This window comes from Ischnura elegans, chromosome 9 (assembly GCF_921293095.1).
Source record: "Ischnura elegans chromosome 9, ioIscEleg1.1, whole genome shotgun sequence".
Lineage (NCBI taxonomy): Eukaryota > Metazoa > Arthropoda > Insecta > Odonata > Coenagrionidae > Ischnura > Ischnura elegans.
Window position 1 is genome coordinate 76950313 of NC_060254.1, and position 288358 is coordinate 77238670.

The 288358-nt window shown below is 37.2% G+C and overlaps 4 protein-coding genes, 1 long non-coding RNA gene and 1 other non-coding gene across 8 annotated transcripts; 2 read left to right on the top strand and 4 right to left on the bottom strand.

Moving 5' to 3' along the window:
- Nucleotides 1–7338: 7338 nt before the first annotated feature.
- On the bottom strand, nt 7339–117277 carry LOC124165083 (vacuolar protein sorting-associated protein 13C-like). Of its 3 annotated transcripts, none has more exons than XM_046542349.1 (67): nt 116966–117277; nt 116500–116661; nt 111366–111473; nt 110751–110877; nt 105673–105844; nt 104510–104718; nt 104202–104376; nt 103696–103824; nt 103422–103566; nt 99547–99853; nt 98845–99090; nt 93697–93809; nt 91983–92209; nt 91046–91215; nt 90553–90670; nt 89910–90395; nt 89646–89781; nt 89265–89507; nt 88636–88778; nt 87184–87385; nt 86358–86471; nt 86005–86184; nt 85213–85405; nt 84915–85087; nt 81240–81519; nt 76133–76311; nt 73995–74164; nt 73191–73284; nt 71010–71252; nt 67247–67400; nt 66620–66852; nt 66385–66513; nt 66170–66305; nt 64619–64810; nt 63825–63940; nt 63376–63673; nt 62548–62647; nt 59268–59452; nt 57166–57446; nt 55256–55380; nt 54272–54402; nt 53933–54084; nt 51445–51653; nt 49581–49701; nt 48653–48880; nt 47797–48015; nt 47033–47204; nt 46320–46540; nt 43862–43987; nt 42981–43127; nt 42112–42234; nt 40385–40612; nt 39927–40109; nt 38738–38917; nt 35015–35149; nt 30055–30206; nt 29802–29967; nt 28430–28638; nt 25532–25730; nt 23381–23542; nt 20229–20349; nt 18216–18230; nt 12047–12170; nt 11198–11264; nt 10916–11061; nt 10128–10254; nt 7339–8778 (listed from the first exon to the last, which is right to left on the bottom strand). In XM_046542349.1, the coding sequence occupies exons 2-67, from the start codon at nt 116638–116640 to the stop codon at nt 8638–8640; spliced, it is 11376 nt and encodes a 3791-aa protein (XP_046398305.1). In that variant the 5' UTR covers nt 116641–116661; nt 116966–117277; the 3' UTR covers nt 7339–8637. The 3 variants fall into 3 exon arrangements, with proteins under 3 accessions (XP_046398305.1, XP_046398302.1, XP_046398303.1); XM_046542346.1 differs by having other exon boundaries at nt 76133–76350; XM_046542347.1 differs by lacking the exon at nt 18216–18230 and having other exon boundaries at nt 76133–76350.
- A 7764-nt stretch (nt 117278–125041) lies between these two features.
- Nucleotides 125042–198389, top strand: LOC124165102 (activating signal cointegrator 1 complex subunit 3). Its single transcript, XM_046542391.1, has 36 exons — nt 125042–125309; nt 125396–125505; nt 125629–125777; nt 127469–127804; nt 129802–129942; nt 130240–130369; nt 137768–137942; nt 139803–139930; nt 148974–149119; nt 149476–149676; nt 151549–151741; nt 153056–153168; nt 154145–154393; nt 157234–157481; nt 158800–158905; nt 159116–159340; nt 159556–159675; nt 159778–159892; nt 161361–161497; nt 161665–161841; nt 171602–171827; nt 174263–174404; nt 174561–174672; nt 175062–175230; nt 176208–176428; nt 179367–179659; nt 181982–182288; nt 183802–184083; nt 185430–185600; nt 185889–186038; nt 186655–186825; nt 191460–191650; nt 193570–193735; nt 193826–194125; nt 195335–195833; nt 198044–198389. Exons 1-36 carry the CDS (start codon nt 125176–125178, stop codon nt 198268–198270), a joined length of 6960 nt encoding a protein of 2319 aa, XP_046398347.1. The 5' UTR covers nt 125042–125175; the 3' UTR covers nt 198271–198389.
- LOC124165103 lies at nt 134518–135451 on the bottom strand. The gene is made up of 3 exons (XR_006866121.1): nt 135076–135451; nt 134802–134962; nt 134518–134718 (listed from the first exon to the last, which is right to left on the bottom strand). It is a non-coding gene; the product is annotated as an uncharacterized LOC124165103 (long non-coding RNA).
- Nucleotides 198390–201687: 3298 nt separating the features above from the next.
- Nucleotides 201688–203378, bottom strand: LOC124165679 (alpha-1,3/1,6-mannosyltransferase ALG2). The gene is made up of 3 exons (XM_046543159.1): nt 202483–203378; nt 202260–202417; nt 201688–202177 (listed from the first exon to the last, which is right to left on the bottom strand). Exons 1-3 carry the CDS (start codon nt 203219–203221, stop codon nt 201824–201826), a joined length of 1251 nt encoding a protein of 416 aa, XP_046399115.1. The 5' UTR covers nt 203222–203378; the 3' UTR covers nt 201688–201823.
- A 14437-nt stretch (nt 203379–217815) lies between these two features.
- LOC124165373 (DNA translocase FtsK) lies at nt 217816–222363 on the bottom strand. Its single transcript, XM_046542748.1, has 2 exons — nt 222237–222363; nt 217816–218677 (listed from the first exon to the last, which is right to left on the bottom strand). The coding sequence occupies exons 1-2, from the start codon at nt 222246–222248 to the stop codon at nt 218006–218008; spliced, it is 684 nt and encodes a 227-aa protein (XP_046398704.1). The 5' UTR covers nt 222249–222363; the 3' UTR covers nt 217816–218005.
- A 65057-nt stretch (nt 222364–287420) lies between these two features.
- Nucleotides 287421–287491, top strand: Trnag-ccc. The gene has a single exon. It is a non-coding gene; the product is annotated as a tRNA-Gly (tRNA).
- The last annotated feature ends 867 nt before the right edge of the window (nt 287492–288358 follow it).

Here is a 288358-nt window from a genome sequence, read left to right on the forward strand (position 1 = left end):
TAACATTCTATCACCTTTGACCGATGTTCCCTCTCGAGTAGTCCCCGCCCGGAGATCCGAATGGGGGACTAGTTTACCTCCCGAATATTTTACCCGAGAGAATTCCATCATGTCTTTATATTAATTGAGTGGAGTAGCTGCGACTCCTCGGGATGATAATGTGGTGGTTTCCCCTTGCCTTCCACATCGCAGTATTACAGCTGTTAAAGTAAATGTTACCACACCCATAGTGAAATGTGTGTTGCTGTACCGACCAGTATGGTCTCCACCTTCGCACATGTGAAGAAGAGCTGCTGCCCTCTCCCCCGGGTAATGAGAGGCATAACTGTTGGCGGCACCCAGTCACCAAGTCACGGTATCTTCACTGGTTTCGGTATCATTTAAATGGTCTGCCTTACCCAAGGGTAGCCCAATACCCCCTCAGAACACCGCCGCTTTTTGTCCATGACTGCTTATTCGACGAGAGAACTCGCTTATCTCGCAGCTAACCTCTATATCAAAAGGTCGACCCACCATCCGCAACCCGGTGGATGCACTCGGTGGCTTTGAGCTCAGCCGTGAATCCAGCAAATTCCACTTGGCCAGTTGTCCAACGCAGACCCCTTTTCTCTCTCTCTCTATCCTTTCCTCCTTCATTTTCAATCTTTCCCTGCAGCTAATTTTTTATTGGCAAGGGGGCAAAGGTATTCAGCAATCATTGCATAATACAGGATACCTTAATAGAAATTTCTTAGATAATGATCATGAATCGATTATCCTTCTTTGCTTTCCCCTCTGTTAGGACATATAAAGCTCTACTTTATCTTGGAAAGTAGACTATAGTGATTTGAGGTGGATTCCACCATCCATTTCTCACTGGGATCGTGTATATTCATGGTCTACATAGCACTTTCATCGGTTTAAGTTACCTATGTAGACTAAAAATAGACAAATTTCATGTGTCAACGATTTTTTGTGTGCTCTCATGGCTGCCTTTCCACAAATTACGTATAAATAAAATGTGTGATGCATTTTCACACCACTATCGTGGTTTCAGGATGATAAATGATGCTATGTCACCATAGAGTTAAGTTCCACGAATTAGAAATTTCGTTAAATATTTTATACTAATCACCATAGATCCCCTTGAAATCAACGTGGATTCCATGTGGGTCCAACCACTCTATATCCACCACCACCATACATCCACAAGTCAACGCGGATTCCACTACCCATTTCTCACTGGGTTCAGTCAAAATAGAATACAAAGATGCAATGAAGAGCCTAGTTTGTGACATAGATGACAATCGGTGTATGATGAACAGGTGTGACCAGATCTGTTAAAAAGCAGCTGCATGAATTGCTATGCAAACATTTAGCTAAGGAGTTATCAGATGATTTAACTCTTCCTTATTCGAATCTCAGAGGACACGGACAAGGACAGAGGTAATTGAGAACATGCAAATAAATGTATGTACATGATTAAATAGACCAGCTTGCCAATATGGTGGATGACCTTAATATTAACCATTTTACAGCTGTATCTCAGGCCAAATTTTTAAGAAGAATTGCATATATATTGATGAGGTCATTATTTTACTTGACTCTAGTGAGTATTTCTCTTTCATTGTGCAAGATGCAGTTCGGGGATTCTTCTGGGACAACCGTTAGGCAACAGTTCATCCAATTCGATACCTCCACTGCACAGACGCTCAACAACCCACCAAGTCAAATCCGCTCATCTAGTATACTAGATGAGCGGATTTGATTTGGTGCTATATTGATATACTACTAGGGCTATTACATGAGCAGATTTGATTTGGTGGGCAATTGTTGAGCGTTTTTGCAGTGGAGGCATCGAATTTTTATCAATCATATAGTTGATGATAATGTGTCCTCCGTGAGCTTTTGCGTCATCATAGTGACTGTTTGGATCATGATACAGTAGCAGTATATGCATTTATCAGATAAGTAATTAAGTTCACTATAGAGATTTTTCTTGGCATTACAAAATGGAAATATTTTAGTGATGGAGCTGCAAGCCAACATAAAAATTCAAAAATATAAAAAATATATGCTTACATTTATAAGACTTTGATTTGTCAGCAGAATGGCATTTTTCTGCCACTAGTCATGGAAAAAGTGTAAGTATGTGGTGGAATTGGAGGAACTGTAAAACATTTACCTACAAGAGCCTGTTTACAATGACCCAGCTGTAGACAAAACATTTTGTCAGTGTGTGATTTATTTTAGTGGGTTGATAAAAATGTTGAAGGCATAAAAACATCATATATGTTATTCCAGTGATGATGCAGAGATTTGGAAACCAAAATTGAACATGCGGTTTAAAAACTCTAAAACAATTAAGGGACAAGATCACATCACTGAAACATTTCAATCAGTGAAAATGAGTTACAAATCAGTGGACTAATTTATATGCCCAAGTTCAGAGTGTCGAAAAAAAGTTGATTTACAAAAGAGAAAGGCAAAATCATGCCTAATTGCAAATACATACATAGTATATCCATATATTTACTATAATATTGCCATTGCATACTCTTTGGAAATTAAAAATGGATTGGCTGCCAAATTTAAAGAATGATAGGGGTTTACAGGAACCTCAATACATATTCAAATTCAACTCACCTTTTGGGGGAAGCCCTGAAACATAAGTGACGTAACCCGCCATTTTACAACCATCACTAAAATAAACCATAGAAGCACTATCAACCATGGGAGCAACTTCAGATTTAATTTTCCTGAAATAGGGAGGATAGTGAAAGTTAATTTTCCTGAAAGAGGGAGGATAGTGAAACTTATATTAAAAAACTCAGTCACCACTAATTGGTGTCCCTTTTTTGTAATTAGAAGTTGAAATAGTGGTATTTTTCAACAAAAAACATCAGTGGAATGATAATTTTCATAAGATTTATCAGCAAATAAATTATAAATTTGCCCAAAACCTCACTCTATTTTAAAGTTGGTGGTCTTCATGATGTTTACAGATATTTTTATGACTTTCATGTTATATATGTGATTTTTACATGTGTTTGAAAATGTCACTTTTTTGTCGAAATTTGTCAAAGTGCAATTTTTGAACATTTATAGAAAAAAAAATTTCAAGTGAAAACCATTTTGATAACATTTTTGAAAACTTTAGCAGCATGTTTATAGCCTCTAAATGTTTTACTAGTTTCTCTCATTTGGTTTAGGTTTAACAAGGGCACAAAATATGGTAGCTTTGAATAATTTGACCACTGCGCAGAATTTTTGTGCATTTCATTGACTTCAAACACTTATATCTTGAAAAATACTTGCAATGGGTCTTTAATATTTTGAATTTTTCTCAACTAAGGTTGAAACTAACAACAGGGAAAAAATTATCAAAATCCAAGATGGTGGGTGTGGGACCCCCCCTAAAATTGGTTGAGTTGACATAGAATGACCCACGTCCTTCATCACACAAATGAAAATCATGCTGTTAACATTATAGTGTGTGCCAACCATTCATAAAATGGTGCTTGGCAGTGGGGTAGCCAGGAATTTAGTTCCAGGGGGGTAGTCCGAAAGTAGGTTGAAATTAAAGAAAAACAGGATGCTAATTATAGGGTTTAAAACTTAATAATGATAACACTTTTTGTAATCGAAAAACCATCATTTGTCAAAGAAATCCTTTGAAAATTCATGATTTTTCGATATTTTGTTTTCTTTCATGAAGGAAAGTACATAATTCTGTTTTTGTATTTCGGGGGTTCCAGATTCCCCCCTCACTGTACACCACTGGTGCCAAGAATTGCTGAATTGAAGACAATTGCATTAATGCTGACATCAGACTGGTGTGCCCATCTGTCCGCCATAAATGGGGTGATGATGGCCACTGCTAACAATATAAGTGGTATGTATCAGTATCAAACCCAACAGTATCAGTTGTAATATATATCTGACCATAATTGGAAAATTCGCAACTTTATTGGCGCAACCAATGAGCCAAAACCCTTAAAAGCATTTGGAATGGCAGCCATGGCAGAAAAACGTTGTTGGGTAAAGGAAGACCTAGATTCCCATAGAGTGAGCTGACACCAAATTCTTTATGTCTACATAGCAAACGGAATATGATTCTGGAATCTTATTTTATTCACTACAGTAGACTCCCGATTATCCGGGGTAATGATGAGGAGAGACGGCATGAATCATCGGAAAACACGGATAACCCAAACTGTCAATTAAATGTCCTACAACATTCATAATTTACGTGAAACAAACAATATTATTACTTATGCAGTTATCCTGTTATTTTAGAGTGTTTCCCAGACTCAATGAGAGCTTTCTTCACCAGTACGCGATCTTTTTCGCGGCGATATGGTTGTACTCGTATTATTAATGCTCCATGTAAGGCCTGGTTTCGAAAACCACACATCTGTGGCTGTGTGATCGTGGATACAGAAAAGTGGTTTGCACAAATGCTTCAAAACCACTGCTCGACGTCGGAAACTACTATGTCAGGCACCACGCCACGCAGTCCCGTCTCGCACTAGTTACCCGGGTTGCAACTGCTGCCGGACGTGTATCCGTAACCACGGAGCGCTGTCGCGCACTGCGAGGCTTGGAAAACACGAACACGGTGCTCCAGTGAATGAAGCTAGCGCGCGATCGCCTCCGTTTTATTTAAGGGGTTCTGAATGAAATAATGCGGTGTATCATAGCATTAATTCCGATGATTTTGCGTCCGATTTTTTTTTTTTAATGATTGCGGAAAAAATTGTGCTAGAGTGAAAATCATGCACGGATGATTAAAAACTAAAACCCGGATAAACCTCAGCCGGATAATCAGGAGTCTGCTGTAGTTTACAATTCATCTAATTTCCTAGGGAAATAATTAAAATTCATTGTTATTTTCACAAATTTCTCATGAGTGTTACAATTAACATAACCTTATGCATTCCTAGCTGATGACATCTATACAGCAAGGTGTACTGGTTGGGCTTGAGTTCAACCCTATTGATGATGCCATTATGACTCCAATGGACCAATCATAAATGTCCACGGCTAGGGTGGAAGTGAGTATAAGTCGATACTTCCACTGCAAAAGCAATCGCCCACTGGATCATACACACTCATCTAGGAGCACAACAATAGTTGGCAGTAGCCGCAACAGAAACGCTCACCTTCAAGTCCTCAAGCTTAAACTTGGAAATGAGCATTTGTGCTCAGACTATTGCCAGCTGGGCGCATGCATATTAATCGGGCTACTAGATGAGCAGGTTTGATCTGGTGGGCGATTGTTGAGCTCAATTACAGTGGAGGTATTGATGTATGTATAACATGAGCAAAATCCAACCTTCAGCTCATCGACCCTTAAGATGGTACCATAATAGGAAATGGAAATGCCAATGAAAATGTTGCCTCTAACCCATCGAGAAATCTCAGAAAAGCTCCAATACATATAGATAGTTGATTATTTATAGCCACAAAATGGTGTCAGTACATTACTGCCGCTACCCAAGACTCATCATTATCATTAGAAAAAGCTGTCACGGTGAATAGATGTACTCCTAATGTTAGAGGGTACTTGCATTACCTTCCCCTAATGCAACCCTGTAGAGGGCTTTTGGGAGGCTGGACTAACCTCCTGTACATCTTTCTTGTTCATTCCTCAGATGGAGCAAGTAGAACAGTTGAACTATTTGCACATCACATTAAAAAGAAACTAATACATTACTAAGGCTACCATGACGAGAACTGTGATAGCAAGGAGGCTGTTACGAAAATGAAAGAGCTGTGTAGTGAGAGGGTCATTGCTTAAGAATTAAAAGGATAGACAAGGAAAGCCTTATATGAAGTAAATATATATAACATACAAATGGGGATACTGAGGGAAAAGAAGAAAAGACCGGAGGCATCATGTTGCAATAAACTGGAAGTGGAAGAAGATGTGGTTATGGTGCAGAATGGAAAAGGTAAAATGGACCGAGAGTAAAATGAATGAGGAAGTGATAGATTTCAAAGGTAGATAAGGAGAATGCAGAGGCACTTGATGGAGCGAGTACTATGGGAAACATGAAGAGGAGAGTAGAATTTATAATTGGAAGGAAAAAGAATAGGCCTCCTGGTTTATTTAAGAGAAATTTAAATTGGCAGGGCGATAAGCCATGGTTATTCATGGAATGCTCCTTGTACACTTACCTTCACCAACAAAATACCTTTCCAAACAGTACATTCCCTCGGGGGTAAAAGGGAAGTAGTTATAATCTCTCTAAGTCTATGCCCTACCAGCCCTCACCCAACATCCCCAGTATTGTAATAAGGGTGCATTGTTACGCTTTGGGCCACATGGCATGCATCCAACTTACCTTTTGCTACATTCCCAGAAGAGTAAAGCACTACTTTTCAAGAATCACACCTCCATGGATGAGTGAAGCACAGCAGCATGATAGCAGATCCAGGAAAGAGGTTTGCATGGTACATGCACACTTTGTAACATTAAGGTAAAGTACAGGTAAGCCTCGGAAAGCTGCAGGTCTGCGGCTAGATTCTTGGTCCATGGAAATTTTTCCAATGGCAATTAATGTCGAAAGGATACATGGTTCAGAAAAGAATAGGCCTTCATGATTGACCTGGGGCTGGAAGAGGACATAGAGGGTAAAGCTGATGAAGATCTCGAGAGTCAAATATGATATGATGTTCGGTGAAGAATAAAGGCATTCTGGAGCACGGTGGTTTGACCATGACAATCTATTAACACGTTGCGTACGGATGGCGAGAATTCTTGCCATTTTTTTCCCGAACGTTCCCGACGGATGACGAAGACACTCGTCATTTAGGTGCGTCAACCTAAACAATTTTAAAGCATGCAATACATATTCGTTAGTACGTTTTCAGTTTTTGTTCGTTATTCATAAGGAATTGATGCATCATAATGTTTGATTGGGTAAAGTTATATTCTAAACATTAGCTTTTTAATGATGTTTAAACCAAAGGCATTACACCCAATTTCGGCGTTCCCAGGAATTTAAATACCCCGGTACGCAATATGTTAACAGATATAATCTGTACATAGACGTACATATGTATTTTAAAATCCTGAAAATATAAAGATATGTATAATCTTTCTGGTGCTACTCGGTTCATGATGCACATTATATACATAAGTGGGAAGCATAGTGAAAGGAAAAATTGAAGTGAAAGATCCCTAGAGGAATATCAAGAGACCTTAACTAAGGGCAAGCCAAAAAATGCAGAATCAAAGGGAAGTAAAGGAGCTGGAAAAGGGTAGGGAGAAATGGATGGCTGCAGTACAGAAATCCTGGTTCTGATACTATTAATATTAATAAATTAGTAGCATTCAATAAAAGACCGAACAAGCAGAATAACATAGCACTTTATCTGTATGTTTTCTTCAATCATTTGCAGTTGAAAATCAAAATTTACACAGCTTAATTACATCCAACAATATCCCTATGAGGGTACATTCATAAAACTCTCATCAAACAACAGATAACATTTTCTTTACATTCTTATTTACAAACGTACATTAATCATATACATACATAAACTCCTGAAGAGAGTACTCAGAATACATATATTTGGTAGGTAAAATTCCATGATTCAACATATACTGGAAAAATAGCTGTTATAAATTTTATGAGTAAAAACTTATACGTGTCACTCTCTTCAATCCATCTATAGCATATACCTCATCCACTACTTAAGTTCATATAATTTGTAGCCACTTATGACCAGCAGATTTTACCCTTATCACCAACAGCCTTAATATCAGAATAAGGAAGTATATAAATGTAAACAAAATAAAATTTGAAATAAATACACTCATATGACTAACTAAAACTTGTATTGATAATACTGATAATGATCAGATGGATGTGGCAGTACCAGAGGTTTAAATGTGTTTTAGAGTTGGCAAGTTACTTGTAAATAAAATCAGCACACCGTAAACCTTCATGAATTAGGTAAACTCTTTAGGTTGACTGCCCCTGGAGTATGAGAATTAATGAATGCGTTTGAAAACCAGATTCCCATACAACTATAACTTTGACATTTCCTCTTACTTAAAACAACCATCTTTATGAACATCATGCAAAGAAGCTTTAGGTATCATATCCAAGGCTCCTAGGAGTCAAAGCACCACCTCTAATCACTAACATTACCAGTCACTGTTTAGAGAATAAAATAGATACTGGAAACTTTTCCTGATTCTGTCACCAGATTTAAAAATGACCATGTGGCAACCTAACTCAAAAAAGAACAATGGGCTATTTATTTAAGTGTTCAAACAATTTTATTGTCCTTCACAATATCAACTTCTAACACACCCATTTCTTCCTCTAGTGAATTGCCATCAGAAGATTTTTATGTAATTGTGTACGCTTGGCAGTCAACCTACAGAAAATTGACATTTAGGATATTTTTATGCAATATTAAAGTGACCAAATTCTAATTATATGATAATAAATATAATATATAAATACGTAGGTTGTTAATAAAGATGAAAAAAGAAATTAATTTGTGTGGTGACAAATGTTGAGACTAGCTGTTGATGTCAGATAACATCAAAAATAGAACAATTACCAACACAACACACTAATACTGCTCTGCTACATTTTAATTCATCATGCCTAATGATTCTTGTAAACAATGGTTTCAAAGCTGGATAGGACAGGGCTTGTCCTCCATATTGATAATCATAGCCATTTCAATTTTGCTTTGAAGCCACAGTAGAACCGCTTTGTCTTCTGACTCAACAAATCGCTCATCACCAGAAAAGAAGTTTAGGCTTTCATCCTGTAAGAAAGCAAAGACAAAAAACTTCATAGGTAGAACCAAATAATACCGAATGAAATACTGATTAACCCTTCCCCAATCAGTAGTCAGAAAATGGTACATACTTCCCTCATGAATGCAGCTAAAATTTCTTTACTTTCCCAAAACAACACTTTCATCAACCTTTGACCTTTTAAGTCCATGTTTCCTCAACTTGGCCCAAGGCTAAGTGGGATGGCAGACCTTTCTTTCAGTCTTGGGGAGAGATAATCATGGTCCCTTTCCCCTAAAGTCGACCTTTAAGGCATGTGTTTGCAGCCATCAAATTTTTATGCAATAATTTTGCTAAAACATTCATTGCTACATCCTGGACATTATTCAATCAGAAATTAAATATTTTTGTTTGCAAGTTTACACCTCTTAAACATAATTCTATCATAAGCATTAAGCTCTCAAGCAAAATCTATCATAGCAATGGTTGAGCAACAAACTATGTCATAAATAATGGTAAAGTTAAATTAAAAATTTAGTAATTATAGAGCACATTATCTGTAAAACATAAAAACCTAAATTAACAAATAAAGTAAATATGTAAGTATGTATGTACCGAGATATTTTTTGCTCCATATCAACAAGTAACTGACTGTAGACGCATGCTATGAGTGGGTTCCCATTGCAAGGAAAAGTTGAGATTACCTTATTCCGAGGACTGAGAAAAGGTACAGCAACTCAACAATAAAAATTTTATGACACAAAGACCATTTAAGGGGTAGCTTAGCAGCAGTAACATGCATACATTAGGGTGGGCCAAAAAAAATGACTTTTTTTCAGGATTAAATTTACCCTGGGCGGGAAAGTTTCCAACTTATACCAGGGTCTCAAATCATAAATGTTTTTCAAAATCGGGTATTAGTAACTACTGCTGCCTGAGCCCAGGAAATTTTTTTGCAAAATTCAGGCTGAATTTGGAGAAAAAACCTATGGAGAATAAATCACTGCAACTAAGCCCATTCCGGCAGTAACCAATGGTTTATAAAGCTTATTACTACTACTACTATGTACTATTTCACATCTTATCCCTTATCAAATGCCTCAATGAATCCACGGAGGATCCTTAACATTACAGGAGTCACCCGCAATGCACAAATTGTGCGAAAATAGTTTTAATAACATAAATATTTTGAAATACATGGTTATACATTAGAACTCAATAAGAACGTCAATTTTTCAAGAACAACTTTATCTCCAGAGGATGGAGGTTTTATCCCCCAAAACCTCTTCCTTACTGTACCCCTTCTCAAATATGCATCATTCTCATTCAACATGTTAGCATGAAATCCACGAAAAAAACTATTCCAAAATTCACCTACCTGTCTCACTTTGAAGATCAGTTTTTTACCAGTTAAATGAGGCACTGCAACTATGTCATCAATCCTTACCACCCAATCAACTTCCCAGCTACCCCAAAGTCTGCATTTTTCAAGAAGGAACACATGCCTATGAAAAAAATATTAAAAAATAAGGACCAACATTTTATCACGATATTTCATCAGAAGTACCATAAGTTTTCTGGCCAATTAGCAGCGGCACTAAATTTTCATAAACCCCATACTTCATTTTGTTCAACAGTGTTTTTATAGCTAACTTCAAAACAAAATATAAACTATGCCCATGTCTAAACAGTCTGTAACCATGCATGGTTTCATGGTAATGGATTCCATACCATCTACACCTCAACAATGGAAATAAATCTTGTATATTCCTTTCGGGAAATGCTGCGTGGTAAAACATTTTCATTCAACCTTTCACTCCTCTTAATGGGAGCATTCTTTTGATGATACTCCCAGTAAGAGGAGTGATATTTGCCCGCAGCATTTCCCAAAAGGAAAATACAAGATAGATAAAAGAAGCTGCAAAAATCTTCATATGAAAATTAAAAGAAATGTTGTTGAAACGAACAGTGCATCATTGCTATTCATGAAAATTTGGAGCCTCTAATGACGAAGATATTTCTCTTCACAAAGCAGAGGCCAACAGAAATTGGCTACATATGTAATATTAAAGGGCAATAAACCCATAACAATGTAGAGGTATACAGAACACACCATATATATCAGAGACAACATTAAGCAGCAAATTTAACATGGTATTCACTCACTGAAGAGTCACAAGGACTGTTGATCTTCCTTCAGAGCTGAGAGGAGCATGAGCCCAGTACGTATCAGTATCTGCATAATGTCCTTTGCTCAGTGTATTCAACAAGTGAAAACCAGTTGCTTCATGGAGAGAAAATGGCTTGACTCCCTGAAAAATAATGCATTTGTGAGGTGAGAGAGGGGTAATGCCAACCTTGAGTTACAAAATGCTGTCTCATTTGAATTTTTTTAAATAAAAACATAACATTTTGCAGAATTTTGAAAAGAAAAAATTAAACACTCACAAAATGAGGATTGATGAAGCGCGGCAACCTTGAGCGAAGGATGACATTTTCTCCCATTTCAACAGCCCTGAAATCATTTCAGAATGAAAGAAGTTGACATTGAAATAAGTAACGGAATGCAAGAATATTAATGCATAAAAATACCTGAATGCGTGTTACAGCACATATTCATAAAAGAGAAAAAAATCTCATCCGAGGTCAAATATCATTTATCCATTAAAAAACTGGTCCATGCAAATATGTTTACTCAATTCATGAAGGGTTAAATTTCTGAATAAACTTTACGAAGTTATTTATTTCATTTTCCATAATGGAAGGTTTCACAAAGTTAAGCCTAAAATCATCAGATATGTTTTAACTTTTTCCTCCTTTCCTTCCTTTCTTTCACCAAAGTGATTCTTATTGTTAGTGATGAGATTTGGTCGTAATATTAACCATGCAAGTAAGATACGACACCTTGGATTTTGATTGGATCTATTATAGTCAATATTTTCATATTTGTTCTTTTGAATAGGATAAGAAACCCAAATCCTCTAATTTTAGCAACTAATGCATAATTTATACAACACAGTTTTGCAATGCTTGTGATGTTATGGAATGCATAACAAAAGAAAATGCATTATGCATTATTTTTGGAATTTTCCATATTAAACTAGCGAATATTATTAATAACTTGTGAAAATTATGCAATGAAAAAGGAAACACACAATTAACAACTGGAACTGAAAACCAGATTAAAGAACCAACACCAGGAACTGACAAATAAGAAGAACCAACTCATCCTCATTTCTAACGATATGGAAACAAGCGAAGGAACCATAGAATGTATTTATCCACTATAAATCCTACCTCTTTATTCCATCACATGCAATTGAAATGCAATCAAACACTCCTCCAGTTGGTTTCGTAATTAGGCCCATCAGACCTTTACCAACTCCTTTAAAAAATCCTTCCAGACCATCTTGATGAGCACCTAGAAGCAAATAGCATTAATGAAAAATTAGCTATAGTCTTCCGCTTCCCTCAGTTGTATGCAAACCATTGAATGCGAATAAACTCTGAATTGATAAAATCATGTACTGATAATATGCATTCGATATTTTTGAACATACATGGTGAAAGATATTTTCATGATAATAAACAGTGGCTATTTGTAGCATAAAATCTCTATTGACATGTATGTAATACCAATATGAAAAGTACAGAAAATAAGACAATATATGTAAAAGAGAGATAAAGTAATAATTATGCCAGTTTACATAATAATTCAGCTGGAAAAAAATCGACACTCGAAAAAGCTTTGTTCAATTCAAAGCAATCAAGGCATTAAAATTTGAATTGAAATTATCCAACGTAAATTATTTTATTTTTATATTACAAATTTATGTTCTGATAAATAGAGATTAATAACGAGGGATGTAACACGAAACAAAAACATTAAGAGACAAACAGGAGACTTAAGATTAATGTACAGAGTCAGACACCCATTTATACATTATTAATTGGAATGAAACAACAAAATTTATCATTAAATTTAGAAATTGCAGTGATTACCACCTCATAAACAGGGACAAGACCTCACAACTAATCATACTAGAATTACATAAAAAGAAATTTAAGTTAAACTTCATAGCATTTAAGAATTACTGTGAGCCAAGTGCGTGAAAGCATGACAAAAAGACGGTGCATATTAATTATTACACAAGAATGCATAACTCCACATCTAACAGTAACACATTATTAGTGGACAATAGATAACTTTATCTTTCAAAACCAATTCTCCTAGGAATACATGTGCCACTGAGCAGATGAAATCATGTGATTTGGCTTAATGCCAATGGTTGGTGTTACGAACAGTGTGACCAACCATCAATGTATTGCTAGAAACTTAGAAGGAAGACTCTTTTTGCATGGCACTACCCTATGTTAAAAAAATATCCAACTTGATCATTTGCTAACAATACTTAGGCTAATCCCTGATAATCAACACAAGGTCAGTGACATGGCTACACAGCACATGGCACATTATACATACATGCATTGTATAGTGTAATAAGATTAGATGCATCAAATGTGTGTTAAAAGGTCACTGGATGGTTATATAGAACAGGAATGGTGCTGTGTGTTATGTAGCCTTGTTTTTGAAATTTTCAGTAGAAATTTCTTCACCACTAGATGTTTTTCTATGAATACTTATATGAATAAGTCAGTCAAAAAAGAGAAGACAAGCATATTACAAAATGTGATGGAGGCAAAAGACTAGGGCGTGGCATTTGGAGAGACTGACAGCTTAAGCATTTGTGCTACAATGAGGGACAGAGAAGGAAGGGCAGAGAGAAACCTGGACTCGGAATTAAAATGCTCTTAATGATAAGAACCTAAGGGAACACAATAGGGTAGTTTCCTTCATCACAGAAAACGAAAGGCATTGATTGCAATTCGTTACCCAACATTAGTGTATTCATATTATACAAATTAATTGATTTTAGAAATCCCAGTTTAGACAAATGTTAATGCTCAATTTTAACCTCATTTGAAAAAGGCCAGATTGGCGGCCAAGCGATGCCACTCCACGTGACGTCACAGGGACCTAGATGCTATACGAGTAGTCAGGAGTTTTACATCATCTGAGATTACCAATGCATGCATGTGGCACAGACTTCAGGGAAAAATCTCTTAATAATCACCAATTAAAATTGCCTAAGGTCGGAAAGTTTCCTTCGTTTGGTAGGGTATTAATAATTCTTATTTAAGCCAAGCACTACCTTCTAGCAGGGTACTCTGCTACCTGCTAGCAGCCAGCATGGCAGTGGTGAACAATATCCTCGCCGAAAGGTCACCTCACACGGCGGAAGTGGAAACCAGAATGACGTCACACGGGCTTTTCCCAGCATTCATACTTAGCCGTCGCATTTTCGCGCACTTGAAAATTTTCACTTTTCATTTAATCGCAAAAAAAGTTATCGTCATTTAAGAATCTAAAAGCAAGAAATACATACTCCAGGAGTAATAATCTTTCGATTTAGGCAACTAAAAAATAGGAAACCACCCCATTTAGCGTCCCCTCTAACAGACAGGGTGCTGTAATTGATGCGTCTTCCACAAAGCACAATAGCTGGGATCTCTCAAATCCACAGTCTCAAACAAGTACCACAGATGGGATCTGGAACCATATGGTGAGAAGTCAATACTCCAGCCACCACACCAACCCACTCCCCAAAAGAATGGGGAGGGTGGTGAGAGAGAAAGTGCTGGGAGTGAAAATGATCAAATGTACGGAGGGAGGGGTGTAATAGTAAGATGGTAAGTTCTCGGAAAAAAAGATGTAGGGGATAATCACAGAGCAGGATCACTTGAAAAGGAGTGAATGATGAATTTTGGAGTACCAAATAAGGAATACGAAGGAGTTGAAAGGAGTGCCATTGAATGCTGGGACGTGAAGATGTCTAACAAGTCAGAAGTGGAATTGAACTGACTTCCGGCCGGAGTGAATTGTAGGCCACTGGCAGCAAAGGGCACCAGTGAAGTGGAACACCTACTATGGTTTGCCATAGGGACTATGAGCTAGTTTTATCATATAGGGGGCATTAAAATAAGGCTAGTGTGGAGTGCTAAACAATATGGAGAGTAGAACTATCAAGGGCCACAAACAGATGAAATACTGTCTAATCTGGGATGTAGAGTTTTTCCTGGCAACTAAGGTGTTGTGTTGCTCAGCATTTATGAAATAAGTTTTGGTTCGAGAGTACGTATAAGGCTATGGAGGGGTTTGGCCACTAAAAGGGTGGGTAAAAAGAAGTGGAAGATGAAAGTGGAGTTCATTCTAGAATTAGATAAGAACTGGGGTTGTTTCCAGTGCAGCTAGAAGCAGAGTTGTTGAAGAGGGATCAGGAACTAATTCAAACTGAAAATGGCTGAAGAATCTTGAAAGAAATATGATAGAGAAGGGCAAATGTCACTGACTGTGTAAGGTGGAGAAATTAGTATCTCCCTTCTATCCGTTAGAAGGTAAAATACACGCTAAATTTCAAATCTAATTTCTTAAATATGACAAATCAGGTAGACTTATGAAGTCAAACAAAATTACTTTCAAAATGATTCACACTGAAGTAATACTGCAGTAGGTGAATGAGAGATGTTGAAATGGACCAATAATCAGCAAGCTATTGTCATGCAAATTCCTGAACATGCAGTACGTGCAATATTTAACGCTGTCCTCAGAATCTTTAATAAATATTTCAAATTTCATAGGATAAGTTATGTCTGTACAATGCGCCACTAAAATCAATAAATGTTAAATGTTATTTAAGCTGGTATATACATCAGTCTGTAAGTTTATCACAGAAATATGAGTGACTGTGATTGGTTAAGAAGAGGGTGATTATAAAAGAATGTGCCAGGCTCAAAGATCTGTATTTCATTAACAGTAAATTTTTTAACTCAAAATCCTTTTAAAATGAACAATATATATTCTACCTTAATTGGAAAAAAATAAAAAAAGCCAATATTTCCCATGAAAAACCCCAAAAATGTCAAGTCGATAATCAAATCCCGACCAAAAATTGTGAAGCATGTCATTTTCACAGCCTATGTAATGTGTGTTTTTGATTCCTCCCAGATAGTTGAAAATGGCTGCTCAAAGACTCGATTTTTTCTAATAAAGAAATCACATTCTGTGAGATCAGAGGCAGCAGATGAAGAGTGAAATCTTGCCTTGCAAATCAGCTACTCCATCTTTGAGTTTCAGTCTCATTAACTAGTACAGTAAATGAGATGTCTGAGAGGAAGTTTACTCTAAGAATAAGTAGTCACATAGCCAAAAATCGATGGCTGTCTGAGGGTTAGTAGTCTATCCTTGGCTAAGGTAGGCCATTTAAATGATACCAAAACCCATTAAATCAAAACTTGAAGCCTTTACGTGGTGGAAGGGTTCCATATTAACAATGAAAACACTTTGTTACTTCCACAAAATACACAGTTTCTATTTATTACCGGTTTCGGCTGTTACACCATTTTCAAATACTGTATTTGAAAATGGTGTAACAGCCGAAACCGGTAATAAATAGAAACTGTGTATTTTGTGGAAGTAACAAAGTGTTTTCATTGTTAATACCAAAACCCATGAAGACACTGAGTAAGCTGTAACGCTAGATCAAAACTGTTTTGAGCACATGAGGGGTTGACTGACAAAATGGCAGAACTGACATTGAACTTCAATTGAAAGAAAAATAATCAGTTGTTTTTGCAAGTCCAGGTAATGTTAAGCTAGCAAAACAAAAACCTCCTTATTTCAGAACCTTCATGCTGGTGATATATACAGTGCCAGTGAAACAGGCTTATATGACTATGCTCTTTTACTTAAGATATGAGGAAATGGGGAGTAAAAAAAATGAATGCATAGGTTGTTCGGTTCAAAAAAAGAAACAACTGGTAAAAAAAATTCCCCAGCAGTAGATTGAAAGTGCTTCCCCTTGATAGGGAAGGAGGGTCAATTACTTTCCAGTGGAATATCATGTCAGTAAGATTGTAAGGATACTTGATCCTTTTCAGCAAACAATGATGGAGTAATGTTATGGATTAAGGTCAAATCAACGAACTTTTTCCACTCTTGATGTCATAGAATGACACATTACATATGACTAAAACTAAAAAATAAATTTTAATAATAACTTCTGCAAGCTAATGCGTTATCTGTGGTGCACAAGGATCATTGAAAATATGATACGAATTTTACCAATGAAAATATGCTAACCACATTTCAGTCAATCTGTTCTATGTAAGAAAGAATAATTAAGTAATGAAATTTTGGTACCACATGCATTATCACAAGTTAAAACATTGGGTAAATTACAAAACATTCACGTGCCATGCAAAATGCAGGGAATTTAGAGACACCAATAGTTTCCTAACCATATCTGTGATGTGAATACAAATATTCAATATTACACAGATAAATTTTTTGATACAGTATAGAGTAAATATAAAGGAGTGAGCCAATGACAACAGTCGAAGAGAACAAGTCAATATGTTTCAGGCAAAATTTAAACTCCACTTAAAGGAGGATAATTTCATAATACATCATTTCAGGAATTCAAACCACACTTGTCAAAGACTTAAAAAAATGAGCACTCAATAGATAGCGATAAGAAAAAATAAAAAAGTCAAAATTTCTACTAATAATTTAAAAAATAGATTTTTTTAAGCACCCAATCCATGAAAAAATTAAAACACATGGGGAAACAACTGCAATTATTCTTTTGTGGCTTACCCGAGAGAATTAACACCTTGCATTCCTGCTTGAAACTGTTTTTTTTAAGATTCCTCTGATAATTGTGTAAATAGCATCAAATTGAAATTTTAGCTGGCAAACAAAGAAATTTAATTTTCACCGATTAAAATGCCACATATATTTCACAAAATAGATTAAAAATTTTCCCCAAAAGTTCAACTAGATTATCAAATGATTAATACTATCAACAATTTCACTCTCTTTAAGTATTGAAGCATAATTTTTTCCTATCAGTATCAAAAGAATTTCTCATCTCTAGTTAACTCTGGTGTAACTAAATTATCGAAATACTTTCAGGTGTAAAAGAGTAAAAATTTTCACTACCAATATTTCAGGCTTTACTCAGAATATCTGATGCATGAATGTTTTTTTCTATACAAAACTTTGGGTTAGGATGCGTAACATATTCCACTTTCTATTCAAGAGTAAAGGTCTACAATGCATATAATTTATGTATTTAGTGAACTAATGCAACTACAAAATGTTGTTCTGGTGAGATGTAAGATGAAAAACTTTTAAATGAAGAATCACACAACATTATGAAGATACAATCACTTAGAACATAATATGCATCTGAAATTTTCAGGAAATATAATCAATAGCCAACTACATACTAAAAATCAATTTTTAACTATAGGGAATACAAATAGCAACCGATTAGAAGGAAAAACTTCGGAAGCAATTTCATGCAAGCGATAAATTACAAGTATTAGTTCAGTTGTACCATACCTGTAACTTCTCTATCTATTGTCCACATTACACGATGCAAATTGAAAAATAGAACATTAATCAACACCGATTAAAAGGGAACATCAAAATTACATGGCCCAAGACTCCACACAAAATAAAGAACAGACACATATTTCTTAGCGAAGACATATTCGTTAAATAAAACATGAATCTTGAAAAAATAAAGAAAAGCAATCACAAAAATGTCATGCTCTTTGCAAAAGACCAACACTTTTAAGACATTATAGAACAAAGCAGACATTATAGCAGGAAATAATGATTATGAGAAATGAACTGCAAAAGCCCATTTAAATTTCACATCTTAAGAGTTGAATCCATTATAATTATTATTATTTTATACTCCTCTTATGTATACAACATTACAAGATAAACCAATCGACACAACATAAAATGAGTATTCACTCTGGAATTGAATAATTAGATAAAGATTCTTAAAATAATATCCTAAAAAAAATATAAGGATCCATTACATAACTCTCATATTAAGTCAAAAGCAAACTATACAAAAATTTTTTTGAGGGGATATTGTATTCATCCACAGAAAATAAAAAAAGTACTTAAAAACAAATTAGAGAGAGAAAAACACATATGACAGTTGTGAAAATCCTTAAGTAGAACATTGCTTTCCTTGGAAATTTCCGCAAGGAATAAACCATGTATAGGTAAATATGGAGATATCTTCTTATTAGAAATAAAAGGATATACAATAACATGTACTTGTTATCTCTGCGATCTGCAAAATCTGTTTACAACAAGATAATAAAAACGTAAGGGTCAAATGAAAGAGAGATGGCATAAGTACCGATATAGAGGTACAAAATAAAGCGCAACTTTAAAATACAGAGCATGAAATAAGATTATCATCAAGATATATAGCATTGAGGCCAAATGAATAAATGCTCTTTTTCTCCGAGGATAAATATTTGGGAGATATTTACTCAAAAAAGATACACAAAAAATACCCAAACACCTGAAAGTATGATACTTTGCTCTTTTGTAATGCATTTCATGTCATGTTTTCAGATCTAATATATTAAAACAAAAATTTATATGCAAGAACATAAAAAACAGGAATCCAATTTTATGCCCCATATGCATTTAGAATGTATAACAAGTTCCCATGAATAAGTATGAATTTTACTGTTTGAGGAGGTCTTTCTCATGACATTGTGGCAGGATAACTCTTAAATAATACAAATTTACAAAATCTACACATCCTGAGCTATTTTCTTCTAATCTTCTATATTATTTCTACTGTATAGATACCTTTTTCTCAACTTATACGCAACCAAACTGTATACCAAAACCTATACGGTACCAAATGCATGGAATTTATCAGAGAACATGTTACGGCATATCTTACTTCCTAAATATTGCTATTGTTTCCTAAAATTGGTTTTTTAATAATAAAAAAAAACAAAAATAACAAAACAAAAAAAAAAAAACCAGTAAATATTCCTGACGTTAATGGCGCACAAACTGATACATTTGTTCATTTGCAACAATATCTCGCATTCTTTAAATAACTTTTATCAAAATGCGGCTGATTCCACATTCAAGTCTCCTGTTGATACGTAAGTATGAGTCATCATGTGCGTTTAACAGAGGATAGTGTAATTACTTCCAATGTTGTGTTTAAAGAGGTCCTCTGACCTCAATTTGTACATGAACATTCGAATTAAACTTGTACATAAGACCCTGCCTTTTTTTCTACATTTTAAAATTAGAAACCCGCATATCCCGCTGTGGACCTGCATTGAAAAGAGCGGGGGAAGCCCGCTCGTATATCACTTAAAATAGGAAGAGGATGTTTTGGATTGAACACAGGAAATTCACAACTGTGTGAAACACAAGTAAAAATTATAATTTTCTTTAAATAAGGTTCATTACAACACCATCAATGTGCCTAATCATAATTTTTTTAAAGCTAGGATTTATATTATGACCATGTCGAAACTTAGGAAATGATTTTCACCATTAAGGTAACCTTACCTAAAATTGGCTTTGTGAAAACTCCTGATAAGCCTAAAGCAACTCCCATAACAAAAGTTTTACTGGCAAGCAAAATTGTTTCGGGAAGATCACTGTTGAGTTGCATGCCAAACTTCCTTTTCTGCAGGAGTAAAATAGGAGTTTAAAAAAATCAATTATTGTTCGATAGCACTCCTTGAAAATTAAGTTAAAATTTAGATTGCTGTCAGACAATGGTGTAAGCAGCCAAACAATTACCAAATAGAAGGGTAATAAATGATGAAACAACCCTCGAAACTGAATACATAAAACAGTAAAACCTCTATGTAGTGAACCTCTTTACATCATAAACCTCCATACTTCATACCACACCTACGGTACCATCAGATTTACATGTAAATTTACAGGCAAACCTCTATGTAATGAACCTCTTTACCTCGTAAAACCTCCATACTTTATACCAAGGATACACCCCGAGACGGCCCAACTACCTCTGCAAATCGTACCGAGACAACTAGAGACCATTAATGCAGCCATGATTATGTATAAGGATCGACATTTTCAGCAATAAATTTTTCACTCTTTTTTTTCTTATACACCTTTATTGTGTTGTAATTTTCACGTTAACCATTAGTTATGGCCATTTTGTTCCATATGAGAGCATACCTAACAGTAAATAAGAAAAAAGATACCCAACTATCCTAATCATTTTAAGTGACTGTTGAATTGAGAGAGATCACATCGTTTTCTCTCTAATCATGGTAAAAATCACGCGATGGCGCTCACTTTGTGCTATCATTTAATAATAAATATATGTTCACTAATGCATGCATGTTTATTTAAACACATAAATTTAATGGTTTAAAAGGCATTAGTGCCTTTCATTTCCAAAGGATATGAAAAAATGGTGCATATCACTAAAACCTCTCTTTAGTGAACCTCCATATATCAAACTGCCTAAATTTTGGTCCCCTCCACTACGATGTAAAGAGGTTTTACTGTAATTACACAACATTTTTTTTGTAACAGATAAAAAACCATTTGTCCCTGTTGTGGAAAACAATTGTTTACGTAAGTTTTGAACATTTACAGTTCTAGTGAAACAATTTTTTCATGAATGGTGTTTGGAGGGGATATTATGATTTCTCAAACTTCTACGATAGTCCATTCCCATCAAAATGCAAGGAAGAAATAGACAGTTTTTCTTCTCCCTTGGGCATTTTATGAAGCAAATTAACACATAACTTTCAATTTTACACTGCGAATGAGAAAAAATACTAAATTTATTAACTACATAATTGTAAAAAATGTTCAATTTGAAAGAGCTAGAAAACTGTGACTACGTAGGTTTCCGGGGTGTTCAGGTTCCAATTTCTCCATATTTCCGGTGCAACCGCGTGGGTTTGTTGGTGATGACAACAGTTTCGCTGGCACTGGTGCCAGCGTCTTCAGGTCGAAGATGATGCCGGTCCACAATTTTTGCCCTCCTTATATAGGGTGTCAGTCCCGCCAGTTGTGGCTGCCGCTCTCTTATTGGTCCGCCTAATGAGCCTCCTCCTAATGAGACTCATTAGGCGGACCAATAAGAGAGCGGCAGCCACAACTGGCGGGACTGACCCCCTATATAAGGAGGGTAAAAATCGTGGACTGGCATCATCTTCGACCTGAAGACGCTGGCACCAGTGCCAGCGAAACTGTTGTCATCACCAACAAACCCACGCGGTTGCACCGGAAACATGGAGAAATTGGAGCTAGAAAACTGTTCACAAAAGTAAAAATTCTGTTATAAGTATATTATTTGTGGTAAACAGTAATCACTAGAGATATTTTGGAAAGAAAAGTAGTAGGAGAGTTGCCATCAATTTAAAATACAGCACACTACCGATTATCCAGGCTAATTATGGGGAGAGGTGGCATGAATAATCGGATAACACGAATGATCCAAACTGTCACTGTAATTTCTTGTAATGTTCACAATTTAGGCAAATCAAACTATGTTCAAATTACCAACTACACACATTGTCTGTTACTTTAGATTGCTTTCAAGAATCATTTAGAGCTTTCTTTTCCCAATTGCAATCTTTTTAGCAGCGATAATATGATTTTACTCATATTCCTATTGCTACATGTAATATGCGGTTTCCAAAAACCGCACTCCTATGTCTGCATGGTCACGGATTCGGGAAATTTGGTTGCAGGTTTGCTTCAAAACCACTGCGTGACATTGGAAACTAAAAGGTCAGGTACCACGCTACGTAGTCACGTCTCGCGAAAGTTGCCCAGTGTGCAACTGCTGCAGGACAAGGTTCCATGATCACTGAACGCAATCACTCGCCGTGATGTTAATATAACATGAACACGGAGCTTTCGTGAAGGTAATGGGCGCGCCATCATCCCATCATGCAGTAGCAATTATAGGAAACCTGGACTGTTGACAATTTGTCTACGCAGGCGAGTGCCTGGCTATAACTTATGCTATCTCTACTTCCACTACCCTCCCTTCCTTCACTTATATTATTCCCTTCCTCTCCAGTTTGACCTTGACTAGTCATGGCATAAATATATCCGAGTGCAACGAAATCTCAGGTACCTTTGGGCCGTATTCAACTGGATGCGAGACCACGGAAATAATGGTGCATTTGTGACATGAAATATACAATGATAGGCAACATCTCTCTTAATTTTTGATTAGTTAATGATGAAGAATCTTCTTAAATTTATCATGAGTTTTTCCTGCCGCTGATCATCGTCGGCATGCTAGAGTAGACGTCCAAATAAACTTGAAACATTCCGAGTCTAATAGTAAATAAAATAACTCTCTTTTACAAAGGGGACTCTAATGGTAACAATAATCTCATTGTAACCTTGCTTAAAATGCAAATATATAGGTGCTTTAGCGTCCGATTAATTTTTTATAAAGACCATGGAAAACATTGATGAAGCGTAAAACTCATGCATGGATAAGCCACAACACGAATAAACCGCAGCCGGATAATCAGGAGTCTGCTGCATTAAAGTTTTAGTTAAAAATCTTTTCCTGCAAAAATGAGGATATCAAAGGATTTCGTTCATCATTTTCACACACCAATATCATTGAAAAATAATTATCTTATTTCCATATGCAACTTAGCAAAGATCATTCATGTAAAGACACTACTCTTTGAGGTACATACCTTTTTGTAGTCCTCATCAAAACTGAAGCCAGACAACATATTCCCAAATGAAGCAGCAAAAAGAGATGTTGAGCCTGCTGTTCCTCCAATAATATGACCCAGGAGGCTCTGTGCACCAGAACATATACCTTCAGCAAATTCTTCTGGTCCCTCCATCATACCCTATTAATAAATATATCATTATTATTTTATTTGCCCACCGATCTAGTACATTAAATAATGGCCCAGATACAAGGCACGCCAAATCATACAATATATATACATATAAATACCAACATAACAAACAGTATATTTCCCAATACAAATGCTTACATTAAAGTGTTAATCTAGATATTCATCAACTGAATAATATATTTTTCTCAGTAAAAGTTTTTTCAACTTATTTTTAATAGAGATGGGTCGAATAGCAGATTTCTCGAATTCGAATATCGAATTCGAATATTAAATCATTGCTCGAATACTCGGATACCTCGAATTTCGAATACCTCGAATACTAAACGATGAATGCTGGAATGTTTGACTCGGTTGCCTATGCAGCAGGCAACACAAGATTTTGGGGAGTAATTTTGATTTCCTTTAATGAATATTTTAATTTTATGGAAACAATTGGGCATATAATTAATTCAACTAACATCGCTTTACCCCCACTACTGCTGCCAAGTGCTAGCTGACAATCTGAGGCATTTTGCAAAATACAAGCTCTTTTCCACTGGATTTTCTTGAATTATTTTCAGTCCATCTTTGGGAGTTCTCACGAGATAAGAAGATGAATTGGAATTGCTATCAGGGAGAAACCAAATATTCTGAGAAAATATCCCTTTGTCTGGGACTGTAACAATAAAGATTTATAGCACCACTCATAAATTGTAACTTGATATATGTTTTCGGAAAAAAATACCGCGTCAACTTCCGAGAAGCTCTGCTGCTCATATCGCGTTTCGCCAGAATGCTAAGTCTCCGTCGTGTTTTGACATTTATTTCTTTGCGTAAAATGCTTAAATAAACTCAGAAATACGTCGTGTTTGGTCTTATTCTTTTTGTAATTACGCGCACATTACTAATATTTCAATCCAACAAAGGTGTAACATCAATTGACGAAAGTCATTCTTCGACACCTTTTGTGCTAATAGATGACTCATGCAGCGGTTGACCTCCACAGAAATGGGGAACTTCGATGCTGGTAGGAAAAAAAAGGTCAGTGGGGGAGAAAAGGGAGGGCCCGAAACACGATTCTATTGTTCTCGAGTAACTTGGTATTTTTTCGAAGCTAAGGTCTTCGAAATATGATCCCTGCACGAGTTGTGACCTTTTTTTTATTTCGAAGAAGAGGAAAGCCTTAGAGGGGGGGCTAGTGCTGAATGGAGAGGGATACCGGATCTTGGGAAATGCGCTAATGTAAGTATCCCACGGTACTCACACAGCAGTTGACTTCCAGAAATGGGGAACTTCGAAGCAGGTAGCCAGAAAAAGGTCAGTGGGTGAGGAAAGGGGGGAGGGCGTGAAACACGTTTTTATTGTTCTTGTAAGTCGATCTTTTTTTCGAAGCAGGGGTCTTCGTAATGCGATCCCTGTGCGAGCTGGGACCTTTTGATTTCGGAGAAGAGGAAAGCGTCAGAGTGGGTGAGGCGAGTGCTGAATGGAGGGGGATAGCGGATCGTGGGAAATGCCCTAAGGTTGCTATCCCACGGCACTGAGGTTCTCCTGGTGGGGGAATCGGGGATTTTCGGATTTTTTCACCCGACCATTTTCGGTTCCCCTCGTCGAACTCTTTTCACCGCTAAAATCCACGAATTTGATGTAATTCGTCAACTTGCGTAAAACGGCGCTGCGAGCAGTAAATGACTACAGTTCTCTACATTTTTCCGAGTCAACTACCAACGACAAGCGTGCGACAGTGTATGACGCGAAATTCAAAGTATTCGAGGTATTCGAGGCGGTACTTTTTGCATAACTATTCGAAACCTCGAATATCGAATACTTTCTAGTATTCCAGGTATTCGAGTATTTGCGGATACTATTCGCACATCTCTAATTTTTAAACAAAATATCATCATTCACAATTTTAAGATCATTCATACATCAAAATCTCAATCCCTGAATTGTTGTTGCTAACTTAAAGTTTACTCAAACATAAAACAAATTAAAACTTACCAAATAAGGCTCATAAAACAGATCTCCCAAACCTTGAGTAAAATCTGATACCAGCAGACCATATGGGTTACCTAAGACATCTAAACCAAGCACAATGACATGGAACTGCTGCAAAACTTGGGATGTATAATGTGTCATTGCCTCTTCTTTCAGCCTCCCATAGCTACAAACAAGGCCTCGCCTTTCAAAGAAAGCCATCCTGTAGAATAAAAAAAATTGTTTTTATTCAAACAACCATGTCTTTGGCTTGGCAAGGCTTTTTCAATAGAACACTAACTTAACCTTAATTTAGGCACAAAAATCTGTGATTACAAGTATTTTTTTGCATATTTGATGGAAGCGCACTTAATAGCTGAATAACTTCCATTTCTTTACGGATCTGTAGTTATTAAATTCACAAAATCAAAGAAGATAAAAAATTCACACTTTACAGCCATCAATCCAAGAAAGTCATAACGATAGAATCAAATATCAAGTACTACCCTTCCAAGGAAAAATCAGCAGTGTTAAATTCCTTGAATAAATACTACCCTTCCTACGAAAATTCATTCTTGATTTACAGTTTGAGTAACCAAAAAATCTACAAAAGGCACACTAAAAATGACTTTGACACTGGGTTCCAAAACTCTTACAGCAGACTCTCGTTATTATGAAATTCAAGGAACCGAAAAACCGGAGGTTTGTAACAACAAAGTTCGTACGAGCATTTCTTTGAGGAATCATAAAAAAAAACATACTTTGTCAAAATATCTTGTCTGTTCTATCTCTCATACTTATAGTATCACTGCAAAACAGCTTCAAAGTCAAAAATATTATATACAGGATTAAATTATGCCCAACTATAGAAAAACAAGCACATTCGTTCGAATTTTCTCAATAGAAGAATGAGGTATGACGCAATCGAGGGTAGATATCTTCCCAAATACAGTAATTCCTCGATGTACGAACAAGATGCATTCTGAGACCTTGTTCGAAAGTTGATAAACCTATGCAAGGCATTGAGGAGTGCGGTTATCCTGCAGAATGCAACACTGTATCACGATTTTGCAATAACTTGTGAGTGTGGCGAACTGATCTAGCTTCCGTGCGATCTAGCTGTCAGCAGGAAGGAAGAATGGGCAAAATGCTGAACAAGTCCTGGCTTCACATCTGATTAAATGATACTTTGTTCAGATTATGCCCAAAGTGAGAGTTCCTCAACGCCCAATTTGAAATTTCAGGCATGCTTGAATTTTTCGAATGTTTGTATCTCTGAAAGTTTGTAAATCAAATGTGCATTGGAAGACAACTAACTGTACGTCCAATTTACGAGCGGTATTGAGTGGGTCATGCTGATTCCACAGGAATGAAGCCTATTATATGATGGTAAGTGCATACTGAAGTATTTCCTATAGAAGAAAGAGCCATAATTGATGCTCTTGGGCACAGTACACGAGGAGAACTTAAACGTAGTGCAATGACTATAACGTAGCGTGGTGTATATCCACCTAAATGCAGTTGTTTATCCATGGAACTTTGTAATAAAGTTCATTTTGTAACCACCGAGACTGAGACTGAAGTTTGTAATTTCATAATAACGAAAAGTATGTAATAATGTTTCTTATGCTACAGAATGGATAGGCCTTTTCATCTCATTCGTAATTTTTTTGAAGTCCGTAATTTCGTAATAAGGTAAATTTAATAATAATGTTTCTTTTACTATTGATTGGATAGGCCTTTTCGCCGGGACCAACAATTTGCTTTGTAATAACGAGAACTTTGTAATAAGGTTGTTCCTATTAAGGAGAGTCTACTGTAACTCTAATTCAAAATCAACCAAACCTCATTACAATTTCTGCATTAATTTAAAAAGATTCCATACTAACTTTTCCATGAATGCCACCCCTGACCCATGGCAGCTGGAATCTCATATTACGTGCTCTCCAGGCCTCAAGGAACCAGTAAGTACTAGTGCCAATTTATGAAAGAGGTGATCCATACACCAAATGAGCGTTTTCATACCAATTCATTAACTGTACAAATACTGGCAAAATTGAAGTGGTTGCCAAAAAATGGAACTATTAACCCATCTCTTTTAAAATATATTCCCTAATTCTTATTTACCTTTCCCAACCCACTAATTTCCTTTCCCCAGAATTGGGTCATCTATAACTAACATTGTACTTTTTGAATTGACCATACTATAAAAATGTGAATTGATTTTTCTACCATTTCAACAAAAAACTATTTCCCATCTATTTTTCATTAAAATAACACACATAAAATTATTAGTATATAAAAAATATGATAAATTATCATTTTACATTATTCTCCCATTAAGAGGCATTTAAAAATCAACATGTTTGCTGAAAATAATTGGGATATGAATACATAACTGGAAAACCCATTGGTTTGGTCTTAAGTGGATATGATACATGATAATGTAGGTCATAACATAAATCATAAGAATAAAAAAAGGAGTAAGAGATAGTCAGAGTAGGGCTTATTACAGTATAAAATAAAATGAAAACGATAGTGAGGCTGTTGAGTGACGCCACTTCATATGGAAGTGAAAGATAAATTGATACTGTTTTCCAAAACTTTTAAGACTAATTCAAAATTGGGCAAACCTCATTACAATTTTTGCATAATTATTAACAGATTCCATACTTATTTTCCTTAAACAAGATTCTGGATTCCTGATGTACGTGATAATTTTAATAAGTATCCCTAACTATCAAGGAGAAGGAGGGATACTGTGTTTCACAATACCCTATAAGTAGTAACCCTATTTAACTTCCATGATCTTCTTTTAATTTTTTTAGATAGAAATAGCCAATAGCTGATTCACAAGCTAATTAGATGCAGTACAAACTATGACGACATGGAGAGAAAATAAATCAAAGTTAATCAACATACTTGAGCTTAATTCCTTTAACTTCAGTCAGTGCCACTCCCAAAGTATTCAGGAAGAGGTTCAACAAGTCAGAAGAAAGACTGGAATGCTTTGACACATCAGCGGATGAGTCAGAAAGGTAAACAGTTCCACGAGGGGAAAAGCTGAACTGAATCCTCAGTGGAGAAAGGTGGATGTACTCTATCACTACTTGAGGATCACTTCTTGTGGGCTGAAAGAGAAGAAAGAAAATATCAATGAGCATTACTAAAGGGGTTACAAAAGAAAAAAAAATCAAGCTGTCATTGAGAAGAACAAAACCAAAAAGTTGAATTCATTGCGAGCTTGTGGTGTTGAAATTTAGATACACAGAATAAAATTTCATTTTCCAATTTTACTAGTTACTTTTTATGCATGTTGAAAACACCCAGGATACATCATTCAATTCTTGAATGCATAGTGAACAGTGCATTATATGTAACATTTAACTATCATTAATTCAAAGTAGAGATTAAGACATTGATGACATCAATCTCATGTAATATCAATTTTCAGCCATCTAATTTCATGTTGCACCACATTTCTTTAACATTGAATTCTATCAATAAATATATAATGGTATTAAATTTTCACTAAATCACACTAGCTGTATTTTAGAATCCTTTAATCTCCGCAACTGAGAAAAATATGCTCAACACATTTTGTTAACAAGATTTAATAGGAATTATGAGGAGGAAACTCACTCAAAAAATACAGTTACACAGTTCTTTAGTGTAATGCGAGTTGAAAACAGCCAGGATACATTAGTCACCAATATGTATACAAAATGCATACACACATTACGTGGGTGATGTGCGGGGTGCATCAACTTAGGATGTAGAAATAAATGGAAATGTAAAATTCATAAGTGATGTGGTACTGCTCATAAAATTAACTCAGTTATGATATTTGCCATCTATAAACATTTGTTTTTCATGATTCATCTGCATGATTAAACTGTGCAGAAACCAGAAAATAAAAAGAAATCATACTAAACATCTTGAGATAGCTCAACTTTGCAATGCTATTTATTTTTTTAACCACCCTTTTTTAACATATGTACATGTTTTGTGTTGCTAATTAACATAGCACATATAGCTTTATTTTCATGTATGTTTATCAGCCAAACTGATTAGTTTTACATGGAAAACATTTCTCTGTTTACAACCTCAACTGAATGTATTCTCTAAGGCTATTTTGCAGTAGTATGGATGACATTACCTTCATGAAATGAACCTTCATTGGCAAATACGTTGCTCTCACTTATCAAGCACTAATTGCGATATGATAGAATATTCTTCCTGGTCTATTATTCCTTTTTCAAACAAGTAAAAATTCAATGGAATAAGCACTCACCTTGGCAGCAATTGAAGATAAAGAAGAATGTACTAAAGCAATATCGGCTCTAATTCTAACAGAAGCTTTTTCTTCTGGCTGCCATACAGAAAATATGTCACTAACAGTAAGAAGAAATCCACGATCAAGTTGAACAGAAAAACTCTGGACTAGTATCTTGATATACCTATAAGAGACAACATAATTTTATTATTACTTTTTTCAGGCATAGAATAATACTAAGTGAGCATCAGAAAGTTATAAATTTCCTTACTTATATACATCTTGATTCTCAGTGGGTCGATGCCTCTTCATTAGCAACACTTCAATGCAGGGCTTTGAACCAAATCTTTGAACAATTCTTTGTGCAATAGGGGTAGGGTGTATCACGGTGGGGAAAACAGCATCATGAAGTTGATTATCAACCTAAAAAAAAATGGAAACCCCATAATTCTGTGTTTAACACATGAAAATAATCATAGTTACTAAAGTGACCTTTAAGGCCTGGTTACGTGATACATTAACACGTACAGGTTAATGTCTAAATGTATGACCACGAGAATGAACTCCAAAATGCACTGTGTAACCACCCAACTTGTGCGAATGCATGCACAGAAAATAGAACCTGTTCTAATTTGGTTCATGCATTTGTACATGCTCTGTACTGGTCCACCAAAATCATTCACGCAAACGTACATTAAGTGTTCATGTACCGAGTAACCAGGCTTTTACAAAGTAATGTCCTAGAATTCCCTCTTCGTCACACTAAATGACCCTCCAGCTACGAATGAGTAAATTTTTCTTTGCATTGAAAAAACCAAATGAACCAAATATTGACCTTCCTAAATGCATGTGCAATGGAGCAGAAAACACTAAAAACTTTAACTGACAGACATCATAAGCAGACCAATGACAACCAATTTAGAGGTTGCAAAGCAAAACTAATCATCAATACCATGTTCAACTATGCCAATTCAGATTAAACTAATGCCAAAAAGTTTCTTTGAAAAGCAATAATATTAAAACAGTCAGCCACCGATTACACATGAGATGAATGTAAGGCAGGGTTAGCACAATCGAAAAATATGGATAGTCAAAAATATAATAAAATATGGTTGAGATACCCTAAATTTACTTCGTAATGTAGAAAATATTTTCCATGAAAGCAAATCAAATGTTTACCAAGAGCCAAAACAAATATTCCCTTTCATTAATAGATTTTATTTAAACAAACAACAATTTTATTTTTTTCAAAATTGGAGTAAATTCTTGCCTTTGGAATATCATTCAAAATGTTTATGTAGAGAGAAGAAAGAAGCCTGAATAACCAGCAAATTGCATGATTGGGAGGAGGATAATAGAGGGTTGACTGTATTTACACAGGCATTTGATAATAATAGGGCATTTTAGAGAACTGAGTACATATAAATCCAAACTATAACTGATAAGTTCTAATTTTGAGCATTAATACTATTTATTATCATATTGGACAACTGAATGTGCCATGCAGCTTTGCTATTGTCTCTTTGTTGGATCGACAAAAAATTTCTTATTCTTTGATGAACGCCATATTTGGAGTGCGAAAGATCCACAGAGAAAAAATCATTCGCCTTGACCGGGATTCGAACCCGGATCCCCCGATTTCCGGTCGAGTGCTTTAGCCAGTTAAGCTACCGAGGCGTCATTCTTCCCTGTGGATGTTTTCGGACACTACAGGACAAGATGTTGCTGGACTGCTGAGCATATGATGCCACAAGCAGTCCAAATCGTGCGCACAGCGCCACAGCCGGAGAGCAGGCCCGGACATAGAACACAAAGAGGTGTCCCGGTCAAGGCGAATGATTTTTTCTCTGTGGATCTTTCGCACGATTGTGCATTGCGGGTGACTCCCGTAAAAGTTATCACCGCGGCTAGTCCCGGTATACTTTGAACTAGCCATATTTGGATTCCATGATTACTATACAGGCGGTCCCCGACTTTCGTACACAATGCGTTCCCGAAAACTTGTACGAAAGTCGAACCATTGACTTCCATACTACCCAGTCAACACAGTATTCGTAATGAGGTCTTATATGAACTCATACGTTGGACTCCTTTAAGATTCCACATTAAGAGACATGAAAGGGCCTTTAAGACCTCACACTTCATGAGGTCACATGAATGATGTCTTTAAGACCGCATACTTCATGAAGTCTTGAAGACCTCACACTTCATGGGGTCTTCAAGATCACACACACACATGAGGCCTGAAAATCAAGTCATGTATATGTTAATGAATTATAATTTCAATCGTAATTATATATTTCTGCGTGTATAATATTTTTTCTTCCTTCAATTAACTCTTTATATTAAGAGATGGGTTCGTAAACTTCTCCCTCCGATTCTATTAAAAAAGCTGACACTTCCACTTTCCGCTACGTCCGCCATTGTGTTGTCGTGTTATTCTACTGCCTTGAGCTCAGACGTCTAGTTTATGATTAATATCGTGTGTACTCCATGGCCTAGTTCTTGCTCGTGTTTTTCCTTGTGTCTACGAACGTGAATCAGGATTTCATCGGATCTGAGATCGGCACGAACCTTGTGGACATCACGATGTGTTATGTGCACGGAGACTTGGAAGGTAAGTTTCAATGATTTTATGTGTCCGATTCTTTATCCACTTGTTAATGAGAAAATCCATTAATTAAACTATTTTCAAAGCTGGTTAAGTTCATGCTTATCATTGATTATCGGTAAATATATCCATGTAAAATATTTAGGTGGAACACGTTTTGTAATGTGCCTTTGTTGTTGTTCATGTTTCATTTCATTCATTCATCGTATCCTTATAAATTTGCTGTTATCGCATTTTAAATTATCTCCGCTAATATACACTATCTCGATCATATGTAGTACGTGTTCAAGCAATGTTTTTATTATTTCGGGTTCACAAAACAGTTTTCCCTAAGATCATTGAAGTTTATAAACTTCTCAGTTCTCAAAATCATGACGTAAACAAGCAAAAGTGCTAACCGATTTATAATTTGCTTGATTTCACTTCGTAATGTAACTTATGGAACGATAAAGCATGGAAATAACGTTCACCATATATTTAAATTAACTTCTAAGAGCATTCTAATGCAATAGGAATGATATTAAGTGTAAGAGTTAATCAAAAGTAGTTCACTAATTCGGTTACTCCTAAAATTAACCAAGTTAAAACGGTCATCTTCGGTGCTAAAACCGGCCCTGGGAGTATTTAGGGACTGCTAATGAGATAAATAGTCTTTATCTGGTTTATTTGATGTTATCATGTTATCAATTATAACTCTCAACAAACTTAAGTTCAATGTTTTTTGCAGCCTCTCTTATGAAATGGAACCCGACATCAGCAAGTATAGTGTCGCCTTGGAGAGAGTGGAGAGGCAGTGGCTGTATCAAGCGGAGACCGCGTAAAGTATGCAGAGAGGAAGAATACAAAAACTCGTGATGTTTGTTTATTGACTTAATATTATGAAGAATAAATTTATAAATATCATGAAGTTGTCTATTCCATTGTGTTTTTCTGCCGTACTTCCACCTATGGTTCTCATTAAATGTATTATTTTGCTTTATTGTAATTGGATACGTCGGGTACTTATGTCATCGGAGAATTTTCTTAAATAAAGATGCGTAAAGTATTTTGAAATCTTAATTAATGGGCTGGTAGGGGCCCCGGCGTTTTTGTAGGCTATTTCAAAGCCATCTATCGGAATTATTACGAAGTGGGTAATTTTTCTGGTTCTCCAGGTAGTTCCATTATCACACACGTGGAGGCGCCACATTTGCGCCAATATCATATTGGAACTGTTATAGGAGTCCTATAAGACCTCTTGACTGAGCTCCTTCAGAGTCGTGTGAGACCGCGAAAAGAATTCCCATACGAGTGCATATGACCTCACGGAGACGACATTATGAGGCCATTTGGGACTCTTTTGTAGGAGTCCTACAAATTCGTCAGACTTCTTTATGACCTCATGCATGAGTCATACGTGTTTACTGGGTAATTAGGGGTTACGTTCCAAAAGAGCGGAATTTACGTACTAAAACCTTTTTTTTCACGGAATTCATTTCAATTGACTTAATTTAAATAATATATTAATAAAACTCCTCAAATCATCTAATTTATTTCGAAAATACGCAGAAAATGCAAATATAAGTTTAAAAAACAAGAACTCCGTTGGCTATCGAGTGTAACTTCCTCTTGGCGTTTAAGTTGACATTCCACTTATTACGTCCACTATAAATAAAAGGACATATCAAGTAGCATAAAAAAAATGTATTCGTTGAACCCGCACTCTGGATACCGTCTAATTTTTACACTAAAATTCGACATTTGGCAGGTGACATTCGTGATCGCGTATATTCCGCATGTTATTCAAAAAAGACAAAATACAAACGGAATTCGGGTGATATTTCGTGCAATATCGTTGCTGAAGGTTTACATGAATTAAACAGCACTCAAACGAAAAAACAATTAAAAAGAAGGTCTTACTAGTTTTATTGAAAGCTATTCGATGATGTCTAGTCAACTTCTTTTGAAAAATATCTTCAATGAAGGCTTTCCTCTTCTCTTGATAAAGGAGCCTATAGCAGGCAGTCTCTCTCCCAAATAAATCACCTAAATCAGAGTCAATTACCAACAATTTCCTTCATTATATACGTTCATATTGTTCGCATATATACTGCCGATACTGCAATTTGAAACAATTGAATGTTGGGATGCGCAATAAATATGGCGGGAATTTTAAAAAAATTACGGACCAGCGTCCGAAAGTCCGAATTTAGCGTACGAAAGTCGAGTAAAAGGTGTCAATTTTGAATGTACGAAAGTGCGAATTTTACGAAAGTCGAGTGTACGAAAGTCGAGGACCGCCTGTACATTGTGTATCCTTGAAATTATTTAGCCATGCCATATTAATTAAAAGATGTGCACACATAGGACAAATCCTGTAGTTTTTCAATTATAAATTGGAATTCACGCTTAGGAATGAAAAGGAAGTCTGCTCTCTCTGAAAAAGGGAGAATATGAAAAAGGATTGAGTTAAATGCCCAAATACCTTACTATTAATAAATTTCACGAGACCTCATACACAGCTATCATAACTAAAAATCTATGAATGAGAAGAAAATTTAAATTGACAATACAAGAAAATAAAAAAAGGGAGCAATAATGATGTTTTTGCCATTATTACATCGTAGCACTCTCAGTTTACCTGAAACCTATGAACTTTAAAATGGAGGTAGCTTTGGTTTTCAGACTTCCTGTACTGAACCCATAAACCAGGATAATGCCTTCTACGGAGCTCTCCATAAAATGGTTTTGTCATTTGCATTTTCTCAAAATCCACCTGTAAGAATGAGAAGAAATTTCAGAATACAAGAAACTGATAATAATAATGCAAAAAAGTGATAATAAACTTTTTAAAATTTAAAACATCAAGAAAATCTTTAAAATTACACTTACATGTTTAAAAAAATATCTCATCACTTAGAGACAGATAAATTTGTAATATCAATGCTAAAAAGCATAACAATCATACAGAATTTCATCACATGGTGGTTATAGGTCTAGGTAATCAATTTTGGATCTACATCAGTGGTTGGCAATATGCAATATTTGGGCCATGAAAAATATATTCACAAGAAAGATGTAATTTCATTGACCTGCACTGTCTCATAATTAAGAAATTAACATTAATATTTTTTATTTTGTAAGAAACTGAAAAATTTATGACTGGAAAGATGAATATGGGCAGTTGGAAGCAAAATGCACCACTGCTACATGGCAAGCAACTTTACTCACCAAAAAGATCTTTAGTGATTCATATAAGCAACAAAGACAGCACTTTAAAAGTAAAGCATTAGGGGGTATCCATTAATTACCAGAGGTGATTTACGCTATTTTTGGACCCCACCAATCCTTTCAGTGAGATATCGTCAGATTCGGCTCAACCCCCTTCTCCCTCCTTCTAATCTCACATGAGATTATAAAAATAAATATAACTCAATTGATTGCTTGGAGTATAGAACATTTAAAAAAATGTACCGTCAAAAGTTACAATTGGCTAAGAAAACATTTAACAACTGTAGAATTCTTAATGCCGATAATAAATCTAAAGAAATTTGGAAGATCATAAAGGAAGCTAAGAGTTCTATTAATGATCATCATGATTTCAAATTACTGGACTCCACTGGTAATATTATTTCTGACTATTTTCAAATGGCATCTAACTTAAATGAGTTTTATTTGTCCCACCAGACTACTACAAATACTTCACTTCCTGTCAATCATTCTTTAAACCCAAGCCTGCCTAATTCTTTGTACCTGTTCCCTTGCTCTGAATTGGAACTGATGAACATCATTAAAAAAATTCCTAACAAAAGTAGTCCTGGTATAGATGGCATCCCAGGCATTGTGATAAAAAAATCAGCTAATTCTATCAAGGAACATATACTTTTTTTAATTAACAAATCCTTACAACTTGGAGTTTTTCCTGATGCCATTAAATCTGCCAAAGTTGTACCACTATATAAAGGCAAAGGTAGCGAACAGGATATGAATTCTTATCGTCCAATATCCTTACTAAATCAGATAGGGAAACTATTTGAAAAGGTCTTCCATAATCGACTTGTATCATTTCTTGAATTTTCCAACCTTTTGTCTGGCTCACAGAATGGTTTTAGGAAAAGCAGATCTACATCTACAGCCACCTATCATTTGGTAAATTTAATACTTTCAAATCTTGATAACAGAATCGAAACCTTGGGGCTATTTTTTGATTTTTCCAAGGCTTTTGACCTAGTCAATCATCAGTTACTCTTGTCCAAATTAGGACACTATGGTATTCGAGGTATCCCTTATAACTGGATAAAATCTTACCTCAGTGCAAGGCATCAACAGGTTATTTTATCAAAGAATGGCACTAATTTTATTTCTCCCAGTAAAGAAGTTACATTAGGCGTACCCCAAGGCTCAGTCCTGGGCCCTATCCTATTTTTACTTTACATTAATGATCTGCCAAAAATTTTGCAGACGGTTCAAGGAGTTGAGCCAATTTTATATGCTGATGATACTAATGTAATTGTATCAGCACCATCGTTAAACAATTTGTCCTTGAGGGCATCTAGAGTTTCTGAACTCCTGTGTGAATGGTGTACACAAAATCTTTTGAAACTCAATCCTGACAAGTCTGGACTTATATACTTTTCCAATAAAAATAAACCCCCTGCTTTATTGACCATTGATCTAGGGGGATCACGCATACCCCAGATTTCTAGTTCCAAGTTTCTCGGAGTTGTTTTAAATAAAAATGTGTCATGGGACGAACATATATGCAATCTTCGTAACAGGTTGAACTCTATTTGCTTCCTTATCAGAAGTATCAGGAAAACTGTAAGCCTTGATATTTTACTCTCAATTTATTACGGAGAATTTTATTCTTTAATTATCTATAGTATTCTGTTCTGGGGTTCTTCCACCCATTCTGATTCAATTTTCAAAGCTCAAAAATGTATAATACGATTAATATGTAATGCTCCTTTTAATGCACCTTGTCTTTCCTTTTTCAAAAGGTTAAATATTTTGACAGTTCCATGCATTTACATTTATGTTGTAAGCATGTTTGCTAAAAGAAATTTATTTAATTATATGTCTAATGACAATGTTCATTCACACCAAACTAGAGCCTGTAGAGATCTGCATCAAACATATTGCAGGACTTTAAATGCATCCTTGGGGCCTAAATCCATGGGCCTTCTTGTGCTGAACAGGCTCCCTACTGATTTTAAGTACGAAATGGACCCAGTCCTGTTCAAAAGGAAATTAATAACGTTTTTAAGGAAAGAACAGTTTTATTCCGTAAAGGAATTTTTGGGGAAAAAATAATTATATTTAATATGGAATAAATTTTATGTACTTTATTAACTTCTTTTGGTCAAATTATGGTGCCATACACTTGTGTATTTTATCTTATTATTGTCTGCAACATTTATATGTATATGACGTGTCCTATACACTCAACTCATGTATTTTTTACTGTGTTCAGTGTCCGCTGGGCAAATAAAGGTTATTATTATTATTATTATTAATGCTCCATGTAAGACCTGGTTTCGAAAACCACACATCCGTGGCTGTGTGATCATGGATACAGAAAAGTGGTTTGCACGAATGCTTCAAAACCACTGCTCGACATCGGAAACTACACTGTCAGGCACCACCCCACATAGTCGCATCTCACACAAGTTGCCCGCATTGCAACTGCTGTGGGATGTGTATCTGTGATCATGGAGTGCGGTAGCGCACTGTGAGGCTTAGAAAACAGGAACACGGAGCTCCCGTGAATGCAGCCAGCATGCGATCGCTTCCGTTTTACGAAGAGGATTCTAACGGAGGATTCAATAAGCCCAGCATATCCTTGCATTAATGCAGTAATTCCGATGATTTTGCGTCCGATTTTATTTTTTTATAAAGGTCACGGAAAAAATTGAGCGAGAGTGAAAATCATGCACAGATAATCAGCAACCTGGATAAACCGCAGCCAGATAATCGGGAGTCTGCTTTCTTTTAACAGAGAAACACATTTTTCGCTCAATTCTTCCCGGTTTTCTTGCAATTTTACACAGTTTCTTGCGGTAAAATTTTTTTTTCATACGTGGCAGGACTCCCCTTCTTCCCCATCTGAGATTGGGTGAGAATCCCCGCCTAAATGCATTATGCAATTAATGGATGCCTCCTTATAGGTTTGAATAATCAATCATTCATAATATCTATTAATCGATAGTAATTTTAATGAAAATGAAAAAAAATATGTCCCAAACACTAACTAGCATTGGTACACTTCACAAAAATTTGAAAGCATTTCATATTAGACAAATAGGTTACCAAATGAAAAACATACTTTTTTATACGAACACTATTAAATATCATGATAACTCACATTGACATAATCCCTCATTTGTGCACGTTTTGAATCGGTAGACCAACGTTCTTCAATCCAAGTTGCAAGCTCTAAAGGAAGAAGTTTCCAACGATGAGACACAAACACCTCCCACAAAGGAGCTGAATCAACAATGCTAGCATATGCCACCTCTTTTACATGACCAGCACTTTCAGTTGCCTGGAAGAAAGTTTTCAGCATTATTATGTAACATTCAATTGAATTTGTTCATATGCTCAAATCATAAAAGAGATCATTACATTTGGGGCATAAAAATAAAATAGTAAAAAATGCATATATGTATATTTTAATGAAAACCTTTGTTTACCATATGATAGAAATTATTAAGAGAAAATATTATTTATCACTTCTTGTATACCTTTCTCAGTTCAATTTATGTTTTTTTTAATCTTAGGCAGAAGGCAGTAAGTCATTGATGAGAAAAAATTCCTCGATGACGGACAAGACCGAAAGACAACTGTCACGAAATTGCCACAAAATACCCACCATAAATGAAATTCACACTCTCGAAACTGATAATACTGAAATAAATAGGCTACAGCTTTTTATATAACTTTACTTAACTCTTAGCTGCTAGTCTTTACCCAAGAATTAATTGCATTTGGAATAAGACATAGATGATAGAAAATTTTAATGGAAATGTTAATACACTCATGCTCATAAATTCCTTAATGGTAAAAAGTAGTGCTGAGTATCAGGTGCAGTCTATCAAAGTTAATGATTCCCAAGCTTTTAAATGAAATTGAAATTGAGGTGGAATGAAGAAGACTTTATGAAAATGCAAATCTTGAAACTAAGCCCACCCCGCTCGACAAGGTTAATTGTTATGTGGGTCCATTTATGCATAGACCAAAAACGTCCAGTGAAAGTGTTTACACCAGCAAAAAGGTGTACATTGTGAGGGTTAATAGTTAAGTGTGGTATCCTTTGAGTAATATTTTCCCTTTGAACGTTTCAATTGGTGTGCCTAACCGGCAGGATGTCACAAAATTTGTATGATGTGGCATAACAATGAGTCAGATGCAACTGAAAGTAGCACTATGGGCTTAGGGAGTATGAGATGCACGTATGTACCAACTTTGGTCCAAATCCGTGCATCAGTATGGAAACGTATAGCGAACAGACAAACAAACAGACATCCTCTTTTACAGAAAAAAAATGAACTTACCAGAGATACACCTATGCTGTTTAAGGAAAGGAAGACTTCAAGGTGACTTTTCTCAGCATCTATCCTGCTCCTCGCTTGTGCAGCTATCCTTTCATCTTGAGTAAAAAGGTACACTCTTTGGTGATCATCCAAATAGCTCACCCAGTAAACTGTCACTTTATCCTTTCGAGTTTTCTTCAATATCTGAAAAATATGCATTATGAAATACTTTTAGTGCCAGACATGACCACTAAGCTACGATGCAATCATAAGGCACAAATTAATTATGAGAATGAGGACACTAATGATAAAATTATCCACCTTCATGATAGTGACCAAGAAGCAGCTGAGATTTAGTGATAAAATAATTTCTTAATACTTGCAACAGCTGGAATTTAGTGCATCACAAAATAATGGCTGAAAAAAGCTGGCTTTTTGAGTTGGTTTTACGTGTCATACAAGATCATGGAAAAAATTACCTGAGGCTTAGTGGAATCTTCACCAGATTCGGTATCATCACCACTACTACTGCTTCCAAGTACAACCAAATTTTCATCCTTGGTTCCTCCTTGGACAGGTGATTTTGGAGATAATCGTTTAAAACTAGCTGAAAGTTTGGAAGTAACGGTGGCATTTGGTACCATACCTCCAACAGGTTGCTGCTGGCGAATTGTATGAAAACTGACTCTTTCTTGCCCAAATCCATCCTGTTGGCATAAAATTTATTAAGGAAAAATGGGAAAGCCATAAAGTTCATGATAAAATTCTATTGTGACTACTATGATGTACAGAATATATGTGGATCATACCACCTAAATTCAACCAGGTGTTTGCTCATGAATTCACCAATTTGAACTGGCAAATCGTTTTCAGTTTTTTGGAAAACAAAAAAGTCTTTTTGAAATGCATACAATGGTATACATGATATGCCAAAGCATATTATAAAAGGCCAAATTTATTAAAGCATTTTTGCATCAGACATCATGTTTATGCAAATAAAGAAGACATAAAAGCATGCAATGTCTCATTTTAAAGATCTTGAATTATAAAAGATTATTAATAGTTTGTCTTATGAAATTAAAACAATACAGTATTGTTTACAAAATTAAAAAATCCAATTTTTAACGACGTAGCTCTCCCTTTGAATTCTTTAATTTTTCTAGATGTCATAGATAAAAACCTCCTTCCACAAGTTGAAAAAAATTGTTAGAGATAATAATTCATTTAAGAAGGAAAAAAAATTTTTGTGCTAAGGTGTAACGCTGGCCTACGCCACAGGGCATCTAGCTCCTTGCATTAGGCACCATATCTCCATCAATAAGGAAAATAAAAGTTCATAAAATGGCTCATTATGAAGGCCTTGAATTGAGAAACATAATTAATTTACTATTTTGCAAAAAAGAAAATTAATAGTTTATAATTCAAATTTTCTATTTGATTTCGAAGATGTAGCCACCCCTTTGCTTTTCCTCACTTTATCCTGTTCTCCCATATTATTGTATGTGATTGTTTCTCTTCAAAGTCTATGACAAGACAAATCCAATCACTATATAATAAAAAGCGAATGAATAGTACCTTTGAGAAAATTAAGTAAAAATCAATAATGATGAGTAAAGATTTAGGCTAAAAATTTCTAACGATAGTCACTGCAGCTGATGCCTATGTATATGCATTACCAATTCAAATTTAATACAAAAAATCATCACCACAATTTGGTACAACAGCTATGCATGAATGTTGATCATTTACAAATCATTTGGATATATTTCCCCATAGGATTGGGCAGCCAAGGTTGGATATCCTCGGTTAACTATCGGGAATGTATTTTAGGATAGATAAAATTGAGATACAAGTATATGCATTGAGCATCAATTTGTAGTCATGGAAAGACAGTTGTTTGTACAATGTATCCAATATTACAAAGTAATGATAGTTTTAAGCTATTTCTCACATATTACGAATGCATTGAAAACCAGCAGAGGGTCTGTCTCACTCATTCGGGAGATAGAACTGTTATAATTCTCAATCTACAACATCTAACATCTAGTACATCTAACTTCTACTTTCTGTGATACCACTTCGCACATTATTATCAATATTAGTCTTTTTTTAACCTTTCCCATTTCTAATTTTTTACACAAAGACACTAAGAATGCATGTTTTACATCAATATTTTGAAAGGAAATGAATGCTATTTTTTCCTCACCTTCCATATTTCAGCATTGAATCCACGGGCCTTTCTATTATAAACATTCCATATTAGAGAGCGTCCTTTCGTTGGATCATCCCAAGTGTACAGCATTGATTGGTAAGGGCTTAAAAGGGCAACCTGCAAATTGTTAAATAAAAAAGAGAAAACTATTAAGTCTAGCCACCATAAATTTTTTGACATTACTGTAAATTTTTTAGCATTCAGTTTTCGATTATTTAATGCTATCCACTTGAATGGAGTCTCAATTTCATCACTTATTTGGTAAAATATTGTAGGATACTCTTTTCCAGCTACATGTAACAAAGCCTCATTTGCAAACATGTTTATAAAGGCATTTGCATAGCATATGTGAGTAGAAATCAGGGCCGGAACTAGGGTGGGACAGAGGGGACATGTGCGTTGGGAGGCAGATGTCAGGGCGTGGCAAAATTTGATAAGTTTATTTAAAGAATAACTTAATTTTTCTAATAAGATAAATAACAATAATTATTTATTTGTAAATTATTCAAATATAATATTAGTAACACTTCTTGATGGCAAAACATGAGGTGAATAACAACTGCATCTCAAAAAAGAGGTTATGAATTTATAAAATTGTAGCCATGGTGGGGGGATAAGGAGGGGGAAGCAGCAAGGGGGGATCAAGGGAGGGGGCAGCAAAGTGATCTTTGCCCCCCCTGACAAAACTCCTAGTTCTGGTCCTGGTAGACATGCATACATATTTATTCTTGCAGTAATAATACAATGATCCAGTGAAGAAAACACAGAAATTCACTCTCTACCTAAACTAAATAAAGAACATGATAGTCTTACTATGACAAATTTAGATTTTTTAGATGGCTAATGATAGTGTATGTACCCACCTGGCCTAAGTCTTCCTGGTGTACTTTCAGGAATAAGTCTTCACACAAGTTATCCACTCTAACAGGAGCATCTCCAACGCAATAGTTTTGGAGAGAGATTGTAAAAGGTTGATCACCACCGCCTTTCACATCAACAACTAGGGCACCCTATGAATAAAATGAAAACATCATCGCACCAAAAACTGTCAGAGTTTCACTTATCATGTCAATAACCTACCATTCAAGGAAAAGTTACATCCACACAATATACTATTTCATTTCATTCTTTTTATTACTCTTCACCACCCCAAAAAGTGTATTTAAGGCCTTTACAAAGGGAAAACCTAGAGAACAATAGCATAAGACAATCATAAACATCCATATCCTGGCTAAAGGCAACCTATCCAGGCAGAACTTGATCCCATGACCCACCACCACCAAGACCGGTCAAACTATGTATACAATATGTAAGTATTTTAACACTCGGAGACCAAAAAAGAAAGATAAATATAGAATCTTAATAAATCCCACCAGATAAGATAAATAAAACCAATTGAATAGGAGATAGGCAGAGCCAAAATAGGAAGGCATTAAGCCAAAAAAATGAGTATTAAAATTTTTTTCTCCGATTTGACTTAATAATAAATAGGTATCCAGGTTTTACTTCAATAATAGACCCTCAGGTACCAAACGGATAGACAGCTAACCAATTATGCAGAGATAATTCATGACTACTACTGCTAAAAATAGAAATAAATATATAAGTAAGATCTTACACTATTCAATTGAAGTAGTTTATGATAGTGAAGCTAAGGAGATATCTATAAATTTGGAGGTGTTTTGAGTACGGGGAGTGTAAAACTGTGTGGGTACAAATTCCAGCAAAACAGAAATCAACTTACCCCCTTGTCCATTCGAAGAACAGTGCGATGAGTTTGTGAGATTGGGAAGTGCTGAGACACCAGTTTACTATCTCTAAACTTTACATGCATCCTCATGGAATCAGTGTCTGGCCAAAACGGTATACTCTGCAAAGACAAAGAAATACTTTAGATCCTTCACAATATCAAAATTTGACAAGAGTGAAAAAGAGCCAAAGCTCAATGCTTTTAAAGGGACCATCTAAAAAAAAGTTAATTTGAGGGATATGAAAAACAGAGGCAGACATCAATGGCTCTAATGAAGTGATATGGAAATCTTGGGAAACATTAAATAGAAGAAAACAAACTAGAGGTTTCATTGTAATACTACAAACATAAAATATACCACCATAAAAAGTGATATACACTGCAACCTCGATATAACGACACCCCACGGTGCACTAATAAACACTCGCTATAGCGAATTGTCGCTTTACCGGAGGTGGAGCAAATAATAGCCAATATACCTGTTGCGGACAGATATACAGAAACAGGAGTGGTGCGGCGACAGATAAACATCTATCCGATAAACGTAAGCATAAATCCAGACGAAAGGCGATGTTTTTTTGCATCACTAAATTTCCTTACTCGAACAACGACTAACTATTCAAACCATTTATAAGCGCCGCACTGAATAAAAATCATGGAAAGCATTGTTTCGTCAATCATTATGCTAATGCACAACCGACGAAGTCATTTTTCTATGCACTTAATTAGTTCATTTACGTGATCATTCTATTATTTTGGTATTTTCCACTGAAAATTCAAAAATTAACTGACAAAACAGTATCGCGGTTATTTAATGCCTCAAAGGTTTCCATTGGTGTATGTTTATTGTTTCTGTACGTTAACCGGCAGTGAAGTGAAATAACGCATTACATTTGTTTCTACCGGTGGAAGGTTGTATAACGTTCCCGCCTTGGAAGACTTTTTCTATCAGATAATGTAATATCTTCATCATCTACGGTAAAAAGTTTGCTAAGCTTGAAAAATGACGTGATTAAAATTACCGTTGTTGAAAAAAAGTTTCTTTCTGAGTGTTACGCTCGCGACGTATTTGAAATGATACACCGAGTTTACCACGGCACTGCAAACGAGAGTTAGTTTTTCTGTGAGTTCTTCCAGCGGCCACCAGGGGATGCTCGGCTACCCACGTAACAAAAGAGAGCGCCAGTACGACTCCGACCAATGACCCGAATAGTTCACCCTTGTAAATCCGCAACGGAGAATAAATACGTCCATCCGGACAATTCACGCTGAGTATCATTGCTTCGTACATCCTACATCATCGCTAAGGCGCACTACCTACCTTTAGAGGCATCATTGCAAGAAATACCTCATACTGCAAGGGTTTTGTCGGGGAGTTGTATGTAAAAAAAAGTTCCGTTTCGTCTATGTTATATGACGCGGGGAATACTTCTAAAGATACTTATGATCGGAGTCCTCTCTTCCACGACTTCAGGTTTACACCGCAGGCATCACCAGGGGAGTTGTGAGGGGAGATAACGCTTTGGTGCTTCGCATTAGTATAATCAACCTTCCGCACTCTTAAAATTCTCGATTCGCAATCTATCCCTAAAATACTCCGCTCCGCTTGGGCGTAGCCCCTTTCTCAGAAGTTCCCGCAGATTTGAATGGGCAAAACCACCCGAACAAAGCTCCTTATAACTCTTCATCGTCTGCATTCCTTGGGCGCTTTTGTTTTTTTTTAATTTTGCAGAGCGAATAGGAAGATAAATTAATTTCGACACTCATATTACTCCTTTATTTTTATTTTCTCGCTTAGACGTGTTTGGTGTTTTTTGGCCATGGTGACTGCCATCAAATGCTTTCTATTCACGCAACTCACGGACGTGCGGGTATGCTGCCGACTGCTTTCTGCCGCCCGAGGAACAAAAGAAGATTAAGCATTCGCGAATACTAATGCCACAATATTTTCACCAAAATTAACTACTTATTTATCGAACGACAGTTTACCACATAACTTTGAGACTGAGCACTCCATTAACTTCATTTCTAACAGATCGCTAGCAATTACAGAGGTTAAGGAGTCTTGATGAAAGTCTTCCGGCGGTGAAACCCTCGCTATGGCGAGAGCCAACACCAAAAGGGTCTCGTAAAAACGAATTTTTTAACACGCTTATTGTAGGGTCAATTGACGGTGCATCGGCTATCTCTCGTTATAGCGGGAGTGTCGCTATAGCCCGTACTCACTTTAACGAGGTTCCACTGTATTAACTTGTGGAGATGGATAAGTCAGAAAATCTCCACGTTTATGCAATTAATTTATTAGTGCTTATTGAGCAAGGCCCTTTTCAATCACAGTGTCTTACTTGGATACATGAGCAAAACATTCAGGCCACCTTGGCAACAAAAATGAGGGCAACATTTACGATCACAACAAACTTAATGAACAGATAAGGGCATATGGTTTCCATACCTGTCCAGGTGATAGATCTATCCACAAATCAGCCCGCTCATTCTCTTCCATAAAGCGTAGGTGCTTACGTGTTTCATTCACAATAAGAAAATTAGGCAAAAAAGAAATTATACGAGTCAACTGAGGACTTGATCTTGAGAGGGTGGACTTCATCAGGATACGATAACGCCTTTTTCCTCTTTCTCTATCTTTGCACACCACTAATCCACCAGCTCCCCCACCTGAAACATGCACGCTTCGTTAATTGACAAAAAGACTACCTTGCTACAAATGAATTGTCTATGGCATTAAATATTTACGATGATTTAGATTGAATCAATTATATAAGATTTTTCTGACTAATTATACTATGTTGAAAATCTTTCACTACCCAAAAATTTCATTTGCAAGCATAACATTTGGTACAATGCTTATTTTACATGGAAAAGGTAAACTAAAACAAAGCAATGGTTAATGTAAATATACTGAGTGAATTATAATCAAAATATTATTGATGAAGGTGAAGAAAAGTTTAATTGGATGGATAAGGCAGATACTTTGTGGAGATCCATTATGAGATATGAAGTAAAACACTTTGCACTTTCCACATAAAAATTTTTTATGTGGAAAGTGCAAAGTGTTTTACTTCATATCTCGTGAAGAAAAGTACTGATGAGGGAGAAAAGGAAGTAGATGCAAGCACACACTTCACAGAAAAAAAATGAAATACTAACCTGCTCCTCCAGCTAAGCCACCAGACGCATCTAAAGAGAAAGCAGATGACCAGGAAGATTGGTATGCACGAAGTCTTACTCTTCGCCTCCTTCGCTTACGAAACCGGAATAATAATGGTTCCTCCTCAGGACCCCCAATACCACAGTCATAAACAACGTCACACATAGATCCCTGCTTAGTAAAAACAAAAAGAATTAATTGAATGGACATATACTTTAAGACATAAAATCTTTTTTATTATTGAAAAATTGATTGTAACATATATATTATTTAATTATGAGATAGTTTTGTCATCATGACATGATATTAGTACTGCTGTATGTTAACACAAATTTCATTGAATAAAAAGTATGGAATAAAAACAAGGAACATCAAAATATGACTGCTGTATCTGTGCATTCTTGCATAAAAATTTGTAAACCAATAATACAGAAGCAGAAATATAAATACAATAGTCAATAGGTAGCCCTTTTTAAAATCTAGCAAAATGAGAACATGTTCATTTTCACATTTATTCAACAACATATCTTGCTACTTTTATAAGGCTCCAAATATGAGGCAGATAATGAATTTTCCATAGAAATCAATCATAAAAGGAAATATACATCATATATTGGTGAGAATATAAGGCAAAGATGGCACATTGAAACTACAACAATGAAGACAGGCAGGGGAACTCAATTGTGACCAGTAGTTTAGTCATAAAAACAAAACAAAATTCGCTTTAGTCTAATGTTATTTGGAAATGATGCTTTTGTCTTACCCTCATTTGGAGAGGAAGTCCAGTCTTGTTAATAACCCAGTAAGGAGAATAAATTAAAATCACACAGCTGCCACTACTCCTTTCAACTTTAAGATTCAATCCCAATTGTTTATTTCCACCTTCTGTCTCGTATTCAGTCACCATTGAAACAGTTTTTTCCTCAAGTTCAGGACTCAAATTAAATGATCCGGTCCATGGGATTCCCAAATATGATGGCATCTGAAAATTTTTGGAACAAAAAAGGTTTTATCAACATATGGGGCAGTAAAATTTATCAGATAATGTTCTTCATTTTCCCCAATGATTCATGCAACCACTTAACAATGATCCTTAAAAGATGTACCATGTAGTGGTATAAAATTCATGCTAATATTGTAATTTATCAAAGGTTGCAATACTTATTCAATTGAGCAATGCTACTAAATGTTTTCACAGCATGCAACAATATCCTCATTAGTGCAATTTAAAACGGAACTCAGAAACTACCCAATGCATAAAGTATTATATAGTATTGATGAACATATCATCAACTGTAAGGAGAGTATTGAGCAAGTGAATATTTTTCTGATTGTATGTGAATAGATTTACAGCATAACAGTTGACTTAAAGGCTGCTTTTGTAATACATATTAGTCTATTTAACTATGCATACATTGCTTGAACTGACAAAGACGATACCACTTACTGCTTGTAAAGCTTTTTTTGCAAGTAAAAATATTATTATTATTACTATTATAAGTAATAATTTTTAATTAAATTTTAAAAAATACCTAATTATTACGGGTAGTTTAGTAGAAGTTTCAACATGCTCAATGAAGGCAGATAGATTATCATATAATAAGGAAGCATAATCATACCTCAATCAATATAGTGTGGGTTTTGAGAAGACTCAGGGAGTACACATTCACCTCTTCACCCGATTCAACTCTAGATTTCAGGTCCACAGAGGGTACATTTATCTCCAGAGCATAAGGAAGGCGGTTGTGTATTTGCAAAGGTGGCACAAGGCGAATTGTGTAATTAGGAACAAGACGTGCTGAGCCTGGGAGAGGTCGGCTCACAGGAACTCCTTCTTCACACACAGCCTAGAACAATATAACAAATCCATTCAGCATGGCAAAATAAAATAGCATAACAGGAGAGAAAAATATTTCATCTTAAAATAAGGATAAATAAGACAGAAAATCCTATGCAGATAATGAAATTAGACATGAAAGAGTAACAAATACCAATAAATGACCCATGCTTTTCATCATTGAATTCAAATAAGAATGCATTAGCTTCAAGAACACATAGTGTTATCATAAGTCTTCCAACAGAAATGAATACTGCGTTAGAACACTTGTACATTGAAACTGCATTCTGCACCAACGAACTTAGGGCTTCAAAGTTGAATTCAAACTAAGTCATTATAGCGATGTTTGTTAAAACAGTAACACCTTAAGATCTCGGAACACCAAATCCCATTAACTATGAAAGATTAATATTTTTAAATTTACTTTTCAATTTTTAATCTCCATTTTCTCCAGCAATGTTATGGGATTTTCATTGAAATATGAACATAAAGTATAAAGAAAGTATTTTACAGTTATTAATTTAGGAATACACAGTATGACTTGGAATATATTATTAATAATGAAGATGAAGCATATACACTAATAAGCATAAGTTCATAATGATAGTCAAACTAGATCTAATTATAAATGACAACAGTACTTTCTACAAGAAACTAGATTTTTTTATTTCTGCAGCTACCTGGTAAAATGTACAAAAACTCACACGTACCCTGACTGAAAAGATGGATGAATCATTTTCCTTCTTAGATTGACAGCAAATATCTTTTGGTGTATTAAGATCAGCTGCCAAGTCTTGCCACCACAGGGATGTTTCACTCGGACGATAAATACTGAGATAGAGGAGAAAAGTAAATGATAAAATAAATATCATGGATATGATTTAAAAATTATCCAAGAAACACATAGACACCATTGCTCAATTTTTACAGTTGCTTTAAAAATATGGGAAAGGAAAAAAATCCAAAACAAACACATAAGAATTTTAATCTCCCACATCTCTTTTTTACAGCTCTATAGCACAGATGAAGCTATAAAATAACTTTTTGTCTTCCAACCAAAATTTTTTCCAAGCAAATTATTATTATTGAGGAGAAAAATCTAAAATCTTAAAGTTATCGGTAATAATCAACAAAGACATTGGGGAAAAATCATGAATGAAAACAAAGTTAAACTGAATTACATAACGTCATAATATTCAGAGCATTAATATTGAATATAATTTAAAATTGCAGAAAAGTTTCTCGGGTTTTCCACCGGTTGATGTCGTCCTTGTCTCCCGACGTTTCGATCCGCGACTTGCTGATCATCCTCAGGGGATCTTCCGAATGCCGTTCTTCAAAAATTTTTCAGTATATATACACTCCATCCGAGTTCAGGTGTAACCTGATTGGTTCACGCTTGTTGAGGTTTTCCCGCCATTTTTGTCGTATATAATAGACTTCATTATTGGTCTTCAAGCATTGCTGATTTGGAAACCAGTGTCCCTGTTGAAGTTGTTGCGGTTGATGCGGATCTGAATGGCTTCCTTGACAAGGCGGTCCCAGTAGCCATGTGCTCGGCATAGCAGTTTGGTCTCCTTCCATTGTATGGCATGGTCTTCATTGATGCTATGCTCCGCCACTGCAGACTTTTCCGGTTGGGCCAGCCGTAAGTACCTCTGATGTTCCTTCGTTCTGGTTTCAATAGTCCGACTGGTCTCTCCAATGTACATATTTCTTTCCGCACTCGCATGGAATTTCGTAGACTCCTGGTGTCTTCAGTCCGAGGGGATCCTTTACTCTCACCAGTTGATCCCTGAGCTTTGGAGGTGGTAAATGAATTGTCTTAATATTATATCTGCCAGTCGGCTCTTCTTGCGGCTCTCTTATGCCGCCAATGGGCTTGTTAAAGGTCCTTTTTAGGGCCTCAAGGGTCAAGGGACCTTTACGGCTGGCCCAACCGGAAAAGTCTGCAGTGGCGGAGCATAGCATCAATGAAGACCATGCCATACAATGGAAGGAGACCAAACTGCTATGCCGAGCACATGGCTACTGGGACCGCCTTGTCAAGGAAGCCATTCAGATCCGCATCAACCGCAACAACTTCAACAGGGACACTGGTTTCCAAATCAGCAATGCTTGAAGACCAATAATGAAGTCTATTATATACGACAAAAATGGCGGGAAAACCTCAACAAGCGTGACCCAATCAGGTTACACCTGAACTCGGATGGAGTGTATATATGTATACTGAAAAATTTTTGAAGAACGGCATTCGGAAGATCCCCTGAGGATGATCAGCAAGTCGCGGATCGAAACGTCGGGAGACAAGGACGACATCAACCGGTGGAAAACCCAAGAAACTTTTCTGCAACTGATACGCCGGGAAAACCTAAGATCATACATAATTTAAAATGATTAAATAATTTGAAAATAGGTAATTCAAATGAATATTAATAGATACATGAATGATTTATTTTTAATCATGATTAAGGAGATTAAAATGGAAAATAATAATATCTCTTTGACATTATAATTAAAAATTTGGAAGTGTTTTTCAATCAAAGACTCCATGAAAAAGTTTTTGGAACATACTCTGTATAAGCTGCCGGTTGAATTAAAAGAGAACAGTGATGAGCAATGAAGAGTGGAACACTCAATGTCTGTTGAGGTCCCAGCACAGCAAATCGCAAGCTGTCTTCAAATGGGTTGATACTCTCTCCAATCTGCTCAGCACCTTCTACAGCATCAAGGGCAGATTTACAGTAGAAAAGGCCAAGAGCATGAGAAGTTTCATTTCTAATCTGTAACAAAGAAGAGGAGAATTGAAATATTTATGTCAAGGAGGTTGCAAATATACTGGAGGGCGCACCACTGGTTCCAAGCATTGAGCGCAGTGTGGCAGGAATGGGGGTGCTTGGGTAGGATAGCCACGCCTATTTTGACCATCATCATCATCACTGGTCAACTATCCTAGGATTGGTTTGACGCAGCTCTCCACTCAGTTCTCCTATCAGCTAATCTTTTCACACCTACGTATTTCTTCTCTTTCACATCTCTCTTTACTTGTTCCATATATTTTGTTCGGGGTCTTCCTTTTCCATTCTTGCCTTCCACTTGTCCTTCGACGATTGTCTTCATCAGGCCATCATGTCTCAAGATGTGGCCTATAAGGTTGTTCCGTCTTCTTATTAAGGTTTTCATGAGGCTTCTCTTCTCTCCTACCCTTCTTAGGACTTCCTCGTTACTAACTCGGTCGATCCATTTGATTTTCATCATTCTTCTGAAGCACCACATTTCCAAGGCCTCCATCCTTGCTTTCTCCGCTGCGGTCATTGTCCATGCCTCACTTCCGTATAGGAGCATACTCCAGATGAAGGTGTTTTGACCAAAACACTGATAATCCCATAAGAGTCAATGCTGACTATTTGGTGAAATATTCGGTAATGATCGTTGTTACATTAAAATAAACTATCACTAACGAACACAGTAAACCTTTTTTCTTTAACTATGGGAAGGTTTCATGAAAATATGCCTTGAATATCTTTTCCCAAGGGAAAATTATCGTCAATCACCACGGTTCCTCTATGCAACTAGCTTAGCCAAAAATAACATTTTAGAAGTGTAAAATATCCATTCCCCTGCACTTCTACCGGTAATTAACCCATTCGCTGCTGTGAACGTACCTGGTACGTTCGCACGGCAGGCTGCTGTAAACGTACCTTTTCATCCTCCCTGCCATGCGTTTAGCACTTTTGCTGCATTTGACAGGTAGCTTTCCGTTAACCGTGCCGCAGCGAAAGGGTATATAAGATTACAGCCAATGGAAATCTTACAACAGCGGACCAGTTGTAATAATAATACAAAAGTATGTTCACGACAATATATTATCACCATGATATGACTATATGGACACTTTAATATACACATAAGTATGACGAACAATCGGAAAACTCCAATGACAATCAAGAAGTAATTGTTGCATTTTCATTTTATAAATCAGAGGCGATATAAGGAATAGAATACTTGATTATGTACGTACACTGTTTGAGACTAAGTCCGAAAATTGTCAAACAAAGATGGCGGAATTCTGACCGAGCTTAAAACTCGAATACAGCACCTCTAGATATTACAACCTCCTTGATTTATGTCAACGAATTCTAAAAGGCAAACTCATGCAACTGTAACACATGCAACAAGTGATATATGTGCATTCATAGATGCTGTAATGAAGAGTCATGAATTTATTTTGATAATAAGGTAGTTCACATCTGTTGATGTAGGTTTTTGAATCAGTATGCAGTGCAACACCCAATTTACAAAGTTGAAGGGGACCAATATTCCTTACTTATTTTTATTATTCCTGAGATTACCTTTATGTATATGCAGCCAATTGCACGCAATAGTAACCAGGCAGGATATGGTTATGCTCCATAATATAACCTCATTTTTAATGGCTAATATCGCAAGTAAGAAGTGAAAATGGGGCGAAATTCAAAGACACACATTAATTACACGATCTATCACTCTATAAAGAAGAAACACATTTTTAAAGTGATATTTCTACTTTAACTTATTCCCCTTTAAGTTACAACAAATTTCACCACTCTGTTCCCCTTTCCATCCAATTTGACGACTCCATGCAAATGTATTTTGCCCACGGATAATAAACCTTATTATTATTATATTATTATTATTATTTCATTTTCTATTAAAGTGATTACCCACTTACGAACAACCAAAAGGCCACAGAAATTATGCAATCCACAGAGAATGGTCAAGTACCTACCCACGCTTATTATGGGATATCCTAAGCTATTAGTCTTCTTCACTGCTTGCCTCGTTTTGTGATCATGAGCACGTAGTATTAAAAGTTCATAACATACAGCCACAGCTATTTATTGATGTATCACAATAACTCAAAAATATAGTGATAACTAATTATGGCAAGCGATTAGTATCACAATATTATTTGCACATTTGAAAGGAGCAGTTAGCAGAAATTTCTACCTCCACCATCCGCTTATTAGTTTATAAACCAACCCCAATTTTAAAGCCAAATGAACAGGGGAAAAGTATTTACCTGTAGAGCAGACCGAACCATGATTCTTCGACGACTATGAAGAAGCTCCACACTTGCCACCACATAATATCTAGTGCCATTTAAAGCTGGTTGAAGAACGTGTAATTTGCTTGCAGCTCTTTGAGGCAAAAGGATCTGCAACTTTTCAAATCCTAGAAAAATAAATGAGCTAAATGATATTACATACATGAATATTACCAATTTAAATGCTAACATTTAAGTAACTTCAACTGATTGGTATAGTTCATTCCTAAAATCCAACCAATACAACCAAGAGAGAAAAATCTACATCAATGTAGTCACTCAAATCTAATAGTGCCAACTTTAATTTATTCTTACCTTCCATTTCAACAACCAGCCTCTCTTCAGTGACCTTCTTGTACAACTTAGTTACAGTTTCCTCAGTAGGATTCATTACAGGAGATGGTAGATTGTTAACTCCACCTGAGGAACTGAATCCACCTTCAAAGCTATAAAATTTTCAGAATTAAACATAATAAATAATGATAAAATTCTGTAAAACATGTGTAAACATCATTCATTGAAATAAAAAAAGGCACCAAAAACAATATCTATAAGCTATACACAGATTTTTTCACTAAAAATATTTGTTTATAGAATTAATTTTTAATTCATGACATAATAAGAAATAAGGTTTTGATGGTAAGCCATCCCTGACCCTTAAGAAAAATACTTTACAGCATATAACGTAAGCTCAGAGTGCAAAGCTCATACAGATTAATAATATTGGAATGGGAAATACCATTAGATAAAGGTATAAAAATAATGAAGAAAAATGTTAATCATCCCATACAATATAATCTATTATTTAATATTTTAAAGAAATGTATTGCAAAAGGTTTATCGAATATATTTAATATGTAAATTGCTATGAAAAATAATTGTTTAAGTAAGTCTTAAATTTCTTTGAGGGCTGCTCGCCCCAAACAATTACTATACCTCAAACCTATACCTCTGCTAGGAGAGAAAGGGAAGCTCAGAGCAATAAAAAATAATTTAATTATCATACGATAATATTTCATGATATGGGATACATCACTTCATTACCAACATCAAAGATATTCATCAGACTAAATCCTAAAATAAAAATAAAATCTTTGGGTTACCAGTTTAAAAATTTTATATGAACATTTAACCACATCAGACCTCACTTCATAGAAGTAAATCGTGTTAAATATATTAATTCATACTTTTCCAACAAAATTTTAATAAGTACAACATGTTTGACCCTAAGCACGATCAGGTACATTTTTGGCACAAGGGAAAGAAAAACAAAAATATGAAGACACAATTTCAGCATACCTCTCAAAGTCAACATCAGATTCAGTCGGGCTACCATCAATGAGCATTCCACTGGATGCTGGGCTGCTTGGAATAGAATCTATTTTCTCATAAGCAACCGACATAGCTATTTTATCCTGTCCATCCTGGAAAAATAGATAAAATATTGTTAACCATCAAATAAAATTTTGGACCTGACATGGGACAGTCAGAAACATGTTATTTCCATGGAAATGATGAAAAGATAATTTGGAAACGACATGGAACATACGGAAATGATGCTGAATGTGGAAACATTCAGAGCTATAACTGAACCATTTCCAATGGAATTTTTGTAGAAGTATTTTCCGTTGTAATAAATATGAAAATCATACTCAAGTCATTGCATACACAACTTGTTCCACTATCCACAAATTCTAAATCTGAAACTTCAATTACAGGTCTATTCCAGATCTGACCAGAACTATTTCAGATCTAATTTTAGTATTTCTATTTAAACAAAATGCATTATGAGGGCTATTCTGTAACTCATCATACCTCCGTTAATAAGGCAAAGGTCTTAATTTGTGTGTAATATGTATTATGCCCCCTGATTGCGTAATCCAAAAAGGCAACATCAGGCGACTCATATACAGCCCCACAATAGCGACTGCTTGGAGAGAGGCTCTATGCTAAAGTCAACCCCTAAGTAAGTAAATTGTGATGGGGAATAGTCATCATCAAGAGTTTTCCAAGGAAACTAAAAAACTAACTGAGAAGTACTTGAAAAATGGCGTGCCCTGAAATGAAAATAGGCATAGCTCTATATACATGAGGGAGCTTATTTTGAAAAAAGATGAGTTGTTAGACTGGAGAGGAGAATAAAAAATTCTCAAAATTTTTATTCCCTTAAAGATGAGGGTTTTTGTGATTTTTTTTGCATTCATGAGGAAATCGCAAGGTACCACTGTGATTCTTTGACACCAATTTTGATTCAGGAACAGTCTTCCGGGCTGCCCATTCACCTTCAAGTAAGGATTAATGCTTAATTCCCAGCTTTCAATGTGTTCTTTTATAGCACGGTGGACCTAAAGGTGCATGGTGAGGAGGTACTTCTGTTAGGGTTGACCTGACACTGGGCCTCACATGACCTCAGGTGAGCAGCTGAGGGGGAAGACCTGACCACCTTGAAAATGCTATTCCCAACACCGTCCATGAAGCAGAGCATCAGTGAGAGCCAGCACTGCAACATGTTGATGAACCCTGAACGAGGTAGCCCCGATTTAACCAAAAATAGCAGATCTAGGCTGGGTGTCCATCATACACCTCTGCTGATGTGCAGCAAAATCACCAGTACTAGCACAGGGCCAAAGGCAATTGTCAACATGGGCCTTTGATAAAGATCAACTGGCGGGGGTCGAGGCTTTTGGATGGCAGATGAACTGCGAGGGTATGCAGACCTCATAAGCCACAGAGAAGGCAATCAGCCAAGGGAGAGAACACCTCAAAATCATACCTGATCCTTTAGGTTGGGGGTTGGGTGTGATGCCAACCCCCTCACTCAGTAAAATCTATTGCTATGAAACCAAACTACACCCTAGGAACAGGATTGGACCAACAGATAAGTCCCAAGCATAGAAAAAGGCAAACTATACAGATAGTGACATGGTGTGTAAGAAACCTGTATGGACCAGAAGCATTAACAAATTTAACATCTGAGCTGATAAAGTATTCCTCTGAGGAATTTTGCTGTTTATGTGTAATTGCAGGTATGTTGCAGGCTGGGCTGCTATTACTTCCCTGAATATGAAGTGTGCAGAGTAACACAGAGGATTTTACCAAAATGTGTACTTTCTAATGAAAGTTATAATCCTGCCATTAGTAATTCAATTTTAATAATAACATTAAATGTCATTTAATGCAATCTGAATGTAGTGAGAATCTTTACTTACTTGATTTCTTGTCACGAGATTGACAACACAACCTGGACCCACTTCATTTTCCAACGTGAGTGGGGCTGGGATGAGAGTCAACGGGCGAATGGGGAAATGGAATGGTCCATCGGTTTTACTGAAGGCACTGGCGAGGTCAGTCAAAACTCTTACAGCAGCTGGGGTGAGACTCAGTTCAAATCGGTCGCGAGAGTCCACCAATACATAGGTGGCCACCATATCACCCGCACCGCAACCACCACGACCACTCTCAGCTTCTAATCCAGAATCCAAGGAATCATCTGTTGGGATGAGGCATTATTTTCAAACATATATTGATATATTGGCCATAATATGACAATGCAGGAGATCATTAGAACTACATATAGGAGGCCACAGTCCATCATGTAGAAGCTCGCTTCACGTTGCCACTTCAAGCACTTTTTAATCAATTTTTAAAATATGTCTACAGTGGAACAAGGAGAGTAGAGCAGCCCATTTATTCTCAATATTAGCAATAGAGAATTTGCACTTGCAAGGAATAGCATTAAAAAGTTGAGGATTTAACAGATGGAATCATTTTGAGTATAATTTTTGGTAAACAGTAGGGATGGGACGTTAGAATAATTAAATCACCGAATACCTCAAATATTGAGCTTTTTACACTATTCAATATTCAATGATGCAAAGTTATCAATTATTCAAATTCCAAATACATGGCACAGATCCTCCGTAGTTCAATTTAAATCTGTTGACAATGGTTGGGTCTTACATGTAGGTTTGCACATTTGGTTGGTTCAATTCTTTAATATTATTTTATGAAAACTTATCATTGAAAATAAGCATTACAATACATATAATCCTGATGACTCCACGAGAATAAAACTAAGAAGAAGGTATGTATACCTTCAAATGCACATGCAAAGGCTGTTCCTTTTCTGACTCCCTTTTGCATGATCAAATTTGCATTGTACATATTCTAATTTTAAAGTTACTGTCAATTTTATACTTAATTTTAGATTTTCAGAGATTGCAGTGAAGCAATACTAATAATGTAACCCTCAATATGCATATTAGAAAGAACAAAAGCACTGCGGTGCTTCATGCCCACAAGTTCGATGTAACTGTGGGTGACAGTTGCATCAGGATTTGGGAGCCGTATTGAAGTAATATGACTTGCAAAGGGTACAACATTTTTTATTTTCATTTTTATTTGAAGTTGGTGGAAAAATGCTTAATCAGTAATGCAGTTTTCGATATTCGAGTGAGGTTTTTGGAAAAAAATAAAGTATTCGTATTCCAATTCGAGATTTCGTGAAATTCAGATCACTCCACCATTAAAAATGAGAGCGGCAATAAATGTATCTCCATTTAAAAGTGTGGTGAGTTAAAACATATCCAGTGACTAAATAGAGAATCCTCTACTGTAAAATTCATGCAGTAGAGCATTAATAATTAGGACACCAAAACTGAATCTTGGTACTCATTTAACCTTAAAACTTTTAGTAGTACGGGGTGGCCACGATCTAACTAGCCTTGAGCACCAAGTAGCTAAAATACTCCACTGATCATCAATAAACTGGATACATGTATTGAATTTTTATTTGACTCTGCTAGTTGTTACTCGTATTTAAGTGCTGGATTTGATCAATTGCCAAGTAGTTATTTTTTCCTGGTCTCTCCAGACCTGTGTGAGCTGTTTTTATTTATCCATGTCCCAAATAATAATATTTCAAGAGAAAATAAAACAATATCATATCTTAATATGGATTCATGTTCCACAAAAATAAGCTAAAGTGAATACAATGCACATATTTGTCAAAGTGCAGATGAGTGACAGGGACAGGCTATTATTCACCTGCTCTAATTATTTAACTACAGTATCTATTCTCAACAACCAGGAAAATTATGTAAATAAATATGAAACTAACTGATCTCAGTTTAATGTGGCCTTCTCTGTCAAAATAAAAAAAAATTCTAGTCATAGCGCAATATACCAGACTGGGACCACCATTTCTTTCCTGAATTTCACCAATGCTTTATTATTCATGTTTTTTTTTTAACTAGCCTTTTAAAATTACCCATCCCTATTATTAAGTTGATTTGGTAGTAACACAACTTACGGTGCTTGTCAATGAATACTGCTCTATCAATTCTAGTGGCATCTCCTGGTGATATTCCCAATTCTTGCAAGTTGTGGGAAGTTTCTTCTCTGTCAGATGTTTCATCAGAACCATTAGGTGATGGGCCAGGCTCCTCTCCACTAGATTCTTCCTCTGATTCACTTACATCACCTTCACTGCTATCACTAATGAATTAATCAAAAAATCGAGAATTAATTTCAAGTGAGTATCCTGAAAAGATGATTTTTAATTAAGGTATTTAATTGGCATTCTAATGTTTGTAAAATTTCTTTTTCATTTAATTTTCAATCTATTTTTCACAGGAATTTATTTTGAGCCTTTAATCTTTGCTATTTCAGCGAGTGGGAGGTTTTAATATTAAATTCTTCCCATAATAAATTACCATGAGCATTGGAAACAATATAATCGATTATGTAAACAGCAAACAACAGAGAAATATAGTATATAGGAAGTTCTGTCACAACTGAGTAAGTCCAAACAAGTATCTACTTTCTGCATTATTTGCAAAAAAATACTTTTGCTTTCTACAACATCCATGATGTTAATAAGCAAAATAAGACTAAAGAGAAAGTTGACAGCTCAATGCTTGTATTTTTTCTGATGTGATTTGGTATCAATTCCATATCAGTAAAAAATAATTACATGTTACATGCTGCTTTATCAATGCTCACAATCACTAGATGGTACGATTTTTAGCACTATGCATACATATAGAATTTATTTGATTTCTTTAACACTTCCCAAATTTTTTTGAGGATAGATAGGGATATTAAAGGTTCTTGTTGATATCCTTTCTCATCATCATCATCATCACTGGTCAACAATCCTAGGATTGGTTTGACGCAGCTCTCCACTCAGTTCTCCTATCAGCTAATCTTTTCACACCTACGTATTTCTTCTCTTTCACATCTCTCTTTACTTGTTCCATATATTTTGTTCGGGGTCTTCCTTTTCCATTCTTGCCTTCCACTTGTCCTTCGACGATTGTCTTCATCAGGCCATCATGTCTCAAGATGTGGCCTATAAGGTTGTTCCGTCTTCTTGTTAAGGTTTTCATGAGGCTTCTCTTCTCTCCTACTCTTCTTAGGACTTCCTCGTTACGGACTCGGTCGATCGATTTGATTTTCATCATTCTTCTCTAGCATCACATTTCAAAGGCCTCTATCCTTGCTTTCTCCGCTGCGGTCATTGTCCATGCCTCACTTCCGTATAGGAGCATACTCCAGATGTAGGTTCTTATAAATTGTTTCTTTACTTCCATATTTAGGTTTCCCACTGTAAGCAGGTCTCTCTTTTGGTGGAATGCTCTCTTCGCCTGGGCTATTCTGCTGATAATTTCTTTCTTGCTTCTCCCGTCACTAGTTATCTTGCTTCCCAAATAACAGAATTCATCCACCTCTATCAGTTTTTGCCTCCCTATTTTAATGTTGGTCTTGACTTATTCTCTTCTGCTGCATACTAAGATCTTGGTTTTCTTCGAGCTTATTTTCAGTTGATATCTACTCATTACCCTACACATATTAACCAGAATATTTTTCAAATCCTTCTCTGTTTCTGCTATAACGGCTATGCCATCGGCAAATCTTAGCATGCTAATTTTTTCTCCATGGATGGACTCCCAATTCCTTTTCTTTGATTTCATTAATGGCTTTTTCAGTGTAAACGTTGAAAATTACGGGTGACAATGTACAGCCTTGTCGCACTCCTTTCTTAATTCTTGCTTCTTCACAGCTGGGCCCTGATTTTATCACGGCTACTTGGTTTTTGTATAAACTGTGGATGATTCTTCTGTCATTATAAAGAACCCCAATTTCCTTTAGGATTCCAAGCATTGTGCTCCAATCCACATTGTCAAATGCTTTCTCTAAGTCCACAAACGCAACGAAAGCATTTGACAACGTGGATTGGAGCACAATGCTTGGAATCCTAAAGGAAATTGGGGTTCTTTATAATGACAGAAGAATCCTTTCTCCTAGATAAAAATTAAAATTGTAAGTGTGCTGATAGCATCAGTCACTTTGCATCATGACCTACTACCAAATGATGTCAATATGTAGATCTGAATAAATGTAGAAACATTACCGTGAATGTTAAAAATTTCTTTCACATTATACTTGACTATTCATTAGAACAAAATAATTCACAATGATGGGATATCTTAATTTTGTTGAATAAGTGAGTCTTGGTCAGATTGCACCACAGCCTATCTACATACAGGCAATGGCAACTAATTTGTATGCATCACCTTGAATGGATGAAACTATGCAGAAATATTGCCATCTATTCAAAGTAGCTTGTTCCCCTGCATGCTACTACAAGTTTCACCTCACAGTCCCCTTTCCTTCCAGGCACACTGTCATTGTTTATAAATTTGGTTCTCACATTAAAGCTGCTATATCCTTACACAGCTTAGTCAGACAGTAACACGGGAAATTTTATTAAGTCTGTATTTTGGTGATTTTTACTCACACGTTTCATACAGCATCATCTTTTGGGGATCTACCCCCTTATCTTTAAAAATATTCAGAATTCAGAAAAAAAGCTGTAAGAATCATCGCTCAAAAGTCTAATAGATCCCCCAGTAAGCCAATCTTCAAGGACCTGAATCTACTGTCGATTCCATGTATTTTTAACCATAATGTATGCAAAGAGCAATATTGTCAATTATGAAGCGAATAGTGCAATACACCAACATCAAACAAGGAAAAAAAAAATATTCATCAGAATTACATATGAACAAGGGCAGCCAAAATGGGGCCCAGAGAAATGGGCACTAAACTATATAATAATTTGCCATTATGTTTAAAAGAAATAAAAAGCATCAACGCTTTTAAATCTGGTCTAAAAAGGTACCTACAAAAAAAGCTATTCTATTCCATTGATGAATAACTCATTGAATCTTAATGTTAAAATATTCTATTGTATATAATATATGTATTTGATGTGTTTATGACTTGCCTTATATCTATGCGTGTAGATTAATGTAGATGTATCAGATCTCCGGGCAAATAAAGATTTATTATTATTATCATTATGAAAAATCATAAGCCCAACTGTGGGAGCCAATGAGAATATTCAAATGCCAAGCATGAATATTGTAGAATACATGGAAAAAGAGTCATTAGGGGAAAGGATGATGAAATGGGGACAAAAGATACAGCATTTTACATCAAAGTGATGTACTACTGAGCACGATATCATTTGTCAAATTATTTAAAATCTTCTAATAACTGTTATGCATTAAAATTCAACTACTAACCCTGAAAATAGGTGACCCATTGCACTGGTGAGCTTTTCTAGTCCTCCTTCTTCCGTTTCCGAGTCAGAATCATCAGCATATCCAGCCAGACTTACCAGATCTAGGCATGGTGAGATAATAATAAAGGAATAGTAATGTGAGTTAGGTAAAATGTTTGTTTTTTATAATGTAGAATTATATGGTAAAAAATAATAGGTTAAAAAAGGCATTAAATGTTAGAAAAATTTATATGGGAACATCAAATAAATAATCGTAAGAGAATTATATATGGAGTGTATATTAAGAGAAAAAAGTATTCCTCCAAAAAATTGTCACTCAGGGCAATTTGTGCAAATTTAGATGTGGTAATTTTTAATTATTTACATTTTCTCAGACTCAACTTTGTGGATGCTAACTTTATTTATATAATAAAAAACTTTGTTTTGTGCCAACATTTTTTTTTAATGGTATGGTATATAGTTCGATACCGCGGCATCATCATCAGGTATCACGACGGTATCTGATGATGATGCTGCTGTGTCAAAACTAGTTATACCACACAATTTAAAAAAATGGTGGAATAAAACAAAGTTTTTTTTCATTCTATAATCATAAAGTTTAATTTTAACACTACTTCACGTAAAGTATTTAATAACAGCAATGATTTGATACTGGTAATATATTTCATAACCACATGAATCTTAAAAACATGTGCCAGTTAATAATCTATAATAATGCATGCACAGCTTACTATAAAATAACAATTTTTAATTTCATTTAGGTTTCACAAACATTGACAACTTCTCATAGACATACATACATAGTGAAACAAAATTAACATGAACTAACCATGCTCATTTCGAAGAACATGCTGTGATGATGCCTCAGTATCCTGCCTCATTTTGATGAAATGCATCATCCCATTACCACTGCTTTGAGTGCCTTCACCACTCTCTGCTTCATCAGCAGAGGTTTCCGAATCTTCGAGAGTTTGGTCCAGAGATGCACGATGCAGCATTTCCTGAGTTGCTCTCCTTTTGTTCTTGTTATAGCCTTGAGAATTCACGAACATACTAACACCATCCGCATCTGAATATCCTTGGTGATCAAAACGACTAGATAGTCTAAAAGCCTTTGCTTGGAATGCCTAGAAGAAAAATATAGTAACTGGATGTTAAAAGTCATTACTGCTATTTAAATATTGGTTTCACTGACTAATTATTTGACAACTACCATTTGCGCTTTGTATCATCGAGCATTAATATTCATTAGAACAGGTTCACAAACAATAAATATACCTTAATTATCACTTCCCAAGGTCGGTACACATTTTCTTCCTCAGTGATGGGTTCAATCAAAGGCTCCCATACTTTTATTTTGTCATTATAATATGAAGCTTGCAGCTGGAGTTCCACTGAAATATATTATTTTAAAAAAACAAAATAACTATGAGATACAGACATGAAGCCCATGAAGAGGCTTTGGGGGTTCAGCTCCCCCTAAAAAATTTTCCCTTGATTTGGCCATCCCTAATATATATGCTGAGGATACCACGAGCCCTGGGGTACCGCCCTCTGACCTGACCTGTTTTTGATTTGTCACATTTTACAATTTCTGGCAAAAACCAGCAATACATTAAACTTCCAGTATTAAGGGAATGAAATATATAGCTGAATTTATGAAATTATGATTTTCTGATGAGAGTGAATGGACATCAAAATATCCCTGAGGTCCCTAGATACAATCTAATACAACTCATTTTTTACCCAAATCAACCACTCAATAATTCATCTCAAGACAATTGCCATTATATCTGAAAATAGCTTGACACTTAAACTTTGGATTTTTACATATTATTCAACTCAAAACTAGGATATTTTTCCTTTTAATTCCTTAGTTAATTTTTTTTTCACTTCATTAGAAGTTTTTTTTGCCTCCAATCAGCTCCATGTAGATAAATCAAATGTTTTAATATGCTAAAAACATGAAATATGAGGCAACTTTAATAAAAAAAAAGTCCTGGATTGCACATCATAAAAAAACTGCTCACTACTAAGAACATGATCAGATACTCGAAGCTTTTGAGGCTTACCATTAGCATGACAGAGTTTCGACCAATCATGAACACTCCCTTCAATGGATGATTTTATTCTCAGGAGAGGCATTCGTTCTCCAGTCTCCCAATCCTCCAGCTCAAATGATAACCTCACTTTAGGAATGGCAATCGTAAAAGTCTCACTTGGTCTTACTGATGGATATGGTGGTTGAGTATACATGGGAGATTCTGAAAAAAGAATTCATTGGAAATGATTGAAAAGCACTATATTCACAATTTATTAAATTATGCTTTTTTAATAATGACATTAAAGGCTACGAGCAAGTCTCAATTAAACTACATATATATCACTTAAATACATACATTTTTCTTAAAAGAATAATAGATATTCAATGATTGTAACCTTTTATTAAAAAATCTAGAACCAATAACACCTAATTATGTCTAAAGCTAACGCTATGTCTAAATTGAAATGAAACGCCTTTGTTCACAAATTCCTTTAACAATCACAATATTTAACAGGAAGACCAGCTACTGTAAGTAGGGGATAGTTCACACCGCGTGCATTCGGACAATGCAATGGCTCATGCTTACTTTGTATTTCCCTCCATCTTCTGCTTTTCTATACCAAGTAACCATGACTTCAAGACAAAGATTAAATAAACTGTATCAAATCATATAAAATAGCAGTAGGTCTGTCGCTTCTGATCACAGTCATCCTTATTAGTTGGCCGCATAATATTGGAATGAAATTTTTAACATGAGAAAAGAAACATCCCTTTTCTTAGGTGAGTACTTCTTAGTTTAATAAAACCAAATTCCTCCAAAAGCTGCATTATTTTGCAATGCGGCACAAACCCTTAGTGCCCATACGACTATATTTTGTATTTTGAAAAGTATTTAAAATATGTACTACTTTGTATTTCGAATACCAAGTCAAAGGTATTTTATATCATGCATGTCAATTACATTGGGAACAGCATTTTGTACTCCAAATACTTCTCGGTCTGTATTTTGCCCAGCCCTGAGTATCAACTACATGGTGAGGGAGATATATTATAAGACAGAGGTGTGGTAGCTTCCACGGTTATTTAATGATTATTCACTTCTGGGCTTCCTAAGTTTTTGCTGCACTAATTCATTTTGGGGAATAACAGCTTTGATTGCCTTCCTTCATATCCTGAATGGGATGCAGATCATTTCCTATTGCAGTATTAGTCAGACACGTGTTCATTGGCCATATGGGAATTTGAACTCATTTGTTGGAAGAGTGATTTTAACATTGAACCTAGAGAATAACCATCTTCTCTACCAGGATTTTCTGTGTTTTTTTGCTACAGCTGCTATAGCTTCCATTGTTATTTGAGGGGAATACTTATTTTCTCTGGTGTTGATCTTACAATTTTTAAAATTAATAATTTCATTCAGACCTGAAGATACCAGCTGGAGGCAGGTGAAATTGTTGTCCCCCTTAAATGAATCAATTCAGCAAAAAACCTGAAGTGAGTATGGCCATAAATAAGACAGAATCCTAATGAAGGTTTCTGAAAAATAAATTAGAGGAGGAATTCAGAAGAACATACTAACCCAGAGTATCCGGTAATAAACACGACGTGATTTTTTTCGGAGACCATAAATCTTCAGCTTCAGAACCTTGGAATACAAACTTAAGGTGATTATCCATTTCATCTGGTTGAAAACTGGCCTTGATTTCTTCTACCACCTGAAATCAATTATAAAGCATCAGTCCCACTCCAAAAATAATAATATTTTCAACTGCTGAAATTAGAAATTTCACTTACCTCACACAACGTGTGAACACTACTTGTTGAAAGGTGAATGTCAATTGTGCTAACAGATGCAGTTACTTTCATACCATCATCTGCCGATTTGTAGCTTTTCGCAAATTCAATGTCACAAGGATGTAAGACCTGAAAATGATCACCATTGTAAATTGTAGCATTGATTACCAAAGTACTTCGTTAAATTAGCAAGATAAGAGACAACCAAATTCTTGGGTCACAATAACATCAATACCTGACACGGAGGCTGCTTATTTGGGCCCTGAGGTCTTGAAAGAATTTGTAAACCAGCACATGAACAAACTAAGGAGTCACGCCCAGGATGTCTGCTGTAATCCACCAGGAATTCAGTCCTGACTAGTAAAGCATGCTTTGGCTGTTGAGCATTGCCTTGAGTATTTACAGATGGAGGCGGGCACGAAAATATCATGATCTCTGGCTTCCTGAGTTGAATTGAAACAGACAACCCTGAGGAAAAATTAAAATGTATTTCAGTATTTTTCAGTAGTAAAACATTGATTACTGTTTTAAGTGAGAGCATTGATTGAATTTAATGTGATGAGTTGGTCAGTTAGATAAAAACACGGACAGTGTGACACTCAACAAACAGTCTTGGAGGTAAAATCACCAAGTTATGCTCAGGCATCACCACTCAATAGGGATACTTTTTTTTAAGATTACAAACCCTTGGCTTGGACAATAGCAAAAGAAATAGATTCCCAATGAAGTGCTCATTTGCAAATAAAAATGAGCAAAAGACGCAGCATTAGTCATAATGGCACAAAAATTGTTTTCACTCAAACTGTACCGCACACAACATAATGACTAGACTGCTGTTGGTGCACCCATGATTGTTACATACCTGCTTGATCGTCTGCGCAGGAGGCACCAGATGAAAAATATCCACTGGTGCTATCCGTGGAGCTGGGTGGTCTTTGGAGTGGAGGAGCATGGTGTGGCTGGTGCTGTTTCAATCCATCAACCACAGAGGGTGCTGTGACGGGAGGGATCTTGGACTAATTGAAAAATTAGTAGATTCAGTAATACATTCCTTAGAAATTAAATTTTAAAATGTGTATGATATATGCTTAAATAAGGGAAAAAGATATTTTATCGTGGTTCATTAAAATAGGAATTTTTGATCATTCATTTCATCTTTAAGATTAAAAAAAAATGGGAATAATCATTCTCAAGTAAAAATACGGAGGTTGAAACATGATCTCGTAAGTTCCTCTCTTCTAAAATTCAAGTACATGCAAGATTGAATTCATAGATAGTATTGCTGTCTTTTTTGTGAGCGTCTATATTAATGATAAATTTTATTAATTGCATGAGATCGCAAATGAAATGGACACAGGAAACCATCAAATATTACAAAATTACAGTTTATAAATGTAAAAACTTTAAAATACTGCAGGTAAAAGTAATACAGCAGTAAGAACAATAATATCATGTACAAACAATTAAGTAAGAAAATAGTTTAGGTGCAAGGCCAGATCCAGGATATTTCTGCGGGGTGTCACCAAGGCCTAATAGGCCTAGGGTCTTATCATATTTTAGATTAAAAACAACATATGACAATTACTATTCAAAATATTCTCTTTATTTTCATGTGTAAAAGTTATTATGTACTATGGAATTAAATTAATGAGGCTCTGTAATACACAAAACAAAACAAATGTAAAGGTAACCATATTAAAAATCTTGTCTATTTTTTTAAGGGTCTCGGGAATTTAATAAAATATGTAATTAAAATAAAAAATAAAAGACAATAATTATAATTTGTTGAAATTTCTCTTCCATCCCTAAATCCACCTACCTATGTTTAGGTGGTAAAAGTTTTGGCAGAGTAAACATTCTTTCACTGCAAATTTGAAATTATAAGCGGGTTAGGCACTTGATAAGAGCTGGTAGTTACATAGGGCGTAGTCCAGTACACGCTCCCAATGCTCCCGCTACAGACGCTACAGATTCGTGGTCCACTTTCGCTCCTATCGCTCCCAGTGCTACCCTACTGGATCACGGCTGGAGCAATTGTAGCATTTGTTAGTCGTTTGTTTTACTAGTATCGTCGGTATCGTCTGCTCGGATATTAGATCGTCTGAATTAGGGATTGTTATAGCCCCTTGTACTTTACTTAGCTTGTTAGAGAGGTCAGTAATATAAATGACAAAAAGAATATGACCATGGGGTACACCACAAGAAATCTATTTAATATTAGATCTTCATTGGATACCATGATCGGGCACCACAGCAGACCGATGCTTGTCCTGAAGATTTTACCCACTGGTTTGCAAATCCTCTAACAACAAGGTGATAAACTTAAACTATAAAGAGCAGATCATATGATACATATGAAAGAAGATAAGACTGATTAAATACCTTATTAGAGAAATTTCAATTAAACGAAAAATAAGCCTAATTAACTTAACTCACCTAAAAGCCTGCGTTTAAACGATACAGGTACAAGTTAATGCCTATTTGCGTGAATTATTTTTGTGGACCGAAACGGAACATGTACGAATGTTTGAACCTAGCTAAAATAGGTTAAATTTGTCGATCATGCATTTGCACAAGTTGAGTGGTTAAACGTGAAACCACTTAACGTGCAACAACGCAACCGTACGGTACATTGCGTGTTCTTTCTCGCGTTCATACATTTAGACTTGTACGGATTTATGCAGGTGTAAAAAGGCCTTAAGTGGAGTGTCCTTTATACGATTTATCAATTGCACTCATGACATTGTATGACAGTCTCAAAAGCAGTCCTACACTTGAACCAATCTCGTCAACAACGAGCCTTAAGCATAAATGCAATGCGTGTCAACCTGACCTTAAGAAAATTACATAAGTAAAATACAACCGAACATCAATAATTGATTAAACTTCAGTTGAAGATTAGAGGAAGATATCATCATTTAACAGAGAATACAATCTTCATGGGGAAAGCTTGAAGAAAACCTAGGTTGGCAGCCAAAAAGCAACAAACGGAATGCTTTAACTAGAAGTTCACGTACCCTAACCTAAGAAGTCATATTCTATCTCAATTTCACGCAATATCAAGTTCAAATAACTAATAATTGATCTTAATAACAAATAAATCAATATAACTTACAAAATTAACATAATTCTTATATGTAACGGACGGAATGCTTCGACCGGAAAGTTCACTCACTACATGTCTTATTAATTTCGAATAGCCATTTTCTATCTCCCCTTCTCGCTAGCTCAAGCTTAAACCACTAATAATTAAATAATATTATATATAATTAATTCTCACAACAACAAATTTTATAAGATATCTTGGTATTGCCGCTCAATTTCTTCCCCGATCTGGCCCGTGGCGACTCTGAATTGTGAAACCATTGAGTTACAGCCATTTGCCTCACCGTAATATCCCCCGAATAGTTCTTTAACCATTTGTTTTTAGCATTTACTATCCAGGCTCTCTTATCGACTTCTTCCATCAACTCCAAATGGTCATATTATTGCCGGCCAGGTCCACAATTGTTATGAACACCATTTTCTTTTGCCTTCCTTCCCGTTCAAATTGGTGCTGAAAACCGGTTCGCTCCAGCCGCCCTACCTATTTCTTGGGAGCGTTTGTAGCGAGAGAGAAGCGAATATAGTGACGTCATGCGTGACGTACAAGAGCGCCACGGTAGCTTTTGTAGCTTCTACTGGACCACGCAAAGACTCGCTCCCAGTGCTTCGGAGCACTGGTAGCTTGTACTGGACTACGCCCATAGTTGTATATCTTAGTTGCTGAATACAAAAGACTCCTCTGACAAAGTGTACTGCGTATCTCTTACATGGTTCATAGTTCTCGATTGGTATGGTGACTATGTACACTGATTTTTAAAGAAGTATTTAGGATTATTTTTTATTAAAATTGCACAGTTAAATATGTACAGAGAAGGAAAGGTCAGTATTTTAAGTTCCTTAAAGGCTGATTTACCAGGTGACCTTTCATGTACACCAGCAATGGTTTCTACAGCTCTTATCTGTGCTGCGAAGGCTTTGGAGCAGTTGGTGGCACTACTCCAGAAGATTATGCCATAGGTAAGCAGTGGATGCATTTTGGCAAGGCAAAGCAAATTAGTGTCTCAATGGAGATTATTTCAGACAATTCTCTACCAAAAAATGCAGATAAAATTCTCTTAGTCACAACGCCAACGGTTGATGGCCAGTCAACATCTGAATAGCTGAATGGCCAGAAGTTTTATTGATTCAATGAAGGAAAAGAATTACAACCATGAAAAATCAAAATAGCCAGGTTAACCAAAGTGAACCAAGCGATGGCAAATTTCAAACACAGAAACACTTAAAATCCATTCACAGAATGTTAAACAAAAGTTAATTTACACGAGATGTCATACAGTTCTTTTCTGAAGCCAAGTTATCCCTTTTCCCTTTTTCGGAAAAGACAAAAATAAAACATTTGTTGGGATAAAAATTTTTACTTATTATATCTCTTAGACAAAAATAAATAATAAACATAGACTAAAAAGCTGAGGAGTACTCTCCTAAGAAGTCTATTCTCCTTAAACTTACTTCTAACATCTTCTACATGGTCAACAATTATTCAAAAGTCAGGCTGTACCCTATATCAGAATACTACTCACCTGAGTAGTGAAATCTCCAACATATCCGTGGTTCACCATACCACCATGCTCACATTGACAGCATCCTCCACTAACACCACAATAGTAACAGCAATGAGTGCAGTATGGCTGATGCCCATTGACAACTCTTTCCCCAGGGAGAGCATCCACCAAGAATCTACCGAGGGCTGCCAAGAAGGGCACTGATAAATTGATCCTAGTGCATTCCACCAATATATCAACACACCGATCACCGGTTTGAGTCTGCAAGTTCAGATAAAAAAAATAGGATTAGAGAATCAAACAGCTGACCAGGAATTTATTATTTAACATAAATCATATTATAATTTCTTGTTTTGGGCGTGACTCCATGGAATCGACTTGACATAATGAAATGCAAAATAATAAAGTTTTATCGCAGCATTATAAAGTTTTTTTCATTTCATTATGTCAATCATAGTACATTTTTTAAAAGTAAAAAAAAATTATTTTCAAATCAAAAATGATGATTCACCTAATTTAAAATGATGATTGTTTCAAACTCAGAGTAAATAGGTATATACAACATCACTCGAAGTGGCAGTGCAGTATGTAAAATCTGAGGCCAACATTGAAACTTCAACCTCAGTATTACCATTCTGACTCAGGGTTAGAAGGGCAAAACGTCCATCTCTGGAAAGGCTTGGCATGGGCAGGGGGTGGAGAGCAGGGGTGCTGTTAGGAATTAAGGCAGGGGGAGTGCAACTAATACTGGGGTGTGTGGGGGTATGGAATACCCACCAGGATAAGCAGTATGTGCGAGATTAATAAATTGCGGAATTTTAAGATAAATGGTTCAAAATGGTAAGTTTTACGGCTTTCTGAGGGATATTTTATTAATCCTTACACTATTGTAATAGTAATATCAATCCAATTAAGAATAATGGATTAAACTTAAAAATTTCTCTGAGCTCTGGGGGGTGGGTTTTATCCCCCTCACTGCGTATCACAGGTGGAGTGGTCTTTCATAGGGCCAACAAGATGTCACTCCTCTCACACCCTCAACTTCCTCCACCGGAAGTTTCCTCAGTGCCTGCTCAATACCTCCAATTAAGTTTTTGTGAGGAATGCATCTTGGTGTCAGTGCAAAGTATAGTCCCTTTATGAGGACCTATTAGGTAGCTTCGTCTATGGGTAAGTCAGTTTGATTTATCGCTACCCTACTCCCGTCTGTCTTTGAGCCTCCCTTGGCATGGCCTCGCAATCAGGCAAATTTCTTTCACTGCTTTTTTATGTCTTTCTCCCATTGCAGTTCCACAGTGGCCATAGTAATAAGGCCAATAAACTCTCAACTATCATCAGACTCAGCAATTGACTCAGTCATTAGGGGCATTCACCAATCACACCCAGCTAAATTACATTTTTTTGCAGAACAGCAGATATTTTGGATACAATTGAGTGAGTCTGTATCAAACTTTGAATTGAAGGTTTCTTTGGCACTGTTAGGACTACAGCTTAGGTGTGAAATGTTTAAACATCTCAAAGTTTGTCATTTCATTCATTTACCATCTGTTACCATATCCTTTAGGTGGGGACTATGACTTTAATGCATAACATCAAAAGTTTCATAATGACAATGTTTCTATTAAGGAGAGACTACAGTGATTACTAAGGGAAAAATTTTCCCAGAACTGGGTATGGAACCTCAGACCATTGCTTTTGCGATTTCTTCACCACGGAAATTAATGTGAACTTCCCCAAAAATGTGAATACACAAGAATGCAAATGCATGTAGGTTTGAATCATTAAAACTGATTAAGTATTCTTTTAAAATTAGCATGAGAAATTTTTAATGCAAGTTTAAGAAAAGTTAACTAGATATGCACACTCATAACTTGTAATCAGGAGTGGAAAGAAAGCTAGCAGAGCATAGATTTCTTAGTACCGTATATGTCTGAATATAGTCCCCCCTTTATTTCCAAAAATGCCCGAGGTAAAAGTAAAGGGGAGGACAATATTCAAACGCATATTTTTTAACTTTTACCGAAACTGAAGCCTCAAAATTAGGGGGGGGGACTATATTCAGAGAAATACGGTATGTCTACAGACACCTGTGAAATAAACAGTAACATGGAGTTTATTTGAGAGTACAAATAAATGGCACTTTTGTTCGATGACTCAAAGTAGGTAACTGAGCTATAAAACAGGTAAAGAGAAACAAACCTGTCTAAATGTCAGGTCCACAATAGGAGGGGTTGACACAGATATTGGTCCATTAGGGTCCATAGGCATTTCATTGCCATGAGATTGAAATATCCTGTAAAAAATTTTAACAGATAAGTAATCAACACATCAAAAAATTGGAGGTGAATCATTCATACAATCCATTGCCATTCAAGATGAAAATTTAATGTGGTGAGCATTCAGGGATAGTATAAATCTGTGCAATTCTCCGAAAATGATAAATTAACTGGAAAAAGTTGGTAATCTTAAGATTGTGATACTTAAAATGTTAGGATTGGGAATTGCAGAAGTATTCATATGAAACATACTTAGCTCAACTTCCACATCACTTTAAAAATATCTTGAGATATTCATTAACTTCATGTATTCTGAAAATTTTTATATGAATAAAAGTAAAAAATCTTCAATTACTAACTTCATAATTTAATTTTCTTCAAGTTATTGACTACTGATACGAGAGACTGCAGCAAAAAGTATTTATAAAAACTAACTTAATTGACATAAGGATAATCTACAGTCAAATTTTCCATAAAACTTTAATTAATTAGAAACTATATTAAACACTGCTATGAATTTTTGTATCCTTACGTGAGTACTCAACATGATGGAGTTACTGCTGTGCTGACATTTAGATCATCACAGAGATTAACATTGCTTAAGTTTGGCTTGAAGTGCAAAAAGAATAGTCATAACTTGAGTTTTATTTTTAAAAGCAAGGTAAAATATTTTTTTTACAACACTTCAAGCCTTACATCACTTAACAGAAAATGCATTTCCTCTTACTTGCGTATGGCGATACTTGTTGACGGTCTAATGTCCTCAAGAAAACAACTCTGAAGAGCCAGTTTAATCTCTAAACTATGATCAGAGAAGGTATCCATTGAAACAGTGGCTTCTCCTAATTCTAAGCGGGACAAGCCATGCTGCATATCACGCACTGGAGAGCTTAGGACCTAATAAGATTGAAGACAAATAATGAACAAGGAGAAATAACAATGTAAACCACAACCTAACCTTATTAACATCAAAGCCAATAAATAAGGAATTTAAAAAAATGATACATCTCACATTCATAAGAAATTGCTCACAAAACCATTGGTAAACCAAAAATAGAAACTGTGAGGCTGAAAAAAAAGGATTCATTAATAAGTAAATTTTTAAGAAACCGTTTGAATCGCAATAAGAAAAACCACAGCAACATAAAAAAATAAGTGAACACTACAACAGCTTAAGGCTTGAGGTTTTAACAATAAAGGCAGATAGGAGATACTTGAGATTATTAAGATCAGAGAACTTAAACCAAATAATGAATTAGGAGCAATCAATGCCTAATTTTCTTCTGAGGAAATGACAGCTGCCGGGAAAAGGTCAACTGAATAAGTGAGATGATTTCTAAAGTAATGATCACTGACTCTCGACCTTTTCGGGAATTTCATCCTCATGCAATCTCTTGTTATGATGTTACACACAACTGTCACACAACTACTAGAAATGATAACAACTCCTCTAGTGATTCCAATAAAATTTTGAGTAAAAGGTCTGAAGACAACTAAACTCTAAGATTCAAGGACTACTCCTGTTAACACCTTGAATAATAAAAAATTGCTTTGCTACTGGCAAGTAACATGGGAGAAAAATCATGGGCATTGCATCATTGTGCCAAGGTACAGCAAATAGTACTCAGAACAAAAGGCATCCTGGTTTGAGTAGAAACCTAGGGAAATGATTTGTAATGAACTAGCAATTTTTTAAAAACAATTTTATTTACATGACTGGTTTCAATACATTTTGTTTTTCACGCCAGACAATAAAACAAATGTATTGAAACTGGTTATGTGAATAAAAGTGTTAATGGATAATTATCGATGGGTTTTAAATTATAAAACAAAGCGATACTAGGAAGAGCTTAAAAGAAATACCTTCCAAATAATTACCAAATTTCTAGGTAAGAAGGAGAGAGACCCTCCATAAATATATTTTAACAGAAACATTTCTCGAACAGAGTACAGGCATATTTCGATGTCTCCTTACATACTTTCCGCCTATACAAAACAAACTGAAGAAATAAAAATTTACGGAAACAAAATTTTTCGACCAACTTGAATCAATAAAATATTGATATCATAGATCCAGTATTTGTAAATACATAGTATGAATTCCTTTTTTAATACATAATTTTTTTTACTGAAAAGTGTGTACGTGAAAAATATGGAAAAACGCAAAATACATGATAGGGCCTGAAACGTTGCAGGAAAAAGTAGGAAAACATTAAAAATGGGAATTGAAAAATAGGTTAATACTGCTGCAGACAATAATGACATGAGTTCTAGGTAATTTGAAGGAAACTTATCATCCACTATTCTTATTGAAAATACACATTACATATATTAAACATTAAAGGGAGAAATTAACTGTAAATCTAAATAAATAATTTGACTTGATTGGGGTTCACACCCAGATCTGTCAATTTCCAGCTGAGTATACTTGGGACATACGGTGATCCAGGTTCAATTACTAGGTAGCTCAAATGATTTTTTCCCTACAATTGTGCACGTGACTGGATAGAAAATTACTGGTTTAACCCTTTTACTGCCAGCCCATTTCCGGTGGGATGTGCGAAGGCTATTTATCGGAATTTGCAATATTTCAGATTTAAAAATTTTTCAGCTACTTAATTTTATTTAATACATCTAGATTTTTCCCAATACTTAAGATATATTTAAATCTTATAACATTACATAGATTATGGGGGTGTACTGAAATTACAGCCGTTGAAAAGGCTACAATCACGGAAAAAAATCAAATAAGTCAGGCCGATAAATCGGCCCCTGGCAGTTTTGCTCAACCAGCTAGGGCCGATATATCAGCCCAGTGGCAGAGTAAGTGTTAAAAAAATCTATGAAAAACATGCTACTTATTACCTCATCCATGTCGTTGAAAAGGTTCAAGCGAAGACCATCAAAGGATAAACGGATAGCAGCTTCACGGTGAACTTGCTCAGCTCCGCTCTGACAGAGGAATGCCTGGAGTCTTCGAACCGCAGGATCTTCACATGATGTTGACCCTGGTGGCCCCATACCAATGCCAGTTGGTGTGGCACCTTCCAATGGGGAAGTTGGATGTGAACTGGGCAACATTTCTGAAGGATATGTTTATGAAACAAATGAAAGATTGAAGAATATTCTTGGATGAAAATGTACCGATCACCAGCCATTTGATGTTTGGAACGAATCTTCCTTTTGAAATAAAAATGTCTTCATTTGAGCACTTTATCTAAATAACATGACTTGCTGTGAGTAATCAACCTGCTATTCCTGATGGAAAGCCTTTTTTTACAGGAATTAATATATGTAGTCGCCTGACAATTAATAATGAGCATTGTCACTGATCCACAAAAAAGCTCATTTGGTAGCATATCTAAAAGAATTCTTTGAAAGAATTACATAGATCATTATGATGACACTTAAATATTTCCATTAACTATACTGTATTTTACTGCAAAAATTTTAGATATATCACAGTTTAGTCTCAAAACTACTGAATTTAGAAACTGAACTAAACAAATCGATAAATACTACGGCAAATGCTAATGGGTCACTCGAATGTACGTACATGCAAATTCTAGCTAAAGGAAGGAGTTTCTTTTTTTGCTAAAATAATGGATCTTGCTGAGTAATGAAGCACATTAGCTAGGGGATTTGAACTGCAGCATTATGGCTTAGCACTGAGAAGTACTAAAAGGTACTAAAAGGGGAAGATATGAAGTACCTCAAAAAATAATACTGGGTCCTAACATGATTTCAGCTTACAAGCTAGTTTCTCAACATGATAATGAGATCTTGCACCAATGTTATCGGTGGGAAGAAGGTGTGGGTAGGTAGCATGGGCTCCGAATATCGCAACTGCAACTAAACAACATGTGTGTTCACTGCCAGCTCCTTCACGATATCTTTCAAAACTTAATCCACCAAGGCAAGGAATAGGAGCACATCTATCGCTCACATAATGAGTTGGAAACAACCTACTTCCCTCTGTGAAGAACTCAAATACAGCAAAAACCCCACACGCTGTGTTAATCACATACCAATATGTAATGACTATCAAAGTTAGATTTTCAGATAACAAAGCCAAAATTCAAGCAAAAGAAGATGCTTTATGCCTCCAGTCTCTGAAGGAAAATAAAACTATCCTCATCTAATATTTCTGATTAAACGCAAGAACTAAAGAGAAGTACTTTAAATTTTTGGGCTGGTTTGAATGACACATTGGCCAATAGTGATACTGCCTTTAAGTTATGGAGGTCACAAGGTGCATGAACAATATAATTATGACTTCTTGAGAAAACTCTTGAAAAATGCCAATTGGTAAATTTATTATATCTTTGGCAAAATTTTAGCTCAATTTGATAATGTTAACCTGAGCCTTGCCGTTCCAAAAAAAAAATAAATAACGTACCATATTTCCCAAACCCATAAAAATTTATTTTTAGTCATTTTTACTAAAAACACACTTATTTTTACTAAAAAATGTGCCCTAAAATCAGCCAGCAAGGGATTAACTTAATCCTCAGCCAACACAATCTGCTTTGCTGAGAATATGGTTGTCTTAATAACAAGTATCGGTAATAACTGTTTTGAGCCGGTATAAAGCAAAAAGCTTCTGTATTTCTGTGACAGTAATTTCTTCAAAAAAATCATATCAAGGCTTGTTTATATGGTTAATCTAAACTGACCAGCATGGCAATTAGCGGAACTCCATCTGCTCCATGGTGGCATCTGGTGAATCACAATGCATCTTATAGGCCGGGAATACAGTATTAGTGAAAATATGTATCAGCATCTCCTCATAGATTAAAAGCCATTGACTGAGGCAAGAAACCTATTTATTAATAAGAAACCCAGAATTTTGGTTGAAACTAAAGGATTCAGTGATGTCTAATAAATTTTTAATTTGACAAATTTTCCAAAATTTTTAATTGATAGAAGTTTAGAGGAGTCATAGTTTCATTATACTGAGAAAACTTTTATTGCAAACTGTATATTTTCACTGACTATGCATGGATTAATGTTATCAAATTGAGCTGTACTTAGAAAACCACCTTAGCTCAACAATTTTATACTTTCACGGGGAAAAATTTCATATCAATATCTCATGACCTCCTTACTTCCCAGTCATACCTTGTTAATCAAAATAAGAGTTTTCTGTTGTATCAGCATGCAAAAGAAAGCATTTAAAAAGCAATAAATACAGATGCATTCATGTGCAGAAAAATTAGCAGCCAATTATAAGGTTGTCCACCACTGTTGAAAACTGCCAAAAAAAATTATTGTATGTACATTTAAGTTGAGTCTCTCATTTCACCAAAAAGAACCAAAAAGTGTTGAAATAAGCAAAGACTTTGTCGGAAGTCAGCCCACATCACCTATATTCTTTTAAGATGTAAAAATTATTTGTAGGACTAACCATTTGTCAGACAGAAAATCTGTCAAGCTCATCCACTAATTATACGTAAAGTGTCATGATATCAGTACCAGAATCAAAACAAACTGCTGCATTACTAACCAACCCACTCTAAGTGGTTCACAGTTCTTGCCATCTAGTTGACAGTAGACAATAATGCTACTACATAGCAGATTACATAGAGGCTGAAGGCAGCAAGACAAGGCTCTCCGCTGCATACAAACTCCTCAGATGAATTTCTAGCAGAAGCAATCAATCGCAAAAATCATGATGAACATTTTGGGTTAAAATTCTTGCATAATGGGGATGATTAAGAAATTTTACTGACTGATCCAATCTTGAGACATGATGGCCTGATGAAGACAATTGTCGAAGGACAAGTGGAAGGCAAGAACGGAAAAGGAAGACCTCAAACAAAATATATGGAACAAGTGAAGAAGGAAGTGAAAGAGAAGAAATACGTAGGTGTGAAAAGATTGGCTGATAGGAGAATAGAGTGGAGAGCTGCGTCAAACCAATCCTAGGATTGTTGACCAGTGATGATGACGATGATCCAATTTATTACTTACATTTCCCTGACTTCATCCAGACTTCAAAAATTTACTAACATATCCAGGTTTGTAAGACACATACGAAATTTGAATACAGTGAGTCCTCGTTCTACGTCCGTTTAACGTCCCCGTTTAACGTCATTTCGCGATAACGTCACGAAAATTTTGAGACCGTCATTCGTTTATCGCACCTTTGCTTCGCGATAACGTCAGGTCTGGTCAGGTCTTTTAAATTTCGCACGAGAAAAAATGCGAAGCGGCGGGCGTTGCAGGTTGTTCGTTTTGTGGGCGGTAATACAGTCAGTCTAAACGAAGTGTAAAACGGTGTGTTTATTGTCAATTTCGATTACGTTTATAGCAAATTTTCTGCAAAATGAATTCTTAGGTAGGTGCGCAAATGTTAAGTGCATGAATGTCAAGTAAAGTTTTAGCAAATTTTACTTGACATAACGGTTTTCTGGAACCTGAAAAGTGATTTCTAGGAATTTTTCCGTGTAGAACTCGGAGTATTTGTCGTCACTTTTTCGCCGTGTTCTCAATAATCTTGGTTCCTGTAACTGTGACAATGTTTCAGCAATGATGATACCCAGGCGACGCTCGACCGGGTGACCACCGAAAGCGAAGCCGAAAAAACAAATGCGGGAAGATACAAAAATGGAGAAGGATGTACGTCGCTGCTGGTATTGCCGTCGATGAAGACAGGGGCTCGTATTTATGCCATAGTTTGGCATTCCCATCATAAAAAATGGCCCAAATATGATACGCTTAAATTTTTTCGCGCAGGAATTGTGAGGTCTAGGAGCCGATATTCACTTTTTACATTGTTTCTTATGGGATATTATGCTTCGATTAACGTCATTTCGTTTATCGTCACATTTTTCAGGAACGGTAAGTGACGTTAAACGAGGACTCACTGTACTGCAAAACAGTGAAATTGAATATAAACTACTATTGCTACAAAAATACTTCACAGAATTTGCGAAATGATGGACTAGAATTTCCTTCTCATATGTATGATGAGTGAAAGTGTATTAGTCATGGTCAAGGCAGTGGCGATCCTGGCTCGATTCCATGATATGATGACACGGCTAATATTTTATATTTTTCTCTGAAGACCAGAATTTGTTTTATTTTAAATATAGAAGATTAGAAATTCACTCTCCGTATCTTTCTATGCCTCTTTAAAAATATCATGCTACGGAGCACTCTTGTTCTTAAGACAAGTACACCATTTCTTTGTCTGTGCCTATTCATCATGATGTCCTCAAGTAAGTTTATAATTTGATCAAGGTGATATCAAGAGTGAAACCCACTTCATCACCAGAGCCTTAAAGTAGTATTGCTTGTCATCCCACTTAAAGGAATTCTCAGGGCATGGCAATATAAATTTGTTCCACCTTGCTTCCTAAACCAAATAACATGTATGAACTAGAGTTTTCAATATATCCGTGTCCTAATCAGTGGAATGAAATGTAATACATACAATAAAGAAAGAATTTGAGACCTTCTAGTTGATTACATAACCAGTGGTAGAGCAAGACCCTTTTATTGACATTCACAAAATGAACATGCACTGAACAAGGCATGACTGTTTTCTAATATCCAGCATAAATTTAGCCGCGGTTAGCAGCATAACTATGCCAAAATGTTTGATCTTAAATGAGGATGATGATTTGTAATGTAAATGAGACAATGAAAACACTTTTCGCATGACAAATTGTATATTTACATAATATTTGTTGCTATGCAAAATGCTCAAAAGGGCAATCATAATTTTAAGAGATTATTTGCTTGTAGGAAAACATAAGTTTTTTTCATTTTAATTTCATTGCAATAATACACTAATGAAGCAGAAAAATATTGAAATTTTTCTTGACATGCAAACCACACTTGGTGTGAGGAGTAAGGTGAGTAATTTACAGGTGATAGGTAAGTATTTGAAGCAATTCCTACTCTTAGCTATGAAAAAAGGGAAATGACAAAAAGTAGCAATACATAAGCCTTGTTTAAAACTCACCTGAGAACATTGCTTCAGCGGGGTTATCAGATATCACTGCAAGTATTGTGGCAAGATCCCGCTGGCCCATATTTATATTAATTCCTTCTACGCACCCATGAACATCATACAGAAGTGACGATGACTCTCGGTTATAGTGTCCACTCCAAGGTCCAGATGTGGCACTTGTCATCAGCACTGGGGCCACAGCTCTCTTCACGTCTAATCTCATACTTGCAGGCTCTAAAATAGGCTCTTGTGTTTGCAATGAACCAGCTAAAGTCATTACAGCTCTTGCTACCTAGATATGAAATAATGAATGGAAGGCTAGGTTTACTATACTTATTATCTTACATTTATGCATCTTATTCAGATCATGAGTAATTTTGAGCACTTGTTAAATTGATGTAAGCTTTCAGATAAGAAATTGAAAGATCAATTATTTTATTTTTTTGTCTCCATCAACTCGAGTGACATTCTCCAGTTTTATAAGCTTAATTCATACTTGCATCCCACATTTAGTTCATCAAATTTGGGTACATTTGATCAAAGATTTCAGGCTTTCCTAGCAGATGGTTTGGTGAATTTTTCGGAAACTTTGCACCACTTCCGATGGCCCATGTTGGCTCACGTTTCGCAAAAGTTCTTTTCATGCAGCGACAGAGCTGAGGTAAGGTACTACAGTTCTATCAAAACAAATATTTATATTATTCCATATCAACTAGGTACTTGTTGATTGGTGCTTCTTCAGCCAATCAAAGATTTTCAGATCAAAAGCTTACATAATATAGCTCAACAATCTTCAAAGTGAAGTATAGAGTTTAAGTGATTTAAACAATTATTAAAATGGAGAGATTTTTTAGTTCCAGAAGGGATTGCTCGTCAAAAAGTTATTAATATCCAGCTAAAGAAAAAGAATATCATAATGGAAAGCTGCACATCATCTTGACCAAACAGTAGAGAAGGGGTTATTTTGTAATCCAATTCTCTCTCATATACTCCAAATAATTATCTTTTTCGAGCCAACTAGAATTCCACTTAAAAAGAATAGTGGTTCCCAGTGGTGTCACAGCAAAATTAGCAGTCCCGGAACACTTTCCTTTACTGTTTTTACAAGTAATATAATAATAATAATAATAATTTTTATTCACTTTAGGCAAGAACATTTGCATAGTTTCGTCAAATTGAATCAAATTAAATTTACAGAATTACAGCATATCAAAAAGAAGAAAAGAAAAAAAAATTTTTGTTTACAATAAAGGGCCTCTGCCCTTATCATACAATACATTCATATCACATTATATATACATAAAATAGTACAGTTGTATTATACAGACCTTGCCTTACAGAGGACCCTCCTTGCAAAGTAAAAAAAACTCTTCCGATGCATAAATTGGTTTTTGGAGCATAAAATTCCTCAGTTTAGCTTTGAATTTATTCAGAGAGTCTATACCCTTAATACTGTGAGGGAGTATGTTATGCAGCTTAACCCCTTTGTGATATGGTCCATCTGAATTTAATGTAGAGGATCTTTGCTCAACATGTATATCCATCTTAGATCTCGTGTTATATTGGTGAATGTCACAATTTAACTCATACATGCTCATATTCCTTTTAACAAACAATATAGCTTCAAATATGTACAGAGCAGGAAGAGGCATGATTTGAGATTTGCAGAAATAAGGTCTACAGGACTCTCTGTAAGGCAGGTTAAAAATAATCCTTATGGCTTGTTTTTGCAAACGAAAAATTTTTGTACAATGATTTGATCCTCCCCAAAATAAAAGACCATAAGTTAATATTGAGTGAAAATTAGAGAAATAAAGCATTTTAAGAATATTAAAACTAGTACTAAGACGAAGATGCCTTAGTTGGTAAAGGGTTTTACTCAATTTAGGGATTAAAGAGTTAATATGAGAGGACCATTTTAAGGATGGCTCAATTATAACTCCAAGGAATTTCACATTATCCACGAGTGACAGGTTAGCATCATTAAATTGTACAGGACCCATAGGCTCTTTGCTAAAATTTATGCATACTGTTTTTTGGACATTAATGGCCAGTAAATTTTCCTGTAACCAATTATTGAGTGATTTCATAGTATTTTGCAATCTGCTTTCTAATGACTGTAATGTTGTCCCATGAATAAGAATGCTTGTATCATCAGCAAATAAAACAGGTTCTGCTTCATGAATACAACTAGGTAAGTCATTAATGAACAATAAAAATAGTAGGGGTCCAAGTATTGAGCCCTGGGGGACACCTGCTTTGACTTCCAATTTGGCAGACTGATAATTTATCTTCAGATTTGATGATGAATCAAAATGAGTTATTTCAACCAATTGCAACCTTCCCTGCAGATATGAATGAAACCATTTGTTTGCAACACCTGAGATTCCATATTTATTCAACTTTTCAAGAAGAATTTCATGGTTTACAATATCAAACGCCTTTGTTAGATCTAAATACACTCCTATAGGCAGATGTTTACGATCAATTGCATTTAATGTTTTGGTAATAAATTCATGAAGAGCTTTACATGTTGAACTGCCTTTCCTAAAACCATATTGATGCCCAGAGAGTACAGAGTTCATTTCTAAATACCTCATTACACGTTTATACATTGCCCTTTCAAATATTTTTGAGATTCCTGATAATAAACTAATTGGCCGATAGTTTTCTACATTCTTTTCATTTCCCTTTTTATGAAGAGGTAAGACTTTACTTAATTTGAGGCGATTTGGGAAAATACCATTACTTAATGACAAGTTACAAAGATATACTAAAGGCTTGCTGATAAAAGGGATGGCAAATTTAATTACCTTGTCCGGTATTTCATCAACTCCTGAGGATAACTTATTTTTAAAGGAATGACCTATATCAATAATTTCATCATTGGTGACGGGATATAAAAAAATGGAATGAAGAACCCTTTCTGGGACATTGGGTCGGCTAGAATGATTCTTTCTGGTAAATGCTGAAATTATATTACCAGGAGCATTAACAAAATAATCATTGAAGTTCTCAGCAATTTCATTAGGATTAATTAGGACATTGGCACCTGAAACTAGTTCAAAGTTTTTAACAGTTCTTGCATTACATGTTTCCCTCTTGATGACTTGCCAAGCTGCTTTTGATGCATTTTTAGAGTTTGAAATAAATTTATCATTGCATGCTGATTTAGCATTCCTGCTAATATAATAGCAAGTGAAATATTACTCTGTGTTTTTTCATTACTTTTAATGCCTGCACATTTTAAAATTGGTTTATTTTTTGGTCACAAATATATACATACATATATTAGAAATTTTGTGGAGCCAAAATTGTTTAAAGTGTTACTATTTGACTATTATGACTTTCCCTAACCAGTGCCACCACAATGGCATTCCTGCACCATGAAACCACTGATGCTGCCTCCAATCGAATTCTACTTGTACATGATACCATTATTTCAATGAAGCCCACTAATTCCTAAAATCCTGAGGCACCCTAAAAAAAATTCCCTGAATTTTTCGGCTAAGAAAAACGATTAGAAAGCTACATGAATTTCACCTGACAAGACCAATCTCACAATGATTGAATGTAAGCTCAATTTCATGGTAAAACACATTATTGTGCAAAATAACAGTATCAATGAACTCGACCATAAACCATTCATGTGGACACTACTCATGCCAATAAAAGTGGGTCACAAACCTGCAAGGCTTCCAAGCGAATCAAGATATTGTCGACAACAGGGGGTGGAATAGGAGGTGATTTTGCTGATAGTGGCGATGCTTGATTGCCATGATCCTTCCCACTAGCACCAATTACTGCTTCAGGATAAACACTTGAAACTTCTTTGAAAAAGTTTTCCACACTAAGATCACCTGTAATGCCATATGATAATCAATTGGGAACATAATACTATTATTGCTAGAGTACAAAAGAGCCAATTTTTGGACATATATTTTCACTTCCCAATCAAAGGATTATAATTTTTTACTTGACTTACCTAAGTTTAATACTAGAAGATTGGGAGAATCTGATTTTTGGGGGATAAGGAGTGTGGGAGCATGGAGATTGAGAGACAGACGGAGGCGTGTTGGCCACCCCTTCAGGGCTGCAACACGGGACTCAACGGTTCGCTCAGCAGCAAGAGCTGCTTTCGCTGTAGTGCCAGGTCGTACAAATGGCTCCATGAAGTGCTTAAATATAAAAAGGCTTTTATAATAGGAATATCTTCATTTTATTTCTACTATCATATTCACATTAAAAAGAAAGTTTTATGCTTTGCTCAACCCTCAAAGAGAAAAATGAATGACTTACTCCTAAAATTGATTGGAATGATGATAAGATAGATGAGATTATAAGAAAAATTTACAAATCAAGAGGAATTGCTAGGTATAATACCAAAATTCATACGCCGGGTGCATACGTTTACTCATTAACCATTTCAGTAAGACATTTGCTCTCCCAATTGGTATAAAATATATTTGCTATTTTAATTAATATGTGGTCTTATGAACACCTATGCCAAGGAGTTTCACTATCTTTCATACCGTAACATTTGTAGTCTATGTCCACATTTTGTGGACTATTATGGACAGATATACTTAGTTAGAATCCCCTAAAGGTCATGTCCATTTTTATGGACACTACGACCGAAACAGTTAATTTATAAACTTTGTGGGACATAAGTAACTGAAGAAAGAATAGATACATCTCGATGATGACCAACAGCCAGCAAAGCCAACAAGCATTTAAATTAGTACATGCTACATTAAGACTGCACGGGAATTTTTACCTGTAGATCAGTGAAGAATTTGGAGAGAAGTACAACGTGAAGCCTTCCAACATGTAATCTCAAGCTTCCATCAGATTTGACATCATCTTTGTTGGATTCGATGTCACTTTGCGTGTATAATTTAGGGCTGTGTCTTACGTATTTGAAATCAAACATTTTGTCCTCTTCAACAGCTAATATCTAAAGAAAAAATATTAATGATATAAGTATCTACTAGATGGTTACGCTATTAACTTTCAAGGTTACGAAAATACCCAACATATCACACACCAAGAATAGACCAGAACACAGAAAACCAAACTTAGAAAAATAAACCACACTCAGTTCTGACATACACTAGCTATAATAAATACCTTAGGATACAGTGTAATATCCGACAAATCATCTACTGATATACTGGATAAGTAAGCTCTCAAAACCATCCTCTCATTGGCTTTGAAAAGACAATCACTCTCCAATATTGATATCTGGAAAGAAATCAAACAAACATTTTAATTCTCACATGTAATAAAAAAAAACTTAACTATCACGAAAAAAAGAAAAACACACATTTAATACTTTTTTGTTAAAGTTGTGCATTTAAAGCTATTTCAACGACGTCGTTGAATTACTTTATAATGACACATATGATTGAATTGAGGTCTAAGTATGCTAAATAATAACGTATGAGTCCAAATCTTAATGAAAATAGGTAAATCTATTCCTAGTATGAAAAATCAAAATAACTTGATAACAATGCAGGCCCTTTCAACAAATTGAATGGTTTCAGGTGCAACAATTACCAGAGAAACCTTGATAGTTCCACTCAGATGAGTTATTATTTTTTATAAATGTTCAATGCAATGTTAAATAAATCAACCTGAAACTACATCTTATACAAAGGAAAATAACTAACTCAAGAACTATCCTTGATATTTTAATTAGGGTCTGTAGAACTCTCGTCAGAACACCTATTTGATGGCCGAGAATATATTTTTTTTTTGATAATGAAAGGAGTACCCAATGATATGCTTAATACTAGTGACATTAACAGTTCTGCAAAATATCATCTGCGGCATAATCAAAAATCATTTAAGAGAACGATTCACTACATCAAACGATATTTATTTCACAATTCTGTTCACAATCTGTTCTGTAACAAATCTGTTTACATTCCCGTACTCTGATTACATAGCTTACCTTGATTTCCAAGAAATCTACATCAGTATCACATAGCCGTATTTTTATCTCTCCAAGACGAGTGGAATAACTGAATTTAGTAGCACCAGGTGGGATTGGAGGATCATTAACCCCCCCACTCAAAAGCCAGGAGAGAGCAGTCTGAGGGGCTGAAATTGCTGCTGCACCAATGTTGGCCAATTTTGTTTCCCTGCACTGAAATCTATGAGAAAAGAAAAGAACAATAACTAAATATAAGTCTGAAATCATTGCGAAGAAAATCAAGATACATTTCGGTAAGCAGCAGAAGACTATGAGGGAATTGATTCAGGCTTGCACTGGTGGAATTCCAACATATTGTCAATTAAAACTTACTAGCATTTTTTAACAAACCATATTATCCACACGCTTGGTTTTGATACATTTCATTATTAGATGGCTATCTGACAACACCTTTTTCCCAGTTAAATTGTTAACATGTTAATAACCCCGATGCAAAAGGCTATATAGAGCTGTTTTTGGTAGTATGGAAATAAAAAATAAAAATAAACAAATAAATTACTTCCGACTTTCCCTATTTCTCTGGAGGTCCTCACATTCCCATTCCATTAGTAACATTTTGCTGCAACATTGCATACACAGATTTACATATGTTCCTAGTAGTGGGAAATAGCCAAAACTGTTTAGTTTCAAGCAATAATGAGACAAGATGGTCTGATGAAAACAATAGTTGAAGAACAAGTGGACAGAAAGAAGAGATTGAAAGGCCTCAGATGAGATACATGGACGAAGCGAAAAAGGATATAAAACAAAAGACTTATCAATGTGTTAAAAGATAAGCTGATAGGAGTAATGAGAGGAGAGCTGCATCAAACCAATCTAATGATTGCTACTGATAAAGATTTCTGGAATTTATTCCCAAAGTATACTGCCATTACAACATCTGAAATTCTAAAAAGTGGGAGGAGTTAAGCGTTCCCTAGTCCTCATCTGCTGACACAGCTTCACAACAAATGTGGCCCAGAGTAGAAGTATAACTGCTCACACATTTTGATTCTATAACTATCAGACAATCATTATAAAAAGAAGAGTTATACCCAGAAAAGTTCATGAGGAACAATACATGCACACTTAAGTTCACTCTCTCATTTTAAATGATTACGTATAAGGTAGAGTAGCCACCCTGAATGGGTCAGACAAAATATTTTTTTTAAAACAAAGCCATAATTTAAAAATAAATCTAGGGCGTTGGCAAAGATTTTTTTTACAAACACCGATAAATCATGAATAATCCAACAATCTATTGCATTACTATAGTTCAAAGATGATAAAAACCTGCATCTATTCAAACAGTGATGAAGAAAGAACATGGGTTTCAGTCGGATTAAGAGTTAGTAAGCAATTTTCTTAGTTTGAAAGTCATCAAATGAAATCACTGAAAATTGAATCACAGAAAAATTAGTATTTCCTTACTTTTGCAAGATATACTGCAGAAATTTGCAAAGGGTTGTCACAGCTTCTCGGTGGAAAACTATGTTCAAAGATGTTAAATCCAAAACTAGAGACTGCTCCACACTGTGAAAGTGTGACTTAAAGTCAGGACAGTCAGATCGGACCTATAAAAGAAAATTAAATAAGACACACTAATAAGATAAACTACCAGAAGACATCTTACGATATATATTAAGCACTAATCAACTCAATAATTTAACACGAGAACTACCGATGGAGTCATTTTGACTCCTCGCGATTTTTTTGAAGAACGAGTATTATTTTATTTTCTAGAACTATTTTAATCGCAAAGCCTTATTTTGTGTCAAAAATGAATAAAATTCACGGAATTTCAGGTCAGAATTCGGAAAATTTTAGTCAGGACAGAGAAATAAAAATCGCGAGGAGTCAAAATGACTCTATCGGTAGTTCTAGTGTTAATGAATGGCAGGCAATATTTAATATGATTTCCACTTCTGAATGGCTAATTATTATCACTGTGAGAAAATCTAGGATTATAAATTTGGCATTATTGGACAGTGCCATTGTAAACCAAAAGAAAAAAATAAAAAAATGATAGCATAAATTTTTATCGAAAAGTCGTTAATAACCTTGCGATACAGAAGAGATGCAACTTCTTCCCCTTGAGGCCCATTTCCACCAGCTGAAATAATGTGCAGATACTCTCCAGATGATCCAGTATGGACTTTATCAACAAGCTGCAGTGATGAAAGTGATGCCTGAATTGCAGGACCATATTCCATCAAAGCCGTATCACAACAAAGACGCCCAAGCCTCAAAGTTAAATAGGGACGATCAATTCGATCGCTTGAGCGGCATAACTGAACTACAACCTGAAAACATGTTGAAAAATTATGTATCAATTTGCTGAAGATATTTTAAAAAGTAGAAAAAATCAAATTAATGTCGTAATCGATAAGACATATTAAGAACAAATGGGAATTCAGAATAATTGAAAAATTTGGGCTAACCTCTCCAATTACGAATCTAAGGAGCATTGTAATAGTGTTTCTTGGAGAGACATTGTCATCAAATCCAGGCAAATCAACTGTTCTTGCCCATAACTCAGCTACTTCTTCATCACTGTGCTCTGATGACATGAAACTCCTGAAAGATGATCAAGAAGTATTATCACATGTATTCAATAACGACTGACTTCCGGGAGATATTTAAAACAAAGTCAGTCAGAAAGCAAATATGTACATCGATCACAAAGCAAAAAATTCTTCACTCACTTATCCATTTCAAGAAGAGCAAGTTTGGCTACATTTCCAACACCTCCAACATCAACTAAATCAGGTCTTTTCCTGTACTGCTTCACGAGCTCAGCTCTAACCACAGATCTCTTTATGTGCTGCAGATCATGTTTCGATGGACCAACCCAAATCACATCCTTCTGCAACCAGTCTAAATTTTTAGATGGAAGACAAGTAATTGAGCCTCTACCCTTGGAAATGTCTTTGCTTTTATTTGAAGAGGATCCTCTCCTCCGGCCAGATGGCACCGCCTTCTGTTTAACTCCCACAGTCTTCTTTGATTGTTTGGTTAGTTTGTGACTCTTTTTAGGAGAGTATGTCCCTGAGTCAGGCACAGACTCTTTCAATTTAGGATATTTTAGTTTGCTTGGCAAGGGTAAATTATCCAAGAAATCCAAAAACAGCCCAATTTTTCGGTCAGATAAGTTCAATTTTATGCTTGAAATTGATACATTTAATTTATGCCTGTAATAAAATATAAATAATATTTAATTAAATACTCATTAAATTCATTCATCAATAAATAAGTTCACATGTCACACTTTGTCTAATTGTGAATAACAAAAATTCACTGATTTTTAAGCAGTTGGGGGTAATGGTAGCTGATTGAAATGACTAATACCTTGGCAACTGGCGATACTCAGGCTTAACACTATTGGAGAAAACAACTTGACAGCGCATTTTAGGGACCAAATGATGCTCAGATTCATTCACCTTTCTCATTTCTCTCCACTCATCACCTGAAAGCATGAGAATAAAAAAAAAACAAAGTAAAACCATTGATACAGAAAAAACTATATACATACATATATCCTACAATTAGTGATATAAATATAATTTTTGCCCAAATGTGAGATAAACCCAATTTAGAAAAACCAAATCCCATGGTTCCTTTCATCCATTGAGGGGAAAGCAATTTTCATTACAGAAAAATAACAGAGGGGGAGGGGGGTGGGATTAGGTTGCTATGGTGGCTATAGCCATTAGTGTTTTGGCTTCTCAAGCCATAGGTCCAGGTTCAAATCCCATCAGTTTATTATTAAAGTTAATATGTAAATTAATTTAAAATATATAGCTATAATAGCCTAACCAAGTCAAAGAAAATCAATATTTACCAGAATCACAAAAGAGAAGCTGTAGTTCAGAGAAGTCAAGATGAAGCCTATCGTAGAGCCTTTCTTCTAATTCCATTTGTGTTGCATCTTCTAATCCAGCGAAACCAATGGGCTGAAGTTCACTCTTGACAACAACTCTTCCAGTGTCTAAAACTAGGACACTCCCACCCCTAGAAAATACAATAATACCATTCAATTAAATCACCCTTGAGTGACAAAACCAGGCATTCATTAATTAGGTACTATGATTTAATATATGAATAAGGGATAATTACAAGGCTTCATATTATCTGAAAAAATGTGCCAATCAAATTTTAAATTAAAATTAATTAGTTTGATCTGAGGTTTCCGCGGCATTTCTTCATATGAGTCTCGGTTTCCAGGCGTTCCTCCGTGTTGAGTTGTCCATAGGTGACGACAGTTTCTTCAGATCTTCTGACCTGCAGACGCCAGCAGGATGGCTGGAGAAATTGTCGTCACCTATGGACAACTCAACGCAGAAGAATGCTCAGAAACCGAGACTCATATTAAAATTAATTAGTTCAAAATTGATTCATTAGAAAGCCATATGTCCACATGAGTAAAACAGCTAGGAAGATGAGAAAAACAATTAAAAACTCCCAAATGACTTTACAAGATAGAAATTAACAAAGGCACATCAACAATGGCATTGATGAAAAGTAAAAAAAAACAATAAGTACAATCAAATAAGCTGTAACAACACACACAGCTAGGTGAATAAAATCTCAACAAATATTACAAAAGTTAAAAGAAATGGAAGCACATTACCTAAATTTCACTTCCATTGAATACTATAAATAATACTAATTTATTTCTGTGCAAAAAACAGCATTACATTTATTATTTAAGATTTTTCCCACAGGCTTCTCTTATATGAGAGATAATTAAAAGAAACTGTATTAAAAAAATCAATTACTTTTGCATGGAGCCCATTTCAGGAAAAATGAAGTATGGACCTTTGAGGTCCATTGACAGATGAATTGCTTTTCTTCGATAATGCCTAGGAGAGGAAAAACTCTGAGTGAGGGCAGTGAATCCAACACCAGCAACATGCTGTGCCCCATCCATGATTGAATCAACCACATCCATTGGCGAATCCATATCATCGGTACAAAAAAAGGCCAGGACCTCTGAGAAAGCATGCTGTAATGAAAGAAAAAGTATCTAAACAGGATATCCACTTCTTAAAAATTAAAAAATACCCTGATATTTCCAGGGGATTTGACTTGTTTTTCTGGGTGCTATCAAGTCCTAAACAAAAGCATTTTTGGGGTAAATATTATGTCCAATTACTGACCACAGGTATACAAAGTTGTTGAGTCATTTTTAAAACTGTGTGTAACACCTTGAGATGATAGAAACTTATCTACACATGCAAGTTACCCAATTAGACGAGGTTCAATAAACTACCTACATGTTCCATAAAACTAGCTGACTTACTAGCTCATGAGGGAAAAAACAGAAGAGGTTTTTTCAGATTAAACTTTTACCTACTATCTGTCGGAATACTTCTTGACCAAGGGGATGAATGATGCAGATATTTGTCTAAAAATTTTCTATGCAAACAAACAAACGACAGATATCCACTCAGTTTATATACCACTCAGTTTTTCCCTCCCAAATACAGCGATTCTAGATTTCAGGACCCAAGCAGCAGGAGTCAGGTCTTACACCGAGAAACATAGAGCAAGTACTTAAGCTCCTCTTTGTGCTAGCATCTTCTTTACATCAAAGGACAGGGGGACATTACTTTTCAGTTAGCAACTTTGCTAAATCAATATAAATATTTTGATTTCTAAAACAATTATTACATCAGAATTGGACTGCTTGTCTTTCATTTAATACATATTTACAAATGTAGACAATGTCCAGCAAAAATATTTACTGATATACTAATATAAACAAGAACATTGCACCAAATTTTTTCATTGATTGATGATTATTAACGTTTGTTGATAATCTTTAAATGATCTCTTGCCCATAATTTATGTAAGAGAAAACTGAATAGACCAAATACAATTTGTCCAAATTTCTTGTGGTGTAGCGGGAGAGGTATTCAAGCACAGACCATCAACACAAATGAATATAAAAACTGAGACTGGAATAATGAGCAACTTGACTTTTTGGTAGAATTTTTGGGGCTTGAACGAGAAGGAAGATAGTTTATTAAAAAATAAGTAGGAGGTCAAAATTCCTAAGAATTCCTTAGTGGATAATGTATGCTTGTGGTAGAGCGTACTTTTGAAATTACACAAAGGATTTGAAAAGGATAAGAGTTTTTCTGAGAAAATAATTTATAATAATGTGAAATAATAAATAAATAATATGGATTTTTTGGAACGGAATTAGAAATGGATAGTCATTATGCACCCTTGATTCATGGATGAGAGAAGCATTGTTAGTTTACCATTTTTTTGGGAGTAAAACTACGTGTATATGAAGCATTAATTTCCCTAATTTCATTTATACATATACCAAATGTCCTAACCTACAGTACAACAACAACAAATATTTTTAAATTTTATGCTCTCAACAGTTCCAAATACATATCAAGTTAGGTCAAGTTTTCATTCAGTATTCAGAACTTTTCTGAGATGAGAGCTTACATATCAAGTAATATCTACACTCACCTCATTGTATGCAATTTCTACTGATTCCAGAGTAACTGCTAATCCATAATCAGCTTCAATATTAAGTGGATTTTTCTCAAAATCAACAGCTAAAAAGTTAGGAGAGCTGTTACCTAAATGGACAAAAAATATTTAAGAGAATCAGTTAATGAAAAACAAGCAACACAGTACATCTTTTTACCCTAGAGATTAATATGGGAAATATTCGTAATACATGAAAAGCATGCTCACAATAGTAAAAATTTACCACCAAACTCTTCATAGGTTAAATGAATTAATAAATATTTCATTATGGTCACTTAATCGCAGTAACTCCTTTGTTGTGGAACTTCAGTAACTCCTTATGGCAGAATTTTGAGCTAAGTGCTTTCAATAATGAATTTCTTGAATAGGTTCTAACTAACATGGCGCTGACTAAGAAAAATAAAGGCTTAAAAAATAAATACATTTCGAGATGTTAACCTACTGCTTTTGAAAAGAAAATATTATATGAATATGGAAAAATTGCAATGATTGCTAACCCTTGAATTGATGCTTTCTCAGGGGCTACATGAATGGGAATGACAAGTCTATTTATGACAAATAGCATTACTTGGAAAATCATTCCATGTCTCTCCCGAAATATTGGATAAGGAGCTTTTTCCCAAACATTAACAAGCATAAATTGGGCTTACATTGAAAAACTGTACTTATAAAGCTCTGATTTGAACTTAAAAGTTTGAATTTATAAGACAGCAACATGGTCAATACGACAACTTAACCCTTAAACAGCGGAGTTTATTTTCGGAGTTTTATTTTGTTTTTCCGTTAAAAACTGATTAATTACCTCCTAAGGATTCAGATAAACTCTTAGTTTTAAAATTCTGTTGATTCGTTCTTGCTAGAGGGGGTGTGCCCATATGGGCACGCTAGCCGTTCCGGCCACCGGTCTGCATTCTGCAGAAGAATCGCTCGAACCATCATAATTCTTATTTTTACTGCGTGATACGCCATATATTTTCGCATTTACCTATAATACTTCTTTTATTTGGCAATTTGAAGTAATTTCAAGTCATTATACTATATTTTTTTTTTCGGTTTAAACATTTTTTTTGCCTGTCCAAAGATCTTAACAGCATATAACACAGATTTGAAAACAGTTATTCAATAAAAAACACGTAATCGATTATCGAGTTTATTAACAAAATTAGTCCTATATTGCTGGTAGAGTTTTTGAATACTATATATTGGGTTTTCAATTGCCGAGTATGATAGTTAGAATTTCATTGAAGGCAAAGACCTGGGCACTTAGCACAGTCTGAGCGCGCGTGGGAAGAATATTCGTCATAAGAACATCGGCGTCTATGAAACGGGACAAATTGGTTATCCCTGCCATCATACCTTATATCATCAGACTTTCTATGATTAGTTGCACTTGATAGGGAATATTAAATACGACCACCAGGTCTGGGAAAGGTACATTTTCGTTACAAAAACACTTGTGCAATCTCTCGCCTAAAGGTTTACTGCGGTATATTTGAACCAGAATTTTCCATATTGATCCAGGCATTTACAATGACAGCATCAAGGAAATAGCTTCATGTGGACCATCACCATTTTTTCCTCTGATAGCATTCTTGTACCTGTTGATATTTTGATCCGTGAGATCAGTTCTGCCTATCTAAATATTGTAGCTGGAGACCACTGCTGGCTGCCTAACTTGTACCATTTTTGAGGTAACACGCGGGAATCTCGTGACCTTTGTGAGTGGGTGTACACATTGGCAAGGTGACTTAACAGTCACTACCGAAAAGTCATTCTATCTAACAACAACAATATTCCCTTTTTTCTCCCGTGCGAAAGCATGGGAGCAGCGGGGCCGCTTAGCTAGCTGTTTTTTCGACCTTTGAGTATCCTTTTTCTCACAACTGTTCCAGTAGCCTCACATCCTTGAGATTTTAACTGACTTATAAGAGGAAAGCTAGTAAACCTATTGTCAAAATAAATGGAAAAGATTTATCGCTTGCTCTAGTAAATTTTCCAACATGATAAGCAAATACGAAGAGCATTTACCTACGAATATATGGTAGTTATTTTTTTCTTCAGCACTCAGTCCCTGCTATATGCTGAAGTCCACCAAGTAATCTTGAGGAGCATTCAAGCACTATATTTTACAGCCGAAACTTATAGGTTCACCTCGTATGAACTGTTTGCAGCCATGATTGCCAAAATATTTTATCATGGATTCATCATGTTTTAGCTTTCTCATCCTTAACCCTTCCACCATGCACTTGATTGTTGGGTATGTATACCAGTGGTAGAAAATAGCCCTATCATTCTTCACATACTAGATAGTTGTGCAAAGTATAACGCAAGCACCATGAATAAAAGTGTTGAATAGTATAAAATGTATTTTTGTACTAAAAATTACGGAAATATTACAAAAAAATACAGAAAAAAATATTGAAGTCGTTAAAATCGAGTGACATAAGAAAAAAATGAAAGATTGACGACAACTTAGCGTTTTACATCGAAATTATTTGATAACAGACCCAATAATGACGTTTGTAGCGAAGGGCACCAGCCAAAAAAGACACCCCCGGCTACCGGCTAGCGTGCCCATATGGGATCACCCAAAAATAAATTCAAATTCCTTGTTTCATACGAAAGATATCACAATGCTGGAAAAAGAAACCGAAGTTGACAACATTCATTATGAGGATAAGATTAAATACTTAGCCGAGTATAAAAAATAAAAAGGAAAAAAATCGCATTTACTGAAGACACTTCGCCATTTTTCCTCTTTTGCCACCTCGAACAGAGTGAGTGAGAATACCTATCATGCCACAGTCAATTGCTGGTATAAATGCTGGCCGTAAGCACACGAACCGAATAAAGTGATACATTGTAATCATTTTTGGCGAAAACAGCATGCTCTATAATGTTTGGGTCGGAATTTATACGAAATTATTTAGACCACAGCAGCTGTGCCCATATGGGCACGCTAGCTGTTCATGTGTTAATCCAGAATCACACTCCCATTTAACTACATGTTGAAATTTTGGGTTTACCCAATATTATCACAATGAATAAAAAAATAGCAAATATGATAATTAACCTCCATAAATATAAGATATCAATGCACAATATATATGCTGATAATAGTTGAAGCACTGGCAAAAATATACAGTGCAACCTCGATAAAACGACACCCCACGGTGCACCAATAAACACTCGCTATAGCGAATTGTCGCTTTACCGGAGGTGGAGCAAATAATGGCCAATACATCTGTTGCGAACAGTTATACAGGAACAGGAGTGGTGCTGCGACAGATAAATTTATATCCGATAAACGTAAGCATAAATCCAGACGAAAGGCGATGTTTTTTTGCATCACTAAATTTCCTTACTCAAACAACAACTAACTATCCAAACAATTTATAAGCGCCGCACTGAATAAAAATCATGCAAATCATTGTTTTGTCAATCATTATGCCAACGCCGACGAAGCCATTTTTCTATCCACTTAATTAGTGCATTTACGTAATCATTCTGTTACTTTGGTATTTTCCACTGAAAATTCAAAAATTAACTTATAAAACTGTATCGCGGTTATATAATGCCTCAAATGTTTCCATAGGTGTACGTTGATTGCTCCTGTACGTTTAGCGGCAGTGAAGTGAAATAACGTATTGCGTTTGTTTCTGCAGTCGAAAATGGTGGAAGGTTGTATAACGTTCCTGCCTTGGAAGACTTTTTTATCAGATAATGTAATATCTTCGTTATCTACGGTAAAAAGTTTGCTAAGCTTGAAAAATGATGTGATTAAAATTGCCGTTGTTAAAGAAGTTCCTTTTCGAATGTTACGCTCGCGAAGTATTTGAAATAATACACCGAGTTTACCACGGCACTGCAAACGAGAGTCAGTTGTTCTGTGAGTTCTTCCAGCGGCCACCAGGGGATGCTCGGCTACCCACGTGACGGGAGAGAGCGCCAGTACGACTCCGACCACTGACGCGAATAGTTCACCCCTGTGAATCCGCAACGGAGAATAAATACGTCCATCCGGACAATTCACGCTGAGTGTCATTGCATCGTACATCCTACATCATCGCTAAGGCGCACTACCTACCTTTAGAGGCATCATTGCAAGAAATACATCGTACTGCAAGGATTTTGTCGGGGAGTAGGATGTAAAAAAGTACCGTTTCGTCTATGTTATATCACGCGGGGAATACTTCATAAGATACTTATGATTGGAGTCCTTTCTTCCACGACTTCGGGTTTACACCGCAGGGATCACCTGCTATTATGAGGGGAGATAACGCTTTGGTGCTTATCATTAGTATAATCAACCTTCCGCACTCTTGAAATTCTCGATTTGCAATCTATCCCTGAAATACTCCGCTTTAGGCTTAGGCGTAGCCCCTTTCTCAGAAGTTCCCGCAGACTGGAGTGGGCAAAACCACCCGAACAAAGCTCCTTATAACTCAACATAGACAGCTCTCCTTGGGCGCTTTTGTTTTTTTTTTAATCGTGAAGAGCGAATAGGAAGATAAATTAATTTCGACACTCATATTACTCCTTTCTTTTTATTTTCTCGCTTAGACGTGTTTGGTGTTTTTTGGCCATGGTGTCTGCCATCAAATGCTTTCTATTCACGCAACTCACGGACGTGCGGGTATGCTGCCGACTGCTTTCTGCCGCCCGAGGAACAAAAGAAGATCAAGCATTCAGGAATGCTAATGCCAAAATATTTTAATCAAAATTAACTACTTTTTTATCGAACGACAGTTTACCACATAAATTTGAGACTGAGCACTCCATTAACTTCATTTCTAACAGATCGCTAGCAATTACAGAGATTAAGGAGTCTTGACGTAAGTTTTTCCGGAGGTGAAACCCTCGCTGTGGCGAGAGCCAACACCAAAAGGGCCTCGTTAAAACGAATATTTTTAACATGCTTATTATAGGGTCCATTTACGGTACATCTGCTATTCGTCGTAATAGTGGGGGTCTCGCTATAGCCCGTACTCGCTTTAACGAGGTTCCACTGTAGGCAGAAAAAGTCAGCGACAATGTGACAACCAGATTATACTGAAATGCATACATAAAATAATAGTTGAAGATAAATATAATATTAGCTCAATGTAATGAAATTGAACAAACCTGTCAATACAGTGTCAGCTGTCAGGATGGGGATTAAATCTTGATCTGCATTAGATCCTTCAATAACCAAACTTTCAGCACGAGCTGAAATTTTATATGCTCCAGCAGAAGGTCGAGTTTCAAGACTAGCCAGGAATTGAGTTAAAGTAAAAACGAGAACTTCACGTCCCTGTCCAAGTCCAGGTTCCCAGTGATCTCCAAGCAAACTAAGAGAAGCATTGGCTAGTGTGAAATTAAATTTGTGCTCTGCAAATACAAAAAAATACACAAAAATTAGACAGAAAATATGTAGAGTATTAGAAAGGTAAAAAACATACAGTCAAACCTCTTTACAATACACTTCTACGGATCATGAAAACACTTTTTTGTACAGAATTTTTTTGTGGTATAGAGGCTGTAAGCATGAAAAAGCTATCCAAGCCAATTATTGACTGATACGCAAATATTTTGCTCCAGTTCACTTAATTAAGATGCTTTTGCTCAACAAAAAATTAATTACGTTTTACTTAATTTCAGATGAAATAATTTTAATTTTAATCCATTAGAAATTCAATGAATAAAATATGCTAAATAAGTCAATTTCCAAGACTTTTGGCGAGGCCAGTGAATGAAACTTTGTTTTACATTCAGTGGCCTAGCATTTGCAGCATAAAATTATTATAGTTCCTACGCATAATAATCTAAAAGCCACTCACTACTTACCAATGTATTGTTTTGGCTTTCCAGGAGACCCAATTGAGCCCTCAGCCCAACCGATGACTTCAAAGAGTCGCTGTCTCTCTTCTGCTGATAACTGTCCCCAAAGGCCACGTTCTTTTTTGGAACGGACCTCAAGCTCCCACTGTTGCTTGTGCCAAGTGTTTCCAACATTGCCGTCCCGACCATCGTGGGCACTGATATCAGTATCCCATTCTTCTTCAGAAGATTCAGTATCCATCATTCCAAACCCTCCCCAAGAATCCACTTCGCTCATCCTGACCACAATGCGGTCTGGTTCCTCCCTGTGCAGCTAAAAAATTTCAATGCATGCATCAGTAACCACTCATTAAAAATCAGCCATTAATTATAAATACAGCACAATCTCTGTAATCAGTCCTCGTGGTAATCCAACACGTCCAGTAATACGGCATGCACGGCTTCCCTTCCCTTTGGCTAATGTAATTTCTTCAGTTATAAATAAAAGATTTTTTAATACACAGCAAGCATTTGTTTAACTATATATGTGAAGGTGTTATTTGCAGAGTCACAGTGGTTCTCAGAGTCTATTCTGCCTTCATCGACCATAGTCGTAATTATTTATTAGGTTATCTACCTTGACTCACGCCCTATGCAGTAGGGAGAGTTGGCATCACTGAGTGCATTTAATTGCCTAATAACACCATGAAATGTTTTTGTGCATTGTGTTTGTTATTTACACCTGTACATTTCCAATAATTCGGAGTCAATAATCTGGCTATGCTACCGCAGCATGTGTGTCAGATTAGCATAATTTAACTGCACTATAAACATCATATACACACATATATTCTGAGATCCAGAAAAGGTTCATCATCGAGTATAGTAGTATCTTTAATTTGAAGGGTTTTCAGAGGGACAAAGTAGAGAGAAACTTTGCATAAATATGTACTCTCATCGCTTAAATAAGTAGTGATGGGTCGATTCCAAAATTTTATCGATTCCGATCCCGATTCCGATTCTGACATTTCGATTCCGATTCTACCGATACCGATTCCATCGATTCTGATGCTATAGGCTCCAAGAAAAATATGACTTAATTCCAGGAAACAAGAAAACCACTTTAAAAAATATTACTCTGTAAAAGAGTCAGTTGACAAAAGCATCTTTCATATCATCACTATGTAATTAAAATATAATAGCTAAATTTCAAAACAGAAAGTACCTGAAAAGTGGTGTTACATGATCGGTATTACTTTAAAATATTGGCACTCATAATATGTCGACCATATATATGTATCCAAACTACAAGGGAGAGCCCTGAGTACATAAATTTTCATAGCTGTAATAAAGATTACATACTACATATATGAATCATGTAATATTTGGCCCTTTCAAATTCTCAAGCAGAAAAACCAATTATTCTACATGCTCAGCCAGCAGGTTTTGACGTCTCCATGTTACAGTATTACTGCCTTCAGATAATTGCCTTTTGCTACACACTTGTGTGATTGGACAAGTACTTTCTTACCAAAATTGCAAGACCATGGAGACTTTGGAATTTTTATTAAAAATTATATAAACGATTTTTTTGGATCTTGAATCTTCATGGAATTCAAGTGGACGAAGCGAACGAACTATAGAACTAAACTTTAGTTTTGTAGAGCCAAAAAAATTCTATACTTCTCACGTCATTTGATCAACCTTAAAATCTCTTGCTTTTTTAAAGTTCAAGAAAGAAACTAAACGCTACAAATGAATATCACATCGGACGGATGCAGTAATAAAAAAGGCTAAAAGAGCCTTGTGGTGTGAAAACTCCCCCTTCCGCGCGACTCACCTCGGCTAAGGTGGAAGGGGAAAAAGGGTATCGGTTGTTTCCTTTCACGGAAACAGTTCATTTTTCTCTCTCTTAAGCATGCTGACTTAATCTCTTCACTTTACTTCAATACCCGAGGCATATTTCTTATGCGTGGGATAGTTTCGAAAAATATCCAATCCTTAGTATTTTCACTCGAGTAATGCGCTAAATGTTCTAGTCGATCTATACATAATCCTTTTTAACATCCTCAGTTTAGTGTTTTAAGTCAATGAAGACGATTATCCATGCTTTAAATGACGATTTTCAAGACTAATGTTTTTAAAAACTTGAAAAATCGGCCTCAGTTACCGAGCCTTAGAGTTCCGCGGCGTGTAGCTGAGCCTTGACGCGCCATTGAAAAATCGCTCTTATTTCCTTCGTCGCAGACTTTTTTTTCCTAGATTTCTAATTAGTACTCTTTAGAAATCCCTACTTTATATTGTGGTTCAAATTTTCCGAGTTATATGTTTCGTAAACGAAAGATAATGTCTACTTTATGTCAAATTTCACGTGAAAAACGGGTCGGCCATTTTGCGTCGTAAAACCAGACAGATGAGAGCCAAAATCTTCAAAATTCATTGAAAGTATAGGCAAAGCACCAGATCAAAGGAATATTGCGTTTTTTATTCCACAAAACTCATACCAACCCAAAACCACTTGGATAAATTCAAAGATTGTTTTAGGAAAAACGATATCTCGCGTGGCATCGAAAAATTGGTCATGTTTGGGCCTCTGTATCTCACTAAAGGTTCGTATATATGTAAAATGGCATATAAATCTATATATGGTAATGATTTAAGATTTTTACGCTAGGTTTCAAGTTTCTATCCCCAAAGAGGTCATTTTGAACTTTATTCCAGCTTTTTCCGATTTCGGACCAGTGTGCGCCGGATAGGAAGACGATCGGCCGCCGCGGCTGGCGTAAACGCGTAAAGGTATTCGGCGCCCACGTCGACAATTATTGTGTATTCGGCAAGCTGAAACTACCTGGCCAAGGCATTAGAATGACTTATCAACTTTAAAAACTGCATTATTACCTACATGAGTTTCATGATAGCGCTTCCTGCCGGCAGATTGCAGGACTTACTAGCCACGAAAGCTCTGTAACCAGCTACTCGACTCGACATTCGTAATGCTACTCGAAACGCTCGAGTCGAGTACCAACTACTCGATCGACTTGAATTTTCAAGTACTTGCACATCCCTAGAAGATGTGTTGTCATTACGATTACGCGGCGCGAAAATTCAAATGACTGTTGGAAAAGCGGTCGTATATTTTGTTGTTTGAAGTACTACTGGAATCGGAATCGATTTTTCACCTTGGCAAGTATTCGTTTTCGATTCCGGTTCTTGGTCGAGAATCGAGGAATCGAAGAACCGAGGAATCGAACCGACCCATCACTATAAATAAGTAATAATCATGAAACATAATTTCTTTGCATTTCTTAAGAGAGAAAAGGCTTATCACGTAGATTTTAGTAGTGTTATTAAGCACATGAAATTTAACACTCAGATGCATATAAATTCCAACATACATCGCATCAGAGCCACATACATATAACATGTGCAGTTACAATATAAAGTGTGAGGATTTATAACTGCTGATCTGAAGATAACATTATTTCTTGTACAGACAAAAACTGGCTGATTTAAAATGGGCCACAAAAGACATGTAAGTAAACATGGTGGTATACTGAGATGCTGCTTAAACTAAATTCCAACATAATAAAACTTCTAATATTAAAAAAAATTTGATTATGTGCATAAGGTCTGATAAACAGCTTTGACTAATGAGCATTTGGGATTATTCAGTATAAGAATAAATCTCCAACCACTCAAGACTACATCCCCCCAGGTCAACTCAAATGATTTTTCCCCAAATAAATTTTTCCATACGGTATTGCCCTACCTAAAGTATTAATCTGATTTTCTTCATGAATTTGTTAAATCTATTTCTATAATTTTTCTCCCATGCAACCCAAGGCAATACATTTGTCTCCACTCCTAGGAAAGCTATCATTTTAAAGGAAATACATATTTACCTCAATTTTGGCATGCTCTTGAGCTATAACAATGTCCACAATTTCTAAGGAATCCTCAGCTTTCTGTAAATCTAATTTCAGCTCTGTATCATTCGGACTCAACAAAGTCTTCTTGAAAATATTTTTATAGTTTCTGTAGTCATCCCTGATAAAAGAAATTTACTGATTAGCAATAACATGGGTTGGGAAATTATTATTATTATTATAGTATTCTACTGATAGAGGTATGACCTTCCCATAAAAATTAAAAAGTTAATCAAAATCTTTTACATACCTATGCTTTTTCACATAATTCCAAGAATATGGTCTTATCCTTTGTTCTATCATAGCATTGTACGCATACTTCCACCAAAGATTAGAATTGTTCCTCACAGGGACTCCAGGATGAAATTGACGAAATTTTCTGAAACAATTTTGCAAAGTTATACACGATTCTAGCAACAGTCATTGATTACCACTACTGAATGCAGAACAATTATAGGGTTTCTTAATTGCATTGTAGGAGGCTGAACCAATACAAATGTTTGCTATATGGGTCCCAAATTTTATTCATATTAAATCTCCAATATGCTATCAGCACCTATGCATATTGTACTGAAGAAAGGTGTAAGGCATTGAAAGAATTGAGTGACCTTTCTCCAGAATCTTCTTTCAATTGCACCTTTTAATACTCTGACTAAAATCAAAAGCTATCATTAAATCAAGAATTTACCATACTTTTATCATAAAAAAACCATCTAATATACCCTACATTCAGAGAGAAGATAGTTGTGCCCTTACCTGTTAATAGTTAATCTATGGAATGAGTCTAAAACAGCCAGTATAGAAACATACTGCTTGTGGGAAATCTGTGTGGCTGCATCTTGAAGAAGAAAATCCACCAACAGTTTTGGTACTCTTGCTTCATTTGATTTGTTCATAATGACTTTAATCTTGGCTGTGATAGGTTTTACCACTGAAAAGAAAGCAATCCTTGAGAAAAAGGTGTGATAGAGATAAATCAACAGTGAGCAAACATTCAAAGAGAAGTTAAAACCATGAAATTATCATAAGTACGCTATTCATTTGAGATGCATTTGTGTTCTTACAAAATTGAAATTCTTCTCCAGCGATGGCAAATGACTCCAAGCCATTCCTCATATCAGCCCACCATTTTCCAGGAGGACTGAAGTCCAGTGAAGAGGCAGCTAAGGCACCTTTACCACAACATTCATTCCAATACATAGAGAATGATTCAAGGCGTACCAATTGGTAAAAGGTGGTTGCTCCTTGAGGAGTGGTTGAGGGCTTCCATTTGCTGGAAAAAGTTGAAAAATGAGAGATAAAGCAAATATTTTAATCGTGAATCTACTAACCCTTCAGAATTTAAAAACTGAAAGTGAGAATACTACAGTTATTCCGTATTCCCTTCTCGACAGAAATGTAACACTCAAAATTTCCACGAACACACGTGGGAGGGCATAAAAAGATATGAAAAATGAAATGAAAAAAAAAAACATTAGATGTAACAAAAGAAGAAAGTGGAGATTAGATTGATGTATCCGTGAGAGATTAGTGTATCAATCTGTTCGTTGGTCACCCTTAATATTACGTACCAGCAGACTACCAATATATATACAAGAAGAAACTTTTATAAACAGAATTGTATAATTACATTGAAAAATATTGCACGTTATGTCTGAGTGACCCCTTTCCCCAGGGTACTAAAGATACTGTGTACTGCAATATGAACAGATTTATTTTTTATTGTAAACTATTCTTGTAATAATAATGTAAATTCTTGTAAAATTGTAAATTAGATGACTCCAATTCCATGTAAAATATGGTGTAGGGATAATGAAGATTATTATTATAATACAATATGAATACGCAAGCAATTAGCTTCTAAGTAAGTATGGAAAGAAATGAACCAAATAATTTGACATAAGGTACTTGCACCAAAAAGCTCAACAAAAAAAAATGTAAATGAAATAACTAGAGTACCCTAGAGCCAATTTGTCTTCTAGTACAGGTTAAACAGAGTAAAAATCCAACTATTCACACTTAAGAAAAGGAGAGGCAGAATGAATAATTGGAATACACAGATTTTTGTAAATCAGACAGTGCATAATGAAATTATTGCATTTCATGTCATTCATGCATGAATAATTCCCAAAACAGTCAACCAATGATTATATGGAGATTACCAAAGGCTGTTGTGTATTGAAATTTTATGATATTTCAAGGATGTATGTGCCAGCTATTTACTTACTTATTAGTAGTTTCCACAGAGGCAGTTTGAAGACATATACCACAAGCCAAGGGACTCCCTGGACTAGAAATTGTGTCCTCATATCTCAGATGAAAATTGCGAATAAATATTTGCAAATTGTTGATGATAGTGGTCATCAAGTTTTCAAAGAAATTTCTGGATTCTGGTGGCCCTAGAATTAAATTTGCGAGAGAAAAATATTAGGTCAAAGCAATAAGAAATACAGCACACTCCTGAGTATCCGGGCTAATGATGGGGAGAGGCAGCACGGATAATGGGAAAACACAAATAATCCAAACTTTCACACTAACTTAATGTAATTTTCATCATGTACGTACAGGATTGATTGATATAAATCACTTTGATTTAAATCGCGATTTAAATCACTTGATTTTTATTTTAAAAAATCAGGTGATTTAAATCATAATTTGATCTATATGTTTGATTTTTAAAGAGTCAAGAAAAGAAAGCTGTAAGTGCATAATTTTGATTTTTATTTCTTAATTAATACAATTAATCGACAGTTATCAGCACAATGGTGGCTCTTAAATAGAAATGATATTGTAGGAATGCATGTAACATGAAAATAAAAAAAAATGGCTTTGGTTGGAATACTAGTGTATCCGTTGAAAAAAAATTGTTTTCTGATTTAACTTCTAAGCGTAGGCACCATACAAAGTTGCAATTACAGAATTTTTCTAAACTTCATATGCTTTAGAACCGCAGAATATAGTACATTTGATACTTCCATTGGCAATTTTATATTATGCTGGTGTAATTTTTAATTTGATACCATTGGCATTTCCATAGTTCTCTCCCCTGATTGACTAAATGTTGTATTGAGTTTAGAGTATATTGCCTCTTATTGTTTCTGCAAACGATCATTCTCCAATATGCTGCCCAAATAGTTAGTTTTGCAAATAACTGAATTTTGAATCATAAAAATCTCATTTGAATCAATAAAATCCGATTTAAATCAATAAAATCCGATTTAAATAAAAAAAATCTACAAAAATGATTTTTTTGAAAAAAATCATGATTTTTATCAACCCTGTGTACGTATATTAAAATTAATGCATTTAATGGATTGTTTTAAATTGTTTTATTGGGACAATGTTAAATTCTTAGTTGTACGAGATTAGAATTAGTGTATTATTTTTACCATGGATATCTATTCTATTTCTTTGAATTATGTACTTCCTGATTTTATGTTACCACCCGACATTATGGTCGACTTGTAACAATTTATGTAATAATAATAATAATAAATCAATTAAACTATTAATATCAAAGTGTAATGACTGCTCTGCATTTTCCCCACCTCTCGCCGACTTCCGTTCGTCGCTCGCTGATGATGACTCAAAATCCCAAGACATGAGCGACCGCTCACCTATGGGGGTGGGGGTGATGTGTCGCCATGCACGAGGCGACGACGGTTGGACGGTTGGGGAGGCGCGTGGAGGAGGCGGCAGTCAGTCAGTAGAGCGGAATAAAGCATGTCGTAGAAGATACTACTGACTCCTTAATTCATCATCCCGTTCCCTTGACGCGTCTCTTAAGAACTCCCAATAGTCAATCGATTTACAAAAGCATAGGTATTTTATGTTATTTAAGAGATGCTTTCCCGAATCATTACCAGCTTTCTTTTCTCGACTGAGATCTTTTTAGCGGCAATAAGTTGATTGCACTCGTATTTTTACTGTTCCGTGTAATATGTACCTGGTTTCTGAAAGCCACACATCCGTGGCTGCAATATCACAGATTCAGAAATATGCTTTGCATGAATGCTACAAAACCACTGCGCGACGTGAAGAACTACACTGTCAGGCACCACGCCACGTATTTGCTTCTCGCACAAGTTGCCCGGGACGCAGATCCGTGATCACCAAGCATGATCGTGTACCGTGATGCTTGGAAAACAGGAACACAGTACTCCTGTGATGGCAACTGGTGCGTGATCACCCAATCCCCCAGTAGTGGTTATAAGAAATCAGGGCTTAAGGCAAACTGCCTACGCAAGCTAATGCCTGACAATGACTCATCTCTATCTCTACTTCCACTCCCCTCGCTACCTTCACTTCTACTATTCTCTTCCTCTCCAGCTTGACCTTGACTAGTCACGGCATAAACTTGCCTGATTGCGACGAAATCTCCAGTTTCTAGGGGCCTCATTCAACTGCATGCGAGTCCACGGCAATAATTGCGTGTTTGCCATATGAAATATACAAATAATGATCGTAGATAACATTTTTCTTTGTTTACGATTTGTTTACCATGGAAGAATGTTCTAAAATTATTCAAGAGATTTTTTCCCGCCGCTGATCGTCACGTGCAATGCTAAATCAGGCATCCAGATGAACTTGAAGCATTTCTTTATAGTAAATAAAATAATTACATCTTGTGAAGGGGATTCTAATGGAAATAATAGGCCTGTTGTAATCATGCATTAAAATGCAAATATCCTGCTGCTTTTGTGTCCAATTTTATTTTTTTACATAGATTCCGGAAAACATATGAGTGTGAACTCGTGCACGGATAATCTTCAACACAGATAAGCAGCACCTGGATAATCAGGGGTCTACTGTATATCCAATCCAATTAAATTTAGAATAAGGCAGTTTATTCAATAAAATTATGTCTGCGACTCCAAATATTCAAGAAAATTCTTCAAAACTCCCTTCAATTGCTGTATTATCTTCAGATGAGTCAATAAATACTTGAATTCTTCAAATTGGTATTAATAAGAGCAGATCCACAATAATGGCACATGAGGAGTGCAAATAAGTGGTTAAAAAAAACGAAAGAAGTCTGTAATTAAAGCATATTTAGGAAAGGAATTACATTAGAATCTGATTAAAGTAGGTTTTTAATTGGTGCCAACAATGCTGGTAGTTGTGTTAGAAACCATTCCGAAAAAGATGATAAAATCATCAAAAAAATAGCATCGAAATTAGTGATTAGCATATCATGCTGTATAAGGAAAGAAATTACTGCTAAAATAAGAAACGAAGATAACTCCTTTGCCTTAGTTACAGTCCAAGTCTACAGGCTGCAGCTTGTTTTTTTTCTTCTAATCTTCATGGACAAAACAATACTGCTGAGTAAATTTTAGGTTTATCTAAGGGTTTTACATTTTTTTCCAACTCATCAGCTTCATATTAAGACCCTCTGAAAATCTGAAACCTCTGCTACATAGAAAAATCGATCATCTTTTGAATCAATGAGTCAGTGAGTGAGTGATTGTTGAGTAGTTTTGCATGCGTAAATGATTTGATAAATGCTAGAATTCTTCAAGGTGGTAGTAGTAAGTGCTGAGGAATTTTTGGGTTCCATACTTTTGCTTATTGTTATCATAAGTGGTTCAAAAACCAAATAAGTCTCTTAAGAAAACATTTCAGGAAAGGAATGTGCACGTGCAACAACAAAATAACTAAAAGTATAGTTGGCAAACCACTGATTAGCAAAATGAAGATGATCAATTACCTGTGCTGTCATTTTGGCAGCAAATTATTAACTTAATTGGGATATTCACCTTATAAAGCTTATTACTTTTAACAATAGGGTAGTTTCCTTCATCAAAGAAAACGAAAGGCATTGATTGCGATTTGTTACCTACAATTAGTGTATTTATAATATACAAATTGATCCGTTTTAGAAATGCCAGTTTAGACGAATGTTAATGATCAATTTTAACATCATTTGAAAAAAGCCAGATTGGCGCCCAAGCAATGCTACTCCACGTGACGTCACAGGGACCTAGATGCTATACGAGTAGTCAGGAGTTTTACATCGTCTGATATTACCAAAGCATGCATGTGGCACAGGGCTCAGGGAAACATCTCTTAATAATCACCTATTAAAATTGCTTAAGGTCAGAGAGTTTCCTTCATTTGATAGGGTATTAATGATCTTTATTTAAGCCAAGCGTACTCTGCTACCTGCAAGCATCCTGCATCATAGCCTCAACCAAGGATGCCTCACACAGTGGCAGCCGGAACCAGCATTTTTGTGCGCTTGAAAATGTTCACTTTTCATTCAAACGCGAAAAATAGACATCGTCATTTAAAGATCAATAAGCATGAAATACGTACTCCAGAGTAATAATCTTTTGACTTAGGCAATAAGAAAATAATAGGACACCACCCTATTCTGGTGGTTATGTTAGCAACCATTTCCAAAACAAGAATAGAATTGTCTAAAAATTGCATTCACATGAAACATTTGGAGAACGGAGAGTGACAGAAAAGAAATGAAATGATAAAATAAGAAACTTTACTAGATTTTCCTAATTGTTGTCGTCCAACTATAGAGATTACAGCTTGCTTCGCAAACTTAAACAAATGAAAGTACAAAAGAAAATTTATCATTTTTCCCATTCGAACACACTGAAGTATTTTTGGGTACAAAGGGGTCACTTTTTTATGATTTTTGATTTTTTGCCAACCCGTTGGCTTAATAGTAAGTCCCTCTAAAATCTGAAATGTATACGACACTGCTGAGTACATCGTTTGTATCATTGAGTCATTCAGTCAGTGTTTTATATAGCTTTACAAACATGCCTAAAATAATATCAACATTAACAAGAAAGTGTGACTTTAGCAATAGTGCAGAAGTTGAAAGTTCACCATCCACATACAAAGTTATAAACATATTCACTATTTGGCATTGAGGGCATAGGCAGATTTATGGGGAGGCCCGGGGGCATGTACCTCCCCAGACGCTTAAAAATTAGACCAAATTTTTAAACTTTAGATTATCATAACATTCATTTTGTTTTGGTATTACAGAGACTACATCTATTAATTTCATATTAATAACTTTCATATTTAAATAAAGAGAATATTTCCTATCGTAATTGTTGTATCTTTTATTTAATCTAAAGTGTGAGAAGACCATTTGCCTATCAGAGCTTTGCACCCCTCCAGAAATAAATCCTGGATCTGTCCTTGAATGAGGGCATACATAGTTTGATTTGTAGTTTTCACAAAATAATTTTTATAACCATTAATAGCCTAAAAACAAAAAGAATAGAAATATGCTACTATGTCTCACTTATCAAATTTAAGTCTAACACATACCACTTCCAAAAAAACTTTCATTTTCCAAATCTGCCAACTTCTTTCTTTTAGCAGCTCGATTGAGCCGTTTTTCCTTTTGTGGATCAAACTCCCTCTCAGCAATAGGTCCAGCAATGAGAAATACATCCTGTGCAATTGAAAAAAATTTTAGTATAAAATCTCCATGAAAAAATGGATAAAAAACATTATAACTGAGCTATCAATCGTTCAGTTAGAATACAAGTACATACCAACATAACATGATATCTGAAACAGCTTCGGTAAGCTAATATCAAAAAATAATTCGTCTTTTCCTGAGCTAATAAGACATAATGTATTGTAAATAAATGTTACACCAGAAAATTAAAATTTATTCTTTGCATCCATTTTAATGTTAACCTAACCAATTGAGCTCACAAAAGTTACAGGCTGAATTCCATGTTCACAAGAAGAAGCCAACAGGAAATACATAATTAGTATGCATCAATCTCTGGCTATCCATACTTTTAGATGAGATGCATCTTGGTCTCAACCCCAATTTCATACAAAAATACCTTGCATGTTTTTCTTATGGTTAGTAGAAAAAATATTCAGAGGAACTTAAAATATAGAACATATGATACAGAGATCACTCACCTCAATCTCTATCCTAACTGATTTTGCGTAAAGATTATTCCATGGTATATCAAGGCTGACTTTTCCAATTGTTCCTACTTTGACTTCAATGGGCAAGTCCAATTCATACTGAAATGAAATAAATAACAAATTTACCTAGTTAACAGGGTTCTTCTCATGAAAGAATTTTAAGATTTCTCACTAGAATTATCTAACTAGGAGATGATATGTTTTTACAAATTAATTAAGTTGGTCCTGTAAAAAATATTAATCAAAAGGTGCAGCAACATATAATATTATTTTCAAACTAGTGAGAAAGTTTTCTTTTAGGATATAACATGCCAATGTTTTAGGCAGATATTGATAAATTCGAAGTAGTGGCTGGATAAAAGCTTAGGGATATGGGGATTACACATATCAGGTTTTAAAACATGAACAGATAATAAAAAGACTCCACAAATAGAGTAATTTCCTTCATCAAAGAAAACGAAATGCATTTATTGCGATTCCTTATCCACCATTAGTGTATTCATGATATATAAATTATTTGGTTTTAGAATTCCCAGTTTAGACGAATGGCAATGGTCAATTTTAACCTCATTTGAAAAAGGCCAGATTGGCACCCATGCCATTCCACTCCACGTGACGTCACAGGGACCTAGTTTCCATACGAGTAGATAGGAGTTTTGTATTGTCTGAGATTACCAATGCATGCATGAGGCACAGAGCTCAGGGAAAAATCTCTTAATAGCCACCCATTAAAATTAACTAAGTTCGGAAAGTTTCCTTTGTTTGATAAGGTAACAATAATCCTTATTTAAGCTTTCACACAGCATTTTAGCACAAGTAAAGTATCAGTATTGTGAAGAAATTTACACAATTCACTGCAGGAATCTAAAACTGTAATACAATCAAAACAGTCTTGAAGGAAAATGCTAAAACCGGTTAAATATATGAAATTTATATCAAAACTCCAGAAAACCACTACAGCAGACAAAAGAATATTGGCATTGAAAATACAAATGAATTAGCTCATTTTCCTCTACAGTTGTCTAGTTTCCGGTTTCTCTTTATTTTGGTTTGAATGTTGTGCTGAATAAGCACTGAATCACGATCACAATCACATTTTGAATGGTGAAGACTCCAACACTCCCAAGTAGGTACAGACAAAATACTTGAAAAAGAAGCAAAATTTCTTGTTATTTATTTTTTTTTTAATTATTATTTTTTTTTTAATTCCCAAACCACCGAATACAGCTCATGTTGGCCATTTTACATCAGGGTATTCAACAAATTTAATAATTAAACGCACACGAACAACCATGCCCTGGACAGGGGAAACCTACCCAGGCGGGACTCGAACCCGCGACCTCTTGTTTGGCAGGCGAGGACGTTACCCCGCCGCCACCGAGGCCGGCAAAGAAGAAATTTAGAAGAAAAACCAACAGCAAAGAGTAAGGATATGAGATCTTCCGGAATACGAATTATGGATGTAAATCAATACAAACCTTAGCTTTATTACATTTTTCAAATTGCCATGCACATTGAGGTTCACACAAACATGCAATTGGTGCATTAGTACCTACTCCATTAGCTGAGTGATATTGGAATAGATTAACTAACTTGAAAAATAAATTAGGTAACATCGTGCCATTATAAATGCAAAAATATTAAATATGAGGTCCTGGATTTGCAAGTTATCTGAAGCTTTTTGATTCAAGGAATAAATTCAATATATAAATTGATTCATGGAATAGCACCGAAACCTTAACTGCACTGGTGATATTTTGCACCGTCTATTGACAGACGAAAAAATGATACTTGTTGCAAAGATTCAGCAAATTTCATGAAATATTATTTTCCAGACAAAATGATGGATTGAAATAAGACTATGCTGAAATACTTTGGCTGTTATAAACAAAATTCTATGTAGCCACCTGATACACTGAAGATGCAAAATATGGTGCCTATAAGATCAATTTGGAGCGATAAAAATCGCTTAAAACCTCCATGGTTAGCAAAGGAAGAAACATAATGCGCATCATCTGCTGTATCTCAAGTGGCTCATTGAAATAATATATAATGTAAAATTTTTTCAGTATTCTCAAATACTTGGGCATCAGTGAAAATCTAGCTACTATCGTTTCCAAAAGATGTAGACACTCACGAGCCCCACTTAACTGATGTGGTAGGGTCGGTAAAAACTTGGAAGGTTGGCACATGAGGTAGCCTGCATCTCTCACCAGTACGCCAGCAATAGCCGACGAGGATGGACGCGGGGGCAACCAGGCTGGCGAGACAGGAGTCAAACTACAGGCTCAAATGCCCTAGCTGATAGAATGCACGAAGGAAACTCACATCCATGCACAGGTTGGGCCATCGGAGTGTTTTCTTGCGAGCTCTGTGGCGAGGATTTCCTCTCTTCAGATTCATATTTGGACTCACCATGAACACAGAATGTGTATGTGGCTCCGTAGCTGAGTAGGATTACTTTGCACGCATTTGTTGCACCTCAGTTATGGGGGGGATTCGAATCTGAGCAAATTGTATTTTTTTTCATTTTGTGAAAAGCTAATTGATAAAATCAACATAATAGATACAGTTGACTCAAGAATAAAATTAGCACATGCTTACGCATGCAATACAACTGGAGCAGTTTTACAATGATAGACTTAAATCAAACCATTGGTAGAAAAATCACTTGAAGTTACAAGCAATCACTTGATGCAAGCCCTTCTATTAATGAGTGAGGCACTGCAAAGCGATGCAATGCAATGAATACCATGCATGACTGTGGTAATTTCTAAACAGCATACATTTCCGTGGGTAAATCAATTCAAATCACCTAAATTACCCACTAGCAACTTTAAATAGCCCATGTAATGAATTAGTATACAGTGTTCATAGTAAATTTGCTGATAAGAAGGCAATATTAGATAAAAATTAAGAATAAAAGCCCATAGAAACTCCATTTAACATAGACTCCACTTGATGAAAAAATGAAATATGCTAGACGTGAGATCTACTGAAAAGGAGTAGCAATTGCACCTGAACTTCTCTTGTGAAAATTGATGGTGGCATTTTCAAATGATAGTCATTTATCTCATATTCATCACAAAATTTAGGAAAAGTATAGATGTGGAGAGATGAAAAAGAATAGGGTGCAACGTAATAGGTCTTCTCAGTATGTAGACAATATGGTTGTGGTAGAAGGTGACTAAATTAACTAACAGATATAAAGGTTTTATATTTCAATAGGTATTAATCCAACAAATAAGAGTGTTGTTATATTTCAATCCATCAGTATTCCATCAGCAAAGTCTAATTTAATATCTAGTTCTCACGAATACTATTTGACATTTCAAAGGTCAACATCGTCTTATCTTCCATAACTGATAGCTGGGTATAGTTCTTCAAAGTTCACATCATAGCTGCCTTAAAGTTGACCCACTTTACCTCATTCTCTTCCACGGAACAGACACATAACTATTATAGACTTTTGTGAAAATGAACATCACTTTCAATAGCCTCAATAGCTCCTAGCTATTTTAATAGGAGCAGATTGAGGGTATAGGGTGTTCAATCTGGAGGTTTTGAACACAGGCACAAGGAGAGGGATTTTGAAGTATGCAGAAAGATGGCGTACGAAAACCCCAGCTATATCATAAAATCCACCCTCACATTTAACAGCTTTAAAACATTCAACCCAGAAAACATTTGTCATGCATTCATGAAAAATGGACAGATTTTATTCAGTTGCTTGAAACCAGTGCTTAATTTCTAATTTTTTACACACCAGAACACATACTGTAGCATGCAGCAGCCATTGCTATGCGTGAGCTGGCACGTAGTCATGTCAGTCCAAAAAAAAAAGTCCACGAGATACCTGCATGGGATCGGCGGATGTCGGTCCAGGGGTTGACCCCTAGGAGAGGATGGCTCGGACCGGGGGTAGATAAGAGGGTTTTTTGGACCTTCCCCGGGGGAATATTAAAAGAACATGCAGAGCTTGGCTAGCTACTGAGTTCTTGGGTCACAAATGCCTGGGGTGGTCACACCCAAGAGGCTGGGGAACATATTTGTTCATTCTTAAAGGGAATAATGTCACTATTTTTGGGTCAGAGTGACTCCTTATTTCCAGCAACTAATCCTTCCATTTGAGAGATGCTCATATTGTCGCTAATATCTTGTTCGAAGACGAGAGGGATAAGAGAATACAAACACATTTAATCCACACTATTTTCAAATATAAGCCTTTTCCCACAAAACTTAAGATATTTTTAAAACTTGTAAAAAGTTTCAATTAGTAATCATGTTTTACCAAGTATTAAAAAAAAATTTGACCTAATTTTCCATGAGATGTGCCAAAACCCTCTGAACAGTCTTTCAGAGGCGCGAATGTGCATCCCTCGCTGTCTGGGAATTACAGCCTAGAAGTACAATGGTGTCAACCAGGCTGAACACTTTAAATTTACTACAGATAACTTTCTTATAATTTTTTCACACCATTGGCCACAAAACTTGTTCCTAACAAGAAATATCATCCCGATTTCTTCAGTCAACATATATTGAACCATTAAACAAAACTGTTTATAGAGACTGCTTACTTTACCTAATCCTTTACATAAAAAAGGTGAGCAGTCAATTGAAAACTGACAAGACTAGTCAAACAGAGCAAAGTATCAAGATGGACATACAAAACTGCACAGCTAAATCATAGATAGGAACATCTAAATAGGCTTCATGAGAATGAAAAATGCTAAAAAGTAGCAATAAATGCAACAAATATAAAAATCAGATACTTTGCAAGACTAGAAGTAAAAAATCTAATGAAACTAGGATTTCTACAAGAATTAACAAAAAAATAGAGAAATTTTTTGATAATTCCACCCCTGAGTTTCTTTTTGAGTCATCCAAAGATATTATTAAGTTCATTTAGATGCTTTTCCCCACCACAATATGTTACATGAAGCTGCATTAAATTTCACTATGGCATATAGGATTTTGATAAATATGCACTAAAAGAATGGCAAAGGAGTAGTTGGCAGGTTTTATTCTAGCATGACATAAAACATGCCTAAATTATTATTAAAAACAGTCAGAGGCAGGGTAACGATGCAACATTAAGGACAATGTAGTATTAAACAGTGCTTACCAGAGCCTCAGGTTTAAACTTCAAATCTCTCAGGAGCACAGTTCCACTAAATATACCAACATTAAGATTTTCAGTGTCAAGATCTTGAATATATTTCCCTAAGCACCGGTTTAAGTAAGTGGCTACTATTCTCTCAAACATGATGTATTACTAATTGGCCAGCTGCAAAAAATGAAATAACATGATATTTCACTGTAGTCCTTTGAAAACTCCAAAATGCTCACGTCCAAAAAAGCTTATGAATTCCACAAAATATGAGTCTGTCCCACTGAATGGATACTATAATGCACCAATTTACAAAGGTGAACATCTGGAGAAATATTTCCCCACGAAGATGGAAAATTACGAAAATAATCAATTAAAAACGTCAATATCGTCGCTAAATGTGTTCATAATGTTGTTGAAAAACAATATTTAAAAAATGACAAAAGAAATAATTGTCACATTAATCCAATAACTTACTCACGGGCATAAGGCTCCAGTGCTTTCAAAACATGTACGTGAGAGTATATTTTAGAAGTGCATTACGGCATATCTGCTGTCATTTGAGGTGTAGAACCTAATCAAAACACACAAACTTCAGATACCGTTCACAGTGATTCAGATGGTGGCAGAACATCTGGAGATAAGCTATCTAGTGAAACGGGCATAACAGCAGTAATCGGAAAATAAGGCGTAAGAACAAAAAAACACGGGTTTAGGGACATAAATGCCACGCGATAGTTTTATTTAGGTGGAAACTGAAGCAATAATTTCCTTTTTACAGACGACACAGAGTCAAAATGGTAGCAACTATGCGCGCGCTGACTGTAGTAATATTGATTTCGGACTTTCTGCTGCCCCTGAAATGACGCAACCAAATTTCTACCCACACACGTTTTCTACGCTTCGTCGATGAGGCCCGAAGTTCTCATTCACTCGGTAATTGATTGAAATTTTATCAATCGCCTTCCGATGAACCACGAGAATTAAAGCTATAGTGTTTGCGATACAACCATTTTAAATATCGGTGCGACCGTAATCGGCTATTATTATGGATGTTTTCGCTGTAATATAATTGCTATCCTTTCGTTGCTTAAGGAAAATAAGAGCACGAAACTGAAAGGAAGAAGAAACGAAAAGGTTTTTATTTCGGGCTAACAATTCAATATATTTTCACGGTCAATTGCTTAAAATAAAATGGATATGTAAGCATTATATTACGGTGAATATTGACGGCCTATGCAGAATCAGGCCGCTACCGGATGATTTATACTTCGATTGCGACGTGCGTAATTAGGATCCCCTTATATACGGGCATTGTACAATATTTTAATTTTTATCTCCTAGTGAAATGTATGATTGTCAATTTTTTGGCATATTGACGAAATAATAACAAATACAATGTAGGTAATCAATTAAAATCGAGGTAAACCCAATTTTAACTTAGACTTGATCATTTTCGCCGGAGGGGGAGAATAAAATAATTACTGAAAGGGAACTAAATGATTGAGATTGAAAATTATGCCGGATAAATGGCTCGGAGATGTCATCAAAGAGAGTAAAAAAATTCTGAGATAACCATACAAAACGCTGCATTAGATTTAAATATTCACAATAATACCATACACAATGGAGGACGGAAGGCACTTGAACTTAGCCCCAGTAAGTATTACCAAAAATATATCATTATTATCGAAGAGGCGCTTAAATAAATGGCGACAGCTAACATTTGGAACACACATGACTAGAGGAAAGAATGCTCAGTTTACATGGAATAGTCACTTTTTCAAATTTGCAAGATTAGTTAAATTTAAATGAAACCAAAAGACCCAACGTCGTAGGACTAATACTGTGCAGCACCTGATTTAGAGGTGAGTTATAAAAATGAAAATTCTAACTAAATACCATGCGGAAAACATGGACTACTGGACATTCCACTTTCAAGCAGCACAAATGGAAATTAATTCTGATAGGAAAACTGTTTCTACAAGAGAACCTGGACTTAGTGAGGTGAAAGTATTGTTAAATCAGTTGAGCGCTTGATGTCCACTTCACTCTGTTCTCTACTTCTGCTTGGCTTTAATGAGAGAGAAACTGATTAATATGACAAGAAGAGTAAATACGGACTTTGTGGAGGAAAAAGGAAGCCTTAAGAGATGGAGATATATGAATGTATTTTGAGACTCCAGTCAAGTTGGAATGGAAGAGATGCATAACTGCACTTAAAAAAAACATAAGCAACTTCCACTTCGACCATTTTACAGTTAGCAAACCGATATATTGGCCCTCGCCGGTTGTGTAAAAACTGCCACAGGTCAATGTACCAGCCAAACTATTTGGCTTATTTTATTCCGTGATTGTAGCCATTTCACCGGCTACCATCCCAATAATATTTGGATGAATGACAATCCAGCAGGAAGTGACGTGACTAAATGCGCACCTATTCATTGATATAATATGGCAAAGAACTCATTTTCATTGCTGTGTTTGTATCAATTTAGCTCAAAATCCACGTGTAAATCATTACAAGAGCATTTTGATTCCTAGACAAAATAATAATCGTGATCTGAAACTAATAATTCGAGAAAGATGATCATCCGAACTTCACTCAAAAACCATTGGCTTCCAAAGTTGGAAATTTTAGTGGGCCATACCTCACCCAACATAACATTAGTTAACGAGCAGTTGTATTCTCACCATTCACCACTTTTCAATGTTTTTTCTGAGAAACCATTACGGATGACACTCACCACTCCATAACACCCCTCCCGGTATTTCGTCATCATACACCAACCCTCGGCTACACCGTGCAGTGACCCATCAGCGACGTACTTCCCAAACCTACCTTCCCTTCCCTTACCCCCTCCACCAAATAATACACCGCAATTCAAGACACCACTTCTCTCACAAATTATCAGCAATACATTGTATGCTTCACAGATTATGATTGATTCCATTGTCGAATTACAACAGGATGAAGGAGCTAAACACAATCAAACTAATTGCATCCAATAATGGGTACTCCGAAGTTCCCCCCCTTTCTCCACCTCCACTCTAACGCCTTCAAGGGTATAAATTCTGTGTACTGATACTTGTAATTGCCAGATGATGATACGCTGTATCGAAACCAGTCGCAATATATTTTATTCTGTGAAACAGCTAAGTGTTTTCTTAACCTTTGTGCATTCCAAAAACATAATTGCATTTCTTATAAAAAAAATTTTCAACAAAGAGATAGTAGAAGTACCCCAGAAGAAGATAAACAAAGAGATAAAAGAAGAGATAGAAGAAGAAGATAAAAGAAGTAAACATGTGGGGAAAGTGTCACAAACAATCAAATTGGAAACATGCAATTGTAAAAACATTCAAGCACAGACAAATATTGGACAGCGGCAAGCATCAAGTCTGAGACAATTGATCTTACATCAATACTCAGGGCGTCTACTGATTAGCAATAAAAAAAAATTCCCTGTAATTTCCAGGTATTACGAGGGAATTGCTTTGTTTCCTGGGGTGGTATTGTGTCTGGAAATGTAGTATTTTTGGCTGAAAATTACACATGGGGTAAAAATTACAGACCACAGAAGAAGTTGCCACATCATTTTAATGCAGTGTGAAACGATTTGAGATGATAGAAACTCATCTACTCAAGCTTGTTTCCCCAATCAAATGTGGTTTGATAGATATTCTAAACATAATATCAAACTTCAGCTCATATGTAAACATGTTGGGAAAAACACCATGTGAATTATCACATCAGCCTCATCACTAGGAATGTTATGATGGTGGGAACTTTACCAGCCATTCCGGAAGATGTCTACCTTAAATATTCACAACTTGATAGCAAGTATAACACCACAAAATACACCACATTGAGATTGCAGTGAGTTTGAAGTGAAATTCAGAAGCAAAACAGTTATGCCAACTAGTTTTCAAATATGACATGAAGTGTGTTAATTAATGATAGATAAAAAGCAAGCGACTACCCTAAAAAACATTCTTTGAATGGAAAATTATTGGAAGAAGAGCTTGCACTAAATAGACTAAGATTTCAGGGAAAATTAGAACAAAATTCTAATAATAATAATTTTATATTTTGCTTTACTCAGATTACATTGTAAAGATTCAACCATTGGGCTGGTTTTTGCCAAATGCTCATGCGCCAAAAATCAATTTTCCCAAGACATAGATCGATCACAGAAGTAAGGAAACAATTTATAGAACTTACATTTGGAACATTCTCTACAGAAGTGAGGCATGGACATTGACAGCAGTGGAGAAATCAACGGTACAGCCCTTTGAAAACTGGCACTACACAAAAATGATGAGGATCAAATGGATCCACCGGGTTAGCAATGAGGAAGGCCTAAGAAGAATATTAGAGGGGATAAGCCTCATGAAAATATTGGTAAGAAGATGGAACAACCTTATAGGCTATATCTTGAGACAAGATGGCCTGCTGGAGACAATCGTCAAGGGAATGAATGGAAATGGTAAGAATGGAAAAGAAAAACCTAGAATGAAATATGTATATGGAACAGGTAATGAATGGTGTGAAAGAGAAGAAATATGTAGGTTTGAAAAGATTAGCTGATAGGAGTACTGAGTGGAGAGCTGCGTCAATTTTAGGATTGTTGACCAGTGATTACGATATCAAATTCCCCGAGTAACCCAGAAGACTGAAATTCCCTGATTAGATGAGATTTGATAAACATTCTACTTAAAATATAAAACTTCAGCTTTTCCATGTTTTCCACTTAGCGGACGTCATTTACAACTGTGGCAGGCAGGAGATCAAAGGCTCTCACCAATGAAATTTTCTTATGCTCATAGAAAACATTTTTTTTTGACAAAAAATTGACTGACTCCCAAGTTATTGCTGAGGCAGCAAGACTCAAACCTCTACTCATCCATGTGATCATAAAAATATAGAAAAATAAACATAATTTTGATGGAGGTGGTGGCCTAAAATAAGAGCAAAACATGAAGCCCAATCATTCAATCAGCAATTCAACCCAAAGGTTGAGCTCACCAAGAATTAGCCACAGGCTCGTGGACATAAAATTTGAGGGTTGAGGAGACAGTATCTTTTCCTGGGCCACCTCGTACTTCAAGGATTTCATTTGGAGATGTTCTGAGGTTTCACCAGGTAGTTGGATCTGGGACCCTTGGATCAGCCGCCAAGCCAACTCTACTCACTATGCAACCATGCACACAAGTAATATAAGAAAATTTTTAACCTCCATCCCTAACATCTCTCACTTTTACCCTTTTGCAACTAACGTCGGAAATATTCGGCAGTACGTTTCTTGACCCAGGAGACGAAAGCTGAAAAAATCTGTCAAAGATTTTCCTATGAAGGCGAACGAATGTCAAAAATATCCAGCTCCCTGCTCTCCCCTATTTATGATGGTCACGGGTACACGAAGTCATAGTTTCAGGATCCAACACAATGGGGCAAAATCCAGGAGAATGTACCTGGACTCCTATTTTATTACCCTCTTAGTGGTAAGGGACTGCGGTCATACAATTGTTTATTCAGATATTTTGCAAAATAAATATTTGCTCCTTTCTCAAAAAATATAAACTAAGAATTGAATTCTTTGTCTTTTGATCAGCATTCAAAATTTTAAAATGGAATTCTACCATAATTATTAACTTTTACCTTGATTTTAGGATAAAAATAAACATGGAAATCGTTGATGTCAACAAATCCATTAATATTGACCACAGAGCTTTGCTCAAAATTTGACTATCTTAGAAAAAAATGAGGAATTCAATTCCAAGTCTGCAAATTATGAGCAAGCAACAATTACATAGCTTGTAGCTAATTCATATTAACAAATCATAGGTTCACCAGGAACCAATGCTGCTCGTAAGGTTATAAACTCGGAAAGGAAGGAGCCCAACTACCCTCGTCACGCGAGGTAATGCGGAGTCCATGCAGGGAAGGGTCGAAAAAGGTTGGTGCTGAGAGTGTGTGATTATCCAGGAGACCTTTCTGAACGAATGTCTGGCAAAAATGCTCTGTGCAGAGGAGACGTAATAGTCTCTTGGGGTGGCTCAGTTGAGCAGTCATGCTAAGGAGAGAACTCCTCTGTCTCAAAAGGGTTAACATCTCCCATTTGGACCATTTATGATGGAGATAAAAAGACAAGCAGTGGTCATATGCATTGGTTGGTCATTGTGCCAAAGCAAAATAACACATAGCCTACACTGAAAAATACAATTGGTATGGTATCAATAATAATTGCTATGGTACACCAAATCCCAAATTCACCAAGTAACCATAACTAATGCATAGAATATGTTTTGCTCATTTGAATCTCATGTAGTTAACATAGATAAAATAAGCCATGTTTCATTTTTTCTTATCAACAGATTGTACATGGCTAGTCAAAGGGAACACATATCATAACCGTGCCTTAAGAGAGGTTTACCACTAAGTAAGGAGATATACTAAACTATTTACAACCAAGCCCACAGCCATCAGGGGTGAGGGAGGATAAACCATTTGAATTATGAATGCTGACAAAATTAAACTTTTAATTGACACTTTAATATTAAAGAATCCTATTCCACTGATAAAAACAAGCTTAAGTTAAATAAAAATTACCTCTGAAGCTGTGACACTTATTTATAATTTGCAACGCCTAAATTATTTTTCCATCTTATTTTTTTCTATAAATTTTGGATTCTCTTCATTTCCTGAGTGTATTTAAGCATACCATAACAAATCTACAAAATATTAATTTGAAATAATATGCTAACTTGAAATCAATATTACTGTGGAACAAATTAATATTTAGGCACTAAGCCAATTATTAAAATCTCTAGTGATAAGCATAATAACATTACATATTTGCAAATGCAATTTCATGTTTAAATTTATAAATTTATTACATGTTCCAGGTTTTGCCACAGTTCTGAATCATCAGAGAGATTTATAATTAGGTGGTAACCCAAAAAATAATGACTTTTGAGGAGAGGTGGGGAATATGGTGGAGGAGGATATTATTCTGTTGGGTGCAAGACCAAGTCTTAGCTCTGGTGGGTTGGATTAGGCTGTGTCACTGGGATTAAACAATTGTACGGCAACTTGACCATTGGTACTATCATTATTAACACCTGCTTCTCTGTGTATGGCCCTTTCTTTACATCAGATATGGGAATGGTGGAAAGGTAGGATGACACATTCTCGGGCTTCCCACTAAGTTAAAGTTGGCTATTATTATCAGTGATAATGAGAACATGCTTCCAGAGGTAAATAGAAATCCACTATTAACCACCAAATTTTTACAAGAAAATGCAATTCACTAGAACTTTTTCTATTGAAAAAATATATCACCATAAATTTATGAACAAGAGGAATGAAAATAATAGTTATTGGAGGAGGAATGAAAATAATAGTTATTGGAGGAGGAATGTTGTCGAGGGACCACGGAGACCGTGAAAATTTTACATAAATTCTGAGTAAGAGGTAAAACCACTTAGACACGATAATGGCAGTGATCGGGTCAGAATTGATGGCTTGCGTTCCCAGATATACAACCACAGCAGTTACAACCTGCTACTGTAATCATGAAAATGTTGATAACATATGCTTTCTATGCATAACATATGCATAGCAGCCGTAGCTAGCGATAAAGTCACACTTCCCCATCTCTTTCAACCATTTCAGAGGTGATTTAATGCAAGATGATGCCGAGTGAGTGCCAATTAAACGCAATATTATTCAAAATCTTAACTTGCGATACCGTCTTGTTTTGAGACAGATTATGAGGGTCTATTTACGAAATTACAACAATTGCGAAAAATATCATTCAATGGGTAATAAGGTTAATATTACATATTTATCCTGCTTTTCGTTTCAGTAATGTGATAGTTTATTCGTAAACCACGGTGTAAAGCTATTTCACAGTTCCCTGAACGAATGATGTAAACATGTGCGGCTCAAAAGTCGATGTAACACCAAGTTAGGCAACCAGTAGGTCATTAATAAATAATTTATCCCTACATATCTTTAATTAATTAAGCATTACCTAGGTCATCATTTCGGCAATCTGCAGGGGTATTACTCGAGAATGTAGTCCAATGCAATCTCCGCATGCATGTTCCACGTTGTTGTACTTTGTCTGTCAACATAGTCCGTTTCATGAAGAAATTAAAGCCTCAACAAGGATTATGGTGGCTTTCAAGAGTATGGATACACACCAATGAAGTATATTACATTATTAAACAACTGCCATTACAATTTCAAAACTCCACGAATTTACTTCAATATTTGGAAAACTTATCAAATGTCGTGCCAGAAAAACAAATAGCTTCCGAAATGCGTTTACCATAAGTATTGCCAACCTTCTGTATTCACATATTTTTATCACTTTATTAAATATAAATATTTATATCAATAACAATTTGAGAGTATATTATATGTATATTTATTGCGATTGATTTTTCCATTGATCACAAAAACACCCTGAATCCATTATTATTGTTTCTCTTTTACAAATGTGAACTTAGTAAAGTTGGCAATATGAATCAAGATTTGGGTCTTGTTTACATCTGACGGGTGACGTTAACGAAGTCGGCCCATCGTGGTGTATTTGCAGGCGCAGATGATTTTGATGCTGAGGATGTGTAGTTATTGATGGCTAATGATCTGCGTTGATTGTATTGATTAGACCGTTTGAAATGATTTCGTGCGAAAGACCAAGTTTTTCTAGATACCTGCGGAATGTCGCCAAACTAGGCATCTCTAATGAAAACGAACTCAATTCTGTAACCTTAGAGAAACGTCTGAAATGGAAAGAAGAGAGGGGCAAAACGTAAGAAATGATTGTATGAATTTGTTATTCTACATGTGTTACCATGTCATCGTCCTTTCATAGTGAGTCTTTTCATTTTTATGCAGGAAGGTGGTGTGGAAAGTAGTGAGAGATTATTTATTGAATCATTCGAGCCCGGGTAGCTCTCTAAAAACTAAGCTTGAAAAGCTAAGGGCCTTCTGTAAGGAGCTTGCAGGTAAAGATGTTCAATTCATGGAGACTATATGGGTCGACGGTTAAAATTATGATTGTGAAACAGTGTGTAGTATTGTCTTGGAAGTGATTCTGTTTTAGTTAGGTTTATCTATTTTTTCCATAGGGGAAGAGGATCCAGAGGTTATTGATGATGCTGCGTTGTTAATGTTAAAACTTTTCATTGGTGACAAATTAGTATCAAATTCTAAGCTGGCATCGCTGAAACAAGTGTTTGGTTCTGTCAACCTGCAAATTGGTAACAAAATATCAAATGTGAGTGATTTATCATAAATTTTTCTTTTAATTACAATGTTTTAATGAAAACGTCATCCTGCTACATTATTCACACTGGACATTTGTCCTCTAGGATGCTACCCTATTTCAATTGTTTACTGGGTCTTGGATTTCTCTAGTGTGGATTCTAATTAAAGGTAGCTAAATTACTCTAATCTAGGTCAAAATTTTGATGGTAGCCCCTTCACATTGTTGCCTAAATCACTTATTAGTGTATGGGTCTGTCGGATGTGTTAGAAATCATTAATATAACTTTCACCTTTGTCTTTGGCGAGCATCTGGTTTTATAGCATCTCTTTGGTGGAGGACTCCAGAGGAATTTTGTTGTTTTAAGCCACTCCATTGGGACAAGTAGTAACATTGTATTCTGGTGGAGCACATTTTAATCAACTTATAGCTAGCATTCAAGACTATAGAGACCACCTTAAATGGGCACTACTACTTAATAGTTTATGTTATTCATGTGTGGCCTTTGTGTGAGTTGAAGTCTTACCCGGCCCATTTTCAATCTTGTGATCCCATGGTTTTTCCCTCCACATCCCTCAGCTAAACATCAGGTTCTATTGATGTTCTTCATCAGATTCTAGTGAAGTTATTTAACCGCATCCTTGCTGTGGCAGTGGCAACGGTTTTGCAGGCACTCCAGTCCGTGTTTTCAAGTTGAAGATGCTGGTTCCCAATTTTCGCTCTTTTATATAGGTCCCCTTAGCTGACAGTTTTTGCAGATGCTCCTCCCATTGGTCTGCTTGAGAAGTCTACCAATGAGAGAGCAGCTGCAGGGCCCTATATAATGAGGGTGGAAATTGTGAAAAACATTTTCCACCTGAAGACACTGGCAGTAGTGCCAGGGATACTGTTGTCTTTGCCACAGCTACAGATGCGGTAGTAACCGGAAATGGAAATGAATAACTTCATTGCACACTACAGAAATCCCTGTTCTAGTTCTCACATCAGATTCTATGCAATAACCTTCTCCTTCACCACCTCTACTTCTCTCTCTCTTCCCCCTTCCTCCACTATCATACCTAGGGGTGTAACTTGGACAATATGTTGGGGGGGGGGGGTGGAGCATGACCTTCGGGGTTAGGGGGGTGGTAGCCCCCTCTTGGAAAAATATGAACATTTTTATTACTAGAAATTACATTTAATGGTGTTTTGGAACTTAAAATTACACAATTAATGGGTCATCAGGAAGCTGTTTTGCTAAAAAATATTGGTGGAGTACAGTAAATTTGTTTTATAGGTTAATATTTTTCTGCTAAAATTAATTGGTTTGGGAGGGGCATGTGGCCCATCTGGCCACTCCTCTGACCCTACCCCTTTCATTGAATATAAATCTTAACTGACCATATAAGTTCAAGGAATTGAATAAAATTTTACCCGATAATATCAACAGTTCAACAAGCAGGATGTTTTTATGAAGTCAAACTTTACCTTGTTTGGACTTCTTATTACCTCTTCAGAAAATTGCTTGGTGATGTATTTAAGCTTGCTAATGTGTACAGGAGATTTGTTTGTTCATTATGTTTTTGAGCTGTAAGAACTCCTATTACTTTTCACCTATGAAAAGAATATAAGGAGTCATTTTTTTACTGTTGGATGGATGACAACCATCCCTGGTATAAGCTTTGTGTTTTCTTTTTACCTCAATATTACATTTATCCTTGCAGATGGTTTGTGAAATCGTTGAATTGTTACCTGATAATTGCATAGAATATATGGACAACATTATTGAAGCAGAAAAGCATCAGTCATTATGTAATGGAGTAGCTAATGGTGGAAGCACAGTCAAAGAAAGAGTTCCTAAAGCGCTTTTGCTTGCTTGTGCAATTGCAAAGGCACGAAAACCAGTGGTTCCTAGTGACGTCGTTCTTACAGACATGACTTTGAACAGGAATGAAACACCCTCTGCAGACTTCAGTATGCGATATGAAGACGTGATGAAGACAGTTTCAGAAATTGGTGAAGGTAAAAAAGCAGAATCATCATGGAGCAGGAAAACTGGGGTAAGATTATCTGAAATCTATGTTAATTTTTCATCTTGATGTTTTCAATTTTCTACATTTCATGCATTTCTTAAGTTTTATATCCTTTTTAGGTCATAAGTTGAAGTGACCACTTAGGTTTCTTTTTCATACTCTTACTAAGAGGTTTTCTGAGTTCTTTGTTAATATTTTATCGTGGTGCATGTAATTTTCAACATGAACCAGTTTTCCATAATTAAAAAAATCCATTTTAGGTAACTGGTCGAAGTCACCACTTTGGTAATACACATACTGTTTCATTAATGGCAGTAATCCACTTTATAAAAAATTCAATGGGATTACTAGTTTCAATACACTGTTTCATTTTCGAGACTGGTTAGCTCAATTTGGTGTGTATTTATATATCAGTGTTGAGGAGTGGGTTGAGGCTGGGGAAAAATTAAGTTGAGAATTAGTATTTTAACAGTGAGGCAGGCACAAGGTATGTAGTATGAGAGGTGTGCAGGTTGCCTATGCTGTCATTTTTTTCTATATTTTTATTTGTATGCATTGGAAAATCATGCATTTCATTAATTCAGTGGTACATTTCATTTGTATAAAGATATAACTTGGGTGGCCTCCACGAGGGAAAAAAATGTAGGTAGGCTGAAGCCCCCATTGTCCCCCCTCCTGGCTAAGTGCATGTGTAGGGCATTCCATAGTCTTTTGCTGCACCATCTTTGATGGTAAGTGGTGTTATCTTGATTCCTATTTGGAAGGTGTCCAACCTGTGGTGGCTCGTTGCTGGTAGCCAAAGGGTTGGTCTTTTCAGTCAGGAGATTGGTTACTGAGTCAATAGAAAATAATTTGTCTCTTGGATATTCAGTGTAGATATACTGGGTGCAAGAAAATCATGTCACAAAATTTTAACCTTTTCCCTATGGAGGGCGTTTTTCCATGGCTTGAATTTTCCGATGCTAAAGGATGAAGGCCGTGTTTTCAAGGCTTGAATTTATCGAAGGAAAAGGCCGAAGGCCGTGTTTTCACGGTTTTTCGGTCAAGAATGCCAAGTGGGTCCCAACCGCCATTAGGGTCCCTCGGCGCGAGAGGTAGGTCCCTCGGCCGACCCTTTCCTATTGTCCGTGTGGGGATTATCTCGGCCAATTCCGGCTGTTAGTGCCCCACTCAAGGAAGGTGCTCATGGTCTCTTATTTTTTTATAAGTTAAAATAACTAAAAACGTACATGTTGCATTTCTTGAAAATCAATGCTAGGAATTACATTCTGGATGTTCTGCTGATCGGTTCCAAATTTTAAACGGAACTCTAGCGTTCATTTTAACGGAGTTCATCATCATCTTCAACAAATTTTGGAGCACTACTGGTTAGATGTTTAATTGTTATTTTTAAAACTTACTTGCAAATTTATAGGAGCGTTATTGTAATGATTTACATCTAAAGATATACGTTACTCTGTTAGCCACATTCTAAGAGTACATTTGCGGTGAAATTCGATAGAATATCCGATTTAACTCCTATGAAAAAAAGCCCTTGTAATGTAATAAAATATGATTCTCTCAGTTCTTTGTCGTGAGCCAAAATTACAGCGACTATTTTTAATAACCTCTTATCAACCTTTGAATACAAAGGTTTTATAAATGAATTGTGCTATAAATACTAATTAATTTTGTTACAAGGACATTATTAGGGACAGTTTGGCTATCATTACCATTTTTAGGCACATTTAATGTTCCTTGATTTGAGTTTTGAAGCATCGTCCTGTTAGTCTGGAATACTTCACTGGGAATGCTGAGCATGACAGGTAGCACACTCCATTCTTTGTCATCAAGTCTTGTTTTTTGGAAGATTAAAGGAATTTTGTGGTGTTCTCCTGTGTTTAAGTTATAATCCACTCTAATTTAAGTCATAACCTTTGGGTGAAGTTTTTAAAATAAAGAGTATTTTCATTACAATATATGTCTAAGATAACATTTGAAGTTATTTTTTACAACTCTTGCTTATACTTTTTTATAATTTTCAGTTTGGAAGAGCATGGTTGACACAAGAAGTGAAAAATCAATATGGGAGTGCCAACCCTGTTGGCATACCTGTGGAAGAATTCTGTGATACTTTGATTACTCTTATCACTTCTGAAAAATCTAATGATGAACTTCAGGGAGAGGTATGTGAAATTGTGGAAAGAATTTGGTGAATATTATAATAATTTTGCTACATGGATTCTATTTTCTTGGCATTTTATGTTACTCTGTTCTGATCTCGGCACTTTTTTTTTGGTTTACCAATGTGCACTGTCAGTTTGTGCAATTTAAACAGTTCACTGACCTCCTTATGATTGTTAGAAAATATGTAAAACATCTTTTTATTTAGTGGCTATTTTTATATTCTTTGTAGTGTGACTCAGTGTAAGCTATCTTTGCAAACTGATCTAAGCAAATTTATAAATTATTTCTTTTTACAGCTGGTTGGTCTTATTGGCTTTGATCACCTCAAACTTGCTGAAGTTCTGATGGAGAATCGTAATGACATAGTGTTTACTTTAGCTCTTGAAGCCCAAGAAGTGAGGTTGAAGACTGCAAAACAAAAAATGGGTATGCATTAATTTTGCTTATTTAGTAAGAGTAGTGAAATAATGAAATTTTTTTCTAGCAATGCCTTTAATCCCACAACCATTCTTTGGATTATCTGCCTTTAGGTCCCTCAAACATACTTTCCTTTCCTCATTTTTCTTCCCATTCTCTCATGGGGGGTGCAAAAGATATCTTGCTACCTTTACATTTATTGTAATAAAAAATAATCAAGTCACATGTAAAGTTTAATGAAGTTTTATTTCAACTAATTATACGCATATACAAGACATGCCATCCTATGATAAAAAAAAGTTAAAATTGTGGTTCTGCATTGTTCGGCAATGGGGCTCTGCAAGGGGGGGGGCATGTGCCTAGGGATGAGTCGATTCCAAATGTCGATTCTCGATTCCACCGATTCTCGGGCACGGAATCGGAATCGAGAATCGATCGCGTAAAGTCGATTCCGATTCCATCGATTCCAGGAAGATAAATGTTTTGAGCATAGACTATAAGTTTGGGGCATAAATGCTGCCACACACCTAAGCGGCCGCGGTGTCAGCCTTGCCCGCGCGGAGGATACGCCCCGCACGCGGGTGCTGCGACAAACATACCTAAGCGGCCTCGGAAACATTAAAATGTCGGCAAGAGCGACAAACCGACGAACCCTGAAATACCTCGTGTTCATGAGCAACTCTCAGAGAAAAAAAATTGGAAACCACGGGATCGGGAAGCAGCGCATGCGTTTTCCGTTCTTTTATTAACCGCTGGTCACGGCAAATCAAATTGTTACGATTATGAATCACATTTGGAGAATTCATCTGGACCACCAATTTTAAAGTATAATAGATCGAAATATATTTTTTTACTTTCGAATGATATTTGAAGTCTGATGATAATAAAAACGTGCAGAGAGCGAGTTTTTCTGTGAAAAAAGTTTCTTATAGGTAAATACGCGCTGAAAGCTGTTTTTTTTATATTAGTAACTTTTTAGACTAACACGCGCCTGCGTCAATAATAAAAAAAATAGACACATTCGCGTTTGTATAGCCCAGTTTCATCAATGCAACCCTTGAGGAAGTTAATACTTGCTTGGCATAAGCCGCCGCGGCTTCCGGGCGGACTCGACAGGTTGCGTTCGGCCGCCACCGCGCACCCGCCAGGCTGCTCTGGTATGTATCGACGCCATGAACGCTACTTTATTGTTTAGCCACCGCGGCCAAACGAGAATGTAGCCACCGCGGCTATTGTTATTTTTAGGGATGGTCGGATCGGATACCTCGGATCCAAATACCCACGGATATTGCCCTTCATCGGATCCAAAGTCGCGGAAGACATCGGATCTGGATCGGAAATTTTAAATAATAGCTTCAGTGAATGTAACGCCCCATAAGAGTGGAAAGATTTCCGATTCTCTCTTCGAATGCGCCGTCGCATGCGATTCTTGTCCTACTCATGAACTGTTTTGTTTGAAAGCTCTCGCAGAGGTTGCAATTAGAATTTCAGCCGTGGCCAGGATTTTCAGCATTTCAAAAGTAACTATGTCGTAGATTTCAGAAAACCACCCTCGGCCGTCCATCAGCCCGTGCCTCTGTTGTTTTTTTTTCGCATCCGAAATCACACGGACCAAAAATCATTGTCTTCTAAGGAAAATATCAAATCACACGAAAACAATTGAAGCGTGTTTCATCCCTACCTCGTCTCACCAACTTACCTTTTTTGGCCTATCTGCTTCAATTCTCCGTTTCTAGACTACAAATGCTAGGAGAGTGACTTTCTGGGAAAGTGTTAAAATTAGTTTAAAACCCATTATTTAGTGCCCGGTTTTTTCAACAATTTTCCCCCCTGGTTTTGGAATCCCCCCCCCCCCCCCCAATTGAAATTCCTGGCTACGCCACTGCTCCTTCCCCTCCACCTCTCCTTTACACGCTTTTGCTGCCCACTCCTTCCTCATGCTGAGCGGTTGAGCACCTCGTCGCACGTGACGTTATTACCGTTTTAAATACTTTTAATTGTGTTGCTGATTGCGCAGTTGCAATGTAATTTAATGATGCACCAATAAAAATGTCTTTCATTGTGTATAAACATTTCCATTAACAGGAGAACCAATGAATGCAGTGTGCGTGCACTATGGCGTAAATAATTGCGAGGATGTGCTAAATCCACCTCACCATACTGAAGCATTTTCGGATGAAACACAAGTCCGTATGCGATGAGAAAGTAAAATTCGGGGGAAACGCGTGTGAGGAAAATTTGAATTCAGTCGATAGCAGGGGGGTAGCCAGGAATTTTGTTAAGGGGGGGTCCAAAACCAGGGGGGAAAATTTTTAAACAACAGGGTACAAAGGAGAGGTTTTCAAACTAATTTTAACGCCCTTCATAATAGAAAAAACTTCATTTTTCAGAGATTCTTTTTATTTTTTATTTTTGTAAATTCATGATTTTTAATATTTTGTTTCCTTTTATGAAGGAAAGTAATTGTGTTTTTATATTTTGGGGGGTCCTCTCGCTACGCTACTGGTCAGTGGTTCATCCTAAGATTTTTCCTATTTTCATTTCCAAACCCAAGCGTAACAGTTTAGACCCTGAGTATGTAAAGATGTTTTTAAAAATCAACTTGAAAGCCCATAAAAAAATTTTTAATTTATAAAAATATAAAAATGAGTATGAAAATCTAAAAAGCATTCCATTGATTTTATGTACCCGCAATAAACTTGAATAATGACTTTGTTTAATGGCAGGAATTCGAAAATGCATTTGGAATCGAAAATATCCGATTCGAAAGATCTGGCTCCAAAAATCCTGGATCTGTCCATCCCTAGTTATTTTATACCATTCAATTCTTAAAGTTTAATGACAGCGATGCTACAGATAAATCAAAATCCCACCTGCCATAAGGAGTAAGAATCGATGGAATCGGAATCGAGAATCGGGAATCGATTTGAAGGAATCGAAATTGGAATCGGAATCGAAAAAAAGTGGAATCGACTCATCCCTACATGTGCCCCCCATATGTATCTGCCACTGCCTTGAATGTACCCTTCATGTCACTTAGTGTTCCCACTTGCAGACAACAGCTATGAATATGCTTAAAAATTGCAACATCTTGTGCATACAAAAGGTTCTGCTTCAAGTTGCCCTCAGAAAAGGTTTGTTTTCCTGCTGCAAGGAATTAATTTTTGCCCATGGCAGCATTGTATTACTGTGATTCTCACGGATCATTTTATTAGCTTGAACTGGGAAAAGGAACTTTTATTGTTTCAATGAATGTTTAATGTTGTCATATTCATGGTGAATAAATTAAAACATGTGTTGGGATTTGGACTCGTCTAATCTTGACTTCTTTCTTTTGAGAAAATGACTGAGGGTTGTGGAAGTTGGGACTACAAATAAGTTATCATATCATGCTGGAAGAGGCAATTTGGAAACATATTTACTTATAGAAGTACCTTTAGAGTTCATTTTTAAGTACCAACCCAATGTAGAAGTCTATGACAAAAGATCCATTTGTGTTGCATACCCTGCAGGATATAAAGAGGGCTAAGGGCCAAGAGTAGTGCAGCATTGGCCAGTTTCTGGTAGTCTTAATAAGCTGATATTTTAGAAAAAATAGTCCTCTTGTCATTTGTGATCAAACGGGGGATGACATGAAAACTTTTAATACTTTCTTTTTTATTCACCCTAATATGGAAGTCCTAAACATGTAGCTATAGCTGGGGTGGCAGTATTGGACTTTCCATAGAACAAAATTTGAGGTGAATCACCCACCTTGATATTTGGAGCCCTATTTTATAAGGTGTATAGAACTGAACCTTGAAATTGTCTTCCCAAGGAGGAATGAAAAGTCATTATGACATCATCTTGATGTCATTTTCAAGTCATGGCTTGGTAGTCACGGTGACCTCAAAATGGTCCCGTGAAATGACATCTTTCTTGACTCATGATGATGTCAATATGACCTTAAATGACTACCTATCATTTTGACCTCATTTTGAACTCACTTTGACTATTTGTGACCAAACCTATTTGTTCTTCTAATAACAAATCATACTATAATTTCTGTATTTAGATTGTCATTTAGGGATAAATTAAACACTTCAGATATGAAACTCAACCTTTATTAGGATTTATTGCAACAAAAAACAGATAGATTTTACAAGAAGACATTTTTAATTTTCCTTTTAATGTTCCTTTTCTCCCTCTTCAAATAGAAATCGAGAAAAATCATCTACATTGGCCATTACAGTTGATTCTGTAGCATTTCCTTTCCCTTCAGTTGCCTCTAGTTGCTTGAGCAATTTTGATGAACCACCGCTGAATCTTTGCCTTCTTCTTAATTACTTTACCCTGAGGGAAATTCTTCCATCGTGGTACTGCAAACAAAGGAAAAAATAACATCAAGAAGCTGAAAGTTTCTAATTTTGATGATACATTAAATAGAAAAATTGATACTCACTGCAAATAGCCTTATTGATGTAGGGTTTGTTGAACATAATTTTTCCAAGCTCTCCATCCCAATTGATGCAGCGAGCAAATCCATTTGTACACATATTTCTGGTGTCATGGGCTGAAAACTCCATCAGTATGATCAACTGCAATTTTTCTAAGATGTTAAACCTGTGAGAAAGGAAACCGAAATAAATTTTAACTTTAACATATGGCACAAGAGGGGAAAATGGAAGGGTCAATTTGATGGATGATGTACAGCGGATAACAGTCAATTTACTCACAAATGATTTGAAGAGAGATGAGGTTTTTAGGAGCTCTTCAAAGTTGTTTAAATCCTTCTCGTCATCCAGAGAAGTTTGAAAATATTAGCTGCTTCAAACATCTCATCTTCTGGAGCAATATAAAGCAAATTTTCATTTCCTTTTCCTCTCTTGTATGGTTGCAATCTCTTTTCTCGTTTGTAAAAACATGCGGAAATAATCCGAGAAATGGCACCTTACAGTGAAACAAACGCTCCATTGTTGATTTCAAATGAAGACCTATATTTATTATTGGCTATTATTCCCGTAGTGACGCACGTACGAGCTCTCACCGATAATATTATTGAAAACGAGGAGAAGATTAATTATTTCTTACGCAAATGTAGCAATCAGCGACGATGAGTTATTTAAAAAAACCGCGGCGCATTCTAGTTTAGAAATGGCGCGTCACGGATTTCCTTCGAAATATTTTGGCGAAATAGGTTCGTTCCCGGGAACTTTCTTGCGGTAAAAGCGAGTAATAGACCATTTTTAAGGAACGATTATCATAAAACGTCATTAAATCTCGGACGAAAATCGATAAAAATATCGAGAACAAAAAAATCACGATGTATATCATCCAATATCCATTAAAATATCACGATATATATCATCCGATACAAACATCGGAGCCCATAAAAATCGCCTACCGATAAAATACCGCGATGTATCATTTCATAAAAAAATCTCCAGCCCGATAAAAATTTGCCTTGAGATAAAATATATCACGTTATATAATTTGATGAAAAAATACCTCCTATTTAATATCGCGATGTACCATACATTAGTGAGTTTTTAAGGCAACGATTTATGGTCTAGCATAAACGAAGGCCAACCCTATGCATATTCTAGCCATAAACATTTTCCCAAACTAATTACCCGATACCAAAACATGATAATTTATCGTGTGCGATACACAATCGGGTGATAAATCACGATGTTTTATCGCGGCTGCGGCTTTTATGAGACAATAAATCGTGATATTTTATTCGAGCAGCAAGTTTTATTGGACGATATTTCGTGATATTTTAGCAGTGGCGATTTTTTTATTGGATTATCTAGCGTAGTATTTTATCAAATGGCGATTTTTATCAGGCCCAATATTTGTTATCGGATGATATATCTTTATATTATATCGAAAGGATATAATATATCTACCTTATAATAGTAGTTCCGTAGTATTTTATCGGAAGACTATTTTTAACGATTCCGATATTTTTAATGGTTCAGTTAATTTATCGCACCCGATATTTTTTATTGGACGATATATCGTGATATTTTATCGGTTCCAATATTCTATCGGTCCCGTTACTTTTATTGGGCCCTATTTATCGGACAATTATTTATCGATAATGTACAAAACTCAAATTAGTATTCCCGATATAATTAATTATCGCGATATTTCACGATATATATCGCCCAGGGCAAGTGGCGCAGTCACGTCTTGGGGTACCAATAGGGGAAGGGAAGGAGGGGAGAATTTTAAGGGGCGCCACCTTTTAAATTTAGGCCTAAAACCTGGCTATGCCACTGAGAGTGACCTATTGGATGTAGCCACTGACTATGTATTGGCAGATGGGTCCCAGGAGTTCAAACCTGGGGTGAAACTTTGGGCTCCCCAAAATTAATAATTATCTGCTTTAGGTGTGATATTCGCATGCGCGGTTTTGTGATTAAGTGTCAGGGGTGAGCTCTACCCTCACCTTTCCAAACCAACCTTCAGGTTGGAATGCGGGGAGAGTGAGTATCGTAGAGAATATTTGACAATTTTTTTTATAGATTCTCACTTTTAGTGAAAACTTGTACAAATGAATTCAAAGTCAAAATGATGTCACTTTGACATCAGAATGACCCACAAAAAGTCACCTTTACAGTCCTGACTGAATAGTGACTTTTTGTGGGTCATTTTGAGGTCAAAGTGATGTCATTTTGACTTTTCTTCCTCCTTGGGCTTGAAAATGTAATCTCTAAGTCTGTGAATGGCAAATTTTTACATGACAATCCTTGGAATTTTGAACAGTCCTCATGTAAAAATTGCATAATTTTAATTTATTGAAAATTGATATTGAGATATATTCTCCTCCCTCATGCCAGGGAAAGGTTAATTGCCTTGCAGGTTGAAGTTATTATGAAGCCATAGAAGCTTGTCTCCAGCTCCCTATATTTCATAAACTAGATTTAGCATTCAAAATAAAAGAAATCTTGCAAATTCCAATGAATTTGATTTACTGATGCTAAGCATTGAAATCCATAGGGTCGGTAAATAAAGTTATGTGAAACTTGCATGATTTCTTTTTATTTATAATGAATCGGTTCCACCATAGCTCTCCTTAAACTACCAGTTTCTTTTACCATTAATTTGTGTTGGGAGAAAAAAACTTCTGCTCTAAAAATACAATCAACTCTCAATTATGTGGCCGCCAATCATTTGGTTTGCTCATTGTCTGGGCTATTTTCGCTCACTACACGCAAAATTTTGAAAAGTATTCTGAAGGCAACAATATTGAAAGTCTGTCTTGTGTTAAGCTGACCATCTGGCATCATCGTAAGTTGACTCTACAGCAATTTTAATGGTAGAGTCATCGTGATATTTTGTGATCTGTATGTCAATTTTAATTTGGTACATTTAGATTTAATTTAACTGGTGATATTTTTTTTTATGTGGACCACAAAGCTCAACCCAAAAGACCCACATATGGCTGTCAAGTTTTGGTGCAATCTGAAGAAGAGCGGACCCTCCAGAAGCAGGTGAGAAAAGAAGAGAAGAAGATCCAAAGGGTGGTTAAGGACATGAAGGAGAATGAAGAAACTGAAATTGACTTCAACCCAGTCGAACTTAGGAAAAAGAGGTACGATTACTTCACTGTGAACTCCTTACCACGTACCTTAATTCTTCATTGAGTTGGTTTACTCCAATATTAACAAAATAATGTCAAGGTTTTCCAAATGTGCAGCTTATGACCTTTTTTCTGCATGTGAAGGATTTTGGAGATGAAGTCACTATGGTGATCTTCTTCCATCAAGTGTTTGGCAAACTGGGAGTCCAAATTCCCTCTGATTAAGCTCCTATGGTATTCCTCAACTCTGGTAGATATAGCCCACCCTGTTTTCCCGCTTGACCAACATAAACTGCTGGATAATCATATTGGTTACAGCAAAGCTAGTGAACTCCACCCTTACCTATCATATTAGCCATATACAGTGAAACCTCTATGTAGTGAACCTCTTTACATCATAAACCTCCATACATCATACCATCCCTACGGTCCCGTCAGATTTACATGTAAATTTATAGGCAAACCTCTTTGTAGTGAACCTCTTTATATCGTAAAACCTCCACTTATCATACCAAGGAGATACCCCTGAGACGGCCTAACTACCTCTTCAAATCAAACCGAGACAACTAGACACCATTAATGCAGCCGCGATTATGTACATGGAATGGCATTTTCAGTGATAAATGTTTCACCCTTATTATTTTTTTCTTATATACCTTTAATATGCTGTAATTTTCACGTTAATCATTAGTTGTGGCCATTTTGTTCCATATGAGAGCATACCTAACAGTAAATAAGAACAAAGGTATCTAACTATCCTAATCATTTTAAATGACTGTTGAATTGAGAGAGATCTCATAATTTTCTCTCTAATCGTAGTAAAAATCATGTGATAGCACGTGCTTTCTGTAATTATTATGTATATAGGTAATAAATATATGTTCACTAATCCATGCATGTTTGTTTAAACACATACATATAATGGTTTTATAGACAGTAGTGCCTTTCATTTCTGAATGATATGAAAAAATGGTGCCTATCACTAAAACATCTCTATAGTGAACCTCCATACATCATAATGCCCAAATTCCCACTGTTACGATATAAAGAGGTTTTACTGTATGTGGAATTGAATAATAAGTTACCATAGCAATTAGGACTGTAAAGGACACCTTGAAATTGTTTCTCGGCATACCATTGGGTGTTTGAAAAACCTTGACATTTTTTTCTTCTCTAAAATGAAAATATTTAGTGATTTGAATTAATGTTCCTGGCTTATTCTCCTTTCATATTATTACCTTTCCCTTCCCACCCCTGCTCCGTGAAGCAAGGTGTTTCCCATTCCCAGAACCCCACCCATTGTTCACACCAGTCATTCACTACCCTCCCTGTGGCTTCTTCTCCTTCCTCATCCAGCCCGCCCCTATTACCCTGATTTTATATTTGAGGTGGCTTGTGATGAATTATTGTCACCTTTTTGAAACTTGAAATTGACTCTTGAAATCGAAACCTAGATCAGTGATAAATAAATATTTACTTTTAGGTGATTTTATGTCTATATATTGTGATGTAGTTCCATGAAATAAGCCTGAGAATGTAATATTTATAGATGAAAAAATAGGATTTTAGACAAAGAAAACAAATAAAATTATGTACTGTCCTATCACCTAAAAATACAGTGTAAAAGAAAACATGGAATGATTGAAACTTACACATAGATACACTGTGCTTGATTTTTCATAAAATCTTATTCGGACTTTCTGGTGAAAGATTTGGTGTGAGCGTTTGAAACAGTGATCTGGAAAACTTCTGGAGGACACAGGGCATATTTATGATTTTCATTCACGTGTTTCATAGGTGTGATTTACTGATATACGTGTTGATTATCAAAAAGCAGTCAAAGTTGTATTGACGTCAATTATTTTTTCACAGAGAAGCAGCATTATTGGCAGCCAATAGGCCTATTTTCCGGGACAGGTTAATAAATGCTTCAAGAAGAGTTCCAGTTGATGTTTATCCTCATGTTTATGACTCAATGTCTAAAGCCAAACTCTCATCAGGTGAGTTAAGTTGTAAGGATTTCATTTTTTGAATTTCCCTGCATTTACCTTGCAGATACATGGCCATGGTTTCTGTTTAGTGATTTTTTGTAGTCCCATGTATTTATGTCCTATGCAGTCCTTTGGAGATCTGGATATTTTATGACCATATTAGTAGTTTATTATTTATTTAGCCCGGATTCAAACCTGCTTATTCAAATATTGGTCAAGTGTGCTACCAGTTTGCCACCAAGCCAGGGATAGGTTAATAAGGTTAGCTTTGGTGTGAAATACTTCGTACCTGTGCCTGACTGCAAAATACTGTATAAGCTTGTGTAAGAGGCGCACACGTGTAAGAGGCGCACCCCTATTTTGAGCATCGAAGCTATGAAGAAAAAAATTTTTGCGGCATTTTTTTATCCTATCGTGCGGTGTTGCAGACGTATGCCTGGAATTTCAAGTTATCAAAATTTCCTCTTTCAGTACTATTTGAAAGAGGTAATTTTGATAACTGCGGCGGTAATAGCGGCATAAGAGGGAGTAGAAAGAGTTCTGATCCTCTCTTCGCATACGCCATCGCTCTACGTTGCTTGTCCTACTCACGAACAATTTTTTTTAAAAACTCTCGCAGGAGTATTGCAATAGAAATGCAGCCCTGGAAAATTTTTAGGCAAAACACGACAGGCACATAGCATAACCTTCCCAAGAGATTGGACAACAATCGGGGCAATCTCAGCGCCGTATGATAATAACCACGTCGTGGATTTAAGGCCCCTTGCACACACACCGATTTTTGACGGCCGGTAAAATATCGCCGTCCACATTTCAATAGTGAACAATGGGAGAGCATTGGAGCTTGCACACGTACCGAACACGCGACGGCACCGGCAAAATGCCGGTTAGCTGCCGGCCATTGTCACTGTGGATCGCTGGCGCCGGCTCAAAAACATAGCAACTTATCGTATGACCGGTAAAAATCCGGCGTGTGTGCAAGCATCGCTTCGCCGGTAAAATATCGGGCGATATTTTACCGGCTGTCCAAAATCGGTGTGTGTGCAAGGGGCCTAACGGAACTACACTCGGCCCTCCATCAGCCAATGCCTCTGCCGATTTTTTCCTTTCCGAGACTCCTCAGGAAAATAGGAAAATATCAAGTGACAGGGGAACAATGGAAACGTGTTTCATCCCTACCCTATCTCACCAACTGACCTTTTTCGGTCTACCAGGTTCAATTCTCCGAGTTTCTGGACGTCAAATGCTAGGTGAATCACCTTCTGAGCTCGAAGATATCTCGATATCTTTCGGCAATTGTATGACATGCACGAGGTTCTAAAAAGAATTAGACTTAACGCGACATATATCTGACAGCATTTAAGTCTTTTGAGCTCTAATTGATTGACACAAAGATTTATAGATAAACAAGGCTACTAAAATTCAACATAGTCCAAACAGCACAATTTCGGAAGAAACAAGCGTACCATAAGCGCATTCAAACAAGACGAGACGAACTGGAAACTTCAGGCAACGCAAACTGCGTATATCACATTGCTGCGCCTTCGCCCCTTCGCTTTAAAGGCAACGACGTCACATGCAAGATCGGACGTGTTCTTCCCTTGCTCCTTCGCTCATAGCCTCGTAGCTTGAAATACGGAGGGGAGGGATCGCTTTCCTTCCCCTCGACCTCTCCTTCCGCGCTCTTCACTCATAAGCATTTCCGATTTCTTCTATCCACCATTTAGTCCAAAAATGAACACACTCGTTCAAATTTTTTAAACAGCAGGTTTTGAAACCAATAGATATTTCAGCAAAAATCCTCATATTAGCGTCTGAAGATGATTTGTGAAAAATCAGGTTCTCAGCGTAATGGAAATTGCTCGGCAAGACAAGATGTTGACTATTAACCAGGTATGTCCTTCAAAACTACGCGTTTCTATACGTTTGATAAGCGATTACTATATGCAGTATAAATGCCGCGGGATGCTCACTCGTGGCAGTAAATTTAGCGCGCGCTCCGGAGCGAATCACCCCGCGCGATCTTTTCAATGTTCACCTCTGGGATACCGACGTGACGGCGCGATGCTTGCAAGAAATTCAAACAGGAGCATTTTAAAAATACGTCACTAAGGGAGAAACTCCCCTGCCTGCCGCTTGATTTTACCCAGGGTTTCAGATGACTGACTCATGCTGAAAACCAAGGCCACTCAGTTCCCCTTGGACTTGCGACCGGGGAAGGGGGGGGGGAAGATAAGAAGTTTGTGTAAGAGGCGCACCCCCATTTTCGGCTGCAATGTCTGGGAAAAAAGGTGCGCCTCTTACATGCGCTTATACGGTAAGTTAATTGTTTTATACAGTACTTACAGGGGGAGACCACGAAAGTTGCTCCGCCTTATTCGATGCCGTATTTTTTATGGCCTTCGGAATGGTGAACACATCCCTGAACTAGTAGTGGTTCCGTTGAATGGGCCTTAGTTTGGCTGTAATTAATTAATTTTCATGCGGTACTTTTCACAAGCCGAGTATAGTTTCATGATATCGCACCTATCATCAGTAGGGTCAGGTGGGGTAGTGGTTAGCGTTTACGGCTACCACACGGAGGACCAGGGTTCAAGGCTCTGTGATGGCTTTATATTTTCTTGTCTCCATTGAGATCGCACGGCCTCAACTTTTTCATTAATTTTAATTGCGACAAGCATAGACATGAGACTATTTTTTTATCACCATAATGACATTTAGGTATTTAACACGTTCCCTGCCGCGCGCCGCCATAGGGCGTCTCACATAACTTCAAATTCGAGTTAGTGAGACGCCATATGGCGTCTCGCATTGCTGCTGGACGCAACTAGTGAGACGCCAATGGGCGTCAAAGTAGCGTTTTCGTTGAATCATCAAGCTATGTATAGAACTTGAAATTTAAGCTAAATTTCCTTATGCACTGACGAGACAATGTTATCTTCTGTGAAGGGAGGGTATTGGTAACACATTTTAGCTCGAATTTCATTTTTTTTTTGTCTTCGGTTTCTCATGTTTTTTTCGAGAGTGCCATTTTTCAATGGCTATATCATTCTGTGTTTCAAGTGGAAGCTTGAGGTAATATATCTCCGCACAATGTTTCAAATTTCATTTGCAGAGTTTTTTTCTTTCTTTTCCTTCCCTCAGTTGTCGCTTATACCTAACCGAGTGAGGAGCATATCAGTATACCAAATTTATTCTCTGTGTCTGTGCCTTCGATACGGAAGTGATAACCAGTCTAGTGAATATATCATGTGTACTCCGTCACGCATTATTGGGGGAAAGAAACGTTTTAACGAAGAAGAAATCGAGCATATGTTTCATTCTGACAATTCGGCTTCCACCAACGACCTTGAAGGATTTTCTGAAGGAGACACCGCTAATTCAGGGTGTCTGAGGAGTCGTATGAATCCTCAGAGTCAGGTAATCTTTCTTCTTCTAATACAGGTATGATTCCTTATTCCATTTTTTTATTCACATTCTAATAACTCCTGCTCAGTGGCGCCGACTCCATGGGGCCTGAGGGGGCCCGAGCCCACCCAAAAATTCGTTACAGATGTGAGGAAAAAATGTATCATGCTTGTCAATTTTCCCCGGAGTGTCCATATATCGAGATTCGAGTGATCAGGGTTCTAATGTCGATCATATGACTCTTCTAAAATGCTTAAAAAACAAAATTAACTACTTATTAAATTTACAGAGACCGGTTTGGGCCCCCCCATTATTATATATGTTACAAAGAATTCTTGCAGACGATGTGTCCTAAAGTTGCCCTCAGTAAAGCCAAACGTGTTTCTACAAAATTTATGATCTCTCCAGATCAGCCGTACCTTAGCCTCCCAAGTATAAATCATTGCACTAATCATCTCCGGATACGATAGCAAATATTATTAAAAGCATAATCAACAATTAAAATTTGTTTTAACAGTATTTTCAACCATAGCTTTTGAGTGTACACTAAAACGTTGGAACGAAGATCCAATGGCCTGAGCCGCCAAATGGCGTCTCATCAAATTTTAGGCATTGTCAAAAGTGGGGAGACGCCCTATGGCGTCGCACGTGACTAAAGTTACAATCGATAGCGCATCACATAATGAGTCCAAATATACCGAGAAATATTAGTAACACCCGGAGATAGGCTCAATATCGTTATTGCCGTTTGGTAATAGGTTCGAAAACATTCGCCTGGCACACGCGGAATGACAGTAGAATTCGGGCCCGGCAGCGAACGTGTTAAGCAGTGTCATTTCAAACACGGAGATACGACGACTACACTAGCAAGGGTTGGTGTGCGCCAAATTGTTAATTTTTTCATTGCTTATACTGATCAACTTCCACATTAAAAATGGAAACCACTCTTGCTAGAGCACATGCCATTAAAGGCTCGCGGCGACCAACAACATCCGTACAGACATCATTAATAAGAACAAAAAACGATTATAAAATGCCATATTTCTCGAACACTTGTAATTCACTTTACTCCAAAGGGAGTTTACTTACACAGTACCTATGTGCTAAAATAACCATTCCGAAATATAATTTCCATTAATAAATAGGATGAAATAAAAGTTTATGACCCTGGACCGGACGTGCTGGCGTATAAAATACGTCATTCTTCGAAAACCAAGGATTTCAACATCGTGCGTACATTCTGGGCCAGAATGGTCTCGTGTATTCCTACAATGTACTTTGACTGTCTATATTGCGAGTTTTCAAAGTTCGAGGTACTGTAGCTAATTTTTTTTAGATCAGCAAGAGGAACCCGTCACACGTGGGGTATAAATTACGCCGGGAGACCGGCCGTATACCACCTCTGTACCTTTATATCTGTATCACCTATAAATGTATAAGATTTTACTAATTTCTACAAGTAAAGATTAATTTTAACAAAAATCGAGTATTATCATATATGCACATAACATAGGCAAAGTACGCCATTCGCCCGGTTGTGAAGCAATAACAATCGCGCCCGCTAGAGGGTTAAAAGCAACAATTACATCAAATGTGTCTGGTGCTCGCCGCTTCCCAAAATCTTCCGTAGCCCTTCCAATATAATAACAAGATATGCACCAACAAATGTCATTTCTACCAAAAAAAATTCACTGTTTTAGCCCCCCGTTAATCTTTCGTTATGTTTTTGAGTAGAAAGTGGAGCCTTCACTTCTCCGCGTTGAAAATGACACTGCTTAAATACCTAAATGTCAACATGGTGATAAAAAAATAGTCTCATGTCTATGCTTGTCGCAATTAAAATTAATAAAAAAGTTGATGCCGTATGATCACAATGGAGGCAAGAAAATAAAAAGCCATCACGGAGCTTTGAACCCTGGTCCCCCGTGGAGCCGTAAACGCTAACCACTACCCCACCTGACCCTACTGATGATGGGTGCGATATCATGAAACTATACTCGGCTTGTGAAAAGTACCGCATGAAAATTAATTAATTACAGCCAAACTAAGGCCCATTCAACGGAACCACTACTAGTTCAGGGATGTGTTCACCATTCCGAAGGCCATAAAAAATACGGCATCGAAAAAGGCGGAGCAACTTTCGTGGTCTCCCCTTGTTAGACAGGGTTCATACCATTTTGGAATATGACTGGGGAAGAAAAATTTTGGACTGGAGTATAGCTTATCTCAATCCCAGGATGAAAACACTGGCCATTAGGAAGGATTAAAAATGTTTTGAGAATGACTACTTATGAAAAGGGATTGACAAAAACACTTCTGCAAGGTTCCTGCGCTTGAGCAACTGGCTATTTCACTTGTGGTTTTCCAAAAAACAAACTTCTGATGGAAAAGGAAAAATCTTTTACTTGGGAAAACGGCATCTAAAAAAATTTGCTCTTTACAAAATGTTGATTCTCACTATTGTGAAATGAATGTGCATAGATAAAAGATGTCGATAGAATTCATCTTCATGATGGTTGGTTCTTAGTGAATGAAAAAGTAGACGATTGTGTGTCAAGAAAGAAAATAAACGATTATCATTCATGGGCCACGTATTGTTTTTCATAAAACTGCAGACCTCCTCTGATAGATTTTAAGTAGAGATGCACGAATAGTATCTGCGAATATTCGAATACCAGAAAGTATTCGATATTCGAGATCTCGAATAATTATGCTAAAAGTATGAACTCGAAACTTTGAATTTTGTGCCATACACTGTCGTATGCACGTTGTTGGTAGATGACTCGGAAAAACATAGAAGACTATAGTCGTTTAGTGCATGCAGCGCTGTTTTAGGCAAGTTGACGAACTACATCAAATTTGCAGATTAGAGTGGTGAAAAGATATCATTTGACGTGGGGAACCAAAAATGATCGGGGGAAATAATCCGAGGTTTTCCTCACGAAACCCCTCAAAAAAATGAAAAAAGTCAGGAAAAAATATTGACTTTTGGGTAGAGATGTGCGAATAGTATCCGCGAATACTCGAATACCTCGAATACTAGAAAGTATTCGATATTCGAGGTCTCGAATAGTTATGCTAAAGATACTGTCTCGAATACCTCGAATACTTTGAATTTCACGTCATACACTGTCACACGCACGTCGTTGGTAGTTGACTCGGAAAAATGTAGAGAACTGCAGTCGTTTAGTGCTCACAGCGCCGTTTTACGCAAGTTGACGAATTACATCAAAGTCGCGGATTTGAGCGGCGAAAAGAGTTCGACGAGGGGAACCGAAAATGGTCGGGTGAAAAAATCCGAATATCCCCGATTCCCCACACCAGGAGAACCTCAGTGCCGTGGGATAGCAACCTTAGGGCATTTCCCACGATCCGCTATCCCCCTCCATTCAGCACTCGCCTCACCCACTCTGACCCTTTCCCCTTCTCCGAAATCAAACAAAAGGTCCCAGCTCGCGCAGAGATCGTATTACGAAGACCTTAGCTTCGAAAAAAATATCAAGTTACGAGAACAATAAAAACGTGTGTCACGCCCTCCCCCCTTTCCTAACCCACTGACCTTTTTCTGGCTACCTGCTTCGAAGTTCCCCATTTCTGGAGATCAACTGCTGCATGAGTACTGTGGGATAGTTACATTAGTGCATTTCCCAAGATCCGGTATCCCCCTCCATTCAGCACTAGCCCCCCTCTGAGGCTTCCTCTTCTTTGAAATAAAAAAAAGGTCACAGCTCGGGCAGGGATCATATTACGAAGACATTAGCTTCCAAAAAAATACCAAGTTACACGAGAACAATAGAAACGAAACGTGTTTCGGGCCCCCCCTTTTCTGACCTTTTTTTTTGCCTACCAGCTTCGATGTTCCCCATTTCTGTGGAGGTCAACCGCTGCATGAGTCATCTATTAGCACAAAAGGTGTCTAACAATGACTTTCTTCAATTGATATTACAGCTTTATTGGATTGAAATATTAGTAATGTGCGCGTAATTTCAAAAAGAATAAGACCAAACACGACGTATTTCTGAGTTTATTTAAGCATTTTACGCAAAGAAATTAATGTCAAAATACGACGGAGACTGAGCATTCTGGCAAAATTCGATATCATCACAACTGAGCTTCTCGGAAGTTGATGCGTTTTTTTTTCGAAAACATATACATATCAAGTAGCAATTTATGAGTTATGCTATAAATCTCTATTGTCACAGTCGAAGGGATATTTTCTCAGGATATTTGGTTTCTCCCTGCTAGTAATTCGAATTCATCTGCTTATCTCGTGAGAACTTCCAAAGATGGACGGAAAATAATTGAAGAAAATCCCGTGGAGAAGCGCGTGTATTTTGCATAACACCTCGGATTGTCCGCTAGCACTTGACAGTAGGAGTAAAGCGAGCTACCTGTTGAAAATAGGAAGTTGGATGAAGCCGAGTATCAGATCGGCGTGCCGCAGAAATGGAGTTCGGTAGATAAGAATATATACATCAGACAGAAATCCATCGTAGCAGTGTAAAAGCCGAGATGGCATGCAATCATTTTTTCGCGAGGTGGTGTGTCCCCTTAGGATATTTGAAAGAGAAGTTAGTTGAATCAACTATAAGCCGAAATTGTTTCCATAAAATTAAAATATTCCATTAATCAGCTAAATTCCAGTTTGAATCCTTAAAAGGAAATCTTAATTACTCGCCAAAATGCTGGGTTTCCTCCTGCATAGGCAACCTAGTCAAACATTCCCGCATTTATCGTTTTTTTCGTCCCCCCTGAAAAACTATAGATCGAGGTTCCACTGTATACCTTTATATTTATACATTCATTAAGGGAAATAGAAACTTAGCAAGAAATAAGAAGCTTAAAGAAATAATATGCTTTAGGCAATTCTAGTATTCGAGGTATTCGAAATTCGAGGTATTTGAATATTCGAGCAATGATTTAATATTCGAATTCGATATTCAAATGCGAGAAATCTGCTATTCAACTCATCTCTACTTTTAAGTAATTCTGGGTGTGCGGTGAGCTCAAGGTAAACTTCAACCCATTTGCAATCCTCTCTAAATTAAGTCCGGAAATTTCAAGGAATAGATATAGTATGTTGATGCTGTGAATTCTGTTGTGCAAAATCACCAAACTGATATCCTATGTCACGAAATGAACTATTTTGCACAAGAAAGCTGCAAATTATTCAACTAGCTCTTTCGAGAGTAGTGTAAAGACAGCCAGGCTCTGAGACAGCTATTGAATCACTTAGATAACCATATTTTCGGCGATGCAACTTTAAAAATAGAAATTTTGTAAAACTCCAGAAAACCTTCCATTGCTTTGATCATTCCATTATTTAAGTTTCTAGATCATCAATCTTTTACTGTATTTAAATCATCACATCATAAAATGTGTTTCAAAAGGAAGTCTCATCTTATTTTGCTCAAGTTTATTTACAGCATTTTTGCTCTTCATGCTTATGAATTTTTGTATGCCTAAAAGGTGATGTATCCTCCTTAGCTGCACCTATCCTGACTTCTTAACACTAAAAATGTAACATTTAGCAAGCCATATGGGACCATTATTCTCAAATGTAATGGTTTATTACCTTAACTTTTAAAGTCATGGTTATGATGTTTTATCTTTATTTTTAAATGTTTATCTTTTTCTTCTTTAGGTTACATTGCTGGTGTAAAATTGGTTCTTCCGGAAAATATGGAAAGAAGTGACAACAAGGTTTATGAAGAAGTAACGATTCCAGTATCTGATTCAGCTCCAGTGGAAGTGGGCAGTAAACGTGTTCCAATCTCATCTTTGGATGAGGTTTGTTTCTTAATAATATGTATTATCTATGTTAGGCTTGATAGCCTTTGTGAAGTATTTGCTGAATAAAACTGATATTTTTGGTATCAGACTCTCCATATCAATGGCAAAATTCTAACAACATGTATCTCAAAAATAGCAACTTTTCCGGAGACCAGAAAAATATTTAAGCATACATTTGCAAACAAAGAGTTGTTTTTTGCTTGAATTTTTATTTTTTATTAACAATATTTGCAATATTAACTCAGATCGGCCAAATTTTGAGATAGTTGTTGTAAGAACTTAGCCATTGATATCTTGTCACATGAGAAGTGTATCTATTTCTCTTTCATTTCAATACTCTTTTTTTGTTTCAGATAGCACAAATGGCATTCCAGGGTATCAAATCTCTCAACAGGATACAATCTGTTGTTTTTGATGCTGCTTATCATACAAATGAAAATTTATTAATATGTGCACCTACTGGAGCAGGAAAAACAAATGTTGCTCTTCTTACTATTTTGTATGCAATTAGACAATTTATTGTGGATGGAGTCATCAAAAAGGATCAGTTCAAGGTTAGTAAGAAAGACTAGTGGATAGTAATTTCTTCATGTATCCATGTACTTTTAATTGGTTGGGAGAGTAATGGTTAGTGGGAAGTCATGTTTTACATGGACTTAAGTTAATTGGATGCTAATTTTGTGTGTTGTACGGAATTCTTTAGCTTGAATTATATTTTTGTGTTAAACTATCTCGATCACCTTAACCAGTCAAAAAACTGTAAGTGCCCTCACGGGCGTCACCACCAAAGGGGACATGGGGGACGCATCCCCCCCCCAATATTTGAAAAGTCAGTTTTGTTTCCCCCCTAAATTGTATAAAAAAATTAATATATCCCCATTTGTACCCCCCAAAGTGTTGATGCTGATGATGCCAATAAATACCCTTGAGTAGCAGCTCATGGAAGGTACTTTGGGATTTCATGCAATAAAAAATGGGAATTTCAAGTGGAAGTAAATGGAAGAAGTTATTCTCTGCTCATCTTGGAATGATTTAGTACTATTGTAGCAATGCTAATGCAAAAAGTATCCAATGTTGACTTAGAATGAGGTAGAGCAAGGTATGTGGTAGGTGAAGGCAAAGTAATTATCATGTGCTTATTCTATGCGAGCAAATTCAGTTCTTATAGCGTGTAATACTAATTTATGTTATACATATGTTAGTAATTATGCATTATTAAGTGCATCACAGCTGAATGAACTGAGTGATTGCCTTATTGAAACAGAGGCAAAAATTGTTATGTCATCATTATCCATTTTCCCTGATTTTTCATTGTTTAACTGTAATTTTCATCTTTGCTGAGGTGTGGAATTCCTCCCAGCCAGTAGGATATCTTCATTTATTTAATTCAAAATTTATGTGCATAATGGATAAGTAACTGAACAAATAGCATTTTTGATGAAATTCCTTGAATTATGGCTGTTTGGACAAGGAGTAGCACTCTGAGCAATTTCCCTACCTTACATTGGAATTCAATGGATGTCAATAATTTGTATTATTTTATTGTATATCGCATACCTTAAATCACAGTACATCTATGATTATAACAAAGAAAATAATATTGCAAGAAATTTTTTAATATACTCCCAATAGGGGGTATCTATTAATTATGTGAGGCATGTAGGGGGAGGAGGTCAAGCTGATTCTCACCCTATCACACGAGGGAGAGGGGGCCCTGGAAAGTACCACATAATTTTTTTCCCCTAGAAGCAAGAGTAAAATTGTTATCCTAGTAATCTTAAATACTTGTCGTAACTAATCTTTAATAAAAACAATTAAACAAATTGTTTTTTTTTTATAAATACAACACAATTAAACCTAGATTGCATTCTTTACCCTGAAAATATGCATTTTGAACAATCTCACATGAGATTAAAGGGAGGGGAAGGAATTCAAGCGCAATCTCGCGATATCTCACTAAGGGGTAAGGAAGGGGGTCCAAAAATTGCTTAAATCACCTCACATAATAATGAGAGGCTACTGTATGGAAAAAATTTGTTTGCAAAAGTGTCAACCACCAATTTAAATTTGGAAGGCATATATGGAATGGAACAGTAGTCATTCGGAAGTCATATACCAAATGGAACAATAGTCATTCGGAAGTCCTATATGAAATGTAACAATAGTCATTCGGATAAAGTCATCCTACTCTTTGGTCAATTGTATTCATTACTTTCAGCTACTCTGTAAAATTGATTTTTGGTATACCATGTTGTCTTTTGTTTATTTGGAAGCAGAGTCATGGACTTGATATGGACTGTGATAGTTTCTGTCAAAATTAGAGGTTAATAAAGTATATAGGAATTAGGAAGCCTAAATAGAATGATTGTGGTGATTTTTCTGTTACTGCATATTTGATAGTTTTTCTTTTCTTTCCATTCATTTAGATAGTATATGTTGCACCGATGAAAGCATTGGCAGCTGAAATGACTAGGAGCTTTGGAAGTAGACTTGGACCTCTAGGATTAACTGTGAAAGAGCTTACTGGAGATATGCAGCTAACCAAGACTGAAATTATGCAAACACAAATGCTTGTTACCACTCCTGAGAAATGGGATGTTGTCACAAGAAAGGCCACAGGTTTGTGAAATTAATATTCGACCTGTCTTTGTTAATACTTTGAGTGCCAGCCCCTAATTTTAAAGCCCTACTGAAAAACCCAGCCATTTTTACTAAATTCGCCAATTTTTTTAAACATTAGCATGAAAAATATATTAATAATGAAAACCTACTGTTTTTGAAAAATAAGTTGCAACAAATGATGTACCGCCATAAAATGCATATATTTTTTATTACGCTCAATTTGAACTATTTAAACCATGGAAATCTTACAAAAGCATTGTTCCTAGCGAATCATTCAAAATCCTGGATGACAAAAAGGGTCACTGCACCATCAACGAACAGCTCTTTCTTCCAAAGAATTTTCACACAAAGTAGGCTGAGATAAGAGTGCTGGTAGCTATAGAGGACTTTTTGTCCTCAAGACATTAAAAGAACTTTTTTCCATAGAGCAGTTGATTTTTGAAATAACAGAACCACTAAGCAGTAAACTGGAAAAGTACCATGGGCAAAATATTACAGCTTCACGCAAACAAAGTCAATAAAATAAATAGACGTAGTATTACGTCCATGGCAATCCTTGCAAGGATTAGCAGGACGTAATATTACGCCCATGGCACGCAAAGTGTTAATCCCTGATTTATGGGATCATTTTTTCCATCCCTCTGAGTGATAGCTTTTCAAGTGTTCAACTGATGTCTAAATTGGTTTTAAATAGCTTCATTATTAGGATAAAGTTATAAAATAAAAAGAAATAAAAATGAGGCTAAGCTTATTTAAGTTCAGAGCATTTTTATCATTTATTCATTTCTTTTTGGTGGCAGGGTGCATAATGTTATATCAAGATGAACTTTAAACTACCCACATTAGGACCTATGAAAACAAATTATCTGTAGTTGGTTGAGTAGATATTAGCAAAGAACTTTATTGCTCCTGTCAGTGGTAAGGATCCCAAAGAATGATCTGGTGTTTTACTATAATTAATATAAAATTAATCTCTTATATCTTATTTACTCACGTAATCATTTTTATGGGTATTGCATATTATTTTTATGGAGCTATCTCTTTCAGCTAGGTAATGTTATATTAATGCAGAAGTCAGATGCGTATTTTTTAAAAGCATTCTTCTGCATGTGAATTCTCTTTTGATTTAAAACCACAATGGGAGAGAAAAATAATTGGGATTTTTAAATTCCTTCATTTATTGTTATTCCAATTTTATGTATAGATTATTGGTGTAGAGGTTTCAGATGATTCCTTTTTTGTCAATGTTATTTTGTCTCCAAGTGTTTTTGATTCAGTTTTTCCGTTCATAATTCATTGATATTTTTTCAGGTGATGTAGCTTTAACAAGTTTGGTGAAGTTGCTCATCATAGATGAAGTTCATCTTCTTCATGGTGACAGAGGACCTGTGGTAGAGGCCCTGGTGGCTAGAACTCTGAGGCTTGTAGGTATTTTAGGCTATTTGTCTCATTCTATTATGTGCATCTCTCTTTATATTTCTCCCAATCTCTATTTATATCTCATAATTTCTGGATTTTGTTAATATGATGATCCTAGTTACTACTGAGTTTACAGGTTTGTATAGCATGAGTGTATGTTGGAGAAAAACGTGTATTTTCTGGAAAAGGAGTCCCTCCTAATTATGTTTTAGATATCTGGTTGTCCATTAAAAATTAGTACAACACATGTACCAAAGAGTCATATTGTGATCTGTGTATTTTATGTCACACAGTTTCATAAAATATTGCCTGCTACTCTGAAGTTGGTTCTCATTTGAATCAAGGCTGATAAATGCCTAACACTAAATTGAGAAAATTGTTGTTTATGGGTTAACTCTGTACCATTTAACTCAGCTTATTATTTAATTTGATTCTCCTGCAAAAATGGAGTGCTTTTTAGCAGTTATCTTTTCTATGCTAATTCTTATCGATTACTCTCCATTATTCACTTCAATCTGATTTATACTTTCAAATGTCTTCCACCTGTACCAAAGAGCGCTCTGAAGAAGTATTTACTGGGAAACAAATACTATATCCTGAAGGATTTTATATTGGGCTCTGAGTGATCTTTGTCCATCAGCCACAAAAAATTGTAACTTTTCCTTTAAACTGTAAAAATTGTAAATATTCCAATACTTCCTATACTTATTGTACCATTTTTATTTATTTTATTATTTTTTACTACTTCCAATGATACCGGTACATGTGATCTCTAGGAACAATAAAAATTATTATTATTATTACTTGGACAATACATTTCCACTCTTGTCATTTCTTATCCTACATTGTGAATGTAGTATAGTCATGTAACTTTCATGTTGTAATTTTTAAAATGAAAATATTATTTTATAAATACATAATATTATATTTGTGTGGCCGGTGTGCACATATTTGCTCAATTCCGTCTACTTTCTATTGTAGGTGGAGTCATCTCAGAGTATGATCCGCATTGTTGGATTGTCTGCCACTTTGCCAAATTACTTAGATGTTGCTCGGTTTCTGCGGGTAAATCCATACATGGGTCTGTTTTACTTTGATGCTAGATTTCGTCCAGTGCCTCTGGGAACAACATTCATTGGCATCAAGTCGATCAAGCCCCTTCAGCAAATGCAGGATATGGACTCTGTTTGCTATGATAAAGTTGTTGAAATGGTCCAGAAAGGTCATCAGGTATGAATTTGTTAAAATTTATTTTCTTTTTTTCTGATATTGAGTTTTTCTGAAATGTACTTTGCCATGATAATTGTAGTGATGATACATTGTAAATCAAGAATGATATTTACTGACATGGCAAAATTGTGAGCGTATCTGGCTCTTAAAAAAAACTGAATTTTTATTCATTTGACTCAAAGAAATAATATTTTATGTAGGGATGAGTCGATTCCACTTTTTTTCGATTCCGATTCCAATTTCGATTCCTTCAAATCGATTCCCGATTCTCGATTCCATCGATTCTTACTCCTTATAACAGGTGGGATTTTGATTTATCTGTGGTATTGCTGTCATTAAAATTTAAGAATTGAATGGAATAAAATAACTAGGGATGGACAGATCCAAGATTTTTGGAGCCAGATCTTTCGAATCGGATATTTTCGATTCCAAATGCATTTTCGAATTCCTGCCATTAAACAAAGTCATTATTCAAGTTTATTGTGGGTACATACAATCAATGGAATGCTTTTTAGATTTTCATACACATTTTTATATTTTTATAAATTAAAAATTATTTTATGGGCTTTCAAGTTGTTTTTTAAAAACATCTTTACATACTCAGGGCCTAAACTGTAACGCTTGGGTTTGGAAATGAAAATAGGAAAAATCTTAGGATGAACCACTGACTAGTAGCGTAGCGAGAGGACCCCCCAAAATATAAAAACACAATTACTTTCCTTCATAAAAGGAAACAAAATATTAAAAATCATGAATTTACAAAAATGAAAAAAAATGAATCTCTGAAAAATGAAGTTTTTTCTATTATGAAGGGCGTTAATATTAGTTTGAAAACCTCTCCTTTGTACCCTGTTGTTTAAAAATTTTCCCCCCTGGTTTTGGACCCCCCCTTAACAAAATTCCTGGCTACCACCCTGCTATCGACTGAATTCAAATTTTCCTCACACGCGTTTCCCCCGAATTTTACCTTCTCATCGCATACGGACTTGTGTTTCATCCGAAAATGCTTCAGTATGGTGAGGTGGATTTAGCACATCCTCGCAATAATTTACGCCATAGTGCACGCACACTGCATTCATTGGTTCTCCTGTTAATGGAAATGCTTATACACTATGAAAGACATTTTTATTGGTGCATCATTAAATTAAATTGAAACTGCGCAATCAGCAACACAATTAAAAGTATTTAAAACGGTAATAACGTCACGTGCGACGAGGTGCTCAACCGCTCAGCATGAGGAAGGAGTGGGCAGCAAAAGCGTGTAAAGGAGAGGTGGAGGGGAAGGAGCAGTGGCGTAGCTAGGAATTTCAATTGGGGGGGGGGATCCAAAACCAGGGGGGAAAATTGTTGAAAAAACCGGGCACTTAATAATGGGTTTTAAACTAATTTTAACACTTTCCCAGAAAGTCACTCTCCTAGCATTTGTAGTCTAGAAACGGAGAATTGAAGCAGGTAGGCCAAAAAAGGTCAGTTGGTGAGACGAGGTAGGGATGAAACACGCTTCAATTGTTTTCGTGTGATTTGATATTTTCCTTAGAAGACAATGATTTTTGGTCCGTGTGATTTCGGATGCGAAAAAAAACAACAGAGGCACGGGCTGATGGACGGCCGAGGGTGGTTTTCTGAAATCTGCGACATAGTTACTTTTGAAATGCTGAAAATCCTGGCCACGGCTGAAATTCTACTTGCAACCTCTGCGAGAGCTTTCAAACAAAACAGTTCATGAGTAGGACAAGAATCGCATGCGACGGCGCATTCGAAGAGAGAATCGGAAATCTTTCCACTCTTATGGGGCGTTACATTCACTGAAGCTATTATTTAAAATTTCCGATCCAGATCCGATGTCTTCCGCGACTTTGGATCCGATGAAGGGCAATATCCGCGGGTATTCGGATCCGAGGTATCCGATCCGACCATCCCTAAAAATAACAATAGCCGCGGTGGCTACATTCTCGTTTGGCCGCGGTGGCTAAACAATAATGTAGCGTTCATGGCGTCGATACATACCAGAGCAGCCTGGCGGGTGTGCGGTGGCGGCCGAACGCAACCTGTCGAGTCTGCCCGGAAGCCGCGGCGGCTTATGCCAAGCAAGTATTAACTTCCTCAAGGGTTGCATTGATGAAACTGGGCTATACAAACGCGAATGTGTCTAATTTTTTTATTATTGACGCAGGCGCGTGTTAGTCTAAAAAAGTTACTTATATAAAAAAACCGCTCTCAGCACGTATTTATAAGAAACTTTTTTCACAGAAAAACTCGCTCTCTGCACGTTTTTATTATCATCAGTCTTCAAATATCATTCGAAAGTAAAAAAATATATTTCGATCTATTATACTTTAAAATTGGTGGTCCAGATGAATTCTCCGAATGTGATTCATAATCGTAACAATTTGATTTGCCGTGACCAGCGGTTAATAAAAGTACGGAAAACGCATGCGTTGCTTCCCTATCCCGTGGTTTCCAATTTTTTTTCTCTGAGAGTTGCTCATGGACACGAGGTATTTCAGGGTTCGTCGGTTTGTCGCTCTTGCCGACATTTTAATGTTTCCGAGGCCGCTTAGGTATGTTCGTCGCAGCACCCGCGTGCGGGGCGTATCCTCCGCACGGGCAAGGCTGACACCGCGGCCGCTTAGGTGTGTAGCAGCATTTATGCCCCAAACTTATAGTCTATGCTCAAAACATTTATCTTCCTGGAATCGATGGAATCAGAATCGACTTTAGGCGATCGATTCTCGATTCCGATTCCGTGCCCGAGAATCGGTGGAATCGAGAGTCGACATTTGGAATCGACTCATCCCTAATTTTATGTTTCAATAGTGATCCTTCTCTCAATTTGACAGGTGATGGTATTTGTCCATGCTAGAAATGCCACCGTCAGAACAGCTATGGTTTTGAGAGAATCTGCTCAGCAGAAAGGTCAGCTAGGAGCTTTTGAGCATCAAGGTGGAGACTCAAATGCTGCATCTAATTCATCTTCAGGCTATGGTATGGCTCTCAAAACAATCAGCAAATCTCGGAACAAGCAGTTGGTTGAACTATTTGCGTCTGGATTTGCTATCCATCATGCAGGAATGCTACGTTCTGACAGGTTTGTGGAGACAGGAAATGTTAGACATGTGTGTCTTTGGTTTTGTCTAATTTTTATCCAATCAAACTTTAAAAGGTTTCGTTGTGTCTGTGACCTACGACGCATCTAAAAAAATGTATCTTTATTTGGTCAGTATTATTCTGAAAGCAATTGCTTTTATGATGGGATAATGTTGTACGATGATGCAGAGAGGGAAGGAAGTATATTATTTTTAAACTTATTTTTTATAAAAGATATAAGAGATGTACTGAATTTCCAGTGTTCTAGTGTAGTCCTTCTGATTTCAGGTATTACAGATTTTTTTGATTCATTTGGATAGTTATTATGCAAATAATCCTGTTTTACATACATCGAAGTAGTGGGAGAATACTTGGTGTATAAAGTTAGATAATGGATGGAGTGCCAAGCATATTGAAATGTTTGGAAGTAAGCATTAAGTAATTACTCTCCATAAAAACTCATTTAAGGAAGATTTGGATGTACAAAATGATTTTCGGCTTTGATATTCTTGTTCATTGAAGAAGAGATTAAGATTCAGAATTCACTGCCAATCACTATCTAAGGGCTGCATGCATTAGTTGATCTCTGCATTCTACTCGGGTTTTCACTGCGTCCATTGTGTTTTTGCGACAACAGTTTTGCTGACATTGTAGTCAGCGAAAAACGGGCGCGGTGAAAACCCAGAGATCATCTAATCAACGCTGCGAAAATCTTCGGACCTACATTGCATGCATTAGTGTTAAATACCTCTCATGAGATATTTATTATCACTCTTTTCAGTACCTGATGTTAGATTAAGATATGTTACTCGTGAGTAGATATGTAGTTATAGATAATAGTACTTTCCAGCCTCACCTGTTCGAACTCTCTACTCCACATGCCAACTTGTAGATTATCACTTACTGAAGATTCTCTTTTCTACTGTCTTTCTACCCTACTGAAATTGAACCCTTTTCTCTATCAATTAAAAATTTTGTTTACTTGGGACTACTCATTTAACTGATATTAATCATTAAGTTACTGAATACTCAGGATGTGGCAAATTTATCAGTTTGTTCTTTTGTTACTGTTCGATTTGTAATTTTATTAGTTTCATTTGTCATTGTTTTAGGTCTACTTTTAGTTGGTAATAATACTGTATGTGTTCTATTTTCTTTTAAATAGAATGTAAATTAATAATGATTTTTTTCTATGAATTCTAGTATGATTATTTTATTTCTATGCCTTATGGTATAATAAACTGAGAAAAGAACTTTATGGCCTGTATGATGAAGTATCATTAAGTTTTAAACACCTGTTTTCCATTGGTATTTTGCAGGTCATTGGTTGAAAAATACTTCCAAGAAGGTTACATCAAAGTTCTTGTTTGCACATCTACCTTAGCTTGGGGTGTTAATTTACCAGCTCATGCTGTTGTGATCAAGGTAAGTTTATTTTGGAGCTTTTAATGTTATTATTGATCGGTATTCATACAGATATTTCATGGTCATTTATTAAACATTTCATTTTATGATTTAGTACCAGCATTAAAAGCATTCTACAGTTAAAAAGTTTCATGCATAAAGTAGAGAACTGAGTTTTTTCGTATTGTTTAGTATATATTAATTCTACTCACTATTTTTTTCTTTCTGCAGGGTACATCAATATATGATGCTAAGCATGGTTCTTTTGTTGATCTTGGTATTCTTGATGTCCTGCAAATTTTTGGGCGTGCTGGACGACCTCAGTTTGATAGCTCAGGTCATGGAACTATTATTACATCACATGATAAACTGAGTCACTACCTTTCACTACTGACCAATCAGTTCCCTATTGAAAGTAACTTCCTGGCATCTCTTGCTGACAATCTTAATGCGGAGGTAAGATTGGATGTAAATTTGTTGTTTCCCACTATTTTGGGGAATAGTAGTAATGACTGTAAATATTTTTTAAAATCAAAATGTTTTATCTAAATTATGATGAAATTTCTTACTATGGGGGCTCCTTATATATGAGAAAAAATATTTTGTGTTTCACTGAAAATCTCTCTTGCGTGGTGTATTATATTTTCATCTATATTTTCATTATGTTATAGGTAGCCCTTGGGACAATTAGTAATTTGGATGAGGCGGTAGAATGGCTGAGCTATACATATTTGTATGAAAGAATGAAAATAAATCCTCAGGTTTACGGGATCAACTATAATGACGTTTTGGTAAGTCGAAATTCTTCCGTTTTTCATATACTTCTTGCATATACTTTTCTTTTACCTGTCAGGAAAATGTTATGCATTTCTTTCTCTTTGTCTTCTTTACAGGAGGATCCCACGTTAGAGAAAAAATGTAGAGAGTTCATTCAAAATGCTGCCAGAGCTTTAGATAAAGCTCACATGATACGCTTCAATGAAAGAACTGGTGATTTAAATATTACAGGTAATTACAAGGATCTAATTGATATCCTTTTTAATGCCCTTACTTGCTTAATGCTTAAATAGTATGGTTTGGATAGGGAAGGGTAAATATCAGTCCAGATTAAGCCATAGGCATGTGAATTTCACGTAGTTTATAGGGGTGTGTTCCTTTCTGCCGTAGACCGCCTCGCACTGCGAAGGTTTTGATTTGGACTGTCTGAAGGCTTCAACTGGACTTGAACCTAGGACCCTCAGATCAGCAATACAACTACAGTGAGTCCTCGTTTAACGTCACTTACCGTTCCTGAAAAATGTGACGATAAACGAAATTATGTTAATCGAAGCATTATATCCCATAAGAAATAATGTGAAAAGTGAATATCGGCTCCTAGACCTCACAATTCCTACACGAAAAAAATGTAAGCGTATCATATGTGGGGCATTTTTTACGGTAGGAATGCCAAACTATCGCATAAATACGAGTTCCTGTCTTCATCGACGACAATAGCAGCAGTGACGTAAATCCTCCATTTTTGTATGTTCCAGCATTTGCATTTCGGCTTCGCAATGGTGGTCGCCCGGGCGAGCGTCGCCTGGGCATCATCATTGCTGAAACATCGTCGCAGTTACAGGAACCAAAATTATTGTGAACTCGGCAAAAAAGTGACGACAAAAACTCCAAGTTCTACACGGAAAAATGCCTTGAAATCACTTTTAGGTTCCTGAAAACCGTTGTGCCAAGTAAAACCTTGCGCACCTACGTATGAATTCATTTTGCAGAAATTTTTGCTATAACCGTAATCGCAGTTAAGAATAAACACACCGTTTTACACTTTGTTTAGACTGACTGTATTGTATCGCGAAGCGAAGGTGCGATAAACGAGTGACTGTCTCAAAATTTTCGTGATGTTATCGCGAAATGACGTTAAACGGGGTGACGTAGAACGAGGACTCAGGGTATAGTTCCCCCATAAGTGACTTAACAAATTCTGGTTCATTTCCATTTAACTAATTACTTTTATACAAATAGGATATTTTCCCCAATTCCCATTTTTTATTCATTTGTTTAGCGTTATACTGTACTTTTTTAGTGTAACCTACGTCTTTTCACCCTTCATATTTTTACAATATTATTTACATTAAACTCAATAATGCATCATGTGTGATTCATTAATCGTCATCATTAATGCAATTCAATGTGTGTGTCATTAAAAGTATTCTACTTTTAAGAGCCTTAGTGTTGTGTAATACCTACCAGGCAAGACATTTAAGTGCAAAAAAATGGTTACCTTATCATGGCATTTTTTCAGGTTCAGTTTCCTTCATTTTTTTTGCTATGGCGGTTAATAGAAAGCTTTTTTCCGTATTATTTTTTTTTGTGTTGAATTACTTTTTCAGCCATCCATAATGACTTAAACAAAATCAATCAATAGTCCATAATCTACGTTTGGAACTAACTTTCCTTTTCATTTCCTTTGCTTTTTCTTCAGACCTTGGAAGAACTGCTAGCCATTTTTATATTAAATATGATACTGTGGAAATTTTCAACGATTTAATGAAGCCAATTATGACAGATCGTGATATTCTGTCCATGGTTTCTCAAGCTCAGGAATTTGAGCAGCTAAAGGTAACATTTCATCTCCTTTTTCTGAAATATGGAATATTTTGACACATTTTCTCTTTTTTGTTTTCTTTTCATTTGCTCGCCGGGTGGTGAGGTTACCTTTGAATTTATTTAATTCATTTTTGAGTGTTAAGATGGCCAGATGAATAATTCATTATTTTTGTATTTAGGTCCGTGATGATGAACTGACTGAGTTGGATGACCTAACGAGAGAAAATTGTGAAGTACCTGTTGCTGGAGGTAGTGAGAACATCCATGGTAAAGTTAATATCCTCCTGCAAACATATCTGTCAAGAGGAAGGATACAGTCATTTTCTCTCATGTCAGACACATCATACATTTCTCAGGTAATCATTCAAATTAGTAAACTTTAACTGTAAAATAATTATAATAAGCATCCCTGGTTTCAATTAAGGGCATCTTTAGAACTGCTTTTGCCCCTGTAGAGATTTGTTTGGTACATAATGGCACTTGACTTTTTTGATCTTGGCATGATGATACAGGCAAGGTTTTAATTATAGTTGCTCTTTTCAAATACAGCGTTCATAGAATTATTATTTATTAAGTATTATTTCATAAAGTACAGTCGGATCCGGATTTAACGACTTCACATTTAGCGTTTATTTTTTTGGGTCCCGATTCATTCCCTATTAGGACAATGTAAAAATTATCCGTTTTTAGTGCTTCCGCATTTTGCGTTTTTCCGCATTTATGGTCGTAAAAAATTTTCCCGTCTAAGATTTTTTTTGCCCGATTTAATGTTTTTTCATGACGGTTCATGCAAATGATTATCCAAATCTTCGAATTTCTGCTCATCAACAAGAAGAGTCTCATGAAAGTTTACCAAGAGTCGATAGAATCTACCGAGGAACGCTTCATCAACTGCTTTCTTCAGCGAACGCAGCGCTGGGACCTTAAACTCGCAAGCTGACTGGGTCTTCTTGTAATGTTTCGCTCCCCTTCTGATCCAAACACCAGGCACTTTTTGTATCAGATCCGATCTAATGGAGCAAAGTCATCCCTTAATAACCTCAAACTACCTTATCCTTCACTTCTTGAACTTGAATTCGATGATATGTGACGACTGATGACGCGAGTTATCCTCCGAGGGCCGCTACAATAATGGTTTTCTCGTAATGTTTTCAATTGATGGCTTATGCCCCTTTCAACTCTACTCCCTACGGGCAGTCCAATGTTAGCCCAATATTTTTGCAGTCGGCTACTTTCACTTTTCAAAAGAGGAGGCCCAATATCATTTGCGCAGTTCACTAGAAGATTCTTTCTATAATCCATTCCAAGGTCAGTTTCCACAGAGGAACAGCGAAAGAACCAAGGAAGTGTTTCCCCTGTCATGATCGTGAGTGAGAGCATTCTTTCCTTACGGAACAACATTATTTTACATTGTAATTTAGATATCCCGGATCCCATTTAACGACATGCAGCTGGTTGACATCGCTGTCGATTCAAAGACATTTATCTGGTCCTAATTTATGTCAAAAGAGAATGACAATCGGAGTTTTGACGAACTATCACGGTCCATGACTCTAAATAAATCGCTCATGCTGGAAAAAAAAATTACCGCATACTCTCGGTAAAATAGATAAGCGCGGAAAAATACGAAAATCCGGCAGGTATCCCTTGGTGGTTGACTTCGACATCACAACCCTGACGAAATTGCCAAACTCCAGAGACACTGACAATTTTTCAGATGAAATCCAGTTCTGTTGAAGATTAAACCTTTTCTTTTAACAGAGTTTAGCTAATCGTTATTCAAGGTCCAACCAAATTTTATTAAAAGCTGTCGAGAAACAAGGTGACTCAGAGTCAAGGTGATCAGCGTGCCGCATAAGTAACTTCTCCCGGCTCCATTCGACCTGCATGGGGTCGCGGATATATGACAACGAATCATGTGTCATCATCGAGTTGAATCACCATCGACTTGTACGCATACTAGAAATAAGATTCTCCTTTTTTGGATAACCTCGAGGCTTTTTAAAGTCTCATAAATCCCTCATTTCCCCGAGGCAACAGAAAACGTTAAGTTGGAAAAATTCCAAAAAACCTCCCTTTTGCCAGATATTCGGTAGTTTAGAATTCGGGATTAGCAATCTTCTGCTGTCCCTTTATTTCACTCATCTATATTGATGCAATGACGATTTTTCGAGTACCTACTTACACCTTTTCTTATTACATTAGAAATGCTATAGTCACCTACATGTCACTTTTACAGAAAAAATTCTAAATTTCATCGAGACCACTGAAATATGCATAAAAATGGAATCACTAACGTCCATAATAATAATCTGTGTGGGAATTCTTTTAAGTTGATATTTATTATAATTTTCTTAAAATATTTCATTAAAACAATTGTCATCCTCCCATTACTTATTTTTACAACCCATTTTTTTAGCTGATTTCTGGAAAGTATTATCCAACCTTCATTGGACAGAGAACACTTAATCAATGAATTTTTTGCTGCATGCAACACCTTTAAGTTACTTAAAATAATATTTTCTATTCATACAAAGCCATTTCAATCATTACAGACCCTAAAACCTGAAAAAAATGGCAGGTCCTCATTTAGTGTTTTTCCGCAATTAGTGTTTTAAATTTTGTCCCCGCTGAAAAACCTTAAATCAGGGTTCTACTGTATACCTGTTTTCATGTTATTTTTGTCAATTGGAAATCAAGTAAAATACCTTCTTTACTTTGTTTATTGGTTGACTCTCAATGGTCATAGGAATGAACTGGTCGAAACATACTGAAATCAAAACTTTCTGGAAAGAATTTTATCACAAATATATCTATAAATTTGAGAAAAAATAGAATAAATAAGAGGATGAATAGGAGGATTATGTACAAGGTGCATCAGTGGTAGCTGTGGTTCTAATCTATTGATGAAAGCAGTGGTGCAGCATGGGGTTTTGGGGAAAAAACCCTAGAACTCAGAGATATTTTAAAATTTAATCCATTTTACTAAATTGTATTAATATTACTTATAGAATTGTGTAAGGGTTAATAAAATACCCCTCAAAAAGTCACAAAACTCGCCATTTTGAACCATTTATCTAAAAAAAATTTCTGGGAGGGCACCCGCACCTCCCGTATTCCATATCCCTTAGCATTATTATTTTTTGATTTCTCTTGTGCATTTGATATGGTTAATCACTCCATACTCATAAACAAGTGTCACCAAAATGGAATCAGAGGAGTCGCACTGGAGTGGCTAAAATCATACCTTAGCAATAGAATGCAATGTGTTGAAATGAGACTTAGTGACACACTATGTAAATCAAACCAAAACAAGATAACGTCAGGTGTCCCTCAAGGTAGCATCTTGGGTCCTCTACTCTTCCTGATATTCATTAACGACTTGCCCTTGATTGTTAATAGCATCCATGTCAAACCAGTCCTCTTTGCAGATGACACAAACTTCCTAATTTCAGCTAATGACATCAATGAAGTGCATCACTATGGTCAGCATATATTAGATTTAGTCTGGAATTGGTGTCTTTCCAACAAATTAAAATTAAACAGTGCAAAAACTCAGTCTATGCTGTTTAACCCGAATCATTCCAAAGATTTTGGAACATTGACACTGAACAACCATACACTGAGTCTAACTAAAACTTGTAAATTCTTAGGGCTACAAATTGAAAATACTGGGAACTGGTCCTTCCATGTAAAAGACTTGTGTTCGAAATTGTCCCGAGTACTGTATAGTGTGAGGTTCCTAAAAGCATCCTTACCTCACAAGGCGATGATGTCAGTTTACCATTGCAACTTTATAAGTAGAGTGACTTATGGTATTGTATTCTGGGGATCAAATGTAACGCTATTAGATACAATTTTGAAGATGCAAAAAAAGATTATACAGTGAAACCTCGATATAACGACACCCCACGGTGCACTAATAAACACTCGCTATAACGAATTGTCGCTTTACCGGAGGTGGAGCAAATAATAGCCAATATACCTGTTGCGAACAGATATACAGGAACAGGAGTGGTGCGGCGACAGATAAACATCTATCCGATAAACGTAAGCATAAATCCAGACAAAAGGCGATGTTTTTTTGCATCACTAAATTCCCTTACCCAAATAACGACTAACTATTCAAACAATTTATAAGCGCTGTGGCGGGTTCGTCGCGGAGGCCCCATTTAATGACAACCCCGGATAGACAGCGGGCGCCGAGGTCGCGGAGCTGCGGGAGCGACGGATATAAAAGGCCGTGTCTTGGGGCAGACGGGGGGTTATTTTTGCTGTAAAGCCAGACTGTGTAAAGTTGCTTGTTGGCTACTCAATAAAGAGACCGAAACCCGGAACGGAGTTACTTATTTTTTCGGCAACAACACATGGTGTCAGGTGTGTTATTATGTCGAATAAGCAAGTCGAAGGGATAGGAGACCGTCCTACCTGGTCCATACCCCAGCAGTTTTCCTTCGTGGCGGAAGATTGGCCAAGATGGAGTCGACGGTTCGAGAGGTACAGACGAGCTTCTGGACTCGCCAAAAAGCCAGAAGATGAGCAAGTCGACGCATTGATTTATGCAATGGGTGACGACGCGGACGATATACTATCATCCTTCAACCTATCGGCGGAAGAAGAAAAGAAGTACAGTATCGTGTTTGGAAAGTTTGAAGAGCATTTTGTCCCGAAGGTAAATATAATTTACGAACGTGCCCGTTTCAACAAGCGACTGCAAGGAGAGACCGAAACGGTGGAAGAATTCGTTCGTAATCTGCATATTCTCGCTAAAAACTGTAAATTTGGCACCCTGCGTGAAGAATTGGTGAGGGACCGTCTGGTAGTTGGTTTACGGAACGCCAAGTTGTCCGAAGCCCTACAATTGGATCCGGAGCTTACGCTGGAGAGAGCCGTTACAAAGGCGAGGCAAGCAGAAGACGTGCACAGGCAACAGACGCTGATAAGGAGTAACTCAGGGGAAGATAAAACAGTCCACTCGCAGGCACGAGGATCTGAGGTGGACGTGGTGCGGAAGAAGGCTCCACGGCACCAGAAGGCATCGACGTCAACAGCCGCCCTACCCGACCAAATGAAGGTGAGTGGTCGCAAATGTCCACGGTGCGGGAAAACGCCGCAGCACGCTTTCGCACGATGTCCGGCGCGTCAATCTGCGTGCGCCCTTTGTAAAAAGAAAGGACATTGGGCAGCAGTTTGCAGAACGAAGGCGGTTGCTGAAATTGACAAGCGGCTACCGGGTGAAGACGACCATTTCTTTTTGGGAAGCATTTCGACGGGAGAAGAACCATGGAGGGTCTCACTCGTCATCGGTAACCAAGAAATCCCCTTCAAAGTCGACACAGGCGCGGATGTCACTGTCATCGGCGCCGAATTATTTAAAACGTTGAAGGGAATACAACTCGAAAACACCACAACATTCCTCCGCGGCCCAAATCGAAGCAGATTGCAGGCCAAAGGAAAATTCCGGTCACTTCTACGTTGGAAGGATCGCGTGTACGAGGACGAGATTTTCGTGGTGAATGGAGTTGAAGATGCGCTCTTGGGACGTCCAGCTATATCATCCCTGGGAATTTTGACTTGGCTGCGAGAAATAACAACTGGCCATCCGGAAGAAAATTACCAGGAACTTTTTCGTGGGCTAGGAAGAATGCCGAAACCTTACGTCATTCGCATCAAGGATGAAGCCGTGCCCTATGCGGTATCTACGCCGAGAAGAGTGCCCTTGCCATTGAGAGATAAGGTTTAGAAAGAAATCAAGAAAATGGTGGGGGAAGGAATAATAACGGCGGTAGAAGAGCCGACGGAGTGGTGCGCGCCCATGGTAGTAGTGCCTAAAGCAGACGGAGGAGTTCGAATATGTGTAGATTTCACTAAATTAAATAAATGCATTCGGAAAGAACAGCACGAACTGCCAACCGTGGATGAATGTCTAACACTGATGAAGGCTTCAGAAGCGAAAATTTTCACAAAATTGGATTCTTGCAGAGGATACTACCAAATACCACTAGAGAGGGAATGCCGTCCGCTGACTACTTTCATTACCCCTTTTGGAAGGTATTGTTTTAACCGGATGCCGATGGGATTATCTTCAGCTGGAGAGCATTTTCAAAGACGAATGTCTGAAGCATTGACGGGGTTAAAGGGAGTAGTCAACGTTATGGATGACATACTCGTATTTGCAGCGACGCAGCCGGAGCACGACGTGAGATTGAACGCCGTCCTCCAGCGTCTTAGAGAAAATGGGATCACGTTGAATCGCGAGAAATGCCGATTTCGGGTCGCAGAGACAAAATTCTTAGGGCATGTCATATCGGCCGAGGATGGAATCAAGCCAGATCCTGAAAAAATTACGGCAATAGAGAAATTGCCGCAGCCCGAAACGGTAGCAGAGATACGTCGATTTCTTGGAATTGTGCATTATCATCTGAAATTTCTCCCTCACTTGGCGGATGTTACCCAACCGTTGAGAGAGCTGATGAGGGAAAAAGAGCCTTTGCCATGGGCTGCTACGCACACCAAAGCTTTCCAAGAAATCAAGCAAAGATTAACTAGTGCCCCATCATTAGCCATGTACGAGACAAATCGACCGACAAGAGTATTAGCCGACTCATCGTCATATGGATTGGGTGCTACACTAGGGCAGCGGCAGTCAGATGGTGATTGGAGAGCGGTATGTTTTGCGTCACGGACGTTGACAGATACGGAAAGACGCTACGCCCAATTGGAAAAGGAGGTATTAGCGCTTACCTGGGCGTGTGAAAAATTAGCAAATTATTTAGTAGGCAAGAAATTTCTTCTATGTACGGATCATAAACCACTCGTGGCACTATTGGGAACAAAAGCCCTCAGCGAATTGTCCGCCAGAGTGCAGCGTTTCCGTATGCGCCTCATGCGTTTCGACTATGAGGTAATTTATGTTCCCGGAAAGAAATTTTATACGCCAGATGCTCTCTCACGATCACCAATCTCCAAAACCCCAAAAGAAGGCGATATTCTCACCGATGAAGACGTGGAATTGTACGTCGAAGCTGTGAAAGCGGATTTACCAATGAGCAACAAACTCATGAAGGAAGTGTTGAAAGCGCAACGAGAAGATGAAAGAACTCGACGAATAACTAAGTATGTGAAAGAAGGCTGGCCACGTAAAGAGAAACTGCTGTTGGAGGATACCAGCTTCTACCACGAACGAGCAAATCTTTCCCTCCTTGACGGGCTACTAGTCAAGGGGACCAGGGTTTACATCCCGGAATCATGGAGGAAAGAGATAATGAGCCGTATCCACGAAGGTCATCTAGGTATTTCAAAGTGCCGGAGGCGGATGCAGCAGTCGGTGTGGTGGCCAGGAGCATCCCATCAAATACTGGAAATGATAAGCAAGTGCCTGGAATGTCTCGAACGTCGTCCATCGCGAGTAGAGCCGTTGAGACCTACGGAGACACCGGCACGGCCCTGGCAGATGGTGGGAATGGATATTTTTCATAGCAGAGGGCGTGAGTACTTAGTCATCGTAGACTACTTTTCAAAATACCCTGAAGTCGCGTATTTGGAAAATACGCGGGCCACGAACGTGATAGCGAAAATAAAATCAATATTCGCACGTCACGGAATCCCACAAGTAGTCCGAACGGACAATGGGCCACCGTTTGGAGGAAGAGAGTTCCAGGAATTCGCGAACAAATACGGAATGGAGGTCGTAACTAGCAGTCCATACTACCCAAAGAGTAATGGACTAGCGGAAGCAGCGGTGAAAACGGTAAAAAACATACTGGCGAAAGAAAGAGACCCGTGGTTGGGGTTTCTTGCATACCGTGCATCACCCATGGAGTCGGGGTATTCCCCAGCGGAACTACTAATGGGACGTAAGCTGAGAACGACTTTGCCATTTCATCCTACGAAGTTGAATCCCAAATGGCCCAGCCTCACGGTCCTACGGGATAAGAATAAGGTCATCGCGGAGAGACAGAAGAGGAACTACGACCGACGACACCGGACGAAAGAACTACCCCTATTGCCTGCGGGAGCCACCGTTTGGGTGAGAGATCGTCGGGAGTATGGAACGGTTGTCGGAGAGTCGGGCCATCCCCGGTCCTATCTCATTGAGATGGGTAGTGGAGTCATCAGGAGGAATCGGGTGGCGCTGACATTAGCTGAACGGCAGCCGAGTATTTCGAGTGATTATGAAGCATTTTTTCCAGACCTCGAGTCTACAGCGAAGAGCCACAGCCCACCAGAGACGGGAGTATTCAGGACGAGATACGGACGACTTGTGCGTCCCCCTCAACGATACACTCCTTAGACCCGTTTCCCTGTTCCTTTCCCTGTTTTATTCAGTGTTTTTTCAGAAGGAGAGATGTGGCGGGTTCGTCGCGGAGGCCCCATTTAATGACAACCCCGGATAGACAGCGGGCGCCGAGGTCGCGGAGCTGCGGGAGCGACGGATATAAAAGGCCGTGTCTTGGGGCAGACGGGGGGTTATTTTTGCTGTAAAGCCAGACTGTGTAAAGTTGCTTGTTGGCTACTCAATAAAGAGACCGAAACCCGGAACGGAGTTACTTATTTTTTCGGCAACAACACAAGCGCCGCACTGAATAAAAATCATGCAAAGCATTGTTTCGTCAATCATTATATTTATCGAACGACAGTTTACCACATAAATTTGATACTGAGCACTCCATTAACTTCATTTCTAACAGATCGCTAGCAATTACAGAGGTTAAGGAGTATTGATGAAAGTCTTCCGGCGGTGAAACCCTCGCTATGGCGAGAGCCAACACCGAAAGGGTCTCGTAAAAACGAATTTTTTAACACGCTCATTATAGGGTCAATTGACGGTGCATCGGCTATATCTCGTAATAGCGGGGGTGTCGCTATAGCCCGTACTCGCTTTAACGAGGTTCCACTGTAAGATGTATAATGAGTAAGCCTTATACTTATTCTTGTAAACCCTTATTCAAAGAACTGAATTTGTTAACAGTGCCTTGTATATATATATATACCAACTATGTTTACTGATAAAAGAGAATATTAATGATTTACCAATTAATAATGATGTACATGAGCACCTAACTAGGTCTCATCGCCACATCCATGTTACCCTCCATAAAAAACGTATAACAGCAAAAAGTCCCATTGCAATGGGATCAAAAATATTTAATTTCCTTCCCAAAAGTATTAATTTGATTAATTCTAATAGGGAATTTAAATCTTCTTTAAAGAAATTTTTAATTAATAAGTGCTACTACAGTGTAAATGAATTTTTAAATGACAAATGAACTCTGACCATTTTTACATTTTTGAGTGTTATGTTGATTACTTTGACGTGTCTTATATCTATGTTGTATTCATAAGATCCTTGGACAAATAAAAAATTTATTATTATTATTATTATTATTACATGCTCCTGAAACCCCCCCTAGCCTTAATTCCTAGCTGCGTGCCTGGATCAAAGAACATTTTTCATATAATTCTGAAGTCAATTTATGCCCTTTGAGTGGGACATACAAATATCAAATCTGGTACATTGTCATCAACCTAATCCAAATGCAATCAAATAACCATTGAGTTTTCAAAGATGTGTATACGCAGTTGCCTATGAATTATGCATCAAATTCCTACAATTTTTGAACTGATATTTTTCTAAGAAAAGGAATGTTTAATCAGTAATTCAAATTAATTACGTGAATAGTGCTTAAATTTTATTCTTTGATTATTTAGTGTGAAATTTGGAAGAATCAGAGCTAGTCAGTGAGAAATAGCTGTCTAGCATTTTTAGATGACTCGTGATTGTTGAAGTTTTTCTTTGTGAATATTGCCTTGTTTTGAAGGATTGAGATTTGTTTTTCATTTACTCGCTTCAAAATTGACTACCAATTTCACATTTAATGAGCTCTCTTTTAAATTTTCCTTATATGGTGCCATTAAATGTGAAAGAAAGTGTATTCTGCTCTTTGGAATCAGCAGTGAGTGTGTATAAGTTCTGGAAAATGGGTCATGTTACATCCATTCAAGAAGCTCATAAGCTTATGTGAACTCATGCATAATTCCTTATCTAATGTTTTTTTTGTGTCAGAATATAGTATAATTGATCGAATTAAAATATTGCAATTTCTTTTTTTTCAGAATGCTGGTCGAATAGTGAGAGCATTATTTGAAATAGTTTTGAGGAAAAATAATCCCATCCTTGCTGGACGATTTCTTAGTATGGGGAAAATGTTTGAACAACAACTTTGGGACTTTCACAGTCCCATGAGGCAGTTTGTTTGCCTTTCATATGAAATCCTTCAAAAAATAGAGGATAGAAGACTGACAGTGGACAGATTGCGAGATATGGACCACAGAGAAATTGGTGAGTGCATGTTTTATTAAGAATATTGCCTAATTCATCCCTAACTACTTGCATGACAGAAAGTAAAACCATATTAAGTAATACAAATTTTGGTAGATAGATTAAACTTGAGGAACTTGATGAATCCTTAGTTTTGTCATTCAAGTCCCTACAAAAACGGTCTTGCACCATTATTCTCAACTTCATTTAATACAATGATGGTCATCATATCTTTCCTTAAATACAGAATAGAATGAAATTGCTCCTCCAAAGGTTTTCTGAGTCTCTATTTTTCTGTGTATTAATCATGCCATTGATTTTGAGGAAACAATGTCAATCTTTGATGTATGCTGGAATGTGAGCAAAATTATATTTTCAAAAACAGCAAAATGCAAAAAACCTGGAAGAATGCAAACTATAAACTTCCATACAAAAGGAAGTAAAATTCACTTTGTGCATTCCACTATGGCAATTTATTACAACTCCCAATAGTTTTAATGCTGTTATTTATAGATATTCACCTATAATAACAGTATCAAAATTATGGTCATTGGGAACCAATGAGGAATACGTTGAAATTGGGAAGAAATCAAAGAATTATTCTGGGCTGGGAGAGAATACTATAATTTAATATAATTGTTACATTTTTTTCCTTTAACTGCTCCTATTTCAGCAAAAAAATTACAAAAATGCTTGGCTTCAATTGAAATTTTTAGAAGTAGGATGTGCATTCATTCAATGTAATCATCCTACCCCAAGCTTTATTTTTAATTGCTATAATTTTTCATCCTTGAGTATGGTTGAAAAGGGATGAGGCTTCAGGATTTTACTTTTTTCTTTTAATATAATGTTGTTCACTCACCTATTTATTAGATTTTCATTATAGGAATGATCCTTTTTGCTAATTGTCTGTTCTTTTTGCTTGGACAAGGTGAGGATTTTATGGGCGTAAGTATTTATAAATAATTATTCCCCTGAGTGCAATATTGAAGGCAAAGCATGTCATTAGATGAATGCAATGTATTATAACATCACCAGCCATGTTTGTGGATAATTTTGAGGATATGCAAGGGAAAAGACATTAAATCAGGTCTACAAAACCATCTGCCACACTTTCAAATTTGAAAATATACCTGGGTTCTTCAAGAAGAATATCATCATTCCTATTCCGAAAAAGAAAGTGTGACGAAATGTGAAGGCTTTAGTACCATTAGCCTTCAACACTCATGGTGAAGATATCAGCAAGAATCATCTTCAGGACAATAGAATGCTAAGCAGAGAGGTTTTTGATTGGAGACCAATTAGGAGTTAGGAAAAACAAAGGCACAAGCGAAGCTATATTGGCCTTACGCTGCTTGTAGAAAAGAGAATGGAGAACAAACCTACATTCTTCATGCTTTTGGACTTAGAAAAGGATATTGATTACACAGATTAAAATATAATGGTTGCAATCCTGAAAGATATTGGAATGTTTACTGATGACCGGAGAACCATTATTATCATAAGGATAATTTAAGTAGGGAGTGCATAATTGTTTTTGGGGGTTTATTCTGCTGTATAAATAAATTTCTCTTTAAAATCTACGTTATATGCTGCCATAAAATGTGTAAGAAAGTGTATTCTGTTCTTGGAAATTAAACAGTGAGTGTGTATTAGTTCTGGAAAATGGCTCAAGTTACATCCGTCCAAGAAGCTCATAAGCTCATGTGAACTCATGCATAATTCCTTAACTAATGGTGTGATTTGTGTCAGAACATATATAATTAATCGAATTAAATTATTACAATTTCTTTCTTTTAAGAGTGCTGGTGGAATAGTGAGAGCATTATTTGAAAGAATATTGAGGAAAAATAATCTTATGCTCAGTGGACGATTTCTTTGTGTGGGGAAAATGTTTGAACAACTATATGATCAAACTAAAACTACAACAACTAAATGATCATATTTTAAATAAATATTATCATACATTATGGTGAGATTTTCCAAGCTAATTATGATTCAATGACTGTGCTTTGCTTTAAAGATGATGGCGGAGGGCAGGGGCAGATCAAGGATTTTTTTTCTGGTGGGGGCACAAGGGTCTGAGAGGCAAAATCTTCTTATACTTGAGATTAATAACAAGATACAACAATTAATATGTGAAATATTCTCATTATTTTAATATGAAATTAAATATTGAGGCTCTGTGATACACAAAACAAATGAACGTAATGATAACTGCACAAAATATTTTGTCTATTTTTTAAGTGTCTAGGAGGGGTAATCAGGGGGATCCCCCCCAAACCGATTATGGCGAAGTATGTCGCAACCATTGCTAAACCTTAACGATATGTGCAGTTATGTGGGAGCCCATTCAATCCTTGGTGTGACAGGTTTGAAATGACCACTGCATATATCATGTTACTGCTATTTTTTTTACTGATACCAGTCCTTTGCTATCCATTTTATATTTACAGGGAGTATGCTCCGCCATCCAAAAATGGGTGAAATTGTCAAAAAATGTGCTGAAGAATTTCCTCTTTTGGAAATTGAGGAAACAATGCAGCCAATTACAAGGACTGTTCTCAGAATCCGTCTAAGTGTTAGAGCCAATTTTAGGTGAGTGGCTGCTTAAGCCTTTGACCTGTTACTATTTTATCAATCAAATTGTGAATCGTAGATAATCCTTTAACTTTTCTATAGTTTTAATAAATTTTGCTGATATCCTATGCATCTTAGCAATTATGTTTAAATCAATTTCATTTATTTTCTAAGGTGGAATGACAAAGTTCATGGTAAAACTTCTCAGTCATTTTGGATTTGGATCGAAGACCCTGATTCTAACTTCATGTATCACCATGAGTATTTCACAATCACAAAGAAACAGGTATTGAAATGCAACATTGCGTTGTGGTTATGAGTGTAATTGATTATATTCTGATTACATTTAGTGAATACATACTTACGTTTAACTGAGTAACAGAAAAAAATGAAATTAATGCTTTTGTCTCCTCCTCCATTATTGGAGTACTATTATCACATGAGTTAACCTTCCTAAATTCTCAACCTTGAATGCTTATTTCCTATTTTTAGCGTGTGCCTTCCTTTTCAAAAGCATGCCCTTGGTTTTAATGGACACAGTTACAATGATATAATTGTGAGCTGCAGTCCTGATAGGCATATACATACGTAGTTTTAGGAATATGTTAGTACTTTTAATATTTTTAAGCAGGTCTAATGAAAATACTTGGATCTAATAAATGGGATTTTCTTTAGGTCATCAAAAATGAAGCTCAGGAACTAGTCATGACCATTCCTCTGGTAGAACCGTTGCCTCCGCAGTATTATGTCCGTGCCATCAGTGACCACTGGCTTGGTTCTGAAGTGTATGTGCCTTTAACATTCCAACATTTAATTCTACCAGAAACACACCCTCCACATACTGGTAAATATCATACTCTGTTCTTACTGTCATGAACGTTATAGGGAGTTAGGTCATGGTGGTGAACTGTTATTACAGATCACTTCAGGCTTTACTTTGTGAAACCTTTCTTCTTTCGAAAATAAAGAATTAATCTATGTAAAGTTCCTTTTGATGAATATGGAAAATTTTTGTGGTGAAATGGATTTTTCACTCGCCTAAGTTTTTCTTTTGATTAATAATTGATTTTGATCAACACTCTGAATGTGATTTTTTAAATGTGGTGTGCATGTGTTCTTTAAATATTGAAATTGAAAATTGCTTGATTTTGACTCTGGGAAAAATGTTTAATGGGAATTTAAAGTAGAGATTATTATTGCATTCAAAATAGGAAGATTCATTTCTACAGATATGTAGTTTAGCTCAGGAACTAGTCAGGCAACAAATGTCAGTCAATTTACAGTACAGCATCATGTAGGTAGTTATGGAAAAGTTGGATGCAAAGGTTTTATTTCCAGTTCCCACTGTTGAAATGGGTATGTAACGATTTGATCGTCGGATTATTCTTCCTCATAGGATAATCCTCCAAAATCGTTAGGATAGCAATGGCTGTTGCCTGGTTTCGCTGGTGGTAGGACCCGCCTGCCTTTGTGACGGTGCGGGATTCCTCGTCACATCCCTTCCTTCCCTATCCAGTCCCAGGAGGCGTCGTCGGGCTCCTATCGCGGCGTTGCCTCCTTCATTTCTCCTTCCTGTCCTCCCCCTTCTGCGGTGCAGAGGTAAAAAGCCTCATGCTTATAGGCCCTGCCCCAGGAGTGTATCCTTGCGAGCCCGCCCTAGGAGTCTCGTTCCATTTGTTGAAATGGGTATTTCATAACTATCCTGTTTTATGGTTATTCAGGATGAGTTTTGTACATATATAATCTTTGCACACCATCTTCATTAGTCATGTGCATATTGGTTTTGGCAAATGAATTTTCAGACCTTAAATTATTTTACAGACCTGCTATCTCTTCAGCCTCTTCCCGTGAAAGCGCTTGGGAATGAAAAGTTGGTTTCTTTGTATAAATATTCGCATTTCAACCCAGTGCAAACCCAAATTTTTCACTGCCTTTATCATACTGATGTGAATGTGTTGCTTGGTGCCCCAACTGGCTCTGGAAAGACAGTTGCTGCAGAAATAGCAATGTTTAGAGTATTCAGGGAATATCCTGGCACAAAGGTAAGTAAAACCTGGCTTATAATGATTGATTTTAATTACTCTTGAATGCATAGTCATCTTGAATAAGTGAAAAGTTTACTATTAATAAGGATATTTTATACAGTGTAAATATTGCTATGTTAAATTAATATAATCAAATCCTAGAAAAGTTTGTCTTGATTTAATTTTAAATCTTTGAGTATATTACAACTGTTTACTTGGTATATTCCATGCTATTTTATTTACTATATGTTTTTAGTACCTGACTATTGTTTATGAAATTTCACTTATATACTTATGTAATAGGAAAATGTGTATTTTATTTACATCTCAAAATTGCATGGGGATTCCAACTACCTGTTGATCATAGATTACTTAATACAAGGAGGCAGTGGCGCAGCGAGGGGGATAAACCCCCCCCCCTCCCCTAGAGCTCAGAGAAATTTAAAAAAATAATTCATTTGACTAAATGGATTAGTATTACTTATAGAATAGTGTTAGGATTAATTAAATATCCCTCAGAAAGCCATAAAACTCGCCATTTTGAACCATTAATCTTAAAAATTTTCTGGAGGCCCCAGCAACTCCTACTTACCCTGGTGGGTATGCAATACCCCCAAACCCCAAAGTATTAGTTGTGCCTACATCCCCCCCAACCGTAATTCTTAGCTGCGCCCCTGTAAGGTGGAATATGTATTTCACCACAATTTATGTTATTAAATCTATAGTAAAGGCATTTACTGAAGAAAAATCTAATGGATAACATCCAATATCATTTAACCCCTCAAGTGCGGCGGGCATTTAATTAAATCCCATCTCAGCGGCCGGATGAGATTTAAAAATCTTCGCCTTTTTGGCATACTATCATTCAATAATCTTTCATTATATACGATCAGTATCGTTGAAAATTTTTGTAAACTTGCGTAATATAATGCGCAACTATATAATAATTTTTAAAGCGATTTGAAAAAAATATTTATTGTTTTATGTATCTCCTTTTATGAACTAATGAATGAATTTTCAATTTTGAAAGATTTTAATTTGGTTTCGAATAAGCTACGAGATATCTAACATTCCATGCATTTAAAAAATACATTTACATGATGTAATTTAGTTATTTAGGGTTGAAAATTTCATAACAGATTGGATACTTTAGATAGGATTACCTGTTTCGCCTACTTGAAAATTTACCACTCCGCCCACTTCTCTGACTTTGTTCCATTATTACCGTATCATTTCATATTAGTAATCACGTGCTAATGTTTCAAATGTCAATATGTGAATATTCAAATGATTTACCTTAGAAAATCTGCTTTGTGTGACATGATTTGAAGCAATCCAAACATAATCCCACTGCACATTTTTCACACCAGTACACGCAGTCTCTTCATTTCCCATACTGGGCACAAACTGCACACCTCCTTTGAGACTTTGATTTCTTCCCAGCTGCAGGAATTGTCTTTAGGAAATGTATTTTTGTGAGTCTTGGTACTAAATTGTGTAATGAGTGACGGCCATGTCCAAACAGTTCGTATGACGTTGGATATTTCAAAAATATTACCTCGACCAATGGCCTTCGAAATGATAAGTCAAATTTTTATACGTGTTTTTCCTATGAACAACATATGAATTTAGGACTGCTGCATGCAATGGTCTCCTTAATAACTTCATACACCTCTTGAAATGGTGTTTTCTTTCCATTAGGTACGAATGCAATAACAGGTCCTTGAAATTCACCCCAACAATGAATTTACTATAACCTAACACACAAACAGACTTCCAAGTCTCTTTTTTGCCTTTCAATACTATTCCCATTTCGTAGGATCCCCAATTATAAAAAAATGCCACACATAGGAAGTACACCCGATGAGAATTTCAACACACTGTCTGAAAGAACACCACACAGCATGAATGACTCTAGTGGACTGAAGCTAGCGTGTGGTTTCGAAGGTCCATCAAGAGACGAGAAAATATCTCGAAGGGGTCCTGGTATACGCTGACTGTTTAGAAGGACTCTTATCTTTGTTGATTACTGTACAGAAAAAAAATAAAAAATAAATGCAGAGCGAAGCACATGGCCCCTCCGCTTAGGACGCTTAGGACTAACGAGGCGGACCAAACACACTTGGGGCTCGAGGTGACGACAAATGGCATTGAGCTTAGAAGATACCGTATCTCAAGCTAAAGTAGCTGACCCTTACAGACGTCTCTCAAGCAGAATAGGCGGAAGTTTTCATGATAGAACAGCTGAAGGAAGGCGTTGAGTTTTTGGACCGAAATCGTCAAGGCGCTGGTTTAAAACGGAATTTTATCGAAGCATTTTTAAAAAATCTTGGAGGCATAAAACCGCTATAAATATTTTATTGGAAAGGAAAAACATTTCTTCAAAAGATAGAGTAATTAGTTTTAATTTAACATACAATATCTGGCGGAGGAAAAATATTATAAACAGTAGGTCAGGAAGCGTACTGGGTACGCATAATTGTGGCATACGAAATTTAAAGGGCGCGTACTGGGTATGCATGACGGCGTTGAGGGGTTAACACAGTTCTGTGAAAAAAATGAAGGTAGAAAATCCAAAGTTAACGTTTTGTGAGATTTGTTAAAAATACTAGAAATAACATACGATATTACTAAGTACTGATTTTTCAGTAACTTCATTTTATCTCAAGTTATTGTACCTTCCAGGTAAAATTTCTTTCTATCATAAAAAATATTAATCTACTGCTGAAATATTTTTAATGTGATATTTGCTGTGGCAAAAAAGTGACTAAACACATTTTTTGTGGACAGAAAGATATGTTATTTTATTGTGAGGTGTTTCCTTCATGAGTTTTAACTACTCATTTCATGTCACCTTCTGTTCTTCTAATTATGTTGATATTAATTCCTCATTATTTAAATGCATAAGATTTTTGGTTTGATATTGGTATGATATGCATTGTGTGTTCTTTTCTAGGTTGTGTACATAGCACCCTTAAAATCATTGGTTAGGGAGCGAATTGATGACTGGCAAGTTAGGTTAACTGAGAAATTGGGGAAATCTGTGGTTGAGCTCACTGGTGATGCTAGTCCCGATGCCCGTGCAATGGCAAATGCTGATGTTGTTGTTACCACTCCTGAGAAGTGGGATGGTGTGTCAAGATCATGGAGCACCAGGGCCTACGTTCGAGATGTGTCATTGATAGTAATTGATGAAATCCATCTCCTTGGGGAAGAGAGAGGACCTGTTCTAGAGGTTATTGTTTCACGGTAAGGCTCATAATAAACTTAATGAGTAGATGTCGAATAGGGGGTTCTATCAAATTCTATCAAATTTCTGGAATCCTCTAGAATATTGTAACACATATGTGCATGGTGAATCTCACATCTCTCGAAAATGTAAGGAAGCGTATACTCCAGATCCAGTGAATCATTTTCACTCATAAAACCGATATGGCAAAACAAGAAAGTTTATGCATTGCAAACAGTCCTGTATACAATAGACTCCCAATTATCAGTTGCGGTACATATATCCATGTTGAGGATTATCCGTGCATGATTTTCACTCTTGCTCAGTATTTTCCGCGATCTTTATACAAAAATAAAATCGAATACAAAATCACCGGAATAACTGTATTTTAATGCTAGGTTACACTGGGCATATTATTTCCATTAGACTTCCCCTTCGTAAAATGGAAGCGTTTGCGTGCTACCTGCATTCTTGGGTGCTCCGTGTTCCTGTTTTTCAAGCCTTGCAGTGTGTGATTTTGCTCCGTGATTACTGATACACGTCCCAGAGCAGCTGCAACCCAGGGAACTTGTACGTGGTGTAGTGCCTGAAAATGTAGTTTCCTATGTTGCGAAGTGTTTTTGAAGCATTCGTGCAAACCACTTTTCTGTAACCATGATCATGCAGTCGCAGATGCGTGGTTTTTGAAACCAGTTCATATATAGAACCGTAATAATACGAGTAAAACCTTGTTATCGCCGCTAAAAAGATCGCAGACTGGCGAAGAAATCTCTCAATGAGTCCAGCAAGCTCCCTGAAATAACAGAATGGCTGCGTAAATATTATAATACTGTTTGTTTTATGTAAATTATGAACTTTACAAGACGTTTAAGTGAAAGATTGGGTTATCTGTGTTTTCCGATTATTCGTACCGTCTCTCCCCATCATTAGCCCGGATAATCGGGAGTGTGCTGTTGTTCAATACTTAATGTCACACATAGACATAAATGCGCAAAAAACATTATTCTAATGATATTTCCTTGCCTTTTCTGGAGTGTCACGAGATATTATTCAAGGCACCATCGGTAAATCACTCAAAGTTAGGAAACCAAATATTTCATATAGGTACTCAGACATTGACTCTCATACAATTTGCCATTTTCACATCCAATACTTATTTATAAGTGGCTGTCAGGGGCATTTTTTCTCTGTTCACAAGAATATTCTGAATAATCTTCATTAAATTCATGCTAACAACGGCGACCTCTATTAAAGAAAAATTGTTGAAATTGCAAGAATGCGAGCTCGGAATTACAGCAGGGGCTATTTTGCCGTCTTGCATCCACGCATTCTCGCAGTTTTCTAGCAATTCACCCCTTTACATGACGCAATTTTTGACTGCGCCTTTGTACACACGTCAAATTTTGCAATGACGTGCCTTGTGTAAAATGGCCTGTATAATTAGGAATCCATCTAGACTCATTATGCAAAGGGAATTTTAACTCCGCCTCAGTCGTCCTCTTTGACATTGATGTTCAATACTGGGTCTGTGAACACGTTGAAAATCATTGTGCCTCTTTGTTTGTAGTCCAATTGAATTAAAGATTCAAAGTGAAAATTAGGTACTGACTGATTCCATAATTTTAAGTTATCTTTTAGAGATAAGTTTCAGAGACAGAAAAATATGCAATTGACAATTGTTGTCAACTGGATCCATTGACCATCACTTTGTAAAGTAAAAATCATATCAAACGGAAAAAATTACTCTTGACTGGGAGTCAAAGCACAGACCTTTGGCATTCCGGGCATGGAAAGATTTCAAAGGAGCTATCCAGAGCCCTTAATACACATAGTAATTTCGTAATTGAGTGACTAAAGTTTGTGGGTCCATTTCCAGTCAATGTGCTTTATCTTAGTGGGATATACCTATGTTACTATTTTTTGGGTTTTGTGTCTGGGTATAACCTATCTGGGGTGATGGTCAGACTTATCTGAATTAGCAAATTTTAATGGCTTTGACCTTAAGTTTACCCCTTGAGCCACAAAAATACTTCTTTTCCAATAAAGATCTAGTATTCATACTATTATTGAATCATACTATTATTGATTATCAATAGTTCATTCCCTGTCATGGTGATGAAAAATATATTTTGAGGAAAGGTCGGTTATTTAAGGCAAATAGCCAACATGTATAACATTCAAATTCAAGGTGAGGAATAAGGTTTAGAATAAAGTTAAGCATCAATAACTATATTTAGTTATTTAATGGAACCTCTCGTTTAAATAACCTAGAAACAAGTTTCTGTGGATAAGTCTGAAACTTTGAGATTTTATCAACTTTATTTCTGTTTTCTCTTTAAAAGTGCCAACTACATTGCATCACATGGTTCACAGCAAGCAAATTCAGTAAATCAAGGGATATCAATGAGGAAAGGGGGCAAGCCATATCTCCACCCAGGTCGCATGAGGATTATTGGTTTGTCTACTGCTCTTGCCAATGCTCGTGATCTAGCTGATTGGCTGGGTATTGCTGCTGGACCGAATGGTTCACTTGGACTATACAATTTTCGCCCTTCCGTGAGACCAGTTCCATTAGAAGTGCACATTTCAGGTTTTCCAGGAAAACACTATTGCCCCCGAATGGCTACAATGAACAAACCAGCATTTCAGGTAATTTTGTGTTTACTTTTACTGAATGAGCAATATGTCTCTGTAGCTAAAGGCCTGTTTACAAAGTAAATTAACTTGTTATGTCTAAGTGTATGAATGCCTGAATGAACACGAAAATGCTTCTTTTAATCACCCTACTTTAGTGAATGCATGTACAGAAAATAGGACCTGTTCTAATTTGTTTCATGCATCCGTACATGTTCTGTTCTGTTCCACAAAAGTTGCTCATGCAAACCGAAATCAACTCATTCATGTTAATATATGGTGTAAACAGGCCTTAAGAACTGTTTAATTAAAAATGTTTTCCTTGAAAAAGTTGTGTTCTTGGGGAATAATGTGTTGGTTGACTTGCTGTAATTTTAAACTCTTCTTTTGATGAATGTCCACTTTGTTTGGCCAGAAGGAAGGAGGAAGTATGTTTATTAACCTAAAGATTGGTTGCAAAATTTTTGTTCTTGCAGATATTTATCCATAGGTAACTTTTCCTGGGGAATTAATATTTATTTACCTATTTTTAATTTAATAGATCATCATATATATGCCAGAACAGATATTGTCAATTAACAACCATAGACATTTATAAAAATGATGTACGAAGTTCACAATCAGTATACAGAGAACTCGTTAAACTACTGTATTTCCCCCCCCCCCCCTAATTTTGAGGCTTCAGTTTCGGGAAAAGTAAAAAAGAATGCGTTTGAATATAGTCCCCCCCTTTACTTTTACCACAGGCATTTTTGGAGAAAAAGGGGGACTATATTCAGACATATACGGTATTTGAACACTTCACCTCAAAGTTTTCCACTATACATTCTTCAATGAATAAAATGGCCTCTTACCTTACCATTTTTGTGCGAAAGATCCACAGAGAAAAAATCATTCGCCTTGACCGGGATTCGAACCCGGATCCCCCGATGGGTGACTCCCGTAAAAGTTATCACCGCGGCTAGTCCCGGTATACTTTAAACTTACCATTTTTAATAGTAATTTTCAAATCCTTCAAGATTTTTAATTTGATAACTAAATTAATTTTAAAATAACTTTAACTTATGTAACTAAACAAATGGACAAACTATCAATGATAAGATGCAGAAAAAATTGTAAATGAATGCTAGGGAGTCCATGGGCATTGTCATTCATAATTTTTTGTTGTGTATTTTTGTAGTATACATGTACTATAACGTTAAGTTACCTAAGATCAATTGAAGGTTTGGTTAAACAATTTAAATAAGGAGACACCAAGATATTTTATATTAAAAATAAAAGGAAAAATGGAAATAATTATTCAAGTACAATAGCTACTTCTAGATGATAGGAAGTATTGCAATAGCTGTAAGTGGCAGAGGGTTGACAGTTTGAGACATTAAAATTGTCCTTATTTCAATGGTCTCTTTTAGGGGGAGTGGTGGTCCTCTGGGTATATCCGAAGTTGGTTAAACATTACTCTGCATGTGCATTTTGAAGATATTCTTATTTTCTTGGAATTACACATTTTTTCTATTTTTTTTTTCAGGCAATAAGGCAGCATTCTCCCGGCCGGCCTGCATTAATATTTGTATCATCACGTCGGCAAACTAGGCTTACTGCTTTAGATTTGATATCCTGTCTTGCTGGAGAGGATAATCCTAAGCAGTGGCTGCATTGTGCTGAGTCTGAAATTGAAGCAATTTCATCGACGGTGGCAGATCCCAATCTGCGATTGACTCTGGCATTTGGGATTGGTTTGCATCATGCTGGTTTGACTGAACATGATCGTCGCACAGTTGAAAGACTTTTTGGTGATGAAAAAATACAGGTAAACCGTGATTGCATGTCACGCATGTGGCCAGTGGCGGCTGGTGGTTATCTATCCACGGTGTGCATTAGAGCAGATATAGGATGATTTAATTATATTATGCTAATCCTAATCCATGAGCATCATATTTCGCCACAATAGAATACATAGCAAGCAAAACATATCACTGGTACATTCTACCCTTCAAATTACATGAACAGAAATAATATTAGCATTCATGAAAGTAATTATTCTAAACACACCTTTACAAGTGATGGTAGGTGAAATTCATTCTCCTTTTTTTACACCCTATGAGGAAGTAGTGTAGAAAACGGCCATACAGATGACTCTACTGCAGACGGACTAGGATCCTGGGTGCAGGTAGTGTAGGTGGTGGCTACACCACTACACTGCCTGCAAGTCACTCACCAAATATGCGCGTGTGCACTCGCATCATTTTGAGTCTGCTCCCATCACTCCCATTTGAACAGTACATACGCCCCGCCCCCCCACTTACTTCGTCCCGCCAGAGTACCCTCAAGCGATTGCAGAGACCGAAAATGCACTTGGCGCGATGCCACAGGATCGCATACTTGTAGAGCAGTAAATTTGAAAAGGAGATAGCTTTAGCGTTCAGAGCTTCATGTTTCTTGCATATGCAGGCAGGATTTTTATCCTTCTCATTGCAAAGGAATAGTTTTCTTTTATAATTCATTCATCTATGGGTGTGCACTTGCTAACATGCATATACGCACGCACTGCCATTGCATGTGGCATTATTTCTACTTTTTTGAATTTCTTGAATTTCTATCTTAGTGTGGGCACTTGCAGTGTGGAGTGAAAACCATTTTATACAGCATAACAGAATCCAATTGTAAAGGATTCCATTTTTTTTAAATAAGGGTCTTTCCATGTTAATGAATTGTCAAAATATCTGCATTTGTATTACACTTTCAAAGGTGGGAGATCAACAAAATCAGCAAATAATGGTGTATAAAAATATTGTCAACTGTGCTGGTGGTGGTGATCACTACGTATTGTTTAATGCTACAATTCCAAATTCTGGTTAACTTGCAAAGCGTGAGCTAAATTTGGAAAGAAAATTCATCTTAATGATGGCATTGAAAGTGAATAAAATTATTTTAATTCACTTACAATATGTTCATTATTAATGATATTTTTAGAGGAAGTATTTAGGAACTTATTAAAATTTGTCCATAAAGTGGACTGCATATGTCCTTTGCCATACATTCAGCAATGGCTGTGTCATACGAGTGTATAATTGCCTATTGACTATTGTAAAAAAGTAATTTTGATCTTAAAAATCATTCTAATAATCAGTACCTATATTTACTACTTTTCTTTAGGTCCTTATTGCTACAGCTACCCTAGCATGGGGAGTTAACTTACCGGCCCATTTGGTCATCATTAAGGGCACTGAGTATTATGATGGAAAAACTAATCGGTATGCTGATATGCCAGTCACTGATGTTCTCCAGATGATGGGGCGTGCAGGTAGACCTCAGTTTGATAAAAATGTGAGTGCTCTTAAATTTTGGGATGGTTATGTATCTAGCCGCTATCATGCAGTAAAAATTACTCTAATTTGCAAGAGAGCTTTAGAACTGGTGGATGCTTATTTTTAAAGACATAGAGTCCATCAGTCCAATGTAAACATCCAATCATTTATCTCATTGTGAAATAAACTCTATCTGTTATTCCATTATATCGTTTCTCCTCCTGTAGATCGGGTAGCATTTAATTAGAAAATAATTATAGATGCAATAAGTTGTTTATTTCATACATGTATGACTTTCTTTTTGTAGGGTGTTGCGGTGGTATTTGTTCATGATGCAAAAAAAGCTTTCTATAAAAAGTTTCTGTATGAGCCATTCCCTGTGGAATCTGGACTTCATCAATCTCTTCCTGACCATGTTGGTGCAGAAGTGGTTGGAGGAATAATTAAAACCAAGCAGGTATAACTGGATGTGTGAACTCTCATTGAAATGTAAAAACATGGTGGGGGTAATATGCTTCATCAACCAATTTTATTAGCATAATTTTTGAACTGTTTTTAGATGTAGTAGAACCACCCCCTTTTGCATTTTTCATTGGGCCCTAAAATTCTTAACCTTAATATCCTTAGGGGAAAACTTAATGATTGAAATAATTAAACTCCATGATTCCATATAAGAAGTTCTACAAATTTACACTTTTGTTCAAAGCCTCTGTGCAGAGGACCCATGAAGCTAAGAGCTACTAAGGGATTATTTCTAAGTGAAGGGGATGGACTGCATTTATCAAGTTCAGAAGCAAATGTGAGATTGCTTTCATCAGAGCCACAAACACTCATATTTTGGGAATAGGAAATGCCTATGGTTGGAGGCTGTTTCATGAGCCAATTCTTTTTCATATAATGCTTATTCCCTGCCTATCTCATCATTAGTGGTTTTAATGATATATTTATAAGCTTATACGTAAATATATTGCATTGGCAATGTGATATTAGTTCTGGGGTGTTAATTTTTTACAAGAGTTTACCATTAATTTTCTTTTATTTATTTGTTTACTCCTTTACTTTATCATTTTTAGGAAGCCCTGGACTATTTGACTTGGACTTACTTCTTCCGGCGTCTGATGCGTAATCCTGTATATTATGGGTTGGAGTCTCTGGAACCAGCAGATATCAATCATTACCTGTCATCATTAGTGGAAGATACTGTTGGGGCACTTGAAGAAGCTGGTTGCGTAAATGTTGATGAGGTAAATAAAATTGTTTAATTTATATTGGGTGAACCTTGGGGTTTATTCTGGAGCATTAATAAATATGATCAAATTTAATGGCCAGATTTGCTAAGCTATTACTTGTAGCTCAATGATCCACAAGCAGCCAAATGTGTTCTTGAAGATATTTGAGTCAGCATGAATCTCTGTCTTGCTATCATATCTGTATGTATGCCGGCCTGGGTGGCGCCGGGGTAAAGTCCCCGACTGCTAACCTTAAGGTCGCGGGTTCGAATCCCGCCTGGGTGGTTTGACCACCATCCAGGGCATGGATGTATGTGATTGTCAAACAAGTTAATTGTAAGAGAGGACTACAGTGGAACCTCGCTAAAGCGAGTACGGGCTATAGCGACACTCCCGCTATAACGAGAGATAGCCGATGCACCGTCAATTGACCCTACAATAAGCGTGTTAAAAAATTCGTTTTTACGAGACCCTTTTGGTGTTGGCTCTCGCCATAGCGAGGGTTTCACCGCCGGAAGACTTTCATCAAGACTCCTTAACCTCTGTAATTGCTAGCGATCTGTTAGAAATGAAGTTAATGGAGTGCTCAGGCTCAAATTTATGTGGTAAACCGTCGTTCGATAAATAAGTAGTTAATTTTGGTGAAAATATTGTGGCATTAGCATTCGCGAATGCTTAATCTTCTTTTGTTCCTCGGGCGGCAGAAAGCAGTCGGCAGCATACCCGCACGTCCGTGAGTTGCGTGAATAGAAAGCATTTGATGGCAGTCACCATGGCCAAAAAAACACCAAACACGTCTAAGCGAGAAAATAAAAATAAAGGAGTAATATGAGTGTCGAAATTAAATTTATCTTCCTATTCGCTCTGCAAAATTAAAAAAAACAAAAGCGCCCAAGGAATGCAGACGATGAAGAGTTATAAGGAGCTTTGTTCGGGTGGTTTTGCCCATTCAAATCTGCGGGAACTTCTGAGAAAGGGGCTAGGCCCAAGCCTGAAGCGGAGTATTTTAGGGATAGATTGCGAATCGAGAATTTTAAGAGTGCGGAAGGTTGATTATACTAATGCGAAGCACCAAAGCGTTATCTCCCCTCACAACTCCCCTGGTGATGCCTGCGGTGTAAACCTGAAGTCGTGGAAGAGAGGACTCCGATCATAAGTATCTTTAGAAGTATTCCCCGCATCATATAACATAGACGAAACGGAACTTTTTTTTTATATACAACTCCCCGACAAAACCCTTGCAGTATGAGGTATTACTTGCAATGATGCCTCTAAAGGTAGGTAGTGCGCCTTAGCGATGATGTAGGATGTACGAAGCAATGATACTCAGCGTGAATTGTCCGGATAGACGTATTTATTCTCCGTTGCGGATTTACAAGGGTGAACTATTCGGGTCATTGGTCGGAGTCGTACTGGCGCTCTCTTTTGTTACGTAGGTAGCCGAACATCCCCTGGTGGCCGCTGGAAGAACTCACAGAACAACTAACTCTCGTTTGCAGTGCCGTGGTAAACTCGGTGTATCATTTCAAATACGTCGCGAGCGTAAAACTCAAAAAGAAACTTTTTTTCAACAACGGTAATTTTAATCACGTCATTTTTCAAGCTTAGCAAACTTTTTACCGTAGATGATGAAGATATTACATTATCTGATAGAAAAAGTCTTCCAAGGCGGGAACGTTATACAACCTTCCACCGGTAGAAACAAATGTAATGCGTTATTTCACTTCACTGCCGGTTAACGTACAGAAACAATAAACATACACCAATGGAAACCTTTGAGGCATTAAATAACCGCGATACTGTTTTGTCAGTTAATTTTTGAATTTTCAGTGGAAAATACCAAAATAATAGAATGATCACGTAAATGAACTAATTAAGTGCATAGAAAAATGACTTTGTCGGTTGTGCATTAGCATAATGATTGACGAAACAATGCTTTCCATGATTTTTATTCAGTGCGGCGCTTATAAATGGTTTGAATAGTTAGTCGTTGTTCGAGTAAGGAAATTTAGTGATGCAAAAAACATCGCCTTTCGTCTGGATTTATGCTTACGTTTATCGGATAGATGTTTATCTGTCGCCGCACCACTCCTGTTCCTGTATATCTGTCCGCAACAGGTATATTGGCTATTATTTGCTCCACCTCCGGTAAAGCGACAATTCGCTATAGCGAGTGTTTATTAGTGCACCGTGGGGTGTCGTTATATCGAGGTTGCACTGTATATAGTCCTAAATTCACTTGTAAAATAAAGACGACATTATTTATTATTATTATTTTTTCTTTGTGTTGTGGCAAAATGTTATTGTTGTGGTATTTATCACATTCTATGATTTGTATCCTAATTAGAGATGTGCGAATAGTATCCGCGAATACTCGAATACCTCGAATAATAGAAAGTATTCGATATTCGAGATCTCGAATAGTTATGCCAAATGTACCGTCTCGAATACCTCGAATACTATGAATTTCGCGTCATACACTATCGCTCGCACGTCGTTGGTAGTTGACTCGGAAAAATGAGAACTCTAGTCGTCTAGTGCATGCAGCGCCGTTTTAAGCGAGCTGACGAAATTCATCAAATTCACGGGTTCGAGCGGTGAAAAGAGTTCGACGTGGGGAACCGAAATTGATCGGATGAGAAAAATCCGAAATTCCCAGGTGTCCCTTATCAGGAGAACCTCAGTTCCGTGGGATAGCAACATTGGCGCATTTCCCACGATCCGCTATCCCCATCCATTCAGCGTTCGCCCCATCCCCTCAATCGATTTCCTCTTCCCCGAAAACAAAAAAAGGTCCCGGCTCGTGCAGGGATCGTATTACGAAGACCTCAGCTTTGAAAAAAATATCAAGTTACCGGAAAATAATAGAATCTTGTTTCACCCTTCCCTCTTTCTCCCCACTGACCATTTTCCCGCATCCATCTTTTGATAAAATGAGAGGAGGTGTTTGCCGTGTGTCCTTTGTGGCTAATAATGACAGGCACTTATTTTGAATCTTCCCCAGGAGATGAAACTACCATAGGGAGGAACTCAGTGCCGTGGGATAGTGACATTGGCGCATTTCCCACGATCTGCTATTCCCCTCCATTCAGCATTCGCCTCACCCACTCTTGACGATTTCCTCTTCTCCGAAATCAAAATAAAGATCCCAGCTCGCGCAGGGATTGTATTACAAAAACCTTAGCTTCAAAAAATATCAAGTTACGCGAGAAAAATAAAAACGTGTCTCGCACCCACCCCCTTTTCTCACCCACCGACCTTTTTCTACCTACCTGCTTCGAATTTCCCCCTTTCTCGAGGTCAACTGCTGCATGAGTCATCTACTAGCCCGAAAGGTGTCTAACAATGACTTTCGGCAATTGTTCTTACACCTTTATTGGATTGAAATATTAGTAATGTGCGCGTAATTTAAAAAAGAATAAGACCAAACACGACATATTTCTGACTTTATTTAAGCATTTTGCGCAGGAAAATAAATACCGGGAAGAAGAAGAAATACGACGGAGGCGTAATGCTCAAATAGGGTGGTTTCCTATTATTTTTTATTGCCTAAATCGAAATATTAATACTCCTGAAGTACGTATTTAACGCTTTTAGAGTTTTATAAGACGATATCTATTTTTCGCGATTAAATTAAAAGTGAAAATTTTCAAGCGCGCGAAAACGCGACGGGTAAGAATGAATGCCGGGAAAAACTCCGCGTGACGTCGTTCTGGTTCCCGCTGCCGCAAGTGAGGTGACCTTGGGGTGAGGCTCTGAGCGCTATTACGACGCAGGATGCTAGCAGGTAGCCGAGTACCATGCTAGCTGGTAGCGCTTAGCTTAAATAAGGTTTATTAATACCTTATCAAACAGACTGTGTGATTATTAAGACATGTCTCCCTGAGCTCTGTGCCTCATGCATGCATTGGTAACCTCAGACGATGTAAAACTCTGATCCTCTCGTGTAAAAACTAAGTCCCTGTGATGTCACGTGGAGTGGCATCGCATAGGCGCCAATCTGGCCTTTTTCAAATGAGGTAAAATTGAACATTGCCATTAGTCTAAACCGGTATTTCTAGAACGAAATAATTTGTATATTATGAATACACTACTGGTGGGTAACGAATCACAATCAATGCCTTTCGTTTTCTTTAATGAAGGAAACTACCCTATTGTTTACATAAAATTAAAATATTCCATTAATCAGCTAAATTCCTGTTTGAATCCTTTAAAGGCAATCACAATTACTCACCAAAATCTTGGGTTTCCTGCTGCATAGGCGACCTAGTCAAACATTTTCACATTCATCGTTTAGTATTCGAGGTATTCGAAATTCGAGGTATTCGAATATTCGAGCAATGATTTAATATTCGAATTCGATATTCGAATTCGAGAAATCTACTATTCGACCCATCCCTAATCCTAATGTATTGCAGAATATTGCTTCCTTCATTCTGTATGCTCTCTGCAAATTGTTCACAGATACATAATTATTGCATTTGTTATCAAGTTCTTTTGGAAGATTTCAATCACATAATTTTGTTGATAATTTCACTCTCGTACACTATGGGTTTTCATGTGGATAATGAAAAAAATGTAATTGTGTTCCCAAATGTGTACTTTGATTAATTTTGATCAAATTTAATTGACTTTTTCATTACTTTCAGGATGGTCGTACTTTAATACCTACGTCAATGGGCCAAATATCCTCATACTACTACTTATCACATCGCACAATGCGTCACTTTCGAGATGCACTACGGCCAAATCTTGACATCCAAGAATTATTAGTTGCACTCTGTGATGTCACGGAATATGATCAACTTCCTGTGAGGCATAATGAGGATATTTTAAATGGGTAAGGTCTCTTGCATTTTTAAGTTCACGAGTTCAGTTGTTGAGTTTTTTCTTGTTTTTTTTAAAAATTGTGTGTGTGGCGTCTTTGTTTGATTCTCATGTGTCTATTTCTGGTGAGATTTTAATTAACTCATTGAAGCTTTTGCATAATGAAGTGGAAGCTTGGACTAATGAGAGTTTATGATCCCCAGAAAATTGCTCACTATATCGGGCACTCATTTTCATATCCACAGATGAAGTATGAGGCCACTCAATTTCCATGTTCATCTTTAGTTACTGCTTTTATTTTGTATCGCTGGTATTTCAAAAATGAATCATCATTAGTCAACAATCCTAAGATTGGTTTGACGTAGCTCTCCATTTCTCTCTCCTATCCGCTAATCTCTTCATAGCTACATATTTATTCTCTTTTACATCCTTTATAACCTGTCCTATATAACTCATTCGGGGCTGTCCCTTGCCCTTTTTCCCTTCCACTTGTCCTTCAACGATTGTCTTCATCAAACCATTGTGCCTCAAAATGTGGCCAACTAAGTTGTCCCTTCTTCTGCTTAATGTTTTTAGGAGGCTTCTCTTTTCTCCCACTCTCCTTAGCACTTCCTGGTTACTCACAAGGTCAATCCATTTTATCTTCATCATTCTTTGGTAGCACCACATTTCGAATGCTTCCACTCTTGACTTCTCTGCTGCTGTCAACGTCCAAGCCTCGCTTCCATAGAGAAACATACTCCATATGTAGCATCTGATGAATTGTTTCCTTACTTCTATGCTGGTATTTTCAGCATATGAATGAAGCAAAAATGAATAAGATCTTAATTTGCGTTTAGTTGCATATTTGTACATGGTAATGCAAATGAGGTCTAGCAAAACAATTAATCATGCTCGTCTCAGAAATGAAGATGATCTGCATTTGCATAAAATTGAATATTTGTGTATCATAATGCAAACGAAGTCTTGCATAGCAATTGATGGCACTTGTCTCCAAACAACACGTGTGTGTCGCATTATGTATAGCTTTAGATATTGTATCATCTGGGATTGGTATGATGCGTCAAATCATTGAGAAATGACAGAATTTTCATGCACCCATCTGTGAGCATTATGTGCTGTCAGAAACAATAAAAAAATTCTCTAGGCATTGTGCAACTTACAGCATTTGATGTGATGTTCTTCGATACAAGCAGTTGAAGCCAGAAATATTTTCACAGGTGAAGTTTCCCTTGGTCATTGCTGTTCAACTGTTCTTTTCGCTGTTCAGGATTGGGAAAGACCTAGACAATCTGGCTAGGAAACACCTACTGAAATCAGTTTTTGAATAGGTTTTTAAAACCGCTTTTGCTCTTTTGTTTTATTTTAATTTTGGTTTATTTACCATAGACTTAATTTTCCTCATTAATTAGCATTCTGTTGTGGTTTCGTTTAATTTTCTTCATTTGCAAAGGCTGAATTCAGACCTGAGCAAAATGGACAAAAGACTGAAGCTATCATGCATGAATCTGCATGTGTTTATCTTTCTGCAGTCATTTCTTCAGAATAGAGTTAGATGCCTCAATTCTCTAATTTTCAAGAATTGTGGCATAATTTATCTCTCATAGTTAGCAGATTTATTGATGTAATGGATCCAATCACTCTTGAGGTATATTCTGAGATAATTTTTTTACTTTTCTTAACAGCATAACAGAAATCATTTGTAAATGTGGAAAATGAAGTCATGAAATGGAAATACTTGATTGAAGTGGGGAACTGAAAAATTGGGCCAAAAACACCTATGCCCAAACCAGATCAAGTCCATCCTTTCAAAAATAAAAACAGCTTTCACTTCTGGTTAATATATGGATGTTTGTTTGTTTATTTCTTATAGTGTTAAGAATTATATGTTTTTCATTTGAAGGATAATGACAATTATTATTTTAATTCTAGGGAGCTTGCGAAGTTGTGTCCAAAACCAGTGGATCTAGCCTTTGATTCGCCTCATGCCAAAGCTCAGCTCCTTTTTCAAGCTCATTTTTCTCGTCTTGTTTTACCCTGTGCTGATTACTACACTGACCTGAAATCAGTTCTTGATCAAGCTATTCGAATTCTACAGGTAATTTGGTTGATAAGTTATTCGTGACCAGTATTTTTTTATTTATGAAAATTTCCCTGTTCACTAAATAGCATCACTTCATATCCCCAGGCAATGATCGATGTTTGTGCTGAGAATGGATGGCTTCCTGTCACTCTGCGAGCGATCCAGCTGATGCAAATGGTCATGCAGGGACGATGGGTGGAAGATGATCCTCTGACCACTCTACCTCACGTTGAGCCTCTTCACTTGAGACTATTTTATTCTCCTCGGAAAGGAGAAATGGGAGAAGCTGGACCAGTAATGCCAATCTACTCACTTCCAGAACTCAAGGTGCTTTGCAGGAAAAGAGGTTATGCTGCATTGGCTGATCTGCTACGTGTTGACTTGGATGAAAATCAAATTGAAGAGGTGAGAAGTTGCTGAAGTGAAATCATGTTATTCCAGTTTAGTTAGTGTTTGAATGGAATACATTGGTTGCTGAGATCTTACTTTGGGTTGGCAGACAGGAGAGTCGAATGGAGAGTTACATCTAACCACTCTTTGGATTGCTGATTTACGATGATGATGAAAAGAGATAATGAGAGCTATGCGCTTGATATGTGCTTAGTTTGTCACAGGTTACTATTCTATTCGGTCAGGGGCGCAGCTAAGAATTAAGGCTAGGGGGGGTTTTAGGCGCAAGTAATACTTAGGAGTGTGGGGGTATTGCATACCCGCCAGGGTAAGCAGAAGTTGCTGGGTCGTCCTCCAGAAAATTTTTGAGAGTAATGGTTCAAATTGGTGAGTTTTACGGCTTTCTGAGGGATATTTGATTAATCCTAACACTATGCTATAAGTAAATACTGATCCAATTAAGTAAAATGGATTAAACTTAAAAATTTCTCTGGGCTCTGGGGGGGGGGGGGTTTAATCCCCCAAAACCCCCCCTCGCTGTGCCACAGTATTCAATGATCTCAAGTGCTTGTGGGCTTTAGGTAGATATCAAGCTTGATGTTGTAACCATGATCTAGTTGTCAACTGTTAATTGGTAAAAACTTTCGTGTTCTGTGATGTTCTTTTGGGTAAACCTGTGTCACAGTTTAAAAATAGGTATATGTATATCTATAGTTTTATCTCCATTGCTAGAGACTTCCTCAGCATTGTGACATTTTTTTTTCGCACAAAAATATTTATGTACCAGTGGGTTAGAGTGGTAACGTTAGTGATGTGGGCCTTTTTCAAATTTTCTTTTTCTTCTCAAAATAAAAAGCCATGATGAATTTAATGCATGTCTTAGTTAAGTTATTATTTCTTTGTAGAAAATTTTTGAGAGTAATGGTTCAAATTGGTGAGTTTTACGGCTTTCTGAGGGATATTTGATTAATCCTAACACTATGCTATAAGTAAATACTGATCCAATTAAGTAAAATGGATTAAACTTAAAAATTTCTCTGGGCTCTGGGGGGGGGGGGGGTTTAATCCCCCAAAACCCCCCCTCGCTGTGCCACAGTATTCAATGATCTCAAGTGCTTCGGCATTCGGCTCTTCAAACCAAGACATTTGAACATTTTTACATATTAGATAAGCTTTCATGATTTCAAGGCTTGTAGAATTAATTTTTACCTTTTCTTTTACAAGATTTATCAAGTGGTATGTGATATGCCTGCTCCCAGTGTTGAGTTGAGTGTGCGTGGGTGGTGGGAACCGGCGTCAAAGAAGTCCATGGATGATACCGTTGATTCAGATGAAATTGAAGAGGAGAGACAATTCCCACAGTTCCCACCTCCAAGGCAAGCCCATTGGGTTGATGTCCATGCCGATCAAGAGTACACGTTGGTCATTCGTTTTGGTCGGCTCTCGTCTGCCGGCATGAGAATTGGTGGAGGTAGAGGTGGAAGAGGAAGAGGTCGTGGTGCCGGTATGGGCGGAAGTAGTAGGAGGCAAAATATTGCAATTGGAAGAGCCCATTGCCCGAGGTTTCACAAACCAAAGGATGAAGGCTGGTTCCTGATCCTTGGAGATGTGGAAAGGGGGGAAGTAATGGCTCTGAAGCGGGCCACTGGTTGTGGTAGGCCGTGGGGAGGAGGAGGCGGCGGTACCATGCAGCAGCTAACGTTCAAGACTCCTATGAAGTTAGGTGAGTTTCTTTCAGTCTAGAATGCTAGTGCTCTATTATCTAATTGTAAGGGTGCGGCCCGCCACCTCGAAAGTCGCGGGTCGCACGCGTTGAATTGCGAGTGGGTTCTTGCCCTTGGTGTCGGGAAGCAAATAATCACACACAAGTATTTAAAGTTTTTATCCCAAAGTTTATTTCCTTTTGAAAACCCAGTTTCCAAATCAATTCAATGAATATACATAAAGTGATGATGAATTTGTGCGTCCAGAAAAGCCAAAATTTAGAATATTACCAAAAGTCTCGGGAAGGAGAGGAGCTGCTGGTGATGGCACGGGTGGATAGCGAGGCGCTTAGGTCGCACAGGCCATACGGCCCGCACTTTGACTCCAACTGACGGCTACATTGCTGACTGAACACTGGCGAGTGACCAGTGACTGAGTATGAGTTACTGAGTGAGTCCATGAGAGCCAATCGCATCTCCACCGTGCCATTATATAAGGAAGTTGAACCAGGATGTTTTCGTCCAAGAGGAAGGGGAAAGGAAGGTTAGGCATTCTTGAAAGTGAAAAGGTGCAAGTCTCGAGGCATAGTTTGTCATAGCTGGCTATTCTGATACGTCACGCAACAACATATTTATGCATATTTTGGAAATGGAAATCTTCCATTTCCGGATCACTACATAATATCCATATGATCCCTTGTCTAGCTTACTCACTCAATCTTGGCTCAGTGGTGGATTGAAGAGGGGAGGCAAAGAGGCTGTCGCCCCCTGAAATTCTTGGTACGGTACAGCAGAACCCAGTGTAACAAACCTTTATATATTGAAATATGAAGGAAACCTCTGTATAATGAAGTCTTAGTCCCAGCACCTTCCCCTACACAGAGCTTGAATACAGACTCCTATAATCAGCCTCAATAATTTCTAAATCTACTTTCGACATAGTCCATAAGTTGGCTCCAAATAGAAAAATCACATCTCCAGAAAAGTTTTTCACTTAATCCTTTTAGAGACTGCCTATTTTGCCCGGTATGCTGAAGAATGCCAGGGCTTTATTTGGCAAATGTGTAGGTTTGGGCTTAAAAATTTACGTAAAGCCTAGTATGTATGAATTTTCAGAAACTATTTTTTTTTATTTGCTCCCAAAACATACCGGGCATGTTAAAGCATGAAAGATACTAAAAATAGTTTCCAAAGCTACATGAAACACAAAAAATAATAGGTGTGAGTGTAAAAAAAAACCCGGCCGATATATCAGCCCATGGCACTATTCGCACATACTCCCCAGGCTGATGGATCGGCCGACTGGCACTATTAGATTTAAGCCTGAATCTTACGATCATTTTTTCCATACCTCTGAGTGATAGCTTTTCAGGGAGCAATGAAATTATCGCTCGACTTACCATTTTCTGAATCACATGAATGACAGTTATAAATACAGAAAAAATTTTCTGTATTTACAACTGTCATTTAATTAAAAATCAAGTGTGAAGTTACAGTTGATGTTAGTGGCTCTGTGTTCTGATTGGCTGAAGGGTGGTGCTATGGATGGTTTCAGCAACGGAAAAAGGGGCGTACCAATGTGATAAAAAAAGGGATGGGATTTCCATTCCTTGAGCCATCACAGAAAAAGATTGCGTGAAACTGTCATTTTTTCCGCCATCATTGGAACTGTCCCTCAAAAGGGATGGAAAAAATGATTGTGTGACTCAGGCTTTCAGTACATATCAATATCTATTCATCTAGATTTATTGTCCTAAGTCAAGCAATAAGCACACCATGTCTATTTCTGGAGAACATGAAAAAGGTTGAATTGGTATGAAAATGTACTCAATGAAACTTATTATATGTATTTCTATAATCTGAAAAAGTTTGTCAACCCTTGCTGTGATCATAAAATTACAATATAATTATGGAAATAAATCAGTTCCAAGTAACTCAATAGGATTTCTTGTAGTTGCAGCATATTCCATCTGATTCTAGATTAATTCACTACACCTTGATTTAAGTGAGAGATGCTCCTTCTGTCCAGCACTTGTGTTAAATCCTAGTATTACTTACCTAGTGGTAATTTTTATTACTCTGCAGTCCCCATTAGTACTTCCACTGCCCACTTCTTGTTGGAATTGTCTTTGTGACAAGGGGCACTGGACACGTCATATTTTGGACAGGTTAGATGTCCAATACTGAGATAACCATCCTATAATCAATAACATGGATTTTATTATTCTAGGCCGGCTGATACTCACTGTGTACATAATGTCCGACTGCTACTTGGGCTGGGATCAGCAGTATGACATTCACCTGAATGTGATTGAAGCCAGCATCAAAGCACAAGTTAATACTGAACTAAGTGAGTTCCCTCAGTTGTCTAAAAATGATGACTTAATTGGTGAAGAAACTGAAGATAATGAGACTGGCCGCAACCATAGAATTTACAAGGCCGATAAAATCTGGTGACCCTGGTTTCATTAACATCAATAATCTGCATTGGTTGCATGGTTTTCTTAAAATTGTCCATTTTGTACAAAAATGTAAATGATTTTCTGTTTCAAAAGTAAAGTGTTTATAAAAAAAAATTATCTATGAAATGATTCTTTTTAGCTGCTTACATCAAATTATATTAATGTTTATAACACAAGCGTATAAAATCAACAGATTTAGGCGTTACTTGGTGGAACGATGAGATATTCATGGTGAAATAAAAACACAGTACTATTCCACAACCTTATTGAAACCGAAAGGTTGTGGAATAGTACTGTGTTTTTATTTCACCATGAAACACAAGCGTACTTTGGATGACAGAAACGGAGGAGAATGGGGTGACATATTAATGCCAGTATGCAGAAAAAATTAGCGATAATTATCTGTGTGGAACACTTAGCATGATATCCAGTAATCATTACATATTCGTCAAAGGCGGCATTCATGAATAAAATTAGTGTGGGACCTGGAGAAATTAGAGTGGGGTTAGGAATGTGCAGTGTTATATTCAATTTTTCATGTTTTACAACCCTGTTTTGTTAGCTCTAACAATGAACTGTGGAAGAAGATGCCTTTAAATGATAAAGAACGTAGAAATTGGTAAAATATAGAGAAGAAAAATCAGCTCAATTAAAATATTGTCTATGATCAAAATTTGTTGCTTAATAGACCCATATAACCATGTTTTTAACATATAATTTTCTTAAATCTTATGAAGCATTGGAGGTCAATACCTCTCAATACATTTTTAAATTAATACTTGGAATCCTCATCATGCTTTCTCTGATTTACTTGCAAATTTTCGTGAGAATTTGATGAAAAATGAGACTGAAACAATTAACCTCTGGTGGTAAAAGTGCAAAATAAAAGTTTAATAGGTGAAACAGCAGTTAATCATTGAAAAACTGCCGTTTCACCCAAACTTCAAATGGTCATAAAAAATAGTATAGATACTCAATAAAGGAGGAGAATCAGAAAAGATAGATGAAATTATGCCAAGATACATTTTTCATGGCCAATTAGTAATTGCCAAGTTTTATCGAAATCTGTTTTGGTGGGTGTCATGCCTGGATGAACTGACATGGAATGACCCAGATGGAATTAATATTTAAGTAAACTTCGGAAAAGAAATTGGAGCTAGGAAACAGCTCAACTCAATTTTAATACCTTATGTCCATGTAGTATGTCTAATGTACATTAAATGAATATATAAACCATGTGTGCGGCAGTTCAGAGTTTCAGTTCTGTAAAAAAATTGATAGATGGCGTTCAGTCTCCACTATTTCTTTTTTTTAACCTCTGAAGGTAATTTCTTTGAAGATGTGACGCTAATTTTGCCATTAATCTTAATTTATATTCATTGACAATTATGTACTTCCATAAACTGGCCTTCATATATTTTATTGTACATATTTAATATTAAGTATGGGATGAAGAATTAGTATTTAAGTTTCGACAGAGAGAGATGGAAGGGTTGGTAATGAAAAGAATTTCAAGCAATACATCAATTCAATAATGGAATTAGCTCCAGTCATTGTACACATTGATCAATATTTTTGAAACATTTACAGTGAAAATTATTCTTGATTTGCTGACCTTCAACTGAAGTCACTCATCATAAATGAAGGGGTTTTGTCAACTCAATGTACTCTAGTCTCTTGCACGCAGAAGTCCTTCTCTGTTTCCTTTCCGTGAGCGTCTCCCTGGTGCTAGGCTCTGCGTACCATGGTAGCATCAGCAGGGACCTCATGGCAATAACCTCAGCTAGGTGGCTGTCCTTCATGTTGGCACTCGAAACGAAGAGCTCCGCCATATAGCGATTTTCAAATACCATGGGAGATAATAGGTCTAAAATTTATAGGGAAAAAGTTAGTAGAAGGTCCTAATGTGGAGTACTACTTATTATATATTACGTGTAACCAATCCTTCAGGAAATTCAGCTACTCTCAGGCTTCTGTTGTGGAAACTTAGGAACTTTATTGTAACGTAATGGCCCGTACCGAAGTTGTGGTTCCTATGTTTAATGTGGGTACTTGCCCGTGGTATCGGCAAGCGAATAATCACAAACAATTAAGTCTTAACCAAAAGTTTATTTCCATTAAAAATCCCAACTTCAAATCAATTTAATTAACGAAAGCAAGTAATCAAATTAGGTAATACCGCCAGTTCTTCGACTCCCACTGTCAGCTACGCTACCAATGACCACTGACGAGTTGTGACTAGTGACGACCGATGACTATAATAATGATAGTGTCTACACCATCCAATTGTTGGCTTAACCTGTGTATTTTATCGTGGAAGGTCATTCGAGATTGCCACCAGGTCAGGTTCTACACCATGATATATGAAAGGTGAAACTAGAATGTTTTCAACAAATAAAAATGTTAGCCATTCTTGAAAGTGAAAGGTATATATACCAAGGCATAGAGCTGGCTATTCTCAGACGTAATACACAACACATTTAAGCATATTTTTGGAAATGGAAATCTTCCATTTCTGGATCACTATATTACATATTGCTGTGCTGCCAAAGCTTGAGGTTGAGTGTTGCGTTGAAATTACTTGGAATGACCTATACCGTTGGCCACTATCCTGGAAAACATAGAAGGTCAAGAAAAATTACAAAAATTCTGATTGCAGGCTTTCCCTGTTTATTGTATTGTGGAAAATCATTCGGGATTTCCACTGGGTCAGGTTCTCCATCATGGCTGACGTTTCGATGAACGAGTCATTCATCGTCATTATAGGGCATGATATTATCTGGGCATATTTGGATGCCCGGATGTATATTGGTGACTGCACTCAGGATATCAAGAGGTGGCTATTACTCGGAAGAAAATTATGTCCAAACTTCTGCATTCTGAGTAGTTGGGATGTAATTATAGCAACAAAGATCCATGTATCACAGAAATTATATAATAGTTACAATGCACTGATGCATGACCTACCTTTTGAGCTGTAGTGTTCAAGGAACCTCTCATAGTTCCATGGGCAGCAAAGAGAACGAATTTCTCAATACTTCAGCAAAAGTAACCATGACAATGCCTTCAAAAGTCAAACACTGAAGCAAGAACTAGCATGAGAAGGCATGAGTTGCTGGATAAGAACTTGATGCTAGGAAAGTTTGAAAAGATAGCATAAGATTAGGCAGACTGACAGCATATTGCCATTGACACGACGGTAAAGGAACTTAATCTCACAAGTTTTAAGGAGACAAAAAGAAACAGAGGAGGTTGGTTTGCAATTAGTTTAGAGTAATGAAGATTTAGAATTGACTTCATGAATTGAGATTTATAAAACTTAGCTTTATGTCAACGCTAAATTTTGCATTTCCACAGCACTCTTTCTGATCAACAAAAATATGAAGAATTGTCTCGCAATAAACTAAGTAGATATATCTTAAGTAAATATTTATTAAGTTTTACTACATCACAGCCAATATTTCATGTAGTCCAGGCCATGAAAGAGGAAAAGTATAATTTCAAAATATGCTGGGGGCATCACATTTTTCAAAAACCAAAAGGCTGGTTTAATTTTCCTTTGCGATTGATTTTATCCCCGAAAGCAAAGACTCAACTTCTGCATTCAATGAATCAGCAAAGGTTTCACTAGAAAATGATGACTTAACATGCCTTTTTCCTTCTTCCCCCATTTTCTTTCGCAAACTTGGATTCAGAATGCATTTCACAAGAGCATCACCAAATGAATCTGCAGATGAGTCACAGAGGAAGCCTGTGACACCATCAACAACGGTCTCTGTTGGTCCTCCTACATTAACAGCAACCACTGGACACCCTGCACTCATCGCTTCAATCGGGACAATGCCAAAATGCTCACCAGATGGAGTATACAGCAAACAGCAGGCAGTGTGTAGCAAACCCACCTAGAAGGGCAAACATTTCAGGGATATGAATCCAAATAAATAAAATCCAATTACAAAGCAAAGAAATGTCACCAGCTCTTACCTTGAGATGGTCAGATGGAGACTTGAGAAAGATGACTTTATCAGCAACACCCAATTTCTTAGAGTGAGCTATCAATTCATCTAGGTGGTCAATATTTTCAGTTACCCTCAAGTCGTACCCACCAGCCATGACGAGGTATACCGTCTCCCAAACATTTCCTGCAAAAAATTGGTGTGAGGTATATAATCGTTGTATATATCACACAAAGTTAGATGAACATTACCTGGAATGGCGTCCTTCAAGTATTTCAGGGTGTCGATGGCCAGGAATAGATTCTTCTTCCTTTCATATCTGTTAATTGATAATAATACCACAGCATCCGTAGAAACGCCGATTTCCTTGAGAGCATCATTCTTAGAATCTAGTGAAACTGTTTCAAACTTGGAAAAATCAACACACGGATAAAGAACCGAGGGAGTCACTTTGCCTGAGAGCCTTTTAAAAGTAGATGCAAAAACGCCGGCAGTGAAATTGCTGTTTACGAGAACCTTGTGGGCACATCCAGTAGATATCTCTTCCAACCAGTCAATAGGAATTCTGTACAGTCTTTTTAATAACCCTTCAGGTTTACTCAGCAACTGATCAGGGAAGTGGCAATAGAAAAGAACACGTAAGCTCCTATTTAGCCTCAGAATTGGAATGCATGCCGACACTATGTCACAAAATACAACATCTGGCCTTTGATCAGTGAAAAATGCTACATAAAAGGCGGCATATATCATACGCATGTAGGCAAACAGCGCATAAAACCGACCACAAATGTTTCTGGGTATCCAGTCACCGACCACTTTCACAGGTAATGTACCATCCTTGGTCTCTTTGAAACAGTGAGAGGTATCATGATGAGTCGTGACGAAACTTACATCATGACCTTTAGCTTTTAACGCGAGGGCTGCGTCAATCACAAGCCTCTCAGCTCCACCGATGCCCAAGTCCGGGTGCAGGAACAGGACTTTAACCATCGTAAAAAAACGTAGTCTGCCAAGATACGTATACACCCTTCAGCTACTAAATATATGGACTAAAGATTACTCTCTCTCATAAATAATGCCCTACAAACGTAATCTTCTATCAAGCTACAGAAGGTGATGTCATTTTTTGTATGAACCACCCGAACACGCGCATTATTTTGACCCATGAAAGGTCAACCCACGCCCCGGGAAATAGCGACAAAATTATGCTAACACATAATGCTTTATATTTCTGGTATAAAGTCGGCTTTTTTAATTAAAATTATAATTACTCCTTAAAATCGGTTAATTTTATTATTTTCAGCAAGAAAGTTATTCTTTCTTATCACATATTGGCAGGAAAAACACTCTAAAATATAAGTAAAGCCAATGTTCCACTCGGTCATTTAATAAGTCATAAAACAAAATATAGCAAAAAAATTACCTTAAAAGTATAGAGAAGTAAACAAAATTGATGTAACTTAACATTTCAACCAGCATAAAGGATAAATATGTAAAAAAGAGGTACGTTAAATACTAGGGCGCTATCCTGATGTGTCCCGTGGAGAGCGCTAGTAAAGGCAACTTTTGACACTGACTTTTACGAAAAATTACGGCGAAAAACCGACTGAATCCACCTTAGAATTAACGATAAACTTCATTATCACTGAAAAAGACATTAAAAGGGACCTTAATTTATCCGTTAATAACCTCATAACATGAAATACTTAGGCGCTATCGAGAGATGGGCAAGTCGCAATAAGAGATTGCAGTGTATATGTAACCTGGTCATTTATTATTTCACCTATGCGGAATATCTACAACAGGGAATTGTAAATGAAACACAAAGAATCAAACATATGGTAACATATCATTCCCAACCCCGACAATATATACAGCATAAACTACGCATGTTCAAAAACTAAGGCGCTATACTACGCATGTTCAAAAACTAAGGCGCTATCCGGACACCAACAAAAAAATCTGGAAAAGTGACACATTTTTAAAATTTTTTTTCGGTAAATATGAAAAGAAATTTACCACAATCATAGATGAAACGAAAGCACGACGATACCACCGTTTTAAAATTCAACTGAAAAATTTACGACACTAGAGGAAAATACTGGACCACCAAAAAACTGAAAGTAAAAATGTAAATGTGACATTTTAAAAAGACTCCTTCAGAATTTCGGATCGAAACTCATCTACATTAGGAGGTAACACATCAAAGATTATGTAACACACATAGCCCATAAAGATTTACGTTACATAGAAGTACCGCGAGTCGACAAATACAAGGTCGCCCACCCCGAATCACCCGCATGGAAGGTAAGTTTTATGAATGGTAAAATATTTTTTTCCGACTATCGAGCCCGGCCTAAAGCTGTGATGTCACCCTAATCGTAGAAAAACATGTTCAACCAAGGAATGAAAATGAAAAACGACACAGTAAGTACTTTTCTCCTTTGAAATCTAGGTATTGGATTGCCTAACCCACTGCCTACGACACCATCAAAAACATCTGGAAAAGGTAAACATTTTTAAAATTTTTTTTTCGGTAAATATGAAAAGAAATTTACCACAATCATAGATGAAACGAAAGAACGACGATACCACCGTTTTAAAATTCAACTGAAAAATTTACGTCACTAGAGGAAAATACTGGACCCACAAAAAACTGGAAGTAAAAATGTAAATGTGACATTTTAAAAAGGCTCCTTCAGAATTTCGATTCGAAACTCATCTACATTAGGAGGTAACACATCAAAGATTATGTAACACGCATAGCCCATAAAGATTTACGTTACATAGAGATACCACGAGTCGACAAATACAAGGTCGCCCACCCCGAATCACCCGCATGGAAGGTAAGTGGTATGAATGGTAAAATATTTTTTCCCGACTATCGAGCCCGGCCTAAAGCTGTGATGACACCCCAATCGTAGAAAAACATGTTCAACCAAGGAATGAAAATGAAAAACGACACAGTAATTACTTTTCTCCTTTGAAATCTAGGTATTGGATTGCCTAACCCACTGCCTACGACACCATCAACAAAATCCGGAAAAGTTAAACATTTAAAAAATTTTTATTTTTGGTAAATATGAAAAGAAATTTACCACAATCCCAGAGGAAACGAAAGCATGACGATACCATCGTTTTAAAATTCAAATGAAAAATTGAAGACACCGCAGGAAAATACTTGACCAACAAAAAAGTGGAAGTAAAAATGTAAATGTGACATTTTAAATAGACTCCATCAGAATTTCGGATCGAAACTCGTCTACATTACGAGGTAACACATCAAAGATTATGTAACACACATAGCCCATAAAGATTTACGTTACATAGAAGTACCGCGAGTCGACAAATACAAGGTCGCCCACCCCGAATCACCCGCATGGAAGGTAAGTGGTATGAATGGTAAAATATTTTTTCCCGACTATCGAGCCCGGCCTAAAGCTGTGATGACACCCCAATCGTAGAAAAACATGTTCAACCAAGGAATGAAAATGAAAAACGACACAGTAAGTACTTTTCTCCTTTGAAATCTAGGTATTGGATTGCCTAACCCACTGCCTACGACACCATCAACAAAATCCGGAAAAGTTAAACATTTAAAAAATTTTTATTTTTGGTAAATATGAAAAGAAATTTACCACAATCCCAGAGGAAACGAAAGCATGACGATACCATCGTTTTAAAATTCAAATGAAAAATTGAAGACACCGCAGGAAAATACTTGACCAACAAAAAAGTGGAAGTAAAAATGTAAATGTGACATTTTAAATAGACTCCATCAGAATTTCGGATCGAAACTCGTCTACATTACGAGGTAACACATCAAAGATTATGTAACACACATAGCCCATAAAGATTTACGTTACATAGAAGTACCGCGAGTCGACAAATACAAGGTCGCCCACCCCGAATCACCCGCATGGAAGGTAAGTGGTATGAATGGTAAAATATTTTTTCCCGACTATCGAGCCCGGCCTAAAGCTGTGATGACACCCCAATCGTAGAAAAACATGTTCAACCAAGGGATTAAAATAAAAAACGACAGCGTAAGTACTTTTCCCCTTTGAAGTCTAGGCCTGGATGGCCAAACCCACAGCCCTGGACGCCGTCAAAAAAATCTGTAAAAGTTAAACATTTTTAAAATTTTTATTTTCGATAAAAATGAAAAGACATTTACTACAATCCCAAAGAAAACGAAAGCATGACGAAACCTCCGTTTACAAATGCATTTGAAAAATTTACGACACTAGAGGAAAATACTTGACCCACAAAAAACTGGAAGGAAAAATGTAAATGTGACATTTTAAAAAGACTCCATCAGAATTTCGGATCGAAACTCGTCTACATTACGAGGTAACACATCAAAGATTACGTAACACACATAGCCCATACAGATTTACGTTACATAGAGATACCACGAGTCGACAAATACGAGGTCGCCCACCCCGAATCACCCGCAAGGAAGGTAAGTGGTATGAATGGTAAAATATTTTTTTTCGAAGATCGTGCCGGGCCTGCAGCTGTGATGTCAGCCTAATCGTAGAAAAACATTTTCAACTAAGGGATGGAAATGAAAAACGACAAAGTAATTACTTTTCCCCTTTGAAATTACGTATTGGATGGCCTAACTCACTGCCTACGACACCATTAACAAAATATGAAAAAAGGAAAACATTTTTAAATATTTATTTGCGGTAAAAATGAAAATAAATTTACCACAATCATAGATGAAACGAAAGCACGATGGTACCACCGTGTTAAAATTCAACTGAGAAATTTACGACACTAGAGGAAAATACTTGACACACAAAAAACTGGAAGTAAAAATGTAAATGTGACATTTAAAAAAGACTCCATCAGAATTTCGGATCGAAACTCATCTACATTACTAGGTAACACATCACAGATTACGTAACACACATATCCCATACAGATTTACATTACTTAGAGATACCACGAGTCGACAAATACCTGCTCGCCCACCCAAATCAAGCGCATGGAAAAATAGGTGATGTGAATGGGAATATATTTTTTCCCGAAGACTGTGCCCGGCCTTCCGCTGTGATAACACCCCAATCGTAGAAAAAAAATGTTCAAATAAGGGATGAAAATGAAAAACGACAACGTAAGTACTTTTCCCCTTTGAAATCTAGGCCCGGGGTAGCCTACACCACAGCCTGCGGCACCAACTAAAAATCTTTAAAAAAAATTAAATTCTTTATTTTCGGTGAAAATTAAAAGAAGTTTACCATAATTATTATTATTATTATTATTATAGAAGAAGTAAAAACTCGACGATATCACCGTTTTAATATTTAACCGAAACAATTACGGCACTACAGGAAAATAAAGAACTAAGCCAAAAAAATCGAAGTTAATTTTAAATGTGACATTTTCTAAGTTTTCCATGAGAAATTCAGATCAAAACTTATATATATTACGAGGTAAGACACCAAAGATTACGTAATACCCGTAGCCCATACCAATTTACATTGCACAGGGATACCACGAGTCGACAAATACTAGGTCGCCCATCCCAAATCATGCCCGTGGAAGATAAGTGATATTAACGGAAAAATATTTTTTCCCAAAGACTGTGCCAGGTCTTCACCTTAGATAAGAGCTTAATCACAGAAGAACATATTCCACCGAGGGAAAAAAATTTAAAAACGTCATCCATTAACTTTTCCTCTTTGAAATCAAGGCATGGGATGACCCAACACACAGCCTGCGATACCAACAAGAAAATCTGGGAAAGTAAAAGAATTTTAAATTCTTCATTTCGGGTAAAAATTAAAAGAAATTTACCACAATCATAGCTGAAATAAATCACGACGATATAACCGTTTAAAAATTTAAAGGAATCATAAAACGGCACTACAGAAAAATAATTGACCCACCAAAAAATCTAAGTTAATTTTACATTTGACATTGTCTAAATACTCCATAAGAAACTCAGGTCGAAACTTATATATATTACGAAGCAATACATAAAAGATTACATAACGACTGTAGCCCATACCGATTTACATTGCATAGGGATACCACGAGTCGACAAATACTAGGTCGCCCACCCCGAATCACCCGCATGGAAGCGAAAAGACATGAATTGGAAAATTATGTTTTTCCGACAACTGTCACTACAGCTGTGATACCACATGGATCACATAAAAGCGTGTTGAACGACGCGGTAAAAATCAGAAACACTCATTTAACACTTTTAATCTTTAAGAAATAGGCTTGGGCTGGCATAACCCACAGTCTCCGCCACCAATTCAAAACAGGGAAAGGTAAAAATTTTATATCTTCCTTATTTTCTGAAGATTTTTAAGGAAACTTTCCACACAACTAGATGGCAGAACGACACGTCACCGATGTTAGAAATTGGATATAACCAACGGAGGATACTGAAGGAAAATATTTTACTGACAAAAAAAATCGAAGTAATGTTTTTAACGCGTTATTTAAAAAAAATTGGAATCGAATTTCAAAGCGTAACTCTTCTATATTACAAGATAAAACATCAAATATTGCGGGAGAACGCCATCCCAAACTTTAACTATGTATAATGTAACTGCGAATCAATAAATATTAATAGGGCGCCTGCACGAAATCGTCCCGGCGCGGCGGATGAGAAATGGCACGTACTGGATTATATTTTTCCCGTCGACTCTTTTTGTGCCGATTGCTGATATTATTCCAGGATGTTTTAAATAGTAAAAGTATGTTATTCCATAACGTAATAGTACATCAGAATCATTTCAATACTTTTCCGCTTTGATAAATAGCCACTGATTGGCAGTGGTGGATCCAGGATAGGGAATGGGGCTAAGTGGGGTCAAAAATACCAGCAGTATATTGGGGGTCGGAAATAATTACCATGCTATCTAACGTAAATTGGATTCCCAAGGAGGTTAACGTTTGCTATAGCCCCAGTAGCCCCCCATAGATCCGCCACTGCTGGTTGGCCCACCTTAAAATTAATTTTATCGTTATTTTCGGAGAATAAGAAAAGAAATTTACCACATACTTATATTTAATAATGGCACATGGTAAGAAATGTTTGCAATTTTATCTACTCTTTGTTTGAAAAATAAGAAAAGAAAAGATACACGAAATAATCGAAATATAATTTTCACTGGGTCATTTACAAATAATATAAAAGCAAATTTCGAATAATCCTTTTGTCAAGATATAAAATCAAAATTGATGTAACAGGCCATCCCGAAACCAATAAATAATATTCAGAGCACATGCAAGTCGCGAAGTACTACAACCCATTTCATTGATTTTTCTTCCTGAAATTATGCTTGAATCTATCTTGAAATATCTTGATATCTATGCCCACCTCATTTGCCCAGCTAGAAAATCACGATTAGGAAAAGTAAAAATTTTATAATTTTGTTATTTTCTGGAAAGTAATAAATGAAATTATTCATGATCTTAGATGCAACAATGACGCAACGAGTGAAAAATTTCATTTGGAATTTAAGACAATTATGACAATATTTAAGACAAATGTATGGAAAATATTTAACCTTCAAAATTTTAAATGATATTTTCTCCGGGTAATCACGCAACAATTGAAGAAAATTTTAAATGAAATTCAGATGGATTGATATAAAATGAAATAATAAAATGAAAGAAAGAGAACTTCCTTAAAACCGTAATCGATGTACATACAGGGTACTCCCGGGTCACCAAATACTAGTGCGCCAACCGGTAATCGGCCCTATGGAAAGAGAAATCATACGCATCGGAACTTATTTTGTCCCAACGAATTTGACGCGCCTAAAATTGTTATTAAATCTACATCAGCGTATAATCATCTTATCTCTAGCGTTAAAAAAACGCAAGACCGTTTTCATTGCTTCTCCGCTTAAAAAACCGTTGGGCCACTCCATCCCAATTTCATAACAGGTACTTCAGACTCAGGAAAATTAATTATAATTTAATCATGTCGTTATTTCTGGGAAATAAAATATGCAATTTTTCATAAACTTAGATAGAAGCGAGGCACAGTAAAAAAATTTTAAAACGGGATTTCAACAAAATACGACGCTAAAACAAAATAATTAGCCTGGAAAAAAATGATAATATATCTTTCACTATGTCATTCATAAAAAATAAAGAGAATTTCCATTGTAAATGCACCTCAATATAAATATTACACATGAATAGAAGGATCAACAACTTTGCTATTTTCACATAGTATTTTTTTGAGGCCGACCATGGTTTCGTTACACAGTAACATTATCAAGGTGAAAAATGCAAGTAAATTGACAGTGTTGGGTAGGGAAATCTTGTAATGTATTTCCACACCCAACCCTCTGCTATACATACTATCAATTTACCTGCATTTTTCACCTTGTTACGAAACCATGGTCGGTGTCAATAAACTGCTACGTGGAAATAGCAAAGTTGTAGATCCTTCTATTCCTGCGATTATGTATTTCCACCAAGTTACGCCCGCTACTATTAATAATATTACACATCATTATTTGTGAATCAGAACATCCCCAAACCAATAAACAATATGCAGAATCTTCCGGAAATCGGCCCAGTGGAAGACTGGCATCGAAAAATGTTTTTACGGCGACTTTAATGCGCTAAAAACTGTTATTGCTCTAAGATCATCGTAAAAACATGTAATCGCGTACGTTTCAAATTCACAAGACTCATTGCAATACTTTTAAACTAGCCTTGGGCCTGCCCACCCCAATTTTCGGGCCAGATAGGTATGGGAATTCGTTTTTCCCCGAACCATATAGGACTTTAATAAACGCTAGTCCGAACTTCGTTTGAGCACTTCATTTTTTTTAGCTGTAAACGGCTGGTGTCCTAACACCCTCTGCCACACGCCTTTTAGGCGGCTGCGGGGTATTATGTAGATGTAGATGAATTTCAAATCAAGGATTTCATACTCAATACAATTGAAAATTTTATGACTCCGTGTTAACGGAAAATATTTACGAAAATTTTATGACGTATATTATAATATTTATATTTTATACGTATATACAACTGAGCTGCGGTGAAACAAACATTTGACGAAAAGGCACGAAAAGATCCGATTCATTTCGGACCAGGCCGGCATGAAGCTTTTCACTTTTGAAAGTTAAGGATCCCATACACTTTATTTTCCGCGTCGCATAGTTTCATGCCGTGTGGCACGAAATTATCCGAAAAAGTGGTTAAAGAGCCTGACCGTGCGTGTGCACCGCGCGGGGGTTAGGAAAGGGACCGCCGAGGACACAAAAGACCAGCTTATTGGATGTCCCTCGAGCCCATGCCCTTCATAGAACTGAATGACCCTTTTCTATCCCCTCCGCGCGGTCTTCCACTGCTATTTGTGGTCTTTTTTCCGAAAATATATTCGTAGCTTATACCTGAAGTTAGTCATGAATTCTTCGTTTTTCGCTTATCACGTGGAAATTTCAATCGGAGTTCTAGCGTTAACATCAGTGGAGTTCATTTCAGTTCCAAATCAGCCAATATGGAATAAAAATATGTAGTCTAAATCCGTCAATATGATCGTTAGGAGTTCGCTGAAAACTTCTTAACGCACAGACAAACACAAGGAATTCATTTTATATATTATTAATCCATGGGAACAACAAATATTTGATTATATATAACACGGCTAAATTTCACGGCCCAGACCTAAATTACATAGGGAAAAAGTAATTACGCGATCGCTTTTTATTTTAATCCCTTGGTTGACCAAGTTTTTCTATTATTATGGTGTTATCATAGCTGTAGCCCGGGCTCGATCTTCGGAAAAAAATATTTTACCATTCATACGACTTACCTTCCATGCGGGTGATTCGGGGTAGGCGACCTCGTATTTGTCGACTCCTGGTATCTCTATGTAACGTAAATCTGTATGGGCTATGTGTGTTACGGAATCTTTGATGTGTTACCTCGTAATGTAGACGAGTTTCGATCCGAAATTCTGATGGAACCGTTTTAAAATGTCACATTTACATTTTATTTCCAGTTTTTTTGGGTCAAGTATTTTCTTCTAGTGTCGTAAATTTTTCAAATGCATTTGTAAACGAAGGTTTCGTCATGCTTTCGTTTCCTTTGGGATTGTGGTAAATTTCTTTTTATTTTTACCAAAAATAAAAATTTTTAAAATGTTTAACTTTTACAGATTTTTTTGATGGCGTCGAGGGCTGTGGGTTGGGCCATCGAAGACCTAGATTTCAAAGGGGAGAAGTAATTTCGTAGTCGTTTTTCATTTCCATCCCTTGGTTGAAAATGTTTTTCTACGATTAGGCTGACATCACAGCTGTAGGCCGGGCACGATCTTCGAAAAAAAATATTTTGCCATTCATACCACTTATATTCCTTGCGGGTGATTGGGGGTGGGCGACCTTGTATTTGTCGACTCGTGGTATCTCTATGTGACGTAAATCTGTATGGGCTATGTGTGTTACGTAATCTTTGATGTGTTACCTCGTAATGTAGATGAGTTTCGATCCGAAATTCTGATGGAGTCTTTTTAAAATGTCACATTTACATTCTAACTTCCAGTTTTCTGTGGGTCCAGTATTCTCCTCTAGTGTCGTACATTTTTCAGTTGAATTTTAAAACGGTGGTATCGTCGTGCTTTCGTTTCATCTATGATTGTGGTAAATTTCTTTTCATATTTACCGAAAATAAAAATTTTTAAAATGTTTAACTTTTCCAAATTTTGTTGATGGTGTCGTAGGCAGTGGGTTGGGCCATCCAATACCTAGATTGCAAGGGGGAAAAGTAAATACGTAGTCCATTTTTATTTTAATCCCTTGGTTGAACATGTTTTTCTACGATTAGGGTGACATCACAGCTTTAGGCCGGGCGCGATAGTCGGAAAAAAATATTTTACCATTCATACCACTTACCTTCCATGCGGGTGATTCGGGGTGGGCGACTTTGTATTTGTCGACTCGTGGTATCTCTATGTAACGTAAATCTGTATGGGCTATGTGTGTTACGTAATCTTTGATGTGTTACCTCGTAATGTAGACGAGTTTCGATCCGAAATTCTGATGGAGTCTTTTTAAAATGTCACATTTACATTTTTCCTTCCAGTTTTTTGTGGGTCAAGTATTTTCCTCTAGTGTCGTAAATTTTTCAAATGCATTTGTAAACGGAGGCTTCGTCATGCTTTCGTTTTCTTTGGGATTGTGGTAAATTTCTTTTCACTTTTACCGGTAATAAAAATTTTAAAAATGTTTCACTTTTCCAGATTTTGTTGATTGCGTCGAGTGCTGTGGGTTGGGCCATCCAAGACCTAGATTTCAAAGGGGAGAAGTACTTACGCTGTCGTTTTTAATTTTAATCCCTTGTTTGAACATTTTCCTACGATTGGGGTGTCATCGCAGCTGTAGGCCGGGCACAGTCTTCGGAAAAAATATATTCCCATTCGCATCACCTATTTTCCATGCGCTTGATTCGGTGTGGGCGAGCAAGAATTTGTCGTCTCGTGGTATCTCTATGTAATGTAAATCTGTATGGGCTATGGGTGTAGTGTAATCTTTGATTTGTTTCCTCGAAATGTAGATGAGTTTCGATCCGTAATTCTGAAGGAGAGTTTTGAAAATTAGAGTTTTAAATGTTTACTTCCATTTTTTTGGGTCTATTATTTTCCTCTATTTTTTTTACATTTTGCAGTTAATTTTTAAAACGGTGTTATCGCCGTGTTTTTATTTCTTTTGCGACTCTGTAAACTTCTTCAAATTGCTACCGAAAATAAAGAATTTAAAAAGTTATTACTTTTTCATGCATTATTTTTGTCGCAGGCTGTATTTTGGGCTATCCCAGGCCTTGATTTCAAAGACGAAATTTGAATGCAGAGTTTTTCATTTTCATCTCTTGGTTGAAAATGTTTGACTATGATTAGGGTGTTCTCACGGCTTTACGCCGGGCACAGTCGTCGGAAAAAAATATTAACTCATTCATGTCACTTCCCTTCCATATGGATGATTTGGTGTGGCTTCCCTATTATTTTTCTACTCGTGGTTTCTCCATTTCTATTAAAACGATTTGGGTTATGGGATTCCCATAATCTTAGATGTGTTCACACGTAATATTGGTGACTTTACATCTGAAATTCGCTTTAACGGTTTTTTAAAATGACGAATTTAAACCCATTTCTCGAATATTTTTCTGGCAAATTATTTTATTTCTCCGTCTTTTATGTGTGAAAGTTATTTCAAACCCTCAAGTCCTATTATTTTGATTTTATTAAAGTGTCTATACTTTTTCCTTTCATCGCAGCAGCAAATTAATCAGACATAAAAATTTTTACTGTTCCTGAATTTGATTTGGTGCGGAGACTGTGGGTTGTGCAAGCCCAAGTTTAGTTTTTAAAGAGGCTAAGTGATGTTATATGATTGTTTTTCATTTTTTCCATTTGGTCTCGCATGTCTTTTCTGTTATGTATGCTTTATCTCAGCTCTAGGTACGTCACAGTCGTTAGAAAAAAATGACTTCCATGCCTGTTCAATCCTTTTTCATGGGCGTGATTTCGTGTGGGCGCCATAGGGGGATCCAGGGGGGGGGGGGGGGGCACGGGGGCCCGGGCCCCCCCAGACCCTCAAAAATATGCAAGATTTTTAATACGGTCCCATTATCATTGCATTCGTTTTGTATTGCGAGGTATCCTTGTGCCCCTCCCAGGAAAAAATCCTGGATCCGCCCCTGGTGGGCGCCCTAGTATTTGTTGACTCCAGGTTACTGTATTTATTATTAAACGATTTGGTCTATGGACGCTTTGTAATCTTCGATGTTTTTTTATCGTATTTTAGAGGAGTTCGGACAAAAAAATTCCCTGCAATTTAAAAAAAATTACCCATTGAAACTTTACTTCGATTTGTTGGTAGGTCAATTATTATTATTTATTTTCCTACTTCGTTAATTCCAATTTTAGAAACTGCTCCGGCTGTGTCTTTATTTCGTCATTGCATATCACAATTAGGTTTGCGTTTTGAATAAAATTCGCTTTTTACCTTTTTGAATGTGTCAGTGTAAATGTTAACCCCTACTGAGGATTTCTTCGGTGTCGAAATGTAATAGCGCCCTAGTTTTAAAAAAATTTGGTTTTTCTATGTGAGCTGAATGGTTATGGGGATCCTAAGTTTAATAAATTTTGTTATTTCTTCTTTCTTATGAAGCTCGTTGTTTTAGATTATTCGTATAGGTGTTCAAATGAATGACCCAGTGACATATGGCCTGCAATCACTTTTTTCGACGAGGCGTCATTCCGATAGCGCTCCAGTTTATATAATGTCTTCTGTTTCTTTATCGTTATACTACGATGTTTTTAATGATCCCCTTCACAGATTATAATATTTCCCATTGCATTAAGGAATAATTTCATTCGTGCCTTGTCTTTATGCTATGTAACATCCAATGTCAAAGTTTACCTGATTTCTCGTTTCCCAAGGGGTCTGTTTTTTAAATAGCGCCCTAGTAATTACAGTGTTATTGTTAACATAGATTTGCTGTAAACGGGTTGCAATGGTACGTTACATATATATTGATTGCTTACCTCTACTTGTACGCTTGTTTTCAAAGCATTGTCGCTTTTATGTATTTATGAATAACCCAATAAAGTTTTGTCTACACTAATATGATAAAGTCTTATTTTCACCCATTATATCAAAAATACATTATTTTCATATTGTTAAATTAAATCATTAACGTTACTTTAACTATTCCACCTCGTTTCATTAACAAATTCGCTTAAATAACAATAATACAAACCATTCCTTCTTTACATATTCACTGTCGCTATTTCCCAGGGCGTGGGATGACCTTACGTGGGTCAAGATAATGGACCCCACCCGAACACGGCATCAACCTAACAAATGAAGGCCGATAATTCTGAAAATGTGATAGGCCACGAATGCGAGTTCTGGTTGGCTGCTCGCTATGGCGCTCATTTTCAAATTATTCTTTCGCGAAGCCTTTGATGCTAGAGTGCGGATAAAAGCGATGAACCGTTAGTTGACCTTCTTAGTCACGAGTTTATCATTCTAAAATTGAAGTATATGCCACTTCTTAATGTTTTACTTCGTTTTGTCAACAACATATGTATCTTGGAGATCAATATCACCAGGCGTAAATTTTGGATTGGCGAGTAAACGGTAGGTCATAGGCGGATTTAGGGGGGGGGGAGGGTACAGGGTCACGTGCCATCCCAGACACTTAAAAAATAGACAAGATTTTTAATACGGTTCATTTTACGTTAGTGTTATTTTGAGTATTACAGAGCCTCAATCATTTAATATTAATAACTTTCATATCAAAATAAAGGGAATATTTTATACAGTAATAGTTGTATTTTGTTTTTAATCTCAAATATGAGAAGACCTATCAGGCCCTTGTGCCCACCCCAGAAAAAATCCTGGATCCTCCCCTGGTAGGTCATTTATTTCAGATGATGTTCTATCAATTCCATATCTACCCAAGATTCCCCATCAAAAATGACACCAACCTGATATTCGGTGGGTTGTTTAACCCATTCAGTGCGGGTCTATATGCATATTTCTTTCCCAGTGTCGGACTTCAAATTTTCGCGTTTTCATATCTTTAATTGTGTTTTGAGTTACCATACACCATTTAAAAATAGCAATTACTATGTTTTACTTCATTTTTCGTAATAAAAAAAATGATTTTCATGAATGACATCCGCTCCGCTGAAAATCCGTCGTTATGCAACCCGCATTCCTTTTTCTTTCGCTGCTAAAATTTTCCGTAATCTTCTGTGAAAATATAATTTTTTGAAGTCTGAAGTTTGGTAATTGAAATTTATTTGCTTTCAGTGCGTTGTATATGGAATGAGCAAGAGGTTACCTAATAGTTATTGGCATTATATTTAAAAATATATTAATTTTATCCATAATATATCTTTGACTCCTCTCTTTTTTGTAACATAATTGTCTGGTTTTATTACAGATTGATAATAGGGTTGTGTTATCTGCTCTGGCTCATTGGTCGTTTTTATAAATTTTTAACAGGATGAGTAGTATTGCCGACAAAATGTTTACATTTTTTTACTGTGGTAACTCGGCTGTCGGCTATAACTCATTTTCTGCATTACAGCACCAATGCACTTTGCCGTTCCTTTACCCATTATATCCACAGTCTCTCCAATGCTTACAACTCTCACACCATTAGCATTAGAATGTGGTGTAACACTCGTTCTTTGAGGCCTACGTGCCTTGATAACTTTATGGTATAAATCCAATCCCCGAAAAAGGGACTTCCTTCATAAGGCCTGGTCACACTATGCATTCCACAGAGGTAGTTGGAATGAATGAACATATTTAGTACTGATTCTATTTCTCATTCACGAATTCGTACAAATTAAATGATTTTATGTAGGATTTTCATCTTAATTGAAATAGTATGGTTTAATGGATCGTGTGAACATGAATTTCACACAATTCAAAAAACAATAAGGTTCCCTTTCTTTGGAGATTTTCCTGGCATTACTGTGATAGATCATTCTTCCACATTCATTGAACCTGCTAGTGGAAAGGAATACTGATATTATGAACCGTTTGGTTAAGGATTAAGAAAAAGACGAGTTTTCCCGCAAAAAAGAGAGAGGAATCAGGACGTTTTATTTAAAAAACACACACATAAATTACAAAAAAAGTCTTGCTTAACAATAAGCAAAGGAATCTCGTTGAGCAGCTTGGTCTGGCGACCAAGACGTAATGCAAATCGATACATTTGATGGACTGAAAACGACTAATTGACTCTCAAAGTCTCTCTCTAGTCCTTGCTGAAGGTGAAGCTGTAGCCACCAGGTGTCCTGTTGAGGTTGAGCTTGCCGGGGGGGAAGAATCGGTGGGGTGCTGGGGTGGTGGTGGTAGCGGGCTCGATGGGGAGGGGAGCGGGGGCGGGCTGTGGCTGGTACTGGCGGGTCTGCACTGGAGCTGGGTTGTACTGGGGCTGGTACTGGGGTTGGGGTTGGTACTGAGGTTGGGGCTGGTACTGTGTCTGGTACTGGTGAGCGGCCTGGTACTGTGGCTGCGGCTGGGGAGCTGGGGCGTACTGCGGCTGGGACTGGTACTGCTGCTGGGGCTGGTACTGAGGTTGGGGCTGGTACTGTGGCCTGGGTGCTACGGGCAAGGGTGCGGGAGGTGCCCTGGGGAGGTGTTCGCCAGAGGCGACGAAACCGTTCTTGCCGGCGGTGTAGTGCACGGTCCTTCGGTTTCCTTCGGGGTCGACGTAGCTGTAGGATCCCTTGCGGTTTCCGTCAGCGTCCGTCTCCTCCTTGAATTCGACGCCGTCCTCCTGGAGGTAAGCGGCGCCGAAGGCTCCGTCTCCGGCCTGGTAGCGCGCCTCGCTCAAGATGGCCGCATCGCGCCCGTACGGTCGCGGGTTGGTGTTGCTGTACTGCGCCAAAGCGGCGCCTACGGACAAAACCGCCACGAGGAGAAGCTGAGGAAGAGAGAGAGAGAGGCCACATGTAATTCAGATTTATTTGGAAGAGAAAACAGTTGCGAAGACGCGGTTTCAGTTTTGGAAAGATACAAAATATAATAGAAAGAGGTATAGAATTTAGTCGCCTGATTTGCTTGAGGAATTGTAAGCCCATATATTTAAGGGTGACAGTAAGGTAAAACTTCTGGCGAGGCGCTATGTTTTCAGGTCTGATATAAACGATGAATGGGAGAGATTAAAAAGAAAATAAATCAGTGTTAGCATATGTTCCTTTTACGAACACTAAACGTATCATTGTATATTGGATCGATCATAAATGCATTTTCCCTTATTCAATTAACAATAATTAAATTAGCGAATCCCATTCCATTCATTTTTTCAAACACGGCAGATCACTTAGCCGACATCAATGCAGCATTTCGAGTCCTCCACCAATTCGAACCTTAGCAAGCATTCATTTCAAGATATTGTTTCCCATTCCAAGGGAGGGAAAAGGCTTCCACGCAATCTTTCGCGTTCTATAGCGTGTTTTTGAACGCATCCCCGGCCCAGCAACATGCTGGCATTCGGTTCTCTGAGGGAAATGATGTGAGGGAATTCGTCTGCAAAAGACGTTGGATACGTGAGACAAATATTAAAGAATAGAGGAATTATTGCGAGAAAGGGAGAGGGGAGGAAGTAAACTGCTGCAGCTGCGCGACAAAAAAAATGTCAGGCGGGCGATCAAGTGAATGGATTATTTGTCTCTCGGGAAAAGATGAGAGAGAGAGGACCTAGCGCCTTATATGGGGTTGCGGTCGATGCCATAAGGGTAGCTAATACCCTCTTCCATTTGAAATGCCATTGCGGAAATTCCAAGTCTATTAAGGCGGTGATGGTCGGCAGAGAAGGGAGGTGGAGGATGATGAAGCGAATTAGTTCGAATTAGGACGACGGCGGAATATCAATTAAGAAGTGGGTCAAGAGGGAATGTTGAGGATCCGAGAATTCCCTCGAAGTTTGACAGAACTTGAAGAAGACAGATGGTCGATAAAAAGAAAATATTACGGGCCGATTGAAAGCGAAGTACGCTGCAAGTATGCCCGGTGAGTTGAAATTTCTAGTGGCAATCCTGATATATAAATTATTTACATTATTGACATATTTTACATTATTTAAATATTTTAATTGATTATTAAAATATATTTTAATTACCTACTTTTTAAAAGTTAAACTTCGCCACTCTGATCCGCAAAGTGGTCAATTAAAGAGAATTTGAAGTGATTTAAAGGGAAAAGAACAGATATAATGATTTTATAAAAATAATCGCAAAGATGCCGCAGAAGATAATAATTCAAAGATAAGGTATTACGGAAAGCTTAACGGCATTATTTGTAATAAACGCATACTGCATATCGTTTGAGCATTAATATATATCGTTTGAGCCGCACTGTGTATCGGTTGAGCAGCAAAATTGATGGAAATGTGCGATATGATGACAGAATGATTAACTTTGATTCCAACGAAATCAATTACAAAGTAGTGCCGATCAAAAGAGCGCTCAATTTTCCAAGCCCTATTGCTCGTCTTCACTTTTTCTATCATCAGTATTCATTATTTTTCTACTCATGCCTTCATCGCGGCTACTTTTGCAATGACTAAAAGCGTTCATCTTGCTCCGACATTTACCAAGTTTAAAAGAAGTCGTTTAATGGAATTTTAGATAAACTAAAGACCTAATATAAGCCCTGCGAATAAGCCCAGATCAGGCCGTCCGATAATTCATTTTTGACATTGAAAACAAAAGCAGGAGGAAAATAATTACATGGATGCACGCATTAATATCCGACGAGAAAAAAATCTAAAAAATCTAAAATCACGTTATGCATAAAAAGAACTTCAAGAGTTTGATAGCCTGTTTCCGAATGAAATGGCGACAGCAAAGGATAGAAAAGAAGCTGCGTGATCAAGAATCTTGAGGAAACTTTGCGCTCGAGTAATTATGTAAACGAATTCTGTTTGGTTATCTGTGCCCATCGTGTTTCACGAATCGTCACAGCTTTTCGAGGCGGGCGGTGGTTTTTTTTCCTCCTATGGGTTCCGGCCACTTCCGTCCCTTTCACTTGGCCATGGATCTTTTGCGTGCATTGTACATCCACAGGGCCGAATCTACGGTTCTGTATCATGAAGGTCATAGCAAAAAAATAAAAGTTTGGGCCACTTCAGCCATGCACAATGAGTAGTGGAAGATTATTTGGGAACACCTTTCTTTATAAAAACACACCTCCGCGGTTTGAAGTTGAGAGGAACCACTTTCAATTTTGATGAATTCGCAATTTCCAGCGGCAAAGAAGGCAAGAGGTCACTGGTCCTTCGAGAACGTATTGCAATAACACATTTTTGTCTTCTCCATTCCAGATTCGTCCTTATCTTGGGCCAAAGAATAAAATCGTGCGAGAAATTGGATAACTTAACTCATCCCGCAGGTGCATAATCACTTGAATTTAAATAAAATTCAATAGACTGCCTGCTATGATTTCAAGAAAATGGAGTTGTACGATAATAAATGTATGAACAGCGAGATTTATTAGAGAAATAAATAGAGGAAAAACTCACGTAAAGAGACGATATATCGAATTTTTTGCATTATAATGACATGTTTTTACTAAACACTGAGCTTTGTATTAAGCTACTCTGAAAGCGCTGGGCGCACAATTTTTCATACATATTTTGGTTGTGTTCAAGTGTTTCATTCGGACCCGTGGGAATGAAAGCACTGATTGAATAGGCCATTATTCGCTCGCGATAACGTACTGGAACATTTAACCTTAATTCACCTTTTGAAGCAAACGCATCATCGGAATGAAATAAGTGATATTTAATCTAGTTGAGGAATCAAACCCCGAACCAACCCTGAGCCGAAATCCGTTATCGAAGATAAAACTTTCCTAACGAATCCAGCCATAATACACAGGCTGTTATTTTTCCTTTGCGGCTAAAGCACATACTCTAAGCATCCGCTTTATCCAGAAATATGTACTCAAAAATGCCCCAAATGTATCAATATATATTTGAAGACGAATCGATAATTTTACTTAAGAAACCTCTGTTGAATCAACTAAAAATTCAAATTTAAAGGAGTCAGATTTATTGGCAAGGCTAGGTTTAATTTAATTCGTATTAAAAATGAAATCACCGAACCAACAGCGCCGAAACCATTTCCCGAATATATTTTTCCAGAAAGAACCCAGAAGTTGAGGATGCGTACTTAATCGACATATAATGCTTTGCGCTTTGCAGCTAGATAACTCACCCTAAGAATACGAAATAAACGCAAAACTACATGCAAGTAACAATAAAAATTGAAGACACACCGGAAAAATTTCCTCGAGAAATAGTGTTAAATGAAAGGCAAATTACTTTTTTAAGAAATCGGATCTTATGCCTGCGGTAAGTTAAGCTTACTCCATTCTGTAAAATTAAATGAAATACCGAACTAACTGAGGAAAGACCAACTTTCAAAAAAGAATTATTCCTTCGGAAAGAATATTGGACGGGCCGTGGAGCAGGTACTTACAGACTTGTACATGATGGTTTGTCCTTTGCGGCAAACGGGCGCCTCCAAAAAGTGCGAGAACGCTTTGGGTAGAGAACGGAGCTGGGAGTGTGACGATCACATCTCGGCGCGGCCAATTTATACCCGATGACTGACGCATGGGCGCATATGGGGCGCTGGAAGTCATCCGGTCCGAAGGAGGGGGAGGAGGAAGAGAGGGTGGGGGCTTGGATACGGAGGAGGATGAAGTCTCGAGGAGTGGGACCAGGTCGCCTTGAGATGGGGCGTGTACAGCGCGTCGTGTGGGGCAAGGTCGCTTCGTGAGAGCCCGCGGAGATGGGGCGAGGCAGACGATGCTACCCGTAGGGGTAGGGCGTGGCCGAGGCGAGGGTTTTCGGCGGCAGGTAGCCCTGAGGTTGAAGCCGGTCTTCCACTAATAATAAAAAAAACGAAGGCGAGAATCTGCGAAGGTGGGGAGGATGGGGTGAAGACGACGGGCGTTCAAGTCTCTGGACCATCGTTGGGTGCTCGGGCGGAGACTTCAACGCTGGAAGTGGAAGGAGATGACCGTAATCTAACGGTGTCTTCATTTCCCTTTCGTCAGAATACTATGTTTGGCATTTCGATTCACGAACTATCGATGGACTATGGGAGCTCATGTCACTAAAATGTATCTGCTCTTTTTATTCTCCGTATTTTCATCATATCTTTTTTCGTTATTATATAGTTCGTTAAGTTTTACTTTATGTGACATATCTTTGATTAAATGTTTATATTTCATTTTTAAAGCTTATCTTTTATCGCAATCGCTTAAATCTATTGTTTGTTCTATGGAACCTTAATTGCCTTTACCGATTAGTGAATAGCGTCCGATATATCGGACGCCGTATTTAATATTTTTCTGGGCTCTAGTTGACTTGTGCCACATTTTGATACTATAATAAGTTCAAATGGATGCCTGTCTTCACCGCCCTACTAATATTTTAGTTGACTCATTGAATTTATCGACTTGAGAAGATGGCATTGAAAGAATTTTCAGTCACCCGCACGGGATAAGTATATTATTTTTTATTGTAGTATTTTGCACAATATATTGATATTTTTAGCTCATTTTTCTTCTAAAGGATGATCTTTTTATTTTATTTATTATCAAGTTTTTCTGTACTATTTTGAATCTGTAATCAACTCTGAAAACAGACCGTCCGATATATCAGACGGGCTGTATTATTTAAACTATTGATTGTAAAAATTTAAAAATTGCAGAAATAAGTTAAAATGAACCTTATTAGCCAGAATAATTAGTTTCTAAATGAAATTCAACAAAAGCAACTTTATGCACTAATGGATTAAACTCACCACCAATATAAAATTGGTGCTCTCAGTGGTATTGTACCCAGAGCTAATAAATATTATTATAATTAATATCATCTTCTAAATTCTTTCACAATACGTAGCGTACTTACAATGCGTTTTTTTTCATAAACCTATCTCTGCGGAAAAACCCAGAGGTGTAATTAATTGTTTCAGCTCTAACTAAATGTAACTGTTTCACGAAAAAAATATTAAACTATGATATTTATTTTAGAAAATGTCTTATAACACTAAGTAGAATGAACGTATAAACATAAGAAAATATTGGAGTAGGTCGAATAAGGTAATTTTATTTATTTAATGATACCGTGGAAAAGTTTCTACGCTAATAAGAACGACGATATTCGCTCATAGTACTTTAAGGTTTTGGTTGAAGGCGGTCAACGCGTTAAATGAAAACGAAAGCGAGAGTCTGCGGATGTGAGGATGGGATGAAGACGGGCGTTGATGGCTCCGGACCATCGCTGGGCGCTCGGGCGGAGACTTCAACGCTCGTGGATGAACCGTAACATAACGGTGTATTCATTTCCCTTTCGTTTTGAGCTGCAGTTTTAAGAGTTTTATTCTTCAGGTCTAAATTAATGCCACAATAATAACGATCCTTTTTATACCTGGCGTGGAGAATCACACGCAGATTTTGTCAATTAGTGCTTACAACACATTCACCGAATATTTTAAACACATGCATATCAAATAAACTTTTAAAACACAACCGTTGATAAGCCCAGCTCAAGTTATTATGGACTTGAATATAATGGATTATCACATAGCCATTTTTTCATTACGTTTTTGAATCTTGTAGTGCTCACTGAGAAGGCTTTGCATGGCAACTTATTTTAGAATTGTAATACGAAGTTGCCAGACCGATTGTTGGTCTTTAACAGCCTACAGTAATTGATATTTAGGTTATGTTATCCTTGGTGTCGTAAGGGTGGATGCAGGAACGGATGCGTTATGTTTCTGAGTTCTGTTGCGCAAAATGCTGAAAAATAGAAAGATGCTGTAAATGGTGAGGATGTGCAGGTTTAAAAAAATAGGCATGCAGTGGCCATGGGGCCCGGTACTCCTCAGGATTCCCAATCAGCTGACAGCTTCATAAAGAATAATACTAATGCAAAATTAGTTGATCTCGTTTAAAATGCGGTTACACCACCAAAGATCATGTATTAATGAACCTAAGAGTATACATGTTTAAAAGAGTGTGTCGAAAAAAAGATCTGTTGATAACGATTTATTGCGGAAAATTGGCTGATGATAAAGATAATACCATTGAATAAAAAAAATCCGTCAAAATCTTCATTCGTGAAAAATTTCCAAGAAAATTGCGGAGAGCTGTCCTGAAATTTAAGGCGTCTCAGGAAAAAAAGAATCCGCAAATCGCCGAGTTCTAAAAAGAGAGAGGACTAGATGGGGTTCCTCGCGAGGACCCGAAAACGAAGTAAAAGGTGAAAGGACAATATAAGCCGCGACGAAAAGAAAATCTTCCCCATTCAACCATTCTCTCGTATGTTAAAATGAAGGAAATACGAAAGTTGCCTCCCCCCCACTTTTAATGAAATCTTTTTGCATCATATGAGCTCTGGTCCATTTCGTCGATCAGAAAGTACCTTATATTGATGGAAGGAATCTTAAGTATCCATGGAAATAACATAAAAACCACGCGAAACGAATGCACAAGCGAAGAGGATAAGCAAAGAAGCGATGGTCTCGTTCGGTTTGAGTTCATGACGTTATCAACTTATCCAAAAAAGGGTTAATCCTTCGTTTTTTCGTCGCAAATTGGTCGAGAAATAGACGATGGATGGGAAAGCGGAAAATAATTGTCTCTTTATTCTCTATTATACTCTATCGTAATCGATAATGAGCGAAAGGGAGAAAGAGAAAGTTCTTTTGATGGTATATCAAACTCTCGGATATTAATTGGTCCACATCATAATAAATGTAATAATGTTAAGGCCCGATATTTCTTTATTCTAGATTTTCACTGCAAGAGTCATTACCAAGGCCACTTTGATTAATTGGACTTGAATTCTGGGTCGGTATAATAATGTGATTTTAAGTAAAAATAACAAAGTGATTTTATTCTATTCACAGAGGCAATTTTCAATCAGAATAAGGACTTGCTCACAAAATTTAAAAAATCGGTGACAGCCTCGGAAGTTGGTAAGAATCACAACTTACTCTACATTCCATGGTTCGGTAGGTCTTTGATTTTTCAAATTCTCTGTCCCTCAAAAGTGAGTATTAGTGCCATAAATACTATTGCCATGAACTCCAGTCTAAAAAACGTAATGTCTCATTAAATAAGGTATTTTCTCAAACCTGGAAATGTGACACGACCAGAATCTAATATTCTTTTGAAATTGATAGCAATAAAAGAACACGCCAGCAAACCGTATCCTTCCATTTTCTGAGATTGCTCAAACAACAAAATCACTAGCCATGAGTAATGCTACAAATTTATTTTTAGGGTGGGTGATGAATTTCCCGGCAAGCTAGCTGTTAATGGAATAATATGGGAAATCTAGATTTCAACTTACTGAAATAATTCTGAAAAACAATAGGGTGGTTTCCTTTTATTTTTTTAATTGCCAAAATCGAAAGATTATTACTCCTGGAGTACGCATTTCACGTTCTTAGATTTTTGAATGACGATATATATTTTTCGCGATTAAATGAAAAGTGAAAATTTTCAAGCGCGCGATAACGCGACGGCTAAGTCGGAATGCTGAGAAAACCCCGTGTGGCGTCATTCTGGTTCCCGCTTCCCCCATGTGAGGTGACCTTGGGGTGAGGGTACTATGCGCCGCTGCGATGCTGGCTGCTAGCAGGTAGCACTTGGCTTAAATAAGGATCATTATTACCCTATCAAACGAAGGAAACTTTCCTACCATAGACAGTTTTAATAGGTGATTATTAGGACATGTTTCCCTGAGGTCTGTGCCTCATGCATGCATTGGTAATCTCAGACGATGTAAAACTCCTATCTACTCGTATAGAAACTAGGTCCCTGTGACGTCACGTGGAGTGGAATTGCATGGGCGCCAATCTAGCCTTTTTCAAATGAGGATAAAATTGACCATTGCCATTCGTCTAAACTAGGAATTCTAAAACCAAATAATTTGTATATTATGAATACACTAATGGTGGGTAACGAATCGCAATCAATGCCTTTCGTATTCTTTGATGAAGGAAACTACCCTATTCAGCCATGTCAAACTCTTACTGCTGGTTTATATTACTTTGGTAAGTGAGTAATGATTGAGACCATGAATGATGGGCGAATCAAGAAAGTGTTGCAATGAAATTGTAGAATAACCTAGGGTTTCTGGTAATCTGGCTCAGAGACTCTTGCGGTTCCCCGCTAATTTTTTAAAATATTCGTGCAACGCTTTCTGTGCGCCCGTTTTAGTTTTTGACAAATCGCGCACCTTTTAGATCATCATATTTGGAAAATCATCTAATTTTGGTATCCCACATTGGAATTTAGCAAAATAATCATTCGTTTTAGACTGGAATTCCATTATTTCGATGCGTTCGTGACGTGATCACGTCATGCTCGTATTTGACTGCGGAGGAAAAGAATCAACCTTGAAAATAATCGATTAAACATTTGCCTTGATTTCTATGTTCTCTCCGTGTCCACAGGGATGAAATTTAACGGCGCGTCTAAAGTCCCATTAAGGAAGTCAGAGTTAGGCGATGTAGTCGAGGAAGTAATTAAAGAAGTGGGAAGCTACTGAACTAAATTATTTCACCAAGGGGTAAGAAGAATAAGGGGACTATGGAAGATCTACCTATATGGGAAGAGTTTGCAAGAATCTTGGTTGATAGGCCAATCAGCAGTGACGTTTCCCCCCCTAAATTGCATTTGAGCGAGGGTCAAGGGTTCACCTAGAGGTCTCAAATTTTTCAGGCCTTATTTTTGATCGGTCCCACAACTTTTTTTCATTGGGCCAGATGGATTTGAAAAAAATCGATTTTTCCGATCCGCCCTAGCGTACACGTACAGGCAGCGTTACCCAGATTAGGCGAATTAGGCTGGGAGCCGCTGGAGACTCGGAAGCTGCGCGATAGGCTTAGATTGCTTGAACAACTGAGAATTGATATCTTTAAGAGCGACGTGGGGAACCGCACTATTAGAGCCCTACTATATTTCCAGGTCCGACAGAGGCGATAAATTAAGAGAGATGTTTTGCCGAACGGATAGATATGCGAATTCGTTTTTCCCCCGAACCATAAAGGATTTCAATAAATGCTAGCCGTAATTTACTTAAAGCACTTCCTTTTTGTTTTTCTTAACACCCCCTGACATACGCCTTTTAAGCGGAATGCGGGATATTCTGTGGATGTAGATGGACTTTGGAAACGAGACCGAAAATATGAATCAGAGTCGTCACCTGTGCCATTCCCTTCCCTGAGAAATCACCATGCATTTTTTATACGACTATATTGAAATTACTACTCAAGAGAAAAAATCTTATACGAGACGTGACATCTAATGGCACCCAACCGGGAAGATGGAACGAAAATTAACCTCTCAAGAGAGAGTGAAGCTTGTTTTTTGCGAGGGAGTCACCATCCTCGATGATCATGCGGGTCTTTTTCGGTCCATTAACGGGAAGCCGGTTTTACATCTCCATAACGTATAACGGTGTTTTATCTTAAAGCAACCTGTCGCCTCGCTTACGGAAGAAAATTATGTGGAATTACGATATATTTCATATGGGTTTTATAAATCTTATGATTAAGAGGAAGATTAAGAGACCTCATTAGTTGCTTTAAAAGCGAATTGAATTACATGAATACAGGTGGCTCAAGATTTATTTTTGGGTTATAAAGTATCACAAGATCTATATATTTTGATTATTGAGCAATGATAGACACTCACAGATACGAAAATAATGGTCCAAGATATATATAAACAGTACAAGAACCGGCTGCTGTTGTTAAAACAACATCCTGCAGTTGTTATTCAAAATCAATTTTGCTGCTTAAAATTACTATTGATTAAATAAAGAGTTTCAGGAGTAACGGGGCGAAACATCTTCATACTAAATAAAATTACATTGTAAATTTCACACGACCGCTTTTTTTGCCGTTGTGCTACATTATTTAGCGTAGGTACAGGGAGTACCAGCTCATAATTGATGTAGCGTATTTAAGAGCTTATTTTCCTGTATTTAGGCCAGATCGCCGCAACGCAACGAAACCGGTCATTTGAGATTAATATGAGTCATTTCGTTTAAAATTTCAAGCGGTTTTGAATAGGGTGGTTTCCTATTATTTTTTTATTGCCTAAATCGAAAGATTATTATTCCTGGAGTACGTATTTCACGCTTTTAGATTTTTAAATGACGATGTCTATTTTTAGCGATTAAATGAAAATTGAAAATTTTCAAGCGCGCGAAAACGCGACGGCTAAGTATGAGTGCTAGGAAAACGCCGTGTGACGTCATTCTGGTTCCCGCTGTCGGCGTGTGTGGTGACCTTGGGGTTAGGCTTTGAACGCTGATACGACGCAGGATGCTAGCAGGTAGCAGAGTACCCTGCTAGCTGGTAGCGCTTGGCTTAAATAAGGATTATTAATACCTTATCAAACGAAGGAAACTTTCCGACTATAGGCAGTTTTAATAGGTGATTATTAAGACAAGTTTCCCTGAGCTCTGTGCCTCATGCATGCATTGGTAATCTCAGAGGATGTAAAACTCCGATCCTCTCGTATAGAAACCAGGTCCTTGTGATGTCACGTGAAGTGGAATCGCATGGGCGCCGATCTGGCCTTTTTTAAACGAGGTTAAAATTGAACGTTGCCATTCGTCTAAACTGGGATTTCTAAAACCAAATAATTAGTATATTATCAATACGCTAATGGTGGGTAAGGAATCGCAAACAATGAATTTCGTTTTCTTTGATGAAGGAAACTACCCTAGTTCTTTAAATACAATGTTAGAAGTCACAATTTACGGGTTTCTAAAGTTTCATTTGAAGTTTAGAATAAAAAAATATGTTAAGTCGATATACCTAGAGCGAGTAACTGACATGAAAAAAAATCGAAACTTTTATGCTAAATTAATGGGTTAGTAGTGAAATTTGAGATTGATATTATGTTTTTCGTTAGAAACCGATGATTCAGCTTTTATAATGATATATCATTCGTCACTGTAGGTGCAGTATTAACGGAGTATATACGGAATGACGGAAAAAGACCTTTCGGTGATAATATCATAAAAAGAATGATGGATTACAGGAAATTAAAAACATTTTCAATAAGTACCTATAGTTAGATTCCTTGATGGATTTGGGGCGTACTTATTCAAAGGATTGAGGATCATGAAGACTGAGTTTGAAAACCTGGGAGTTTGTACTAAATATGATATCACCTCAACTCATTAAAATATTTACTTGGAGTTTTTGCGAGAGAGTTTTCCCATTGAACATCATAACCAGGCCTCTCTACATAAATCGCCGCGCCAATTTAACTTACTAACCAGTTAATCAAGATCTTAACAGGGAAAAAATGCCATCATGACTCCACTATCTGACTGACATCAAAAGGACATCGTTCCGAGAAAAAAGATGCATAACAGCGAAATACTGGAAGGAAACTTTGGCCATTTTTTTATCTTGACTCGGGCTACCCCAAAAAGCCGTTAATATTAACGAACATGGGCCTCGGAAGTTTTAGCAACTTGACGAATTCGATCGAGGTAAAAGAAAAATTCAGCTTTTACCCATTTAAACTATTTTCAAACCTAGTGAAATACGAATTACATCACGTAACTCCTTTAGCTCCTAGTAGTAAAGGTAAATGACCACGATCCATCACTCATATGATAAAATGTAAATAAAACATTATCCTTAAAGCTACCTCGAAAGAATAATCTGCCTTTATCTGCCATTTTTAAAATTTATAACCCATAATGTGTTACTCTGCCGGCTGGCCACCGTTACGCCAACTCTTGCCATATCCCTCTCGATATTACGGTTCTCCATTGTGAAACGTATGCAGACGTTATAGGCCCTTAGTTGATCCGCGCGCCGTCAGTCCACATTAATCCATGGCCTAACACATTATACCACAACCTACTCCTTCTTCTCACCCCATATACTCCCAATTCAGACATCTGTTTCATTGATGGACTTTCTTCCTCTCACCAAAACAAACACGCATGCTTCTTTCCTTCATATCCAATGTCAGGGCCGGAGCTAGGAGTTTGGTCTGGGGGGCGCAAAAATTAGTTAGCCATCTCCCCTCCCCTGATCCTCCCTCCCACCCCCTTCTACACCACTAAAATATATTAAAACATAAGCCACTTTTTGAGGTTAATTGAAATTACAAGCTGAATGATTTCTATACAGAAGATATACTGTTATTATTATTGTTTATTAATTTAAAAATTACTAATTGTTGATAGATAAATTAAAAAGAAAGATTCAATAATTTTTATTTTAAAAATTACTAATTTTTCCGCCCCCTGAAATCTGCCGTCCAGGGCGCGTGCCCCCTCCGCCCCGCCCTAGTTCCGGGCCTGTCCACAGTGACGGTATCTATATACGGTTATGAGTCTCTCAAAGCCCCTTCCCTCGACCCCTTTTGGAGTCATTTTCAGAAACCCCACAGTCGGAAATTTGCTTCTAAGCGGGAGAGAGGGGGGGGGAGCAAAGTTTTGAAAATTCATTGATGTGGTTAATATAAAATATTAATTATGGAGGTTTTGGTTATTAATAAAAATACATATTTGCCTGCGTTTCGGAAGTGTATTTACCATTTTCAAAGCTAATATTAAGAAAATATGAGCTAAAAAAAATACAAAAGTGGAAAATATGTAAAACAAATTATAGCGGCAAATATGTTTATCTAAAAGATGTTAACCAAAAGAGTTCATATTTAAATTTATAAAGAAGAGTTCAGTGAAAATATTAATGTTTTGATGTGGTTTATCTTTAAGAAGTTATGCTGGCCAAGTCGGTGAGGTTATGATAAACTTCATCGAAGGGTCCCGGGTTGAAATCTTACGTGAAGGCTTGGAGTATCCCTAGGCAAAAATCCAGTGAGAGCGAAGTGGTCCAGAGTGAGAACTTCTAAGGAGTGTGTGAAGTTCACTCGCTTGCGTCTTAGTCTGGGGAGACCTCGACACGCACCCATTTAAACAAATCTTCGAGTTTAAGTACTAAGTTATAGGCCATATACTTTATCATCATGGATTTTTATTTTATTGCAGTAAATGGGAATGCAATACCCATCCTAATGGGTCATGTTTTGTGGCGTGGAAGGTAATGGGGAAGAGTTTTGGATGAAAATGTGAAAGAAAGGTGCTATTTTGCACTCGTCCGATTACACTTTGACTATGCAGCTAGCATATGGGATCCGGCGCAGAATAATTCAAGCCGTGAACTTAATAAAATACAAAGTAAAGCTGCGCGACTTTTCAAAAACTGTTGCGGGCGTACAGAAAACGTTACACAGTTGTCAAAAGAACTAGGCCTGGAGCCGCTAGAGAATCGGAGGCTGTGCGTTAGGCTTAGATAACTTAATCAATTGAGAATAGATATCTTTAAGAGCGTCACGGAGGACATCATATTATCTACCCATTATATTCCTAGGCCCGACGGAAAAGATTAATTAAGGGAGCTCTTTTGCCAAATGGATAGATACGGGTTTTCCCCCAACTATAAAAGATTTTAATAAATGCTAGGCGGAACTTCGATAGTTCATTTACTCTTTCTTTGTTGACGGATTGTGTCCTAACACCCCCTGCCACACGCCCATTGAGGCGAATTGCGGTGCAGTATGTAGACGTAAGCTATGAAAAGGAATATCATAATGGTCGAGCCTCTCCGATAGTCCACTTTTGCGGCCCGTCACTAACTTGGAGTCCAAGTTTCGAATCAGTTAAGCATTGCACTCTACTCATCCATTCACAGTTCTGCAATCCTAAGGTTGTTTTCTACAGCTATTCATTTTATCCTACTTCAAAGCTACTCCATTTAGTTATCTGTTGTTCTTTTCCCTTGCGTTTTTCTGTATCTGGCCTCTCTGTGTCTGCTCCCGTGACTTTTCCTTCAATTTATTTCCTTCATAGTTTTTCTGACAAGTGAACGCGAAGAAAGGTAAGGACCGTCTCCTAATAACCTGCATTGGACAGGTCCCTCGAACAAAGAGTATGAGGGTTCAGGGCGAACCCTTCGAGGATACAACGCACTGGGGCCGGGAACCAAGCCAGTGGCTCATGCGCCCGATCACCCGGGGAGGGGGAGGAGAGGAAGGGAAAAAGGAAAGAGGCGCCGTCGCGATAGGAGCCCGACGACGCCTCTGGGAGAGGAAAGGTGCGGAAGGAACGGAACAGGGAAAACACCTCAACGCTATAGAAGCGATGAGGGCCCTACTAACAGCGAAACCAGGCAAAGCCATTAATGTGCCAACGATTATGGTAAATTTTCCTATTAATAAGAAAAATCCATCGATCAAATCGTTGGATGGTCCCTCGAACAATAAATGACTTCATTAAATGCTAGTCGGAACTTCCTTAGAATATTTCCCTATTATTTGTCAACGGCTGGTGTCGTAACATCTCGCGCCACACGCCAATAGAGGCTACTTTTGTGGTAGCATGTAAATGAATAGTCATCCATGCATCCATTCACTGTTATCTGCCACCCAGAGGACGCGAATTCCTCCGCGAGGTACTTGCCATTTCTCGGCCGATGTTTCAATGAAGACGCGGCGGCCTTGGCGGTCACACTCATCGGACACACATCCATTTGGGGCCCGTCGACCTCGGGAGGGAAGCCGGCGGACCGACCCATCCCCTTCAACACAGCCCCCTCTTCTTCCGGAATCCGCCCAGGAAGGAGGGCGTGGGACGAGAAGCCAAGGAAGCAGGAACAATAACCCGAAGGGGAGGACGAAGCTGCGGGCATTTTTTTTAAAGGCCTCTCCTTGGGCCGATGATTCGATTTCGCCCCGAAGACCAGCCGATCCGATTCCGAGCGCCGGAGTCCAAATAGGCCCAAGGAAAGCCTCTCCTGGAACCGCCGACGCTTCACGCAAAGGGATCCACAACCTCATCACTCCGATAGTCTAACTAAGGGGAATGCATATTGTAATTATTACAGTATTCTACCGATTAAGGTAGGTTTCCATGGAGTACAGAAGAAGTGATCTGGGAGCCTCCCTTTCCTTCCAGCGCTACCTTCTTCAGTTCACTGTAAGGCCTACTCCCTTTCAATCTATCTAAAAATCCTATTCTTTTCCTTCCCCTCCCTCGTTTCCCTGACATTCTACCCTCTAACACCATTTTCAACATCCCCTCCCCGCTAAGGATTCGCTCCAACCATACCTTCTTTCTCCTCCGTACCTCATCTAAAAGCTGCCTCTCCTCGCCAACCATATCCAGCACTTCGTCGTTCCTTTTCCTCTCCGTCCATTTCACCTTCTCCATTTTTCTCCATACCCACATCTCATCTCGAATTCCTCCAATCTTCTCTCGTCTTCTTTCCTCAATGTCCACGTTTCCGCTCCGTAGAGCGCTACACTCCAAATCAAACTCTTGGGAATGCATAGAGGAGGCCCAATTCCACCCCATAGAAGGCTAATTTCTGTTGTCTCTTCCGTCGCTCTTTAAACGGTTTTCAAAATTGTCCGCGACGCGGTGATGGGTGCAATGCGATCCAATTTGTTCCTATATTTTGCAGTATAATGTTTGTCATTGCGAGGAATAGCATTGAAAAGTTATGAATTTCATGATCACATCATCATATGAATAAATTTTGGTTAACACCCCTAATTATACCTTATTTCCCCGGGAAACTCGGATCCATTTGTCCGTCAGCGAATTTTGCAAACCCATTTAAATGCGCGCCGGGTGACATCGCATTTAGAGGCGAACTTGAGGATCCTCTTTTTTAATATTCGTGAGTCTAAGGGTGGGGAACAAACGGTATCACGAATTTTTTTCCGTTGCTTGTGGACACCAAAATTACCAATGATGTTTACCTCGAAAGGGCACAACTTCTAAACTGCAGAAACTTCGAGCCAAGCGCTCCGATTGGCCGCGAATTTGCCCTACTGCCAAATGCCTTGGATACATATCGATCTCCGGTAGGCAAAACATTTGAAGTCATGAGTTGTCCAGAACGTCCAGGCAACAGGGAAAACTCGCGGCCAATCAGAGCGTTTGGGTCAAAGTTTCCGCAGTTCAAAATAGTTTTCGACAAAGTTCGACTTCATTGGTAATTTTGGTTCCTACTATCATGTATCCAGGGTTAAAATTTCGTGACGCAATTTTTCTCCACCCCGTCTTAGTATATAAGGTAGGTATACTGGTGACGGTAGGTTTCCACGGACTACTTTGCATTTGTTCTATCATAAATTTGAAATTCGCTCTTCCATTCCCAGTAAGAAAGAGGTGATTACATGATATTTTCAGTCATTTTGTGGAGCGGTTTACCCTCCGCAGCCACTGGGTGCATGTCTTCCAAAACGTTCGCACGAAAATATTTTGTATCTCGATTCCAATTGATTATGGTAATGCCATTTTTGATTATTTTGTTTCAAATTAGTGCAATTAATTGACAAGTTTTTCCTACTAGCCGATGTAATCGAATACATTTTACTTATTTTATGTATTTGCCAAAGACTTAATTGTGATCTTGTGGGACTTGGAGTGTTTATGTACGTACACTGTCTAAATAAAGTGGCAAGGGGTCTATTTTTCGTATTTTTTTATGTTGACGTCTCATTGAAGAGATGTACTGCGTATTTCATTTGTCAATCATGCCATGCCATGTTGCGGTAGCCAGGTTGAGCTTCTAAGCACGTGCAGTTCTTTCTGACGCCATTGTCTAGCAATACTATTTTTTATGCTTTGGAAAAATGAGGAAAACTTTATATCGTGAAAACGTTTCTGTTAAAGACGCATCTAAAACACGTGCGTTAATTTTTTTAATGAATATGTTGGGCAAATTATTCTAGAATATCGATTAAATCAAGTCATTTTTGTTGAATTTTGTTGAATATAAGACAAAAACTGGAATGCACGCACTTTGTGTGGTGACTTTGTGACATGTGAGCTTGTCACAAATAGTCACCCTACCATGGTTTTAGGGTAATTTTATCATGTTTTCTTGTCTTTGCAACACTGAAAGGAAGATGAGGAAGAAGTTGCGTGCAAGAGTCTATGGAAATTATTCTCCAGAAACGTTAGATAAGGCCGTTAAATGACCGACTGTGACCCCGACGTACTGAATTAATCTTACAGGAATTAAGAGGATTAAGACGCTGAAACGACTCCCACCAAGGCGATTCCAAATGCTATAGACGTTCTGGGGTTCTTTGGCATGGCTCCTGAAAAAACTTCTTTGAAACGAATGATTTTGTAGTGCTCACCTTTGAAGGGAAATTATTTCCAGGAATGGTGACGGAAGAAAAACCTGAGGGCTACATCGTCAGCGTAACGGAGGGGACCAGGATGCGCTGGAATTAAAAAGACAGCATTCATCTTGATTATAAATTCTAGTTTCTTTTTTACTAACGTACCTCTGAATCTATTTCTTTTTTTATTATACTATAAACGAGCGTGCTGCGCCCGCTCCCAGCGGGCTTCCCCCGCTCTTTTCAATGCAGGTCCACAGAGGGATAGGCGCGTTTCTAATTTTAAAATGTAGAAAAAAAGACAGGGTCTTATGTACAAATTTAATTGGAATGTCAATGCACAAATTGAGGTCAGAGGGCCTCTTTAAACACAACATTGGAAGTAATTACACTATCCTCTGTTAAACGCAAATGATGACTCAAACTTACGTATCAACAGGAGACTTGAATGTGGAATAAGCCGCATTTTGATAAAAGTTATTTAAAGAATGCGAGATATAGTTGCAAATGAACACATGTATCAGTTTGTGCGCCGTTAAGGTCAGGAATATTTACCGGGTTTTTAAAATTATTATTTAAAAACCAATTAGAGGAAACAACAGCAATATTTAGGAAGTAAGATAAGCCGTCGCATGTTTTCTGACAAATTCTGTGCATTTTGGTACCTCATTTGTTGAGTTTGGTTGCGTATAAGTTGAGAAAAAGGTATCAATACAGTAGAAATAATATAGAAGATTGTTGTAAAAAATTGTTATAGCCCTAATTACTTGCTAGTTACGCAAATCGAGATCACAATATTTACTCAAGCTCATTTGCAGATGTTGACAGACCATCCTTTCTCCACTAAGACAATCTCTAAGCCAAAGCAGGAACGCAACATCATTTCACAGCGGAATTATGAAGTAAAAGGACAAATGAAGGAATTGCGATCCCAATAAAATTTAAGTGCTCTCCAATAAGGAAGCAAATGTTAGCGAAAGATTTACTTTAGAGGAATGATGTGCTTAGTCGGTAAAATTACCCAAACTTGATGGAGGTGAACTAGATAGCAAATAAAAAAAGGATTGATAAGGGGAAAAAGGGGTATTAAGTATGGATTTGGCAAGCTACGATCTAACTATGCGTCTTCATAAGTTAGAAAAACATCTCGGGTATAATAAATTCCTAGAACGACTTATAAAGCAATATATATAAAAAACATATCGCTTGAATATATCATATCGGAATGAGGAGTTGAAAAAATGGTGGAATTATTCATAATTATACCGTGCCTGAAGAAGTCATCCGTTCATCAATTCATCATCAACAAATTTTGCATGAAAATTCAAACAATTTGTAAACTTGAATAATCTCATGAAATATTTAAGAATGTTTCGGAGGTGCTATCGTACATGTGCATTGGCGCAGCGAGGGGGGGTTTTGGGGGATAAACCCGCCCCCCCCCTCCCCAGAACTTTGAACCATATATCTTTAAAATTCAGCAATTTATTAATTTCAACCTATGTTTATCCTGGTGGGTATACTTTACCCCCACATACCCCGGTATTAGTTGCACGTAAACCCCTCCCAGCCTTTATTCCTAGCTGCGCCCCTGTACGTGTGCACCCTTGGGAATACGAACCAACACGGAAAATTTACCCCCTCATCTAACTCACTCACCAATTTTTTCCGGCTTCAGCCCTGCCTCATAAAAACTCAAAGAAAACATTTAAACAAAATCGAAGTTCGTTTTATGCGCATTGGACCAAGGTTCAAAAGACAAATACATGATCGATCATGAGATGGCGCTGATTGCCGACATCTACGATGGAATTTGTTTTCATGCGTACTACGTATTCATTCGAATAGGGTAGTTTCCTTCATCAAAGAAAACGAAAGGCATTGATTGTGATTCGTTACTCACAATTAGTGTATTCATAACATACAAATTATTTGGTTTTAGAAATACCCGTTTAGACGAATGGCAAGGGTCAATTTTATCCTCATTTGAAAAAGGCCAGATTGGCGCCCATTCCACTCCACGTGACGTCACAGGGACCAAGTTTCTATACGAGTAGGTAGGAGTTTTATATTGTCTGAGATTACCAATGCATGCATGAGGCACAGAGCTCAGGGAAACATCTCTTAATAATCACCTATTAAAACTGCCTATAGTCGGAAAGTTTCCTTCGTTTGATAAGGCATTAATAATCCTTATTTAAGCCATGCGCTACCAGCTAGCAGGGTACAAAGCTACCTGCTAGCATCCTGCGTCGTATCAGCGCTGCGAGCCTCGCCCCAAGGTCACCTCACACGGGGGAAGCGGGAACCAAAATGACGTCACACGGGGTTTTCCCAGCATTCATACTTAGCCGTCGCGTTTGCGCGCTTTAAAATTTTCACTTTTCATTTAATCGCGAAAAATAGATATCGTCATTTAAAAATCTAAATGCATGAAATGCGTACTCCAGGAGTAATAATCTTTCGATTTAGGCAATAAAAAATAATAGGAAACCACCCTATTGGAGATTTTTTTTCATTAAGTTAAAATTTCACGAAGAAGGATGAGCATGGAACATTGTAAGTTAATTGTGCTCTGGGTATCCCCAAAAAAAGCAAAAAAGAAAATACATACCTGGGTCTGGACAAGGTCTGCTTTGATCGAAAAAGTAATGCACATGGCCGACATCTAACAATGATGAAGGACAAAAAAAAACCAAGTCATGTATAGTTTACTGTAAATACAATCATAAAGTTAGGAAGTACATTACAGCAAAGACAAAACAGGATATGTTGGTAGGGTGTGAAGAGTCCTCTTTTCACGGCTGGTGGCATAGGTTTAATGTCCTTTGTGAGTGACGGTCCGTTGGAAGTGTCCTCCGCGATGAAACTCGAGCGGGTCCCGGAATGCCTCCGGAATGGTCTTCATCTCCTCTTTGGGAATTGAGTCAAGGTCCTCGATGGGCGGACGAATCGAGGTCTGGGCTGGGCGACCACGGCGATCCAACCACCCGTCTATCATCCTGCTTACTATCGCAATTGTTAATTTATTATTATTAATACATAATTTGTTACAAGTCGACCATGAAGTCGGGTGGTCACATAAGGTTAGGAAGTACATTAAGACAACAATATAAATAGCAAAAAATTTTAAAAAGCCCTCAAAATACCATTTTTTACACAATACATGTCCCCTTGTACATAGCACCAAATCAGCAGAAAATAATGCATGTCTAAATTTACATTGCCCTCAAAATCCATTTTTACACAACAATATACGAAGGCCGAAGAAAAAAAGACAAGAAACACCAAATTCAAAAAATTAACGTTTATTGAGCCCTCAAAATTTAATTTTATTTATCCTACTGATAAATATAGTGGCGTGTGTTGGGAAGGGCTCAAAAAAAAAATTTCCTCCGGTAAGCCATTCCAATCCTCTATCCCCAGGAGTAATAATCTTTCTATTTAGGCAATAAAAAATAATAGGAAACCACCCTATTACCAACAGTAACACGGAGGAGACACCAATTACGCTCAACCGTTCGTATTTTGTCTTTTTTTCGTAAAAAAATACTCATGTTAAACTATAACGTAATGATTTAGATATAGTTCCTTCATAATAAGAGAAAATATCAATTGTGTCTAATCAACTAATGTGTGTTCCTCTTTGTAACTATTTTTGCTTAAGCAAGCACCTCCTGACGAGTCATTACCTCAGGAGGACTTATATTTTAAACATTTCTGACGTTTCTATGTAATATAATTACGCACTTTAACTTGTTATATTGTAAAATTTATATTGTATATTTATTTGGTTAACCCTTTCAAACCCAGAGCTGCTTCTGGGAGAGATTGAATTTCCAGATTTCTCATTTTAAAAATGTGAAAATTTTCAACTCAATCATAAATATTATGGCAGCTACATATTTCGCCATTAAACTTAGCACAAAAAGGAAGGTAGCTTAAATCTTTCCTGAATAGAGCTGAAATCGCATACATTTTTTATCTTTCTCAGAGGCAACAATCATGAGTTAATGAATTCCTACCTAGTGCCAAGGAGTTTACAACTATCATGCATTTTTATATTTTTTACAACTATAATGCATTAGGCAACATATAAGGGTATCAACATTGATGCAATATATATCTTGCCTATATCATGTAAAATGATCTGTGTACCAAAAAATAACTTCAATCGCTTTCAACGGTTTCTTTTATTTTAACTCTGATGGATTACTTCTTCAAAACTTTTACTTTAATAGTGATATTTTTAATGCATATCAAGGTAAGTAAGATATTGCGAGAATTTAACCCCATAAAAAATACAACAAGTTTGCACTTGAGAAAATAATGAGGTAATATTCTCAAATATGGAAAAGGACGGACTCGACGCCACCTCGAAATTTCAGAACGAAAGCATTACCTAGTTGAAAAGTTGCAACGGGTAAGTTTTTCTCTCGATTCTCGATCCAGAGACCGGCTCCCTAGAGTCGGATATGCGTTATCTTGCGATGGCCTTCATGCCGAGTCGAGATAACACATTTTTATTCAAACGGGGGTGTGGATACACCCAAATGCGGCCTCCCAACCGCTGTCTCTACTGATTCAAGTTTCCATACATCTCTCAGTAAACACGATTTATAAAACTCAAGGACGACTCACCACTCAGAATTAGACCACAGATGAGATCAATCCAGCGTTGGAAATATGATGATGATGATAATAATAATAACATTTATTATATGGACAAATTTCCTTTTACATATCATTACCATAAACGTGGCTACATTTAAAAAAATAGGAAAATTGGTAGGTGAAACATGCAATTCGATTCTACGTGTGGAATATGAGAAAATGGTGGTGAGATCTTGGGTGAACTGAAGGAACCCCTAGATTAATCAAAGGTAACAGTTAAGAACTTATTATGTGATTATAATAATTATTTAACAATGAGCGTAAGAAAAACATTCCTATTTGTTTCGTTCGTGCAGATATACTTTGGAAATCACGTGGTTTATATATTTTCGTTCATTCACCACTTTCCCCCACGATTTCATCCTTAAAGGCCACAAATCTTAAACTTTTATGTTGAACCCTACTGTGCTGTAATTTTGCTGTGCCTACGTTATGTTTACGATGGGAAAGAAACCAAAATATAAAGCAATATTCAAGAATATCTTCACAGATGACGAAAGAAACAGTAGATTATAAGCGATGGACTAGAGGTTTTATTTGGTGGAATTTTTCAACCATGATGATAGCACCGCGCACACAAACGTTTGTAATTTTCCACTCTTTCATTAAAAATTACTCCGACCTAAGTTTCAACGGCTGACCATCATTCTCAAGGTGTCGAACACCAGCGAAGTACCGAAGTGGTAGATTTAAAATTTGAAAAAGAAGAGAAAATTGCAAGTTTCACAACCATGGTTTCACTAATTTACATTAGGGTAGTTTCCTTCATCAAAGAAAACGAAATGCATTGATTGCGATTCCTTACCCACCATTAGTGTATTCATAATATACAAATTATTTGGTTTTAGAAATACCGGTTTAGACGAATGGCAAGGGTCAATTTTATCCTCATTTGAAAAAGGCCAGATTGGCGCCCATGCGATGCCACTCCACGTGACGTCACAGGGACCTTGTTTCTATACGAGTAGATAGGAGTTTTACGTTGTCTGAGATTACCAATGCATGCATTAGACACAGAGCTCAGGGAAACATCTCTTAATAATCACCTATTAAAACTGCCAATGGTCGGAAAGTTTTCTTCGTTTGATAAGGTATTAATAATAATCCTCATTTAAACCAAGCGCTACCTGCTATCAGGATACTCTGCTACCTGCTAGCATCTTGCGTCGTATCAGCGCTCAAAGCCTCGCCCCAAGGTCACCTCACTTGCGGCAACGGGAACCAGAACGACGTCAAACGTAGTTTTCCCAGCATTCATACTTAGTCGTCGCGTTTTCGCGCGCTTGAAAATTTTCACTTTTCATTTAATCGCGAAAAATAAATATCGTCATTTAAAAATCTAAAAGCGTGTAATATGTACTCCAGGAGTAATAATATTTCGATTTATGCAATAAAAAAATAATAGGAAACCACCCTATTCCAAACTAAAGCTCTCCATCCATTGAAGTTTTGAGACAAATTTTACCGATGAATATTTATATGTTACAATATTTAATATCCACTTATAAAATAATCGATTCAACAGCTCCAGTAGTTTCAATGATAATCTCTTAAACTATCCATCACAAAATCATTTCTAGTGGACTTGCGCAGTTTCCGAATTCATGGCTTCAGTTTTTACATGACCTCTTGTCGTTTGGCGCTGGGGAAAAAAATATGTGTCATACTGCTTCGTGTAAATAACTTCACTGAAATTCGAATACGCAAGCGTTCATGATACAGATTTATTATTGTTTTGATATGTTGAAGGTTAGTATTTTCATGAAAACGATTCGGAGTGAACTCACATGTTTTTCTTGTAATGAGGAAGATATTATGGTTTGAATGGCAACTTTTTTTATCAGAGACGAATCAGGGAAGAACATGGCCGTTTTGGGAGGGGCAGCTGCTTTTTTAATTACTCTAACTTCATTTCATGAAATACTGATTTAGAAAGTTAAAATTACCAGATTTTATTCATTTTTATTAGTTAGCAACATATATTTTTTTAAATCATATCCAAGATGTTGACCATTTTCCTACTGCATGGTAAGCAAAACAAAACTTAAGCTCGTTTTATGACACCCGGGTTGTACGAAATGCATTGAGTTCAAAACTCTTAGCTACCACATGAATAATCATTGAAAAGGTAACCTTCATTATATTACTTTGGAAAATCACGCAGATTATTTTCCAGTTGTAATCGGATTCGTGAGGGACTATTAGGTTTAAGTATCTCTTCAACGCTCTGATCAGGCTAAATGGCCTGAATAATCGAAAAAAAATGTTAATAAAAGTGTAAGACTTTGGCATCAAAATCAAAGGTATTATCGGCAAAATAATTTCTTTTTAATTATCCTTTAATGAGCCGCAAGTCCACATTCAATCGTAAATTTCATTCGGCTGTGCTAAATTTACGCCAACGATAAAGAATTTGGCAAGCAGGAGAACGAAATCTCAGCTGGAATTAAATGAAACTAGGTCACTGAAATTTTACCTTGATAAGGGCATCCACATCATTAAATGAGATACTGAAGTCCACGTGAAGGTCACATCTTAAAAAAATTCCGGTTATTCCAAACTAATACCATAGTTAGAATTAAATTCAAGGTTGTCCGTTGACTATTTCTAAATCCGAAAGTACACAAGTTCGACGAGTACGAAAGTCAATGTTAATGGGCTATCATTTCATTTAAAGATAAAAAATTGTATCATTAGTATAAGTGTTATAGTACTTACAATTAGGGCTAATTTTATGGAAAGATCAAATGTGGGCAAATGCAGGACCACGAAAGTTCACGAGCTGTTGGAGAGGTCAAAAGCTTAGGTTAAAGAGACCAAATCCATCAGGAAAGTTACCGCTTATTGTTCGCTAAATTACTATCTGCCACCTAAAGCACGCATTATATGGGTTCTACCGCTAAAAAATAATTGGTTTTTACAATAATATGGCTACCGCTCATTTCCCTTTAATACCAATCTAGAAGCAGTGGAATACCACTGAATTCTAATTATCCAATAACTTTCGCGGCGAGAACTTAAAGAAATGTTGTTTCGGCAAGCTTTTGAATATCTCAAGCCGATTTTTTCCCTTTGCACCATCGAAATTCAAATCAAACAAGTTCTAGTAGAGGAGGTTTGACTGAATGTTTAACATCCAGTCGCAGGCAGTGGAGATGTTTTTTTTCCATTTAAGAAACCAGAGCGGCAAAAGGAAGGTCAAAAACTCTTGGAATAAATTTCGCGAATACACGAACGACTGAAGCAGAAGAACAAATTATCGATTGGGAAAAAATGGCTTAAAAACAAGTTTGATCCACAATTTAAAATTCATCTCGATATCCATTCGAAGTTCGAAACGCAGAAGCTAATATTTATTCAAAAATTGATATGAGCACTCTATTCTTGAGGGAAATGAAGTGGCTTTTCTCGCGCACAGAATCCCCAGAGGTCTATTGTACGATAATAACACTGATCCCAATTTTCTATACTACTCTTCTATTATCTAATCATTTATTCCGTACTCGCTTTTGTGGATTAGGAGTCTATTAGGGAAGTAGACAAATTATTATTTATGGGCAATCTAGGTCCAAAAATCAGTTCACTACTCTGTGCAAGATTTTTTTTTTTAACATCCGAGTGCTTTTTTCTGATAGGTAAATTAAATCACTCCAAAAATGCATAAAATGCATGGATAACATTTTGCTCGGTTGAAAGTAATATCTTCTTGATTGGCCCTTACGCATTACAAGCTGATAGAGAATCAAGCAAAGTTATCAATCAATTTACTGCATTGCACTTCTTATTCAAATGCCATGAACGAGGTTCCTGAAATGTAATGTGCACAATCTACGATTCATAAGTAGTCCACCTGAATTTTGGGAGTTCTCTCTCACATTATGCATGAATTCTTAAGACACTTGAGATTATTCGCCTTTGAATAGATTTAGGAATAAGGTAAGGGGTCCATAAATGGATGATTTGCGACAACAGCTTTATTTTTAGCACATGAGGCCTGCTATGGATTGGACGACCCAGTCGCAATGGCTATACGTGCTGTGAGTGCATCGTTAGAACATTCGTGGCCCTGACTGAACGAAGGAGAATCTTCACTCCAAAGCGATCGGATAATAAAAAAAATGATTTAAATCCACTACAACCGTGGTTGGGGGAATAGGAAGCGTGACTATCTCCTCATAATTGTGCTCATATTAACACTATTCGGTAATACGAGTATCTTTCCGCGCGTGTATCATTTCGCTTTTCGCGTGATCTTCATCCAACCGTCCATCAACCGCGTATTTAACTTCTTCTTGAGCTATAATGCAAGCAAAATACAATCCCGAGGCCGCCAGAGAGCCTTGGTGCGAACTCAACCTCTCTCAATCATCATGCGAAAGATGATGATGATCCATTAGCGGGCCATTAAATTTTTGAATCCAATTCAATCCGCTGCACGACGTGTCAGTCTTCCCGAGAAGATGAAGATGAACTTTCATTTCCAACAGCCGTCAAAGTCCAATGTTTTCAAAAGAGCGTCTTCTGCTTGCATGAAGGTCGATTTAGGTGGAAGGGGGTCGCTCTAAATTGAAGGAGCAGCGCCCATATACACTTTCATTCTCACGGACAGTCAGCGGCCGGCCACCTTGACCTCGCCCACGGCCAAGGCCCCGATACCTCACGAGAGACGTGGGCAAGAAGGCGAGGTCCAGACCGGCGGGAGATTTTCTTCTGTCGCCATTGACTTCAATCTGACGTTATTTACGTTCCTCGCGAGGTCGAGGGAATCAAGTGGACGGAGCGGGCTTCCTCCTCCATGCACCTGATTTTTTCGACACAAAAAAATGTTTTCTGGACCTATTTAAATGTATCAATATCAAGTTATCAGTTGTGGGGTAGCGTGTAGATTTATATATTGAAACCTGGTTACACCGTGCATTAACGCGCAAGAGTTAATGTGTGAATGCATGATTGATTTTGGTGGACCGGAACGGAACATGTTCGAATGCATGAACCTAATTAGAACAGGTTTTATTTTTTGTGCATGCATTCGCACAAATTGGGTGGTTATACGGTACATTTTCGTCTTAATTCACGCGTTCATACACAGTGGCGCAGCGAGGGGGGGGGGGTTTTGGGGATAAAAACCCCCCCTGAGCTCAGAGAAATATTTAAGTTTACTCCATTTTACTTATTTGGATCAGTATTACTTATAGAATAGTGTTAGGATTAATCAAATATCTCTCATAAAGCGGTAGAACTATTCATTTTGAACCATAAATCTTAAAATTTTCTGGAGGAGGGCCCCCGCACCCCCCACTTACCCTGGTGGGAATGCAATACCCCAACACCCGTAAGTATTAGTTGTGCCTAAAACCCTCCCCCCCAGCCTTGATGCCTAGCTGCGCCCCTGTTCATACATACATTTACCAATTAACTCATAGGAATTTATGCGTCGTGTAACCAGGCCTTATGGCATGAAAAGGGATATTGTGATGATCGATCTTTTCCGAAAGTCCACCTCTGTGCCTCGTAATTAAGTTAGAGTCTAAGTTTCGTTCCAGTTAAGCGTTAAACTCTACTTATTCATTCATAGTTCTGTATTCCTAAGAATATATTATGAAAACCTCAATTTCTCCCTCTCAGAAGCTAGTCCATTCCGTTCCATGAAGCTCTATTTCCATGTTTCCTCCTTTATCTCGATCCTTTGGAAGATTTGAAGAAGTCTTTTGGTGATCGTTTTACTATATAGGCTAAAATTAAGCTCATAATAAATAATCTATATCTATCAGGGGTGCAGCTAGGAATTAAGGCTGGGGGAGGTTCAGGTGCAACTAATACCAGGGTGTGGAATACCCACCAGGATAAGCGGTAGGTGCGAGATTAATAAATTGCGGAATTTTAAGATATTCGGTTCAAAATGGTGAGTTTTACGGCTTTCCGAGGGATATTTTATTAATCCTTACACTATTATATCAGTAATATTAATCCAATTAAGTAAATGGATTAAACTTAAAAATTTCTCTGAGCTCTGGGGAGGGTTTTAATCCCTAAAACCCCCCCTCGCTGCCCCACTGATATCTATATACTTACCCGCAAGCCGTCTCAAGAGTCGGGTGACGGGGAGTGTTAGGACTTTAGCCGTTAAGAACTAAAAAGGAAATGTGGGTAAACTCTTCACTGAATCCAACCGAGTTAATTTATCCATATTAGCCGAAGTTTCAAGCTCCGACTCGGGGCTCATCTTCAGGGCTGCTAAAGAGTTGACCCGCATTATTCGCCGGGAAAACATCAAATCATGGTTTAGAAAGGAAAAGCTACCTCGAAGTTCCAGGCAGCATTTTTTAAAGTCCTTTATTGTCCGGGGAAAAAAGAATTCCCATAACTATCCGCTCAGAAAAATATCTCTCTAATTTAATTGCTAAAACATATTTTGTTTTAGAGAACCTTCGAATTTCGTTATGCGGGCCCTTTGAATATATTCAGCCATAAAATGAATGTCGTAATTTGTAAAACCATTCATGAAAAGGAGACTTCGTTGATTTCCACTAATTTATTTTTTCCGTACGACATGTTTCGAACCATAGAGGTCATTATTAAGTACAAAATGACCTCGATGGTTCGAAACATGTCATGCGGACAAAATAAATTAGTGGAAATCAACGAAGTCTCCTTTTCATTTTCGAGTATTAACTTCCCCATAGTTGAGCCTAATATAATTGAACGGAAAACCATTCATCTTTCGTCCTGAATCCATTTCCATTTAATTTTCATCAATTGCAACAGTCAAAATCCAATATACAAGTTAGTACTGCTAATTCACTCATAGCATGTGATTCAGCCTCAAGGTTGGTTCGGATAAGTGGAGATAAGGGAAGGAGCTCACCCTAGACAGTCTACAGCTACATATTTCGCCACAAGCCGCCTGGATATTCTGGTGACGAGAGTGTTAGGGCACAAGCCGTTAACAAATAAAAGGAAATTCTCTTGCTAAATTACAACTAGCATTTATTAAAGTCCTTTAAGGTTCGTGGGAAAAACGAATTCTCATTCAATCCCTTCGGTTAAATATCTCCCTCAATTTATCGCTTCTGTCGGACCTTGAAATATAGTGGGGCTCTAATAATATGTTCTCCGAGTCGCTCTTAAAGATATCCATTCTCAATTGTTCAAAAAATCTAAGCCTAGCACGCAGCCTCCGAGTCTCTAGCGGCTCCCAGCCTAATTTGCTTAACATCTGGGTAACGCCGTATGTACGTCCACAGCAGTTTTTGACGAATCGCGCAGCTTTCGTATTCTATTAATTTCACGGATTAAGTCTTTCTGCGCCGGACTCCATATGCCCGGTGCATATTCAAGGTTTTGCCCTGCGAGTGCGAAATAGCACCTGTCTTTCACTTTTTCATCCGATCTTCAAATCTTCGAAGAACACGCTTGAGGAATCTTAGCTTCTTCTGGGCTCTGCTAAAGATATTTGTTGTATATATTCCCCACGATCGGTTCGATCGTAATTACTTGATGCTTCTCCTCATCTGTCATCTTTATTCTGACATCAATTACATGTAGATGTCTGAACGGTCTACCTAAGAATTATACCAAAGTGCAATTTTCTCAAATAAATGTTGGCCCTGGGTAAAAAAAATTTTCAGGATGTAATCTTTGGAATGGAAGAACGTCTTTCTCAGGCTAATTCTTTCAATTTTGAAACTGGGCGTCATCGAAAGATAGAGTGTCGACTTATCCCAAGTATAGTGCCCAGTTTATGAACAACTATTAAATTAATTATCATATAAAAAAATTCTCACCAACAGGATATATATATATAGCTTCATTTAGCACCAAATATTGTTCTGCAAATTGCCCACGCCCCCCGGGAAACCTCTTCCCCTCCGAATTTTTTTCACAAGTTTTAAAATGTGAAACTATTAGCCCTAGAAAAATATATTCTGTTGGATTTTATGGGGAGGGGCGAGGGATATTTTTCCTTTCCTCTGGATATCCCTCCGATTAGTTTGCTCTTCTCGGGCTAATGCAATACTTAGTGCCCAATCATAGTGCAGGTATTTCTTCATATTTCTATGAAGGACCAACCTCATTGGTCCACGTGATGATTTTATTTTAGGGTAAGAAACTGCATAAGAGAATTTTGAGAAATTAAATAAATGGCGTTTTTGTTACAACGTGCAGGAGAGCATGGGATTGGAAGAGTTGGGCCTTCTTTATGAAGCACAGCCACTCAAGTCCCTCCATGGTGATCGTTTGCGAATTCCACCAAATTATTGCAACATATGACGCGTCTTTTAAATTTTTCTGAAGGTACCAAAAAGAGACTATTTTCAGCATTTCCTCGCGTCTGGTATTCGATTACACTCTCCGTACATCGGGAGATTTACAAACTGTTCTCACCGCGAGTGTTTGGTCCTCTTTCCTAGCTGTTCATCGCACCGTATCGATTCTCCGCTGCAGTTTCTTTATTCTGTCCAACAAAGCGGTGGGTCTAGATATAAAGTCTCGGTATCACCGTTTCAAAACTTAATCTTGAAGCCTTTATGCACCCACGCCAAATTAATTCCCCTAAAATTGATCTAAAACTCTTGATGGATATCAGAAATAGGGTGTGACTGCAGGTTTCTCAGCTAATAGGGTGGTTTTCTATTATTTTTTTATTGCCTAAATTGAAAAATTATTAATCCTGGAGTACGTATTTCACGCTTTTAGATTTTTAAATGACGATATCTATTTTTCGCGATTAAATGAAAAGTAAAAATTTTCTAGAGCGCGAAAAAAACTACGGCTAAGTATGAATGCCGGGTAAACTCCGTGTGACGTCGTTCTGGTCCCCGCTGCCGAAAAGTGAGGTGACCTTGGGGCGAGGGCGAGATGCATGCATTGGTTATCTCAGACAACGTAAAACTCCTATCTACTCGTATAGAAACTAGGTCCCTGTGACGTCACGTGGAGTGGCATCGCTTGGGCGCCAATCTGGCCTTTTTTCAAATGCAGTTAAAATTGACCACTGCCATTCGTCTAAACCTGGAATTCTAAAACAAAATAATTTTTTTTGAATACACTAATGGTGGGTAACGAATCGCAATCAATGCCTTTCGTTTTCTTTGATGAAGGAAACCACCCTCTTGAGAGAATACCTTTTTTAGCTGGAGAGTATTGAAAGAATTTTCAAAACTCGTGGCTTGGCATTGATTTGATAAGCAATCTTAGTAGGTATGTATAAATATTTTGTTATAACGATTCCTATGTTATTGTTATTTTGGCCTGATTTTGATATTTTTGTATTAGTGAACACTTTTTCGCGCATAAACTTACCTTGATGCTTAGATATTCTTGTTTGTCCTTGCCGACACATGTATCGAATGGCAACCCCATCAAAAGAGTGCTCTTCTGGGCTGCCTAATTTCAAACTGTTATAGCCTATTGTAATGCAATTAATTATGTAAATTAACGAAAGAAAGACATGTTATACTGAATAAAAGTCGGAGGGGAGGAGGCTGCCTTGGCAGCGTGGGCAATATACAACACAGTATTAAGTGCTAAATGAAGCTTTATTTATCACTTGGGTGGAGAATTTTTTAAAAACATATTAGTTAATTTAGAGGTTGTTCATTAACTTGGAAGTATGCTTGGAGTAAGTCTACGGCCCATTTTTCGATGACGCCCAGATTCAAAATTTGAAGTAATTAGCCCTGAGAAAAAATTGAAACCGAGGTAAAGTTTAACTACGAATATGACAACCTCAATATTGCCCAGGTTTAATGATACGTGATATTTTCCGGTAAAACCCATTGGTGACGATGTTAGGTCAGTGAGAAATTGAATTAAAAAGGAGTTGTAAAAGTTTTAGATCAGCGTTTTCTGGCATGCGAGAATGAAAGTAGCAGGGCGTATTTTTACTAAAAAGTATTTTTTTTTACTACAAATGAATTAATGCTGCAGAATTTATATACCTAGTTATCTATGGTAACGCGCTCTTTTATTAAACAAAGATCTGACATTGCATTTCCTTTGAATATTACTTCGTAGAAATTACAGGCCACAAACATATAAATATAAATTTCACCAGTACCTTAGACTCCAGGGACAGAATTAATATCATCAGTAACCCTTAGCTGGAGAAGATGGAAGCGTTGTCTTTCAACCATTTTTTATTTTTCATTGGTGTACGCAATTACCAATAGAATTATTAAAAGACATAATATATATTATTAACACTATCTTTACGCAATTACTACGTTACGTATTGCTCTTTTTCCATCTGATAGGAATAGGTCATATTAATCATCGCACTCTCTCAGGTTTTGCGGATATTTTATTGTTTGTAACTTGAGATAGAGCGGTTAAAATAATAATTATATATTTAGGCCATGATACCGATAAAAGAATAACCAGAAATATATCTATATATCTATTATTATATTTCAAGTCATTATTTATCCTAAAAATAGGTAAAATAACAATATATTGGGGCCGTATTACCAATAGAATTATTAAAATACATAATTTATATCATTAACACTACCTTTACGCAATTACTACGTATTATGAAAGCAGATATATGTTTACAACCGCGCAGCCTGATAATAGGGTGGTTTCCTTCATCAAAGAAAACGAAAGGTATTGATTGCGATTCGTTACCCACCATTAGTATATTCATAATATACAAATTATTTTGTTTTAGAAATACCGGGTTAGACGAATGGCAATGGTCCATTTTTATCCTCATTTGAAAAGGCCCAGATTGGCGCCCATGCGATGCCACTCCACGTGACGTCACAGGGACCTAGTTTCAATACGAGTAGATAGGAGTTACACATCGTCTGAGGTTACCAATGCATGCATGAGGCGCAGAGCTCAGGGAAACATGTCTTAACAATCACTTATTAAAACTGGCTAAGGTCGGAAAGTTTTCCTCGTTTGATAAGTTATTAATAATCCTTATTTAAGCAAAGCGCTACCAGCCAGCAGGGTACTAGGCTACCCGCTAGCAGCCTGCGTCGTATCAGCGCTAAGCCTCGCCTCAAGGTCACCTCGCAGGGCGGCAACGGGAACCAGAAATACGTCACGCGGAGAGACTTCCCTGCATTCATACTTAAGCGTCGCGTTTTCGCGCGCTTGAAAATTTTCACTTTTCATTAATCGCGAAAAATAGATATCGTCATTTAAAAATCTAAAATCGTGAAATACGTACTCCAGGAGTAATAATCTTTCGACTTAGGCAATAAAAAAATAATAGGAAACCACCCTATTCCGCGCACCGAAGGAATCAATGACTACAGATGAGGACGTAGATAATACAAGGAGGCGACAGATAGATATTAATAGGGTGGTTTCCGTACGTATTTCACGCTTTTAGATTTTTAAATGACGATATCTATTTTTCGCGATTAAATTAAAAGTGAACATTTTCAAGCGCGCGAAAACGCGACGGCTAAGTAGGAATGATGGGAAAAGTCCGTGTGACGTAGTTCTGGTTCCCGCTGCCGCAAGTGAGGTGACCTTTGGGAGAGGCTTTGAGCGCTGATACGACGCAGGATGCTAGCAGGTAGCAGAGTGCCCTGCTAGCTGGTAGCGCTTGGCTTAAATAAGGACTATTTATACCTTATTAAACGAGGGAAACTTTCCGACCTTAGGCAGTTTTAATAGGTGATTATTAAGAGATGTTTCCCTAAAGTCTGTGCCTCATTCATGCATTGGTAATCTGAGACCATGTAAAACTCCTATCTACTCGTATAGAAACTAGGTCCATGTGACGTCACGTTGAGTGGCATCGCATGGGCGCCAATCTGGCCTTTTTCAAATGAGGTTAAAATTGACCTTTAACATTCGTCTAAACAGGGAATTCTAATACCAAATAATTTGTATACAATGAATACACTAATGGTGGTAACGAATCGCAATGAATGCCTTTCGTTTTCTTTGATGAAGGAAACTTCCCTATTATAATAAAGAATAAGCGGCTGGAATGATATAGGTAATTCGGATAACAAGGAAAAGTTCTATTATTTTTTACTTTCTTTTTATTATCTTTCCATCAGATTAGAAATCACCTGATGGTTTTAATTATTTGCAGTTGCATCTCAACGTTTTCTGCTCAGTCAAAATTCAAAATAAAAAAATCAACCTGATGACGATGGACGAGTCGACCGTTGAAACGCTGGAGATACACAACGAATTAAACTGGAAGAAAATCCGGAGAAGACTTCACGAAAATAATTCGGTGGGAAAGAATTATTTTTTTCGAAGAATACTGAAGTGAAGCCTAGGGTGCGCGCTGTGAGTTTACCGCCTTAGTTCAATCTTGCTTTTTTTTAGGTCTCACATTGCTTGAGATTGCTTGGGGAAAACGAATACCTACATTCCAACACATATCCATTTGCAATGAATACCTCTTATTTTAGCGTGTATGTCGATGTTCTGCACTTAAGATGCAAAACAGTATCTTTTTAAAACCTAAATTACACATTCGTATGCACTCTCCTGGGGCGTTTCTCAAATAAATGTTGATACATGGTACTTTATCGAAATTCTGGCGTCTATGCTCACGTCGCTTCGTGTAAATATAATATATACATTCCAAATTTGAGTGCCGGAATTTCAGGCGCGTTGGATTCCAACCTAACGACGTAAAAATTGTCCTCGAAGTTAACGACCACTTGGCTCTTTTACATTCTGTCTTCCCGTCGTTTCTATTCGCGACTTGAAACCTGCGTGGGAAGAGGAAAACTGGACGTAGACTCCAGCTTTGGGAAAAGGTGTGAGATCGTCTTACGCACAATCTCAGCGAGACAGTCTTGATTATTAAGGGCGGTAACTGTTCAATGAACAGTTACCGCACTTAACAGTGTTCATGAAACCTCCCAAACTCGCGATTTTAACACGAATTTATAACTTGATGTTTAGAATCAGAAAATTTCCAATCACATTGGATTTCGGCTAACCGTAACACATGGTAGTTAGGAGATGCATTTGAAATCACAGTTCCTATTTCGGACGACAAGAAATATGCGTCGCATGTGAGTCGCAATATTATATACGGAGCATGGAAGAATGATTAAGCAGAGAAAACCTTCGTAGTAATGACTTTCTTAATGTTTTGTATTAATTATTGTCACGTAACACTTTTATTTTTTTGTGACTTAAGCTAGCGTAAGTTAGTGAAAAGCAATAGAGAAGAATGTATACAAAATATCAAAATGTCCAAGTATCTCATTAGGAACACATACATTAAAAAATAGATTTTGATCGTGAAGATTGAGCTTACTCTTAAGAATTCTTCTCTTAATAAATTTCCATAAATAAATGCCTCCACCTAAAGCAATAGCTTATGGAGTAGAAGTAACCAATTCCTATAAATCCGGCTATACTTGGCTCTAAAAATGATTGAATCAAGCCATGAAAATTTAGAAATTTAGAGGGAGGTATTTATTACACCCAAAACCTATGCATAAAAAAACTACTCCAATTAATTGAGAAAATATGTATTCTCTGTTAGTAAGTTTCATTTGCAGAGATAATTTTATTTGTGGAATGGGTGGGGTAAAATACTGTAGTTGCCAAAGGATGGGGGAATGCATGATTAAAGCACCGGAAAAGGTGGCGCGGTGTATGCACGAACACTTACTTGACAGCTGAGTGGAAGCGAGACCCCTGGTTAGGAACCAGCAGCTAGACCGCGGTGCACCGTTAGTGTGGGGGTGAAATACAAGGTGCGGCAGCATAACTTCCTTTAGTCAAAGCCTATTAAAGCTGAGTAAGAAAACTTTTGAGCTGACATTTCGATTGGAACACTCTTCCATCTTACTCGGAGGCTTCCATTTCCTGGTGAAATTTTTGGAATGAAAGATTTGGATTTCTGAGAATGGAAGCCGTTAATAGGGTGGTTTCGTATTATTTTTTATTGCCTAAATCGAAAGATTATTACTCCTGGAGCACGTATTTAACGCTCTTAGATTTTCGAATGACGATATCTATTTTTCGCGATTAAATGAAAAGTGAAAATTTTTAAGCACGCGAAAACGCGACTGCTAAGTAGGAATGATGGGAAAAGTCCGTGTGACGTGATTCTGGATCCCGCTTTCGCCGTGTGAGGTGACCTTGGGACGAGGCTTTGAGCGCTGATACGACGCAGGATGCTAGCAGGTAGCAGAGTACCCTGCTAGCAGGAAGCGCTTGGCTTAAATAAGGATTATTAATATGTACCTTATCAAACGAAGGAAACTTTCCGACCTTAGGCAGTTTTAATAGGTGATTATTAAGAGATGTTTCCCTGAAGTATGTGCCTCATGCATGCATTGGTAATCTCAGACGATGTAAAACTCCTATCTACTCGTTTAGAAACTAGGTCCCTCCGACGTCATGTGGAGTGGCATCGCATGGGCGCCAATCTGGCCTTTTTCAAATGAGGTTAAAATTGACCATTGCCATTCGTTTATACTGGGATTTCTAAAACTAAATAATTTTTATATTATGAAAACCCTAATGGTGGGTAACAAATAGCAATCAATGCATTTCGTTTTCTTTGATGAAGGAAACTACCCTATTCGAAAAATAATGGGAAAAAGGATACATCAATGCCTCCCATTTGAATGCATATATTTATAAGCGCAGGAAAGAATATCTGGATAATAAATAAATTATTTAACCTTCTGACGAAGGACATGTAAAGTAGTAAATGACTGAAATGACAAAAGACAATCGAGCCCTTCCTGCAGTGTAAATGAAATATGTATTTGAGTATAAACTAATATGCTCGTTGACAAGTCTAGTGTAGCTATAATGTATAATCTTGTATATTGACTTAAGCTACCGTAGGTTGGTGAAAAGCAATATATGAGAATTTATACAAAACATCAAAATGTCCAAATATCTCATTACGATTACATTCATTAAAAAATAGATTCTGATCTGTAAACTTGCAGCACTCCACACCAGATGAGCAAAGGACACCATGATAACGCATTCAAGACACCACTTGACTTCTTCTGCAACATCAACATACACCATCAACGATTACACGGCAGTGTGCGTGGGATTTTGCCGGTTTTCCTCACGTCTCGGACGAATGCGGGACCGATAGCCATCCCGGAGGAATAGAGTTCCAGAGGAATATGTACTTTATCCCGGCGAAGTTAGCCATATCTTACGAATGTTAAAATACTGCAGTAGATAAGATCATTTAAATAAAATAAGAGAGATAGACTGTTGAACAAATAGGTTCATCATGTTATTTTTTCCACGATCAATAAGAGACTATAATAGCAGCGTTCTTCTTTTCTTCTAAGTAATCAACCCTTGGGTTGGTTTGCAGCAGTCATCCATCTCCATCTGTCCTCTGCCAGCCTCTTCAGCTCCAGGTAGCTGAAGCAGCCTTTGTCCTTCATTACATGGGTAATGTAACTCAACCTCAGCCTTCCTCTGCCGCTCTTCCCCTCCACGGTGCCCCCTAAAACTGTCTTTACCAATCCATCATGTCTCAGTAAATGATCAACCCATTTATTTCTCCTTGCAGTTAAAATATTCCACAGGTCTGCTTTCACTCCCAGTATGTCCAGTATTTCTTCATTCGTAACCCGGTCTACCCATGAAACTTTTAACATTCTACGGTAGCACCATAGCTCAAAAGCATCAATTCTTTTTTTCTCTGCTGCTCCTATTGTCCAAGTTTCACTACCATAAAGCATTATGCTCCATACAAAAGTTTTGAGTAGATTCATCCTAATCTTGATACTCATGTTTTTTGAAACGTATATCTTTCTCTTCTTGTTGAAAGCTATTTTTGCCTGTTGTATTCTACTGCTGATTTCCCTTTTGCTTCTGGCATCCGTGGTGATCTTGCTTCTTAAATACGTGAATTCTACTACATTGTTCAGCTGTGTATTACCCAAAGTTATATGTGCTGGTATTCCTGTTTTGCTCACAACGAGTGTCTTGGTTTTGGTCCTGCTTAACTTTAGATTGTATCTAGCCAGCGTGACTTCCATCTCCCTAAGCACTTCTTGTAGTTGGTCTTCACTTTCTGCCAAGACTGCTAAGTCGTCTGCAAAACATAGCTTGTATATCCTCTGCCCATGGACCTTAATTCCTGCTTCCGGTAAGTTGCTCTCTGCCTCGTCCAGTGCTCTTTGTAGGTATAAGTTAAATAGCGCAGATGACAATGAACATCCCTGTCTTACGCCTTTTCTAATTTTGGCCTGCGCTTAAAACTCACAAATAGATTACCTAGATGACTTGTATTGTAATTAAGTTAAATATATGCATACTTCTAAGGTCTGCATAAGTTAGTAAGTTAACTTACTAACTTATGCATACCTTAATGCATGTTTCTGAGTTTTCTCATTATTTCTCACGGCATGTTTTGTGTGTCATAGAGTTATTGGCAAAAAACCTTTATGAGTACATAGTTCGCAAGTTTTGCCTTTGAATGAATTTGGTAGTATAATTTGTTAGTATGCGTAACGTTTTTTGGACGGTGTGGTGTGTATGTGGGAATCCAATTGCATGCTCTATGCTAGTGATTGATCACCCCCTGCCACACCCCCTGGAGTTGGCTCGCAGGGTATATAGTAGATATCTAATATTACAGAATACAATGTAAATTTATTTAATTTTAGTTCAATTTATTTCTTTTACCTGGCCCAGATGAGGCCACAATCCGGCCCCCTCTTCCTCTGGACCAGGGCTCTCTTTATACGGTTATAGATACGAAAATGAAGGAATACAGTCATCATTACAAAAATAATATGGTGATAGATAATTTATATGATAATGTAGCTTGGCCCCATTGTATTTTTTTGCCAGCTGTCGAATCACCTTCGTCCTTGACCAGTCGCGTCTCTCGTCATCCGACAGGGCATTAAATGAGCGGGCAAAGGTGCATAGAAATGATCCCGCCATACACGAGGACCTGTGGATTGGGACCAGAAATTTGTTTCCTCCATGTTGTGTGTTCCACGTGCGGATATCGCTGAGCAGAGCAATACTGTTGTGGATGAAGGATGGAACACGTTGCTTACAAATTTTCTACCCGGTTTGCAGCTCTAGGAGTGTTGGATGCTCCTTGCTTATAAATATCCATTGTACTCTGGCAGCATTGGAAGTAAACTATTTTTGAATTGAAAAAAGAAGATCTGGATTAAGGTGTGTTATGGCTGTCGTCGTTGCCTCACATCGTTTTTGCCGTTATGTCAATTGACGTGCTCCGTATCTTGACTTGGAAGGGACCACGTCAATTGACATGCTCCGCACTGAATGTGTTAAAACCAATAGGGTAGTTTCCTTCATGAAAGAAAACGAAAGGCATTGATTGCGATTCGTTACCCACCATTAGTGTATTCATAATATACAAATTATTTGGTTTTATAATTCCCAGTTTAGACGAATGTTAAAGGTCAATTTTAACCTCATTTGAAAAAGGCCAGATTGGCGCCCATGCGATGCCACTCCACGTGACGTCACAGGGACCTAGATTCTATACGAGTACATAGGAGTTTTACATCGTCTGAGATTACCAATGCATGCATGATGCACAGACTTCAGGGAAACATCTCTTAATAATCACCCATTAAAACTGTCTAAGGTCGGAAAATTTCCTTCGTTTGATATGGAAATAATAATCCATATTTAAGCCAAGCACTACCTGCTAGCAGGATACTCTGCTACCTGCTATCATCCAGCATCGCAACGGTGCACATTATCCTTGCCCCAAGCCCAGTGAGAAATGGGTGGTGGAATCCACGTGGAACCCACGTGGAGATGTAACGTGGATACCACGTGTTTTTGGTCGTGGAATCAACGTGGAACCCACGTGGAAATTTGGTGGAAAAATTAAAACAGCAGTAGGTGATGTCCTTAAACCATTAAAACCTCAACCACTCTATAGCTAAACCTTTTATATATGTGTCTACGATTTTTCATGTGCTCTCATGGCTGCCTTTCCACGAATTATATAAAAATAGAATGTGCGATACATTTTCACATAACTAGCGTGGTTTCAGGATGATAAATGACGCAATGTCACACCAGAGAGTTAAGTTCCACAAATTAGAAATTCTGTTTACCATTTTATGCTAATCACCACAAATCCACTTGAAATCAATGTGGATTCCACGTGGGTCCAACCACTCAATATCCACCACCACCAAATATCCACCACTCAACGTGGATTCCACGTGGGTTCCACGTGGACTCCACCACCCATTTCTCACTGGGAGGTCACCTCACACAGCGGAAGCGGGAACCAGAATGAGTAAACATGATGTGAAATATGTACTCCAGGAGTAATAATCTTTCGATTTAGGCAATAAAAAATATTAGGAAACCACCCTATTGCAGCAGTGATGTCTAAAGAAATTGCAGATTTTTTTTTAAGCCAAATACTGTTCCACTGCCAAAAATACTACTTTATATTATTTAAGTGTATGTTTTAAGGGAATATTGAATGTAATTTAATAATCCTGGTTATCTTACCTGAATTATGAATTGAATTTAAGGCAAGATGAAAATTGCTTTGGAAGTGAACTTTAGAGATTTTTATTTTTACTCACAAAACATCACCTGAACCTTAACAGTAAATACTGTTGGTTTTACATTTCTGTCAGTGGGATTTTTTCCCATCATTTAAATGTTTAATCCATGCTTGTTTTGATATATTGATGCAGCGGAAAGCTGGTGGCCAAGTTTTCTAAATTTTAAAAGTCAGAAAATGTGAGACACACAGAAAATGTGAGGAGTTATTGCACCCACAGAACCCTCGTGGTATGTGAGTATACCTATTTTACAAAATATTAATTGCTTGATAAAAATATTCTACTGCTTAAGGTAGGTTTACATGGAGAATATTTTGCCTTACCTTGGCTTATCTCCACTCTCAACTCGGAATTACCTCTTCACTTCACAATAAGGCCGAGTCCATTTTAATCTATCAATACAAATATCCTCTTTTTTTATCTATTTTCTTCCTTCTCCTTCATCACTTACCACACATTCTTCCATCTAACGCTGTTTTTAAAATCCCATTCCCACTCAGTGCTTGCTCAATCCAAACCTTCTGTCCCCTCAGTATCTCATCTAGATGCTTCCTCTCCTTACCCACCATGTTCACCACTTTGTTGTTCCTCCTCCTCTCTGTCCACTTCACCTTCTCCATTCTTCTCCTCTCCTCTTTACAGCTGTATCGGTTTTCCTCTGATCTGCTGCCCAAATAGCTGAATTACTCTACCTGCTCAAGTTTGAGCCCACCTACTTTTATCAAGAGCCTGGCATCCCTTACTCACTATGGTTTACAAAGTGGCATAACTTTGGTTCCCATAATTAAATTGCATGCCACACTTCTTGCAATACTTGTCTAACACATCTAATAGAGCCTGCAGCCCTATTGTGACTGGCTAATCAACACCTGATCATCCGCAAGCCTCACTGATTGTAACATCATTACCCCCGCTTTCACTCCTGCATCCAACTCATCCTATGCCTCTTACTATCTCCTCAGCATACATGTTAAAAGGAAATGCTGGTAGTGGACAGCCATTTCTCATACCTCAGCTAATATTTGCCTGACCAAATTCTAAGTTGGATACCCTCACTTGTTCAGTCTGGGCTGTGTACAAATTATGAATGAGTCACCTTCATTCCTGGCTATATTCTAGGTCCCTATCCTCAAGTGTCCTCATTACTATCCAGGCATCTTGGGTTGACTTTCCTTTTCTGTAATCAAACTTATTGTCTCCAATGTACTTGTTTGCCATTACCTATATTTGTACATTTTGCGTCCTCAATAATGTATCCAATCTGTATTTGCTGTAATATTGGGCTAATAATCCTATAGTCTCCTCATTCTACAGCTTTCTCATTTTTTATTGGTAATGGATGTCTTCACAAAATGCACAGGATATGCCTCTTCCTCATTAATCCCGCGTGCAGGTTTGAAAAACTTTCAATAACCGTTCCTCCCCAGAATCTTCAAAAGCTGATACTGGACATCGTTCATGCCCATTACACAGTACTACTTGTACTAAGTACTTGGACCGAATGTAGAAAGTACATTCTTGTACATTCGGTCCAAGATTATAATCCTCCACTGTTCTCTCCTATTATGGCCACTCATACAGTTCATCCACATATTCCCTCCTCCTTCGCTGAGCAATGTCATATGCATCCTTCCATTCATAGACTTAATTTTTGACGTGGCTTGACCTGATTTGCTGGCAGATGCCAACTTTACCTTGGTATACAACATACCCACCCTACAGAAAAAATCTTTCGGGCTAACTTTTATGAATACCAGGGTTTAATAATATAGGGATTTGTGATGGTGCATAATGTGAACAATTCATCTTTTCATGGCATTCAATATGAGGCAGCTTGTTTACAGAATAGAAATGCTTGCAAAGCTATCAGTTCCCTAGTGAAAATATCTGTAGGACTTTGTTTTCCTATAGTAATTTAACAAACGTTATTTCCTATAGGAAAATTTTATATTCCTACAGGAAAATTTTACTTACATTTAATTTTCCTACAGGAACATAATACTACCTGTAAAAAATTTCTTTCTATAAGAACATAAAACTTTCCTGTAGGAGCAAATGTTTCCCATTGTCAAATTACTATAGGAAAACAAAATCCTATAGAGGTTTTCACTAGGGTTAGTCTAGGCAGGAGTCTTTCAGGATAATTGTCAATATAGGTACATATATGCTTCATGGGTTGACATAGGTCATCATCATCATCATCATTAGTCAACAATCCTAAGATTGGTTTGACACAGCTGTCCATTCTTCTCTCCTATCCATTAGCCTTTTCATAGTGAAGTATTTCTTCTCTTTTACATCATTCATAACCTGTCCTATGAAACTCATTCGGGGCCGTCCCTTGCTCTTCTTCCCTTCCAACAGTCCTTCTACGATAAGCTTCATCAGGCCATCATGCCTCATAATGTGGCCAAATAAGTTGTCTTGCCTTCTCCTTAGGGCTTATAGAAGACTTATTTTTTCTCCCACTCTTCTTAGCACTTCCTCGTTAATTACACGGTCGATCCATTTTATCTTCATCTTCCTTCAGTAGCACCACATGTAGAATTCTTTTACTCTTGAATTCTTTGCTGCTGTCAATGTCCAAGTCTCGCCTCCATACGGAAACAGGCTTGACTTCTATGCTTGTACTCTCGGCTGTAAGGAGGTTCTTCATTTTCTAGAAAGCCCTCTTTGCCTGTGCTATTCTGTTTGTCTACTGAATATTTCTTTCTTGCTTGCTTTGTCCATTGTTGGTAATTCTACTTCTAAGGTAAGAAGATTCTTTCATCTCTTCAAGCTTAAGCTTTCCTAGGTTAATGGTTGTCCTAGCTTACTCTCTTTTGCTGCATACTAATATTTTCTTCTTTTTTTATTTTCGGCTGGTATTTGGCAATCCTCATTTCCATAGTTGTCAAAGTTTTCTTCAAATCCTTCTCTGATTTGAATATGACTGCTATGTCATCAGAGAATCGTAGCTCACTAATTTTTCTCCGTAAATATTGACACTAAACATTAAAAATTACGGGGGACAGTTCACACCCTTACCTCAATCCTTTTCCTATTTTTGTATCTGCACAGTTGGATCCAAATTTTATCATAGTTACTTGGTTTTTATACAAACTATGAACAATTCAATGGTCATTGTAGAGCACTCTGATTCCTTTCAGAATTGTAGGCATTGAATTCCATTCCATGTTATCAAATGCTTTCTCCATGATATGTATGTAAGCCAGTTTTTTCTTCTCCATTCTCTTCTCTATGAACATTCTAAGGGCCAAAATTGCTTCTCTTGTGTCCTTGCTTTTCCTAAATCCGAGTTGGTCCTCATCCAGGAATTCTTCTGCTCTTTGTTCTATTCTGCTGTAAACCTGTAAATGCGATTCTTGTCAGTATCTTCGATGCATGTGTTGTCAGGCTTATGGTCCTAAAGTCTTTGTACTTCTGTGCTCTCTCCTCTTTGGGTAAGATGATATTCTTCTTGAAGTCATTACGTAAATCTCCTGTTGAGTACATATTGCAAATAGTTATATACCATTGAGTTAAGACCTTTTTTCCTGCATTTTTGCAAATTTGACACCGCAGAAGGAGGAACCAAGTCCCCCTCCCCTAACATGCTTTTCTTCGCTCTCGAGTTCCCCCTTCCACCCAAACAACTTCCCCTCCAATTTAAACTGTAGCGACCGCTTTTGGTACTAATCCCAGGTGCTGTTATCATGGAATATCCTATTTCCTTTAATGTGATTATGCGCTAGATTGAGAATTCGTGAGAGCCCTGTTCAATAGCAATACTTCAATCCATGAAGTTGATATTTTTACATCCATATTCTATGGTGAAACTCATTGATTAATGAATTGAGTTTATCAGGCACCCCATGTTATTTTAATAAAGATAATGTCAAATTATAGTTCTAAAATCTTTGCAGTTTTCTGCTGTCTTCTTTTTGCATATGATAATGTTCATTTTGAATGATACGATAAGCTCTGCTGAAATATCATCTATTCCTGCAGCCATATTCTTTTGCAGGTCTCTATTTGCAGCATAAAATTCCAATCTTAAAATGCTGACTCCCATATCACCCTTTTCTAATTCACTCTTCTTTTCAATAATTTTTAAGCTGAGTTTGCTTCCATTGTATCCTCCAGGTATTCCTTCCATCTCTCGACTTTGTCCTCATTTTCAATCGAAATATTTCCGTACTTGTCCCTTATGGTATAATATTTTGTAGCTGGTCCTTTGAAATGGTTCCTCACTATCTTATATTTTCCACTCTCCCTTGGAGGAGGCTATTTTGCACATTCTCACATAGGCTCATATTAGGCCGAAAAAAGTGAACGAACTCATATTAGGTTGGCCGAAACAAGTGAACTTTGTCCAATCAAAAACATGTATGTCTTAAAAGTTGAGTACTATCAGTACTATACATACTATATACTATATACAGCATGAAATATTAGGCCTATAGGATAATGTCTTTGGACTGGGCAAGCTCCATAAAGTTTGATATTTTTTTAAAAATTTGAGGTTTTTAGAATTTTTTAAAACAAGTTAAATTATGTCACGCCAAAAGCATGTGTCTCTTAAAAGTTTTATTTTAGGTCTAGTATCAATAATAAAAAATAATAGACCTGTAGTAGAAATACTTTAGAGCAACTCTTCGCTTGTCAATGTACATTCATTTAGTACGCCTGTATAGAACCATACACTCTGTAACTCCTGGGTGGGTCATTTTCGTCGTTTTAGTGGGATGTTATTTGGAGTTCTGGTGGATTTAGTGGTTGGATCTATGCAATTGCGAAACCTCTTTGATTCTTAATTTGATTCCTCCACCAAAGGAAGTTTCACCCATCTATGTATTTCTTGATGACTGAGTAAATTTTTAAGCCTGAATCACAAAATTATTTTTTCCATCTCTGAGAGTGATAGCTTCAGCGATAGCTTTTAAGGGACCAAAAAAATGATCGCCCAACCCATCATTTTCAGAATTACACCGTAATTTCTGACTTATTCCATTGCTTTCTGTATTTACAACTGTTATTATATTAAATGAGTAATGTGGTGTAACAATTGCTGTTAGTGGCAGTGCACTCTGATTGTCTGAAAGTTGCCACCCAAGTAGCAGAAAATGTTGCATGGGTATCCAAAAAAGGTTGAAAATATCTATATGTCGCTACATCCAACCTGTGAAATTCCCTGGATATTTAATGGATATTAAGAAATATATCCAGGAAATATTCATATTATATTTTTGCCGAATGGTGCTAAGTAGTGGCATTCATCGAAATGGAAGTGCGAGACGTAAAGACCAGCGGTGACGGCCTGGTGACGGAAGTTTGCTGAACACGTTATACATTTGATTAGAGAGTCTTATGAGTATTGTCCTAAAGGAATCGAGTAGAATCTACAAATTCATAGTTTAGAAGTGAAGTTGGAATTTGTGAAGCAGCAGTTTTTGGTCTTCCATTGATATTTTTTACATATCCATGTAACTGTGCAATATTTTTATATGGATGCTGGCAATGGATATTTATTGAATATCTTAAAGTGGGAACATTGGATGTTCTCTGGATATCCATACAAGGTTATACAAATATGCTAAATATCTTATGGATATTAAGGAGGTTATTTTATAACATTAAATGGATATTGTATGGATATTATCTGCTGCTTGGGCAAGTACGGGCAATGATTTCAATGGTGGAAAAAGGGATGCTCTGAGAGAGAAAAAGGGATGGTCGGTCGTTGAGTGTTGAATTAAAAAGTGCGGAAATTACCATTTTCATTTTTGTCATGGATGAAAAGATTGTTTAGCCTGTCAGACCCTAGTACACCCCCCTGGAAACAAATCCTGAATCTGCCCCTGCTTATCGACCGCTGTGCAGGAATGATCTTTTGAGGGATTTGCTTGGCTCGATTGAGTTTATATAACATTATTTTCATAGATTTCGTTTCATTCTTTGCAGAGCCTTTTTATTCCACTTCTTAGATAATAAAATTTAGGGCTTTAGAATTAATTTAGAAGGACGAATTATTTCATAAAATAATACCATATCATTCAGGTGCTTATGGATTTGATCGTCTGTTGTCATCTATTAAGACAGACCGTCGTTAAGATAGTTATTGTGTATAGCAAATTTATTTGTACTCGCTACGCTTTCGCCCTTATCTAGGCTTTTATGGGATATTAAACGAGTGAAAAATCCTAAATCTGACTACAATTCGAACAAAATTGGCGATTTGCCATTCGACAGTACTCGAATGTCACCTGCTGTGATCTCTCAGAAACATTTTTCCCTCGCTGAAAATCTGGATTCTGATGCAAAAATTGGTAAGCTTTTATTTTCGCCTGCTGGTGAAAGAAATAAAAAATAAATATTTCAGCTTGATCCCGAATCTCTATCGCAGATTAATAAGCGCTTTCGAATGTTGGTTGCTCAAGCTGCCGATGAGGTCAGCATGATACCGTGTTTGTAACGAGGAAATACTTTATAAGTGTCTCAACTATAGCAAATTTAATAATAATAATAATTTTGTTGGAAATAAGGGAAAGAGTGATAGTATATTGATGAGCCTCGGTGGTGGCAGGAATAAGTCCTCGCCTACCATACCGAAGGTCACATTGTTTGAGTCCTGCCTGGATAGGTTGCCCCTTCCATGACATGGTTGTGTGTTTAATCATCTGTTGTTGATTGTTAAAACTCCCGATGCAAAGGCCTCATTGTACTGTATTAGGGGGTAATTGAGATAAATAAAAAAAAATTACCCGCAATGATGCTAATTATTCTTTTATACAGTATCATAATTGATTGACATGTATTTTGATGAGTTAGCCCCCTGAAAACTAATCCATAATTTAATTTAGACAACCAGAGAAAAATGAAGAGAATTTATGGAAATGGATTGAAAAACTATTGCATTTTAAATAAAATTTTTACAAACAATACCTCAGTGCACCAGAAACATTTAACATATGACAATCCCATTTTAACTGCTGATATATGGAGGTTTCCTTGGCACCTTCTGTTTCATTATCATCATTAGTCAACAATCCTAAGATTGGTTTGACGCAGCTCTCCATTTCTCTCTCCTATCCGCTAATCTCTTCATAGCTACATATTTATTCTCTTTTACATCCTTTATAACCTGTCCGATATAACTCATTCGGGGCCGTCCCTTGCCCTTTTTCCCTTCCACTTGTCCTTCAACGATTGTCTTCATCAGACCATCGTGCCTCAAAATGTGGCCAACTAAGTTGTCCCTTCTTCTGCTTAATGTTTTTAGGAGGCTTCTCTTTTCTCCCACTCTCCTTAGCACTTCCTCGTTACTTAAACGGTCAATCCATTTTATCTTCATCATTCTTTGGTAGCACCACATTTCGAATGCTTCCACTCTTGACTTCTCTGCTGCTGTCAACGTCCAAGCCTCGCTTCCATAGAGAAACATACTCCATATGTAGCATCTGATGAATTGTTTCCTTACTTCTCTGCTGGTATTTTCAGCTGTAAGAAGATTCTTCTTTTTATAGAAAGCCCTCTTTGCCTGCGCTATTCTACTGTGTATTTCTTTCTTGCTCCGTCCGTCACTGGTAATTTGGCTCCCCAGGTAAGAGAACTCGTTCACCTCTTCAAGCTTATGCTTTCTTTTGTTTATTACAGGCAAAAGCTGATGCTGGGTAGCTCTCCAATCTTCCTTCTCTTCTGTTCCTTCAATGTGGAAACTACTTTTGTGCTAAGTTTCATATTCCAAATGCCACACTGTTGAAAGCTACCTATGGGGGACGGAGCCCATTTCCATGCCAAAGTGCCTGTGCATATTGGGGTGCCTCCTTTTACCTTATTCTTTTGGAGTGGATTTTGATGCCTGGCTAAAGTAGTTAACTCCGATCAGTATTATTTATGCAACATTTTTTATCTATTCATGTCTTCTAATTTTTGCCTCTTTACATTTATGAATCTTGACCAATAAAGATGCCGTTTTTACGGTCAGTTTCCATGTTTTTAAACGAATAGTCATTACAATGAATATTCACTGTGAAGCAGCTAAATATGCTGTCAATATGCAAGTTTTTCATTGATCAGGTACATAATTTTATTCCTCTCCCCTTAGGTCATTCTCATGGGTAATAGGCAACCCACTATACTCCATAACCTTCTTCTGCACATCTGCCATCTTCTCATTTGGGAGATTGGTGTTGGCGACTTTTGCCAGGCATCTATTTAAATTTGATATGCATACATATAATGTTTACAATTATTGCATGAGGAGTAGCAACAATTTTTATGTAGGATGTAGAAGGTTCTCTTTAAATTATAAATCTCTCCATAAATTTAATATCATACTGTTCAACTGGTTACCAACTCTTTATAGGGTAGAAAATGTTAATAACTTTAAAAAGAGATTAAGTGTTAGGCTGGTGAGATATCCCATTTACTCAATAGAAGAGAATTTTGTGTAATGTAACTGTATAACTATCTTCTGTTTGTATAAATGCGGTTATGTAATTGATAACACCTAATATGGTTGAAACTATTTATCATGTATTAATTATAATTAATATTAAAATTAATTTCTAATGTAAAGTTTAGTATAAACTCATGCAGAGCTTATCAAGGAATCAAGGAACTTACGGTTTTAATATTATCCTCGTGTCCCTTTTCATTATATTGTTATTCATGTCCTAACTTGAGTGCTAATATTTTGTTGCGATCAGTATTTATTAATGCATTGCCTTCCCTTGATGAAAACAGATCAGGAAACATTTTTATTGATTTTTTTGTGTAGCTGTATCCAGGGGCACAGCTAGGAATTAAGGCTTGGGGGGGGGGGGGGGCTAAGGTGCAATTAATACATGGGTGCGTGGGGGTATGGAATACCCACCTGGATAAGCGGTAGGTGCGAGATTAATAAATTGCGGAATTTTAAGATAAATGGTTCAAAATGGTGAGTTATACCGCTTTCTGAGGGATATTTTATTAATAATTACACTATTCTATTAATAATATCAATCCAATTAAGTAAAATGGATTAAACTTAAAAATTTCTCTGAGTTCTGGGGGTGTTTTATCCCACAAAACCTCCCCTTGCTGCGCCACTGGCTGTATCCAAGGGGTTGAGGAATCAATCGGCTTCTTCATTTAGCATTTTACTGTGAAACTGTCTTCGTTGACAGTCATTAGGATTGACTATCTTTGCTGGAATTAAGTCCGACTTACCACTTGTAATCTGTTTGTAGCCATGCGTGTTCAATCAATGCAAAAAATAGTCTACAGAACTTGCCTTCACAAGTAGGTATCTTCTTCTATGTAGGTATCTGCTTCTTATTTCAGGGAACAATAAGGAAAATGCGTGCATTAAAAATTCTAAATGTGTGTGTTATAGAAAAGAGAATGCTGTATTTGTGCAATCCTTCAGTTAATTTGAGATAATTTCGAATTTAATTGCCGTAAGATATTCATTTAATAAATATTAAGGATTTTTTGATTGATTAATGTCCAATTTTTGCACCGAAAGTTCCTCTAAATAGAGGAAAGTAAAAATTGTCATTAACTCCCCTCAAAGTAAATATTGTAGGTAGTGTTTAGCAGTGACCTATAATGTGCCCAATTCAGCCGCCTTCTGCTCTATGGAACCATGGAAAAGTAGGAAAAAAATACATTTTGATATACTTTGTCATCCAATCATTCATGTTCGCACTGCACAATGTTTTCATCGAATGCAAAATGATAGTTTTTTTTCCAGCCAGGGGGTTAGGCCACGATTTCATGAGTTGGTCCCATTGTGCGTTGCTAAGGGACGAAAGTTTCTCTCTTAGATACGTGTTTTCGAAGCCTCATCGAAGTTGAGAATGTGCCGTGGTCCTTCCCGTGGGATTTGGATCCCATGTGGCCGGCCACAATGTGTCCTTGCTCTTGCACCTCCTTGTCCACAGCGCTTTCTTCCTCATCGCTTGGGGGGGCCTGAGGGATCCCCCCCAGCCCTTCTTGTTTGTGTTGCAAGGGGGGCACAGGGCAGCGGACCATTCGTCCCCGACAAGATGGGAAATCAGCGCCCTCTCTTGGGATATTTCGCTTCCCCCATGCGGGGCCATCCTCTCGCGAAGTTCTTTCAAGTATCTCCGGCGAAGACATGTCCGAGAGGAGTAGCCATTCCGATGGTATTTGCTGATTAACGCATCCGATAGAACAGGGTACAATCGAGTTTTATTGAATGGCCTATTTTAGTTGGATTTGTACCAAATGTAGGATTTTGCACTCATTTCACCACCTAAACAATACGAGAGTTGGACGGAAGCGCTGCGAAGACTATTAAATGAACATGCAGTTATTTTAATGAGGGATAGTACATCGTTTACATCGGCTTACAATAAAAAACGACAGCGGACGATCGAATCAACAAGCTATATCTATATCCATTCTATATGTATTTTTATATCCATTCGCTCGAATTTTATATAATTTAGAACGACGAATTATTTCATAAAATAATGCCATATCACTCAGGTGCTTATTGATTTGATCGTCTGTTGTCATCTGTTATAGACGCCGTTTTAAACGATGCATAATTCCGTCGTTAAGGCAGTTATCGTGTATATAGCAAATTTATTTGTCGTCGCTGCGCTTTCGCCCGTATCTAGGCTTTTATGGAATATTAAATAACTGAAAAATCCTAAATCTGGCGACAATTCGACCAAAATTGGCGATTTGCCATTCGACAGTACTCGAATGTCACCTGTTGTGATCTCTCAGAAACATATTTTTCCCTCGCTGGAAATCCGGATTCTGATGCAAAAATTGGTAAGCTTTTATTTTCGCCTGCTGGTGAAAGAAATAAAAAAATTAATATTTCAGCTGGATCGCGAATCTCTATCACAGATTTATAAGCGCTTTCAAATGTTGGTTGCTCAAGCTGCCGATAAGGTCAGCATGATACCGTGTTTGTAACGAGGAAAAAATGGCGGCTTTCAAAACCTTAAATTCGCTGCCGCCTTAAGCCTGAATCACAAGATCACTTTTTTCCGTCCCTCCGAATGATAGCTAGAGCGATAGGATTTCAGGGACTGTGAAGAGTGATCGTTACACCTATCATTTTCTGAATCACGCGATCATTCCAAGCGTCCCTTTGTCCATCGCTTATTCTGTCACTTAATTCCGTATTAACAACTGTCGCTCAATTTAAAGCCCAGCGTGGCGCTACAATCACACTTATGGCTGGGATGGAATATTTGGCACACATATCAAAATGAAATATGAGATGCATCAAACATTTTTAATTTCACTCAATTATTATAGAACACTGAGCTTCCCTTGAATGATTTTTCTTGGTTCCCACTATGCACACCAATAGTTAACAATTTCAATTTCAATAAATGAAAATCACGTGACTCTGTACCAAGTTGCCATTGAGACGATCGAGGCATAAAGAGCCTAATTTAGTGACGTCACCTTTTGCTAATCCTTACTCTTATGTTTTACCATCACTTTCATGACGTCATGCTCCATCCATTAAATCAGTGTCTATGTTTTTGATTAGGGCTCGTGCTTTATATTCTTCCTCTCGTTCGATTTTTTATAGAACAGCTTTAATCATTATCAGAGGAAATTGGAATAACAGATTCTGAAAATGAAGCCACGAAAATATACAAAAGAAGATGATAAAAATCTTTTCCGTTATAATTTTTGGCTCAAATGAACGCAATGGTGATTTGGTAGATGAATTTCTAGCAAAAAAATTCTTGTGGACAAAGTTCGCCTTGATGAAAGATCAAACCAAGGATCAAATATCGTTTATTAATACCCCTTCTTGGATCCGGGAAGGCGGAATAATTGATAGTGAAAATTGGCTGGAAAAGAAAACGATAGCAAAGGAAGGAAAATCCTTTTAGACTAATTGCCGCGTTTGCGCGAACGGAACGCGAAGGTGCGAGAGGCGGAGGCTTTGCATCGCTCCTTCTCCGGGAATAAACGTTCCCCCATTAATTACTCGCCTATATCCTCTAATTAGGAACCCGGAACTTTACGGTTCCTTTTGTCGGTCTCGCTCTGACGTGTCGGGCGGCTTCAGCAGCCACGCGAGCAGTTGAAGCGCAAAGCCGTGGAAAGCGAAAACGTCGCACGTGCGATTGCTAGCGACAGGACATTATCCCGCCTCTGCTGAATTCGCTCCGTCTCGGTATTCTAATGCATTTTACGATCGCAATCATACCTGTCGATCACTGAATTCAAATAAACACTTGAACATTTCCACGACTATAAAACTTATTCCGACCTGGGTTACGATTTATCTACACCATCTTCAATGTACAAATGGTAAGTAGTGCAATCAATTTATTTAATTCATAATTAACTTGAGGATGGTGTAGTGTATTCAATTCACACAATTAAAAAAATCGATAAATCATTGAATTTATTAGGGTTCCTATGTAATGGTGATCTAAATTTCTTTCAAAGTTCATCCGAGCATGAGTCTCTTGTAGCAACAAATATGCTTTGTCCATGAAGTAGTAGCCCAACCTATGACACGACCTGATTTTATAATCCCTGTTTTCATTGGTGGTCACTCAATTTTATTCATAATTTGGAAATTTTGAAGCGCTAAGCCCTGCTGAAGATAAACATGTGCAGAACATGAATCATTAAAAACTTATAAAAGTCATTAGCTTGATGGAATTAATGAGGCTATACATTACGATATCCGGTTCCTCATAATGAAAGCTGTTTGCCCACTTTATCTTGCTTTCCTTTAACAAGGGAGCATGGTCTTTGAATTCTATTTACCCCGGTGGCAATTAGAATTTCGATGTTCCTTCTACTTCTCGGATCTCGGACCTGCTTCCAATGTGGCCAAGCAGTTATAAGTTGAATATACCTACCTCAAGAAAAGGCTAAAAAATGTGATATTGATGGTATAAAATCTGCGGTATCGTCACATTAAGGCCATAAATTTAAAAATAAGAATTTTATATACGCAGGGAACGTTCAGCATGCTTACCTGGGATTGTAAGCATTTTGAGCACCATATTCTTGTCTATTCTTTGTAGCTTATGCTCTCGATCGTATTGATTTATTCTTAATGTTTTGTTTACTTATTACTTTCGCTCTTTTCTAGCCAAAAAAATAAATTCAATATTTTGAATGATTTTTAACGCGTAAATTATTCTGTTATTATTGTTTTTATTATCGCTGTGATTATTATATTATAATAAATGATCAATGGCGGTTCTACGCAGGTGTCAGCTCTTGATTCTGCTTCAATACCCTCTGTTGAGGTAACAACTTATTTCCTGTGTTGTCTCCTTTGGGGTTCAACATATTTATATATATGATATTCCTGTGATGAAGTTTAGCTTCGAAGACCTGAAATTATTACTTGCATTGACCAAGTCAAGTTTTAGATAAAAATATTGACTGTTACGATGCCTGTAAATTACAAATTTAACTATCCACTTTGAATGCAAATTGGATCATCGAAGCGAAACGGGGACAGTAAGAGGGATACGGAGAAATAGCAGGGAGAAACGGGGGAAAGAACTTTACAATAAACCTTCATATTAAAAATAAATTCATGCGCTTGATTGCTCACTATTGGATTATACATCTCGGTAAAATAAGTACGAGTACTTGTATGGGTTTTATGTTAGCAGAGGAGTCAGAAAAACATGTTCAATAGTCAATTTATTGAATTCAGTCTTCACGCTCAGAAAGCTGGGTAATGTGAATAGATATTGACTCTATAACAGGTTTCACGAGAATACGCACACGAAATCAATTTTCGTATTTGTAATGAAATTTGTTTCATCATCAAAAATTACGACTCAATATTTTTTTCTAATAAGGTCCCTGAAATCTTCATACATAACGAATTTTATTTCTGATTATCTGGAAAAGTTGAATCTTTTTTTAAATTTAGATATAAAGGGCACAAATTGAATGGAATGATTAAGGAAGAAAGCTAATTCTCTTGTGCTTTGAATTGGTTTTGATTTACGTTTTCCGACAAAAAACCAGCCAGTTAATATACTTTCACTTTGGGGCCACTTAAATAACATCAACTTGTATGAATTTGTATAGAATTGAATGTAGTTGTCATTCTAATATGAATTTTTCATCCTCCAGTTTTTAGAGTGCTCTACTTTTTTTTGGAGGCCGTTGTTTGAGAGGTTCAAACAACCCTTCGAAGTGTTGGGTTGATACTCTACTTACCATACCGCCTCCAACTGTGATCCATCCGAAATTCACCCTTCCCGAAATAAATCCCCTATACCGAATTTTATTCAGGCTGCAACTTTGTATCCTGTTTCAATTGTTCCTTTACTATTAACGCCTATTGCTTATCTAATATAAGTATAGAACGAGTTTTTTATGCTAATATTTAAATAACTTACTAACAAACAAACTAAAAAACTAGTTAAAGTTGTGTCACATAAATTTTCCTAGTTTGACCTTTAAATTTATATTACATATATGGTATTAGATTGCTATAAGTTATTTGATATTTTTTTTGCTCTGTGAAAATAATTTTTTTAACCTTGACCACTTTTTCATTATTTTAACCTCTCAATTTTCCATAAAATAATTGAAAACGGAAATAAATGTACAAGCGACGGAAAATGTTTTGTTTTTTATGACCAAAACCTCAATAGTTAATATTTAAAAAAAGTAATTAGATATGTAATGAATTATATAACTGTACCCTGAATATAACTTCTTGATGAAAGGCGTATTTTTTTCATTTTTTAAAGAAGGGTTCCCCTGGATGTCCGCATTGCGGGACTGCACGATCTCCAGACGATATTCTGGCAAATGTCTTGGTGGCCACTTCATTCTGTGCGGCAGTCAGCCGCCACCGCCGCCGGTGTGGGATCTTGTGTATCACGGTTCGTGCGAGTTTGCTAGTCACCCCTTTCCTTCTCACTCCCCCCTCCCCCCACCTCATCCATTCCCACAAAGTCTGCAGTCTTTATCCCCTGCAGTAGTTCCCTTTCTCTGTAGCTCTCCGCGACTAATTCCGCGCTTCAAACAAATTTCACTCGTCTGCTCATCCGAGCGAGTCTCTTCGGTTCATTATATTTTTTATTCCTGTCTTTCTTCACTTCTTCTGCTTTTTTTTTAAATTCCCCTTTTCCTCACGCCGCGACGCTCTGGCGAGTGGTTGCCCGAATGAGTGCTTCCGCTTTCCGAGCCTCGGATTTTGGTGGCGCTGGTGGCGGCGGTTTTGAAAAGTTCGTCGTGAGGTATAAAACCGACCGAGTGAGAGCCTAGATCTCCCTCCATCCCTCCCGCTAAACGCTCTTTAACTTTGGCTTGTGGTCTAGAAATGCGCGCAAAAATAACACCTCGTTTGCCAGTGGTGAAAATGAACGAAGAGGTGTTGATCGTCGACGGACGAACGCCTTCGGATATATAAGTACGTCGATCTTAAGCAACGTCGGAATTCACTTCGTAGAAGTTATTTACCTTCATAATGTGCTCTTTCACCATATTTTAATTATTGTGGAGTTTGAACAGTAAAAGAGGCTTTTATTTTCCGTTTTACGATCCGTCGCTTACTTCTAGAGCTATTCGCGGCGAAATTTCGACGGGCTTAATCCTTTCGCTGAAAAGTTCATGATGTCACTGACTCCTCATTGAGCGTCTCACCGCTTCTCCTTTACTTCTTGGCTTTGCGCATACTTTTCTTTGTTGTGACATGTGCTGGTTAGTAATCGAGTAAAAGTAGTCGGATAACCGGTTACTTTTTCTGTAATTTGTACTTGCAACGATTACTTTTTACGAAATACCATTTTTTCTTGTAATTTACTATATTAAAAATTTTCTCGGGATTCTGCGCGGGTAAGATTTTCTAAGAGCACCGACGTTTCGGGTACCGACTCGCTACCCATTCTTACGGCTACTGATAATGAATGAGGATTGTAGCCGTGAGAATGGGTAGCGAGTCAGTACCCGAAACGTCGGCGCTCTTACAAAATCTTACCCGCGGTATCCTGAGAAAAGTTTATATATTTTGTAATTTACTCCTTACGGTGAAAAAGGAATCGTTACTTGCTCTTAATCGGCGATTAATTTACTGATTTCACTTATTTACCTTGGCCTACATATAACTCCGAATCCCTGAGTACCATAGTTTGCTGGTTTAGGTTCAATCACTCTTATGTTGCAGCCCTCTTATGATAAGTACAAAATATGACACCCATTGTGTTGCCACAGAAGTTAAAATTATATGTATCGAGAGTGAAATTGCAAGTTTAGCAATTTCTACGACTCAATTATTCCACATTTGTACCCCGATATTCGACAATCTATAGAGTGCAATGGCGTCACTAGGAACCAATATGGTTTTGGGGGAGAGGGATGGCTTGGCCTGGGGAGGCGACCCCCTAGGCAACGAGGGGTCCGTGAAAATTTTTGAAAAATTGCATGCCTAGAAATACATTTTACATAATTTTGGCACTAAATAATTAACTTTAAGCGGATGCAGTTATTATACGTCAAAACTAGGCAATAGTTTTAAATATTTTTTAAAAATTCTCAGAGGCTTTTGGGGGGGCGTCTATCCCCTCACCCCCCAATAGTTACGCCGCTGCTGGAGTGGACAATAGTACAAGAGGTAATTGTAATTGTAACCGTGTTTTTCTCATTTATTTTTAAAATTAGTAATATTGAATAGTAATTGATTACATTTTTAACTAAGTAACTGTAATTGAGCTCATTCATCTTCCGATTTTAAAAATTAAAGTTCTATTTCGGGTCTGAGTGGACGGCCCTATTATGCAGGGGCGCAGCTAAGAATTACGCATAGGGTGGGTTTTAGGCGCAAATAATACTTAGGGGTGTGGGGTATTGCATACCTTCCAGGGTAAGCGGGAGGAGCGGGGGGAAAATTTTATTGTTAATGGTTCAAAATGGCGAGTTTTAAGGCTTTAAGAGGGATATTTGATTAATACTAACACTACTCCATAAGTAATACTAATCCAATTAAGTAAAACGGATTAAACTTAAAAATTTCTGTTAGCTCTGGGGGGGGGTTTATCCCCCAAAACTCCCCCTTCGCTGCGCCACTGCCATTATGTATTCGTACTTTTTTATTAAACTTGAATATTCGTTCAACATGGCTCACCGAGAGAAGTCAGTGGAAGCATTCGAATTGTGGCGATGCAGAAAAATGACGAGGAACAAATGGATCGACCGAGTTAGTGAGGAGGGAGTCCCAAGAAGAGTAGGAGAGAAAAGAAGCATCGTGGAAACCTTGAGAAGAAGACGGAGCAACCTTATAGGCCATGTCTTGATACAAATGAAGACAATCGTCGAGGGACAAGTGCATGGTATGAACCAAGGCCGTAGCCAGAAAATATTTTCGGGGGGGGGGGGGGGGGGGGGGGGGGGGGGGGGGAGAGGTTATGGAATAGTAGACAAGCATAAAATTATTTTAAAAAGATAAATAAAATAGCATATACGGTTAAAAACACATATTTATTATAAACCCTTAAATGAAAATATAATTATAAAATTAAATTTAGCCTTCTAGCTTTCTTTGCAGCAAACAAATTAATTTACCCTCGGACCATTACAAAAATCATAAATCATAAATCACTCACCTCTCTAATAATTCACAGCACTATTATTTCACAAACTGCACTACAACTTCGCTTACTTACGCCTACAACTTCGCTTAGATAATTATTGACTTAAGCTGCATTTGACTACTAGATGTCACTGTGCCGCTATATAAGATCGTCGTGTGAGCACCAAGCGAGCATAAAGTTGGCAATATCTATTTAATTTTTTTCATTTCGGGGGGGAATCAATCCCCCTTGATCCCCCCCTTGCTACGGCCTTGATAGGAACGGAAAAGAAAGACCTCGAATGAAATATATGGACCCGGTAAATGACCATGTGAAAGAGAAAAAGTATGTAGGTGAGAAAATATTAGTTGATAGAAGAATTGAATTTAGACGTGCGTGAAACCATACTTAGGATTTTGACCAATGATGATGAGTAGTTCAAAGTTGGAAGCTTGGATAGGCGGTTTTTTCTCCGTGCCACCGTTTTTCATCGTCTTGATCTTCTGAAATTATTTGCAAGCCCCTGAGAACTCGAAGGAATTACTGAAATAGATTCAATAAATGAAGGTATGCCAAATTATCATTTATACACCAATGACATTTCTTTTCATCCATGTAGGTTAATTTTATGCTAATTTACAGTAGAAATATGGCGTGACTATTAAATTTAGACATTTAAAGTTTTAGATTTCAATTGCTCTGTAAAATTTTCGCATGGTTATTACTGGTGGCCGCATTAGAGGTTAAATATTGTTATCTTTCGTTTACGCTAATATTTCGCATAAAACCGAGGGCAGTTTACTGCACGGTCATAATGCTCGTGATGCACGCGTATTCTGTATTGAGAGTGATCACCTGAATCAGACACAACAGTACAGTGATCAGGACCCAAGGGGGGTCTTTAGAAGATTACAACGCACCGGGGCCGGGACCCAGTAATTCAACTGATACACGCCCGCCCACCCAGGGAGGGGAGTGGAATGGGAAGGAAAAAGGATGGCGGTCCCGCCGCGATAGGAGCCCGACGACATCTCCAAGGAAGGGATAGGAATGAAGGGAGGGAAAGGGAATACCCTCGCTGTTATGAGAGCGACCAGGGCCCACTACCAGCGAAACCATGATTTAATCCCAGTCAACACAACAATTATGGCCACACTGTGGCCGAATTGTGGTTTACCTGTGGCAACTATGGCTACGGCTAGCGACAGCTTGCCATACTATGGCCAGACTGTGGTTACCATGCGGCAAGCCGTAGTTTGGCTTGCCAAACATGCCAAACTATGGCCACACTGTGGATCGTCTCAGGAATGCCACAGATTGGCAAACCAAACATTTGCAAACATAAGTATATTACGGTTGCTATTAATACAGGTTAGTTGGTAAGTTATTAAAATGGAAGTTGATTGATTCATTTGATATAAAGAAAGTGTATTATCCACACTTAAGCCACATTATGGCGAGCCACACTTTGGCCACACTATGGCCGGGGGTCAAAACCACTATGGGTTCATAATGGCAACCCACTATGACCACAGTACGGCCACATTGTGGACACAATTGCTGTGTTGACTGGGATGTTTCGACAGAAAGGAAAAAAAATCCTATGAGGAAGGAAATTTTTGCGATTTTCCGTAGATTACTCACAGCAGTACAGTTCGCAGAGCCAAGGGCATACCCAGGATCAAAACTAGAGGGGGGCAAGCCATGTTTGTTCAAGTTGTAGGTAAGACTTAAGCATTGGAAAAGGTGAATGTAATCAACATTTTAAGGAAACTGTAACAGCTATTTATAAGTTTCTAAAATTATTTGTTTGAAAAAATATTATTTTTCTTAAAGACATTTGCGATTTTTGCTTCTAGGAGGGGGGGGGGGGGCAGCTTCCCCCTCCTGCCCCTCGCTGGGTGCGCCCATGCACAGAGCCACGATTGGACGACCGCACCTGAGTCGCATATGCTAATCATGTCCCGATGAGTCCTCTTGACTCTACCTAATAGGGTGGTTTCCTATTATTTTTTTATTGCCTGAATCGAAAGATTATTACTCCTGGAGTACGCATTTCACGCTCTTAGATTTTCGAATGACGATATCTATTTTTCGCGATTAAACGAAAAGTGAAAAATTTCAAGTGCACGAAAACGCGACGGGTAAGAGTTTGAGGGTTCAAGGCGAACCCTTCAAAGGGTACAACGCACCGGGGCCGGGAACCAAGCTAGTGGCTTATACGCCCGATCATCCGAGGAGGGGCTGGAGATGAAGGAAAAGGGATGGAGGCGCCGCCGCCCTGTGAGGTGACCTTGAGGTGAGGCTTGAGCGCTGATACGACGGAGGCTGCTAGCGGGTAGCTGAGTACCCTGCTGGCTGGTAGCGCTAGGCTTAAATAAGAATTATTAATACCTTATCAAACGAAGGAAACTTTCCGAACTTAGGTAATTTTAATGGGTGATTATTAAGAGATGTTTCCCTGAGCTCTGTGCCTCATGCATGCATTGGTAATCTCAGACGATGTATAACTCCTATCTACTCGTATAGAGACTGTCCCTGTGACGTCACGTGGAGTGGCATCGCATGGGGGCCAATCTGGCCTTTTTCAAATGCGGTTAAAATTGACCATTGCCATACGTTTAAACTGGGTTTTCTAAAATCAAATAATTTGTATATTATGAAAACCCTAATGGTGGGTAACGAATAGCAATCAATGCATTTAGTTTTCTTTGATGAAGGAAACTACCCTATTAGCCAGTTCACAAAAACAATACTTTTTTGCGCATTTGTTTGCTTTGTTGAGGTTTTTTGAGGTTTGTGCGAAAGAGGAAACTTACATCTAAGGGCTGTGGCATTTGAACAGAACAGACTTTGGCACACGCATAGAATAGATATTTGGTGAAGCAGTTTGTGAGTTACTGGGATACTTGGATAGTAATCCCATTTTTTGTCTGTTAGCAGTGTATTTTAGGTGTCGTTCTGCCTTGACTGAAGAATTAATAACCTGATGGGATATGGAATCATTTGGACGTACATTATGCGATAGACATTACAGTGTGGTTTGTTCTCATGGTTGGTCGAACTAGTTTGTCTGCGATAGGATGTGTATAGTGCGTTCATGATAGCCACGCACGCCTCGTGTGTCAACTCGACTCTGAATCCATTTACGCGGCAGTTTCTCGCTCGTCGAGTAATCAGCTCTGTGTTCTCTCCTCAGAATTGTCACTTAACCGCAGACTCCTCGGCTCAATGGTCTCTATAATGGGCGTGTAAGCCATCCTTACAGACCGCTTCCGCTAGGGGGCAAGGCTCCGTAGAGCCTGAATAATACGTTAATTTTTATCGATATCGAGGGGGATCAGGTTGGTGTGGTTGCTAGAGTGTTGGCTTCCCACCCGGTGGCCCCGGGTTCAAATCCCGGAAGCGACAGAGAATTTTCAGAGGTTGCCCGATCTCTGCTTGAATATCGTGTGGAGGACATTTCAAGTGCAAAACTCTGTCCGTCGGATGGGACGTTAAGCCGTGGTCCCCTTGGCGCCTTTCGTTAAGAGCAGGCTAATGCCGACGCCGGGTTTCTCTCCACCCTTCCTTACCTACCCTTACCTCATGGCGCAAATGACCTCAGCTGTCGGACGCCTCCTCCAAATACCATACCATTCGATGTCGAGAAAAATCTATCACACGATTACCGAACGGATAGAAGTGTGAACTCATTTTTCCCCAGAACCATAAGGGACATTAATAAATGCTATTCCTAATTTTGTTAGAGCATTTGCTTTTTATAAGTAAACGGCTGGTGTCCTAATATCCCCTGCCGCATGCCTTTTTCGGCGCCTTTAGGGGTAGTAAGTAGATGTCGATCAATATTTTCCATCTCTCAGAGTGATAACTGCAGAGATAGGTTTTCAGGGACCAAAACAGTGATCACTAGACGCATCATTTTCTGAATCATACGGTAATTCACACCGTCCTTTTTTCCATCGCTTATACCGTCTTTCTCCCTATTTAAAACTGCCATTTATTTAAAAGCTAAGCGTGACGTTGCAATCAAATTGTCAAAAACCGCTGCGGGCGTACAGACAGCGTTACCCAGTTGTTGAGCGAATTAGGCTCGGAGCCGCTGGAGACTCGGAGGATGCGCGCTAGGCTTAGATTGCTTGAACAATTGAGAATGGATATCTTTAAGAGAGACACAGAGAACATAATATTAGAGCCACACTATATTTCCAGGTCCGATAGAAGCGATACATTAAGAGAGATGTTTTGCCGAACGGATAGATATGGGAATTCGTTTTTCCCCCGAACCATAAAGGACATTAATAAACGCTAGTCACAACTTCGTTGGAGCACTTCATTTTTTTAGCTGTAAACGACTGGTGTCCTGACACCCCCTGTCACACGCCTTTTAGGCGGCTTGCAGGGTATTTTGCAGATGTAGATGAATCACTGTAAGCGGCCGTGCGTTCTGATTTGCTGAAAGACGGAACCAGTGATAATTACAGTGACGTAAAAAGGGATATGACAGCCATGGAAATAGGAATGGGATTTTCATACCTCGAGCCATTGCGGAAAATGATTGCGTGAAACGATAATTTTTTAATGGTCATCATTGGAGCGATGGCTGGGGTTATCCCTCGGAAGGAACGGAAATAAATCATCGTGTGATTCAGCACTAAGGGAAACCCAGCCAACATGTTTTGTGCATGGAGGTTCTTACGAGAAACGGAGTTAATGTCGTTTTCATGAACATTGCAGAACGTGCTATTCAAATATTTCTTTTGGCCACTGCGGACCAAATTATTTGTCCTTCCACCCTAAGTATTTTTGGAAATTGCACTTTTAATATAAGACACGGTCTCAGGCGTTATTTTGTGGAATTGCTTCATTATTGAATGAAATAAAATAACTTTGTTTTATTCCGCACTTTATTTTAAATAGCACGACCCTGGTTTCAACATCTAGTGTTATCATCAGGTGCATCCTAGCAAGGTACATCAAAGCATCCTGATGATAACACTAGATGTTGAAACCCGGGTCGTGCTATTTAAAATAGTGTGGAATAAAACAAAGTTATTTTATTTCATTCAATTTGGAAATTGCATTTGAAAATCAACACTTTCAATATGCTATAATGGCTATTCGCAGTGGCTTATCTAGGAATATGCTTTGGGTAGGGGATAAAAGGATATGGGGGAGGGGGGGGGCAACCCAGGCAACGGGAAACCAGGAAAATATTTGACAAATGTCATGGCTGGAAATGTATTTTACATCATTTTGGCACGTACATCTTGGGTTTCATTAAAAAGTTAGGTTAAAATTTATTATATGTCAAAACTAGACAACAATTTCAAATAATTTTTTATTTCTCAGAGGTTTTGGGGGGGGGGGGGGAATTTATCCCCTCATCCACCCCATAACTACGCCACTGGCTTTTGTGCGCAGGAAAAATGTGGAGTATTAAAAAAGTATAATTGTTGTTTTGATGGAAATGTGATATGAAGCCCGCGTAGCGAAAGAGTCGCTATGAAAATGAGGAAATGAAAAGTTCTTGAGTTATGAGTGAAAGAGATTTTTATCAGTGTGCTCTTTGTTTTTATTTATTACGTATATTTGATTGTTTCTCAAATGTGAAGATGTTGTCTCGGAGAAAATGCTCATGTAACATCCCTTACATGCGGCACAGGCAAATATCGATGAGTAAACTCTAATAATTTCAAGTTGATATTTTTAAAACAAGTAATTTATCAGATAGAAATAAGTTGAGCATTTTGACTCCGAGACAATGTTGAGGTAATATGTATCTGATTTAAGAGGAAGCATATGTCGACAAGGGGCTAAACTATGAACCCTCAAATGAATATGAAGGGGATAGCCTTAGCGCTGAACACTTAGTACAGTCTCGAGAAAGGAGGTGGAGTGAAGGGTGGAGTAGCAGACATGAATGAAGTACTTTGGCTCACCTGATATTCGCACATATATTGTTCATCCTCGCGGCTCTAAAGCATTTTTATGAAATTGAAGAAGATGCTGGAAGTAAATATGAGGGATGATACACTTATAGAATTACTTACATACGATAAAAATAATTTTGGGCTGTTCAAAAATGCACGTATCTTGGAATCATTTGTTATTTTTTTGCTATGTAACATTGTTGCAATTATTTTTAGTGTCAAATTATTGTAAATTTTAGTTATATTTATCATGTGAGGTTTTTATTGCAGCTACTTTTGATTTTTGAAGTATAAACTATTTCTTTCAACAACTTTCAATTGAATTTTGTTGTATCTATAATTTTAATGTTTTCAAAATCGAATATATTCTAGTGGTCGGTCAACTGTGAGATTTGTAAATGCACACATCTGAGCATTATTTTTAATTGATCTATTATGCAGGGAAATTATATTTTTAAAATATTGGGATGTCTGCCCCACATGATTGATTAATTTTAGCTGTAATTTGCCGGCCTCGGTGGCGATGGGGTAAAGTCCTTGCCTACCTTACAAGAGGTCGCGGGTTGGAGTCCCGCCTGGATAGAGGACCTCTATCCAAGGCATGGTGGTTCGTGTGCGTTTAATTGTTAACTTGTTGAAAACCCCGATATCTGCGTACCGTTTTCGGTGGTACGGAAGAAAATAAAATGGTAAAATATGTTGTGGAATTGTATTGTATAACCTGCTTCTGAGACAACTATGAACAACTTTGCTTCTGAGAAGTTTAGGGGGTACATATATATAACTTTATAATACAGGAGTTTGTATTGGGTGTTATTGTTTTTGTGTCCTTGTAGAAATTTTTTTTTTATTATAAATACTAATAAAAAATAAAATATTTTCTGGTAATTAATGATATAGAGATCAAGATAACTTAGCCGTTGATGTCAGGAGTTATTCGTCGCCTTACTCGCCAGATTTGATGTCTATCGTCTGCCGTGCTCCTAAGCCGTCCAAGGGGGCTATGCTCGAAATTTTAGTCGTGCACGACTTCATTGTCGTGTGCGAGTCACGTGGTACGGAGCCGAGCGCTCTGGCCATTTGGTATGCTCGAAATTTTAGTCGTGCACGACTTCATTGTCGTGTGCGAGTCACGTGGTACGGAGCCGAGCGCTCTGGCCATTTGGTATGCTCGAGCTCCTTGGAGACGTATGCGACTGTCTCGTGCACGACTCCAGCCGAGCGGGGACAGTCGAGCGGTCGAAACCCCTCGAGTTACCCTTCGTGTTTGAACAGAGTGGTTCGTACTTCGAATATTGCATAGGTAAAATTCTATATATCGCATCATTTTGATTTTAGATGATTGAAATGTCGTCAAACTGCGTAGGTCGTCGTTCTTCAGAGGTCGAGAGTAGAATACCAAAATCCACTAGTTGACTTTTATACCTGCTTTACTTGAAACACCATACGCACTCATTCTCACGAGAAAATACATAGAGTTAATCAGAAAATGTTGACGAGTAAACTAATCCCAGACACTAATTATCCAATAAATGTTCATACAAAGTAATAGTGCTTGGAATCGAAAACGTTATAACACCACTGGTATATACGTCCGGAATGAAACATTCCTACTAATCCAATTATCGAGGCATGTGTCACTTTGTAGATCTTTAATTCAATTAATTATTATTTAATTAAATTATTCAATTACTAACAATTCCAAGGGATTTTAACGCCTATGGTTTTTACGGCGCTTTGCTTTTATGCTTGAAAACAATTTTATTTTTCAAAAGAATTCAATTGGCATCACAGAGATCCTCTCAGTCATTGACGCCGGTAACGGTGCTCACGAATTTCGTTTTCAAGCAATGCTGAATTTACTTCACCATACTAACCAAACACTTTACGGTACTTAAAAATAGGTTTATTAATTATAAGACCACTCAGTACGTAACGGGTATTCCAACGGAAGAAAGGGGCAAATAAAAGGAATGATTGCAATTAACAAGGAAATATTTAATGATTTATTCATCATAAAACTACATACATTTAATTTCAACACTGGTAGACCTTCATTCCTTCAGCGGCATATCACAAATTTACACCGATCCAGTATATTTAGTCCGAGTCATATCAAAGCTAAGTTGTTTGAAGTATCATGCAAATGGTAACAAAATGCAAACATTAACACTTCCATGAACATCGCACAAGAAATTGATATTAGAACCCGTAAAGTATGTCACACGAGTTCACAATCACAACACTAGCGATGATTCCCTCTATGACATCCACGTAATCTATGCTTTTGTCAACGAATGTATTTTAAATGGCCAAAAATGTGATTTTAAGCGACAAAAAGGTTTCCTAATTAGATAATTACCCTTTTGGAAGTCGTGGACTTATGGCGAACAATGAGGCAAATGATGTAAACATGCCGTGGCTGAAGATGAACGTAAATTGTTACAATACAAATAAAAATAATTTTGTCACTACTAATCACGAGAGTATAATCATTACAGGCGTAGGTAAACAAGTACGTAGCACACAAAATCCTTTTCAAGACAGTTATGCTCTAAAACCGATATATTGAGCACCAAAAGTTAGCGATATTCTTCCATCGACGACTGTTGAACCCTTGAATATAATCGCTTATTTACTTATGCTATAAAAAATCCGATAGAAAAACAGAAAAATCTCCAAACACGAACCATATCGCACCAGCTGGATGTAAGAAATTGAGTCCGCAGTGTAATTAAACATCGTAAATATCTTACACAACTTTGATCAACTCTTTTTAACTTCTTCCCGGGCTGCCGAGTATTCTATGGCGTTTTCGGAGTCTCATTTGTCACACAAATTTGCGGTTGCTATTTGAAATAGCTGTTGTTTACTTCTCGAGCGCTCGTTTCTGCGACGTTGCCACATACCCTTCGTGTCACTCGAGCGACCTATGTCGCGCACGGCCGACTTCGTCTCAAGCATACCGATCTCCGCTCGACTCGGGATACCACTCGACATCACCACTCGCTTCGTTGCCGAGCGCTCGGATAAGTCGAGCGGTTTCGAGCATAGCCCCCCAAGTCTCTTCGACTTCCAGAGGGTAGGCATAGGATTCCGCAATATGGTTCGCCAATGTTGACTCGAGGCATTTTGCGTTTCCCCCCTCTGCCTTGTGAGGATTGCGGTGTGCTATTCTCGAGGCCATTCCCTTGCGTGATCCCACTGAGTGTGTGCATTAGTTGATGTTTGCACCAATATCGTAGAGTAGATTCATATCCATATCTACATCTACATACCACACCGCAAGCCGCCTCAATTGGCATATGGCGGGGATACGTTGCTAGGACACCAACCTTAAATAAATAAGAACGAAATGCTCCGACGAAGTACCTTCTAATATTTATCAAAGTTCATTACTGTTCGGGGTTAAAGCGATTTTCCATACCTAACCATTTGGCAAAATACTTCTCTTAATTTATCGTTTCTGTCGGTCTAATATGAGGCTCTCTGTCACTCTAAAATACGTGTATCTATTCTCAATTGACCTCCGTTAATATGTTTTGTTCGTCTCCGTTTTATTGTCTTGTGAGTATGATATTGAAGAGTGAAAATGATGTTTTTTATCATGGCGTTCTGATTCCATTATATAATAAAATGTAGGAAGAGCAAAAGAATTAATGGAGTGGGTATAACCAATGTCGATCACCCAATATTTACATGCGGGACAAAATTATTGGCTTAAAAATAAATAGAAAAGAGAAGAATGCAAGAAATCGAAATGAATTGCGTATGATCAATGAAGGAGAAGGTAATAAGAGACCGAGTAAGCAATACAAATAAAAGGACAGGCTTTAACCAGGAAACCAAAATAAGATAAAAAGGAGTATTGCAAAAATAAGATGGTATGGATACATTTTAGAGATGAAATATAGCTGATTGCCTGGAATTATAGAGGAACTGCAGGAAGGAGGATGAATAAAGGACAAAAGAAACACGAAGAAAAGGCGGAAAAATTTGTAATTTGGGATTAGATGTAAAAACTGTGATATCGGTCCCGTATGCTTAACAATATGGGTCAAAAAGTGGTTTGCTGTCCGCAGATTTGGAAAAAGGCTGGTGTGTAGGTAACTTTACGTCAGATTGAGGAACAATATTTTGACGCTTTGTTTTAGTTAAAAATTTAATTCTACCTGGGACATAATACGTTTATCCCATAGGAGCATGTTGATCTCATCACTTCCCACAATAGAGATTATTATATGTGCTCATTTATTGCCTTTAAGCGTAGAATTTAGGCAAACAGCCCTCTCTGTTAACCTACGCAAGTTTTTGGTGAGGCCTCGAACTGGCTTCTTTTTTTTGCTTGCTTGGAGTAAGCACAACGTTTACTCTGAAAGTTTACCGAAGTCTTGAGTTATACTAAATAGATTGTAATTAACGTGCTGTTTTTTCTTCTATGTATACATCGTGATGAATTCTGTAAATTTACTTGTTGATGCAGCGTCAGGAATACTGCGATAGGTGGAGTGCTCAGCGTGGAGGGTTAGCATCATTCCCGGGTGTCATGGAAAAGATTCGTGGTCGTCGTGTTTTATCGCGCATACGTGACCTATTTCTTAAAATGCTCGTGCGAGTTCAACGTCGGCGCTTCTCATGGGTCTGGAACCTAAGTGTTTGGTGAGTTCTTCCCGCTATTAAGTCTATTTACATTTGCACGTCAGTTTTCAAACGTGCCACAGTTTGGGAAATATTGCCCTAAAGGAACATATAAATGTTGAAGGTGGGAAACTTATTCTGTGGTCGACGCAACTGGGGCACTGCTGGTGTAGTGGTATCATGCAAGATTCCCATTCTTGCGACCCGGGTTCGATTCCCGGGCAGTGTAAAATTTTTACATAGCACATTTATATCTTTCCGTTTTCCTAACCTCGCATGGATATTCTGTAGCTAACCGTAGGCAAGTTTTGCCTTTGCTTGAATATGCACGAATTTTTAAGGACGCAGTATTTTTAAGGACGTGTGCGCATGTGGCGATCCTTTTTAATCTATCTGTGGATAAAATAAAATATGGACATTAATTTAAAAAATGGCCACTAAAACCGATAGCGGCGCTGCTATCATTTAAAGGAACGAGAAGGACAGAGTCAAAACAACAAACTTGTTAACAGCAAAGTTCACTGGAAAATTGATTGAACAAAAATGTTGTACCAAAATAAGAAGCTAAAAAAAGACGAGACAGAAAAGATAGGAGATTAACAATGTATTTTTTGACATGTCAGATTTTTCATGGATTGTATACTTTTGAATAATTCCACGCTGAAAATTTTGGGGAAATATTGCCCTAGAGGAAAACATAAATGTTATGAGGGGAAAAGTTTATTTTGTGATCGACTTCATTGGCGCAGTGCTGGTGTAGTGGTATCATGCAAGATTCCTTATGTTTCGCGATGAAAACGTTATTTGCTTTAAAAATATAATTTAATGATGCATTATTTTTCTATACGAGGATGCTCACTCTGGCACGATGAATTCTTTGCCATTATATTTTGACGAAGTGTCAGAAACGTTTCTATCACACAAATTCAGCGTGAATAATCGGCAATCCTTTCTGAGTCCAATTCTTAGATAAGTTATCTGTTTGTGATGTTTTCACCCGCTTTCACGACCTACTTCCTCAAATGATCTCACTCGTTCGCCATTAGTAAATCCCACGGGTCCCGAACCGAAGTCTTAAATGGGTAATCTCTTGGAT

Excerpts from the sequence above, each read along its gene's own strand:
- LOC124165679 (XM_046543159.1), bottom strand. The coding sequence starts at position 203,221 with ATGGTTAAAGTCCTGTTCCTGCACCCGGACTTGGGCATCGGTGGAGCT. Across the intron at positions 202,418-202,482 it reads CTTGAAGGACGCCATTCCAG|GAAATGTTTGGGAGACGGTA; the intron begins GTAATGTTCATC and ends AATTTTTTGCAG. Across the intron at positions 202,178-202,259 it reads CTCCATCTGACCATCTCAAG|GTGGGTTTGCTACACACTGC; the intron begins GTAAGAGCTGGT and ends TTGCCCTTCTAG.
- LOC124165102 (XM_046542391.1), top strand. The coding sequence starts at position 125,176 with ATGATTTCGTGCGAAAGACCAAGTTTTTCTAGATACCTGCGGAATGTC. Across the intron at positions 174,673-175,061 it reads TCACAATCACAAAGAAACAG|GTCATCAAAAATGAAGCTCA; the intron begins GTATTGAAATGC and ends GATTTTCTTTAG. Across the intron at positions 195,834-198,043 it reads CAAGACTCCTATGAAGTTAG|GCCGGCTGATACTCACTGTG; the intron begins GTGAGTTTCTTT and ends TTATTATTCTAG.
- LOC124165083 (XM_046542346.1), bottom strand. The coding sequence starts at position 116,640 with ATGTTTGAGAGAATAGTAGCCACTTACTTAAACCGGTGCTTAGGGAAA. Across the intron at positions 63,674-63,824 it reads CTTGGGAAGTGATAATTAAG|GCATTCCAAGCAAAGGCTTT; the intron begins GTATATTTATTG and ends TTTTTCTTCTAG. Across the intron at positions 42,235-42,980 it reads ACCAGGAAGACTTAGGCCAG|GTTGCCCTTTTAAGCCCTTA; the intron begins GTGGGTACATAC and ends AACAATTTGCAG.